General features: G+C 42.2%; 2 protein-coding genes across 8 annotated transcripts; one reads left to right on the forward strand and one right to left on the reverse strand.

The window, feature by feature from the left end:
- Positions 1 to 14,105: 14,105 nt before the first annotated feature.
- RNF125 (ring finger protein 125) lies at positions 14,106 to 107,957 on the reverse strand. 5 transcript variants are annotated; one of them, XM_058677133.1, is made up of 8 exons: positions 107,842 to 107,957; positions 106,445 to 106,559; positions 75,559 to 75,693; positions 37,345 to 37,498; positions 34,212 to 34,306; positions 31,005 to 31,095; positions 17,663 to 17,770; positions 14,106 to 14,354 (listed from the first exon to the last, which is right to left on the reverse strand). In XM_058677133.1, the coding sequence occupies exons 4-8, from the start codon at positions 37,384 to 37,386 to the stop codon at positions 14,268 to 14,270; spliced, it is 423 nt and encodes a 140-aa protein (XP_058533116.1). In that variant the 5' UTR covers positions 37,387 to 37,498; positions 75,559 to 75,693; positions 106,445 to 106,559; positions 107,842 to 107,957; the 3' UTR covers positions 14,106 to 14,267. The 5 variants fall into 5 exon arrangements, with proteins under 5 accessions (XP_058533116.1, XP_058533118.1, XP_058533117.1 ...); XM_058677135.1 differs by lacking the exon at positions 75,559 to 75,693; XM_058677134.1 differs by lacking the exon at positions 106,445 to 106,559 and having other exon boundaries at positions 107,842 to 107,956.
- A 119-nt stretch (positions 107,958 to 108,076) lies between these two features.
- Positions 108,077 to 193,196, forward strand: TRAPPC8 (trafficking protein particle complex subunit 8). Of its 3 annotated transcripts, none has more exons than XM_004579569.4 (29): positions 108,077 to 108,576; positions 118,127 to 118,321; positions 128,166 to 128,255; positions 129,329 to 129,503; positions 131,505 to 131,658; positions 134,135 to 134,228; positions 134,829 to 135,088; positions 136,003 to 136,118; positions 137,094 to 137,244; positions 142,759 to 142,859; positions 144,989 to 145,094; positions 154,470 to 154,601; positions 160,958 to 161,182; positions 162,023 to 162,131; positions 164,576 to 164,770; positions 165,569 to 165,696; positions 167,947 to 168,021; positions 168,249 to 168,375; positions 171,753 to 171,907; positions 176,783 to 177,225; positions 178,469 to 178,616; positions 179,402 to 179,498; positions 180,728 to 180,796; positions 180,889 to 180,947; positions 182,073 to 182,246; positions 183,857 to 183,958; positions 186,520 to 186,665; positions 190,448 to 190,537; positions 192,158 to 193,196. In XM_004579569.4, exons 1-29 carry the CDS (start codon positions 108,420 to 108,422, stop codon positions 192,390 to 192,392), a joined length of 4,308 nt encoding a protein of 1,435 aa, XP_004579626.2. In that variant the 5' UTR covers positions 108,077 to 108,419; the 3' UTR covers positions 192,393 to 193,196. The 3 variants fall into 3 exon arrangements, with proteins under 3 accessions (XP_004579626.2, XP_004579627.2, XP_058533090.1); XM_004579570.3 differs by having other exon boundaries at positions 134,832 to 135,088; XM_058677107.1 differs by having other exon boundaries at positions 192,163 to 192,362.
- The last annotated feature ends 95,162 nt before the right edge of the window (positions 193,197 to 288,358 follow it).

The following is a 288,358-nucleotide window of genomic DNA, read 5'->3' on the forward strand; positions in this document are numbered from 1 at the left end:
ACAGATTTAACAAAAAACACTTTGGAGGCAATGGGTCTTTATGTGCATATTAAAACATTGGTTTCTAGAATAATGCATGGTTACTTAGCTGATGAACAGCTAAGTCCCTGTACTGGGCCACGGCATTCTGAAACTTTATTATTTTTCCTTTTTAGCAGCAAATATAGTGGAAGCAGAATAGGAAAGCTAATTTTAACTTCAGATTTCCTGGGAAGAGTGACTAATAGCAGTACTCTAGGTGATTTTACAATTTTTTTTATAAAATAGTTACTGGATTCTAAATTTCACCCAGCTTTAATACTTTCTTAAAGATTTTTTTTTATTTGAAAGGCATACTTTCTTAAAGATTTTTTTTTTATATGAAAGGCAGAGAAATAAGGAGAAACAGAAAGAAAGATCTTCTGCCCGCTGGTTCAGACCCCAAATGACTGCAACGGCCAGAGGGTTGGAGCTTGGAGCTTCTGCTGAGTCTCCCATGTGGGTGCAGGGTTCCAAGACTTTGGACCATCTTTTGCTGTTTTCCCAGGCTCATTAAAAGGGAGCTGAATGGGTAATGCAGTAGCAGGTACATAAAGCAACAGCAGTGTGGATGGGAACACCATAAATGGAGGCTACTGTGACACAGCATAGCCCCCTACATTTCAGCTTTTTTATAATGTGTTGCCACTTACAGATCACTCAAGCCATTTTAGGGACTTAAGATGTGTTTTCTATATAAAAATGTTTTTCTGTATTCATTGGGAATCTACCCCTAATGTTACTTTTATTTATTTTTAAGAGATTGTTATAAAGCAGAGTTAGAGAGAGGGAGACACTCATCTTCTGATCCACTCAGTGGCCAGGCCAATTCACTCAGTGGCTAGGAACCAGGAGCATCTAAGTCCCACATGGGTGCAGGGCCCCCAATGCTTGGGCCTTCTGTACTTGCCTCCCAAGGTATATTAGCCCAGAGCTGAATAGGAAGTAGTACAGCTGGGGATTTAAATGGGGACTTAAATTCCTTCTAAGGCACCAAAATGGGATGCTAGGTTGCATATGTGGCATAACCCACTATGCCACAATACCAGCCAGCTTTAACTTTGTTTGATTTGTTCTTTCACTGTAACAGCAGCTGCACTGGCATCTAATCCAAACATGATTGTATTACACCCTCATATATTCTAAGAAGTCATTTGGTGTACATGCAAATATGTAATTGGCAACGTGTGGAAATCCACCAGAACCTAAGAATAAGGAGAAGGTGGTTGTTCTCTGAGATTTTAGCTTAAATAATAAATCATTAAGTACCAAATGACACAATCTTCTGTCTCATTGGCTTTTCATTTGAGAAACTACTTGATATTCTTATGGATAATCACAGACTTACTCAACATATTCAGCTGTGTAAATAAATGACTTCTGTGAGCAGTAGGAATAAAATGCTGCTAAATGTTAGACCAGTTTTATAAACTTAGTCTGTTGCAATACTGTAAGTTCTCTTGTATTCTAGCTGCTTTTTTTTTTTTTCCAGCCAGGCAAATTTTCGCTGCTTGTAGAAATACCAGTGCTGCTAGAACCTGCTCGTGAAGGATTCTGTGAGGGTCTCGGCTGGGTCAAGGTAAGCCTTAGTTGATCCACCCTTAGCAACACTGTAAAACCTTCACATTTCTGTTACACCTTCCAGTCTTTGACCCTCAGCATGGAATATCTTAGAGCTCTTCTAGCTCTCAACACCTTAGCATCTCTTGGGGTACCCCCTGTGCCACACTGGAAGAGAAACTTCATCTTTTTTGAGAAACTTAATTCTATGTAAATATCTTATGTCACTGAATCTGCATGCAGTTCTGACCCTTGGGTAGGTTGTGAATAGCTTCTTCATTTTTTTAAGATTTTATTATTATTTATTGGTATTACAAAGTCAGATACAGAGAGGAGGAGAGATAGAGAAGAAGATCGTCCATCCGATGATTCACTCCCCAAGTGACCACAACGGCCGGTGCTGTGCCGATCCGAAGCCAGGAGCCAGGAACATCCTCCAGGTCTCCCACATGGGTGCAGGATCCCAAGGGTTTGGGCCGTCCTCTACTGCTTTCCCAGGCCACAAGCAGGGAGCTGGATGGGAAGTGGAGCTGCTGGGATTAGAACTGGTGCCCATATGAGATCCTGCCACTAAGCCACTGCACCGGGCCCAGGTTCTGAATAGCTTCTAAGGCCTTATATTTCTAGCTCTCTGCCCTCCACACAGCCTTCAACCTAAAAAGCCCTTAATCTCTTTCTCTTCCACAACTCCTTGGACTAAAAGGAAGTGGACTTTCCTCTTCCCACTCAGTGCTCGTCAGGTATCCCCATATTCAAAAATTTTTCAGTGAAATCCATTAAGCCACAAGTAATTGATGTGACAAGAAGATAAAAAAAAATTTAGGAAATTTCTGTCTTTGCCTTATAAATCTTCAAAAACTTGTTTTGCTGGCTGGAGTTGTGAATTTAAAAGCCAGGTAGGTGATAGAGTGGGAGGAAAGTTCATGTTTCACTGTTTACCCTTCAGTACATGTTTTTAAATTGGTATCGTGTGCAGTATTCATATAGAGCTGAGTTGCAACAGTACAGTGCTACTAGTCATTTTGAGCCTTGTCAATTCTGTTTGGTCAATACTTTGTCCTAAGTGATCTGCACCAATGTGGTTCCAGTTGGGAAATTTTTTCAATATTACTTTTGAATAACTAGTGAAGGCATATAGTTTTTATTACATAAGATGTTTGAGAAATCTTAAATAATTATGTTTTTAAAGTAAGTATTCATTTCACTTCTGTTGGATTAATGCTGACTTTTCTGCTTTCTCCACTTTGCTTTAACACATGTATACTGGCAGAATTAATGAGTCAAGATGAGTAGAGGGGAGATCAAATGTGTTAGTTATTTAAAGCAGTTTGAGTTCTAGTTCATATATTATGATATTTTTATGCACAGCTAATTCCCACAACCTGGTTCTTTACTGTGAGCTGAAAAGACCAGACACAATGAGATATTTTAGGAGGTTTATTCCAGCGGGGGCAGGAACGGGGAGAGGGGCGAGGGGGAGGAGGAGATGGTGGAGATCAGTGGGAAAAGGGGAAGGAGAAGAGAAGCCAGAAGGAGAAGAAACAGAGCCACACCTGGGGGCCTTTTTGTGTGCAAGGTGTGGGTGGCAGGATTGGGAGGGATTGAGGGCAGGCCCCAGGGGATTGGTGCCTGCAGGTGAACTCCTGGGGATGATTGGTGAGTGGGTGGGGTTGAGGAAGGTGCTGGAAGATTGGGGGTGGGATTCTCAGGTGGAATGCCAGGTTACATCTGATTGGTGGATGGCTGGACCGGAGCGAATTTTCATGAGCTGTGAGGAAGAGGAAATGGCACTGGGTCGGGGTGGGATATTCGAATAACTCCTTACAAAATGACTAGGAATGTGAAAGAAAAATCTATATCAGACACCATTTTCCTCTCAACAGTCATAAATCCCATCATTCTAACAATTCAAGATTTCCTTTGTGCTATCTTCTTTGTCCCAACCGTACACTTCAGGAGTTCAAGGGGAAAAACTCTGGTTGGCAAAGCAAGTCTGAAGGATTTATTCTTGCCAGGAGTCTAAGCATAAGCATATGACTCAAGATAAAGGGGTTGCAAGAGGAACTATTTTGAGAGGCATTGGGAAGTGGTTTTTCGTTGCTGTTCACGAAACAAATGGAAATAAACAATTATACACCCATGTCTGGTTTTTTTGTGTCTAGAGAGTATGCTATCTGGAATTGCTCCAAATTAGCATGAAACCATGAAAGGAGCAAATAAAAGAAAAAAGCCAGTCTGCTGAAGATGGCAGTGCTTAAAGACATGGAGTCCAGTTACTTGATGTAGTTGAATCATTTGCTAATCCAATTAGCCCTGCAACTATTCTAATTCCATTTGTTAGGCATGATAATAAACCCCTTGTGACGTAACCTCAACTGGTTCTTACGTTATTTTTAGCTGAAAGTATGGAAGCCATGAATTGGCTGTTCAGTAATCATGTCTGTTTCCCACCCTTTTCCTTTTCTGTCTCTGGGTTGCTACCCTGACCCTTGTAAGCATAGTTTCCACTGTTCACCAGCTTCCCACTGGCAGTCCTGTGTATTCAGCCGGTGGGCAGCACTGGTGCGGCAGGAAGGAAGAGCTGTGGTTTCCCTCTCTCCTGGTGTTTTGGGCATTGGCTTCTTCCCCAGTTTTTGCTTCTGTGAGGCTGCCCTTCCCTCACTGATACCACTTCCTGCTGGGAAGGCCTTATCAGTTTTGTTCTGTTTCACTTGTTCTTTCAGCTCTTCCAATGACTTTGTAATTGGTTTTCCATATTAAACATCCTTTATTAAACCAGCCTTTGTAAGCTCCACTTTCCTAATTGGCCCCTGTGCTGTTTTCCTGGCTGAATCCACACTTTAGGAAAGCGGAGGAAAGTAAGAAAAAACACTGCAAAGTGGTTTCTTTTCCCAAAAGAGGAGGAACTGAGTTGTTTTCCGTTGCAAGCCAAGTTCTCTGCTTCCAGGTGAGTGTTTGACCTAGCAGTTAGGGTGCCCAGATTCCGCTGGGTTCCAGTCCAGGGCCCAGCATCCTGCTGACGCACACCTTGAGAAGCAGTGGCTATGGTTGGGGAAGTTAGATCCTGCTGAAGAACCTCAGTATCAAAATCCCAACCATGTGTTCATGGCTCATTGCTACTAAGAAGCTGAGATTGCAGGCCAAATGGCCTATGTGTCCTTAGGGGCCTATGTGATATTTAGCACTAATGGGTCCCAATTCTTCTTCTTTTTAAAATAAATTTATTTATGTGTCTATTTTATTGGAAAGTCAGATTTACAGAGAGAAGGAAAGACAGAGAGAAACATCTTCCATCTGCTGGTTCATTCCCCAAGCGGCTGCAGTGGCTGCAGCTGAGCTGATCTGAAGCCAGGAGCACCTTCCTGGTCTCCCATGTGGGTGCAAGGTCCCAAAGCGTTAGACTTCGGGCTGCTTTCCCAGGCCACAGGCAGGGAGCTAGCTGGGAAGTGGAGCATCTGATACATAAACTGGTGCTGAAGGGCCCCAATTCTTAAGAATCAAGGCCCACCTAAGTCCGGTTATCTCACAAGTGGCTCCAAGTAATTAAGTGGGTGTTTAGCGTAGTTACTAGAGGCATGGGCTGTCCAGCCTAGATAGGTAGGGAATGTGCGGTATTTCCCCTCACCTTGCAGGCTATTGTGAATTGCCGCTTTTCAAACTATTGTGGACTGCCCCTATAAAAACTCTATGAACATGCACTCGGGTAAGGATTCTTGGTCAGCCACTGCCTGCTGTCAACCAAGAACCCAGGCTCGGATGTGCTGAGCTTGAATAAACCATCCTTGTGCACTTGGAATAGACTTCAGACTCTGGTGATTTCTGGGGATCTCAAAATCTGGGTACGACACTGCCACCCATGTGGGAAGCTGAGATTGAGTTGCTTGAGCTCTCCTTCCCTTCCTCCTCCCCTCCCTCTTTAATAATAAACTGTTAAAAAAAAAGTCTCTCTTCAAATCCCTGCAAATCAGCATAAACGGAAATGTTGTTGTTACCAGCCCTGGTATTGCATTTCATCCTGTGAAAGATAGCCTTCATGTTATAATTTATTAGACTAGAGATGTGTAGCGTCAATCCCTCCCCCGAGAATGTGGAACTGATATTTTAATATTCTGGTCAATCTCTACTAACACCTTGACTCAGGCAGTAGGTTAGTAGAGTAGCTGAGAGACAGTCACCTGCTCCCTTGAACAAAGCCTCTTTTCCATTCTCCTCCTTTTTTGTTTTTCTTTCCCTCACACGCTTACTGGCTATCTTTGATTGTAGCAGTTACAACAAGATTAGTTCCAGCAAAATAGAGGAGGCAAAAGCCCGACTACAGTCTCAAAAAGCAAACAAAATATTTAAAAATAGTGGTTTCTGGGCCCAGCGCAGTACTTAGTGGCTACAGTCCTTGTCTTGCATGTGCTGGGATCCCATATGGCCGCCAGTTCTAATCCCAGCTGCTCCATTTCCCATCCAGCTCCCTACTTGTGGCCTGGGAAAGCAGTAAAAGATGGCCCAAAGCCTTGGAAACCTGCACCTGCAAGGGAAACCCAGAAGAAGCTCCTGGCTTCATATCGGCTCAGCTCCGGCCATTGTGGCCACTTGGAGAGTAATCAGCATATGGAAGATCTTTGTCTCTCTTCTCTGTAAATCTGACTCTCCAGTAGAAAAAAAAAATGCTTTTAGAATTTTAAATTAATAAAAATAAATTAAAAAATAAAAGCTGATTTCTTTATATAAAAGGCAGTGTGACGAGGGAGAAACAGATAGCCAGCAATCTTCTGACTGCTGTTTAACTCCTCGGATGGCTATGATAGTCAGCACTGGACCAGCCAAAACAAGGGTCCAGAAGCTGCATCCAGGTGTTCTACCTGGGTACAGGGGCCCAGGTACTGGGAACATTTTCTTCTGCTTTCCCAGATGTGTTAGCAGGGAGCTGGATCAAAAGTGGAGAGTTGGTGCCCCTATGGTATGCCAACATTACAGGTGGCTGCTTAACCTAGTTTATCATGGTGCCAACCCCAGTTTCTATGGAAAGAACCCTCAAGTGCACCTTGAGTGCATATCTGCACCCTTCTTTCTATAAGTTGATTATTTCATCCTTCTCCCTCAATATTTGAGCATTTACCTCTTCTTCTAAATGAGGCAACCCAAAGTCCCTTTCAGCTGTGTTTCCAGAGGAAATATCTTGAAGCTATTACATTTCTAGTACAGTATTTCCAAACTGTTTACTTCTTTCTTGTTTGAATCTTTTTTTAAAGTCTTTTTCTACAGATTATTTCTCTTGGAAAGACAGATTTACAGAGAAAAGGAGATACAGAAAGATCTTCCATCTGCTAGTTCACTCCCCAATGGCCAAAGCTGAGCCAATCTGAAGACAGGAGCTTCTGGGTCTCCCTCGCAGGTACAAGGTCCCAAGACTTTGAACCATCCTTTACCGCTTTCCTAGACCACAAGCAGGGAGCTGGATGGGAAGTGGAGCATCTGTGATGAGAACTGGTGCCCATTTGGGTATGCCCGTGCATGCAAGCCAGAGATTTAGCCATGAGGCTTTTGTGCTGGGCCCTCTTGCTTGAGTTTTAATCTGGTCAAGTTTTGACATCTCATAGGCCAGCAACCTAGACTAAATCATAAATGTAATTCCTGTCTGCCACTTTTCAAGTACTACCTTGGAGATTTCCCCGGAAAAATCAGTCTGGGTCCAGTCAGAAATGAGATCAACACAATAGTTTGAACAAAGTTTAGCATAAAAAATTTTAAGCAGATTTATTTATTTGAAAGGCAAAGAAAGAGCTCTGCCTCTTTCCTCTGGTTTACTCTCCAGATGTAATAGCAAGGACTGGACAGAGCTGAATGCAGATCCTGGATCCTGCTGTCTGTCTGGATGCCCCGATGGGATGCTCACGGCATAGGAGGCAGCTTAACATGCTGCACAAGATCAGAATCGAGCTGGCCTTGAAGGAGTTAAGCTGCTGCCTGTGATGTAAATTTGAGTCCCAGTTGCTTCACTTTCCATCCAGCTGCCTGCTAATGTGCTTGGGAAGGCAGCTGAAGATGGCCGAAGTGCTTGGAATCCTTCTACCCATATGGGAAACATGGATGGAATTCAAGACTCCTGGGTTCTGCTTGGTCCATCCCTGAGCGATGTAACCATTTGAAGACTGATTGAGTAGATGGAAGGTTTCTTTTTCCCCCCTCTCTTTTCTGTCACCACTTTTCAAATAAGTAAAATAAATCTTTAAAGAAATTTTAACCGGACCTGGCATGATAGCTCAATGGCTAAATACCCACCTTGCATACACCTGGATCCCATATGGACACTAGTTCTCATCCTGGATGCTCCACTTCCTATCCAGCTCCCTGCTTGTGGCCTGGGAAAGCAGTGGAGGACGGCCCAAAACCTTGGGACCTTGTACCCATATGGGAGACTCACAAGAAATTCCTGGCTCCTGGTTTCAGATCCACTGAGCTCCAGCTGTTGTAGCCATTTAGGGAATGAACCAGTGGATAGAAGATCTTTCCCTCTCAGGAAGCTTAGACCTAGAGGAATTGGGTCTCAAACCACACTTGTATGGGGTGCCTGTGTCACAGGTAGCTACTAACCAGCTATGCCCCACACCGAACCCTGCATATGTTTTCTAAAATGGTTATTTGAAAGGTGGAGTTACAGAGAGATTTTTCCATCTGCTCTTTTACTCCCTAAATATCACAATGACGGGCTTTTTTTGTATTCATAGGATGAACTAGGCCATCTTGACTGATACCGCTCCCTGTTTCTGACCCTCACTGAGCTTTCATGTTGCTTTGGAGGCAATGATTAGCCATTATGAGCCATGTATGGTCTTTTCTGAAATTTGTAAGGTTAAAATACTAGAAGACTTTCCCAAGAATAGAAATAAGTATTTCTTAGCCTCGCGAATCTCAGACATAGGTATCCCTCTGTTATATTTTTTGTTTATTTAAAAATATTTATTTGTTTGTTTGTTTGAAAGGATTACAGAGAGAGGGGGAGACACAGAGATCTTCCATCACTGGTTCACTCTCTAAATATCTGCAACAGCTAGAGCTGGACTGATCCGAAGTCAGGAGCTTCTTTCAGGTCTTGCACTTGGGTGCACCCACGCTTTCCTAGGTGCATTAGTGGGTAATTGGATGGGAGTCATGAGTCTTCTGGGACAGTGTTGTGTATAGCAAGTAAAGCTGTTGCCTGCAACACCAGAATTCCATTTGGGCACTCTTTGGTGTCCCAGCTGTTCTGCTTCTGATCCAGCTCCTTTTTAATGGCCTGCAAAAGAAAAACAGCAGAAAATGTCCCATGTATCTGGACTCCTGCTCCTGGGGAGACCTGGATGAAATTCCTGGCTCCTGGTTTCTGGCCCAGCCAAAGCTCCAGCTGTTGCAGCCATCTGGTGAATAAGAGTGAAAGAAGAGCTGCCTCTCTCTTTCTTTTCCCCTCTATATAACTCTTGAAAATAAGTAAATGAAGAATTAAAAAAAAAAAAAAGTAAAAAGAAAGCCCTAGGTTTTCTCAAAATATCTGAGGATGTGAGAAAATGGAGTTATCAGAGATTAAGTCTTTAACTCATATTCTGACCTTCTGGTCTGCACCTCTTCTCATGAAAAATCCAAAATGCTTTCATATGCTCATGGCACAGGGGAACATCTAACAAGTACAGCTACGGGAGCTGCAAGTACAGCCAGGAACCTCCTCTGGGACTCCTCTGGGTGCAGGTTCCCAAGGTTGGGCCATCTTCATTTTCTTCCCCAGGCCACAAGCTGGGAGCTGGATGGGAAGCTGAGCAGCTGTGACATGAACCAGCACCCATATGAGTTCTCCATGCTTGAAAGGGGAGGATTAGCTGATTGAGCCTTTGTACCGGGCCCCAAGCCCAGAAATTTCTAAACCACAGCACTCACTACTGGCATTTGGGATAGGATAGTTGTGATGTGCTGTCTTGTGCACTGTGGAATGTTGGGCCTCTGCCTAGAGCTCAGGCCAAAAACATAGCCCAGCTCACATATAACTACCAGAAATATCTGTAGACGTTGGCTGTGGCCACTGGGAGGCAAAATTATCCCTAGCTGTTAACTGTTGACCTAAAGTATATTTTTGTGATGGATGTTCCTAAATGGCAACTTAAAAAGTATATCAGGTTTGTGTAAACAATGATCAAGATCAATTTTCAAAAAATTTATTCAAGAGGTAGAGAGGAGAGAGCTCCCATCCACTGCTTTTCTCTAAATGTCCATCATGTTCAGGGCTGTTCCCTGTGGCTGGAGCCAGAAACACAAACCTCAATCCGGGTGTCCCATGTGAGTGTTAGGAATGCATCTAATGAAGCCATTCCCTGGCTCCCTCCCAGGATTTGCAAGCCTGGAAATTGGAGCTGGGACTCAAACCCAGGCAGCCTAGCGTGAGACACAGGTGTCCCAAATGGTATCTTAATCACTAGGCCAAATACCTACCCCAAGATCAATGTTCAAGAAAGACACAGTAGATACATTCATGAAAGCAATGGTCCTGCCATTCTTTATTTCTCATAATAATACATATTCACAGAAGAAAAAATATTGTACATTTTAAATTCTGATCATTATACAGTTTTTTTATGGTTGAATAATAGAACGAATGTCAGTACTTCTGAAAATATCTTCAGTGTTTGAGGATATAAATTATGATAAAACATTCCATAACTGAAGTAAGCTCTCTTCAAAATGAAAGACACATAGCACCCAGTGAAAGTGATGAAGCAACATTATTGGAGTTAGAGCTCTAAGAAGATCTGACCTCTATCCCTAACTTTACCATAATTCACAATCAAATTTTTCTGTGCACAGTTTAGAAATGGTGGAAGAAACATATGGAAAGGAAATCCCCATAAGTTTTGTGCTTAGAAGGGATTTCGCAGTAGAAGAGTGGCATGTGAGTTCATTTTCCCCTTATAAGACCTTGAAAGGTATATCCTGAGGCATTAAAGAAGGTGAAACTTTATTATTAGTAACAGCTTCAGATATTGGCTTTCATTTTTTTTAAAACAATGAGTAAAAAAAAAATCCTTTTTATAAAAAGCTAAAGGCACAGTGAAATAATATTTGTGGTTCACCATTTTAGAATTCAAAATAAATCAGAGCATAAAATAATTCAGGTGGCCAGCACCTAATTTGTCCTGTAGGTGGTAAAATTATCAAAAGAGAAATGCAGGGACAGGATTCAGAATTGCTGTACTGAGGTTAATAGTGGTAGATCTTAAAAGTTTTATTTAAAACACAGTTTTAAAGTTTAATTTTTTCAAGTTATACAGATCAAAAGATATCTTTTATATTGCTGTAAATTAAAAAAATTCATTGTCTGGACAGTCAGTGTTAATACTTAGACATGGTCTTTTTTCTTTTTCAGGGAGTAGATTTTCAGTCCAATGATCATTTGTAAAACGTTCCTCTTCTTTTGCTCATGTTGTCCAACAAGTTTGTGATTTATTCAAATTGGATATAGAGAGATTATGAAACTGAAAATCTGTCCCTACTTGTTACCAACAATGAGAAACAAGCTTGAAATCAATACCTATCTTAAAGGGAAAGCGCATGGGGGCTGGTGTTGTGGTACAGTCAGTTAAGCTGCTTCCTTTATTATCCAATTTGAGTGCTAGTTAGAGTTCCTATTGCTCCACTTCCTATCCCACACTGTGCCAGTGAGCCTGGGAAAGCGACAGAGGATGGCCAAGTGCTTGTGCCCTGCCATCAATGTGGGATGGATGCGGCTCATGGCTGCGGTCTGGCCATTGTGGCCCTTTGAAAGGGAGTGATCTAAGTCATAAAAGATTTCTGTAACTCTGCCTTTCAAATAAATAAATAAAAACTAGTAATAATAAAAGAGGATATGAAACTGTCCACATTTCAGTTGGTTTTACATTTTCCTGACTGTCTTATACCGGATGGGAAAATAGCAACAGGGCTTTTACAAAGTTATGGAAAACTTACTGCAGAAAAATGTGGGCACCATGATAATCACTACATATACATACTTGTTTTAAATATCTATTTATTTATTTGAAATGCAGAATGACACACAGAGAGAGACTTTCCATCTTCTGGTTCACTCTCCCAATGGCTGCAACAGCCAGGGCTGGGCTGGCTGAAGGAAGGAGCTACATCAGGGTCACCCACATGTGTGGCCAGGACCCAAGCACTTATATCATCATCTGCTGCCTTCACAGGTTCATTACCAGGAAGCTGTATAGGAAACAGCAGCTGGACTCTAACCAGCACCCTGCTAAGGGATGTCGGTGTTGCAAGCAGTGGCTTATGCCACAGCACCACAATGTTGGCTCTGATGTTAACTAAATTTATATGTAAGCAACAAAGGAGTCTATAAATGATTTCAATAAAAAACTCCAGACAGGTTGAGTTTTTCCCCAGGAGCTGATATCACTAGTCCTCATAGATTCATTGGCTTTAGGTTGTACATTTATTATTAAGAGTCAGACATGAAAAACATATTAAATAAAAACTGGTGTCAGATGTTAAAAATGTTGTTGCTGAAAGAACTAAACTAAATGAAAGGATGAAATGGAGAACCTATAGTATGCTATATCAATATATTATGAAAATGTCAACATACGTAAACTAAAAGCAGAGAAGAAAAAATGAATTTTTTTTTTTTTTTACCTATTTTGGCTATCATATTGGCATGGTTGTATAAGTACTGTTATCCGGCGATGGTGCATGCATCAGATAAGTAACGGAAAAGGTAGTTGTAGGATATTCCAACTATCATGTCCTGGGTGTCCTTGAAGCCCAAGACTTTAAATATAGAACAGAGGCACAGTTGTAATAGAAAGGATATATTAAAATCCAGTAGTACTCAGTTGTATCTAGAATTATCAAAAGAAACTCTTGAAATGTTTGTGCATCTTTGCACATCAATCTGTGATTTTTAAAATACAGTTTCTCCCTGAAAGAAACCAAGTTTTTAAGAAAAACATTACATTCCAGAACCTGGGCAGAAAAATATGCAAGTTGAGCCTACAGCATCTTGTCCTACAAGATAGCAAGGAATCTGTTCAGAGCTGCTAGCCTGCTGTCAAAAGGATTTACAGCAAACTTAATGAGGCGCTCTCATTCATTGTCAAAATGAGACAGTTTGAGCTTCAGTGATGCAATGGAATGAAGCCCATCAAATGTGTTTGAACCCAAGATTTCATAATACCTGAACAAGTGTTCTCTGCAAGGTGGTAGCAAGCAAGTTTATTATCTGAAAATTGGTAAAGGAAAGAAGCCAAATGTTCATTTTTCCTTTCCTACCTAAAACCTGCCACTGGCTAATAAAACAGCAGGTGTGGGGAAGCTTCTCTTCATGTTTCCATTCATACATGAAAAATAAATGATGTGAAATATTCTCCAAACCAAAATGAGTTATGAATTTAGGCATTGTGTATCAATTTCAGCTCATGTCAAAAACCGAGAGCAGAGAACTAGGTAGTGTTATCCTTCTGATGAAAGAACACACCATGACCTGTAGTCTTGCCAAAAAGGCTGAATCGGAGTCTGCTCAGTCCTCTGGATGCAAATGCCAGTGTGCAGAGGACGCAGAGGGGTATTCTGACTGGCACCATGAGCATGCAGTCAGCAACCCACAGACTGGGAGAGTGTGCCTCGAAGACCAGGCTCTTCATGGGGAAAGGAAAGAGAAGAAGGATGAAGGGGAATCTGCAAATTCACAAGAAATATAAAATATTCATTTAATAAAATAATCTTAAATGAAAAATTAAAATATAAATAGGGACTTAGGTGATACAATAATTTTAAAAATGCAAGGAAGTAATTTCCATTGAAACTAGTATAGTTACTTTCATGGACTAACAGTTGTGACAGGACACATAGCTAACTGGCAGAGTTCTAAAATAGTATTTTAAGAAGTTTCCTTATAATTATGGATTAAGCTCAACTTTTCTGTCTGAGTTTCAGTACTTGTTTTATTTTATTACTTTTAGAAAGATTAAAATAAGAGACACATCAAAGCCCTTAGGGTTTTCCACAATTTTTATGTGATTTCTTCTACTGTAAATACAGTTGATGATTCTTAAGTAATTATATTATAGAAATACTTCTATATAGTAAGCTACAAATATTCAGAAAAAACTACTTCTTACATGTGCATAGTTATAAAAAGTAAAGAATTAAATATATATTTGTAACACAAAATTTACTTTTTACAGTATTATGTAATTTGGTTAAAGAGTTTTTGTTGACTGCCAAATTTTTCCTTTCCTACCCCATACAAGATCATTCATGTTATTCTACTAAAGATTAGAAACAGATTTTATATTTTCTTGAATGTCCACACTATTTCACTTCTCATCTTTTTTATATAAAATACACAAAATTTTCTTGCCTATGATGGTCATTATTAATATATAATGTGACATTATACATAATCACAGGGTCTCCATTACACACCTGACCTGTGTCTCTTCCATATATTAAATACTGACAGAGACTAATTTTTGTTATTATATATCTAAGAAACTCTAGGATATAAAACAGATAAAATGAAAGCAATTTTAGATGCAAAATAACAATAAACACGGGCCAACAGATAACTGTGTTGTACATTTTGCCCGTTGCACATTGACAATTTCCCTCCAGGTGTTCAAGCAGCATCTTAGCGGTACAACACAACTGTGTACTTCCCTTTGCCTTTAATACAATTACGTGGTGCTTGAGTGATTCACATATTCAAGAAGTGACCGGTCCAAGACTCTTCGAATGAGAGCTTCTTCAATTATATTAAAATCCTGTAATAAGGAAAAACAATTAGAAGTATACCTACTCACGTGTGTTTCAGAAATGGAAGGATAAGGATTAATGCAGTGCCCTCAATGTGCAGGGAACTACAGCTGTAAGTTCAATGACTTCTGTAGGGTTCTACGCAGCTGTGGTAAAACCAAGGGCTCTGGCTTTGGGGCCAGTGTATTTTCCAGTTCACTTTACTATCATTAAATTAATTTTATGAAAAAATGTTCATTGTTAATTTAAAGTCTTTATCCAATGAAATTTGTAGTTTCTAGTCAACATTACAAATCCTAGCAGGAAGGCTGTGTCTCTTAAAAAATGGGTAACAGATTAAAATCAAGGCATCTTCGTCAATGCCATCTGTATTTATATACAAAATACTTACTGAATTATTTACTTGCAAAAACAGAAAAATCTGTTGAAAACAACTCTTGCTCCTTGTACCCCTGTGTATTAAAGTGGAATTCAAAATTTTATTTCAGTACTTTGTATAAGTAAAGCAAAAACTATGGGGAGCCCTGTCTACTTTCCACTCCTTTCCACTTCCACAGGCAACAATGAGAACAACAGAAAGTAGGATCTGTATCAGAAGGGTTTTCTAAAATATAAAAATAAATAAAACCCAAAGGAAAGCCATAAAACATAGGAGAGTACAGGAGTTTGAACTCAATACTGGCTTTTCTTAGGCAATTTGCTTAATCTTTTAGCTTCAAATATTTACTAAATGAGGATAAAAATACAGTATTCATTTTAGAAGCTGCTACAAGTAACAAAATGAGACAGTATGTCTACAGTATCTTGCTGGTACATGTTAGCCTATGAAACAAAAACTTAAAAAGGAAAACTATTTCAAGTTCTTCCACATTGAAGAATATAGTTTTGAATAGTTAGAAAAAATACTTAGAAAAGCAGCAGCATCTTAACCAACCCTGACTTGTAGCTTGTCACAAGGATCTTAAGCACAACAGACCGACCATAAATATAACAGGCATAAATTCAACTTGGCTTTTAGAACATCTTATGAAGCAAAAATTCAAAGGAACCTCCTGTTAGGAATAAGAATGCATGGACCAGAACCATGCTCTGGTGAGGCCTTGTGTACCTTGGGGACCAGAAAGACACTTTGGAAAGATGGAGTAGAGGAAATGAAGCCTCTGTGGATTCCCGTGTTCTGTTCAAGTGGCCCTAACAATCCCATTAGCTCCCTTTCCATCTTTAGCTTGCCTAACATCTATGCCCAGATATACCAAGAATTCACTCTATATGCAGTATCTTGTTTAGTCCTTACAAGAGCTTTCAGAAGTAATTCGTTTACTCTTCTCATTTAACAAATGAATAAATGAAAGTTCAGAAGTTAGACACTAACAAAATAAAAAAAAAAAGAAAACAAAAGGAAAAAAAGTTAGACACTTTTCCCAAGTTTGCACAGCTGTATTTGAACTATTACGTAAGCTATGTCAGAACCCAAGGTCCTTGTGTGCAAACTGGATAATCATAAAGCATGCAGAAAATTTTCAAATGATCTTCAACAGTCATTAAAATTACATCAAAAGGAAACAGTAAAAATCATGTAAAAATTATATGCAAAGGTTAAATTAGGCCCCTTATGGATAACATATTTAGATGTAACAATAAAATATATTACTGCTTTCTAAAAATGGCTTTCTCCCTGTTTTAGCTGAAAGTGCATTATCCCCACATGGCAATATAGGAACCAAAGACGAGCAAAGGTCATGTTAACTTCCTATCTCACTTCTGAAAGTTGGAAATATATTCATAAGTATTAAAACTATTTACACTATATGTAGCTCTTTTCCATCTTAAAAAACTTTTACCATGATGGAACTTCAAAAAGTTTATAGAAACTTAAAGGATAACTTTATTTTGGTGCAAAAATTTACAAAATATGTTGAGATAGGGCTGGTGTGATGGCTAATTCTCTTCCTTGAAGTGCCAACATCCCATATGGGCACCAGTTTGTGTCCTGGCTGCTCCACTTCCCATCCAGCTCCCTGCTTCATGCCCTGGGAAATCAGCGAAAGATGGCCCAAAGCCTTGGGACCCAGCATTCATGTGAGAAACCCGGAATTAGCTCCTGCTCTTGGCTTGGGATTGGCTCAGCTCAGCTCTGGCTGTTGTGGTCATTTGGGGAATGGAAGATCTTTCTCTTTATTTCCCCTCTCTGTAAATCTGTCTTTCTGATAAAAATAAATGTATTTTTCAAAAATATGTAGTTTTTCAAAAAGTTTATGGAAATGCATACAATTATTTTATATATCTTACACACATTCCTTTTTTTTGAAAGATTTATTTATTTATTTATTTATTTTATTGTAAAGTCAGATATACACAGAGGAGGAGAGACAGAGAGAAAGATCTTCCTTCCAATGATTCACTCCCCAAGTGGCCACAACGGCTGGAACTGAGCCAATCTGAAGCCAGGAGCCAGGAGCCCTCTCCGGATCCCCCACACGGGTGCAGGGTCCCAAAGCTTTGGGCTATCCTCAACTGTTTTCCCAGGCCACAAGCAGGGAGCTAGATGGGAAGTGGAGCTGCCGGGATTAGAATCAGCACCCATATGGGATCCCAGGCGTGCAAGGTGAGGACTTTAACCATTATGCTATCGCGCTGGGTCCTTACACACATTTCAAAAGTGTTTTGCACCAAAACAAACTTACCTTTGATTTCTGTTTTTCCATTAACTTTTCATGTAATGAGATTGTACATGAATTACTTATTGAGGCTGTCATCAGTAACTATGACTACTTATTGACTACTTATGTACAGATTTATTATAGATAATTATTCTGATTACTTCTGACTATGTTAAAATTTTTTGTCATAATAATTTTTTTTCCAAATGTCAGCAAACACATTATACAACATCAATTTTAAAAATGAGAAGGCCCACATGTCTTATTAGACTGATAATGTTGCTGTTATTAAACATGCAAGTGACTGGATATAGAACAAATGGAGCCAATTCAATCTTGACACGATTTCTCAGGCATAGAGTTTTCAATTCCATAAATATTATAATCATACATAAAGAAGGACTAGCATAAAAATTTACTAATTTAAAGGTTAACTCTGACTCCACAGTGGCTGATTACAGAAAAAATTTTATCCAAGACAGAAAAATAAAATTAAAGCAAATTTATAAAGTACTATAGGTTAATTACTTCTTGTTTAATACTTAACACCTTGAGCTATACATACTTTTTCCCTTTATAATTTTACTCACTTTGCTTAAAACCGTTAGCTTAATACAATATAAAAATAAAACGTAAAAGTAAAAAAATATACTTACTATGAAATCATCATAAAACAAAGTGTGACTAACTTGCAAATGTCTTATTAAACTGCCATTAAAGCTGTCTGCATTCTCGTTAGGTATTAAACGGCAGAGTGGACAGAACTGGAAAGAAACAAGATCATGAGTTCAAGAAGGAATTTAAAATAATTGCTAGTGTCAGAATTTTTAAAAATAATCATTCAGCAAAGTGAATTTTAACAGTATGAATCCATTGGCCACACCTCAGTATTTTGCTGAAAAATTATAGAAACAAAGCAACATTAATAAAATTTCATTTATTCATATATATTTCTTATCCAATTGAATATATAATTGTATTACCATTTATGAATTTATAATTTAAATATTAGTTACCTGTCTACCACTTGGAATATCTGAATTTTTGTTTTTGAAAAAAAATTTTCATCTACTTGAAAAATAGAATGAAAGAAAGAGCTTTTCCACCTGCCAGTTCCTCTCAACAGCCACATCTGGGCCAGGCTCAAGTCAGGAGTCAGGAACTCCCTCTCGGTCTCCTGCCTGGGTATCAGGGAACCAAATACTTGGGCCTTCATCTCTTGCTTCCCAGAGTACATTATTGATAACCAAACGGGGTTAGAAGCCAAGTAGCCAGGACTTGAATGAGCACTCCGATGTGGTGTGTGGATATCCCAAGCATCAGCATGGGCTGCTCCTACAGTGCCCACCCCTGAAATTAAGTTATGTGTGTACGTATGTGTGTGTGTGTTGCCATTACTAATGCATCACCATTAGTTAATTCGTGTTTATACATGTTTTCCTAATTTAATAGCCATAAATGGCTCTTTAAGATATTTATGAAATAAAACAAAATGTGTCCTACAGTTTCTTCTCAAACTGTGACTGACTTATCAAGTAATAAATCTTATCCACTAAAATGACAACCATTTCTGTGTCTCAGGGCTGTTGACAGACTTGAAGACATCATTCTGAAATGGACTAGGCAGGTTGTAAGTTAGTTAACAAAGGAGCTGGCAAGTTTCTACAGTCTGTACCTGCACCCTAGTACACTCCCTTCCATGCAAATTAGTCATAGGTACTTGTCATGATACACTTCAGTTTTCTCCAAGGTGAAAAGAAACCAGGATGAACACATGTATTCTGAATTCCATATAGAAACACCATGCAAACCTTCTCCGAGGATGTCCTGGGCACTGAACCCTACCCATATGTCACCTATTTGTATATTTAATTAGGGCACTGCCCTCTGTCCAGTGAAGGTGACCACCCATGTGGGGTAAGGCATACACCTCTCCTTATGGGCAGAGATTTCTCTCCCCAGTGGACTCCCTGCAGTCACATCTGAACCTGGGCTCTTTCTACCTCTTTTTTTTTTTTTTAAAGATTTATTCATTTTATTACAGCCAGGTATACACAGAGGAGGAGAGACAGAGAGGAAGATCTTCCGTCCGATGATTCACTCCCCAAGTGAGCCGCAACGGGCCGGTGCGCGCCGATCCGAAGCCGGGAACCTGGAACCTCTTCCAGGTCTCCCACGTGGGTGCAATGTCCCAATGCATTGGGCCGTCCTGGACTGCTTTCCCAGGCCACAAGCAGGGAGCTGGATGGGAAGTGGAGCTGCCGGGATTAGAACCGGCGCCCATATGGGATCCCGGGGCTTTCAAGGCGAGGACTTTAGCCGCTAGGCCACTCCGCCGGGCCCATCTACCTCTTTAAATAAGTCCTTTTTTCCGCCCTTGCACTTCTCTGTTTTGAATTCTTATATCATGCAGAGGCAAAAACCTGGAGTAAAACAGCTGGGGACCTTCTATACCATATCTCCACATCACTTTAACATGATGAACCTTAGTCATTGTTAGCTCAGTCATTGACACTGGTAGTAAATAGTGGCCATTATTATCACATTTAATAAAGGGCAGCAAACAGCACATTCAAGATATGAACAGCTCTGAGAAAGAACTCATTCATTTTGCCCCCATAAAATATGGAAAGGTTTTAGCAGAACTACTGATAACGGAAGTCAGTCTTAAAGAATGAGCTAGACCACAGAGGAAGAACACCATAGACAGAGGAATTGATGTGGGAAAACGCAGGAAACCCTAAAAAAGCAAGGCCAGCTTTGGCACTGGGCAAAGCTCAGCATAGCTGAAAGAAGAGTATATTGGCAGAAGTGGTGACGAATGACTTTAGAAGGATAATTTAGAGCCAAGTTTATTTTGTATTTATTTGCACACTGAACAGGATTTCTGTAGGTCCTATGCCAAGAGTCAGATATACAGAGGTAACTGTCTGCTCATTGTTTTTCAGGAGCTTAAATTCCAGTGGAAGAGAAAGACAGAAAATGTGGGATTTGAAGCAAAGTAATTGTGTTTTGTTTTTATTCTGCTAATCGGAAACTCGTGGAGACTTAAATTGGCTAAAGTACATAAAATTTTTAGTTATGTGACTAGAGAGACATCCACCACAAGATCAGTGCAAAAACTCTGTTTTGCTTCTTACATTGGGAGATTTGACATGTGGGAAGAGAAGGTAACAATAGCAAGGCAAAAGAAATGATCAATGAAAGGCAGCCGAATCCTCACCCAGGTACAAGTATTCAACTACATACTGGCTATTGCTGCCAGTTTCTTAACATCAGTTCATCCTTTACTTAGTGCCCCCGGCCCATGCTATCTACATTAGGAACCAACAAATCTTTAGCGTTCTTTCAAAAGATGTTCGCGTCATCTCTTTGACTTTCTTGTGATGGTTAATACAGAGGGTGAGTAATGGCCACCCTAACAGAAGCTGTTACCAACTGCGGATTATTGAGAAGCATTCTAAGGGAGCTTACACTGATTTCTATCATCTCTTGGGAGCTTCTAGAGGTTAGGTTCCTGGCAAATGAGCTCAGAGCAGGCCAATACATAGCACACAGGACATGGACATATATCTATTCAAAGTTTTACCCAGTGGTGCTTTCAGTTAAGCCCCTTTGCCCTGGGGTTTATATTTTCTGGTCTTGAACCTTTTTATTCCAGTCTGTCTCCATCCAGTGAATCTTAATTTACTCTTGTTTCCTTGCAAAAACTATAAAGCCAAAGAACAGCCAACATCACTGAGTAGATTTTATCTTCCTTTGTTTAATGGGAAACCAGGTTGAGGATTAAGGAAATTTACTTGCTAGAAAAGGAGACAGGATGAGTACTGCTTTAAAGGGATTAAAACAAAATTATACTTGATCTGGATGATGTTTCTTTCCATTCCTAATTACATAATGAAGAAGCTGTCAAAAGGCTGCTGATTTCCCAAGTGCTTAGGATGTAGGTTATTTAACACTGGTCAACATAGAATCAAATAAAACGTGTACAGTCATATTTCTAACTTGCACTCTTCAATGCTTTCAGTGATATGGTAGCTCTCAGGATGGGATCTTTAAGCCAGCAGCATCAATGTCATGAGGGTAACTTGTTTGAATTGCAGCTTTTCAGACTCAGCCCAGACCCATTGAATCGGACGCTCTGGCAGTGGAGTCCCATACTTTGGACCTATGCAAACCCTCCAAACGACTCTGATGTACACTAAAGTTTGGTAGCCACTTCTTTTATAAGAATTTAATTTCTTTTTTGAAAGAAAGGCAGAGTGAGAGAGAAAGAAAGACATCTTGGAGGTGTGAAGTCAGGAGTTAGGAACCCCATTAAGGTCTGGCAGGGGCCCAAGTACTTGAGCTATATTTTGCTGCTTTCCCATATACTGCCAGGGAGCTGGATCAGAAATGGAGCAGCTAAAACTTGAACTGCTGCCCATATGGGATGCTGATGTTGCAGGTGCAGTGTAACCTACTGCTCCACAAAGCTGGCCCTGAAAGTGTACTTTCTTCTGGAAAAATAAGATGAAGTATGAGTAGAAGTGGGAGAAATGAGATATTCCTGACCATATTATAACAGAGATCACCCCTTGAAGCAAAAAAAAAAAAAAAAGAAAAAAAGTCTTTTACTAAGAATTATTACTAGAGAAGAAGCATAACAACATGTTTTTTTAGAAATAAAATACTGAATAAGGAACAGTATTGATAGTGTTTAGTTATCTAGAATAATGCTTCATGCTTCTCTGCATCCCTGTCCATTCTTGCAAGGTTGTGTTTTAAAATGGTTGGTAAAGAAAGAATTAATAAGTTGTAGATGGATAATTAAGATGTTGACAGGTCTAGTAACAAAACCCTGTAGTAGTTACTGGGTCATCACTCTGGAAAACCTCAAGACTGGCATGGTATATGATTCATCATACTGAGTGAAAGGTTACCTTAGGTCACCTCTGAGGGCCATTTTCCATGATCATATTAAAAATATTTATCGGGCACAGCGGCGTGGCCTAGTGGCTAAAGTCCTCGCCTTGAAAGCCCCGGGATCCCATATGGCCGCTGGTTCTAATCCCGACAGCTCCACTTCCCATCCAGCTCCCTGCTTGTGGCCTGGGCAAGCAGTCGAGGACGGCCCAGAGCACTGGGACCCTGCACCTGTGTGGGAGACCCGGAAGAGGTTCCTGGTTCCTGGCTTTGGATTGGCGCACACCGGCCGTTGTGGCTCACTTGGGGAGTGAATCATCGGACGGAAGATCTTCCTCTCTGTCTCTCCTCCTCTCTGTATATCCGGCTTTCCAATAAAAATGAATAAATCTTTAAAAAAAAAATTATCAATTTGGTACTAAACAGCTTGAGCATAACACAGAATAGAAATGCTGTTGTGTGTTATGGATAGGTTTGGGATGGAGAAGGTTGGCAGTTTTGCTGCAGAAAAGAAAAACCCCTCAGCATAAAGCCACCTCATACAGTGAATTCCCTTGCACTTGTATTCATGCTTCCGCTGAAATCCATGAGAACCATGGTGTACCCATTTCACCTAGTGGTAGTAGTAAAGCCCCCATGTCCCTAATGTGAGTGGTTGGGTTCCACACCCAGCTGCAGCTCCTGATCCCAGCTTCCTCTCAATGCAGAGGTAGCAGTGACAGTTCATGTTGTTGGGTTCCTGCCACCCACATGGGAAGCTCCTGACTTCAAACCTCCAGCTCTCCCCACCTCCAGCTCCTCAGCTATAGAGGGCATTTAGTTAATGAATGAATGGATGAGATCTCTGTCTCTCTGTCTCTCAAATGATTTAAAAACAAAATTGGACTCTCTGTCTAAAGCCTGTGAGTGACTGATTTAACAAAGAACAGAGGGAGTAAAAAATTTTTTTCCTGATAATCCGTTTCTTAGGTTGTAAAAGTGCAGAGGCCACCAACAACCCATTTTACTGCATAAGGTTTTCAATGTGGCAAGTCCTCTCTATTGACACAAGCTTTATTAGTGGTCCTTAATGAAGAAAGAGCATGTTCTGTCATGCTCATCTGAAGTAAGATGATGAATTCTAAGAGAACAAAGTGTCAAGCAGTTGGAAGATGCACACACATATTACAGACATCCCAAAATGAAAAGAATTCAGTCCTTCAAATTATCCATTAACAATGGCTTAGATTAACCACAGCAACTCAGTCATTAGGGAACTGTGCCCATGTGATGGCAGCATCATTAAGATTACTAAATCCAATAATTCCAAAAAAGAGAAAACATTTCCCAGTGAATAAGTAACCAGATTGCATACCTAATTTAGTAGGCATCAAAGTAAATCTAATGATGTGTTTTTGAAATGAGCCTTTGGCATTGCAGTTAGAATGCTGTTTGGGACACCTTCATTCTATGTCTGAATGCTTATGTTCAAGACTCAGCTCCACTTCACTTCCAGCCTCCTGCTAATACACACCTTGAGAGGCTGCAGGTGGTGCTTCAATTACTTGAATTCCTGCCACTGCACAGGAGACATACATTGAGTTCCTGGCTCCTGGCATTGGTAAGGTCCAGCCTTGGTTGTTGTATTTGGGTGGGAAGTGAACCAATGGATGAGAGAGCTCTTTCTCTGTCTCTCCCTTTTTCTCCTTTCTCAACCCCTCTCTCTCTCATAAATAAATTTATATAATGTTAGGGTCTGTGCAGTGCATGTGGGGGTCATGAAGGTGTGAAGAGTATTGTTCCATTGCAGGCAGGGCCTCAAGGAACTTCCCGCTGTATGGCAGGGCCCAGTGGATGTCTCTACAACCGCCTGAATACAGCTCCACCTTCCTTTGCAGGGACACTGGACCACCCTGCGGAAGAATTCTAATCCAGTCAGGCATTGTTTTGCTACTGTGGAGTTGGCCTTTTACTCAATGTGAGCTTGGAGGTTAATGTGAATAATGTTTTGCAAAAGGAGCTTTTATTATTCATACTGTCTTGGCTGTCCCCATTGACCTTATGCTAATCATGGGACCTGTATTTAGGGTTTCATTCTTTCCTTGATCTTTAGGTTCTCCTTTTCTTTGTGATACAAGATTGAGCTGTAGAATAAGAATTGTAGCAGGAACTTCTATTGTTTTTAGGTGAAACAAATGGCAGAATTATTCTTGGAAACACCCACTTGACCATGACGTAAAAAGCCTGAGTTTGACTGCTTCTGTATAAATAAAGCAGACAGCTTTCCCGCATTGTCCATTATGATCATGAAATCCTAGTTGTCCATTTTTTTCCTCTTTACGCCTCATCCATGCACCCTTCTCGAGTTCCGAACTCAGCTGCAGCTGGACTCTACCAATATAAGAAAAAGAAATAGGGCCTGGCACGGTGGCCTAGCAGCCAAAGTCCTTGCCTTAAACTTACTGGGATTCCATATCACTGCCAGTTCTAATCCCAGCAGCCCCGCTTCCCATCCAGCTCCCTGCTTGTGGCCTGGGAAAGGCAGTCGAGGACAGCCCAAAACCTTGGGATCCTGCATTTGCGTGTATCTGGAAGAAGCTCCTGGCTCCTGGCTTGGGATCAGTGCAGTTCTGGCCTTTGCAGTCACTTGGGGAGTGAATCATCAGATGGAAGATCTTCCTCTGTCTCTCCTCTCTCTATATATCTGACTTTGCAATAAAAATAAATCAATCTTTAAAATAAAAAAGCAAGAAAAAATGTTTCTTGCTCCCAATAACATATATCCCCACTGCCCAGCAGGGTCATGAATATTTAATATCATGGAAAGAAGCTGCTGTGGGGAGAAGAGAGATTCAGGCTGTGTTACCATAGTTCATGTTTCGAACCAAGAGACATGCTTTCCCTTCATTGAAAGGTGAATTCATAAAGTAGAAAATAAAGGAATCCTGGAACCTTTTGGAATATTGAATACAGTTTTCTTTTTTAAAAAATATTTAAAAATAAATTTACGGGGCTTGGCAGCGTGGCCTAGTGGCTAAGGTCCTCGCCTTGATCCCATATGGCCACTGGTTCTAATCCCGGCGGCTCCACTTCCTCTCTATCTCTCCTCCTCTCAGTATATCTGACTTTGTAATGAAAATAAAAATAAATCTTAAAAAAAAAAAATAAATAAAATAAATTTACAAAGAGGAGAGACAGAAGAATCTTCCATCCACTGGTTCCTCCTAAAGTGACCGCAACAACTGGAGTGAGCCAATCTAAAGCCAGGAACCAGGAGCTCCTTCTGGGTCTCCAACGCGGCTGCAGGGTCCCAAGGCTTTGGGCCGTACTCTTCTGCTTTCCCAGGCCACAGAGAGATAGAAGGCAAGTGGAGCAGCTGGAATACGAAACAGTGCCCATATGGGGTCCCGATGTATGTAGAGCTAGGACTTCAGCCACTAGGCTACCACATTGGGCCCTACATTTTTCTTTAACATCTTTCATTCATGTTCCTCCAGTGTACTAAGCATTTTGCCAAGAACTGGGCATGTGGTATTGAACAAAAGACTTTGTCCAGCGACTTCATGAGCCTAATAAGCAATGACAGATAGATATGAATTGTATATACAATTGTAAATTATGGTGAATACTGAAAAAAAGAGGGGAGAAAAGAGCGAGCTAAAATTAACAGGAGTGTCCAATGAAAGAATCTCAACGGAATTTGAACTATGGAAATGCAATACGGTGGAGCAATCCACCGTGGGGGGAGGGTTTGGGGAGGGGTGGGGGGAATCCCAGTGCATATAAAAATGTGCCACACAATGCAATGTAATTAATTTAAAAAATAATAATAAAAAAATTAAATACATTAAAAAAATTTAACAGGAGTGTCAGGGAGGGTCTTCCTGAGACAGTAAGGTTTCAGCTGAGCTCTAAAGGTAAGTAAGGGTTAACTGGAGTGGTAGGAAGCACCTGGGCAGCAATGACGGCCAGAAATTGTGGTTTTAGAAAAGCATCTTTCCATTCAAGATGACAAATTTCCCTCAAAAGTAGTCTTACAATCCAATCTAAAGCATGCTGTTTGTGTCATTTTGCCTCCCTTGAATGTAAAATTCTGTAGATGTAATTACCAAAAATCATGCAATAGAAGCAGGCTATAATTACTTCATGACAAAAGGAGCTTTTAGCTCTTTAGACTGCATATTAGGGGCCTGGTGCAATACCGTAATGGTTAAGGTCCTCGCCTTGCATGCCTGGGATCCCATATGGCCGCCAGTTCTAATCTCGGCAGCTCCACTTGCCATCCAGCTCCCTGCTTATGGCCTGGGAAAGCAGTCAAGGATGGCCCAAAGCCTTGGGACCCTGCACCCAAGTGTGGGAGACCCGGAAAGAAGTTCGTGGCCCCTGGCTTTGGATCGGTGCGCAGCACTGGCCGTTGCGGCCACTTGGGGAGTGAACCGTTGAATGAAGATCTTCCCCTCTGTCTCTCCTCTTCTCTGTATATCTGCCTTTCCAATAAAATAAATAAACCTCAAAAAAAAAAAAAAAGACTGCACATTAGAAAAGTCAATATCTCTTGATGTTTTTAAACGACTACCTCAGTCTTGAACAGCTCAGAAAGAAAGCATTGACTGCCTTGTGGTTTCAGCTGTCTACATTACCTATTTTTGGAAGGCAGCACCATTAACTCAAGTCTCTAACTGCCATGAAACCTCCGAAGTAAATCAGATGATGTCACTGATCTTAACTGCTGGCAAATTGGTATGCCCACATCTCAGTTCCTTGCTTCAGCATCTTACTACAACTTCCCAGCAGCATAGCCCTGAGTGGCACAGATGTGGCTCCAGTGGTTGGATCCCTTCATCCATGTGGGAGACCGAGACCGTATTCCCATCTCCCTGCTGCAGCCCTTTTGGACATTTGGGAAGTGAATGAGCCAATGGGAGCTCTTCGTTTTTCTACCTCTCTGTTTCTCTGTTACCCCTCACCAACCATCCTAAAGCACAGTAATTCCTTGGTAACTTTCACACCAAACCAGTCCATGTTTGGGATGTCTGGTGGGTCTTTCTACTTATGGGTAATCCCTCAGCTAGGCCATATAGACCCCATGGGGTATCACATGACTTCTGGTGACTCTATATCCTTCAGCTGTCATTCATAGGAAATCCCAAGAGCTTCTGTTCCTATTTCTAGATGACCAAGGGTATTATAGAAGCATGGATTTCTCCTCCTGTCTCAAGCCATAATAGCACCCTAGTCTTTGTGGTGAAATTTTATTACTTTATTTCCCAAACCCCCTTGTCCCCAGCTCTGCATGAAAAATTGGTAGTAACCTACCACCATCACCACTGCCACCCTCTCTCATTTAGGGAGTAGGCACTGTGTGGCATAGAGTGCTCGATTTATATGCCTGACTAATTACTACTCTCTGCTTAAAGATATATTAAAGTCATTATTATCTCCATTTTACAAATGATAAAAAAAAAAAAGAAACAAGGATAAGGTAATATAGACTTGCTGGAATTTGAACCAAAGCCTAGAATCTAACTAAATTTCAAGGACAGTGTGATTCCACCATTCCCCTAGATTTTATTTCTGCTCATAGGTCAGCCTTTTTCAATGACCTTGATGACAGATGAATTATGGAAGACCTCACTTCTATTGGATGGACAAATTCTGCAGCACATTGACTGTATTTCTGCAACAGCAGGACAGTCCCCACAGAGTGACAAGCTGTGACCAGCCCTAGATTGCTGTTCCAATGCAACCGAGGACCAATGTCCAGAGTGTCTAGCATTCCTGAAGCCAGAGCAGCAGACTGGGAACTTTTAGGAATCAGGGCTCATGCTGGGTCAATAATGCAGTCTTTATAGATTTGCTAAGAGGAGATAAGCAAGTGCTTACAATTCAGTAAATGATAACTTTTATTATTCCATCCTAATGATTGCTTCTAATTTCCTCTTGCTCCACAGGGACCTATAATAGAGCAACTTCCTATCCCAGTTCCTTCTGTAGAGCACCCGGAGCAGGAAAAGCCTATGGAAATCTCCCTGCTCACTCAACATATATCAGGTTCCTACCTTGCCATTCCAGGACCCTGACCCCCTAGGCCATTAGAATCAGTAGCTTATCATGTGTGCTAGTGTGGCTTCTCTCTGGAACTTGCTATAGACCACAAGGCTTCACCATACAGTAACTAGACTAGTATGTTCAGATTCCGCTTTGTTACTCACTGGTTTTGTGACCCTGCCTATCTTATTAACCTCTCTGAGCATCAGTTTATTATTTATGAAATGGGGATAACAATTGTCATCTGACAGGATTATTATCTCTTTATGTGGTATAATCTTATATGTATTTTTAAAGGATTGATTTTATTTGAAAGGCAGAGCTACAGAGGGAGAAGGAAATCTCCCACTCATGAGATAACCATAAGCACCCAGGCTAGCCAGGCCAAAGCCAGGAGCCAGGAATTTTATCTGGGTCTCCCACATGCAGAGGCCCACATACTTGGGACATGTTTTACTTCCCAGGTACATTAAGAGGGATTACCTCCACAGGGTATAATTTTAAATAAAAAAAGATAAAAATATAAAACTATAAATAAATTTGAATTGATCAATTTTCCAAGAATTGTATGAATATATATAAAACAACACTCATGTTTGTATAGCTACATATGCACATACATATTTACATATACGTGTTGTATATAACACCACACAAAGATAATATTCCAAATAATCTCTAGGGGCCCGAATTGTGGCACAGCACATTAAGTTGCTACCTGCATCACTGGCATCCCATATGGGCACCAGTATGAGCCCTGCCTGCTCCACTTCCTATATAGTTCCTTGAGCATTAACATGTTAGTGCCTGGAAAAGCAATGGGAGATGTCCCAGGTGCTTGGGTGTCTGCCACCCATGTGGGAGATCCATATGGAATCCAGGTTCCTGGCTTCAGTGTGTACCGGCCCAGCCAGTGGGGCCATTTGGGGAGTGAATCATCAGACAAATGATCTTTCTCCCCCTTCCTCTCTTTCTCTGTAACTCTGCCTTTCAAATAAACAGATGAGTCTTCTTTAAAAAACAAAAACAAACAAAAAAAAACTCTAAGGTACCATTTTATATATGTTAAGCCACAGTAATTTTAAAACAAATATACCTAGTTATGGCCAAGTTAAGATGAAAATAGTTTATCCATAAACCACTGACACCAATATAAACTAATTCAAGCTTGCTGACACAAATATAAGTTAATGCAATATTGCTGGAAAACATTTAGAAGTATATTTCAAGGGCTATTAAAAAGTCTGTATTTTGATCTAAGAAATTTCTTCTTAAGGAAAAAACAATACAAAAGGGAAGTTTAAATGCACAAGGATACTGGGTGAGTGTATGATTAAGTAGAGTGTATGGTTAAGTAGAGTCTCTGGGTCAAAGACCCAGCTCCTCTGCTTCCAATCCAGCTTCCTGCTGATGTACAACCTGGAAGACTCCAGGGGATGGCTGAAGAATAGGAAAGCCTGCCAGCCATGAGGTTCTGGGCTCCTGGTGTTGGCCTCACACAGTACTGACTGTTTCAGGAAAATCTCCGTTTGCCTCTCTCGCCTTTCAAATGAAATGAAAAACAAGTAAATATTTTTTTTTAATTACCAGGATGTAACTTCAAACTTTCATAATTCTGGTGCTCAAAAACAGTAAGATAGGAGTAAGCATTTGTTGTAGCAGTCAAAACCAAGTGAGGGTAGCTGCACCCCCTATCAGAAGAGCTGGGTTCAATTCCTAGTCCCGCTCCTGATCACAGATGGCACTACTGGACTGACTTGGCTCCTGCACACTGGAGAGTGAACTAGCAGATGGAAACACTGTCAGTCTCTTTGCCTCACAAATAAATTAAAGATATTTAATTGTAAAATGGCTAAGTAAGTGTTTCGTCTCAAAATTCTAAGGAACATGAAAATAGGATGCAGCTTGGGATACCCACAAATCATAGTGGAGTCACAGAATCTAACTCCTGACTCTAATCCTAATTAGCTTCCTGCTAACATGAGGCAGCAGTGATGGTTCAAATATTTGGGCTCCTGCCACTCACATGGGAGACTTTGAGTTCCAGTTGCTTGGCTTTTTGCAGGCATTTGGGAAGTGAACCAGCAGTTAAAAGACATTTCTCCCTGTCCATGTCCCTATATCTCTGACTTTCAAATACAGTTAAAATTAATAAATAGATTTTTTAAAATAGACTGTGTCTAATCTTAATTATAAAAACTATGGAACAGAACTTGCGTTGTAGCACATTAGGCTAATCCACTGCTTGCGCTGCTGAATTCATATAACAGCTCCAGTTAGTATTCTCACTGTGCCACTTGCAATCCAGGTCCCTGCTCATGTGCCTGGGAAAGCAGCAGAAGTTGACCCAAGTACTTGGACACCTGCACCATGTGGGAGATCTGGATGGAGTCCATGGCTCCTGGCTTCAGCCTGGCCCAGCCCTGACTGTTGTGGCCATTTGAGGAGTGAACCAGCAGATAGAGGATCTCTTTCTCTGCGACTCTGCCTTTCAAACAATTTAAAAAGTCTTTGAAAGAGTAAAAGCAAAAATAAAACCACACCGTAAAATAGAACTACAATTCCCGGTTGTAAAGACAGAAGGCAGCACTGGCAATGAATCCAGTAAATCTAGTAAAGGAAGAACAGTATGTACATTTACTAGGCATATGTTTAAGTATTCATATTAGGAAATAAAACAAATGAAACATAAAATGAGTGACTAGCTTTCACTTGTAGTGTCATAACACTCTTTGCATTAAAAATATTTGATCTTAGGATTTGATCACTGTTAGTATACTAAAATTAGATCTTATCCATGCATTTTGTATCATTTTAGTTGATTATGTCCAAGAGTATCTGTAGGAGATAATATGTAATTTCATAAATGAAAGAGTGATTGCACATTAGTAGTTCTTGTCAGTTTCAACTCAGCACTTCTACATGTCATCAACACAAAACTACCATAACCTCAAAATAAGTTATTGTTCTTTATAATAGATCCATAAATAGAAATCTATTAAATGGGCTATCTAGTAGATCCTGAATTCAGACAATGTTCAAATACATGGTAACAAGAATCCTTACCACAGGCCTCCTTTCTGATCTGTGATGAGTAATACAGTGATCCAGAAGGCTGTCTTCATCCAACTCCCTCTGACAAAATGGACATACACACCTGGAAATCACATAGAACCCAAATATTCACATTGCTGGCTACCAGAGAGTAGGCATATAAATGGGGCTTAAAAGAATAGAATGAAGCAGTATCTGATTTCTGCTCCTAACTCATACTGTAAGTTGGTATTATTTGCATTGGTTCCTCAATTTTTCTTTCTCCTAACAAATGTCATTGGATAGCCTCCTTGGGATTGGGCAGAGAAACAGTTAATAGTACACTTAAAATACTTTATTCTCTTTGGAAAAGAAATGTAATCACCCGTTAACTGAGAAATCACAATAATCAGCTGTCCCTAAATGACCTTTTCTCTTCCTTCCTGTCATAACTCCGATAACATGTGATTTGGGTGTTGTTTGTTCTGTATATCCACAAGTACATAAGTGTGTAAGTAGAGGTGTCAACTCACATCCTTAGTTTCTAGTGCAGAATGAAACTGACCTGCCACTGCTTTGTGAAATCCCTGCCTGTGACACTCACATGTCACTGGATCTCAAGGTTCAGGCTCCAAGTACTACATTTCCAACCCGACTAATGCACCTAGGAAAGCAGTGGGAAATGGGTGCAAGTGCTTGTTCCGGTGTCACCCACATGGGAGACACACAGGAAGTTCTAGGCTCCTGGCTTCAGCCTGGCCGAGTCTGACCATTGTGACCATTTGGGAAGCAAGCTAGCAAATGAAAGATCGCCCTCTCTCTGACCCATCCTCTCTCCCTCTCTCTTTGTGTCATTCTGCCTTTTAAATAAATCTTTAAAAAAATCCTTATGCACACTCAGAAGTATGGGAGCTGTTCAATATGTTCTTATTGGGTAACTGAACTGTGGCTAGTCCAAGCTGGCATAAGCTGGAAGTATAAAATATACATTAAATTAAAGATTTAATGTAAAGAAAAGAAATAAAACCCCACGAAGAATGAAAATATCTCAATAATCTTTATATTTATTACATGTTCAAATTTTGGTTTATGTTAAATTAGATAAAATGTTACAAGTACATTTCATTTTTGAAATGTGACTAATGGAAAATTTTAAATTTTAGAGCAATCCACAATACTTTAATTAGATAGGACTGCCTTCATAAGTGGAATTCCTTGCTTACTTTTTCAATACAGATGTAATTTTCTGTTCCCTAGGATGTAGACTCTAGACAAACTCCCAGCATAACAGTTATTAAAATTTGAATCATGTAACAAATCCTTTTCCAAAGCAAATGTTTCTATATTAAATGCAAATATTTATCTAAGACAACAGCCCTCCCAAAACCTGCTTTGTTAATTCTTTGTTATTTTATTCAAAACTAGGAGTTAAATTAGCTGTCATATGTATTTGTTTTCATAAAGCCCATACTTCTTTTAAGTTACAAAAAAATTATTTATATGAAACTCAAGAGTTCTGAAAAACAGAAAGAGACAAAAAAAGAGTGATCTTCCACCTACTGACTCACTCCCCAAATGGCCTCAAGGGCCAGGGCTGGGGTAGGGCAAAGCCAGGAGCCAGGAGTTGCTGTTTCCCATGCACATTAGCGAGGAGCTGGATGTGAAATGGAGCATGGGCCAGCTCTGTGACATAGTAGGTTTGATATAGATCCCGGCTAATGTGCCCAAGAAAATAGCAGAGGATGGCCCAAAATTTTGGACCCTGGCACTCACACGGGATAATGAGTAAAGCTTCTGGCTCCTGACCTCAGCCTGGCCAAACCGCAGTACTTGTAGCCATTTGGGAAGTGAACCAATCAAAGACCTCTTTCTCTGTATCTCCTAATCTCTCTGTAACTCTGCTTTTCAAATAAAAAAATAAATAATAAGTAAATCTTAAAAAAAAAAAAAGTGAAGCAATTGAGATTTCAGCTGGTACCCATATGGAACGCTGATGCTGCAGATAGCAGCTTAAAGTGCTGTGCCACAGTGCCGGACCCAATCCCAGAAACCCACACTTCATCTATCTACTTACTATCTTTTTTTCCCCAACAGTACTTGTGGTCAGTCTTAACAGAATCCATACTCTGCTTACAGCTAAAATATTTAAAATTTGTAACATCATAGTATAAAATTAATCCTAAAATAACAGGTACATCTGCAAGGCAATCTAGTAAAATAAAAGGAATAGGGTGATTGTTTTGATTCTAAGGCTAGGAAATTTAAGCTATATTTTCTTAAAATGGGCCAAAAAGCAACTTTTTTAAGGAGCAAGAAAAACACTACACTCACACTGATACTGGATAATTGAATTAATAAGCAGGTTTAATAGTTTCAAAGCCAACAGCCTAGGCAGGAGAGCACAAATTATTTCTTTGTTAGGGGCAGGCTCCAAACTGTGTAATTACCCTTCCATCAGGATAGTAATAAACTAGGTTTGTTTCTTTCTCTTAAAAAAAAAAGGAATTCTTCATCAGTAATAACTACTAACCAACTCCACCTCCATTCTTTTCCTGAACCCCACAGAAGACCACCAACCAAAAGGCCAAGAATTTCAGAATGCCTGCCCTGGATCTGAGATGCTTGCCACTTCCTGCCTACAAAACAAGAGGAAATGAGCTGGGGACCTGAATACTAAAGACGAAAGATGAATAATGTCTTAAAAGCATATATTACGAGCAGCGGATTAAGCTGCTGCTTGGGATCCCTGGTGGAAGTCCTGGCTCTCCATGCTTCCGATCCAGCTTCTTCCTAATGTGTTCTGGGCAGCAGTGGATGATATCCCAAGTACTTGAGTTCCTGCCACACACATGGAAGACTGATTTAACACCTGCTTCCGGGATGTTTTGAACATTTGGGGAATGAATCAGTAGATGGAAGATCTCTCTTTTTCTCTGCTGTTTATTTAGACCTACTTCAGGAACAAAACAGTCAGGAAAGAGAGCCTAGCAGAAATCTAACAGTTCTGCAATTGTATATTTGGGTCTTTCCTAACATCAACTTTTCTGAGGAAGTTATCCCAATCCCCCCAGTGTGTGGTTGATCCCCCATGTAGTTTTTAAAGTAAACAATGACAACAACTGCTATTAACAAGTTATTACCAATACCAGGTTATCTGGCAAAATGCCTAAACATAACTACTTAAATTATTCCATAACTGCTAAACTTTCCTGCATCAAATTCTATTGTACTAAAACAAACCTTGTTGCTGTCTCCCCAAGTTCTTGCAGTGGTCCAAACTTATCGATGTACTTCTGACACATCCTTATGTGTGCTCTCATCTCACTGAGGCAAACCTACAGAAAAGCGAATGCAAAATAAACTCACTGTTGAAAAGGGGCTTTATACGATTAAAAGAAGGTCATACTGCGGGCTGGCCAGTTACTTAAATGGAAGCATTCATGACTGTGGTATCACAATGTTAGGGCATCATCACAAATAAACTCATTTTTCAATTTCTGCAGTACTTAGTTGACCCAAATTTGAGTTCTTGAGCTTGATTCTTTTAAAATAGATGTATATATGTTAGAATGGAACAATGAATACAAACTCAAAATCTGCATTTTGTGCATGCCAAAGAAAGAAATGAGGTGAAGAAAAGGGTAAGAGGAACGAAAAAAGAAAAAAAACTGAAGAAGGAAAAACAAAAATAAGGAAAAGAAAAAGAGATAAGAATAAATGGATAAAGATGTCCACAGTAAGTTAATAGAACCCCTGTGCCTTAGGGAAAGATAAAGACCATGGTCTTATAATGTACCCAGTATGACATGAATTCACAATACACAATATACTTAATGGCTCCATTAAGAGCAAACATAAAAGACAGCTCTGGCAGTTCATTTTTAACAGTGCAGAATAAAGAGCCCCTATTCCTTCAGATATACATTCAGAGAGCTTCACCATGAGGGATCTATTGCTAACATAGCACATATTCTACTAAATGTTTCATTAGAAACTCTGATAAGATCTTGTACTAAAGGAAGCTTTGTAGAGCTGTAGTTAAGACGGCCAGCCTACTTTGCTTAATTCTGCTCAAGCTGCAGAAGTTAAACCTCAAACACGAAATTGACCACATCAAGAAAAAAGTTCTGTTTGTTTAACAAAAGGCAAAAATAAAGTAAAAAATTAAAACCCAAATCCTCACTTTAAAAATGTAAGGTGCAGTCATAAACAGCCTTTCAACTTTACACATTCTGGTTCCCCCTGTCTTGACCACTTCTACTAAAAAAATGCTTCCTTCTCTTTGTAATCCTTGTTCAACACACAAATCTGTGGCTGGAAATGGACAAATAGCTTGACAAATTCATGATCAGGACACATAAGTATGTGAGACATTATAAATAGGAGGAGGCAGAAGAAAGGTTCACTGTGCATGCTGTCCTGGAACTTACAACCCAATAGAGGGAAAAGAAGTGTATGCAGGGGAATAGAAATGACCTGATACAGGGATCTGGATTAGTAGGAAGGGGCTCAGAAACAAAGGTTTGGCTTTAAAAAACAAGTCAAGCCCATAATGGCTGTAAGAGGAATGGGCAGCCTTTCTAACAGGAAGAATGACACAGAAAGGAAGAAATAGATAAAAGAAGTAGCTTAAGGAAAACATAAATTCAAATCCTTGGACTGTGAGGAGTGAGAAAAGAAGGTTTTCCCTACCTACAATAATGGAGCAAATGCTTTTACTTCACAGACAACAGAAGCGGGATGAAGAATTGAATGACAGAATGACTGATTTTGTGTGTGATGAATTTTATATGATGACAGAAATTAAACAAGAATAAAAATAGATTACCAAGAATGTGAAAAGTGTTTATTATGTTCCAGACAATAGGCTAAAAGCCTGACAGATAAAATTCACCTTTACAACCACCCAGTAACATGACCATTATCTCTTCCCTTATTTTTTTGAAAGAGTTATTTATTTTTTATTGGGAAGGCAGATATACAGAGAGGAGGGGGGGTGTAATTTTCTGTCCAATGGTTCACTCCCCAAATGGCTACAGCAGCAGGAGGTAAGCCGATCCAAAGCCAGGAGCCTGGAGCTTCTTCTGGGTCTCCCACATGGGTGCAGGATCCCAAGGCTTTGGGCCATCCTTGACTGTTTTCCTAGGTCACAAGCAGGGAGCTGGATGGGAAGTGCGGCCACTGGGACTTGAACTGGCACCCATATGGGATCCTGGTGCGTGCAAGGCAAGAACTTTAGCCATTAGGGTACTGTGCTGGGCCCTTCCCTTACTTTATAAAGAAAAAAATAGTTAATAACTTGCCCAAAATCATAAGGAGTGAGAGAGTTAGTGTTTGATAACATGATATCTGACTCCAAAGACCATGCATAAATTCTACAGCCAGGTGCCCAAGAATGCAAAAAATCACTGAGCTCTTACTAACATAGACCCTCCCCACCCCCACCCCAGTTACTTTTCAGTGTTAAGTACAATGCTACCAATAAAGTGGACACACTTGTGGAACTCAATTCTGATGAGAATAATCAAATATTAAATGAAAGCCCCACAAAAGCTTAATTACAAATGGTAATAAGTGATGTGCAGGGAAAGCACAGGAGATAAAAGAAAGCATCCCAGGGTTGTAATTTAGATGAATCATCAGGAAAATTACTCTAGAGAAATTTAGATGCTCAGTACATAATATCTTTTGGCTTTGAGACCAGTGTATCTAAACTCCCTTCCACCTCCTCTCAGCCCAAAGTTAACACAGCCACAAGTTAATTCTGAATTCTCCAAATTTGCTTCCCATATTACCACACTCAAATGTTTGTTTATTTGTTTGCTTATTGCAGAGATGAAGAAAATGATACAGATAGAGCTTTCACTCATTGGGTCACTTCCAAATGCCTACAATAGCCGTGGCTGCGGCAGGCCAAAGCTAGGAGCCTGGAATTCTCTGCGGGTCTCCATGTGAGTGGTAGGGACCCAAGTACTTGGGCCATCATCTGCTGCCTCCTCAGATGAATTAGCAAGAACCTGGAGATCTCAGTCCTGGAGCTGGCACTGCCATGTGGGATGGGAAGACACTGTGCAATACCACCCACCCCCAGCACACTGACGCTTACCAGAACCCGAGCGGACATTTTTGATCCTCCCTCACCCCCATATCCAGACAGCTACCAATTTCCTTCAATTGTACCTCTTAAATAGACCCCTAGGATGTGATGCAGCTGATGGCAGACTTTGTCTGTATGTTTCCTGCCTTGCAAATAAAATTAAAGTGAATGGGTAAATTAATTCATCTTTTTAAAAAGGAAAAAACAAAGTGGATAGGGTTAGATCAAAAACAGGGGTTTAAGCAGGTAACCACAAACAAATGCAAGGTTACATACCAGGGTGTCACACTCGGTGCAGTTCTGGTATTCTGATTTCATTCTCTTGGCTACATCAGTTGCTGGAACTCCTTCTGAAGGCAAATATGCCCGGCAATAAGGACAGGTCCACTTATTGTTTTTTAGACTGGTAGCAATACAGGAACGACAGAATCTGCCAAACAAACAAACAAACAAAAATGCATAATTTTCCTCGGAAGATCTGAAGGGCCTGCCACCATCTATATGCTTATTTAAACTATAATTCTGTGACATTGTGTACACTATAAGCTATGCTATTAGATCATGGACATCCTGGCTACCCAGTGAGTCACTTACCTTTTCAGTAACCCCTCTTTGGGACCATAAATCCTCACCATGTACACTCACGCATTCAAACATAAGTAAGAATAGAAGTGGTTGGTTACACTGCCGCTTGGGAGGCATGTATCCCATGGTAGGCAGCAGTCCAGCCACTCCACTTCCAGTCCAGTATCCTGACTAATGCATCCTGGAGGCAGTAGATGATGATGGAAAGCACTCAGGGTCCTTCCACCCATGTGGGACAACCTGATGAAGTCTTGGCTCTTGGCTTTGGTCTGGCCCCGTCCTGGCTGTTGGGGGATTTGGGTAGTGAACCAGTACTTGATAAATCTTTCCCCCTGCTGGTATCTACTATGTATGTATTTTGAGTAGATGAAAATACATACATAAGCATTAAACCCCCCCCCAAAAAAAGCAAAGTTAAGACTACAAAGTGGTTGAAATAGCATTCCTACCAATTAAAACTGTCCCCCAAAAATATCCTATAGTCCTCATTTTCTTTAATCTTATTGTACATTAAATTTTCTTTAAAAATAAGTCTGTATGTTAAAAAAAGTGTGTGTGTTATATAAGAAAATAGTAGCAAGTCAAGGAATTAAAAATACCAAACACACTGCAATTCTTCACAAAACAATGTCATGGTCATTTCCAGATATAGAAAATTATCCTATCAACACTACCTACCACGAGGAATGTTCTCTAAGTTGATATATATTTTCTCTGGTTTATTAAAGATCATAATAAAATCTCAACATGATCCAACAGAATTCACTGAAAGTTTCAGCATATTTAAAGAAGCTGTTGACAGCTACAAGTACAGGAAAGGAGCATTTTAGGTAGAGTACCACATTCGCATGACTTGCTTCCTCCCCTAACCTCAGCATACTACTGGGAGGAAATATTAACATATGTCAAAAGTTAAGTTTTTAAAATTTTTCGTACACTACATGATTGCAAAGTCCATATATAAGAGGCAAATGAGGTCTTGCAAACTGAAAGCACCCATACCAGTGCTAACACAGAAAGCAGAGAAGATGGCTAGCTCCTAGAATCTCTCTTTCTGCTTCCTTCCTATGATGATTTTAACCTCTCCAAGGTAATCACTGATTAGTTTTTAAAAATGAGTTATATTTTAACGGACCAAACATGACATTGTGATTATCAAATGTTGTACCAGTCTGTACACATAGCTGTACACATAGCTTTCACATCCCTGCTTACAATTCTTGATGGTTATAAAAACAAAGTGATTTTTTTTGCCTGTTTTTTTCCTTTCTGTAAGTGGAAGCATCTGGTATGAATTCTTTATCCATCTTCATTTCAATATTATGCTCAAGAGATTCACCCCATATGCTTATGTGTAGTTGAGATGATGTTTTCTAATCTTGTGAAGTCTGCTGTATGAATACACAATTTATATCCCATTCTACAGCTAATGGGCATTTGGGAAGCATTATTTAAGTGCTTTCCAATGATAAACTTGAGTAATGGACAAGCACAGCTATTTTCCAAACCATTTTTTGTTATTCTCTCCCGCCCTTAATTCCCAATTATGTTAGCCTTAGTGACTCTTAAAAGTATTCTCCTCTGCATCTGCTATCAATTATAAGTACACAAAGGATGCTCCCATTTACACAGTGCTCAAGGCAACTCTCTTGATGTTTATGTCTACCCAGGATCCAATGCCCCCTTTTCTAGCAATAGCGTCCCGTGTTTTCTCTGCAGGAACCACACTTTTGTTAGTATTCCCCAGTCCAGGTGTCCACCAACCCCTTGCCTGCTGAACGCTTGAGCACCTAATACGGGCCAGGCCAAGGACACCTGCCCATTCACTGGAAGCTGAATACCGAACCGAAGCACATGACTTCCTCAGCAGCAACTTGACAGGACCGTCCTATTTTTTGCTTAACACCAGCAAATACCTGCTTCTTTCCAGCTTTTTCTAGAATTGTTTTATGAAGAACTGAAATGTATTTGATATTTTTACTTCCTTGACTTATTTGGTACCTTTTTATTGGACATAATTTCAACTTTGCTAACATTTTTGGCACCCCTACAAAACTTAATTCATTTAACCATAACAATTCCCTAAGAAAGATTATTATTTTCCATTCCTAGATGAGGAAACTGAGGTACAAGGAGGCCAGGTTATTTCTGCAAGGTCAGATATAGAGAAAGTGCCTGAATTTGCTTAGTCTGAAGTTGGGGTTTTCTGAGTGGGGAGTGAACCAGCAGATGGAATACCTTCTTTCTCCGCTTCTCCTTCTCTTTTTGTAAATCTGCCTTTCAAATAAAAAGAAATAAATCTTTAAAAATTAACATCTTGGGCTTGGCAGCATGGCCTAGTGGCTAAGGTGCTCGCCTTGATCCCATATGGCCGCTGGTTCTAATCCCGGCAGCTCCACTTCCTCTCTATCTCTCCTCCTCTCAGTATATCTGACTTTGAAATAGAAATAAAATAAAAAAAAAAATTAACATCTTAAATACAACACATATGATTCTTTTTTAAAAGGTTTATTTATTTATTTATCTGAAAGGCTGAGCAACAAAGAGAATGGGACACAGAGAAAAATCTTTCCTCTATCTGCTAGTTCATTCTCCAGACAGTTCCAACAGCAGGGCAACCCGAGCCTGAAGCCAGGAACTCCATCCTGGTAGGCCATGTGGATGACAGGGACCCCAGGCACATGGGCCATCTTCCACGCTTTTCCCCAGAGGTGTCATCATGGAGCTGGATCACAAGCAGAACAGCTAAGACTGGAACCAGTGCTTCATATAAGATGCCGGTGTTGCAAGCTGTAAGCATATTTATGATTTTGACATGAATTAGTTATTTATGTGGTTTAAAGTCAAGACGATGTCATTTTTTTTTAGATGTATTTTTATTGGAAAGGCAGATTTACAGAGAGAAGGAGAGACAAAGGAAAGACCTTCCATCTGCTGGTTCACTCCCTAAGTGGTAGCAACAGCCAGAGCAGACCTGACCCCAAGCCAGGAGCTCCTTCTGGGTCTCCTGTGTGGGTGCAGGGTCCCAGGGCTTTAGGCCATCCTCTACTGCTTTCCCAGATCACAAGGAGAAAGCTAAATGGGAACTGAAGCAATCGGGATATGAATTAGTGCCCATATGGGATCCCAGCTAGGACTTCAGCCACTAGGTTACCGAGCTGGATCAAACATATTGCCCTTTGTCAAACAAAAGTCTTCCTTTTTTTAAAAAAAAAAGATTTATTTATTTTTATTACAAGGTCAGATACACAGAGAGGAGGAGAGACAGAGAGGAAGATCTTCCATCCAATGGTTCACTCCCCAAGTGAGCACAACGGCTGGTGCTGCGCCAATCCAGAGCCAGGAGCCAGGAACTTCTTCTGGGTCTCCCACGCGGGTGCAGGGTCCCAAGACTTTGGACCGTCAACTGCTTTCCCAGGCCCACAAGCAGGAAGCTGGATGGGAAGTGGAGCTGCTGAGATTAGAACCGGCGCCCATATGGGATCCTGGCGTGCAAGGCGAGGACTTTAGCGGCTAGACCATGCCCCTGGGCCCGCCCTTTTTTTTTTTTAATGACCTATCTGAATTTTATTACAGTACCAACAGACAATAGCAACTGGAACCACTTGTTGTTTTGTAAATATAGAAAAACAATTCTAAGAATGAAAAAACTAAGAATATTTGTTATTTGTTGGGGAAACGGGGACTGTAAAAAATTGTGTGGGAGAAAAGTATGTTCACTGTCAAATTTTTTAAAAACTGGCTTGAATATTAAAACCATGTGATCATACTACCTACCCACACAAAAATGATTCTTTCAAAAATTTACCACCTACAAGCAATTTGGACAAATGTCTGGAAGTTTCTCATAAAACAAAGCATTCTTTGGCCCAGCAATACCAATTGCATTTATTTATTCAAGAGAAAGGAAAACATATGACCAAAAAAAGTTTTGGATAAGAATATTTGTAAGAAATATTTTCATAATAGCCCATCAACAAGCAAATGAATAAACAAAGTTGTGGCACTGTCATACAATAGAATACTACACAAACAAAAACAAGAAAAACCACTGGTAGCACACAGTGATGACACAACGGAAGCCATTCTGCAGAGTTCCACTTATCTGAAGTTCTAGAATATGAAATGTCTATCCATGGAGGAAAAAAAAATCCCCTTTAATTGCCTTTGGATGGCTATAAATAGGAATTGGCTGGGAAGAGGCAGGATAAAACTTTCTGGGGGAAATGGACGTATCCTGTCACTTGATACAAACCTGAGCTAAATTTGTCAAAATTCAGCAGACGGTACACCTAACAGCAATGCATTTCATTGCCGGTGTAATTTATACATACCCCAGGGACTGATGTGGCCTAACTAATTAAGCCATTGCTTCCAACTTTGGCATGCCATATCAGAGTGCCAGTTTGAGTCCTGGCTGTTTGGTTTCTGGTCTGGTATCCCTCTAATGTGGCTAGGAAGGCACTGAAACATGGCCCAAGTACTTGTGCGCCTTCCAGCCATGTGAAGGCAAAGATGGAATTTCTGGCTTCTGTTTTTTTGCCCTGGCCCAGCCCTGGCTGTGCAGCCATTTGGCATGTGAACCAACAAATGGAAAATCTCTCTCTTTGTCTCTCCCTCGTTCTTAATTTCTCTGTCACTCTAACCTTTAAATAAACAATTAACTGTATTTTCAAAGGTTTAAAAAATTAAAAAGAACATACTGAAATCTGATTTTTATGCATAGTTATATGGTAAGAGATGAAGTGCACAGATATTTGTACAAGGAAATACATTTAAAAAAAAGTAAGATGGGAGTCAGCACAGTGCCTCAATCATTGTAGGTATATAATGAAGATGAAAGCAAACATAGATTCTAGCAATTATAGAATGTATAAACTTATTATATGAGCATTTGCTGTACAATGCTTTCAATCTTTGAAATTTTTCACAATAAAAACATGTGGAAATTTAATCATTTCTTTACGATGTAGTATGTCTTGAGTTAACCATTTGTAATTTCACAATGATATTATGACTTAAATTTTCTTTACTCTTAAAAAAACTTAGTTGAGGGGCCCGGCGGCGTGGCCTAGCGGCTAAAGTCCTTGCCTTGAACGCGCCGGATCCCATATGGGCCCCAGTTCTAATCTCGGCAGCTCCACTTCCCATCCAGCTCCCTGCTTGTGGGCCTGGGAAAGCAGTTGAGGATGGCCCAATGCATTGGGACCCTGCACCCGCGTGGGAGACCCAGAAGAGGTTCCAGGTTCCCGGCATCGGATGGGCGCGCACCGGCCCGTTGCGGCTCACTTGGGGAGTGAACCATTGGATGGAAGATCTTCCTCTCTGTCTCTCCTCCTCTGTGTATATCTGGCTGTAATAAAATGAATAAATCTTAAAAAAAAAAACTTAGTTGAAAAATATTTGGAGGGTGAGGTAGCAGAAAAGTTGAGTGAAATGTGACTTGAAAGAGAAAAATGTAGCATACACTTAGAATTGGACAGCTGGACTTGGTTTAAATTATCCCAATTTTGTTAAAACATCCAAACATTCAAGGAGCCAGTGGTATATTTGTGTGTTTTGCTGCATTAGGCCTGATCAGGGTATTGACCTTGGCCATATCAATGTCATAGAATTTATTTATTTTTTAAGATATATTTATTTTTCTTGGAAAAGCAGATTTATAGAGAAAAGAAGAGACAAGGAGAAAGATTTTCTTTCTTTTGGTTCACTCTCTAATGACTGCAATAAGTAGAGCTGAGCTGATCCGAAGCCAAGAGCCAGGAGCCTCCTCCAGGTCTTCTACATGGGTGCAGGGTCCCAAGGCCTTGGGCCATCCTCTCTAATGCTTTGCCAGGCCAAAAGCAGAGGGCTAGATGGGACGTGGAGCAGCCAGAACACAAACAGGTGCCCATGGCCGTAGAATTTCTTCCCAGTCTGTTTATGCTAGTGCTTGTTGACCTTGACATCTACACTGAACACACATGCGTTGCTGTTTTATGTGTATTTCATGGTGGTTAAGGGGAATTTCATGATGGCCAGGTAGTCCTTCTTGTTTCTCTGGGAGAGGGCTGAGATTCTTGGGCTATCAATGGAAGAGCCCTGGTATCTGGGGTTAGGAGCAGGTGGAGAACGTGGGGATCCCTGTGGTAGCTGTGAATGCCTCTCACTTCTGCCTTCTTAGCCTTCAAAGTCTTGGCTCCAGCTTCAGCGTTGGGAGGAACAGGAGCTTCCTTCTTCACCATGAGCCCCATCTTGGCGAAAACACTAAAAACTATTTCTGAAGGCTTCCAAACTCAGAGAGGAAAACATCACATTGCATTATAGTCACTGAAATAAATAACGAGTACAAAATAATTTGACATGAAAATACAAAATCTTGGGCCCGGCAGCGTGGCCTAGCGGCTAAAGTCCTCGCCTTGAGCGCCCCGGGATCCCATATGGGTGCCGGTTCTAATCCCGGCAGCTCCACTTCCCATCCAGCTCCCTGCTTGTGGCCTGGGAAAGCAGTTGAGGATGGCCCAATGCATTGGGACACTGCACCCGCGTGGGAGACCCGGAAGAGGTTCCTGGTTCCCGGCATCGGATGGGCGCGTATCGGCCCGTTGCGGCTCACTTGGGGAGTGAATCATCGGATGGAAGATCTTTCTCTCTGTCTCTCCTCCTCTCTGTATATCTGACTTTGTAATAAAAATAAATCTTTAAAAAAAAAATACAGAATCTTAAAATGCATTTTTATTGTTTTTACTTTCATTTGTTAGTTTATTTTCATTTTATTTGAAAGACATTGACACAGAGAGGGAGAGAGGGAGAGATACAAAGACCTTCCAGCTGTCGGTTCACTCACAAATCCCCACCGCAGTCAGGACTGGCCAGGACAAAGCCAGGAGCCCCAGACTCCATCTAGGTCTCTCATCTGAGCCATCACCTGTTTCCTCCCAGGGTGTGCCTTATCGGCAAGCTGGACTGGAAGCAGAGGAGCAGGACTGAAGCCAGGCACTCCCAGGTGGAATGCATGTGTCCCAAATGGCATGTTAGCCACTGCAGGGGACCGTGCAGTAGGTGTAGATGGCACGAAGGTGTGAAGAGAACAGCTCCTCTGCTTGGCAGGGCCCGGGGGAGCTTCCAGCTGTTTGGCAGGGCCCGGCGGATTTCTCTCTGACCACCTTGATGCAGTCTCACCACCCTTTCCATAGACACTCAAGCACCCCACTAAGAATCCTGTAATCTATTGAGGCATTGTTTGCCCCTGTGAGATGGCTTTGGCAAGTAATATGAGCTTGAGAGTTAATGTTACTGATAATGTCTTGGTGAGTGGGCCTTTAACTGCGCACAGGAGTACAATTAAACCCATGCCATTTCTGGACACCTTGTTGTGTACCTACCCATTGTCCTGAAATCTGGCCCAGAAATATAGCATGCCTTCTGGGAAACGGCTTAGTAAGAATTTTACAAACTAACAGAATTGATGGGAGTATGAGTGGAAACTGCTATGGCAAAAAAAATATAGTTACTGTGACCTTAAAGGTTAGCCTGTCCTTGCAACTTTTAGAGCATAGAAAATGCAGCTGTTTTAGCCGTTTTTATAATTTTTTAACTAGAGGAAATATAGGGCAATTCTACTAACATCACAGAGATATACTTTTGATTATTGTTTAATTGTTTATGGGGTTGTAGGGTTTGCAGTTGTAGGGGGATTTAATGTTTGAAACTTTTGCCTTAGATCCTTATGTTCTTTTCTTTTGATGTATCTTTCCCATTATGTGATAGATAAGTTGTGAAAATAAAATGTAGTAGGTAGGAATGTTTTACTGATTAGTAGGTAACCATCTGTGCCTCGGCCTTGGAGTTCTGGCTGTCACCTAATGGCTACTTCTGAAGAATGAATAATGGTTTACTTTAAAGAAACTGATTATAGTAACTTACAGAATTATCTTTAAGAGCACCTGGTTGACCATGAAGTAAAAATTAATTGGACATCTGTGTATGCTGTCTTAGTTCTAAAGTTAAAGATAAAAAATCAAACGTTTGTGCAGAGGCTAGTGAGGTGTCTAAGTAAATAAAAAGGACAGCTTCTTCTTGAGAATGAAGCATATAGCAAGAACGCACCAAGTGTCAGTGTCTGTGTCTTTCTTTATCGCCGACGCCACGCACCCTTCCCGAGCTCCGAACTCTCAACTGGAGCTGGACTCCGACAAGCCACCACAACAAATGACTGTCCCCTTATTATTATTTTTTATAAAACAATCATCTGGGCCTGAAGTGATGGCCTAGCCTTGAATGCACCAGGATCCCATATGGGTGCTGGTTCTAATCACAGCGGCCCCACTTCCCATCCAGCTCCCTGCCTGTGGCCTGGGAAAGCAGTTGAGGACAGCCCAAAGCCTTGGGACCCTGCACCCGTGTGGGAGACCCGGAAGAGCTTCAGGCTCCTGGCTTCGGATTGGCTTAGCTGCAGCCGTTGCAGCCGCTTGGGGAGTGAACCATTGGACGGAGGATCTTCCTCTCTGTCTCTCCTCCTCTCTCTGTATCTGCCTTTCCAATAAAAATAAATAAATCTTTTAAAAAGTCATCCATGGTTAAAGCTAAGATTCCAGAACAACAATCAACACAAATTTCCCCAAACCCATCCCCACAGCCAGTAATGCAAAGGTAAAATGTGTGATACCAGCTGACACTGCCAGTGTTTCACATGTCCAGGCAACATTGTGGCCTCCCAGCCCCTGCTCTCAAAAAGTTCTGAACTAGAGAGAGAGAGGACATCAGCAGAGAAAGAAGTAGACCATTTAAGTGATACATTACTTGAGAAGAAACAAACAAAAACAAACGAGAATGGGTAGGGTGGAAAGAACCATGTACAAAGGGTCTAGGAAAAGACCTGGGAATGATGCTGATAACAAAAGGTACAAAAGATAGAGACTACCCTGCTGAGCTGAAGAAAGCTAGGTCACTGACCCGAAGGAGCCTAGTGGAATCAGGCAAGCAGACAGCAACTCATTAAGCTAATGCTAAGATGAGTGAGAAGTCATGGGGGTTTTACACAGGAGAAGGATGCGATTAGACTGATAGTACATACACTTACTACACTTACGTGGTTCACAATGGGTCACAAACTTACAAGAGCCACATGAGTCAGGTTTTATCATTTTTTATTTTTTAAAGATTTATTAATTTTTATTGAAAATGCATATATTTATTGGAAATGGAGATACAGAGAGAAAGATCTTCGGTCCACTGGTTCACTCCCCAAGTGGCTGCAATGGCTGACCTTAGCCAATCCAAAGCCAAGAGCCAGGAATTTCATCTGGGTCTCCCACGCAGGTACAGGGTCCCAAGGCTTTGAGTCATGTTCTACTGCTTTCCCAGGCCATAAGCAGGGAGCTGGAAGGGAAGTGGAGCAGCCAGGACACAAACTGGCACCCATTTGGGATCCCCAACATACAAGGTGAGGATTTAGCCACTGAGCCACTGTCCTGGGCCCAGGAATCAAGTTTTAAGTCAGCTGTTGGTTCAAGAAAAAGTGGTGGCACAGATCAGCAAAACAGCAGTTGATGGTGCAAAGTGGACAGAAGGATTTAGAATTTAAGAAGGACGTCAAGCCAAAGGTACTATTACCATATCAAATGACATAAAATAAATGCCCCACTACTCTAAATAAAACAGCTGCTTACTGTGTAATTCCAGAGCTCGGTGAGAGCAGATGGAGTTGCTCAGCAGCAGCACTGGGGGAAGGATCTGACTGCTAGGAAGGGGAGAGAGCTTCTGAGGAATTGGGACCAACTCTGATGGATCTTACATGTGATTGTGGTGATTACAGTGCTAGGTACAGTATCAGCCCAACCATTACATGTTCTGGGAGTTACACTGTATCACTTCAGTAAAACTGAAAAAGGCAATAAAAAATGCCCCCCATTGATGACAACAGGTCAGTAACAACAGCTCTGGATAAAGACTTCAGAAATGGATACAGTACAAGACCACTGAAAATCAAACCTGCAGGCACACAGTAGCCATTCTGTAAGTGGGCAGCGAATTAAATCCGTTGGGAGAGCTGGCCAAAAGGAGGAGTTTCTGGGCAGAGCCCAGCATTCCCATTAGTGAATACGAGTATGGTGTCTTTCTGACCGGAAAAACTTAGGGGAGGGGAAGGAATGTAAGCCTAACGAGATCGGAGAGATTTCTTCATTTGCCCTGCTCCCGACAGAAGGTGGCTGACAACAATAAATCAAAGGCAGGATCTAATAAAACTTAGGTGAATGATAAATGCTGAGGGGCCCAGCACAGTAGCCTAGTGGCTACAGTCCTTGCCTTGCAAGCAGCAGGATCCCAAATGGCTGCCGGTTAGTATCCTGGCTGCTCCACTTCCCATCCAACTCCCAGCCTGTGGCCTGGGAAAGCAGTAGAGGGCAAGCCAAAGCCTCAGGACCCTGCACCCACATGGGAGACCCAGAGGAAGCTCTCCGCTCCTAACTTCGGATTGACTTAGCTCCAGCCATTGCAGCCACTTGGGGAGTAAAGCAGGGGAGGGAAGATCTTTCTGTAAATCTGACTTTCCAATAAAAATTAATAGATCTTAAAACAAAAAACTCACTGAGTTGATGTTATGGTGAATTTGGCTAGGCTACAGTACTCAGCTACTTAATAAAATATTATCTAGGCTTTGCTATGAAAAAAGTATTTTGTTCATTTTGTTGGTATGGTTAATATCTATAATCAGTTGACTTTAAAGAGATTACCTTCCATAATGTAAGCAAACTTCTTACTTTTATACATATATATTCATTCATGAAAATCATATAAATTACATTAGCAATAGATAGGTAAATGTGTGTACGATTGGGATTCATAAAACGGTAGCTCCAGTGAAGAAGTGCTATGATGCGCTGAGTAATTTGAACTACAGATGTAGTTTCAGCTGGTTTCTCTGAGCACTCCACACTCCTTCTGAAGCACAGGGAGGAGCTTTATCTCATGTTCCCCTAACTACATAAAGACTAGATCCCCAAAAGATTAACTTGCAACCATCTCACATAAAAATAATTTATTTTGCCTCTAAACCTTTCTACAAGTCCCGTTCCTTCTCCTTTCTGGAAAGGTTACATTAAGCCTCTAATAGTTCTTGGGTTATTGGAAATTGACTTCTCTTTGCTACTATGCATTTAACTAATTCCTTTACCTTATCTCCCGTTAATCTGTCTGTTAGTTTATTTCAGCAGACTGAAGTATCCAGCCTGCAGAGGAGAAAGAGAAGGTGCATTTCCGTATGTATGTTTGAGAAACAGAGAGCTCCTATCTGCTGCCTCATTCCCTAAATGTCTGCAACGGTTGGGGCCATGTATTGGCCTTATTAGTTCTATCTCTGGAGAGCCCTCACTAATAAGAAGGTACTTCAAAAAGTTGTAGAAAACTGGGATTAAAAGATAATAACCTGGGAATGGGGAAAGGGGAAGGCATTGTGGCACAGCTGGGTAAGACAGTGCTTCAGGCACATCATTCAATTTTGGAGTGCCTGGGGTCAAATTCTACTTGTGCTTCCCATCCAATTTACTGCTACTGCTCATCCCGGGAAGCTGAAGTTCAAGTACCTGGGTCCTAACCACAACAGACATGGAGACTCGTTTGGAACTCCCGGCTCCTGATTTCCCCTGGGTCAGCTTCAGCTGTTGGGGGCCACAGGGAAGTAGTCAGCAGACGGAAAATTCTCTCTTCTCTCTGTCTCTGTCTCTGTCTCTCTCTCACACACACACACACACACACACTATCATTCTGATTTTAACATAGATAAAAACACAGGCCAGCACTGTGGCATAGTGGGTTAATCCATGGCCTCCAGGGCTGGCATCCAAAGTAAATGCTGGTTGGAGTCCCAGCTGTTCAGCTTTGGATCCAGCTTGATGCTAATGTGTCTAGAAAAGTACTGGAAGATAACCCAAATAGTTGGGTCCCTGTTACCTCTGTGGGAAACCCAGATGAAGTTACAGGCTCCTGGCTTTGGCATGGCCTAGCCCAAAGTGGTGTTGGTCATTTGGGAAGTGAATCAGCAGATGGAAAATCTTACAGACCTCTCCCTTCAGGTCTGTAACTCTGTCTTTTAAGTAAGTAAATTTTTAATAAATACAAGTAAACTTTAAAAGAAAAATCAGCTAATTTTGGTATAGAAAATTTCTGAAACTCATACATAGTATTTTCATTATACGCATTTTTAAAAAGATTTATTTCATTTTTATTGGAAAGTCAATATATAGAGAGGAGGAGAGACAGAGGAAGATCTTCCGTCCACTGATTCACTCCCCAAGTGGCTGCAATGGAAGGAGCTGAACCAATCCAAAGCCAAGAGTGTCTTCTGGGTCTCCCAGACGGGTGCAGAATCCCAAAGCTTTGGACCATCCTCGACTGCTTTCCCAGGCCACAAGCAGGGAGCTGGATGGGAAGCGGGGCTGCCGGGATTAGAACAGGCGCCCATATGGGATCCTGGTGCGTGCAACGTGAGGACTTTAGCTGTTAGGCTACCGTGCCAGGCCCCATCATACGCATTTTTCATGAACTTTTTTAAAGACCTCTGGTGTATGCATAGATAAGCAGAGAATAAGTACCTATAATAAGTTGTAGAAGAAGCAGCTTTAATCCTAGGTTTGAAAAGAAACTGATAGGATTGCACATCTCATGTGAAAATGAAAGTACCGTTTTCTGGATCAGCTGAAAGCTTGTCAGTCAGGAAGATGCCTGGAGTCTGTTTAGAGAACCACCAATGTGGTGCAAGCTTTTCCGCTCATCTTGACCATAGGCAAAACATTTTCATCCATTTACCTAAAAGCACTTCAGTATTATCTCCAACAGAGATTCATTTTTAAAAATCAGGTGCATTTTGTGACTTAGAGTAGTTGATCCAACTCAGTTCAGTGGAGTTCTGGATCTTCATATCTCAGTATATGCCTCGTACTTAACTTTCTGAGGTGCAGCCCTCAGCCTCCCCACCATTGTTGTGTAACTTCCTTAGCCTCCAGCTCTGGCTTTTTTCCTCAAACTTAGTCTTCTAATGCCTTCGGAATATTTCTGTTTGGAAAGCTGTGTATCAGATTACTGTACATTCCATAAATAACGTTGTCTGAAGCCGGTCTCTCTAGAAGGTGGGGCAGGTGAGGGATGCCCTCACCCCATTTCTGAATATCTAGGATTGAGGCTCAGCTCCACTTCCAATCCAGCTTCCTGCTAACATCAGCCTGTAAGGCTGCAGCTAATGGCGCAGACTTGGGCCCCTGCAAGTTGCATGGGAGACCTGGTGTAAGTTCCTGGTTTCCGACCTCAACCTGGCCTAGCCTGGCCTTTTGCAGGCATTTGGGAAGTGAACCAGAAGATCTCTCTCTGCTTTTCAAATAAAAAAATAAAATTAAAAAACCTAGAGGTTGCTTTTGATGTCTTTCTTACTTGTAGCTGCCATATATAATACATATTCTGAAAGCAGATGTCTTTGAATGTCTTTTAAAATGTAAATCAAATTCCTTTTTTGTTCCATTCCTATCAATTCAACTTATTTGCCCACTCTGCATCTCACTGCCCCCCAGCGTGCACACACACACACACACACACACACACACACACAATTTTATAAGGCAGGTAGGTAACGAGCCTTTCCCCTAAACCTATTTTTACATCTGCTACTGATACAAATAAAGTCAATTAAAACTATAAAACACTACAGGGATACTTAAAGTCTAGCAAACAAAAAAGAGCTCAGCCAAAAGTAAGGTTATCTGGGACATCTTGGAAATGTCAGAGCTTTACTTTTTGTGACTTTCCTCCAAAAGAAATGCTAAAATAAGAAATAATACCTGTTTATGGGAATTTTGATGTGGCATGACTAAAGAAAACAGAAATCATGTTTTTAGCCTTAATATGGCCTGCTTGTACATTTTAAACACTCAGAAGAAGCACATTACTCATTCCATTTTTCCAAATAAAGAACTGAGATTCAAAAAAATTTGGCAACTTGGTGGCCACACAGCTGGCTAATAGCACTTTAACTATCAAATCCAGCTCTTTAACGCTCAGTTCTGTTGCAGCACAATAAAATTTACCAAGTGCTACAGACATTCTAATTCAAGATAAATGCTGTTATTATTATGTTTGCTTCACTTAAAATAGGTTTATTAACAGAAATTAGCAAAAACCACTAATTCCACGAATTTGGAAATCTAGTTTCGATATGGGGTAATAAAATAGAAGGGTTTCACTGGCGTTTCTTTGTATTTTCCAGCTTAAATTCAATGGGAAAGAGTAATTCATTTAGAATGTACAATTGGTGTTAACACTTCAGATGTCCAATGCAAAAGGGACTCTGGTTAACATTTATAAAGTGGAAGAAGCCCAAGTAATTTTGCCAAAAGGAGGAATATGGAAATTCTGCCCACAGCAGAACAATGGACATTGATTTGTCAAAACAAAGAACAGCAAAGTGAGGGAAGGCAGTTTGTCCAGCCCTTGTTAGGCTGTTTTATGACGATTTTCCAGTTGCTGGTTTCCTATTCATATTAACAAAGAAAAAGATTAAACCCAAAAAGTTAACATTTTGCAAATGCATATTAGCTTTAGTGGAAGCGAAAACATTCTAAACAGAAGGTTATACTGTTCAAGTCCAAATCAGGACTACAATCTCCAGTCTGTTCCTTACCACACCGGAACTGCTCATTCCGGTTCCACCACAGGAATCATCAGGATCCGATGCTGAGTATTCAGCTTCGGCACAACTTTAAAGTTTTAATGCTAATGGCGATCAAATTTAAATGTAGCTACTCCAGGGTTATTACTCCCCTTAACCAATCAATATTTTTATTCTATTACACAACAGCATTTTTGGCTTCAATATCAGTTTTTAGTAAAGGAGCGAACAGGGAAACAGCACCAGTCATTAGAATAGTGGCAAATTTAAGTTCAAATCTGCCAACAGGAGGCCCTGTACACACAGCCACGAAACAGCGCCCAGGGCGCTCTCTGTCTATAAACAGTGTGTGGGCTGCACATTTTTCTTCCAGACCTGCTAATGGACCTAGGAGAGAGCTGCTTCTTGGGGTGCTACGCTATGGGTGCCAGGGATCATAGAAACAATGTGTGCACTTCAGTTGATGACATGCTTTTTTCCTCCTGCTGAACCAAAAGCCAGCAGCAGTTACTGTAGATGAGCCCAAGCTTTCATCACCCTACAGTCAGACGCCCGTCCTGAGAAAGCATTAAGTGGGTTTCGTGCTCCTGACTTGTGAACACGCGGTCTCTCAGTCACACACTCCATCCATGTGTTCATAGAAACAAATTAAGCAAATAGAGAACACAGGTTCACTTTTCCAGTTCTCACCACCAGTTACTCCAGTGCGCATTTATAGGCATGTCCATTTTATGGAGAGCCCTAAGATTGTCCCTAGAAGATACCACGGCTTTGCACCAACTGAATTTTAAACACTGACTGATTTGTAACCAGCGACTTGTAATCTACACTTTCTATCGCTTTGGGGAGGCGATTCGTACGGATGGCAGGTAGTCAGGAACCTTCTGTCAATTGTTGTACTTTAAACTGCGCCCCTGGAGTTATAACGTTCAAGCCCCAAAGGCCCACCCTCACAGGTTGCCAAATGCCAACGAGCACAGAAAGCTGGACCGGACACTTCACCTGGACGTGAGGATCTTTGCGGGCCCGGGTGTCTGCGGCGGGAAAAGGGATGCGGGTGGTGGGAGGAAGCCCAATTTGCACAGATTCTTGTTTGCTCAAGAGACAAGTCTCCGTAGGTGTGGAGCACGTGCGCAGCTCCAGCACAACAAAACCGGCCGGGGCTCCCGGGGGAGGCAGCACAGCTCGAGGGACAGATAGTAGCGGATGTGTGTGTGCCTGACCGGAGCCCACTGCTTTCTTGCCCGACTCGCCTCCCTGCCGCACCCGGGAGGGTGCCAGTTCTCCAGGCAAGGCCCTGGCTTTCGGTGGGATCCACATCCCTGGAGTTCCGCACCTGCGCTTACGGAGCAATGTAGCTCCAGCAGGCTGCCTGCTCGCTGGTTTGCGTTTTCTTTTCCGAAACCCCGTCATGTTTCTACTGAGCAAGTTTCCCGTGACCCGCACCCGAGGGGTCCTAGATTCTCTTTGAAGCAGCTTCCCAAAGTGCTAGTTTCTTTTGCAAGCCCTCGGCTCTCAACATCTTCCCCGCCCCCGCAAGGACTGTGCGCGCACACCCAGATCCCCCGGGACTCACACGTGGCCACAGCGAGTCCGGACAGGCTGGTGCAACACCTCAAGGCACACGGAGCAGTCGAAAGAAGTGAGGGGCAGCTCCGGGTCCCCCTTGCGCTCCAGGGCCCGTGGGGTGGCAGAGGAAGGAGCAGACTTGCCAGTTTCGCTGCTCAGCACGGAGCCCATCGCTGCGCCTCTCGCCCCGGCAGCTGCCAAGAGCACAGTGCCTGCAGGCGGTTGTTTGTTGTCCTGCCGTGGAGGAAGGAAGTCCCGGCCCAGTTGTGACCGCCGCCTCCCAGCACGCACAGTTAGCACGGCTCAGAAGCAACCTCTGCTGTTTCGCCCAACCTCAGTCTAGAGCAGGCTGAGTGCGCGGCCCCGCTTCTGCAACGATTGTTCAGGAGCTGCTTGGCGTGGCGAGTGGAGGCGGAGGCAGCAGCCGCGCGGTGCACGCTGCAAGGTCTCGCAAGCCTGGGAGAATTGAAACCTGAAACCTCAGCTGCGCAGCAGCGGACCTGGACTGGCAGGGAACCTTCCAGGCGATCACACACAGCCTCCTCCTGCCTGGGCTTGCTCTCTGGGCAGTCCGAGAATACCTGATTGGCGGTCGGTCATATCAGCTCTCTGAGTTGTAACCCTAATAAGCTGCAAAGATGACCTGTGTCCAGTGGAGCCCTCCCAAGGCTCTGTTAATTGTTGCTTAGGTCATCTGATCAGAATATCCTGCCATTAATGGAGAATAGTGAAAAGGGTTCCGGAGAAACTAATTCAAATCTGGACTCTACTGCATGCTAGACTCTGGGATGGAGGAGGGTTTTCTGTAAGCCAAGAGAATCCCAGTTTTTTTTTTTTTTTTTTTTAAGATTTATTTATTTTTATTACAAAGTCAGATATACAGACAGGAGAAGAGACAGAGGGAAGATCTTCTGATGATTCACTCCCCAGGTGACCACAATGGCTGGTGCTGCGCCGATCCGATGCCGGGAACCAGGAACCTCTTCCGGGTCTCCCACGCGGGTGCAGGGTCCCAAGACTTTGGGCCGTCCTCGACTGCTTTCCCAGACCACAAGCAGGGAGCTGGATGGGAAGTGAAGCTGCCGGGATTAGAACCGGTGCCCATATGGGATCCCGGGGCTTTCAAGGCGAGGAATGTAACTGCTAGGCCACGTTGCCGGGCCCGAGAATCCCAGTTTTTACAGGATGTATTTTATATTTTATAAAATCGTTTGAAATAATTACAGATTCTTTTGTAATAAGGGGTAATGCATCATATAATAGACATAAATATATAATTAAGAAATATGCTTAAAATGCATAAGATGATAATGCATATGATTCATGATAATCCCATAAACTTCATCCACCTTCCTCCAGATTACTTTAAAGGAGAAAATCAGCAAATTAATCAATGAGCAAATAAATGTCAGGTGATAAGAGCTGGGAAGGAGATAAAACAGAGGACAGGGCAAGGTGAGAAGGGCTAAGGCTTTCTGCAGGAAGTGACATCTGATCAGCACCATGAATAATGAAAAGCAGTCAGCCCTTGGGAGACTGAGGAGAGGTGTGGCCAGCCCTGGGAGCCACGGTGAAGCAGGCACTGGGAGCAGAAAGCAGCAGCAAGTGCGGCCAGGTCTTTATTCCCTTTCTAAGAAGCAAAACACTCAGTCAGTCCTGCTTGTCCTTCACCGCCTGCCCTACATCCTCCAACAAGCCAGATCTCCCCATCAGATTCCCTGCCTTTTCTGTCTCCATGTTATCCAGTTCACTGTGGGTTCTTAACCTACCATTGCGCCTCCATCTGTCCCCAGGCAGCATCATCCGTGTCACTGCGGACCTTCATGTGGCTAACTCTAGCACATTCTTTCCAATCCTTTTCTTTTTGAGGTTTCAACTCTGTCAGTGTTGCACATTCTCTCCTCCTAGGCACACTCTGGCTTTCCATCAATCATTTGCAGAGTGAACCAGCAGATGGAAGATCTCTTTGTCTCTGTCTCTCCCTCTCTCTCTCTCTCTCTCTCTGTAGTTCTATCTTTTAAATAGATAAATCTTAATAGGTTTAAATATTTCTTTAAGATATTTATTTACTTGAAGAACAGAGTCATAAACATTGATCACTGGGTCAAGCGTGGTGGCCTAGCAGTGAAAGTCCTCACCTTAAACACGCCAGGACCCCATATGGGCACCGGTTCTAATCCCGGCAGCTCCACACACTTCCCATCCAGCTCCCTGCTTGTGGCCTGGGAAAGCAGTCGAGGACGGCCCAAAGCCTTGGGACCCTGCACCCATGTGGGAGACCCGGAAAGAAGTCCCTGGTTCCCGGCACCGGATTGGCGCAGCACCAACGGTTGCGGTCACTTGGGGAGTGAATCATCAGATGGAAGATCTTCCTCTCTGTCTCTCCTCCTGTCTGTACATCTGCCTTTCAATAAAAATAAATAAATCTTTTTTAAAAATCTAGAAGGTGGCATTTTGGCTGCTTTCAGTATAAAGAAAGATTAGATGCTTTAAGGAATCAATGTATTTACACTGGTTGGATATGACACAGTGTATACATGTAACAAAACACAGAGCATCCTACAAATATGCATGTTTTTAATGTATCAAAAAGTTTTCGAAATAAAATTTTAAATTCTACAACAAGGGAAAGAAAAAAAAGCATAATATTAAACAAACCAGGGAAGGAAAATGAGACTTGGGAAAACGGAGGCATGTGATGCAGCAAGATTCTTAGACTTTCTGAATGTAGGTGACAAGATCCGGCCTGACCCAGTCTTTGCTGGTGTGGGCGTCTGGGGAATGAACTATCCAATAGAAGCTTCCTCTCTGTCTCCCTGACTATCCCTCTCTGTGTTTCTCTGCATCTCAAGTAAATAAAAGTAACAATTGAAAAGTTTTGAAAAGGAAAGATATTTCTATAGTTGCCTTTAGAAAAAGCTTCTAAAATATATTAACTGAAAAAGTAACACTGTATCTTTTATATTATCACATCTATATCTACTGGTTCTGTATATGCACACACATGTATGTATATTTACATGTTTTTTGATAAATAATATATACACTGGTGTATACATAAAATATGCATCAATGTTTTTTAAAAGATACACAAGAAATGAATAACTGGGGTTGTCTCTCAGGAATGGAGTTGCTTGTTAGCAAATTAGAGTGGAAAAAGAAAGGCTTTTATTATATGACCTGCACATTTTGCAGTTTGTATTGTGTATATGCTCTGCCAAGGCAACTATAAATAAGTAAAAATTAATTATTTTAACGCACATACAGCCTTTAATTCAACAATACCACTCCTTTGGCCAATGTGTGGATTGTCATGTGTACTAGAAGACATAAGCAGAAATACTGCTTTTTAAAAATATTTACTAATGAGCCTGATGTGATGGCTCAATTAGCTAATCTTCCACCTGCAAGTACCACATCCCATATGGGCGCCAGTTCATATCCTGGCTGCTCTACTTCCCATCCAGTTTCCTATTTGTGGCCTAGGACAACAGTAGAGGACAACCCAAAGCCTTGGGACCCTGTACCAGCGTGGAGACCAGAGGAAGCTCCTGGCTCCTGGCTTTGGATTGGCTCAGCTCTTGGGGCGTGAACCAGCAAATAGAAGCGCTTTTTCACTCTCTCTCTCCTCTCTGTAAATCTGCTTTACCAACAAAAATAAATAAATCTTAAATTTTTAAAATTTGAAAGCCTAAGTTATGAAAAGAAAAGAAGAGAGAGAGAGAGATCCTCTATCCGCTGGCTGTCTCCTCAGTAGGCTTTAGGCAGAGTGGGGCCAAGCTGAAGCCAGGAACCAGGGGCTTCATCGTGGTCTCTCATGTAGGTGCAGATGTCCAAGTGCTCGGCTTACTCTTCACCACCTTCCCAGGCACATTAATTGCAAACTGGGTCAGAAGTGCAGCGGTCAGGATGTCTGGAGTGTAGACACCAGTTCAACCTGTCATAGCACTGGCCCCCACAGGAATATCTGAAGAATTATGTATAATGCCTCAAATTTATAACCAACAAGCTTTTTATTCAGAGAAATAATGAATAGTATACAGCTTATACACTAAGGAAGGTAATATAATAGTTGAAAATAATAAACAAAATTTCATAGAGGGCTCAGCATGATAGCCTAGTGACTAAATCCTAATCTTGCATGCCTGGGATCCCATACAGGCACAAATTCATGTCCTGGCTGCTCCACTTCTCATCCTGCTCCCTGCCTGTGGCCTGGGAAAATCGTGGAGGACAACTCAAAGCCTTGGAATTCTGTACCCACATGGGAGACCCAGAGGAAGCTCCTGGCTCCTGGCTCCCAGCTTTGATTGGGTCAGCTCCGGCTGTTGTGGCTACTTAAGGAGTAAACCAGTGGACAGAAGATGTTTCTCTTTGTCTCTCCTCTCTGTAAATCTGCCTTTCCAATAAAAATAAATAAATTTTTAAAAAAGTTTTCTAGAACCAAATGTTCCACTGTTCTGTATGAATTAACTCACTTATTCCTCATAATAATCTTCTGAAATAGGTAAATATCACTAGAGTCCTGATTTTCCATAGAAACAGAGAAATAGCTTAAAAACAATAACCTCCCTCGGGCCAATGTTTTGCTTACAGGTGAAGATACAGGTGTCCCAAACAGGAGAACCTGGGTTGGAGTCCAGACTCTACTCCCAGTTCAGCTTCCTGCTCGTGCACACCCTGATTTCCTTCATTCCATGCTCATTCAGTGTGAGCCTACTTTGGACCAAGTAGTTCACTAGACATTGACAACACAATGAAGAACAAGCACCTATGGTGTAGGCAGCAATCGTGTCTGGTCACCAAGCAACTCTTCGTCTTTTTCTGTAATAAGGAATCGTCTTTTCTTGTTTGGAGTATTTAACAGATATCTTTTTATGTATGACTGTAGATCACATCTGATGTTCAGTGCCATAGAAATGTGTGTGTGTTTCCCACACATGTGGTGCGGCTGCCTCTCAGTACTCTTCTCTCCATCATGGCCCTGCCCTGGCGTGAGTGAGAGTTCCCGTCCCTGGGATCTGCAGCTTCCTTCTGGCTGCCCTTCCCAAGCACAGCTGACACACTTCCTTTTATCTCCTGCAGCATCTCACCAATACTTCCTTCCTTTTTATTTAACTTATTCAGAGTGAGTTCTGATGCCTGCAACCTAATTGACATATTTATCTTGTCCTCAAGGTTTCTATGGCCTCATAGGTAAAATGGATAGGAAGATAGCACTTACATTTATAATTCAGTATGATGAAAATCGATGATAGAGTGGTGGTGCAAATTTAGCCCTAGGGATGTACTGAAGGGGAGAGGAGAAATAAAGGAGTCTCCAGATAGAGGGGCCTGGAATGAAAGAAAGCATTACAGGTCGAGGAGGGCTGGTCAATACAGACAAGAAAGCAAGAAGCGGTAGCTGTTTGGAAAACCAGCAAGCAATTTCTGGCTGCTGAACTTTGAAGCACAAAGAGGGAAGTGGGAAGAAAAGAAACTAAAGAGATCACAAAAACTTATTTGACAGGCTGAATATGGTCAGCTTGTTTCTGTGGCTTTGCAGAGGTCAGTTAAGAGTTAAGGTAGGAAAGTGACATAGCCATACAGGCAAATTTGACAAGTCACTCTGTTTGTGTCAAGGGTTCTCGGAGTTTATGTTGCATCACAACCACCTGAGGCCGTTACTAAAAATGGCTCGACTCCACAATCTTTCATCTTAGTGGTAACCAGGGTGAGCCATGCATGCAAGCTGCATTTTTAACACCAAGCCTGGCTGGTTCTGATTCAGGGATCAATGGACCATTCTCTGAGAAACGCAGTTCTGCATAATGGTCTGCAGTAGACTCTCCAGGCTGCTTTAACAGCAGCACAGCTGTCAGGTGCCAGGAGAGAGTTACTCACAATCTATCCACAATGATGACACTAGACCGTTTAGACATCCTCATTCTCAAACAGATTATTTCTGACTTTACAGGACCAACACTTTAAAGAGTGCCTGTTCCACAAACATTATTAGCTTTATTGTTTATTATTTTTTATTAGGTTCCTAATTTTGATTAGAACCAGCGCCGATATGGGATCCCAGGCGCGTTCAAGGCGAGGATTTTAGCCACTAGGCCACCGCACCAGGTCCGAGGGAAATCATTTGTGAAGATTCACATAGAGGCTGCAGTGTACCATGTGGGTTTCCCCTCCTGACCAAGGCATTCTGCCAGCTGCCAGCTGCCAGGAGGGATGTCTCCTAATGGCTCATAGTCAAGTCCCACTCTAGCTATTTTCCTGCTACCCTCTGGGGAAACCTGGACCTGACATGACCCACAGGAGTGTCATATGAGGAGCGGCACAAAGGCCTCAATGAAGCAGAAGTCTGGAACAGCATCTCTGTTCCAGCTCTTCCCACCAGATGGTCTATTTCCAGGAACGTATGACCTATGGGCCAATAGGATGATGACCTGCTGTGTGGTAACTCTGTCATGCAGGCATACATGACCTTCTCATAGAGGGTGTTGTGCCATGTAAGGTGTTATAATTGCTGCATGGTGTCATTCTGTATCTCTTTGCAACTAGCAGCAGAGGTTGATACTGCAACATTTCAGTGAAATATATACCAAACAATACATCATCACTGGCTATAGTTTATTAAATGCACAATATCCAAGGGTATAGAAAAGATCACATGAAGAGAATTAAGTTAAATCTGTAAATCCTTCTTCAAGGCACTGGGTGATTGGATCCAGCATGAAAATAATACAGCAGAACTGTTTCTCAGTTGATAAAGAGACAGCTAATGAATTGTGTTAGTTGGTTTTCTTCTTCTAATAAAATTGGCTTCTAATAAAATTGGCTTCCCTTTCAATGTATTAAGCCAGCTACTTCCAATGTTGCTGTAGTAAACACTTCATGATCAACTTCGTAATCAGAGGCACTATAATACAATCTGCTCAATTGGAAGCTATATATATATATGTGTGTATGTGTATATGTATATATATATTTTTTTACATAGGAGCTGGAATAAGGATCATTCTAATTAAAGAAAAATAAAGCTCTAAAAAGTTGACTTTCTCTTTAAACCGTAGAATTGCTGACCATGATACGTAAACTGACAAGCAAAAGGTTTTATGGCAATGCTACTTGTTTTTTCCAGAGAATCATGTGACTGTCATCACCAATGCAGAATGAATCATCAAAAAGCCAAAAATAGGAGTTATAAACAGTGATCTTCAGAGTAGCAGCAAAACAAAGGGCAGGCAGACTTTAAAAAGGATGTTTTTATGTTAGGGCAACATAAAATTAATAGTGGAGGTTAATTCTCCTCTAAACACAATATTTGCAGGAATGAAAATGGAACAAAAATTTTACAGTGAGGGGTGGCTAGCAGGTGTCACGTTTAACATGCCCCCCAGGACACTGATCTCCTGGCCCAGGGTACCTGGTTTCAGTCCCAGTTTCATTGCAGATCTGGCTTCTTGCTGTCGTTCATACCTGGGAGACAGTGGGGAGACTCCAGGAGCTGAACGGCTTCCCAGCCAGGCCAGGACCTGCGCTGGCCTCAGTTGGGAGCATTTGAGGACTGAACCAACGGATGAGCATGGAAGAGCTCCCTCTGCTTCTCTTCCTCTCTGCTTTTCAAATAAAAAAGACACTTATAAATTTATAATATTCAAATAGAATCATATTGCTCCTGGCACATACAAGAACTAACTTGGAAATACATCTTTTCAGTCATTTTTCTATCTTATGTCTGTGTTGTTAAAGTGAATGTGGAGGCCCCAGCGTAGTAGCCTAGTGGCTAAATCTCCCCTTGCATGTGCCGCATCCCATATGGGTGCCAGTTCATATCTTGGCTTCTCTGTTTCCCATACAGCATCCTGTTTGTGTCCTGGGACAATAGTAGAGGACAGCCCAAAGCCCTGGGACCCTGCACCAGCGTGGGAGACCCAGAGGAAGCTTCTGGCTCCTGGCTTTGGATTGGCTCAGCTCGTGGGGAGTGAACCAGTGCATGGAAGATCTTTTTCTCTGTCTCTCCTTCTCTCTGTAAATCTGCCTTTCCAATAGAAGTAAATAAATCTTAAAAAAAGAAAAGTGAATATGGAAGAACAGGCATTGTGGCACAGCAGTTTTAACCTCCCTCCACTTGCAACACTGGTATCTCAGAGCAGCAGGTTGAGTCCTGACTACTCCACTTTAGATCCATCTTCCTGCTAATGTATCTGAAAAACGGTGGATTATGGCCCAAGTACTTGGGGCCTTGCCTAAATGTGGAAGCCCTGAATGGAGTTTCTGACCTTTGGAACCTGGTTCCATTCTGGCCCAGACTGTTGTGGCCATCTGGGGAGTGAACCTGTGGACAGAAATCTCTCTTTGTCTCTGCCATTCCCTCTCTCTCTCCTCTCTGTGTCACTCTTTCAGAGGAGTAAGTCAATAAATAAATCTTTTTTAAAAGTGCATCTAGAACAACAAGGTGATTCTAAGCCAACAGCTGCAGAGGTAAGAGAATAGCGGTTTCCATCCTTTCAGGCGCTGGAGAGCCCTCTGTCAGCAAGTACAGTGGAAAAATCAATGCCAGATGGCTCTCAAGGAGAGCCACTAATGGTTCTGCTATTGTCAAATCCCCTGCAGGGAAAACTCTTTCACAGCTAATCAATACAGCATCGCAGCCCTGCAGACTCTGCGTCTCAGGATAGACGGTCCTCCCGCTTAGCAAAGCACCTGACTGGGCCTCATTCCACAGGCCCAAGCATCTCTCAGGGCGCCAGTGATTTATGGCTTGGTGCACACAAAGCAGCAGAAAAACCTCCCCACCCTTCCACTTTTTATTTGCTGTTCAAAAAGTTTTTTAACCAATGGAAGGAAATTCATAAATAGCATCAAATACTACTACGGGTGCTAAGCATATTACATGGATTGACTCATTTATCCTTAACCGGAGGACTGGTTTTGTCATCCCCATTTGCAAGTAAATTGCTGGCGCAAGGCCATGCAGCTTATCAGTTGTGTAGCTGGAGCCGACACACTTGTCTGTGTGTCACTAAAGTTACAGGAACTGCTCTGCCGGATTTTCTGTGGTGAAAAACAAAATCTATAAGAATCACTTCATGAGTAATCTCGTAATGTTGGTTTCATTTTCTCGTATTCCCTGCTGTTCCCGTGAATGTTGCCAGGAACTTCCTTTCCTTTCATTGTCCCCACCCACTCTGTCCTTTCTGTTCAGCAGGAGTCACCACTTTCCTAGAAGCGGCCTTGAGCCCATCCACCAAGGCCCAACCCCCAGCCACTGTTTATTAGTTCAAGACTGGCTACTTGACCCAAGCTGAGCTAAGTCTGTTCTGTTAGGATTTCGAAACTTGGGCAGAGAGATTTCAAAAGATAGGGACCTCGGGGAGGAGACAGAGAGGGAGGGAAAAGAAACCCATTTATTGGCTGTCACGTGGAAATACGGATTCTTTGTAGGAGGCTGAAGAACAAAGACAGCCTTTGGGTAATGTGAAAAAAAGTCAAATTACCACAGACAATGCAGTGAATGTTTTTTGTTTTGTTTGTTTTTAAAAGATTTATTTATTTTTATTGGAAAGGCAGATACACAGAGAGGAGGAAAGACAGAGAGGAAGATCTTCCATCCGATGGTTCACTCCCCAAGTGGCCACAACAGCTGGAGCTGAGCCAATCCGAAGCCAGGAGCCAGGAGCTCTTCCGGGTCTCTCACGCGGGTGCAGGGTCCCAAGGCTTTGGGTGGTCCTGGACTATCTTTCCCCGGCCACAAGCAGGGAGCTGGATGGGAAGCAGGGCTCCTGGGATTAGAACCGGGGCCCAAATGGGATTATGGCACTTCAAAGGTGAGGACTTTAACCACTATGCTATCGCGCCAGGCCGAATGCAGTGAATGTTTCAGGCTTATTCCTGAGGCCCACCTGTGACTCTGTCCTTGGAGTCTGTGAAATGCCCCAATTTGCTGAAAGTTTCTTTTTATGCTTAAGATGAAGTTTGCTCTTGCTACTTACAACCCTAGAATCCAATCTAACACTTTTAAAAATAAATGTCCGTAGGGATATCCCTAACTGAATGCCTGGTGAACACATGCAGGAGAAGCTGCTCTTCATGGCTGAGAGTGAAAACAACTCAAACGACATCGACTTTCTTCAACACTAAGGGGCCCCGGGATTCAGGTAGCAGGGAGTCCCAGCTAAACATAACCAGGGCCTCGGACATCATTTCTCTGTTTTTGTTTTTTTTTTCAATTCTTTCAACCTATTTTATTTTATTTATTTATCTAAGAGCTAGAGAATTAGGTTGAACAAGCCACAGAGACAGAGTGAGACAGAGAAAAAGAGAGAGAGAAAGGAGATTGACTGCTCTTACCTGCAAGGTTGCTCTCCAGATTTCAGCAACAACCATGACTGGGCCAAGTTGAAGTCAGGAGTAAAGAACTTCATCCAGGTTTTTAGGGTGGGAAAGACTCAAGTGCTAGATATTGTCGCTTCTTCCTGCAGTGTGCAGAGCTGGGATTCAAACCTAGGCCACCTGGCATGGGATGTGGCTGTCTAACTGCTGTGCTAAACAAATATCCTCTTGCCGTTGCACTGGATTCTCTGCTCCATTCCTACCTCCTTAGGCAATGGTGAGGTAATTGCTGCCTATGGTGCAAAAAAACTTCCTAACGTTTCCCCAACTTTGTGTGTGTGTGTAAAGATTTATCTTGTTTGAAAGGCGGAATTATGGGTGGAGAGGGAAAAGAGAATCTTCTACCATCAGGGTCACTCCTCACATGGCTACATTAGCCAGGAAAGGCCAGGCTGAAGCCATGAACCAGGAGCTTCATTCAGGTTTCCCACATGGATGCAGCGGCCCAAGTCTTTGGTAAAAAGACTGCAATCTTTGGACTGTGTAGAGAAGCTGCTGTTCCGTTGCGACCTTGAGCTGATTGCTGCCTGCTTCCTCTGAGACAGCCCATGAGCTAAGGATGAGCCAGGGAGTTCCTAGACTTGCTATTCCTCTGAGCTGCAGTCAAGCTGAGCCCAGCCCAAACTTAATCTGTCTGCATCTGATTATTAGAACAACTTGATCTTTTCCTTGGCCCTGAGTTTGCCACAGTGGTGCTGGATCGAGTTGGCTGGTTGAGTAGGTATTGTCCAAGTGTTTGAAAGGGTAGAGTTGGAAGCCAAAGATCTCTGGCAGAACAGAAAGCTTCAGCTTGGATCCCAGATTTGGCACTTCCCAGTTGTGTGAACCTAACCTGCTTTACCTCTCTATGCTTCATTTACTCTCTGTCACTTCCTCCCTCCAAGATGATTTATTTCCTTGAAAGGTTTACAGATGGAAAGAGATCTTCCATTCACTAGTTCACTCCCAGAAAGGCTGTAATAATTGGAGCTAGGTCAGGTCAAAGCCAGGGGCCTAAAACTTTATCCGGGTCTCCTTTGAGTCCTGTGTCGAATGGCGGGGCCAAGCACTTGGATCATCTTCCGCTGCCTTTGCAAGCACATTAGTAGGGAGGTGGATGGTAAGCGGAGCAGCCTGTATGGGATGCTGGCATTGCAGGTGGTGGCAGTGTTGCTTTACCTCATTGCATCAGAGTGCCAGCCCCTGTCTGTGTTTCATGCTCTTCATCTCTGAAACAAGATTGGTAATGGCACCCATCACTTAGGGAGATGAGAATTACATGAAATCATTAATGTAAAACACTTTAAGAGTGCCTGTTCTACAAACATTATTAGCTTTATTGTTTATTATTTTTGATTAGGTTCCTGGAAATAGACCATCTGGTGGGAAGAGCTGGAACAGAGATGCTGTTCCAGACTTCTGCTTCATTGAGGCCTTTGTGCCGCTCCTCATATGACACTCCTGTGGGTCATGTCAGGTCCAGCTTTCCCCAGAGGGTAGCAGGAAAATAGCTAGAGTGGGACTTGACTATGAGCCATTAGGAGACATCCCTCCTGGCAGCTGGCAGCTGGCAGAATGCCTTGGTCAGGAGGGGAAACCCACATGGTACACTGCAGCCTCTATGTGAATCTTCACAAATGATTTCCCTCGGACCTGGTGCGGTGGCCTAGTGGCTAAAATCCTCGCCTTGAACGCGCCTGGGATCCCATATCGGCACTGGTTCTAATCCTGGCAGCCCCACTTCCCATCCAGCTTCCTGCTTGTGGGCCTGGGAAAGCAATTGAGGACAGCCCAAAACCTTGGGATCCTGCATCAGCATAGGAGACTTGGAAGAAGTTCCTGGCTCCTGGCTTCAGATTGGCACAGCTGCAGTGGTTATGGTTACTTGGGGAGTGAATCATTAGACAGAAGATCTTCCTCTCTGTCTCTCTTCCTCTCTGTATATCTGACTTTCCAATAAAGGAAAGAAAAATGATTCTGCTTATGTGAAATACAGTCAACCAAGTCAAACCCAAGGCCCATCATCCCCTTGTGGCATTAGAACCAAGATCAGCAGTGTGGACATGCTGTGATTGAGCAGTTTCAGCTCCTCAGGGAGCCTAGGTCAGATGGTAAATCATCTGCCAACATCGCAGTATTTAAAAAACAAGCTCATTGGTTAACAAAATGGAAAATGTGACCCTGGGAAACAGCACACAGTGTTCACTCTTCCAAAACACATGTCATTTCCTGTCAGACAGGAATAGCCAAACTCTGTGCCATGCAGGGGGTGAGGACCTTGAGGAAACACACTACCAATGTCTTTTTCCCACTTCTTCCTCAGCCATATCTGGGGTCAGTGTCAGCAGAGTCCTCTCCTATCTATTAAGCAACCGACTTCCTGATGATAGATGTTCCAGGTCATGGGCATCATCATGGGCAGATTACACTGTCATAACATGTCTAAAGTGAAGGCACTGCCCCAAAACCCTGAGCAAATTTCCCTTCTTAGTCTGAACTGAATCATATCTCTTCTTGGCATAAGGATAGTTTGAATACCTTAGGGCTGAATTCTGAAGTAGCAATTAGGAAACAGACTGGGATTATTGATTTGAGGCATATTCCTACAGATGTCACAAGTTTTTTTTTTAACTATTTGGTTCAACCAATGGAAAATGAAGTAGTAGATGTTTGGGATCCAAAAGTAATTCAACTGGACTGACTGGTTTTACAGGCAAGATAGATAAAGCAGTGATGAATTTGGAAGCTTTTGTGATTTCTGGCTATGCCGAAGCGTCTATAAGTATACTTGCTCCCAATGAATTGTTTGAGAAAGATAACCAATTTTCAAATGCAGTTTAGTTAAAGGCTTAACAGGGTATTATATCAGCTGGGAGAGGGGAAAATTAGCAAATTAATTTATGTTTATTAATATTTCCATTGTAATGTCTCTGATAGTAACCACTGATCTTTCCATGTTAATAAACATGATTATTAAAATACAGTTATTATACTGGTTACTCAAAACCATGTCAATTCCATAATGTTGCAAATTGCTGTTGATGTTATATTGGAACTCTTAATTGACTGGGATGATATTCTGCCAGCTCTAACTTCGGACCAGAAATAGTCTCCCCAAGAAACTGTTCAACCCATCTGGACAATAAGTAGCTGGACTCTATGCTTGGTATATGTTTGCAAGGAAAGAATCTTGATTGAATTTGAACTGTAATACTGCAACAAGGTGGAGGAATCCACCAGGGGGGAAGGGCATGGGGAGGGGTGGGGGGATTCCCAGAGCCTATGAAACATAATGCAAAATAATTAATAAAAAAAAAAAGAAAAAAATACAGTTATTGGCCGGTGGCTTTCTTCTGCCTTGTGGAGATGGAGCCATCCGCAGCTTTGTTCTCTTCTATGAGCTCTGGGATCTGGTGGCTCACTCCGGGACCTATTGGAGCAGACCTGGGGACTCATGCACATGTTTCAGTCCCAAAGGTGGGTGGGCACGGGGAGAAGGCCCATGCTGATGCGCTGTGCTGGTGGGCCAGGCCTGAGGCTTCACACATGTGCTTGCATACAGGCAGGCAGAGGAGTAAGGTCTCAGCGTGGCATGTATGCCAGAGGACTGGGTCAGGGAACGAGTTTATGAACTTGGGTTCCTGGTAGAGGGGCAGAGCTCCAGGTTAGCATGCCAACCCACTGGAAGACTGGACTTGGGAAGACGAGGCTGGGAAACTCATTTGCTCGTGAGCACAGGGACTCTGGATTGCTCCAGAAAGAGGGTATGGAGACGTGGGAGGGAGGATCACTGAGAGAATATGTTGAGGTGAAGAATGACTTCTGGGAAACTTCCACCAACAAGGCCATTGTACTTGCAGGTAAATGAGGAGCTGAGACCCAGGGATTTGGAGGAGGGAAGCTGGAAGACCTTTATGGGTCAGACTGATACACTTGCCCACGTGGAAGACCGAACCTGGGTTAGTTAGCATCAACTACCGCTGACCACCACTCATGGCACACACTAAAGCTATGGCTGGAGGCCTATATGTCAGGGTTAGATCACAGTACCCATCAGCGAGTGTCAGAATAGGGGATGGATTACATTAGGCTGAGCCATGACACTAACCAGTACGTGAGAGAACCAGTCTGGGGGAAGAATAGAGACAGGCTGGGCCACAACATCCACAGGCACACCCAAAAAGGGCAGACTATGTTACATGAGGGCCTAGCACCTTCTGGCACATGTGAGATCTGGGTCTGATAGTGGGCTGGTGGGAGAACTTGGGAAATTTCCTGGTGGGCTGTAGCTTCCACTACTGCTCCACTTGTCGGCAGGTATGTGGGTTGGTGTTGGGGCTGGGGGTAGAACTGGGCAGGGTCAAGCCAAACCTTAGTATACTGGCCTGTCCAGGAGCCAGGATGGAGTGCAGCCATCTGGGATAGACCATCACACCTATTGGTCTACCTGAAAGCTTGGAATGGGGACAGACTGGGCAGATCTAGGCCGCTGCATCCACCAGCAAGAGTTGGAACTGGAGGTGGGCTGTGCCAGGTCAGGCTCCAGAATCCCAAGTCAAAGGCCCAAACAGAGAATGGGCTATGCGGGGCTGGGTCAGAGCAACCACTGGCACCCACAAAATCTGTGGCTGGGAACAGGCCTGGTTGGGGAGCTAAGGAAACACCCCAGCTAGGCTGCAGCTCCCACTGGTGAGTGTGAGAGCCAGAACAGGGGTGGCAATCTGGGCTAGACATGGCTGCAGTATACCTCGGGGCATGGGTGTGGACTGGGTCTGGGGTGTGCCAGACAGGACTAGGCTCCAGCACCCACTGTTGCTCACAAGAGCCACAGTGATTGTGGTACTGGCTGGGCTAGGTGTCAGCACTCTCTGAACCATGCTGAGTGCTGGGGCTGGAGCTGGATCAGGTGTGGCTGGGCTGTAGCATTGAGTAGTAAAAGCCAGAATAGGTGTGCTGGTTAGGCAAGGCTGCTACACCTGCCAGGACAGGAGATGGGCCAAGTCAGGTTGTAGCCAAGGACCCACTGGTATGTGGGAGGAGACCTGATAGAGGAACTTGGGGATTTCCTCTGTCAGGACACAGTCCCTGCAGGTGAGCACAAAACCAAGACAAGGAACAGCCCAGACCAAGCCAGATTATAGTACCTGGTGGCATGCGTGCAGCTTAGGTCTTGGGGTGGGCCAGACTGGGCAAATTCATAACACTCACTGGCAGATGTGAGAACCAGGATGGGTGCAGGACAGGCAAGGTAGGACTGCAACACCAGCCAGTTCACCTTAGGGCCAGGATTGGGTGCTGCTTGGGCTGGGCTAGGCCATCCATCAGCATGAGCTGGAACTGGGGATAGGCAGGCTGAGCCAGGCTGCAGCACCCGCTGGTGAATGCTGATATGAGTTAAGTCGTGCCAGACGGGGCCATAACACCCACCGGCACACATAAGACACTGGGGGTGGGGGTCCTTCCCTGCTGGGCCACTGTTCCCACTGGTGAGCATGACAGCTGGGACCAGGGACAGATCAGGCTAGGCAGGGCCACAACACCTGTTGACCTGCATGTGATCAGGGTTAGGGGGAGAGATGGCTGGGCTAAGTAACCAAATCCACTGGTCCATGCATGAGCCAGAGAAAGTACAGGCTGGTCAGAGTCTATAATAGCATCAGCTGGCAAGTGCTGGGAATGGGGGCAAGTCCTGTCAAGCTAGACTGCAGAACCACCTGGAAAGTGCAAGATCCAGGGATGGGAGTGGGCTTAGTAGGGAAAGTGTGGGCACCTCTCTGATGGGCTGCAGCTCCCACCAGTGAACCTCAGAACCAGGGCTGGGGGTAGATTTGGCTGGACAGGCAGTAGCACCTGCCGGCATAAATGTGGGCTAGGTAGTGGGGTTGGTTAGGCTGAACTAGGCTGAAACACTCATAGATACATATATAATAACAAAATGGGATGTGGAGCAGACTGGACCAGTCTGATGCACATACCAGTACGTGCAGGAATCGGAGCTTGGCGTCAGGCCTGGTGGGGTTATTGTGAGTCACTTCAGTTAGCCTGCAGTTCTCACTAGTGTGTTAGAACTGGATGTGTGTTTGGCAGGGTTGGGTTGTGCTGTAGCATCTGTTGGTTTCCGTAAGAGATGGGGCTGGAGACAGAAATGATTCAGCAACTGCAACCACCAATAATATGTGTGCAGGCTAATGTGGGTGGGTGATGGACTAAGCTGGACCCTATACTGGCTAGCACACGCAGGAGTCAGATCTAGAGTCACCTCTGGTGAGGTCTCTTTGGGGATCACCCCACCCTTACAACTAGACTGCTGGACTCTAACCACAGGGAAAATTGCAGTATCTGTGGTCTGGCTGTGGAGTTGCATGTGTCAGAAGTGGGCCTCCTCATTTGTTGAAAACAGTGTAGTGGGTGGCATGCCCAGATGCACATGGGGCATATGGCAGTTCATTGGGGCTTACAGAAGACACACACAACCAAATCTGTGCCAGGCCAAAGCCAGGACCAGTGTGGATGTCTGGGGCCCAAGTACTCCAGCAACTTTTCACTGCCTTCCAACGCACATTAGCAGGAAGTTTAATCAAAAGTGCAGTAGTTGGGATTTGACCAAGCAATCCAGATGTTAGAATCACAAGTGGTAGCTTAGCTCACTGCTTCATAGTGCCAGCCCCCCCATACCATGTATTTTAATGGCGTTTTACACATGGGCCATAATTGAATTCATATAATTCTCTATTATTTGAATTCTTGTTTTGTTTTTCTTTTTTTAACTATTATAAATAATGCTATGATGAACATGCACATTTGCTATATTTTTTCTCTAGGGTCACAACTCTAATCTCTTCTACATACTTCTTATAAGGAAATGGTTTCATGAATGTTCATGGATTGAATAGTTTTTAGAATTTACAGCACAAACTGATAAGAATAGCAAACACTAACAATCATACCATGTATACCACTTTAATTACCAGCTACAACAATTCAAGGAAGAGCTGTCCAGTGGCCTAGAGCAACTATCTTCCTGGTTACCTTGGTTTTGTTTAAAAACGGCACACCATCAAGTAAACAATGTGATTTTGGAACATTTTCAGATGTTTTTAATATTTTACTTTAGATATGCTATTAGGCCATTTGACTCTTTTGAAAACATAAAACTGAATAAGAAATACATGAGCTTTTTAAATTTTACTGTTTTTCACCTGTTTAAATCGCTTAATCATTTAAACAGAAGTAGAGTTTGTATAAGGGTGCATTCCAGCAAAACAAATAATGGAAGTTGTGATGAGAGCAGAGAAAGAATATAAGGAAGTTTCTAAGGTGGAACTGGCTGTTTAACTTATTAGGGCCACAGGAAAACCTGTAGCTGAAATCCGGAAATTAGGAAGGAGCCCTCCGTTGTCAGCAGATATGCCAATTCTTCTGCGTCTCCTGCCAGCCACTTTGTTGTCAGCCTCACTCTAAATCTGCTTTGCCAAGGGGTGAGTCCACAATACTTCCCTACCCGTTATTCCAGTCTTATTTTTCAAAGACAGGTTCTGCTTAACATAGCCTTCACTATGAGGAACTTCCTGGTAAATAGACATGCCAGTGATGATCACCCCATGAAGTGACTGGCAAAGTAGCTGCCCATGTAAAAACAATGATAGTTATGATTTATATGTTTCATGTACTGGAATAAGGTGTTTAATTATTTTTAAAAGATTTTATGAAAGGAAGAGAGAGAGAGAGACAGAGACAGAGACAGCATGCTTTCATCTCTTGATTCGCTGCCCAAACACCCACAATGGCCATATTAGGCCAAGCTGAAACCAGGAGCCAGGGACTCCATCAGAGTCTCACATGTGAATGACAGGGGCCCAAGTACTTGGGCTGTCTTCTGCTTCTTTTCCAAGCACATTAACAGGGGCAGTGGAGTCTTCTGAATTCTGTGTCCCCCATATTCTCGATGTCTTCCTCAGTTAACTCTGAGGTTGGCTTAGGGTTTTGCTGCTTTGCAGGGGAGTCTTCAGTAATATTCATAGTGCCTATGTCTCTTTTGCTCTTGGTCATTGTACTTCTGGTTAGCAGAGTCTTCTCCTTGGGGCAGGTTTCTAAGCTGTGTCACCCACAGTTCTACAGTTTGATTTTACTTATTGCCGTTGGTACACAATTTTTTGCTTGCAGCCATTTGTGCCACTCCCTCCAGTGAGTTCCAGGTCTGGGTTCTTATGTTAGATTTCCACAAAGAACTCTGTAGCCTCAACTCCTGGATCACCAATTTCCACCTCCTGTGATACTGTGCTGAGGCTGCACCGTTGTCTATACAACCTTTCTTCCACTTCTGGTTGGAGCAGGTCCCAGGATTAGGGAGACACCAGGTGTCCTATATAGCTATGCTGTTGTTGGCGCTGATGTTGCCAGAACCTGTTGGACATTAGGTCTGGGTGCCACACAGACCTATTTTGACCTGTACGATGCCATAGTCAGTATTATTTTCCTGAGGGACCAGTGCAATCCATGGAACTCAGTGAGTTCTCATGAGCTCAGCACATGTGCAGTTCACTGTTGTCCCCTGCAGTCCTAAAGTTTCTGCCACAGTGTAAACATGGCGCCTGATGTACCAACTCTAGAGTTCTTGATCTGCTAGCCATCAGGTCTGAGGGCTACCCAGACCTGTCTTGGATGGAACCTGTAGAATGCCACGTTGATGCAGTTCACTGAGTCAGAAATGAGTTCACTCCCAGCTCAGTGTATGCTCAGTCCTTTCCCTTGCCTTTGCCTCTTTATGCAAAATGGCGCCCAGTTCGGCTCCAGGGGGCTGACTGGGGTGTGAAATCCATGCTGAACTCGCACTGCCCATCTGGGATCTGCTGCTCTGTCTCTGCTCCTGGTCAAATCAAATGGACCAGCAGGACAGACAATTCTTTGCCTGGGTTCACCTCCCAAGCTCGAAGTGAAAGTCCGTTCCCATCTGGTTGCTGGTGGATTTCCGGCTGCTGGTGGAGTTCAGATTGCCGTTAGCTGAATGCCGCTGGAGTATCAGTCACTGCAACACCACACTGTTGTGTCTGCTGTTTTCCTGTGTCTATCAGACTCCAGGTGCCGCTCTGCTGTTGTTCTGTCCTCTCCTGTTTCCTGGAATATGCGCTGTCTGCTTCACATTGGCTAATATTTCTCCATCGGTTTAAGCGTGTCCTTATTCTATTCTGCCATCTGGATTCTTCTTGTTTGCGTTTTAATAGATAAGTGAGAAAGAGATTCATTTTTTCCCCAAGATTTATTCATTTTTATTGGAAAATCAGATCAAATCTACAGAGGCAAAAAGATTTTCCATCCTCTGGTCACCCCTTAAACTGAGTTGATCCCAAGCCAGGAGCTTCCTTTGGGTCTCCCACATGGGTGCAGGGTGCCAAGGCTTTGTGCCGTAATCGAACTGCTTTCCCAGGCCATAGCAGGGAGCTGGAGCAGAAGCAGGAACACTGAGGCACAAACCGATGGTCCGTGCAAGTCAAAGATCCAGCTACTGGACCATCATATTTGGCCTGAAAAAGAGATTTCTTTTTTAGTTCTTTACTATTATTATTATATTTTGGACAATTTTTACATAGTTAATTAGGGCTAAAAAGGTTCAAGGGCTATAGGAAAGTGGGTGCGACTATTATTTCCATATTGTTTCCTTCATCTAACCAGCTCCACTATGCAGCCCACGAAAAAGAGATTTATTATTATTCTTCAAAACATGAGGAAACATCTCCTCAATGTCCATTAAGCCATTCGTATTAATCAACTTGGGTTGGTTTAACAAGATCTCATTGACTGGGTGGCTTCAATCACAAAATTTATTTTCTTAGCATTCTGGAAGTCAAAGAACAGAGTGTAATTATGGTAAGGGATCTTTCTTGGTGTGTAAAAGTCCATCTCCCCAACTGTATTCTCACATGTGTGGGAGAGTCTAAAAGCAAGTTTTCTGTGCCTCAGGACCTCATCTCAACCTGATCTTCTCTCAAAGGTCCCATCATCAAATACCAGTATATTGAGGGTTTGAGCTTCGTATCAACTTGAGGAGACATGGTTTAGGTTGTAACATCCTTCCTCAGTTTTCATTTGTCATCCCTCCTCCAGTCATCATCAAGGAGGATGGAATTAACATGATTGGCTTAAATGGAACAGCTGAGGAGATAAGAATGCTTCAGAAGTAATATATACACAATAAAGGGGAAGTCTGTTAAAGTATGCTATTCCTCTCCATTTATAAACTTCTTTGATTTTCTTACTCTCAAGTGGTTATTCTTTCTCTTTGAGCTCTTATAGTGAGGATAAATGTCTAGCAGATTGGTTAAGATATCAGTTAGAGAGCCCGGCACGATGGTTCAGTGGCCAAATCCTCACCTTGCATCCGTTGGAATCCGATATGGGCACGGGTTTCTGCCCCAGCTGCTCCGCTTCCCTTCTAGCTCCTGCTTGGGGTCTGGGAGAACAACAGAGAATGGCCCAAGCCTTAGGACCATGCTCCCACTTGGGATACCTGGAAGAAGCATCTGGTTCCTGGCTTTGGATCAGCTCAATACCAGCTGTTGTGGCCATTTGTGGGGGTGAACTATCTGATGAAGGATCTTTCTCTCAGTCTCTTTTTCTCTGTGTAAATCTGCCTTTCCAATAAAAATAAAATTTTAAAAACTTAAAAAAAAAAACCCACTTGGAGTCCAACTCTTCTTTCAATTGAAGCTTCCTGCTAATGTGCACCCAGGGAAGCATCAAGTGTCTCAACCCGACACCCACTTGGGTACTGGTACTTAGTTCCAGTTCCTGGCTTTGACCTGGCCCAGTTAGGGTCCCAACTGTTGCAGGTTGCTGGGGAGTGAACAGAGGACTGAAAGATCTCTGTGTATCTCTCCACTTCAAATAACATTGAAAATAAGTAAAAATAAATCATAGTTAACAAAATGACAGTTAGGCTTAAGTATATTTTGGTAACTCTCAACTGTTGATGTTTTAGATTAGTATTGACTTTCCAATTAAGTTAAAAACAATGTAGCTTTACCTTGTATAGTACAATGTCTTGTAAATATCCTTGGAAAGAATACCAGTGCAAAATTTTCTCTTCTTTGGGGATAGAAGGTACTATTTTTTTAAAAGGTTTTATTCATTTTTATTGGAAAGCCGGATATACAGAGAGGAGGAGAGACAGAGAGGAAGATCTTCCATCATCTCAGGCCAGGTTCTGTACTTCTGTTCCGGGGGCTTTGTCTGGCGTCTGTGTGTTCTTTCCCTGGGGACTGAGCGTCTTCACTGGAACCTGGGCTGGTTGGGGAGTATAGGCCATCACTGAGGAGGAGACCTCCAAGATGCTGATGACTTACCTCAAGACTCTGTCCTTTGCCCTCCTGACCGCACTTCTGTTGTCAGCTGAGTCACACTGTCCTACCCCCTTCCTTTGGGAATCAGTCCAGGGCCAAGTTCATGCCTGCTCCACTCTCAGAAAACAGCCAGGCTTCCTGTGATAGGGCCAGTGCTGCTGTTAGAGTTTCTGGTTAAAATACAATCAGTCCTCAAACAAGGACACATAGACCCAGGGCGTTTTGCACTTGACAGACTCCGGCAGTTGTACTGTGTTGTCACCTTCAGCACAGTCCGCCCTGCATGAAGTAGGTCATTGGGTCAGAATGCTTTCAGGAGGTCCAGCAAATGGCAGCGTGGCCTTGGCTGTGACTCGCAAGCAGCTTCCCTCACACCCTAGCCGCTCTCTTGGGTGGGTCTCTGCATTTCATTTTCAAAGTCATGGACGTGATTTTCTGTGACTCCTAGCTCAGTTATTCCCAAACTAAGCCCAAATTTCTCTGCCTATTGTTATAATTTCTCCCTTATTGAAATATACTTCCTACAGAAGGCCATATTTAAAATGCACAGCAACTTGAAGGGAAAGCCTGTCAACGAGGACACAGAAAATGTTTTTTTTTTAAAAGGCTATCAGAATATTAACATTCGAAATAGAGCTTCTAATAAGGGCTGGAAGTAGGATCCATGAGCATAATTAACCAAAGGGTTTTCAGTAGTATTTCATCTTCTTGAAAGATTTTGGAAAGAAAGGTGGACATTAGAAGAATCCATACAAAAAAAAATTTTTTTTTCTATTGAACAGCTGGCCCTGCGGCATAGTGAGTAAAGCTGCCACTTATGGTATTGGCATCATATATAGGCACTGGTTCTTGTCCCAGCTGCTCTGCTTCCAATCCAGCTTCCTGCTAATAGTCTGGGAAAGCAGTAGAAGACCAACCAAGTGCTTGAGCCCCTGAGCCCACATGAGAGACCTGAAGAAGCTCCTGGTTTCTGGCTTCGAATTGGCTCAGCTTTGGACATTGTGGCCATTTGGGAAGTGCACCAACAAATGGAAGACCCCTTTGTCTCTCTGTAAGCCTGATTTTCAACTAAATAAAATAAATCATTAAGAAAATCTGCCATCAATTTCAATTCCCTTTTCTTTGTACCCTTCTTTGGTGTTCTCTCCAATTCACAGATAAATCACACCTATCTTTTTTTTTTTAAAGATTTATTTTATTTTTATTATGAAGTCAGATATACAGAGAGGAGGAGAGACAGAGAGGAAGATCTTCCATCCGATGGTTCACCCCCCAAGTGGCTGCAACAGCTGGAGCTGAGCCAATCCGAAGCCAGGAGCCAGGAGCTCCTTCCAGGTCTCCCATGCGGGTACAGGGTCCCAAGTCTTTGGGCCATCTTCGACTGCCTTCCCAGGCCACAAGCAGGGAGCTGGATGGGAAGCAGGGCCGCTGGGGTTAGAACCGGTGACCATTTGGGATCCCGGCCTGTTCAAGGCGAGCACTTTAACCACTACGCTATTGCACCAGGCCCCATACCTACCTCTTTTAAGAAGAATTTCTCAGCAAGTTACAAGTACATGCCAATTCTTATGTCTCACTGAGATTTTGTTTACTTGTTTAGCCTTTATGTGTAAAGTATATTAAGTACAGCTATAGTCACATTTATAATAAATCTCAATATATGACTCACACCCAAACTTTTGATGCTGTGTAGTGCATGACATATACACTCAATATTTTCTCCTGTCTCCTTCTGGAGTCAGAGAAGAGAACATAAAGAGAGTAGAGTGGGTTGCCGGTTTCCTCCTATAAATAGAAGGGGTCACCTGCATGAGTGATGCTTTAACTTTGCTTTTCTGAAGGGCATATGGGCCCGGACAAGCACCGGTGGATGTATTTAGAAAGAACATGAACAAAAACCTTCTAATGACAGCATTTCTAAATACAGGAGGTGTCTTGCAAGGTGTTAATAAATTCTTCATCGGTATCTGCAAACAAAATAGAGGCTAGACAACCTCCTGAAAGTGCAGATACCTGCCTTTTTTATCAGACATCCATGACCTACACCAAAGGAAAAATCAGCTCCCAGCCAGTGGGAAGGCCGGTGTGAGCAGCACAGAGCTCTTAGCAGAACTCCTTTTATGCTTCTGAAAATCTAAGTACTTGGGAATGGAGGGAACTTCGAGAAACTTTGAACATAAGCACCAAGGTTTGGAAATTCCCGAAGAGGCTTTAACACTAGGATTACTGATTGGATCTGTAGCCTTTTTTACAAACTTAAAGACATTTGTTGGCAGAGTAACTTACTCATTTTAGACTGCAGGACTGTTGCTTTAACAATGAAACCCAGTTTGAGCCACTACTCAAGTATTTAGAACAAAGTTTAAGCCTAAACTGGGATCAGTGCCTGGATATTCAACAATTTAACAAGTGAAGGCAAAAATAAAATTGGAAACAATTTGTTGAGATGAAGTAGGGGGTAGGGTCATAGGTAAACTTAGATGTATTTGTGAAGATGTATTTTTATGGTAGCTTAGCTTTTTAAAACTTTTTATTAATTTTAAGTTTCTTAGAAAGGCATTGAGATAGAAATAGAGAGAGATCTTTCATTTGCTGCTTCACTTCCCAAAATCAAAATAGCCAGGGTTAAACAAAGTCAAAGTCAGAAGCCAGGAACTCCGTCTGAGTCTTCCCTGTGGGCGGCAGCACCAAGTACTTGAGACATCACCTGTTACTCCCCAGGGTGCAAACTAGCAAGAGGCTGGAATTGCAGCAGAGCCATCATCGAGATGTGGCCTGTGGGCCTCTCCAAGTGATAGCTCAACCACAATGCCCAATACCTGCCTTCTCTCTTAACATGAGACCTCACGATCCATCCTGTATCTTTTCTTTAAAACAGATTTATTTCATGCAAAGCATACGCTCTACCACTGAACTACACCCCCACCTCACTAAAACAGATACATTTCAAAGGCAAAGTTACAGAGTGGGGATGGGTTGGGGGAAGATACAATGGGGATAGGGTGAGAGAAATTTTCCACCAGTGGATTCAGTCTGCAAATAGCTGCCATAGCTGGGAGTAGGCCAGGCTGAAGCCAGCAGCCTGGAGCATTATCTCGGTCTCCCCTGTAGGAGTCAGGGGCCCAAGTACTTGGGCTGTCAGTCATTGCTTCCTCAGTTGCATTAGCTGGGAGCTGGATCAGAAGTGAAGAGCGGTGGGAGGGGGAGGCTGGTACGATGGCATAGTCGGTTAAGCTGCCACCTATTGTGTTCATGTGAGATACCGGTTCAAGTCCTGGTTGTTCCATTTCTGATATGGCTCCCTACTAATGTGCCTAGGAAAACAGCAGAAGAAGGCCAAAGTTCTTAGACCCCTGCAATCAAAGACTCTGGATTCCGGCTTTGCTTTGGCCCAGCCCTGGCAGTTGCAGCCATTTGGGGAGTGAACCAGAGGTAGAAGATCTCTCTCCCTCTCTGTCTCTCTCTCTCTCTCTCTCTCTCTGTCTCTCTCTCTCTGTGTGTGTGTGTGTGTAACTCTGCCTTTTGAAAGTGAAGTCTCAAGTGGAGACTTTAACTGACTCTCTTCCCTGGCTTAACCAGCAGCACCACAACACTGTCCTGCTGCTCCGTGCCTTTTGGCCGTGCCCCTCACAGCACGCCTCTGCTTCAGTTTCTCCTTGGTTCTCTGACAATGCTCCTTTTATGCCACTGCAGGTGAAAGAGAAAAGTGACATTATCCTATGAAAACATACTTGGATCTCCCCCAAGCTCAAGTTGTTTATTGAGGGAGAGTTAGAATAGGGGACCCACAGCAGGTGGAGGCAGTTCTTGTTAATAAAGGTCAAGACTCCAAGGAACTGAACAGAATGCCTGACAGTTGCTATAACAAACTTATGCTTGCAAGATTCAAACCTATAGATTTTTTTGTTTCCCACAGATAATCTCACTTGTGACAGCTTACAAAAGCAAATGCTGGGGCCCAGCGCAATAGCGTAATGGTTAAGGTCCTTACTTTGAACGCGCCAGGATCCCATATGGGTGCAGGTTCTAATCCCAGCAGCTCAACTTCCCATCCAGCTCCCTGCTTGTGGCCTGGGAAGGCAGTCAAGCACGGCTGAAAATCTTGGGACCCTGCACCTGTGTGGAGACCTGGAAAGAAGTTCCTGGCTCCTGGCTTCAGATCGGCATAGTACCGGCTATTGCAGTCACTTGGGGAGTGAATCATCGGACAGAAGATCTTCCTCTCTGTCTCTCCTCCTCTCTGCACATCTGCCTTTCCAATAAAATAAATAAATCTTTATTTAAAAAAAAAAAAACAAATGCTGAAGGCCTCTTTGTTCCCAAAATCCCTTAAAAGGCGATTATTCATCCACCCATTAGTATATTGCTATTTTTATTTTATTTTTTTATTTATTTTTTTTTAAAGATTAATTTTATTTTTATTACAAAGTCAGATATACTGAGAGGAGGAGACACAGAGAGGAAGTGGAGCTGCCGGGATTAGAACCAGCGGCCATATGGGATCAAGGCAAGGACCTTAGCCACTAGGCCACACCGCCAAGCCCATATTGCTATTTTTAAATAATGTGCTTGTCAGTGATAGAAACTGAAAACCATATAAGGGGATACATAATGAAAATCAGTGTCCTTTCCATAGGATCCACTCCCAGTGACACACCCCTGCCTCTGCTCAGTGAACAGATTAAGAAGTGTGCTACTGAGATATAAGGGAGCTTCAAAGAGTTCCTGGGAAATTGAAATTAAAGGGCAGGGCCCAGCGCAGTGGCCTAGCAGCTAAATTGCTCGCCTTGCATGTGCTGGGATCCCATATGTGTGCCAGTTCTAATCCTGGCAGCCCCGCTTCCCATCCAGCCCCCTACTTGTGGCCTGGGAAGGCAGTTGAGGACGACCCAAAGCCTTGGGACCCTGCACCCATGTGGGAGACCCAGAGGAGATTCCAGGCTCCTGACTTTGGATTGGCTCAGCTCCAGCTGTTGCGGCCACTTGGGGAGGGAATCATTGGATGGAAGATCTTCCTCTATGTCTTTCCACCTCTTTGTATATCTGACTTTGCAATAAAAATAACTCTTAAAAGAAGAAAGAAATTAAAGGGCAGAAAAAAGTGCTTGAGCTCTGTTTTTCAATATTAGCTCCGTCAAGTTCAAGAGACTTTTGAAAGTGACAAGGCCAGCTGTAATCCATCCCTTAAGGACTGAGCAATTCAACCAAATCAAATGAGTCTTCATTAGTTGAGAAAAAATGTGTGCCCTTTACGGACTTTTTTAAGACCACAAAACAAAATAAGCCCAGAGGAGCCAAATCAGAACTGTTAGGTGGATGACTTTGATGGTTTCTCATCAAAACTCTTGCACAATTTGCTCTTATTTGATGAGGAAAATAAATAGGACCATTGTCATAGTGCCGAAGGACTCTGATGAAGTTTCTCCTGATGAGTTATTGTTGAAGCTTTGGGTAACTTTATTCACTGAGTGACAGACCTTAGTAATCATAGCAGTCAGCACCCCTTCTCATCAATCGAGTAGTTGCCATGTCGTAATACAGTGTATGTCTGCTTGAGGTGCTTGTATGTAAGAGTACCTACATTCAGCTTCGAAGTCAGCTTCTAGTTTTAGCTTCCCACTAATGTGCATCTGGAAAGCAGTAGATGTTGGCTCAAGCACTTGGGTCCCTGCTACCTACACAGGAGAACCTGGTCTGAGTCCCCAGATTCCTGGCTTTGGATGTTGCAGGCGTTTGGGGAGCAAACCTGCAGATGGCAGCTCTCTTTCTCCCTCTCCACCATCCCAACTCCACTCACCTTTTCTCTTCCTCTTCAAATAAATAATTCAAATCTCAAGAGTTTCTTCTAGGCCCCTGGTTATCTTAACTTCTTTGATGCCACCACAACAAAACACTTGATACTGAGTGCTTACACAAAGTAAAAAACTGTGTTTGATTCTGGTGATTGGAGCACCTAAATACTGTGGCCTCAAGTTCCTGGTGAGGATCCCTGGCTGCATCAGCTCATGGCGAACAGAAACCCGGCCAAGTGTGGAAGAGGCACATGTGTGAGCAGCAAGGGAGCGGGAGCCTGAGGAGACACCAGGTTCACTCTTTTGTAGCAACCTGTTTTCCCAGGAACTAATCCACTCATGTGAGTCCTAACTCACTCCACAAGAACAGCTTCCTCCCTTCACAAAGTGGGTCATGCCCAACCACCTCCCACCTCTGTGGAATCTCCTGCTCAGCCCTGCCACACTGGTATCAAGCTGAAAGCACACAACCTTTGGAGGAGAAACCACATGCAAACTGTAGCAGTGACTGTGACCTCTTCTTGCACTTCTCCTATTTGAGCACGTTGACGTGACTGATCCGGGGCCAGAATGTGACAGCAGAGTGGCCCCTCTAATCATACCTTCTGCAGTTCCTCTAGTGTTACACAATGATCCGTGATTAAGAGTCAAAGTCCTAAAGTTTAAACATGATTCAGTAACTAACTGGACTAAGATATTGGAATTGGAACCTTAGAAATTTAGTTAACCCCTCCTTGTCTCTTTGTTAAAAGAAGGTTAGACACTGATTTTTAGAGATCCCAACTTGTACGAATAGCTGAATCTTTCTATGGTGCATATTTTAAAAATTATTTTTATTTCATTTATTTGAAAGGTTGAGATAGACAGGGAAAGAAATAAAAATACAACCAAAGAAAGGGGGGAGACATCTGTATCTACTGGTTCACCTCCCAAATGCTTGCCTTGGACAGGACTTGGCCATGGCGAATACACACCTGGAAACCCAGTCCATCTTCTACAGGTGTGTCAGGGACCCTCCTGTTTGAGCCATTACCTTCAGGAAGTTAGGATTAGGAAGCAGAGCCTGGCCTTGTACCCATGTCAAACTTGAACTAGGTCAAACACCTACCCATATCTGGTATTCTTGAAACTTCCTCTGTTGCTCTTTTCAATTCTCGATTTCTTCTTCCGTTCTTTACCGGGTAAGTTGTGATTGTTTGTTGACGGCTTACTATTTGCAGGCTCAATATCAACTACTGGGGACATGATAGCAATCAAATAACTTTTATATCCTGCTGAGGGGATCATTTCCCTGGAGCAAATGGTGATTCCTAACTCTGATCTTAGCAAAGGGCATTTACATCAGGCCAGTAGCCTACTAGATCCATGGGGGGAAAAAATCTTTTCATATCATAGGAACATTTTCTCTGCTGACAAAAATGTGACTCACATTTACTTTAGAAAATATGTCATGCTTGGGACTGGTCTGTGATATAGCATGTAAAGCCACTGCCTATGAATATTGGCTTCCCATATGAGCACTAGTTTGAGTCCCAACTGCTCCACTTTCCATCTAGCTCCCTGCTAATATGCCTTGGAAAGTAGAAGAATATGGTTCAAGTGTTTGGTCTCACGTGGAGAACCCAGAAGAGGCTCCTGGCTTCTGGCCAGTCCCAGCCACTGCGGCCATTTGGAGAATGACCCAGAGATGGAAAACCTCTCCCTGTAAATCCACCTTAAAAAGAAAAAGGCAGGGGGGTCATGCCAGTTTTCTGTTTGGGATATGTTTCCAAAAGCATGCCCTTTGATCCCTTGGAGAAAAACCATGCGATCATTAACTGCTACCAGCACACAACGATAGTTGACCAATAGACACATCATGGTCACGGTGTGAATCAAAGTCCCGTCCAGTGGAATTTTGTCTGGGAAGGAACAACCACTGAGCTGATAGACACTTTTAGTACTAAGTTCACTGAAAGTGATTTCTGATGCTAAACAACTGAAACATTAAAGAGAGCATGATATCCGTGTTAGGCATACACACCAAACAGACCAGTGGAGTGGATAAAATGAAAGCCGCTTGGGGCTGATGTTGTAGTGCAGTAGATATAAGCCACAGCCTGAGGTGCAGGCATCCCAATGGGCACCACTAGCTGCCCTGGCTGCCCTGCCTCTGATCCAGCTCCCTGCTTAGGAAGGCAGTGGAACATGGTCCAAGTGTTTGAGTCCCTGTCACCCACACGGGAGATCTTAATGGAGTTCCAAGTTCTTGGTTTCTATTTGACTCTATGTTGATATTGTGGTCATTTGGGGAGTGAACCAGCAAATGGAAGGTCCTATTCTTTCTTCTGCCTTTCAAGTAATCAATAAACATCTTTTTTTTAAAAAAAATTAAAGGTCATCCAAACACTTGGCCCTATATTTTGCAGTTTTTCTTAAAACAAACACAAATACAAGGAGAGAGGGAGAGAGAGAAATCTTCCATCTGCAGATTCACTTCCCAAATAGCTGTGAATGGGAAGGGACTAGTTCTGGGACAGATCAAAGCCAAGGGCTTCATCTGCACCCACTTGAGTGCAGGGGTCCAAATACTTGAGCCATCTTCCACTACTTTTTCCAGGTGCATTTGCAGGGAGCGGAGCAGCTGGGGCTTGAACTGGTGCCCATGTGGAGTGAAGGCATGGCAGGTAGTGGCTTCACCAGTTATACCATAGCACCGGCCACTTTCTTGTATTCTTTCTTAGAGCAGAGTGTATTATTTCTGAAAAGTAACATTAAGAATTCTATTCAGATTAAATTCAGATTCATTTATCAATTTTTCAGTTGATGATACAAAGTCCAAGTCATGATATTGTGCAAAGTCATGGTAACAGGAGGCATACAGTACATAATGAATTAGAATATGGCATTAAAGCCCGCATTGTCAGGATATGACTTCTAATTCTGCTATATGGGGTTTCTTGGATTAGCCAATTAATTTTTCTGCGCCTTGGTTTCCTCACCTGTGATATAGTGATAATAATAGGACCCCCCTCAGAATATTTGTGAATTTTCAATGTCTTGGTACATCTCAAACACTTTTAACATGTGTAGCTCTGTCTAAAGGTCAGCTATCATTGTTCAAGGATTTTTACTTGGAATTGTAAGAATTAATCAAAAGTTTCCTTAATCTTATCATCATTTTAGAAAATAGAGCAAGATTTTCAGGTCTTTAGGTCTTTGAAAAAATTACATATCTTCCTGTTTTGAGAATTTTAAGTCAATGCAGAAAACTACATACATTACGTATATATTTACCCTATCCGTGATAATTTAGATATAGAAATATTTAGATATCACCTTTTTGTAAAAATGAAAGAATGTGTTAGAGAATGCAGGTATAGGTACATTAAAGACTTGCCTGAGAAATTTATAAGGGAGACTGGATCTGTCTTGTGATAATCTGATAGTCTCTAGAGAATTACTTAAACACATTAGCTGTGATCTGTACCAAAGTAAATAACTGTGCAGAGACAACTGTGGAACATGGATATTACCAATACTTATTCTCCTTTGATGTTTTTATTAACAGAATTTTTAGGCACGCCCAGTTGAATTCCAAGGAGACTTGATATGACTGGGCTGAATCATCTCATCATCTCATCTCATCTCTCAGTTGCCTTTCCATGCCAGCAGCCTTAAAGTAAAATCCACATATAGGTGAAGGCAGAATGATTAAGATGGGGAGAAGTAACTGTATAATTCAGACTACACTCCTTTGTCCTGAACTACCAAAATATTTGAATACATAAAGTTTTGTTGTTGTTTGCTTCGTTTTGGAAACAGGAAATAGCAGGTTTGTGATGAGGATTCCTGTGTCCTATGTGGGGTTCAAATCCCAACTCCAGCTCCTGAATCTAGATTCCTGCTAGAGCATACCCTGGGAAGTATTAGGGATGGCTCAAGTAGGTGGGCTCCTGACACTCACACGGGTCGAGTTTCCTGTTCCTGGCTCTGTCCCTGCCTAGGACAGCTATCATGGGTATTTGGTAGGGAATCAATAGATGAGAACTCTGCCTCTGGCTTTTAAGCAAATTAAAAAGTAAATTAAATACACAATGGAAAATGCAATGAAGGCATTTTGCTCAGAAACAAGAATCCTAGTTTTACCTAGTTTTCATGTTATAACATAGCTTCTATTTACATCTTTGTTTTAGTAATATTACTATCATTAAGATTTTAACTTTAAATGGCTAGCAGCCACAACCTAAATTTGCAGTGTCACTAGGCCAGTGAGCAGAAAACAGGGCTAGTAAATGATTAATAAATTGTTATCTAAGAGGAAGAAGAGGGCTCAGAAAGAAGATGTGAACTAGGTCTTGGTTTTCCTCTATGCATGGAAATATGGATGCAAAAAGACGTAAGTATTAATGGTGCAATCTCTTAAGCAGATGCTTGGGATGCTGGCCTTATCTCAGGCCCCTGCTCACAGGGGGCCTCAGATCTGACCCTACTTCCTGTTAACACACCCGGGAGACAACACATGATGACCTAAGTAGTTGGGCCCCTATGACCATGGTGGGAGACCTAGATGGAGTTTCTGGCTCCTGACTTCAACCCTGCCCAGCCCCACCTGTTGCAAGTATTGAGGAGTGACTGACTCATCGGACAACATATCTCTCACTGGGCCCAGCATGGTGGCCTTAAGGCTAAAGTCCTCGCCTTGCACGTGCCGGGATCTCATATGGGCACCTGTTCTAATCCCGGCAGCCCCGCTTCCCATCCAGCTTCCTGCTTTTGGCCTGGGATCCCAAAGCTTTGGGATTCTGCACCTGCGTAGGAGACCTGGAAGAAGCTCCTGGCTCTTGGCTTCGGATTGGCACAGCTCCAGGCATTGCAGTCACTTGGGGAGTGAATCATCAGACGGAAGATCTTCCTCTCTGTCTTCTCTGTATATCTGACTTTGCAATTAAAAATAACTAAATCTTAAAAAAAGAAAATATCTCTGTCTCTATCTTCAAATTAATAAGCAAATAAATAAATCCATCCTTGGGACCCTGCACCCGCATGGGAGACCCAGAGGAAACTCCTGGCTCCTGGCTTCAGATCAGCTGTGCTCTGGCCATTGAGGCCACTTGGAGAGTGAACCAGCAGATGGAAGATGTTTCTCTGTTTCTCCTTCTCTCTCTGTATATATCTTTTCAATTAAAAAAAAAGTTAAAAAAATTTTAAGAACCTCTTAAGCATATTTGTGACTATACTTCATGTGAATCAAAGTATCAGTTGCCTTAATTTAACTTATAGATACGTATCAATGAGTTGCTCTCTTCAGTTATATCTCTTCAAACTTTCAGATTTCTTTGAAAATTCACAAATATGGGCCCGGCGGCATGGCCTAGCGGCTAAAGTCCTCGTCTTGAAAGCCCCGGGATCCCATATGGGCGCCGGTTCTAGTCCTGGCAGCTCCACTTCCCATCCAGCTCCCTGCTTATGGCCTGGGAAAGCAGTCGAGGAGGGCCCAAAGCCTTGGGATCCTGCACCCACGTGGGAGACCTGGAAGAGGTTCCAGGTCCCGGCTTCGGATTGGCGCGTACTAGCCCGTTGCGGCTCACTTGGGGAGTGAAACATCGGATGGAAGATCTTCCTCTCTGTCTCTCCTCTTCTCTGTATATCCTGCTTTCCAATAACAATAAAATCTTTTAAAAAAAAATTCACAAATATATTGATTCATTAGAAAATACATGATTAGGGCCCAGCGTGATGGCATAGTAGTTAAACTCCTCGCCTTGCACGTCCGGGATCCCATATGGGCACTGGTTCTAATCCCAGCAGCTCCACTTCCCATCCAGCTCCCTGTTTGTTGCCTGGGAAAGCAGTCCAGGATGGCCCAAAGCTTTGGGATCCTGCACCTGCGTGGGAGACCTGGAGGAAGAGACTCCTGGCTTCTGGCTTTGGATTGGCTCAGCTCCAACTGTTGCGGTCACTTGGGGAGTGAATCATCGGATGGAAGATCTTCCTCTATGTCTTTCCTCCTCTCTGTATATCTGCCTTTCCAATAAAAATAAATAAATCTTAAAAAAAAAAAAGAAAATACATGATTAAGGGGCCAGAATGGTAGGGTATCAGGCTGGTCCTCTGCCTGTGTCACCAATATCACATGTGAGTGCCAGTTCATATCCCAGCAGCTTCACTTTTGAGCTAACTCCCTGATTTTATGCTGGGAAAGCAGTGGAGGATGGCTCAAGTTCTTGGGCCCTGCACGAACAAGGGAGACCTGGGGAAAACTGCTGATTCCTACCTTTGGATTGGCCCAACTTCAGTCCTTGTGGCTATTTTGAGAGTGAACCAGCAAATAGATTCTCTCTTTCTCTCTGTCTCTCCTCTCTGCAAATCAGCCTTTCAAATAAAAATAAATGTTTTAAAAAACACATAGCAAAAAAATAATGAATTAGGAATAATAATTAAGCAAATATTATCTGATTGCTGAACTATTAAGTTAAAATGAAAAATAGGATATTTTATTGTATTGGATTGTTTAGGCTGTGATAACAAGCAAACTGGGTAACTTACACAACACAACTTTATTTTCTCATACTTGTGGAGCCTAGGAAGACTAAGGTACCAACAGGGTCAATTTCTGGTGATGAAGAAATGGTGCCCCTGCATAGTGCCTCGAATGCAGAGGCTAGACACCTTCAGGTCCTTGTCTCTACTCTCTCCCAGCTGCCCTTTGTTAGATTAGGATGTCCTTGCCCTGTCTTTGTTATTGCAAATCAGTCTCTAAAATCAACTCACTGACTGAAGGAGTGATGTAGCTGGCCCTCCCTAGTCCCTGTTCAAGCGACTCAAGAGGTCATTTCTCTTATGTAGAAAACTTCTTGATGTTTAGTCTTGTCTTGAGGGGTTTCTTTTCTAGGCTTTGTGGAAGAAGTAATGGTTACCTGACTGACTGAAGTCCACTTTGCCATTATCAAAATTCCCAAAAGAACACAATATCACCATTCAGTCGAAGGAGGTGTAGGAGCATTGCAGATGAATGAGAAAACGTAGACAGAAGCTGAGCATGCACCTCTCAATTGCAGGATCAATCTGTAAGAAAGTTTACCCCAAAGCTTTCAAGTATCATAGGCATTAAGCAATACCTGCCCGGCTCCTTGTTCTGCACTTTGCACTAAATAACTATTGTCTTTCACCAACCTGGTGTCAGTAATTGGTTTACTATGTGCTGGGTGAGCAGATCGAGTTTTGGGAGTGTTCCATAAGAGTAAGTGCTCTCTACCTCGCTAGCTAGATCACTAGCTTCTTGCTCTGCCTGTACCTAGCCTTGCCTTGATGGGGAGGAATTATGCATTCCAGGAAAGAAAGCAAGTGAGCCCTCTGATGTCTCTTTTTATAATGGTGCTAGTACTGTTGGATTAGAACCTCAACTTTGTGACCTTGTCAACCTTAATTACAAGAGAAGCTCCTAAATCTGATTGGAGGAATTGCTATATAGAACTTCTGCACACTGGGTCCACTTGCCTGATATGCAGAAAACCAATCTTGGTTGTGGGAATCTTGGTTGTGGAAGAAAGGAGGTGTTTATTGCAAAGCACTAAGCAAGGAGTTGGGCTGTTTTCACTTAATTCCTGGGCTCCCCAAGAGTTTAAGGGGTAAGTGTTTTTATAGACTGAAGTTGAAGCTGAGAGGTGCAAGTTTGTCTGTGTCCAAGTTCCTGATTGGAGAGCAGTCTTCCTTACCTCCGCATCCTCAGCACTGGTAATCAGTATTGTGTCCTTTAGGGAATTTTGATGATGGCTCTGTGGACTTCAGGCAGCCTGGGAACTAAATGCAAGTGATAGGTTCTTCTTCTTGCTCCAGGCCTGCAAAAGAAACTCCTTGAGATAAGACTAAATATCTAGAAGTTATCTGTTGGAGAAGCAGATGACCTCACCAGTCCAGCCGAGCAGCTGCACCACTCCCTCTGATCATTGGGTTAATTTTAGCAACTAACTGATTTGCAGTCATAAAAGCACGGTGAGGAAACTTTAAAGTACGGGAGAGACGCTCGGAGACTAGTACCTAATGATACCAGTGTGTGTCCTAGGTCCTGTTTAGCTCCTCAGTTTCTGTGGCTTTGGTCACTCTGGCCACACTCAAGATAAGATTTCAACATATGAAGTTTTGTGGAGACTATACAGTTAATTATATTTATGTACAGTTCATAATGTTAGGCAACACGGTAGACATTAGCCTTTGTGTGTTAAGAGGGGCTCAAGAAAATGGGAACTTTTAAGATTTACTTGAAAGGCAGAGAGAGAGAGAGAGAGAGAAAGGGAGAAAGAGATCTTCCATTCTTTGGTTCACTTATCACAACAGCCAGGGCAGGACTAGGCTGAAGTCAGGAACCTCAAACTACATCTGAGCAGGTGGCACGGACCAAAATCATCTTCTACTACTTTCTCAGATAACATGGGCAAATGTATGGAAAGGTATGGGCAAATGGAGCAACTGGGACTCAAATCAGTGCCAGTGCGTGGCTTAATTTGCTGTGCCACAATCAGTTCCCAAAACAGGGATTTTTAAAGAAAAATGGGAGTGTGTGTGTGTGTGTGTGTGTAATACTTGCGTTGGAATGAAGACAAATGGGGAGGAATGTAAGGAGTAATTCGAATATCCCACCCTGGACCCGGTGCCATTTCCTCTTCCTCACAGCTTACGAAATTTGTGCTGGTCTAGCCATCCACCAATCAAATGTAACCTGGCATTCCACCTGAGACTCCCACCCCCAATCTTCCAGCCCCTTCCCCAACCCCGCCCACTCACCAATCATCCCCAGGAGTTCACGTGCAAGCACCAATCCCCTGGGGCCTGCCCTCAATCCCTCCCAATCCCCACCCCCCACACCTTGCACACAAAAAGACCCCCAGGTGCGGCGCTCGCGCGCTCTCTCTCTCTCTCTCTCTCTCTCTCTCTCTTTTTTCCTTCCGGCCTCCCTTCCCCCCTTCCCCTCTTCCTCCTCACCTCTCCACCACCTCCCCGTTCCTGCCCCACTGTAATAAACCTCCTAAGATACCATATTGCATCTGGTGTTTTCAGCTCCCGGTAAAGAACCAGGTTGCGGGAATTAGCTGTGCGTAATAACATCCTAATATCGTATGAACTAGAACTCAAACTGTTTTAAATAACTAACAGGGGTGGCCCACGCCACATCCAGGAACTTCTTCCAGGTTTCTCACATGGGCGGCAGAAGCCCAAAGATAGGCCATTTTCTGCTGTCTTTCCCAGGCTATTAGCAAGGATCTGGATGGGAAGTGCAGTAGCTGGAATTCAAACTTGTGCCAATAAGGGATGTCCTCTCTATGGGTGGTGTCTTAACTCACTGCACCACAGCACTGGCACTTCAGAGACTTTCAGAATGGAGCCAGGAGTCCATCAGGAGGTGGAGCTTATGCATGATTCCACTCAGTGTCTGGAACCCGAATCAGGATCACCTCCAGCCCCTGCTGCACATGGAACAGCCCATCACTGTGCGCCCTGAGGCTCAGGATGCCTATCAAGAGATTTTATAGATAGTTATATTCCGTTTGTGCATTTTTTGCTTTATCTTCTATCAGTCATGTAGGCCATGTTCCTGTCAACACGGCATTCCTTCAGATCAATTCCACCTTCCCAGGATCACTACTGATTCAGAGCTCTCGGAGTTTGTCTTTCCAAATTGCAATCCCTAAAGCCTCAAGTAAAATCCTATTTGCTTCACAGCTCTGAGTCTAAATTGACAAAAAACGAAATACATACACTTGCTAAGTACAGTATTATGCAGTGTACCAATATGCAAAAATTAGTCATATTTCAATATAACAGGAAGTCAGAAAGTGAAAAAAGTGTATTTATAATAACACTGCAACATATTAAATGTCTAGTGTAAATTTAACCAAACATATGTAATACCGCCTCACTGAGAAATACAAAATGCTGCTGGTAAACATTAAGCAAGAGCTAAATAAATAATGTAAGAAATTATGTTCATGAATTAACATAGTCACTCTTGTCAAGATGTTAGTTCCTTGCAAAGTAAATTATAGGCTCAGTACATTCAAATTCGTCATTGAGTATTTTTATAGAATATAAAATACAGTGGAGTATTTTTATGGAAATTGGCAAACTGAGTCTAAAATTTTAAAAAATGTAAATGGTCTAGAGTAGCCAAAATAGCTTTCTTTAAAAAAATTTTTTTAAAGATTTATCCATCTATTGAGAGGTACGGTGACAGAGAGAGAGGGAGAGACAGAAAGAGATTTTCCATCCACTGGTTCACTGCTCAAGTGGCTGGCATGGCTAGGGCTACGGCAGGCTGAAGCCAGGAGCACAGAGTCCCTCCAGGTTGCCCATGTAGGAGGCAGAGACCCAAGCACAATGCTGGCCCCTCTTTTTAGTTTCTCAATTCACAGTTAGAACATCAGTCCAGTAATAAAAGTGGAACAGTGGAAATTCTTTTTTCTTTTCCCAGTGAAGGCTTTCAAAAAGCTCATCATCGAAGGCTTTTTTGTCAGTGTTTTGTTGATAATGTTTACAGAAGGAATGCATTTATTGCTCTTCATTTTCTGAGAGCTGTCAACAGAAGTAGGTGTTTTCACATGAATGGACATTAAATTTTATCAAATACTCCAGACATTTACTGAGATTATTGAATAATTTTGCCCTATATTTCATCGTTATTTTGTTATTTTTACAAAAGATCTATTAATGTACTGGAAAGGCTGACTTACAGAGGAAGAGACAGAGAGATCTTCCTTCCACCCTCTGGTTGACCCCCCAAAATGACTGTAACAACCCTGGCTGGGCCAGGTCCAAGCCAAGAGCCTGGGCTGTCTCCAGGTCTCCCATGTGAGTGGCAGAAGCCCCAAAACTTGTATCATGATATCACTGACACAAACTGGTTTGGTTATCACCTTTATCATTTTATCCCACTCACCACTAATTCAGGAAGAGTTTGCTTCTAAATGTCTGTCTAATCTAAGTTTTCTCCATCTCGACACATGCCGTTCTATTCCAACAGCATTCTTCATTCTTGTCTGGATTACTATAAAGCCAGATAGGTGAACTCCCAGCATCCTCTCTGACTTTCTTTCATCCATTAGCTATATTCAATCTAGAGTAATCTTTTTTTTTAAAGATGTATTTTATTTTTATTACAAAGTCAGATATACTGAGAGGAGGAGAGATAGAGAGGAAGTGGAGCTGCCGGGATTAGAACCAGCGGCCATATGGGATCAAGGCGAGGACCTTAGCCACTAGGCCACGCTGCCGAGCCCTAGAGTAATCTTTTTAAAAATGTACATCATGTCATATTATTCTTTATTTTAAAACTTAAAATGGCTTCTTGTTTCCCTCAGGAGAAAGCTCAAATTTCTTTTCTGTTTTTAAATATTTATTTGAAATACAGAGAGAGGAGAGAGAGAAAAAGAGGGATTGGGAGATAGAGGTTGATTCTCCATTTGCTGTTTTGCTTCCAAATGGCGTCAGTGGCTGCGGCTGATCCATTAAGCCGTCTGAGTCTCCCACAGGAATGGCAGGGACCAAGTACTTGTGCCATCATCTGTTACTTTCTCAAGTGCGTTAGCAGGGAGCTGGACTGGACGGTGAGTAGCTGATTGGAGTGACCGCACCTATATGGGATGCTGGTTTCGCAAGCAGCAGCTTAGCCTGTTGCATCACAACACTGGCCCCACCACAGAAAATCCCACTTCTTAACAAAACTTACAAAAATCACTCAAATGTCAAAAATCATTCAATATGTTTGCAGTCTGTTCTGGACATTAAGACTTGAGACAAGGAATCCTATGAAAACATTTTGGAAGAAAACCAACAGTACATAGAAGCTCCTTATTTAAATAAATGTACTAACGTAACTATAGATGTCATCATCCTAGTTACCCACAGAATTGTAAATGTGGATATTAAAGATAATTACAATCATAATTGTTAACACACTTTAAAATATTCTGTATTCTCATGACTAAAATTGCTATTCCTTCAAATCCTTGCACACTTTGCTTGATACGGAGTTATTTTTTGCTTACCTTTTACTTTTTATATGGACATGTCATCATTTCTTTGCTATTCATTGAAACTATTTGAAAAGAATGTAAATCAATTACACCTTCTTTTAAAATATTTATTTGAAATGCAGAATTACACAGAGAAAGAGACAAAGAGATATCTTGCATCTGCTAGCTTCCTCTCCAAAAGATTACAATGCTCACGATTGGGCAAGCGGAAGCCAGGAGCCAGGAGCTTCATTCAGATATCTCACAAGGATGGCAGTAACCCAAGGAGTTAGGCTATTTTCCAATGCTTTCTCGGGCAGATTAGTAGGGAGATGGATTAGACATGGAACAGCCAGGATCAGAACCTGCATCTACATGGGATGTCCATGTCACATGTAGGAACATACCCGAATTGCCACAACGTTGACAATATCAATTTTGCTTTTGTGTCTATCTAGGAGTGTTATACCTATAATGATCTTTTTACTCCTTTGTCCTCTTCACTTCTCTCTGTTTACGCTTCTTTTTGTTCCCAATTCCAGGATGAAAATACACAAAGAGAATTTGTGAATGAGGCATGTATCTTCATGGCTAAGCATAGTTCAGAACCATGGAGAGCAGCCCACTTGCCAGGAGTCCTAACATGATTATGACAGATAAGGAGTGGTTTTGCCTGAAGTCCCAGGGTTTGGAGCAGAGCCTGAAGTAAATGCTGTGGAATGAAACAGAACCTTTATAGTGGAATCAATTCAAACATAGTGATGAACAATTTCAGTGCTCCTGAAACACAACACCAAATTGCTTTCCAAAGATGAGGCATTAAAAAGCCACTGACAACAGCTTCTGTGGATTGCCTTCATATCTGTCATTTATTGCATACAGGTGACGAAATGATCATCTGTTGTGTACTTAGCCTCAAAACACTCAGAATTTAGCAGGGTAGAATAAGTAAACAAACAAATGATTACATTATAGTAATAGATTCTGTAATATAGTATGCTATGAAACATACTGAGGGATGGTGTAGGTATGAGAGTCAATGAAATAAACTCATGAGAAGGTGACACTTGATTCTTTCAAAACTGAAGTTTGAAGGAATAAGAACTGGGTCGGGGTGGGTGTTGTGGTGTACCATGTTAAGCTTCCACTCGGAATGTTTACATCCCATTTTGCAGGGACTTGTTTGAGTCTCAGATGCTCTGCTCCTGATCCACCTTCCTGGTTATGTGCTTGGGAGGCAGCAGATGATGGCCCAAACACTTGAATCCCAGATATTTATCCATGAGGCAGCAGGTGGTGACTTGAATACTTGAGTTCCTGTCACCCATATGAGAGACCTGGGTGGAGTTAGTTCTTGGTTTTGCTCTGGCCCAATCTCAGCTATTGTGGACAGAAGATTTTTCTCTCTCTCCCTCACTCTGCATTTCAAATAAATAAATAAAGAAAGAAATAAGAATTAATCAGGTGAAGGGGCTAACATTGTGGCTCAGTGAACTGAGCTACCTCTTGGGAAGCTGACATTCCATATCAGAGAACCATTTGAATACCAATTGCTGTGCTTCTGACCCAACTTTCTGTGATTGTATCTGGAAAACAATGAATTGATGATCTAAGCACTTGGATCTTTGACAAATCATGTGGGAGATTCAGATGGATTTCCAGGCTCCTGACATCATCTGGACTTAGCTCTGGCTGTTGCAGGTATTTGGAGGGTAAAACAGCAGATAGAAAAGATGCTCTTTGTTCCTCCCTCTTTCCTTATCCCTGTCTCTACCACTGGCCCTTTCAAAATGAATGAATGAATGAATGAATGAATCTTTTAAGAAGTAATTACCTCATCCGGGTCTCCCACGCGGGTGCAGTGTCTCAATGCATTGGGCCGTCCTCAACTGCTTTCCCAGGCCACAGCAGGGAGCTGGATGGGAAGTGGAGCTGCGGGGATTAGAACCGGCGCCCATATGGGATCCCAGGGTGTTCAAGGTGAGGACTTTAGCCGCTAGGCCACGCTGCCGGGCCCAAGAAGTAATTACCAGATAAAAAGAGGATTATGAAATGGTGATGAGAGTAAAGAGAAATTTTGTATGGAGCTTGTTACCTGTCTCTTCCATAGAACCATCAGTGTTATGTGGCTGTCACTGACCATGGAAATTGCAGCAAGGATAGGCACTTAAAACCAGCTAATCTATTTTAACAAATTAAACCAGAGAAATAGAGGTAATGGTTTTTTATATATTTTAGAGTTGAGACAGCCATATTAATATGTGTGATGCAAAAAATGAGTAAAAGGAGGAAGTCGGGTATATGCAAAAATAGGTGGAGGAAAAGAATTTGGATAAGAAGAATTATATTAGAGAAGAGGCAGAGCTAAAGCAGACAGTAAGAATTCTGACTGAAGAAATCACTATTTCAAGGATTTGCCCATTTGAAAGGCAGCACATGAGAGAGAAAGCAGGAGATAGAAAGAGACATCTTCTGTCCACTGGTGTACCACCCAAATAGCCACGACAACCAGGACTGCACCAGAAGCCAGGAATTCCATCTGGGTCTCCCATATGGATGGCAGTGACCTTAGCACTTGGGCCATCATCCACTGCCTTCCAGGCACATTGTGAGGAAGCTGAATCAGAAGTGGAGCAGCTGGGATTGGAACTGTCACTCTGATATAGGATGCTGGTGCTGTAAGTTGTGACTTAACCCATTGCATAGCAATATTAGCCCAATATTCAGCCCAATATTTACTACTGCATAGGTACAGTGCATTTTGTTGTCCAATTCTGAGTTTGTGAACATTTGGGTTATTTCCATTAGTTGTTCATCATGAATAATGTTGTTGTGAAGTTTGTGTAAAAGGTTTTGCAAAAACATGCTTTTCCTTCATTTGGGGGTGGGATTGTTAGGTTGCTTGGTAACAATATTTTCAACAATTTGAGGAAGTCTTGTATGTGCCCACGAGCCATTTATGAAGGTTCACATTTTCCATGTTCTTTCCATATTTGTTACTTTCTTTTTGATTACAAGTATTCTATTTGTATAAATTGGTACCTTACAATGATTTTATTTTCACTTCCTTAACAGTTTAAGTTCTCATGGGCTTACTATACATAACTTTTGAAGAAATATAGATTTATATCATTTTTAAAAAAGATTTATTTATTTTTATTGAAAGACAGATATATAGAGGAGGAGAGACATAGGAAGATCTTCTGTCTGTTGATTTGCTCCCCAAGTAACTGCAATGGCTGGTGCTGAGCTGATCCAAAGCCAGGAGCCAGGAGCTTCATCCAGGACTCCCACATGGGTGCAGGGTCCCAAGGCTTTGGGCCATCCTCGACTGCTCTCCCAGGACACAAGCAGGGAGGTAGATGGGAAGTGGGGCCACCAGGATTAGAACCGGCATCCATTGGGATCCTGGTGCATGCAAGGCTAGAACTTTAGCCACTACGCCACTGTGAGGGGCCTCATTTGGCTGTTTTAATCTTCTTATGATTATCTTAATAATTTTTTACATATCCTAAACATTTTCTTCCTATATCTATATCTATATCTATATCTATATCTATATCTGTATCTATATCTATTTGTTTCTCTGATATACAAATCTAGCCTTTGGTAGTATTTATCATATTTTTATGAGCTTATAATAAGATATATACTGCAAATATTTCTTCCATTCTTTTGGCTGTCTTTTTACTTTTATGGGACACAACTTTAAAACTCTGGTAATGTCTAACTTATTTTTTTCTTTTGTTGCTCATGATTTTGGTAATGTATCCAAAGAACTGAGGTAAGAGTTCAACTTCATTCACATAGCTACCCAGTTGTCCTACCACCCTTTATTGAAAAGACTGGTTTTTCCTCATCTACTTGTCCCAGCAATCTATCGAAAATCAGTCAACCTTACATGCCAGGGTTTATTTTTGGGGTTTCTCAATTTTATCTAATCATCCTATATGCCTATCCTACACCAGTAGCACATTGTTGCTACTGTGGCTTTGTACGTTCATAATCAGTGTGAATTCTCCAACTTTGTTCTACTTCAAGACTGCTCTGGCTACTCTCATTCTTATGAACTGTCATACGCAAAGGGGCTTCAAAAAGTTGGTGGAAATACAATCACAAACCCATTGTCCAAAAACTTTTTGAAGTTTCCTCATATATTTTAGGTTCAACTTGTCAGTTTAAAAAAGATTAGATTTGCACTTATTTCATTTGAAAGGCAACAAGATGGTCAAACACACACACACACACACACACACACACACACACACACAAGTGAGACGGAGAGATCTTCCATCTGCAAATGGTTCACTCTTCAAACACTAGCAACAACCCAGGAGGCCAGAACTCAATCCTGGACGCCCCTGCAGGTGGCAGGAACCCAAGCAGGTGAGCCATCATTGCTGCCTCCCAGGATGTGCCTTAGAAGAAAGCTGGGATCAGGGATGGGCTGGCACTAGATCTCAGGGGCTTCACGATGGGATGCACGTGTCTCAGCTAGCTCCTTACCCAGCATGCCAAACACCTGCTCCAACTGCTCAATTTCTGAAGACAAAACAAAACAAAAAACCATCTGACATTTTGATAAGAAATTCAGTGCATCTACAAATCTCGCTATCTCAAGGATGTAAGCCAGTTTAGTGACATTAAGCCAATCTATAAACAAGAGACACCTTTTCATGTGTTTAGTTCTCTCAAATTTTTTTTTAATCTGCATATATTTTTAACCTCTATAGCAAGTGACCTAAATAGTGCACAGCTTTTGGGGACTGCTTAGCAATTGTGATGATGATTCCTTTTATTTTGACCTAGATGAAATCATACTTAATATGTTAGAGATTAGACATTTATAAAAGGGACTAATTTTAAAAGTATCTATTGCCTTAAGTACATTTTTAAAGATTCATTTTATGTTCATATGAAGGCAGAAATAGATGGGAGACAGAAATAGAGATCTTCCATCTGCTAGTTCACTGCCCAAATGGCTGCAATGGTTAGAACTGAGCTGTTCTGAAGCCAGGAGCCAGGAGCCTCTTCTGGGGTCTCCCATGTGGGTGCAGGGTCCAAAGGACTTGGGCCATTCCCTGCTGTTTTTGCAGGCCACAGGCAGTAAGCTGGAATGGAACGGAGCCAGGACACGAATCAGTGTCCATATGGGATGCTGGTGCTGCTGGTGAAAGCTTACCTATTGTGCCATGGTGCTGCCCCTCTTAAATAATTTTTAAGACATAGAAAAGTACAAAAATAGCCCCATAGTAAATTCAATTTAATATATAAGCAGAAGAGATAAAATGAAACATACTCAAGACAAAGTCAGAAAACTGAGCTTTCCCTAGCTGTGTGCCTGCAAGGCAGCTGTGCTCACCAGTCTACTACCAACGTTTCCTAGCTGTGTGCCCGAAGAGGCGTCTCAGCTTCCCTCTTTAGAATGGCTTTCTTGCATGTAAGATGAGATTGTAATGTTTCCTAAATAGGAAGTCATGCACTGGGGCTGGCATTGTGGCACACTTGCAAACCAGCATCCCATCAATTTCTAGTCCCAGCTCTCTCTTACGGTGCCCAGGAAGGCAGGAGATGATGGTCACAGTCCTTGGGCTCTGCCACCCACTCGAGAGGTCTGCATGGACTTCTGGGCTTGCGGCTCTGGCCTGGGTCAGCCTGCCCCAGCCATCGTGGCTACTGGGGAGTGATCCAGCAGACAGTTCTCTGTCTCTTCTTATGTCTCGCTGTAACTCTGCCTTTCAATTAAAATAAATAAACCTTGATAATAAAAGGGAAAGTTTTGGGTGAAGATATCTCTTGTACAACAATGGCACTATGGGTAATGACAGTCCCTTCAGTGGCAGCACATTCGATGACACAGTAGGCTGTCACCACAAATAAATGATAAGCATTGTGGTAGTGTTAATGCTAAGTAGGCTGATTGAGTCATTCCTTGATGTATATATATTTCAAATCATCATGTTGCACATCAAAAACATGTACTGTTTATTTGTCAGTTAGTACAAAATCCTGGGTCCTTGCTACCGATCTATAATATGGAATGTGACTTTGTACTTTATTTTAAGCCTAAAACTTGAGGATTAAAATTTGTAGAATTGTTTGGAGCTGCTATGATGAATATTCTTTTCTTCCCTCTGTACTTACTCGTTTTCATAGCCAAATACAGTAACTGGAATTCAGTTCTGATATTAACTCTAAGAGCTCTAAAGGAGGAGAATACTTTTAGATGATCCTACTTTGTTGCATATTAAATTAGAGGAAATTTATATGGAACTTAAATATTTAAGTTTAAAACAGAATTAAGAACTTTAGCTTGCAAGTTTGCAGTTATGATTCACTCTTACAAATCCATCTGTTTTAGTCAGAGTTATAATGCTAATAGGGCGTTCTAAACATGCAGTTCATTTTATAAAATAATAAGTATCCCAATATACAGATTGCATATTTAAATCTTCCTTTTTAAAAAGTATTTTAAAGTAGCATAACACAAGATCTTTAAGCTCAATAATCTTCTAAGTTACAAAAAAAATTCGGGGCAACCCCTAACCACTGACAAATAGGTAGATACTGTCTCGGGAACTGTGTACAAATAGGTAGATACTGTCTCGGGAACTGTGTACATACGAAATTAGTATGAGTCTTATGACTGGTGCTCTCTAGCACCCTCTGCTGGTGAAATAAGTGAAATATAATCATGGAAAGAATGATTTGCTCAAATCTTCATATTTCAAAGAATGCAAGAAAACCCCTAGTCCCAGATTTCTACACTTGATCTTAGCCAAAAGACCGAGAAGCAATAGTCCTAGATTTCTTTTTTTAAAGATTTATTTTATTTTTATCACAAAGACAGATATACAGAGAGGAGGAGAGACAGAGGAAGATCTTTTTTTAAAATTTTTAAAAATTATTTTTAATTCATTAATTACATTGTATTATGTGACACAGTTTCATAGGTACTTGGATTCTCCCCACCCCTCCCCAAACCCTCCCACCATGGTGGATTCGACAGAGGAAGATCTTCCATCCGATGATTCACTCCCCAAGTGAGCGCAATGGCCGGTGCTGCGCCGATCCGAAGCCAGGAGCCAGAAACCTCTTCCAGGTCTCCCACGCGGGTGCAGGGTCCCAAGGCCTTGGGCTGTCCTCAACTGCCTTCCCAGGTCACAAGCAGGGAGCTGGATGGGAAGTGGGGCCACTGGGATTAGAACCGGCGCCCATATGGGATTCTGGCGCTTTCCAGGCGAGGACTTTAGCCACTAGGCCACTGTGCTGGGCCTGATTTCTAAGCTTAAATAGTATGAGTCTCAGGAACGAGAAAAACTTTGTGAAGTTATAAACAAAACATTTTTACAATTGCAAACTATTGCAAACTAAAATATCTGTCGATACTTTGAAAACAAGAAGTCATCTATTGGAAACAGCCCAGAATAGGCCATGGAAAGTTTCCCACTGGCATGCATTTGGCATGGGTCAGGAGCAGACCAGGCTGAATCAGTTCATGTCATCCTCTGGCAAATCTGATCACCAGAACAGAGTGTGGAATGGGCCGGGTTTGGTTGCGACAAAACCAGTACACATTATGGAACGCCAGGGCGTGGTTGCCTGCACTGGATATGAATGCAGCACCCATCCAGCACACGTGAGATCCAGGAAGGGAGGGGCAGAGCTGGCGGGGGGGTTAAGGGGCTGGTCCCCTCGCTGGACAACCACTCCCACTGGAGAGTGTTGGCTGGGATAGAGACAGACACGACTAAGCAAGGCTACAACACCTGTGCGCTGCATGTGGACTAGATCAGGGCCACAGCATCAGCTGGCAGAAGCTGGCACTGGGGACTAATTCTGTCGAGTCAAATCACAGGACCACCTAAAGAGTGCATAAACCGGAACAGAGAGACCTGGGAGGGAAAAAGTGGTTCCCCCTTCTTGGGTCACTATTCCCGTGGGAGGGCATGAAAACTAGGACGGGGGCTGGGATGGCTAGATAGAGAGGTACTCAACAATATCTGTGAGGGCTGGATGGTTGAGTTGGCTAGATAAAACTAAGCTTCAATACCCATTGACAAGCACCAGAGCCAAATGGGATGGGGGACAGATTGGTCTCCTGCTACACATACTGGCAAACCAGGGTAGGGGGCGGGTCTGGTGGGGGTTATTGTGGGTCGCCCCAACTAGGCTGCAGCTCCCACTGGTTGATGTAAGGGCCGAACCAGACTGGACTGCAACACCCATTGGTTCCAGTGCAACTCGGGACTGAAAACAGAACCAACACAGCAATTGCAACCACCAGCTGATTAGGGTGATGGACTGTGCCGGGCCCTGTGCTTGCTAGAACATACAAGCAACTAATCTGGGAATACCTCAAAGTATCTTTGGAGATCTCCCCACTTGAACTGCTGGACTCAGAATTCTAACCAAGAAAAGACAGAAGACAGAATAGGACAATCATTCATCTCAGCTACATGTTGGCAGCGAAATATGGGACAAATGGAGACTTCATGATGGACCATATCAATCAGTGGACGACCTCATCGAGCGAAACTGGCAGTGACTCATAACTGGAGAACTATTAACTCCACTTGAGCACATATCTCAGAGCATGCCCCACATCCGGGACTTGGGGTGGGCGGGAAACCGGGTGGGGCTTCTCCCTCAATATCCCCTTTTACCTCAGATACATGATGGAAACAATATGGACATAATAGCATTGCCCACCTCCCTATCCCCCTGAACCTTTTTTTTTTTCCTCTCTCTTTCTTGTTTTTCCTTCAACTATAGTTAACTATGTAAAGATTGTCAACAACAATACAATAAAATGGATTATAAAAAAAAAAAAAAAAAACTGAATTTAGGAAGCCCCAAAAACGTCTGGGGTCAAGCTGAGTTGTGCTTCTGACTTTAGTGCTATCTTAGGGCAAGTTAATTAACTGCTCTGGGTTTCTCATTTTTGCTTCTGCAAAGTTGGTGACATTCGTGTCCCTTAGGGTTTGTGTGATGACCTGAGGTAATAGATATCGCAGGTAAAGAACTATGCTCAGTCCTGGGGATCAACAGTGGTGATGTTTCTATTCACAAGTGGTGGAGATGCTTTTCCTGCATTGTTCATCCTCTTAAATGTTAGTCACAGCCACTGTCAGAACAGACTCATATCACTCATACAAAATAAAATAATGCATGAAAATGTGGACAACATGATGTACCAAAATACAAAAGTACTTCATGGCTGATACCATGGCACAACAGACTAGTCCTCCACCCAAAGCAGCCAGCATCCCTTATGGGTGCTGGTTCATGTCCCAGACACTCCATTTCCCATCCAGTTCTGTGCTTGTTGCCCGGGAAAGCAGTGGAGAATGGACTGAGTCCTTTGGACCCTGTACCCACATGGGAGACCCTGGCTCCTGGCTTCGGATCAGCTCAGGTCTGGCTGTTGTGGCTCTTTGGGGCGTGAATCTAAAAATGAAAGACTTTCTCTATGTTTCCTCCTCTCTGTAAATCTGCTTTTCCAATAGAAATAAATAAATCTTTAGGGAAAAAAAATACTTAAAAAAACCCGCATGCAGTTTGGAATACTTTGGTGCCCTCCAAAATAATTCTAGTATCCACTTGTAGTTTTCTGATTATATTCATTTTTCATACATGTAAACATTTGTTTTTAAAAGATTTATTTTTACTGGAAAGGCAGATACACAGAGTGAAGAGACTAAGAGGAAGATGTTCCTTCTGCTGGTTCACTTTCCATGTGGCTGCAATGGCCCAAGCTGAACTAGCAGTCATGAGCCTCTTCTGGGTCTCCCACACAGGTGCAGGGTCCCAAGGCTTTGGACCATCCTCTATTGTTTTCCTAGTCCACAGGCAGGGGGCTGGAAGGGAAGTGGCGCAGCCGGGGAACTGGCACCCATATGGGATCCTGGCTCTTTTAAGGTGAAGATGTAATTGAGCCATTGTGCCAAGTTCACATGTAAACATTTTTTTTTTTTACCACCAAAGTAAAGTGACGAACTTGTCAAAGTGACTTTGAATAAGACAAGTGGCTAAAACAGCCAAAGCTGAGCCGATCTGAAGCCAGGAGCTAGGAGCTTCTTCTGGGTCTCCCACTTGGGTGCAGGGTCCCAAGACTTTGAACCATCTCTACTGCCTTCCTTGGCCACATGCAGGGAGCTGGAGGGAAGTGGAGCTGGACAGGAACCAGCACCCATATGGGATGCCGGCACATGCAAGGTGAGGATTTAGCCACTGAGCCATGGCACTTCCTCACCGATTTTATGCCCAATCATCCCAGAAGAGTGTCAGACAATCCCTAGATCCTTAGAATTTAGCAAATAGTATACAGATACAGGCCTTAAAAGATCACTCTGCCCCTACCTTGCTCATCTCTCAGGGATGGCCTTGAGGGGTACTGATTAAGGAATATCCTTCTAGTAGATGCAGATCAGCTTGGCTGGTCATGGAATTCATTCCATTCACTGGAGAACTGGGTTTTTGCTCTCCTGTACAGTGACCATTGCTTGAAGATACTTCAGAAAGTTCATAGAAATGTGGGATATGTTCATGCAGATGCCAAAAATTGTGGGATTCATGCATCGGGGTTTTTTTTTTTTTTTATATTTATTCCCATGAACTTTTGGTAGTACCCTTCCAAAAAGAGTAGTCTCTCTTTCAAAAATGGGATTGAGATTTTCCTGTTTTGTTTTTTTTTTTATTTTTGACTTGGGTTTTCGTTTAAAATTTGCTATTGGTGATAGGCCCATGAAAATCCACGTGTGGATCTGACCGAGAGAAGCATGTGTCATCCAGAGATCCCTTGGTTTGGAACTGAGTCTGTAACCGGATGTGACTTTTGCTGATCTGCCTTTGGGTAGGAGATGAGTCTATTTTCAGTTTAGACAGTGGTAATTACTGAGTCCAGGCATACTTAGAATCATGTGGCAAGTGTGTGTACGTGGGCTGCAAAGCCAGTGAACGGCTTGAGATGTAAAATGGGTATTCTTTTTGTCTGACAGGTGAACAGGATTAACTCCCTTTTCTTTAACATTGTGTATTTATTTATTTGTAAACTAGAGACACATACACACACAGAGAGAAAAATAAGAGATCTTCCTGCACTGGTTCACGCCCCTAATGCCCATACAGTCAGACCTAGTCTAGGCCAAAGTTAGGAGCCAGGGACTTCACCCAGATCTTCCATGTGAGTGGCAGAGACCCAAGAACTTGAGTTATTATTTGCTGTGTCCCAACTGTGCACATTAGCAGGAAGCTGGACTGGAAGCCAAGGTAGGACTTCAATCCGGACACTCTGATAGAGGATTTGAGTGCCCCACGACACTGTGTCACAACACATACCCATATCTACTTTCCTAGTCAGGATCCTCTATTCCTGTTGGCGAGTATGGAAATATAACTCCATTCCTAGCTAATAAATGTGTTACTTCCCCTGGAAATTAAGAGGCTTAGGGAAAGATATTTCATGAAAGCAGGTCACGTTAGAGCCATTTCCTGGGCTGAGTGGATGGCACTGGGGGACACGGAATTCCACTTCTGCTTGTTTCGGTCAGCTGAGAGGACGTGACCTAGACATGCTGGCAAAGTCTATCACCCAGAGAGTGGCTTCTACCATTTTGAGAATGAAGCCAAACAGAATGACAGAGTCCTGTTTGCTGCACCACCCTAAGATTTGGCCCCTGATTCCCTTATTTGGACAGCTCTTTCTTTCCTTTGAGCTTTCCATGTAGTTATACAAGCTATCACGTTTGCTCTTTGCTCACGCTGGAATGAGAATCCTGAGTTAAAGGCTTGCTCCTAAGGCTACTGAAAATCTCAGCTTCTTCCAGAGGTTTCCACATTTCAAAACATCCCTTGCCAAAAGACAAATCAGGGCAGTATAAGAAAGAAGTAAGTTCTTATAGTCAGGTTCCTCATTGTGGATATGTTGGATTAGATTACCAATACACAAGACAGGCTCAACCACAGGAGGGAACTGAGTCACGAACAGCATGGGTGAACTTCGAAAACTTGTGCCAAATGAGAAAAACCACACATGGCATAGGATTCCATAGCACATGTAAAGGCCAAAATAAGTTAAATGTACCAGCAGAAAGTAAATTAGTGATTGGCAATAGCTGGACGAGCATGGGGGAGCAGAAAGACTCAAAATGGAAACATAATATTAATAGTTTCACAACTTCCTGAACATGGTAGAAATCACTGAATTTTTACTTATACATATTTCCTTTTTTAAGATTTATTCATTTTTTATTGGCAAGTTAGATTTACAGACAGAAGGAGAGACACACACAAAGAGATATTCCATCTACTGGCTCACTCCAGAAATGGTCACAATGGCCGAAGCTGAGCTCATCTGAAGCCAGGAGCCAGGAGCCTCCCACCTGGGTACAGCGACTTGGGTCATCTTTTGCTGCTTTCCCAGGCCATAAGCAGAGAGCTGGATTGGAAATGGAATAGCCAGGATGCGACCTGGCACCCACATGGGATACTGGTGCTTGCAAGTGGAGGATTAGCCCATGGAGACACCTTACGGGTTCCAGGAGTGAATTTTATGTTGCTATTTATATGTATATTAAAAAAATCCACATACGCTAACTTACCTGTGAAAGTCTTCTCAAAGAGTAAAATACAAGTAGTTTAGCTTTCAGTATAAAAGCAAATTGCCGGGCCCGGCGGCGTGGCCTAGTGGCTAAAGTCCTCACCTTGAAAGCCCCGGGATCCCATATGGGCGCCGGTTCTAATCCCGGCAGCTCCACTTCCCATCCAGCTCCCTGCTTGTGGCCTGGGAAAGCAGTTGAGGATGGCCCAATGCATTGGGACACTGCACCCGCGTGGGAGACCCAGAAGAGGTTCGAGGTTCCAGGTTCCCCGCTTCGGATCGGCGCATATCGGCCCGTTGCGGCTCACTTGGGGAGTGAATCATCGGATGGAAGATCTTCCTCTCTGTCTCTCCTCCTCTGTGTATATCTGGCTGTAATAAAATGAATAAATCTTTAAAAAAAAAAAGCAAATTGCCTTTACAACATTTAGTCACTTATTTACTTTCAAGGCAGAGTGATAAGATTTGAGGGTGGATGTCTTCCATCTGTGGCTCATTCCCTCACATACCTCAAACAGCCTGGGCTGGAGCCAGGAGCCAGGAAATCTGGGGCTTCTCCCACATGACAGGCAGGGATCCCAGTACTGAAGCCATCTGCCTCCCAGGCTGTGAGCTCGCAGGAAGCTGTATAGGAAGTGGACGTGGGACTTGAACTCACTCACTTGAACACCGGATGCTGCCCCACAGTGCCTGCTCCATACATCACCCTTTTAACCTGTTTTTTTTTTTTAGTTGAATACTAGGTAGTGAGTTTATATTTAGGATCCCTCTCCCTGCATCCCTTAGCGTGTCTTACAACATGAGGTTCTCTTAAAAGGGATTCAGACCTGAAGCAGTCAAAAGGAATTTATGAGTATTCCTAGAGATATAAGAAAAACTTGTTAGCAATATATGTATATTACATTCCACAAGGGTTTCATATTTTATTAGCATGTAATAGTCGCATACATTTATGGGGTACAGTATGCTATTTTGAGCATCTATACAGCTTGTATTAGTTTAATCACAGTATTTAGTATCTCCCTTCTCTGATCACTTGTTTGTTGGGAGCCTTCAAGGTCCTCTGTTCCAGATCGTCATAAATATATAATAGGTTATGGTGAACAAGAGAGTAGCTAGGAGCTGTCAGGTGCAGAGTTCCTGAGGCTCGGCTTACACTCGCCGTCTCCCTTAAATGGATCTGTGGCCAAGGCACATGTTATTATGCCCTGTTGTCCTTTACCTCTCTCCACTTGTAGGAGAGAGCTTACTTTTCACCTGTCATAAATTCTTCCGAAGCTGAAAACCGCAGCATGAAAAATCAATTTGTGATATTGATGTTGGAGAAGCCTCTTTGAGTCAAGATACAGTACAACCAAGATAGAGCGCTGTATTTTCCTCGCCTTCTATTTTTCGCACATAAAGGATTTCAAACAGCTGAGCGACACAAGAAATCCCTTTCATCCATTTTCACTTGTTTATAGGAACAATATGTAAAAATGGAAACTAGGCTTGGAAGCCAGCGCAGGGCTCCACGCGGTACATACATGACTCTCCTCTGTTAGGAAGCAGACACTCCAGCGGAGGGTAGGAGGGACAGGCTGCGGACCGACCGGTGCACGCCTGTGGACACACCCTTTCCCTGTGACCCACACCGACGCGCCGGTAGTCCCTGACACGTCTGCGAGCTGCAGCACTCACGTCAGCACGCCTTCCTGCTATTGGCCAAGTCCACGTGTGTGGCAGTCCGTTTCTCAGAGCATCCCCGGGGCCTCCCCCACCGCGCCCGCCATCCCCGGTCCACCGCGGACCTGGCGCCTGGCGGGCAGCGCACCTCGGCAGGTGCTTCTGCCGCTCCGCCGGTGGCCGTGGGAGGCGCAGAGGGAGACGGCAGGGAGTAGCCCAAGTATCCGCGGCAGCTGCTCACCGCGGCTAGGCAGAGCCTGTGGGGCCGGCTCGGTACCTCCATCCCAGTAGCAGCACCGGCCGCCCCCGTCCGCCGGACCGCTCGGTCCAACACAGCGAAGTCAGCACACAGCCTGGAGCGGCCATCCGCCCGCCGGCCCCGCCCACCGCCGGCCCCGCCTGCGACCACGCCCCCACCGGCCGCCGTCGCTCTCCACCCCGCCCCTGCCGCCTGTAAGGCGACCGTCACGTGAGGGGCGGGCGCGGAGGCTGCCGGGAGGAGTGCACCCGGTGGGTCAGGGTCCGGCCCTGTCATGGCGGTTCCGGCCGGGCAGTGACCGAGGATTTGGCGTCCAGAGGATCAGGTGGCGGTTGACGGAGACTCCACCTATCCGACAGGAATGCGAGGACGCCGGAGCGGGCGTTGAGGAGCGGCGGTGACGGGGCGGGGGCTCAGTGTTGCGTCCCGGCCGCCGAGGCGGCGGCGTCTGTTCCTTGTCCTCGTCTCCGGGCTCCAGCGCGGGGCCCCGCCCGGCCGGGCCCGGCAGCCGCGGGCTGAGCTGCAAGAGCGGGCCGGAGTGCGGGGCCGCCGGCGCGGCGATGGCCCAGTGCGTCCAGTCGGTGCAGGAGCTCATCCCGGACTCGTTCGTGCCCTGCGTCGCCGCGCTGTGTAGCGACGAAGCCGAGCGACTCACTCGTCTCAATCACCTGAGCTTTGCGGAGCTGCTGAAGCCCTTCTCTCGCCTCACTTCCGAGGGTACGGGGGTTTCCTCGGGGCTCCGCGAGAGCCATGGCCAGCAGGAGGAGGAAGTTGGGGGCGCGCGGGGATGGGCGGGCGGTGTTTACGTCCCGGAGGAGGATCCTGGAGCAAGCTTGTCAAAAACAGCTCGGTGCTCGCCTCTCGTTTCTCTGGACAACTGTGGTGTGCAAAATTGGGAAATGAGCTCCTGCCGTTCCCTAGGGCCGCGGCAAAGGCTTCGGCAGGTGCACACGGGCAGCGGAGGGAGGGCAAGATGCTGCCGACTTGTCACCTCTCCCGTGGTGTGCAGCTCAACTCTTTGGGTGTAAAGTTTGATCTGCTTAGTACAGGGGATCCTTTCAGTTTCAACTGTTGATCAGTTTTTCTCGATAAACACTAAAAAAAAAAATTCCTTAGATGTAGAATATTTTACTGAACCTCTCAAGGAATCCGGAGTCGTAGTTAATAAAGATACTTGGAATTAATTAGGCTTATATGGATGGGGAAAAAAAAAATCTTAATTTTTTTTTTTCAGTAGAAGCTTGATCAGAGGGAGAAATCTATCCGGTTGAGGGGTTACATGTTTTCCCCAGTGTAGACGCTAAGGAAAATATTGTGGTTTGTGATTTTATAATTCCAAGGTGTACTACCAAGTGCTGGTCGATTCAGTACTTTGCAAGCACAGCATAGCAAGTGCAAATGGAGTTTCTTGTTAAGGTCTCTGCAGAACGAAGGCCCTCTCCGCCACTGCACCACGGTGCCTGATTGTCTCCTGTAGACTGGCAAAGGAGGGAAGGAGTGTGAGTTTCCTGGGTAGGTAGAGTTAGAGAGGAGAGCGAGGGCCATCTTGCCCTCTAATAAATCTGTTTCAAGTGAAGAGTTGTGATGTTTGTTCGGTTCTGATGACATTCACCACCGAGCAGTGCTGTGCCATGAATTCTTGCATGCCACAGGTTGGTTGGTTATGAAGGAGCGGAGAAAAGACTCTTGGATGTTCTTCAGCTTGTACTTCACTCATAGGCTCCAGTGTTGACTAGGTCAGCAATAAAGTGCCCCTCTCTCCCATTCTTAAGTTCTTTTTGTAAAGATTATCTATGTGTGTATATATATATATATATATATACCTATATGTATATATATATATATAGGTATGTATATATTTTAATTTGGAAAGTCAGATTTACAGAGAGAAGGAGAGATAGAGAGAAATATCTTCCATTTGCTGGTTTACTCTCCAGGTGGTCACAGTGGCCAGAGCTGAGCTGATCTGAACCAGGAGCCAGGAGCTTTTCTTCCAGGTCTCCAACAGCGGATGCAGAGTCCTGAGGCTTTGGGCCATCCTCTACTGCTTTCCCAGGCCACAAGCAGGGAGCTGGAAGGGAAGTGGAGCAGCCAGCGTACGAACCAGTGCCCATATGGGATCTTGGCGCATGCAAGGCGAGGACTTTAGCCGCTAGGCCACCGCATCGTGCCCATTATTCTTAAAAGTCAACCAAACACTTGAGCCAGTTTACTGTTTTCCACTTTTTTTCATAAAGAATAATACTCAGTACTGACTTTCTGTAGATTTTCTCTGATAGGTTTCATTAGATTCTACAGTATTTTCATGAATAGTGTATATATATATATACACACACACATCTATATTTTAAAAAATTATTTGTTTGAAAGGCAGAATTACGGAGAGAGAGACAGAGCGAGCGAGTGAGTGAGAGATCTTCCATCCAGGTCCTCACTTGCCAAATGGTCATAATTGTTGGAACTGGGTTGGTCTGAACCCAGGAACCAGGAGTTTTCTGGGACGCCTGTGTGGGTAAGAGGCCCAAGGACTTGGGCCATCCTGTGCCGCATTCCCAGGCACGTTAGGAGGGAGCCAGGTGGGATGTGGAGCAGCTGGGACTTGAGCTGATGCACACACGTGATATGCTGGTCTGTGGACAGAGGCTTAGTGGAGGCTTAATGTGCAGTGCCTCAGCGCTTGCCCCATCATTGAAAGTGTTTATGTATGATTTATTTGAAAGACAAAGAGAGACGAGCAGAGTGATCTTTCGTCTGTGAATGAATTCCAGCTGCTCCCCCTCCCTTGATTATTTTTTTTGTAGGGTTTATTTTTATTTATTGTTATTGGAAAGGCAGGTTTTACAGAGAGAAGGAGGTACAGAGACAAAGATTTTCCATCTGCTGGTTCATTCCCCAAGTGGCTACAATGCTGGGAACTGAGCCGATCCAAGCCAGAAGATACAAGCTTCTTCCAGGTCTGCCACGGGGGTGCAGCGTCCCAAGGCTTTGGACCATCCTTGACTGCTTTCCCAGGCCACAAGCAGGGAGCTGGCAGGGAAGTGGAGCAGCCAGGATACGAACCAGTGTCAACGTGGAATCCTGGCGCATGAAAGGCGAGGATTTAGCCATTAAGCCATCATACTGGGCCCCAGCTTTTCCGCTTCTGCTCTGGTTCCCTACCAATGGGCCTCAGAAAGTAATAAATGATGGTCCAAGTACTTGGGCCCCTGCCATCCACATGGGAGACCTGAGTGGAATCCTGGCTGCTAGTTTCACAGCCATCTGGGGAGTGAACCACTGCCTAGAAGATACTTTGTTTTTCTCTGCTCCAATCTACCCTCCAACCCCTCAAATTTCCAAAGTCTGCTTCATAAACCTTAGGGGCAAAAAAAGGCCAGGAGCCTGGAAGTCAGTATGAGTCACCCCTGTGTGACCTGGATACTTGAGGGATCACCTGCAGCCTCCCAAAGTGGTCATTAGCAGGAAGCTGGAATTGAGAATGGAGCCAGGACTCGAATGAGGCGATCTGATCCCAGGTTGTGTGTCCTAAGTGAGGTTTTCACCATTTTGCTAAGCATCTGCACTGTCCAAAAGAAACATAATGTGAATCACATATATAATGAGAAATTTTAGTGGCCATGTTACAAGGATAAAAGAATCATGTGGAATTATTTTAGCATGTATCTTACTTAACCAAATTATTTCTATAATGCTATAATGTTACCATTTCAATAGGTAGCCATATAAAAGCTACCTAGATATTTCCTTCTTTCTTTCCTTTTTTTTTTTTTTTTTTGTTTCTGTTTTTAAAGATTTGCTTATTTTAAGAGTAGAGTTCCTGAGAGAGGAGTGTCAGAGGGGGCTGGTATCTTTCATTCTTGGTTTACTTCCCAAAGGACTGCATTGGGTGGGGCGGGGCCAGGCCAGAGCCTGGAGCCCTGAACTCCATCCATATCTCTCAGGTGAATGACAGAGTCCCAGTCACTAGGGCCATTTCCCGCTGCTTCACCAGCCAGCATCAAAAGTGGAGCAGGCAGCTTGGCTGGTGGTGTTCAGTGCCAGCCCCTTCTATTGTGTTACATGATTTTGAAATTTAGTGACAGAGAAGAGTGCACACTTCCATCTGTTGGTTCATTCCCCAAATGGCTGGAAAAACCAGGGCTGTGCCAAACTGAACCTGCACAGCCCTGGTCTTCCAGATCTTTCTCATGGGTGACAAGGGTTCAGTGCTTAAGCCATTATGTGCTCCCTTTGAGAATGCACATTAGCAGGAAGCTAGATTGGAAGAGAATCCCTCCAGTGGGGCTAGATTCCAGGCACTCTTTTTTTTTTTAGATTTTATTATTATTGGAAAGCCGGATATACAGAGAGGAGGAGAGACAGAGAGGAAGATCTTCCATCTGATGTTTCACTCCCCAAGTGAGCCGCAACGGGCCGGTACGCGCCAATCCGATGCCGGGACCAGGAACCTCTTCCAGGTCTCCCACGCAGGTGCAGGGTCCCAAAGCTTTGGGCCGTCCTCAACTGCTTTCCCAGGCCACAAGCAGGGAGCTGGATGGGAAGTGGAGCTGCCGGGATTAGAACCGGCGCCCATATGGGATCCCGGGGCTTTCAAGGCGAGGACTTTTTAGCCGCTAGGCCACGCCAACGGGCCTTTTTTTTTTTTTTTAAGATTTATGTTACTTGAAATGCAAAGTTACATAGAGTTCTGTCTGCTGATTTGCTCCCCAAATGACTGCAGTAGCCTGAGCTGTCATGGTGTGAAGCCAGGAGCTTCTGGCCCAAGCACTTTTATGATGTCTCTGCTGCCTTCCCAGGCACATCAGCAGGGAGCTGGATTGGAAGTAGAGCAGACAGGACTTGACCCAGTGCCCGTCTGGGATGCCTGTGCTGCAGGCAGTGGCCTTAGCTGCTTGGGCCACAGCACCAGTCCCAACTGTAGGCACTTGGATTAGGGGTGTGCTAGTCCCAAGTGACTGCATAACCCATGGTAATGCAGTATCTTCCCATGGTGCAGACTTGGAAAGGATGGGAGGAGGAGGATTCTAATGATCTGTGAATTAATGAAACTGATATAGGGGATTAGTAGAGAGGAAGAGAGCTGTCTATTGAGGATGAAATTTGCATTATATGGGCAGATGTTTGCACCATGATTGAGTGGTGAAGGACCAGTGAAGAAGCTGTCCCTGCTGGTTACCAGAGGGGGCTACCCACCTAAAGGACTGTGAATTCTAGGAAGGAGATTTTGGGTTTCATATGTGGTGCTCAGTATGAGACGATCATGGATTCCTGAGCGAGGCTGAGAGTGGGTCAGTTGTTTGTAAGGAGAGATGGGAGCTGATACAAATTTACAAATTTAAGAGTTTTGCTAAAAAGAATTAAATTTTTAAAAATTATTTTACTTTTTTATTGATAAGGTGGATATACAGAGGAGGAGAGACAGAGAGGAAGATCTTCTGTCCAATGGTTCACTCCCCAAGTGACCGCAATGGCTGGAGCTGAGCCAATCTGAAGCCAGGAGCCAGGAGCTCTTCTGGGTCTCCCAAGTGGGTTTAGGGTCCCAAGGCTTTGGGCCGTCCTCGACTGCTTTCCCAGGCCACAGGCAGGGAGCTGGATGGGAAGCAGGGCCACTGGGATTAGAACCCAGCGCCCATATGGGATCCCAGCGCGTGCAAGGCGAGGACTTTAACTACTATGCTATCGCACTGGGCCCCAAAAATTAAATTTTAAAAAAGTTTATTTATTTGAAAGACAGTTTCGAGAGAGACTGACAAGAGAGAGAAATCGTGTATTCTCTTGTTCACTCCCCGAATGTCTGAGGCTGTGGCTAGGCCAGGTCAAAGGCAGGAGCCAGGAAGCCCATTTGGGTGTCCATGGGTCTGAGGACTTGGGCCATCTTCTCTTGCTTTCCCAGGTGCGCTAGTGGAGTGCTGGTTTGCAAGGGGAGTACCTGGGAGTAGAAGTGGCACATATACGAGATTCCAGCATTGCAGGCAGTTCCTTAGTTCCTTAGGTGTTTTTTTTTTTTTTTTTTTGGTAAATGTGTTTTGAAAGGATTTACCATCTAGAACGGGTTTTTATTTTTCAGGTGTGGAGATTTCTTCAAAGCTTTTTCTTTAGGCAGTGTAATTTAGGAATTTAACTAATAAAGTAGCTAAAATTAAAGTGGCTAAAATTTCCTTAGACAAAGAAATGTTAAAAAAAAATTGGACTCGGCACAGCCAATGCTTCAGTGGCTAAATCTGCCTTGCATGCGCTGGGATCCTATATGGGCGCTGGTTTGTGTCCCGGCTACTTCCCGTCCAGCTCCCTGCTTGTGGCTTGGGAAAGCTGTAGAGGATGGTTCAAAGCTTTGGGACCCTGGCCCTGCAATGGAGACTCAGAAGAAGCACCCGGTTCCTGGCTTCGGGTCAGCTCAGCTCTGGCCATTGGGACCACTTGAGGAGTAAACCAGTGGATGGAAGATCTTTCTGTATCTCCTCTCAGTCAATCTGCCTTTCCAATAAAAACAAATCTTTTTAAAAAATTGGACTCCATTTCTTGCAGATGTATTGTTATTTTGGGTGGAAATTTACTTTGATCACTGTGTTGTCAAGTCATACTAAATACAATAACGTGTTATCAGGAGACTTATTTTTAGATTTTTGAGCAGTATTTTGAAGAAAAATACATTTTTTTGAACGCTGCAGAAGAGGCTGGTAGAACAAATTTGAGTACTATTCATGTGTAGGACTTGGAAATTAAGAGTTTAGACTTGATGTATTAGACTATATATGTGTGTGTGTTCACTGGCTCACGGCACAAATGGCCGCAGTGGAGGTGAGCAGGTATGAGCTAGGAGGCAGGAGCTTCTGGGTCTCCCATATGAGTGCCAGGGCCCGAAGACCTCTGCCATCGTCTCCTTATAAGACCTTATCATGATGAATTCTCGGTAATGGGGTACTCATTTGGATGGTTCTGGCTCAGAGTCTTCTGAAGTTGAGCTGTGTGAATCTGGGGCTGGAGGATCTGCTTCCAGGCTCAGTCATGGTTATTGTGGTGTCAGCTCCTTGCTGGCGTTAGCCGAGATTTCTGTTCTGCGCCACGTGGACTGTGGACTTCTCCATGGGCTGCCTGAGTGTCTTCTTTACGGGGCTGTTTGCTTCCTTCGGAGTGATCAGCCAGAGAACCCTAGTTCAGAGCCCTGCATCTTTACAGCTTTATCTCAGGAATGAAATCCTGTTGCTTTTGCTGTGTTCAGTTTGCTACACAGAATAGCCCTGGCACATGAGAGTATGAATACCAGGAAATGGGAATCTTGGCTGTTTCAGACACTGGTTGCCACACCTAATCCATTTTTGGATATGTCAGTAGGATTACCTAGTAGTTACTTTGCTCTCGCCGAATATAGGGCAAACCTGGAGTATGAGTGTGTTAACACTTAGGAACAGTAAGGGTAATTGGGCAAAGGATGTCTACCTTTTGACAGTATGGATAAACTTTAAGGGAATGGGCCCGGCGGCGTGGTCTAGCGGCTAAAGTCCTCGCCTTGAAAGCCCCGGGATCCCATATGGGCTCCGGTTCTAATCCCGGCAGCTCCACTTCCCATCCAGCTCCCTGCTTGTGGCCTGGGAAAGCAGTTGAGGACGGCCCAAAGCTTTGGGACACTGCACCCGCGTGGGAGACCCGGAAGAGGTTCCAGGTTCCCGGCATTGGATCGGCGCGCACCGGCCCGTTGCGGCTCACTTGGGGAGTGAATCATCGGACGGAAGATCTTCCTCTCTGTCTCTCCTCCTCTGTGTATATCTGGCTGTAATAAAACGAATAAATCTTTAAAAAAAAAAACAAAAAAAAAAACAAAAAACTTTAAGGGAAATACTTACACAGTATGTTCCTAAAGCTGTATGAATACGCTGTAATGTTTTTTAGTTTGCTTCTGTGTTGTATAATTATACTAGCTGGGATATGTGATTATGGAGAGGCCTGTGTGTGTATATATTTAAATTAAACAATGTTTATAAAAGAATGCAAGAAACATCTAGCTCTTCACTACCTAGGACTGACAGAAATTAACCCTCTGTCTTATTTATTTTTTTCTTTAAGAAGAAATGAAGCCTTACACATAAGAAGTCCCTTTTTTGCCTTTTTTGTCCATATTTATCCTTCTTTTATTTTAGACAACTACAGTGAAAGAATTGTATGGATGCCTTCTATACATATATTTAAAGTGCTAGTGTTCATGTTTGGACCAAATATATTATATTCAAACATTTTGCAATCTTGTCTATCTTAGGATTTAGGATTTGACAGAGCACTTGGGAAAAACAGTTATTATGGATATAATTGTATCTAAAGTATGGCCAGGGTGTCCAGTTGGCCTATTGGTGAGGCCCCTGTGTCCTGCTTAGGGGTACATGAGGTTCAGTACCCGCCTCTGGCTGTGGCTCCAGCTTCTTTGCAGTGCAAACCCCAAGAAGCATGATGCCTGGCATGAGTGGCTGGTTTCCTGCCACCTGCGTGGGAGATGTGGGTTGAGTTCTCTGCTTGCCTCCCCAGGCCCATTTGCACCATTTGGGGACTGAACCGAAGGATGGCAATGCTTGTGTGTGCTCTCGCCATTGTTCCTTCTGTCTTTCCAGTGCTCCCGCTTCTTCTGCCTCTTAAATAAATATGTGATTTGAAAAAATATGTAGTCCTCAATTTGAAAGGCCATTGTTTGGTACAAAGGTTTAGTACTGGAAAAAATTATTTAAATTTTTAATAAATTATTTTTATTTGAGAGACGTATCTCCTGTCGACTCACTTTTTTACAAAAAGATTTATTTTTATTGGAAAGTCAGATGTACAGAGAGGAGGAGAGACAGAGAGGAAGATCTTCTATCCGTTGATTCACTCCTCAAGTGGCTGCAATGCCATTGCTGTGCTGATCTGAAGCCAGGAGCCTGGAGTCTCTTCTGGGTCTCCCACGCGGGTGCAGGGTCCTAAGGCTTTGAGCCGTCCTCGACTGCTTTCCCAGGCCACAGGCAGGGAGCTGGATGGGAAGCAGGGCCACCGGTATTAGAACCGGTGCCAGTATGGGATCCTAGTGCATACCAGGTGAGGATGTTAGCCGCTAGGCTATTGCACTGGGCCCGGCTCGCTTTCTAATTGTGGCAGTAATCATGGTTGGTGTGGGCTGAAGGCATGAGCCAAGGTCTTGGTCTCCCACATGGGTAGTAGGGTCCCAACTATTTGAGTCAGTAGCTGCTCTCCTAGGCTGTCCAGATGAAGAGGAAGCTAGAATTGGACATAGAGCTCAAACCCAGGCACTCTGCTATGGAACAGGGCCCTCCAAGCAGCATCAGGCCACATTTTTTCATGACAGCTCCTCAGATATGTCGGTTGTCTCCTTGTTTGTAATTACTTGTGACACAGCTGAAGTAGATGACGCACCTGCTGCCACTGATTGAGTCTCCATCAGTTATCGTCAGGCATGGTATTCACTGATTGACACTATCCCATCTAGCAATATCTCAACTCCTTAAAATAACGCTATGAGGTAGTTATTAATTACGTTAAAGATTAGGAAATTGAAGGACAGATACGTTAAAAAGTTGTTTCAGATAATCCAATTGACAGGTTATGGATTGGAATTTAGATGAGGGTTGACTCCACAGGCTGGGACCTTACTCATTGTAACTGAACTGCTTCCAAACTCATCATCTTGTCTGATGCTGCATGCTCACATCTAATGTGACCTTCAGGCCCTGTCGTCTTGCTACCTTTTTCTCAAACTACCGCCTCTGCTGAATCTCTGCATCACAGGTTTTAAGTCTCATGATTGAGCATGAGTGGAGGCAGGAGCTACTGGAGTGAGAAGGGATGTGAGCATTGATTATTAGTAAGTGTGCTAGGGCTGAGAAGATAGACAGAAGCCCAGACCAGCATTTCATTCCCCTTGCTTGCTTGTTTCGACTGTTTGCAGTGTTGGTATTGCAGACCTTCACTACTCTGGAGCGGCTTTAGTGTGAGGTGAGACTTAGAGACGGTGCTTAGTTTCTGAGTACTCCAAATGTAGAAGGTAGGACCTGCAGGAGGGGACTTCTGAACAGCAGCATTGTGGGAAAGGAAGGGAACCTATGATTATTAAACTGTGTTGTTAACCCTTTTAGCATGTATGGGAACACTGCAAACCATGTATTTCTGCAAGAATTTTCCTCTTGGAATTTCTGGTTTCTGTGAGCTTTTGTTTTGTTTGTAAGATGTTAACCCAATTTGGGCTTATGCACTGTATAAAATTAATTTCAGGCTTTTTTTGTTTGTTTTTAAGTTCACATGAGAGATCCTAATAATCAGCTTCATGTAGTTAAAAACTTGAAGATAGCAGTAAGCAACATCATCACCCAGCCGCCTCAGCCTGGAGCCATTCGGAAGCTTTTGAATGATGTTGTTTCTGGAAGCCAGCCTGCAGAAGGATTAGTCGCTAATGTGATTACGGCAGGAGATTATGACCTTAACATCAGTGGTATGTAACAAGGTTTATTATTATTTCTGGTGAATTTTTATTTTGTTAGAAATAACTCAAAGTCTTGGAGTTTATTCAGCAAGTGTTGTGAATGCTTACTGAATGTCACAGCCTGGAAAGACAATGTTGAAAAACAGTCCCAGCTACTTGGCTCATTGTTTTATTCTAACACTTAAAGACGTGTCTACAACATATACATAATAAAAAGTTGTTAAATGAAAGAACCGAAAGTATATATAAAACAAGCTTCTTTTGTAATGTAAATAATTAAGTACAAAGTATTAAAACTTGTATTTTAATTTTGATTAGTATTGAGAAAATGTAAGATGCATATTAATATATAATCTTTTATCAATACTTAATTTGACTTAAGTGGGAAATATGTTCTTGACAAAACTAGTCGTGAAATTGCCTGTTATTGTGTAATTTGAATTAATAGTTTTGGTTTGATTCTTTTTCAGTGTTAAAAACCTTTGCATATTGAAGGACATAAGATAGATTTTTAGGGAGAAACAATTTAGGATATTTTAGCACCCTAAAATTTTTTTAGGCCAGTATAATTTATAATTCTGAAGTACCCTGTAATTGCACATTTAAAGATTTTCCTGAGCATGTAAGGTGCTTTCAGAGCATATTTTAAGGCAATTAGTTATTTATACTTACATTGATAGGACTATTTGTAGAATTATTTGGTTTAGATATTCCATAATTTTTCTTCTCTCAATTTTAATTCTAGCCGAGAAAGGGTAACTTGATAATTTTAGGTTTAGTATGACTGTCAGTAAAAAGATTCTAAATTTCAGGATGAAAATCTTCAGCGGTTCTTTGTGTCACATTTCCAACATAAAGTAAAATTTTGAATATTTCTCATAGAAAGTCAAGAATTTGAACTGAAAGTCTCCTGTTATCAGAGATGTAATGTGAAGGACAATGAATCAATACTGCCGTGGCTATTAGATATATAACATGAATGAGTCCTTGTTTCTGAGAGTTTGTTTCCAACTCTAAAAGCAAGATCATTTGGCTAGATTCTTTTTTTTTTTTTTTTTTAAGATTTGTTTACTTGAAAGGCATAATTAGAGAAGAGGCTGAAAGAGGCTTTCATCTACTGATTTCCTTCACAAACAGCTCCAGTGGCTGGAACTGTGCCCATATGAATCAAGGGGCTTTTTTCATGGCTCCCATGGACCATCCTCCACTGTTTTCAAGGGTGCATTAACAGGAGCTGAGTTGGAAGTGGAGTGGTCAGGACTTAAACCTGTGTCCATATGGAATGTTGTTGGTCTCAGACAATGATTTTAACCCCGTGCCAAAGCCTAGGCGCTAGCTAGATTCTTTCTGAATCTTCCCTCAGACATTTAGTCTTGTGATTCTGTCTTGCAAAGTCTTGATTTTTAAAAATTTATTTATTAGTTTTGATTTATTTTAGAGACAGACACACAAATACACACATGCAAATGATACAACTACTGGTTTAGTCCCTCAGTACTTACAATGGAGCTAAAACCAGGAGCCAGAAACTCTTTCCTGGACTCTCTCCTGGATAGCAGGAGAGTCTCTCCTGCCTCCCAGGAAGGTGACTCCAAAGTGATCCCTGGACTTGAACCTTGGCACACCATCTTACTACTGTGCCAGATACTGCTCTGATTTTATAGGCACTTGACATTTCTGTTGCAGGTTTACTAATTTCCTGCTGTGTGCTTTACATTGACTATAGAAATGAAGAAGACATGCTTTATAAACTCTTAGTCTGATAAGGGAAATGTGCATATTAATTAGTAATCGTAATGTATTCTGCTTTGGGTTACGTTATAACCCAATGTGGTAGAAGCAGAATATGTCTGGTGTACTAAGTACTAAGCAGAAACAGAGGGATTACCTGTTAAATTTCAAGAGCAAAAGTGTTGTTCTTATATCATAAATATTTTCTTTTTTTTAATTGTATGAATTTTATTTTTGTTAATTTTTACATATTTGATTAGGGTGTGAAGGGTCAAAGGCTAGCGGAAAGTGGGTGAGACGTTTTCACATTCTCTTTTTTCCTTCTTGTATCTGGGGGGGAGGGGAGAGATAAAGGGAGAAGCCACACCAAGCCTCCCAACCATCCCTGGGTCCCTGATGTGGGGCATGCTCCGAGGGCACTGCTCAAGTGCTTTTGATAGTTCAGCAGTTCTGTTTTGCTGCTGATCTTGCCACTCCAGTCAATGAAATTTCTCCAGAATTCACTGATTGACATAGTCCACCTTAGAGTCTCCATTTGCTTAGATTTTCACTGCCAACACTTGGCTGGGTAGTTGATTGATTTGTTCTGTCCTCCGTCCTGTGTTACGGTACCAGGTGTCCTCTGTAGGCTCAAGTGTGCTGCCATATCCTCCATGTGCACCTGGATATGCTGTCCACTGCTCTGTCTGAGCCACTGAGGAGGCTCAGCTCTGACACATGCATTCCATGGTCAGACCATGGAGCATGCAGTTCTCTCCATAGTTGGAATTCTTGAGTCCAGCAGTTCAGGTGGGGGGATTCCCGAAGAAACTTCATCTGAGGTGATCCCAGACCTAATTCATATGTGTGTGCATGCCAACACAGGGTCCATAGTCCACTATCCCAAATCGGTCTATGCACACACTATTAGTTGCAATTAATGGGTCACTTGTCTCCACCCCTGTCTTCTGTGCAAACTAATAGATGTTGCTGTTGAGCCCAATCCTGCCCACCACACACTCGGCCCCCATGCAAACCAGTGAGAGTTGTAGCCTAGTCAGAGTGATCCATAATAACACCCACCATGCCCGCCCACTGTGGGCTTGCCAGTATGTACAACAGACTGGTCCTGTCTGTCCCACATCCCATTCAGCTCTCATACATGTCAGTGGGCATTGAAGCCTAGTTCAACCCAACCAGCTCCCCATCCAGTCCACACATGTGCCAGTGGTGCCACTCTGTCTAGCCATGGCTTTCCCAGTCCTGGTTCTCATGCTCACCAGTCGGAGTGGCAACCCAGGAGGGAGTTGTCCACTGTTTCCCAGCAGGGGCAGGGACCCAACTCAGCCCGTCCTACACCCACTTTAGTTCTCACGATCACCAGTGAGTGTTGGAGTCTAGCGCAGTCTAACACACCCCAAGACCCAGTCTACACCCATGCCAAGGTAGACTACAGCCCTTTCAGACTGTACCGCAGCCCTCACTCTGGTCTTCACGCTCACCAGTGGGATCCACAACCCAGCTAGGGCGTCCCCTTAGCTCCCCAACGAGGCCTGATCCCAGCCACAGTTCTTGTGTGTGAGCTGCCAGTAGTTGCTCTGACCTAGCTTGGCATAATCCCTCCCGTGTGTTGGCCTTTGCCTTTGGATGCTGCAGCCTGACCTGGCCTAGTTGGCCCCCAGTCCTAACTCTCACTGGCAGGTGCTGCATCCTGGCCCTGCTCAGTTTACTCTCATCCCTGGCTCATGCAAACCAGTAGGTATGGCAACCTAGCCTGGCGCGACCTGCACTATATCCTGGTTTCTGCACTTGCCAGTGGGCTCTGGTTTGCTTGGCCCTGCCTAATCCGCCCCCTTCCAAAACTAATCCACACACTTGCCAACGCATGGAGCTAACCTGCCCAGCCTGCCTAGCACCCAGGCCTGGACCACGTGCTCAACATTGGGAGCTCTGACCCACTTGGGGTTTTCCAGATTCCCCCATTCAGGCCTTTCCCAGACCCAGATCTCATGCATGCCAGCGGGTGCTTGGCCCTTACCTGGCATGGCCTGCCCCATCCGTCCCAGCATTTGTATGAGCTGGTGCAGCCCAGTTTCTGGCTTCAGATCAGCTCGCCTATGTGAATTGCAGGGGCCCAAGTACTTATGCTGCGTTCCTAGGTATGTTAGTGGTGGCTTGAATTGCAAGTGTAGCAGCCAGGACTCTAACCAGTGTTCATATGGGATGCTGGCATTGCGGGCGGCAGCTTAACCTCTCATGCCACACACTGGCCCTAAGTAATATATTGATGTCTGTCAGTGATTTAACCATTTTAAATTTTGTTAATTGCATCCTTATTATATATATGATTGATAATTTATCAGTCACATATATAATAATTCATATTTATAAATTTATAAAGACTTACATTTAAGTATCCATAAATATATAAATATAATTATATATGCCTCTAATTATATATATTGATGATAATTTAGCACAGTTAATCCACTTTGTATTTTTCCTTATTTATCATGTAGTTCATGTAATTTTTAGTTTATATTCATGATTTATGTTGTAATAACTAAATGTTCACTTCTTCATTGCTGACCCAGTATTGAGCTCCTTTTACAGTGTTTTGTTTTCTCACAAGTTACAGTTGTGTTTTTAAAATCATATTGCTTGGAGTTCTTTATGTCTGTTGCTGGTCTCAAGCTTCCTCAATAGGGTTTTCTGCTTGGAAATTTGTTTTTCAGATAACCCTTTTATCAAGACTTCCAGAATTCTTTTCCCTGTTTGCACTGTTTTCTTGGTTGTTATGGTGTTATTTCTTAATAAGGAAATAATTGGTCCTTGAGGGACAAAGAACTCTTAGATGTTATGATAATTTTTTAATCTCTCTAGAAGGATCACAATGCATAAAAAGATGCAGAGAATCTGTGGTGTTACTAATAAATTTTTTTTAAATAATTTTACTTAGTTGATTGGGGTACAAAGGGTCAAGGGCTACAGGAAAGTGGGTAAGACCATTGTTTCCACACTAATATCATCATTTTTTCCCCTGTATCTGTGGTCAGGGGAGAAACAAAGGGAAAAGCCCCACCCAGCCTCCCACCCATCCCAGGTTCCCAACGTGAGGCACGCTCCGAGGGTCCTGCTCAAGCAGTTTTGATAGTTCAACAGGTCTGAATTGCTGCCAATCTCGCTGTTCCAATCACGAGGAAATCTCTTCAGAATCCATTGGCTGACATAGTCTCTTCATGGTGGGGTTCTGAGATCAGCAGTTCAGTTGGAGGGATCTCCAAAGAAACTTCATCTGAGATGATCCCATACCTGATTCTTGTGTGAGTTTGCCAGTACAGGGTCTGGCACCGATTAATAAAATTTTTTTTTTAGTTTTTTTTTTTTTATTTGTAGTAGAAGAGAGAAAGCTTTTTATCTGTTGATTATTCCCTAATTGCCTACAATGACCCAGACTATGCCAAGCAGAGACAGGAGTCTGGTGCTTCTTCCAGGTCTCTCACCTGTGTTCAGGGCCCAAGAACTTAGGCCATCTTTTGCTGCTTTCTCAGGCATGTTAGCAAGGAACTGGATCGAAAGTCGAAGAGCCTGGCCTCAAACCCATGCCCATATAATGCCAGTGCTCTGGACTTGCTGTACTTGCTTTTCTGGTAGCTGGCCCCAGAAAGAAGTCTTAAAAATGTTCACTTGGGGAAGAAAATGAAATAAAAGTTGAGAAGCACTGTTCTCCATATTTGGACTGATTACTCTAAAACTTGCTCCGCAGCTACTATCAGAATTTCTTTTCTTCTCTTCTCTGTAGTCGTAGTCTTTCATTCATTTCTGTGTGTGTGTGTGTGTGTATGTGTGTGTGTGCATGCACGCATGTGAAGGACATCTACAGTGTAACTTCCTGAGAAAGGATGTATAAGTAGAACCACTCAGAAGTATAAAATTATTCTATGTATTTGATTGATTTTGACTGAATATATTACTAAATTTATTTTCCTAAAATTTGATTCTCTTTCTTCTAGTTTCTTTTGTAGTTGTTAAGAACCTAAGAAACTACTTATTTATTTTTAAACAGCCTATTAAAGTCATTGGGTGGAAAGTTCCTAAGAACAATGTAGTCATGATTGGTTCTGAGAAACTAATTTTAGCCAGGAGCCTGGAGTTTCTCCCACTCAGGTGTAGGGTCCCAAAGCTTTTGGCTATCCTCCGCTGCTTTGCCAGGCTTCTAGTTGGGAGCTGGATGGGAAGTGGGGTAGCTGGGACATGGTTTGGCACTCACATGAGGTCCTCATGTATGCAGGGTGAGGAGTTAGCCACTGAGTCATCATGCTAGGCACTGTTTTATTATTATTAGAAAAACAAAATAAAACAAACAAAAATAACAACAACAAAACAGAGTGAAAAATAGAAATCTTCCATTCACTGATTCACTCTCCGAATGTCTGGGCTCGGTCAGGTTGAAGGCAGGAGTCTGAACCTCACTAGGGTCTTCCATGTGGGTGACGGGCCCAAGCACACAAATCATCTTCTTTTGTCTTACCAGAAACATTAGCAGGGGATTTTATTGGAAGTGGGGCATCCAGGACTTGAACCATTACTCATGTAAGATGCTGGTATTGCAGTTGGTTCATTAACGTGCTATGCTGCAACACTAACTCCAGTTGAAATCTTTCTTAAAATGTTTTATTTAGGGACTGTCTTTGTGGCACAGTGGCTGAAGCCACAGCTTGGAACTCTGGCATCCAACATTGCAGTGGGTCGTGGTTGTTTCTCTTCTGATCCAGCTCATGCTGATGCACCTGGGAAAGCTGTAGGTGATTCGGACCCCTTCCCCCTACATGGAAAGTCTGGATGGAGGCCTGGCCCAGCTCAGATTGTTGTGACCATTTGGGGAGCGAACAAGGAGACTGAAGACTAGTATTTCTGTCCCTTGCTGTTTCTGTAACTGCCTTTCAAATGTATATATACATAAAATAAATAAATCTTTAAGAAAAAAGAATTCCAAGTGATTAGGATAAATTACATACCAGAAGAGAAATTTTTCTTCAGCCTCTTCCATGTTGCTTTCAGTTATCTCTTTTCAACTTGTCTTTTGTAATCTTGAATAAAATCTCATTAAAAAGAATACTCTTTGGAGATTAATAAGTCATTGGTATGTACAGATAAAGAATGCTTTTTAATTTTTACTATTAATTTTTAATTTTTACTATTAATGAGTCAGCATACTTTGATCAATTCTGAATATGAGCAAAGTCATGATTTTATCCCAGTATGTGCAAGAAGATTTTGAGGGGAAGAGGGTGGTCATTAAATGTTAAAGTCTTCTGTTAACACAAAGATTTTCAAAATTATAGTTTTGCTCTCTTTGGACAAAAATGTCATTTGCTTTGAAGGATGCATTTTCAGTACTGCTGTTGAACACATTTCAAGAAAGGTTTCCTGTGTAGCCCTTCAGGGAGACATGTAACTGAAGAGAAAATTTAACCTTTCTTGTTTTTTTTTTTTTTTAAGATTTATTTGTTTTTATTACAAAGTCAGATATACAGAGAGGAGGAGAGAAAGAGAGGAAGATCTTCCATCCGATGATTCACTCCCCAAGTGAGCACAATAGCTGGTGCTGTGCCACTCCGGAATCAGGATCCAGGAATTTCCTCCAGGTCTCCCATGCGAGTGCAGTGTCCATGGCCTTGGGCTGTCCTCAACTGCCTTCTCAGGTCACAAGCAGGGAGCTGGATGGGAAGTGGAGCTGCCGGGATTAGAACCGGAGCCCATATTGGATCCTGGTACGTTCAAGGCGGGGACTTTAGCCGCTAGCCCACGGTGCTGGGCCCGAAAATTTAATCTTTGAACAGAAATGTAACCTGTCTAAATTGATGAAAGCCAATTGGATATATTTTTATTCCTTATATTCTTAGTTGAGTGCCCAGTTTCCACAGCAGTGTTTAAGAAGTTATTTCATTTAAGAACATGTGTGTGTGCATTTTTAAAAGTTTTCTCTTTATTGTGTATTTATTTATATTGCAAAGAACTGTGAACAAGGTACGGAGAGATCCAGCACCTATCCATCAGCCTTTGCCTTTCTCATTCCTCTCCTTATGCGGACTGTTAGATCAATCAGCTTTAAACCTTTCTGTTTATTCTCTTTGAAAGCATAAGCAAATGCATTTGAAAACTTCTTGTTTTTCTCCTTTTCTTACACACAAATTCATACTCTTCTGTTGTTGCTTTTTAAATGTCCAAATATAGCAGAGAACTTCTCAGCATTATGTGAAGATTTCTCCCTTTTTCCTTATGACTGCGTGGTGTACCATACATTGCTTAGCCAGTCTTCCTGATGGCCACAGGGTTTTCTAGTCTCTTTTACGTGCAAATATTTGAAAGAACACCTACTATTCCCCACTTGCATCTACATGACAGACCCCTCACCTGTATTTGTTAAATTTAGGCAGCATTGAAACAACAGAGTATAGAGAAAAATAGCCCAAAATAGATAAAAAATAATCATTTCCTCATCTCTATGTCTTATTTAACCAAAATTTTCATATGTTCTTTTTCTTTTTATGTTAATAACACTAAATAAAATATGCATTAATTTTCAAGTAGAGGCAATTTTGGGCTGATTTAAAAGTTTATGAGAGGGGTTGGCATTGTATCATAGCACATAATACTTCTGTTTGGGTCATTGATATCCTATATGGACGCAGGTTTTGCGTCCCAACTGCTCCACCTCTGGTCCAGCTCCTAGCTAATGTGCCTGGGAAAGCAGAGAAAGATGGCTCAAGTCCTTGGGCTCCTGTACCCATGTGGGAGATCTGGGTAAATGCTCCTGGCTTCCTTCTGGCCCAGCCCTGGCCATTGAAACCATTTGGGGAATGAACTGGGAAATGGAAAATCTTGGTCTCTTTCTCCCTCCTGCTTTTTCTCTGTAACTGTGCCTTTCAAATAAATAAAAATAAATCTTAAAAGTTTGTGAGAAAATTAATTTCATATTATTGATACTGTATGTCATTTATTCTCCCATTTTTGCTATGTTGTAGGTTATTCCAACATTTTTCCTATTCTGTAGCAGTGAACTAAAGTTGTTATTATAACGCAAAATTATTGCATGTTGTATTATAAAACTCTTAATATGACTACAGTATCTTGATCATTCTCATAAGATGTTTGTTGTAACTAGTAACTTTTGTATATTAGGAACCAGGTCACTATGATACCAGAATACCATGTTAAAATATATAAATGTATGGCTTTTTTCATCAGCTATTCTGGTCTTATAATATAGTGCCAAAATGCAAGCAGAAGAAATAGTTGCTGTGTTTTCAACTAATTTAAGATGAAAATAAAAGGTCATAAGATTTTGTAATTAGTGTAAATAGCCAGAAATGTCCTTGAGGAAAGCTGTGGTGTAGATAATCTGCCCCAGTACAGTGAAATGAGTCCGTTTACATGAATGCAAATGAAACAGATAGTTGTAAAATGCTTAGCATGAAGCAAAGAGAGTTCACTCACTTAATCATGTATACATACAAAAAATGTTTTTTGATTGTAAGGTAAGTATCTTTTGAGATTCTATGTAAACGGGTGTTGTTGTTGTGTTAATTAGGTAATGGGTTTGACAACTGTAGCAATATTGACATTTTGAGACACAAAAAATCTTTTGTTTTGGGAGACTGTCTTCCACAGTGTATTGTATGGTTTGCATTTCACTGAGTTGTGTGCCTGGGTTCCGGTAGTGTCCCTTTCCTGCTTTATGACGGCCTGAAATATCTCCATACCATTGCCAAATATTTCCTGGAAAATAAAATCTGCTTTAGTTGAGAACCACTCTGCTAAAGGCATATCATTATGAATAGGATCAACTTATGAGAAAGATCAGAAAGCTTTAGTGGTATTTTGAGTATATAGATGGGTATAGGTTTGGGAATAGTTCAACTGTTTTTATGCTTTTAATATGGCTATATTATGAGAATTGCATAAACATATACACATATAAGAGTTTATTTCATGTATTTAACTTGTCATGCAGTACAACATGCTGGTTCATGCCAGCATGTTCAAAGCCAGACATTTCATACTTTTTAGGAAATGGACTTGAGATTTTGTGTTAAATTGTTCTTATTGAGGAATTTTAACTGTTTTATGTTACTTTTAGCTACTACTCCATGGTTTGAGTCTTATAGAGAGACCTTTCTTCAGTCAATGCCTGCATCAGACCATGAATTTCTGAACCACTATTTAGCATGTATCCTTTGACCTTTGTTTCTTTAAATCAGATGTTAATGACATTGTTAATCAGAAATAGTTGAGTAATGCAAAATTGTTGGGATGTGGAGACCAGAGATTTTTAAAAAATGATAATGTAAATTTTTGTTTTTTAAAATGACATTCTAGATACTTCTGGAACGAAATTTTTATTATAAGATTCTTACGTTTTTGAAGATTTATTTTTATTTGAAAGGCAAATTTTCAGAGAGGAGACAGAGGACACAAGGTCTTCCATCTGCTGGTTTACTTCCCGAATGACCACAACAGCTGAAGCTGGGCCAGTCCTAAGCCACGAGCCTGGAGCTTGTGGGGTCTTCCATGTGGGTGCAGGGGACCCCACTAGGGCCATCCTCTTGCTTTCCCAGGCCGCAAGCCAGGGAGCTGGATTGCGAGTGGAAAAGCCAGGACTCAAACTGGTGCCCAAATGGGTCCCTGGCACTGCAGGATGAAGCTTAACCTACTATGTCATGGTGCTAGCTCCCGTTATAGGACTTTTAAGGACTTATCTCCTTATAGTTTTAGTTTATTGAAAAGATTTTAAAGTCATCCTATAGAGGTAATGTCCCTCTTAACTGCATTTGCTTGTTGCTTGAGAATTAATTGGTTATTCTAGAGCTCAGATGTAGACAGTTTCCTGTATTTTAATAACCCTTTTCCTTGTTGAAAATTTTTATATTTTAGTTTTCTTCCTTGAGGTTGCAGAGAAAAGCTAAGAAATCGGTATGAAACTGCACTTGGGAGGATGGAAGATGAGTAGGATCCAACACTTGTTCATTTTTGTTGATAGTTCTATAGTTTTGATATTGCCCATTTTAATTTTTATGGATTTCTTTATTGAGTTTTTAAAAACTGTCAGCAAAATAATATTTAAGTTTTAGAACTTAGAATTACTTTGGAGTTTGGAGAAATTGCACTGTGCTTGCAGGGAAAGTTTAGGAAATCAGATTTTTTTTAGCTGAAAAAATTATCTTTTGAAAGTTTATCCTACTAACATACTGTTTATCCACAAGTATAATAATCGTTAATTGCCTTAATAATATGGCTTACAAGGTATGTTAGTGGCATCATCTAGTGACACTGAACCTATGGAACAATTTTCAAAATTGTCGCAAGAGCAGCATCGAATTCAACACAATAATGATTATTCCTACCCCAAATGGTTTATACCAAACACACTTAAATATTATGTACTTTTACATGATGTAAGTTCAGGAGATGAACAGAGGTAAGTTTTTTCTTTTTTTTTTAGTTCACATTTTAAACTTAAAAACCTAACATTAATTTGAACATTTTAGATTTATTTTTCATCTAAGAGTACAACAATTTATTGTGAGTCTGTCAGACTTTACCTATAGAATGCATAAAATTTATTCTGTGTAATAAAAAAACAACTTTAGAAAAAGATTTTTTTTCATTTAACCTTGTCTGATTTCCTGTAGTTGCATTCAACAGCTAAATCATTTTATGTTAGATTTCATGTGCTTCAAAGTTTTCAATATGTAGCTGTAGTCAGTCTTTGTATAAAAGAATTTACCATTTTACATCTATAAGTTTTTGCTGTTATTTCTTATTTTATGTAAAACTAATTCTCTTTTTTTTTTCTGGTGAATTTCGTTTAACTTTCACAACTTGACTTGCTAAGGCACTTTTTCGTCAGTTTCTTGTCACTTTATATTTTTACCTTTGATGTTTTTCAGTCTCAAAAACATTTCTTATCTTCCCTTTAATGTTTGACATTTGTGATTTTCTACAGTTTTTACTTTCGTATTCATGACTAAATTATTTTAAGAAAATGTTGAAAACTGAAGTGAAAATTAAAAGCAAATTTTTTTAATATCTTAAAAATTTATTTTGACTTTTGATTCAATGTGTGTATCAGATTAATCTTTTGTTTCAAATTATTCTGATGTCACAGTACAATTTAAGTAAATGTAATTTAATAATACAAGTTTCATTAGCACAAACTATCATCTTCCTGATTTTTGTCTACAGACCCAAATAGTTACTCTGGGAATTAATCTTTATGATTTCTTGGAATATCCATAACCTTTTGGATAAAGTACACTGTATAAACAGAAGTAATTTGAATTGACTTTTAAAATGATTTTCTCTCTGTTGAATATGGCATCTGTCTTGCATATTGAATGGTTGTAACAAGGATATTTGGATGTTAGTTCGAGTAATTATCAGTGGTTCTTAAGTTCAACATCATTGTTAAAATGAGTAGGAGTATGGTTTATTGTTCCTTAGTGTGTGTATCTGTGCACACATGTAGTTCTATCTTCATGCAAAATTTTGAAATTATTTTTTACCCTAGAATTAAATTATAATGTGTAGTAAGATGTTGGTCGACAGGAGTGTTACTTCTGTAGTGTTAGCATTTACATTTGTATGTGCTTTAGGATTTTTTATGTTTTTGTTTCACACTTGATGGGTCACTAACTGGAAAATACCCATTTAAAATAGGGTCCCTGTTTGAACCAAAATACACTTTATGGTGTATTTTCATTTAAATTGTCTCCCACAGAGCTAGCAAATTTAGTTATTACTTTTACATATGGCAATAAAAATTTTTATTATATCAGATGCAGCTTATGGATCCAGCTACTGTAAGTTTTGCAAGAAAAAATGGATTTTTTATTTAAAATGTTTTCGCTGTTTTTGCTCAGTTTCCTCTCTGTTCTTCTTTGAGCTGTCTGTCCTATTTTATTTTGTAAGTTTCTTGGAGCTGTACTTGTCTCAGCAGTTATATTTATTGATAACTTTTCTCTAAGCCAAGACTTCCAAAATCATATATTTTGAAGAACTAGTTCATGTTATTGAGAGATGCAGGTTTCCTGATCTGTCAGTTTGAAGCTGTTATTTGAAATTCACGCTGCACATTAGCAGGTGGGAGGCTTGGAGGTGGTCTGCTGTAAAGAAACTGGTTTTGATTTCTGAGTCTCCTCTGAATTAGCTCAACCACCAAAACTTTGTTTTTGAATAACATATAAATGTCTTGTAGAATTATTCTTCTTGCAGCATATTTCAGTATCTTTGTTTCAGCTGATAACCAGGTTGGCTAAATTTCTGTTAGGATTGTGACTTTTGTTTTGATTTTTAAATTTTTTAAAAGTTTATTGTTCTCTTTTGAGGATTGTTTTTGTATTCTTAGGATTTATTATTGTGTAAGAGCTAAGGTGTTTCACTAGGTAGCGCAAACTTCTATCCTCTTTTTCTTTCTTAGAGCTGAATTAATTTATGAAGAAATGAAACAAAAATATGGAACTCAGGGTTGCTATTTACTTAAAATTAATTCTCGAACATCTAATCAAGCATCAGATGAACAGATACCAGATCCTTGGAGTCAGTATCTCCAGAAAAATAGTATTCAAAACCAGGTATATGTGAAAAACTACAATGAAGCAAACCACAAAGGCTGAATTTCAGTTTTATGATGTAATCGTATCCCTATAGAAATTTTAGGTCTTGGTTTAACTATTACAAACAGAAATCTTTGTTTTGTGACTCTTGGCTAGTTTGATGTCTCAGCTGTGATCTCTTCAGTCAGTAGTTCAAAAGCTGTTTTTAGCTTTTTTTTAGCCTCAGTAACCCCTTATGATTACTATTTTCAGGTATATAGTATCAGTGTTAATTGATCTTTCTCTGAAAAGAAGATAAGTGAATTACACATTAAAAATTAAGTTAGATCAGCTATACATGTAGAAAATAGAATTTTTGACTTGTCCATTTAATTCCTTATGAATGCTTACAGTCAATTCTCTATTATCCACATGCTCTGGGGTTGCCTTCCTACATTCCAACATGCTGTTCTTATGGCCACCTTTTGGAGCTCATACTTTTTAGGTGGGTGGGCTTTTTTCCCTAACTTTCTTTTGATTTCCTTCCTTTCTGATTTCCAGGAAGTGTTGTTTCTTCCTTTCTTAATTTGGAGTTTTAGATTAATGTTAATTGTTGGTTGTTGGTTGTTTGCTGAAGTGGGTGGGTATACTATTTCACATTCTGTCAAACACTTGAGGTACAGTTACATGACATTTGGTAAAAGTCAAATGCCAAGTTTTAATGCTTAGTTCAGATAATCAAGAAAGAAAGAATTTTAAAATATGTTTTATGTAGCTAAGCTACTTTATGTCCTCTTTATGTGATAATTGTTTTAAAATATCAATTATAATAAATTATACGACTTCTGAAGTTAATATATTAACAATCTGTTTATTTACCTTAGTTTTTTTTACATGTAGAATTTTAATCTAGACATTGTGTTATCCTGGTATTTTATTCACTTTAGCATTGAGATGATTGTTTGTTTATTTATTTAAGATTATGCTTGGGATAAATCTGAGCAAAGAAGAACCAGTTGGTTATGAGAAAGCTTTATCATTTTTAATAGTGTTACAGGTCCATTCAGATGTACAAATAATACTGAAAAATTTAATTTAGTCTAAAGACATGAGGAGAAATATAAATTAGATTATCAAGCTTGATGAATTTTTTTTTTTTTTTCAGGAAAGATTTATTTTTTATTCATTTGAAAGGATTGAGGGCAGATTTTTTTCATCTGCTTATTTACTCCCCAAATGTCTACAATATCCAAGTACTGGGCCAGAAAAAAAACTAAGAGCTGGGAACTCCACCCTGGTTTTCCCCATGGGTGACAGAGGCCCAAGCGCTTGGGCTATCTTTTGTTGCTTTCCTAGGTGCATTAACAGAAAGCTGGATCATAGGCAGAACAGCTGGGACTTGAACCAGTACTCCAGTATGGGATACCAGAATTGCAAGTGACAGCTTAACTTGCTGTGCTGCAATGCCATTCCCTCTAATTTGAGAACTTTTAACAGACGCCTCAGATGTTGGAAATTCTATATAACAATAGATTCCTAGGTGCTCAGGGTTTGATGGCAGTTTGAAGGTTATCAAATCTAACCCCTATTGTATTAGTTGCCTTTAACCTGTGTATGTCTATTTCATCTAATAATGGCATTTACTGTCTTCTTATGTGACCCAGTCTGTGTCTGATCAGCTTGAAGAGAAACTATACATTTTCTTCTTTACTTTTACTCAGTGCTCTTTTGACAGGGATAGACATCAGGTTTCCATTTAGACAGTCTTCAAAATATAAAAGAATAGCTGCTGTATTTCCTTTTATATTTTTCCAGATTAAATATACTAGTTTCTTTCACTGTTAGGAATGGTTTGATTGTCCTTTGTCCTGGTCACTTTCTTACTAAATTCTAGTTTATGTTTCGTTTAAGGTGTGATGCTCAGACTAATACCTTCTATTTACTAGTCTCATGGAGTAGTCTGAATATTTTTAGTTTAAATATTCTGTGTTGATTGTGAGACTTATGTGTTTATGTGAATAAATTTTGTACATTGTACAAGTTATATGTTGGTTATTTTTCTGAAACACTTGATATATCCAGAATTCAGCCTGTGAGCACTGTATCTGTGACCCTAGAGATTTCCATAGCCAACTCCTTTTTCCTTTGCTGCTTGTTTCTAGCATTTTGTATTTCTTGGCATTATCCTTCCGTAAGATTCATAAGGAAATTTATGTTCCTATTGAATACTTGTGTTTATATATGATAAGCATGTGTGTATGTAAACAGATATTTTGAGTTCAGAAGAATTAGGGTGGTAGAGTGGATATGAAAGGCAATTTGATTACCAGTAGATATGAGTTGAAACGGCAGAATAACATATGTAGAAGTAGGTAAGAATTTAAAGGTTTACGTGAGTTGCTATAGCAAATAAAGGAGGCTAGCAATTGAAAGAGCAACCATGGTTATTGATGGATTTGGTGGGATCTCAACTGTGGTTAAATATTGCTAATGCTTTCTTATTTTATTTTGATAGGAATCATATGAAGATGGCCCTTATACCATAACTTCACATAAGAATTCTGATAGTAACTTGCTTTCATTGGATGGATTAGATAACGAAGTCAAAGGTCTTAATATTTTCTCTAAGTTCTCTTTTGATTGAAGATGCACACTGTTGTCAAAGAGTGTTAACGTTTTTAGATAAAAGATGTGGGGGAATTTTTGTAACAAAAAGATAATGGGAAGGTTAGCTTTTCTTCTGAAGATTTTATTGAGTCATTTGAATTTGACTTTTTGTCATTCAAAATTTTATATGAGTAATGTCAGGTTTCTTTTTAAAAATGTAAAATAAACAAGGGAGGATGTAATACAGCATTTGTGGTTCAAATTTGTGTGATTATCAGACTTTTATTTGTATTTAAAGTTGCAGTTTTGGTATTGATGACTGCATTTTTTTTTGTTGTGAATTTTCTTATGGCTTAGCTGTACCATTTAAAAATAATTTATTCAGAAACTTTTCTGATTACATTAATATGAACATTTCTGTTAACTGGTAAGATTCACTTTAGACACTTTAGTTTTAAAGGGGAAAATGTTGATGTTATTGTGTCTGTTTTCTGTGATATTCAGAAAAATAAAGGATTCTGACTTTTTTTCTTTGGCAGTATGGTGGTAGTATCATAATTTTCTATTGTGTGCTAACAGTAAAAGAAAGATCTGTTTTTCAGTAGATGGCTTACCAAATAACTTTAGAGCTCATCCACTTCAGTTGGACCAATCCAGTGATCCTTCTAACAGTGTTGATGATCCAGATCACAAGAAATTGGCTTCATCATTAAATGAGATAAAGAAAGCAAATACTGCAATAATTCATGGTGCATGCTTGACACTTACTGATCATGATAGAATTCGACAGTTTATACAAGAGTTTACATTTCGAGGCCTTTTACCACATATAGAGAAAACAATTCGGCAATTAAATGATCAGGTAAGAATTAAGTTTCTGGATCATCTTATTATCCTTCAGATTTTTATTTATTTGAGAGGCAGAGAGACATGTAGAGAGGAAAAGAGAGAGAGAACTCCCATTGCCTGGCTCCTCACACAAGATAGGAGCTGGGAACTCAATCCAGGTGTTTGAAAAGGGTAGGAGGATGGGACAGAAACCCAGCCACTTGAGCTCTTATCTCTGCTTCTCGGAATCTGGCTGTTTAAGCCAGAAGCAGAAGCCAATGGTAGATAATTTGTGGCTATCTTAAGCAGGAGGCTAAACTCTTACTCTCAGATCATTGTTTTTGAAATTTAAGTAAATAGTAAATTGAGAATGTAATTGTATAAGAAATGTTCAGCCCAATGGCTGAGACGCCTGTTAAGATGGTAAAGTTGCTGAATTCCCAGCTCTGGCTCGTGACTGGCTTCTAGCTGAGGAAGACTGAAAGGCTGTAATGATGGAGGTCATATCTCAGGGCATTGGGCTTCTGCTACCCAAATGCAAGACCTGCATTGAGTTCTTGGCTAAATGACAACCCAGTGTATTGTGGACATTTGGGGAGTGAACCAACAGATAGGAGCTCTTTATCACTGTTCATGCATCCCTCAATCTGCTACTCAAGTAAAAATTTGAAAAAAAAGAGAAAGGTATAGCATAATTTAAAGTATTTGTAGTTTTGTTGTTTTTATTAGAACACAGGTTAATATTGACTTATTGCAATTACCACCAATAATGAAATTCTGTTCAACTCCAGAGGTTTACTTATTTTCACTAATTTTTCCCCCATATTAAAGTTTTCTTTGGTTTTGCAATTAAAATGAGTATGTGTTCATTGTTAGAGTTTTATAGTAACACTTTTTTATATAAGAAAAGTTCTTCACTTTTATCAATGTATTTTATCTTTTTCTTAGCTAATATCAAGAAAAGGTTTGAGTCGATCTCTCTTTTCTGCAACTAAAAAATGGTTTAGTGGAAGTAAAGTTCCAGAAAAGAGCATCAATGAGCTAAAAAATACATCTGGATTATTGTGAGTAAAATTTTTTTATTTCTCCAATGTCTAGTTCTAATTTTTAGTTCCAATTTTGACCATGTGATAACCTGCAAAGAAAAAAAATCTTTTTATTTTCATTGTTTTGTAGTGTTCAAAGGTCATGTAAGAACAGTGTTTGTTATTTATTAATATTTTAAAGTAATATTTTAATTATTGAAGACATTAAAAATAAACATGATACCTAGGGAACTCACTTCCCTTTGAATCTCTTTCCTTTATTTATAGGTAAAATATAGTTAGATTAGGTATTCATTAATAACATATATATATAAATTAGTAGACTCTGTTTCTAGATGGGCATATATTTAACAGATTTTGTTTTAAAATCCTACTTTAAGGAGAAGTAAAATAATTGTCTGAATTTTAGTTTTTTCTCCTGGGTGTACATAAAATATATAAAGGTGTATTGCCTGGAATTAGCTACTGTTTACTTCATGATTTATCACACAGAAAATGTTTGCTATCTAAAAGTTCTAGGGTTTTAAGTAAAATTACTTCCTCTGTTTCCAAATAGCTTTGAAAAATCACTCTGTTCTTGAAGGTAGAATTCTTGTAAAACAGAATTAGTTGTGATCATTTTCTGGACAATTGAGCAGCTTATTATGCATTTTATATTTAGTGGTTTAGAAAGTCATGAACTATACTTTTTTAAGGATTACTTGGATTTCAAGGCAGAGTGAAGTGAGAGAGAGAGAGAACTCCTCCATCTGCTGGTTCACTCCAGTGGCTGCAGAAACTAGGAGCCTGGAACTTTATCTAGGTTTTGCACATGGGTGGCAGGAGCCCAAGTACTTAGGCTTTCCCAAGTGTACTATCAAGGAGTTGGATTGAAAATGGAACAGCCACAACTTGACCTTGCATTCCCATGTGGAATGCTAGCATCTCGGGTGGCAGCTTAACTCACCACAGTGCTGGCTCCTTTAAATTATTTTCTTTATTCTGTATTTACAGGTATCCACCAGAAGCACCAGAGCTTCAAATCAGGAAGATGGCTGATTTATGTTTTTTGGTGCAGCATTATGATTTGGCTTACAGTTGCTATCATACTGCAAAAAAGGATTTTCTTAATGATCAAGCAATGCTTTATGCAGCTGGTGCCTTGGTTGGTATTCTGCAGTACTAAAATTCTTTATTTTTGATAATCCTTAATTAAAATTCTTTAAATTTTTGCTAATAGTTTAGGAATTTATCCTATAGGCAATCAGCAACCCTAGAATAAAGTTATACTAAAAGAGCATACAATGTTCTATAGAGTTTTGAATTTATTTATGCAGATTTGATGAATTTCCTTCAAACTAGTGTATTTAAAGTTAATCAAATAGGAAGTCTGAGTTTTTGAAGATTTTTTTTAAGTTTGAGATGCAGAGAGAGAGCTTTTACCTGCTGGTTTATCCCTCATGTGCCCGGGAATTGGGAACTCACTCCAGATCTCCCATGTTGGTGACAGGGACCCAGTTGCCTAAGCTGTTACCGCTCCCTCCCAGGAGGTACGTTAGCTGGGAGCTGGAATCAGGAGTGTGAAGACTTGAGTGTCACTCTGATAGGGGAAGCAGGTTGTAAGCATTGCACTAAATAGCTGTGCGCCAAAGGCTGATTTCTTAGTTTTGATTGGTGCCCTCTAATTTTTATATTGCTTTTAAAATTTAGTTTTGATTTTTAAATTCAAAATGTAAAGTTTGCTATTTTTTATAAGTTGCTTTCAATAAGATGCTTGATGTAAAACTATATGATGGTCAACAACACATGCTGTTGTGTAGCACAGTTGTCTTAGGCAAGTTATTTAATATCCCTAAACTTTAGTTTTGTCAGTGATAGGATATGAGTCTTAATGACATAGAAGTAAATGAGGTATCAGATATGTGAAATGCTTAGCATATTTACATGTGTATAGATTAAGCTGTCACCAGTATGATTTTGTAACTGATGTACAACCCCAGATGTTTTAGAATTTTTTTTCCTATACTTGTGACTATATGGCCTTTTCAGTGTTTTTGAAAAATTGTCACAGATATAAATCTAACTAGCTCTATATGTTCTAGAAGAACAGAATTAACATTGCTTAATCTTTTTTTTAAAAAAGCATAAGCTTATCAATAAAAGTGTGGAGAACAAAAGTGAAGAGGTCTAAATACTTCAGTGGTAATTATGTAGACACTGGCTTAATAATTGGCAGCTACTTTGCAGTTACTGTATCATTTTATATACAAAATTACTTCAAAAAGTTTGTGTAAATTGAAATTAGAAGGTAAGTTTATTTGGTGAAAGAATTTTGAGATACGTTTTATTCAGTGAGTCTTCAGAAAGTTTGTGGTGAATGGATATTTTAAATACTATGCATGGATTTCAAGATATTATACATTAAAATAAAGTTGAGATTTATCACCAGTTTTAAATGAAAGAATTTCCATAAAATGAATAACTTAAAGGTGTAAAGATAAAATGGCAAAATTATATTAATATTTTTATTTTTGTAATTTTTTAAATATAAAAGCTTTCTTTCTAGATATATATGTTGTATTCATAAGTAGAAATGTTTGAAAAATATGTGTTCTTTTTTTCTTTTGGTTAAATGTTTTGTAATAATTTATTATAGTTTTCTAATGTTAATACTTCAAAAGCGTGCTAAAAGTTTATAATTATAAAATTTATGCCATGTCCTACAAGTTGAATGTTTATTTGTAAGTAACAATTTTGTTGAGGTATGGCAAAGTTCTCTTATTGTCGGGTACTCAAAGCTTTGGTGTTTTAAAATTCCTTCTGATTACCATATTTAAGCTGTTTAGGTAGAGGGTACCCCATGTATCAGAGAAAATGGTTTAGTTCTGCAAAATAAAGGTGTATTTGCTGTAATGATCTGTGTAATCATTGTCTATAGAAGCTGACTTAGAATAATAGACCTCTGAGGAAAATAGGTAGAAGCAGTCTTGTTGAAGCTAATTCATCTGTATAAGCTGAGTACGAACAGAAGCATTAAATGCTACCTATATGAGCTATGTAATCTAGACAGCTTAGCAGGACTGGAAGTTACTTCAGGAGATACAAAAATTCATGAAACCATGGTTTTCAAAGATTTGTTTATTTTTATTGAAAAGAGATTTATAGGGAGGAGGAGACACAGAGAGAAAAGTCTTTTGTCTGTTGCTTCACTCTCCAAGTGGCTGCAGTGGCTGGAGCTGAGCAGATCCAAAGTCAGGAGCCAGGAGCTTTGTCTGGGTCTTCCAGACAGGTGCAGGGCCCCAGTACTCTAGCTGTCCTCTGCTGCTTTCCCAGGCCACAAGCAGGGAACTGGATGGGAAGCAGAGCAGTCAGAACAAGAACCAGCACCCATATGGGATCCTGGTGCTTGCAAGGTGAGGGCTTAAGCCACAAGGCAAAGGTCCTGGGTCTTTTTTTTTTTTTTTAATAGTTTGAAAGACAGACAAACAGATGGAGAGCTATCTTCCATCCTCTGATTCATTCCCCGAATGACTACAAGAACCAGGACTGGCTTTGGCAAAAGGCAGTAGCCTAGCATGCAGTCTAGGTCTCCTACACGGGGATCAGGGACTCAAGTACTTGAGCCGTTATCTGCTGTGTCCTTGGTTGTACATTAGTAGGAAAGTGGATTAGGAGTAAAGTAGCTGGGAATTGAGCCAGACACTCTGTGGCCGTGCTATGTGGTGCCTTAACTGCTCTCATCTTTTGAAATTCTTGCTGAAGAAAATTGTGTATAAATGAATACAGATTTCATTTAAAGTAATATGATTTATTTTCCATTTACATAATAGCTAGTCAGTAAGGAAAAAATTGTAGTAGGAGGGACTATGCTGTGTGCCCTTTTTATATGAAAATTGTAGAGGATAATTAGTTATGGTAATTACACACAAACAAAATTCAGCAAAATCAGTAGTAGAAATTCTTGAACAGATTTTTTTTTTGCAGTTTTACATATCCTAAGTAACTGAAGGATATACAGAAATTTTTCAGTTTATCAGTCCATTATTGTTGAATATGAGAAATAATGGTTGATTTTTTTTTCAAGATTTATTTTTATTACAAAGTCAGATATACAGAGGAGAGGAGAGGAGAGGAGAGGAGAGGAGAGGAGAGGAGAGGAGAGGAGAGGAAAGGTCTTTTGTCCATTCTTTCACTCCCCAAGTGGTTGCAATGCCCAGAGCTGAGCCGACATGAAACCAGGAGTCTTGATCCTCTTCTTAGTCTCCCACTCAAGTACAAGGTCCCAAGGCTTTGGGCCGTCCTCAACTGCTTTCCCAGGCCACAAACAGGGAGCTGGATGGGAAGTGGAGCTGCCAGGATTAGGACTGGTGTCCATATGGGATCCCAGTGCATGCAAGGTGAAGACTTTAGCTACTAGGCTCCCACGCCAGGCCCAATGTTTGATTTTTAAAGATGATTTAGTAAGTTGGGGTGATGGTTCTGAATGTCATCACTTATCTGTGGAGGTTTTGCTGGTTTTGTTTGCTGTATATCGATTTCATATTAACTGCAGAAAAAATGGAAAATTACTTAGAATTTGGGCCATATAGTACTTCTTGTATATATGTATGTACATACATATGTACACGCATGCAGTATACATAGCTCAGAATATAGTAAATGTACAATATAGTGTGCCATATGTTTAATAGATATTAAATGTTTTTGTGCAATATAAAGTTTTCGTATGTAGTAGTTAAAATGTAAACAAACTTAGAAATGTTTTCACTATGTACAGTTTTGTCACTTGGGTTTGAATCTATTTTTATTCAGTCAGTAAAGTTTAAAGCAGGTACTACTGAACCCTGGCAGCACACAGGTATTCATAAAGGTTATGGTTCTTGTTGTCATGGAATGTGTAATTTGCTAAGAGTTTTAATCATATCTCAGCTTTTAGAAAATTAACTTGTTTACTTTTCCCTCCCTGGTTTAAAAACCATTGAAATAAATTTATTGCTCTTAAATGTAGGTTATAGAATTAGTGTTCTCTGTTCCAACTTGTGAAGGTTTTCAGCTGAGCTTTTAATTTTAGCTGAACTTTTATTAATATTTAGTTTGGTTAAGGGTGAAAGATGGATATAGTAGGATATTTTACTAAGAACAACCAAATATACATTTTAACCTTCGTTTCTGAGTCCTTTATAGTTTTTTGTATTATTTGAAATATTAATTAAAGTCCTGGGTATTAGTAACATAATGTGTTTTTTTAAAAATGAAGTAAGATCCAGAAACTTTGTTAATAATAGGTCTTAGAAATAATTCCTGGTATGTTTTGTATAAGATATAAACTACAGTATAATTTGCAAAGTATATTGATAATGCAAGCTATTTTGACTCAGTTTTCATATTTTTGGTGCCAAAATTGAAAGAAATGTACTTTTTATTATTATTTTTTAAGATTTCCTTATTTGAAAATTAGAGGGAGAGAGATATTGAAGCAAAGGTCTTTCATCCCCAGATGGTCATAGCAGCCAGGCTGGGCCCGGCCCGCGTCAAAGCCTAGAGCTTTTCCTGGTCTGTCCCATGGATGATAGGAACCTGAACACTCAGGCCTTCATCTGCTGCTTTCCCCTGGCCGTTAGCAGGGAACTGGATTGGAAATGGAGCAGCTGAGAGATGATTGGCCCTTCCATGGGATGCCAGCATTGCCAGTGGCAGCTTTACGTGCTATACCACAGTGCAGAGAGACACTGATAGACACAGAAGAAGAAATCCCATCTGCTGGTTCACTCCCAGATACCAAGAGTTCAGCTGGAGCCAAAGCTGGGAACTGAAACACAGTCCAGGTCTCACACATGAATGGCAGAAACCCAATTAATTCAGCCATCACTCTGAGTCCTGGGATTTGCATTAACAGGAAGCTGGACTCATGAACCAGAGCTGTGAATCAAATCCAGGTACTGCAGTATGGGATGCAGGTGTCTTAACCACGAGGCAAACCATCCACTCCCAAGATACATTTTAGTTTGCTCTCTGGTGTAATCTTATGCTTAGTCTATTAAACTCCTTAAGGGTTAGGGAAGAATAAAGAGGTGGTATCTCAAAAATCTCATACTATCCCCATTTGGTATATACCGGACCCACTTACTGAGTTTTAGAAATCTCATTTACATACTGAACAAGAGGACTTGCCACTATGACCTAGTAGGCAAAGTCCTTGCCTGTGGCATCAGCATCCCATATGGGCACCAATTCCTTTCTGGCTGCTCTGCTTCCAGTCCAACTCCCTGCTTAAGATTTAGGACAGCAGCAGAGGATGGCTCAAGTTGGGTTCCTGCACCCATATGGGAGACCTAGAAGAAGCTGAATGGGCCCATCTCCAGCTCTTATGGCCATTTAGGGGGTGAATCAACAGATGGAAGACCTCTTTTTTTGTTTGTCCTTCTCTGTAACTCTGCTTTAAATAAAAACAAAATCTTAAAAAAAAAATTCTGAATTCAAAACTTCGGAATCTGACTAGAGAATTTTAAGAAGACAAGCATATATGCCTAGTTTTTTAACGTCTGCATTTGGCTCTAGGTATTACATATGTGATTACAATAAGAAACTCCAGTAAATTTTACTTTAATTTTTAGGCTTGTTAAATGCTACAAGATGACTTCTCCTTTTGCACAAGTATACGTTATGTTTATTCCCTTAGGAAATGGCAGCAGTGTCAGCTTTCCTCCAACCAGGAGCACCCAGGCCATACCCTGCCCATTATATGGATACAGCAATTCAGACGTACAGGGATATCTGCAAGTAAGTGACTGACACATTTTATCCATTTACAGCCGAATTTGATATTAAGTAGATGTGGTTTTTGTTTTTCATACCATAAGCTCTAAATCAAGTTACTGTAGTATGAGCCAAGTTTAGGTGTACGTACATGCCAATGTTAAGTACCCTGACTCAGAAATATTAAAGTCTAAGTTTTCTCAAAAATATAGAAAACCTTTTTTTTTTTTACATGCCCTCTTAGTGGAATGCCATTCTCCATTTTTTAGTTGTATGAGTTTATGCTTTTAAGACTGGAATTATCTTAGGATGAAACTTGTATCTTCAGTTTTTCTATTTTGTCTGACACAAATAGTAATATACTTAATTTAAAAAAATTATCTCTTAGACCAGCCTATTCGAGTAAGTGCTAGTAAATAGGAATTGATCTTTTATATTGATAATTCAAAGTGTCTTAGGCAGTGGGGGAGGGAGGATTGTGTGTAATATGTTAAGCTGCTTGGGACACCCACATTACATGTTGGAGTTCCAGTTTGAGTCCAGCTCTTGTGCTTCTGGTGTAGTGTCCCTCTAACGCATCCTTGAAGCAGCAGGTGATGGCTCAGGTGCTTGGGCCCTGCCACCGTGTGGGACACCTGGATGTTGTGTGCACTCGAGGAGTGAACGAGCAGCTGGAAGATTTCTTTTGTTCTATTTCTTTGTCACTCTTCCTTTCAAATATATGAAAATTGATGAATGTTTAATTAAAAACATCTATCTGTATGGTTGACGGCTATGATTCTAAGGAAAAGCATGATTTGTAGAAACTTTGTGACACTCTTGCAGCTTTTTGTTTTGTTTTGTTTTTGGTTCTTCTCTATTCTCCTAACACATTGACTCTTGTTTTTTTATGATTTGTTTATTTTTACTTGAAAGAGTTAGCAAGGAGGAGAGACAGAGAAAGGTCTTTCGTCTGCTGTTTTCACTCCCCAAATGGCCACAACAGCCTGAGTTGAGCCAGTCTGAAGCTGAGAGCCAGGAGCTTCTTCTAGGTCTCCCACATGGGTGCAGGACGCCAAGGATTTGGACCATCCTCTGCTGCTTTCCCAGGCTGAAAGCAGGAAGCTAGATCAGAAGCGGAGTAGCCAGTACACAAACCTGCACCCATACGGATGTTGGCACTTGCTAATAACTGATTAGCTTATTAAGCCACTGCCGCACTTCCGCACTAGCCCATGTATGTAGTAGCTTTTAAATGGCTAATAAGATAGTGCTCCTTTCTGCTGGTTTACACCCCTAAATGCCTGCAAGAGCTGGGACTGGGTCTAGGTCCTCGGTGGAGCCAGGAATTCAATTAATATCTTTAGTGTAGAGAATGAGAATAAAATTATTTGAGCCATTATTGCTGTTTTCCAAATTCAGGAGCCAGGTATTAAACCCAGGCACTCATTGATATGTAATATTGGCAATAACTAGGGCGGATGTGTACCCTCACCATGGTCATTTTTTAGAGTAGTTAACTGTGTTTTTAAAACATCGTTCACAATGAATTCAAAACATAGTTAGCTTTGGTTGTAATTTTAAGGTGAAGTGATATTCTGATGCAAGAGTTATAAAAAGTGGTTTTGTTCCTGTTCAAGAACAGATTATGTTATTTTAGATTTCTAATGTGTGGTGGTCTATGAAGAAAAATTATATAGCTTTACTCCCCACAAAAAATTAGAATCAAAAGTCAGGCACCATTGGCTGTAAGTCATTTCCAGCTGAGACAGTCCCATGTTTCAGCATGTGTCAACATCGCCAAAGTAGCCAGCAAAATGAAGCACACATGACCAGAATTTGAAATGGGGCAGGAGAAAAACCTGAGTGAAATCTTTATATTTCTTTCATTTCAAAGCTATCTATGGTAATTAGCTGCTGATTTAAGATACTAGTTGAGTTCTAGTATTTTGCATAAAGAAAGCTTTGTATTCTTACTACAACATTGTTTAATGATAAAATGCTTTGATGAGTTATGAAAATTCTTTGAAGATTCTTTGAGGATTTCCTTTTTAATCTCTTTGGTAAGTGGAAATGAAGGACGTAGACTGTTTTGTAAACTATATTTGAAATGTTGCCAACTTTTGATGTGCGAAGGTGCGCTAATGTTGACCACATTTTTCTTTTTTCTTTAGGAATATGGCATTGGCTGAAAGATGTGTCTTGCTTAGTGCTGAAATTCTAAAAAGTCAAAGCAAGTATTCAGAGGCTGCAGCTCTCCTAATACGGTTGACTAGCGAGGTACTGAAGCCGCGGGATGTCTGTGTTCATGGGCATTGTGCATTATTATAAAAGTATATCTTTGTTTTTAAGAGGGTAGACAAACAAAATTAGGAGAAATCTCTGGTAATTTACAGTGTGGATATTTTTGTTACTTGCTGAGTTATTTTTAAATGTAATTTTTATCAACTGACATTACTTACATATTTTAAATCTATATTTTGTTATTAAACACAAACTTGTATCTGGCATGACTTGTATTTGGTATGGTGTGTTCTGTCCTGTGCAAAACAGTATCAGATGATATGCATGTGCAGCGTTTCTGACGTAAGAAGTTATCTCTGAGGAATTTTTAATCTGATTTTAAATTGGTATGAACTTTGTTAATAGTTGGTAAGATTATCAGGACATCATGGCTGTTTCAGAAGGAAGAAAAAGTAATCCTCTTATTATTATGTTTTTATTGTTTCTGTGGAAGATTTTGTAAGACATTTTTGATTTGCATTGACTATAAGCCTATAAAGCATAATGGTAGTTCTATTAGAGTTATGCTTGAAAACATATAGATCTATATAACATATATAGATAGAGAGGAGAGAGTGAGTGAGCTCCTACCTGCCGATTCACTCTCCTGTGCCTGCAGTGGTTTAGTGAGCGCAGTCCAGGTTTCCCTCGTAGATCGTGGGAGCCCAAGTTCTCACTCCAGGACCACTTCCTGACAAGAGTCAACACTAGTGGGATGTGGAGTCAGAAGCTCAAGTAGGGGATGGTATCCAGGTCCTCCCATGTGATGCACAAAGGTCTTAGTCACTAAACCAAGCTCCATTCACCAAGATCCGATTTTTAGATGATATTCAATAACAAAGTAACAAAATTAAATATTTCTTTTATTTGCCTTTTAAGTGGTAAGTTGTCTTGGAATTTTAGATTTTGAGCACTACATTTTATACATTCTCTAAACATATGTATGAATTTTTATTTTTATTTATTTATTTTTAAATTAATTTTTTAAATGATCTTACTTAGTTGATTAGGGTACAAAGGGTCAAGGGCTACAGGAAAGTGGGTAAGACCATTGTTTCCACACTAATATCATCATTTTTTCCCTGTATCTGTGGTCGGGGAGAAACAAAGGGAAAAGCCCCACCCAGCCTCCCACCCATCCCAGGTTCCCAACGTGAGGCACGCTCTGAGGGTCCTGCTCAAGCAGTTTTGATAGTTCAACAGGTCTGAATTGCTGCCAATCTCGCTGTTCTAATCACGATGAAACCTATTCAGAGTCCACTGGCTAACATAGTCTCTTCATGGTGGGGTTCTGAGATCAGCAGTTCAGTTGGAGGGATCTCCAAAGAAACTTCATCTGAGATGATCCCAAACCTGATTCTTGTGTGAGTTTGCCAGTACAGGGTCTGGCACAGTCTGTCACACCAATCAGCTTATGCACATGCTGGTCGTTGCAATTGCTGGGTCAGTTCTGTTTCCAGCCCTGTCATCCACTTGAACCAATGGGTGTTGTAGTCCAGCTCGATCCTACCTACTTCATACTCGGTCCTCACGCAAACCAGTGGGAGCTGCAGCCTAGTGAGGGTGACTCCCCATAACCCCACCAGGCCTGCTCCCTACCCTGGTACCCATGCATGCCAGTATGTACTGCAGGCTTGTTCAGTCTGTCCCACATCCCATTTAGCTCTGGTACTTGTCAGTGGGCATTGAAGCCTAGCTCAACCCAACCAACCTACTATCCAGGCCACACACTTACTGGCAGGTGCCTTTCTGTCTGGCCACCCCTGCCCCTGTCCTGGTGTTCGTGCTCTCCAGTGGGAGTGGTTACCCATGAGGGAGGTGCCCACTATCTCCCTACTAGGCCACTCCAACTTCTGAATTGTGTACTCTCCAGGTGGTTCTGGCATTTAACTTAACAGAATTAGCCCCCAGTGCCAGTCTCTGCCAGCTGATAATGTGGCAAAGCGCAACCAGCCCTCACCCATTCTCATTTTTGCTTGCACCAGTAGGAACGGTCAGCCCAATCTGGCCCTTCCCCAATCTAGCTGACATGAGGCTCACAGGTGTTGTAGCCCTACCTGGTCTGGTCTGCCCCTATCCCAACTCATGCTCTCCAGTGGAAGTATCTGTCCAGCAGGTGAGCCCACATTCCGCTGCCAGCTTTGCCTCCTCCCCCCAGGTGCTTGTGTGCTGTTTGGGCGCTGCAACCACATCTGGTACGGCTCACCTTACCTTGGCATTCCTTAATGTGCACTGGTATGTGTTGTGACTGAAACTGGCCTGACCCACACTCTATGCTGGTGCTCAGATTTGCCAGCGGGTGATGTGAACTGGTTCAGCCTGGTCTGCCCCCCACCTATTCCATATGTATGATGGTGACTATCTTCCTCTCGCCTGGTCTGGGTTGCTCCATGATGTGGTTGTTGTGCTCACCTGTAGGGGCTGTGTTCCAGCGGAGGAGTTTCGCAAGCTCCTCCTTCAGAACCTCTCCCTATGCCAGGTTTTGCGCGTACTGGTGGTTCTTTGAGCCAGCCCTCCTTGCTGGCCTTCGGTCCATTCCAGTTCTTGGTGTTGGCTGTTTCACACCAGCCAAGGCTTGTCCATACCCAGAAACTGCTCACACATGGCTCAGTAGGGGCAGAGACCCAGCCTAGTCCGTCCTACATCTACCCAGGTTCTCTAGAGCACCAGATGGTAAAGGCATCTAGCCAAGCTTGGTGCGCCCAGCTGCAGTCCACATTTGTGCCTAGGGAGATTGCAACCATATCCAGACCAGAACACAGCCTCTGCTCCAGCCCCCACACCCTCCTGTGGGAATCCCAACCCAGCAAGGGTGTACTCTCACAGCTCCCCAACCGAGTCTATTCCCAGCCCTAGATTGCGCACGTGCCAGTGGGTGCTCTGACGCAGTTTGCTTAGCCCCTCACCTGTCTCAGCCTTTGCCTTCGATGCTGTGGCATAGTATCCCTGCCTTATGCAGATCAGTTGGTGTAAGAGCCTAGGTTGGAATGACATGTGCTCCATCCTGATTTCTATTCTTTTTTTGTGAGTTGAAGTTTGCTTGGCCCTGCCCGTCCACTCCCTTCCAGTTGCAGCTAGGCCCACCCCACATTCTATTTAGAATGCACCTTCGGGTGGTGCTGCCTTGACCTGCCTGGATTGCCATCGGTTCCTTTTCCCGTAAGTGATGGCAGGTGCCATGGTCACTCCTAACTTAGCCCATCGCCACCCCAGCTCGCGAGCTAACCTGTGGGACTTGTATTTCCGCAGGATTGGGCCCACACTTCCCCCACAGAGTTTGCACCCAGACCAAATTCTCTCGCATGCTGGTTAGTGTCTTGACCCTGCCAAATGAGACCAGTCCACTATTCCACCACCCAGTCAAGTAATGGTACCTAGCCCTGCCAGACAGTCCCCCATCCATAGCTTTGGTGTGGACTGGTGTGTGGCAGTCAGTGATGGTCTATGCTAACAGCCCATCTCAGGATTGCTAATTTGGCTGGTGATTCAGTCAGGCCCAAATAGATCTTATGGACACTCCCCTCCAAACTCTCAGGTCTCAGTCCCCATGCTTGCCTGGAAGTTTCATGAGCCTGTTATTGGAAATCACCCAGAGTTCATCTCTCACACTAAAACTGGCCTTATTCATGGGTGTCTCTAGGTAGCAATTTCATATCCTAAAAACTCCAGAGCTCACTGTTGAGCAGCCAGCAGGAAGCGCCTAGCAGCATTTGGTGCACTGGCCTCCCAAGCCAATGACTCAGTCACTGCCTTTCGGTAGTGGCTTTGGCCTGAGTTCCCAGCCTTGGGTCCGGCCCAGAATGGGCACCCCCCACAGCCGCCACACAGCGGGGAGCTGCAAGCTGCCCCCAACCCCAAGGCCCGGACCTGAATTTTTGTTCAGAGACATTTATTACAGACATATTTGAATTTTTAATTTTAAATATGTAATAAATGAGCTTTATCTTTGGACGGTGTTCTCAGGGCATCTTTATATTTTGAATTTTCATTTTATTGTTTGAAAAGCAGAGAGCAATAACTATCTCCCATCTTGTAGTTTATTCCCCGCATTCCTATAATACTGGAAGTGGGGTATGCTGAACTCAGTTCAGTTCTGCCTTGTGGGTAGCATGGACCTAACTACTTTGTCACCTGCTGCCTCCAGAAGGTTTGCATTAGCAGGAGCCAAGATAAAACTTTTATTCCAGGCATTCTATTTTGGGGTATGGGCATCCAAAACCGCATCTTAATACTCTGTCATATTCTATTTTCCATTCTTCTCATCCTCCTTAAATTAACGTAGCAGAAACCTGAAAATTCCATACCTGATATAGTGATATTTTAAAAATATATTATCACTAGTAGTTCTTCATTTGTTCAAGACAGAGATTGCTTAAGATGCTCTTGTATTCTCCTTCCCTATTAGCATTTTTTCTCTGCTTTTAGAAATTCCTGTTACTTAATGTCTTTAATGTCTTTCTCCTGAACCATGCACTTTGTCCTTTTGATTCCTCTAATTTATTAGTCCTGTTACTTAGTAGTCATGTGCTTCAGATGATCTTTTCTTCTCTGCATCATCCTACATATATGTGTTGTGCTTTCTCATGCAGTGTGGTAAAACCTGACTTGTTATATTGTATTGGGAGATTATGTTTAAGCTATTAGCTCTTTGAAAGCAGGGGACCATGTTGTCTTATTTTTATACTTTATTATTTAACACTGGATGTGGCCCATGGTAGATGGCTCTACTAATGGTTGTTAAATTGCTCCAAAAAACCTTTTGTAAAGTATAATCAGATTTATAGGTGACTAAAGATTGTTTAATTGGTCTTGTGTGGATACTGACTGACAAATGTGAGCAGATACAGTATAGCTATGAACTATTTGGTATAGCTGAATATAGGCTGCTCAGTGTGCTGGTGTTCTCTGTTATAATAAATAATCTGATTTTGAGTTTCAGTATGTTGCTGTGTTTTTCAATTTGGGAGTTATCAGTTAAGTGTGAAAAATTATAGTTCAAGAGCGAGACTAAAATTTCTTTTATATTTTTGGCTTAAATGCTTAAATCTGCCATTCTGTCTCATGTGAATTTAATTTTAGAGTAGGTATTTTCTGTTGGCATTCTAACCTTACCACTTGGTGTCATTGTTTTTGGTTCTTTTTCACTCTTATTTCTGAAATCTGGACAGTTCATTTTGTCATGAAGGAATAGAAAATGTATCACAGTCTTTACTGCCTTGGGTGGAAGTTTGGGCCACATGGTCATGCGTTTGCCTAGAAATTATTGTTATCAGTGTTCTTTTTTGCTACACTATTCAGATTTTTCTTGCAATATAACTTGAGAGCAAAGACTCCTAAAAGTAATATGTGTGGATTTTTTTTCTTTAAACATTTATTTTTTTGTACTTGAAAAGCAGATTTTACAGAGAGAAGAGAGAGAACGTTCTTCCTTCTACTGGCTCACTCCCCAAATGCCTTCAACAGCTAGAGAAACAATCCAAAGGTGGGAGCCAGGAGCATTTTTCTGGGTCTCCCAAGTGGGTGTGAAGGCTTAAGGAGTTGAGTCATCCTTTGTTGTCTTCCCAGCTCATAAGCAGGGAGATGGATTGGAAGTCGAGCATCTAGGAATTGAACCAATGCCTCTAAAAAATGCGGGCACTTATAATTATGTTAAGTTTTAACCAGTAATTTGTTAGTATTTTGTAAAATACAAAGGCGTGTACGATCCGGAAAGTATACTGGACTTGAGATTAGAGAGCTGAGTTACGTGCTTTGACACTCAGGAATTGTGTTTCCTAGATTTTTGTCGGTACCACAAATTGCAGCAAAAGATATCTATTAGATAAGGGTGAAAAGAAATATTTTGACTTCATTTTTGGGACTGCCAGTTTATTGACAAGTGAATCTTTCGTGCTGTCAGAATGACAGCGCAAACCTAGCTTAATTAGACATGTCACATTTCTTATCCCATAGGGAATTATGTATGAATTTGATTCTAAAGATTTAGTCTGGGCCTGGTGCGGTGGCCTAGCGGCTGTAGTGCTCGCCTTGAATGCCCAGGATCCCATGTGGGTGTCAGTTCTGATCCTGGCGGCTCCACTTCCTGTCCAGCTCCCTGCTTGTGGCCTGGGAAAGCAGTCGAGGACAGCCCAAAGCCATGGGACCCTGCACCTGCCTGGGAGACCCGGAAAGACGTTCCTGACTCCTGGCTTTGGATCAGTGCAGCACCAGCCGTTGTGGCTCACTTGGGGAGTGAATCTTCAGATGGAAGCTCTTCCTCTCTGTCTCTCCTCCTCTCTGTATATCTGACTTTGCAATAAAAATAAATAAATCTTTTTTTAAAAAAAGATTTAATCCTACTTTACATGTTTGTGTTAAGTACTTATTTTTAATTCATAAGGCTTTATGTCTAATTATAAATAAGATATGACAAATCAGTGTTCATGGGTATCAATAGCAATTTTTTATGTTATTTCAATTTGGGAGCAGTTATTCCTATAAGAAATTGTTCATCTGATAATACTTTTCCGGTTAAATTAACAATCATATACACAAAAAAATCTTAAAATCATGAGGCTTTCATTTGAAACTAATTTTAGTATCTATAATTGCCTTTATCAACAGTTTTTTACAGAAATGATAATTGAGTTCTGTATTTTGTGTTGCTGTAATGGAATGGGATTAACTTGATAACTTTAAATATTTATCATTTTTAATTTTTAGAGATTTTTTTTTTTGGAAAGGCAGATTTATAGGAAGGAGAGGCAGAAAGATCTTCTGTCCACTGGTTCAGTACCCAAATAGCCATGATGGCCAGAGCTAAGCCAATCCAAAGCCAGGAGCCAGGAGTTTTACCAGATCTCCCCTGCTGGTGCAGGGTCCCAAGACTTTGGGTCTTGTTCTACTGCTTTCCCAGACCACAAGCAGGGAGCTGGCTGTAAACTGGAATAGCCAACACAGACTGACACTCATATGAGATCCTGGCTCGGCAAGGCGAGGATTTTAGCCACTGAGCCATCATGCTGGGGACAGATTTATTGTGTATTTTAACTTGAAATTCAAAATTACAGAGAGAGCAGGAAAGACAGAGATTTTTTTTTCTGCTGGGTCACTTTCCAAATGACCGCATTGGCCACGGCTGAGTAGGTGCTAAGACAGGAGCTAAAAGCTTCTTCCTGGTCTCCTATGTGGTTGCAGGGACCCAAGGCTTTGGGCCATCCTCCTCTGCTTTCGCAGGCCACAGGCAGGAAGCTGGATCGGGTAGCAGAACAGCCAGAACTCATATGGAATGTTATTGCCACAGGTGGAGGATTAGCCTTCTAAGCTGGCACCTGGAAAACTTTAAAGAGTAGAAGTTTATTGGGCTCACAGTCTGAAGGCCTAACTTCGTGTTAATCTATGGTTCTGAGGGTGATAGATGGACAAGAGAACAGGAGAACAATATAGAGTGAAACTGACTTTTTTTTAAAAACCCTTTTATGATAAATAACCCCTTCCTGTTCAAGACATTAATCCATTCATGAGGGTAGAGCCAGTCTCTTACTTGATCCTACTTCCTAACACTGTTACAGTGTGATTAAGTTTCCAGTACATGAAAGATCCATTGCTGGTACTCGCACAATGGCTCAACTGTTTAATTCTCCACCTCCAAGCAGGTGCCAGCATCACATGTCCTGGCTGCCCCACTTCCCATCATGCTCCCTGCTTGTGGCCTGGGAAGGTAGTAGAGGATTGCCCAGATTCTTGCGACTGTACCTATGTGGAGGACCCAGAGGAGGCTCCTGACTCCTGGCTTTGGATCAGCTTGGCAGTAAACCGAGGGTTGTATTAATAAGTTATAGAACATTTATGCTGGAATGCAGTGGAACTTTATAAGAAATCAAGACTATAGACATCTTCAAAGAAACCCATGGTATTATGTGAACAAAGCAAGATACTTTGGTACCGCTCATGTGTGAAAAAAAATACTGTATTTTTAAAAAGGCATGTATATTAAATATATAGTCCTCTGTATGTTCACAACACACACAGAGCTGGAGTGAGAGGAGGAGAAAGAGAAATAGCATGTGAAACATCAAGCTGGAAATAATAGTTATCTTTTTCAAAGACTTGCTTTTGCTTCATTTATTCTTTAAAAAAAAAAGATGTAAAGCTTTAAAAGAAATACATTTCCTGTATAATAAACATAAGCTCTGAAAATCCCCTAGGTAATTTTTCTATGTCCTCTTGGCTAAGAATTACTCGTTAATTATATGCTATTGATTTTTTTTTTTTTTTTTTTTGCTTTTACACTATTACTACAGAAATCTGATCACTTAGGTTTCTTTTTGGCATGAGAGAATTAAGGTGATAGTAACCACCACTTAATAAGTGCTCTTTAAATGGTTTCCTCAAAGATGTTTAAGCTTTTAAATGACATAATTCTATTTAACTGTAGTTTGCTCAAACTATTGCATTTAAAGTCAATGTTTTCTGTTTGCAACTTTCCCTGGGGAAAATAATGGCAGCAGAACACATGGAAGGGCATGTTAGGTTCAGCTCAAGAGTAGCTGAAAACCTAGAGAAAGTTTTGGTGAGAATGTTGTTGATACTTAATCAACAACCTTCAGTACTTTCTCAGTTGTTTGTAAAGTGATGACTTTAAATTGAAAGGTGGTTTTAACATGACAATATAAATATGTAGTTTTTTTAGATGCTTGGTCGTAAGGGTCAAGTGAAATGGATTGGAGTTGTTCTGTTTACTCATATCTTAGTTGCTCAGTCAAAACCAATCACTGAAAGGGAAACGTTCTAAACATTTTTATGAAAAAGTGGTTTTGACCTCCTGAATTAGAGGAAAAAATGAGGATTCCCTTAAACACAGTAAAACTTTACAGAGAGTAAAGTAGTAGATTAGGTTATTTCAGAATTCAATTTGATCCTTTATTCTTGTGTGGGTAGAAATATGAGATGTCACAGATAAAATTGCAGAAGAAATAATTTTTTTTCTGTATAATTTCTTTCCTATTTTGCATTTCATTGGTGTATATTAAATTCCAGGTTTTTAAATGCTTTTACAATTTTTTTGGCCTTTTCAAGAAGAATTGCTGTTCTTCAGAGATTTATATTTTTCATGCATAACCAGACATTTCTTTCATAAAAAGCTGAACGTTACATGGTAGAGGATACTTTGAAGTCGTTTTTGAAAGTTTGTGTGTTTTGGAAGAATGACGATTGTCCCTGTCTTTGCCCTCCTAAGTTAATACATTGAAATGCTTTATGTTACCTTTTGGCTAAGATCAAGTGTAAGTATGGGTGTGTGTGTGTGTGTGTGAAGAAAGTAAATGTTTTGTCACCAATTACTTTTTTATTTTCGATTTTGTGAAACCTTGTTTTCTTTTATAAATTCCGTAGGATTCTGATCTTCGAAGTGCACTTCTTTTGGAGCAGGCAGCGCATTGCTTTATAAACATGAAGAGTCCAATGGTTAGAAAGTATGCATTTCATATGATATTGGCAGGTCATCGGTTTAGTAAAGCAGGACAGGTGAGTGTATTTTTTTTTTTAATGAAAGACTAAATTTATAAACTAATTTTATAAAGTGTGTCCTTGGTCATTTTTCAAATATGTAACATCAGTCCTAAAAAACTGAATCAATTGTGTTCTGAGCCAGTACGTTACAGGCGTAAAATTTGAACAAATCCAAACCTTAATTTTGGTCATCTATTTGCAACCTAACTTTGCTCAAATAGAAACCTGACTTCTAAGCTTTAGTTTTTATGTATTTTTAAATTATGAATTATTATTACAAACTTTATGGAATTTATAATTTTGTTAAATTTAAACCAAACTATGTATGAAGGGTCATATAAACTCTATACATTCCAATATAAATTAGAGGTTATCTTCACTTAAGCTCTAATCTGTTGTTTCTTAGAGTTTTATAATGGTGTTCATTTAATACTAAATGTGTTGAGGCCTTCATGCTCCTGCCTCTGAAAGCAATTAGGGTGAAGGGATCCTTCCTGATTTAGAGGTATCTCCACCCCAGTGGTCCTTATAACCCTTTGTTGGAGCTGGAGCAGAGTTGAGCATTGAGATTGTGGTTTGCTGTGGATTTAGACAGGAATTTGATCTGAGTAGTCACCTAAGTATGGCTCCAAGGCTGCACAAGGAAAACTGAGCACACACAGACAGAATCAAGTTGGTCTTGCCTCTGAAGGAGCTTTTAATTTAGCAGTGTGGAGTCTACGGATACTTAAAATTCAGTTAATGCAAATTTTCATTAATATGTTAGTGCATCTTGATGGTCTGCACTAACCAGCACATACCAGTGTTTTAAATGTATATATTTTTTTTTTTTTTTTTAAGATTTATTTTATTTTTATTACAAAGTCAGATATATTGAGAGGAGGAGAGACAGAGAGGAAGTGGAGCTGCCGGGATTAGAACCAGCAGCCATACGGGATCAAGGCGAGGACCTTAGCCACTAGGCCACGCTGCCGAGCCCAAATGTATATTCTTTTAAGGTTATCCTGAAACAAAAATGTTTAAAAATTCCCCTCAATTTCATGTAAAAATACTGTGATTTTTAACCACTTTAGGATTGAATTCCTCTGCTTTTAGAATCTGTGGAGAGTAAAAAAATGTGCGATTTGCTTTAGATTAAATTTGAAAACTTTAAAATATTCATATAAACTATTTTTACAATGATTGATAGTTAAAATTTCTCAGCCTTTAAAGAGGAAAAATATTGAAAATCGTAACGTCTTTTTCACAGTCCTTCCCTCCACAGTGTGTACAAATGAAATGAAACATACTGTATTACTATTTATCTCTGCTTTAAGTTGAATATTGAAAAAGTAACAAAGTGTATTAATATGTATCTTTTACTTATATGCCCCATTAATAATGATTCACTGTAATACTAAAAATAATTTATTTTCTCCATATCTTTGTCCACTTTTGCGAATGGTATCATTTTTAAGAATTATAATATCATTGAAACTGAAATATCATAATTAAAAAGGAGACCCATGGGAAGCCATGATGGCAGAGAATGTTAAATTTCTGCTTGCAATACCTTTATCTGGTAAAGCAGTGTGGATTTGAGTCTTAGCTCCTGTACTTCCAATCTAGCTTCCTGAAAATGTATCCTGGGAGTCCATGAACAATGGCCCAAGTGATTGGCCACTGCCACCACGAAGGAAACCTGGTTGGAGTTCTAGATCCTGGCTTCAGCCTGGTTCAGCTATGACTATTGAAAGTGTTATTGACATGGTATTGACATGTTAATTAACCTCGTAATGTTGTAAATTGTTGTTGAAATTGTTTTGTGGCTTTTCATTGGAGGGAATGATATTCTGCCAGCTCTACTTTCAGACCAGGGATGATCTCCCAATGAAACTGTTGAATTTATCTGGACAATAAGATGCTGGACTCTATGCATGGTCTATGCATGGTCCATGCCCGCAATGAAGGAATTATGACTGGATATGAACTGTTCTACTATAACAATGTGGAGGAATCCAACATGGGGGGAGAGCTTTTTGGAAGGATTGAAGGAATCCCAGAGCCTATGAAACTGTGCCATAAAACGAAAAAAAAAAAGTGTATTGGAGGGCCCAGCACCGTGGCCTAGTGGCTAAAGTCCTCGCCTTGCGCGCTCAGGGATCCCTTATGGGCACTGGTTCTAATCCTGGCAGCCCCACTTCCCCACCCAGCTCCCTGCTTGTGGCCTGGGAAAGCAGTCGAGGACTGCCCAAAGCTTTGGAACCCTGCACCTGCATGGGAGACCCGGAAGGAGAGGATCTGGGTTCCTGGCTTCGGATTGGTGTAGCACTGGCCGTTATGCTCACTTGGGGAGTGAATCATCGGATGGAGATATTTCTGTCTCTCCTCCTCTCTGTATATATCTCACTTTGCAATAAAAATAAATGTTTAGAACTGTATTGGAAAAAATTAAATATTATATCAGATTTATAATATACCTATTGTGTATATCATCTACAGAAATAAAAATTAAGGCATATCTTTCCAAAAAAAAGTTATTGAAAGCGTCTGGGGAGTGAGACAGTGAGTGGATGAACAATCTGTCTTGTGCTCTGTCCTCATCACTCTGGCTTTCAAGTAGATGAAAATAAATAAAATTAAAAACAATATGGAACTGGCATTATTAAAGTTTGAAGTCATTTAAAAATGCATGCAGTGTATACAGTATAACTTGGATAATCTTTCTGTTCTTAATTCTTGTTAGCTCTTTTAAATATCCTTAGGTACTTTTCTAGGAAATCTTAATAAATGCACTTGAATCTAACACTTAATTGTATTCAGTTATTTGTGCCAGTTTTTAAAGACTGTTTTTCTTTACTGATGCCATATAGCAATTACAATTCTTTTTTTCTCAAGAAATAACAATTATTTTAAGAAAATGTTAGATATATTTTAAAAAGGTACAAATCAGTGTAGGAATTTTTTTGCTATGTCAGTTAAATTTCAATTACTAGTTAAAAATATAATGTAGTATTACCTTATGATCAAAGAAAATGACTACCGAAGAGGAAGGGAAAAAAGTAGCAGCAATTTTCTTAATAAACACTCAGGGCTTGGCAGCAGGTGATAGGATTAAGCAGAGCTGGACTTTGTCACAGAACTGTAACATGCAGAATAGAAGGGCTGTGGACATTGACCTGCTCTAGAATCAAGTCCACAAGGTGTGCTTCCTTCTTTGCTCTGTCTACCATCACTGCTTTTTCCACATGCCTTTCATTTAACTTTTAAAAAAATTTGTTTTGGAATTTGTATAATTGATTTCTAACAGATTCAGCATACTTATTAGAAACAAATAAAGAATATATCAGTATTGATTCCCTCCTTGTTCCTCTTCTTCTTTCTGGTTGGTTTTTGAGATGACAGTTTCACTGTACATTCCAGTAAAAAGGTTTAATGCTTCACTAGGTAAGAAATGTAACAAGTAGGGGCTATCACTATGACTCAGTATGCTAATCTTTCACTTCAAGTGCTGACAACCCATATGGGTGCAGGTTCGTGTCCTAGCTGCTCCATTCTAGTTTCCTGGGAAAGTAGCAGAGAATGGCCTAAAGCTTTGGGACTTTGCATACACATGGGAGACATGGAAGAAGCTCCTAGCTCCTGGCTTTGGATCAGCTCAGCTCCTCTTGTTATGGCCAGCTGGAGAATGAACCAGTGGAATGGAAGATTTTCTCTGTCTCCTCTCTGTAAATCTGCCTTCCCAATAAAAAGCAGCTAAAGTCCTCAACTTGAACGCACCAGGATCCCATATTGGCACTGGTTCTAATCCTGGCAGCCCCGTTTCCCATCCAGCTTCCTGCTTGTGGACTGGGAAAGCAGTTGTGGATGGCCCAAGGCCTTGGGACTCTGCATCCATGTGAGAGACTGGAAGAGGCTCCTGGCTCCTGGCTTCAAATCAGCTCAGCACCAGCTGTTGCAGCCATTTGGGGAATGAATTGGTGGATAGAATATCTTTCTCTCTGTCTCTCCTCCTCTCTGTATATCTGAGTTTCCAATAAAAATTATAAAAACTCACCAAGACAACTTTGTGCATGATACAAAATTTATAACGTCCTACTTCAAGAGCAGTGGTCTGTGCAGAAACTTACTCTGAAGTAGGGGTTAGTAAGGGAAAAAAACCTCTTTGTGGCACATGAAATTCTATTTTGAAGATGGAGATTGTCTGAGTTCAGGGGGTGGCAGTGATAAGTAACACTTGTTCTCTCTTCATAATCATGATGGAATGTAGCATTGGGCCAGAGGAAATTGTTAGAGCTGACAGTGTCACTACCAAGCAAGCATAAGAACATTTGTTACACGATATATTCATGCACGCAGTTTTAGCATACGGTGCATATTTCTGTTCAGCTCCATGCAGATGTATAAAATGAATATAGGAGCTGGTGCCATGTGGGGTAGTAGGTGTAGCTTTCGCCTTTGGCCCCTGGCAACTTGTAAGGGCACCAGTTCAAATCCTAGGTGCTCTAATTTCAGTCCAGCCCTCTGTTTAGATGGCTCAGATGCCTTGTGCCCCTGCACCTGTGTGGGAGATTGTGAGCTGTCTCCTGGCTCCCGGTTCGGGATCAGCTTGCCTCTGGCCATCGCTGCCTTTTGTGGAGTGAAGCAGCAGATAAAATTTTCTGTCTTTCTTCCTATGTCTGTCTTTCAAATAAAACTTTTTTAACGCTCATAAAAAAATCAAACCCTTAAAATATTCAAGAGTTACAATCCAACAACCAAGCTTCTAATTCTGATTCGTGGCTGCATATGCTGCTGCACTGGTAGCTCCCAGGCAGTTTTTCACAGCTGTTGCTTTCCTGACTTACCACACTTAACTGTGGAACACAGAAGGTTTTGCTTGCTTTACAACCTCTTGGTTTTCAGACTGCAGTTGTGGTTTTCTTTGAATTGTTTCTTTGGGATTAATTTTCACTCATTGGAGATTTTTGGCATTGAACATCAGCTTCAACTGTGTAATGTTCTGAAGGGCCTTTCCTGAAATTATTGATCCTTTCAAATGGAGCCTTCTTCAGCATGTCCCAGGTTTTTCATTGGTTAAGTAGGGATGACAAAGTGAATTTATTGCTGAAAGAAGTTTTGTAGTTTTATTCCAGGACTCAGAAGGCTTTGGCGTTCCATGCAGTTTTCCGTTCTCAGTGAGTTCTGTATAGCACATTGGTTTTAATATAGTGATGTCATCAGTTCTGTAGGAAGTACAGTGAACACTGGGATATTGGTACTGGGAGACAGCACCCTGGATAGAAAGCCATGGTGGCAGCCCGTTTGACTCCAGAGAAGCCTGTGGTGTCTTGGTGGGCAGTACTCACTGAGACATGGTGCTAGCTCGCTACTATATCAGAGTTGTGTGAGGTATAACCTCTTTGTGGTCACAGTGCTGGTTATTGAGTTGTGGGGGATAGACAGGCGGAGGTCACCGAGGCTGAGCCAGTATGTGAATTTTTTTAAAGATTGATTTATTTTTATTGGAAAGACATATACAGAGAGGAGGAGAGACGGAGAATAAGATCTTCCGTCTGATGGTTTACTTCCCAGCAATTGCAGCGGCTGGAGCTGCACAGATCTGAAGCCAGGAGCCAGGAGCCTTTTCTGGGTCTCCCACAGGAGTGCAGGGTCCCAAAGCTTTTGGCTATCCTCAACTGCTTTCCTAGGCTACAATCAAAGATAGGAAGTGGGGCCGCCAGAATTAGAACTGATGCCAATATGGGATCCTGGTGCGTTGAAGGAGAGGACTTCAGCCATTACACTATCATGCCGGGCCCAGTAGGTGAATTTTTAATAGGAAAAAATTAAGGTTTACTTACAATGATGCAAATTGGCATATGGCATATGTCACCACATAAATTCAGTGAGAGTCTTTGAAAACAAAGGGATAAATATTGTGATATAAATATTGTTTTACTTGAAGGAAAATGTTATTTGAGAACAGTTTGCCTCTTGGTACAATGTGAGAATGTGTTTTAATCATAGTATTAGTGAAATCATGTTGCAAATTTAGATGCTGAATATTATTAGTTTGCATTCCCCTAAAAAGAATTCAAGGTGGGTGAAGTCAAGAGGTAAACTTTTGCTTCTGAAGTTCACCTTTCAGCTACTGCTCACAGAAATCATGGATGGGTGCCCCAATAGAGTGATCTTCCTTTCTCCTCATTTTCTCTTCTTTCCTTTACTGTGAACATACACAAACTTAATCCCTAGAGTGTTATCCACAGTTAATGAAAAAGAGATTACCAAAATGTTAAATTTCTTTTTCCTCTGAATTCTCTATTAGATGAAAAAGCATTTACTTGATTGTTTATTTTGTTTTATGAAAATTTGCACTAAAATACTTTGTTTCATTTATTTTGTTACAGAAAAAGCATGCTTTACGTTGCTATTGTCAAGCCATGCAAGTTTACAAAGGGAAAGGATGGTCTCTTGCAGAAGATCACATTAATTTCACTATTGGACGCCAGTCTTACACGCTTAGGCAGCTGGACAATGCTGTCTCTGCATTTAGGCATATTTTAATCAATGAAAGTAAACAGTCTGCTGCCCAACAGGGGGCCTTCCTCAGAGAATACCTTTATGTTTATAAGGTGAGTACTTATTTTCAGGAATAGATACTGATATTGTGTTCAAGTGGTTATTTTCAGAAAAAGAAGCATACTTGCTAGTGTCTCTTCAAAATCTATTCAAGTGTTTGTATTAGAATATGTTTAACTGTCATAATAAATCCAGGCCTCTTGGTCACAGAGCTGGGTTAAATTGCCGCCTCCTCAATTTTTTATTTACGGGACAATTTTTAGCATTTTTATAAACGTGATTTGTGGCTGTTATTTAAAAAAGGAAAAAGGTACCAGAAGCTTTCTGAACTGTTTATACTTTGTATTTTTATAGGCTCACAACTGATTTTACAATTAAAGTAGATCCTTTTATCATCCTTTGTGAACATAGTACCTTTGTTTTCCTGAGGAAAGATGAAAAGATGTGGGTCTGTGGAAAATACGTTATAGCCTAGAGTAATAGGAAGAAAGAATATTTTACTGAGACAGGAGGTTAAAAAATTATTTAAGGAGAATATTGAAAGTTGTGGTTGTGATATATCATGCAGGTAGATGTTAGACTTGTATCAGGTTAGGTGCTTGGCAGGTAGCATCCTATACTGATGCATAGGAAATACAAGACATACCACATAACATTCGAATGTTCTATATCGAAAGAGAACTAACCAGCTGCAGAACGTTGAGGCAGAGTAAATGATATCTAAAGTTCTCAGTTATAAAATTTTGTGACTCTGATTTAATAATTAAAACTATATGCCTAATATTCTTGCTTAACAGATCTTTAATACCTTGAATGTATTTTTAACTGAGGAAACATACATGAAGAAAATGTCGGGTTTTTTTAGTACCTTTTTTCTTTTTTATTTCTCCCAGAACGTGAGTCAGCTCTCACCAGATGGTCCTTTACCACAGCTTCCTTTACCATACATTAACAGTTCAGCAACACGTGTTTTCTTTGGACATGATAGACGACCAGCTGATGGTTAGTATAGTTTTGCTTGTCCCGTTGACCTAAGAATAACTTGAAAAAAAATGGGTTTTTTCCTTCATTTCACCTTGTTAAAAAAAAATAATGTGTAGTTGATTACAGGAAAATAAAAAACTGTACTGTTTCATGGATTGTCCTGCTAGCTTAAGGTAGCTACTCTTTGGTGGTTCTTCCTTCACAAAAACATTGAGAACAGTTGTAATTATGTCAGCTTTTCTCATGATACACCATTAGATACTTACAGTTTAACATTCCTTACTTTTTCAGATTGCTTCCTTTTTTTTTTTTTTTTTTGGAATTTGTTTATTTTTATTTGAAAGTCAGAGAAACAAATCTTCCATGCTCTGGCTTATTCTCCAAATGGTCACAAGGACCGTCGCTGAGCTGATTTGAAGCTGGGAGCCAGGAGCTTCTTCCAGGTCTCCTTTGTGGGCACTTGCAGGCAGAGGAGTAGCTAATTGAACCATCACGCTGTCCCCTATTAGACTATTTCTGTTGTTTCAAAATTTACTTTGGAAGACAGTCTGAAAGAAAGCAACAGAAGGAGATAGTGATTGTTGGTTTACATGGGTTTGTGTCCTAGATGCCTACAACAGCTGGACACTGGGGCAGACTCAAGTTCTTCCGTGTTAGTGACAGGAGCCCAAGGCCTTTTTAACTGTCACAGTGACCTCCCGTAGTGTACATTAGTGGGAAGTTGGAAATGGAGCAGAGCTGGGGCTGGAATCCAGTCACTCTGATGTGGGATATGAGCGTCCCAAGGGGACATCTCTCCCCTCCATCATTTTGCTTACGTAAAATCGTATGTAAAATGACATTCTTTCAAAATCTTTCTGTGTCATGAGTAATGTTTTATTGTGTAAATTTTCAAATCTATACAGAAGCAGAGAACATTTAGCTATTTTAAGGCTTTTTTCTAATATGATTTTTCTTCAGGCATGAGCGCTAGAATGGTACTGTGGGGTTAGAATTATAAATATGTTAAGACCCTTGATTTGTGCTGAGATAAACTGTAATTTTTGAGAGGTAAATTTGCTTTCTAAAAATCATAGTGTGGGGCCCGGAGGCATGGCCTAGCGGCTAAAGTCCTCGCCTTGAACGTGCCGGGATCCCATATGGATGCCAGTTCTAATCCCGGCAGCTCCACTTCCCATCCAGCTCCCTGCTTGTGGCCTGGGAAAGCAGTCGAGGAGGGCCCAATGCCTTGGAACCCGGCACCTGTGTGGGAGACCCGGAGGAGGTTCCTGGCTCCTGGCTCCTGATTGGCATAGCACCGGCTGTTGTGGCTCACTAGGGGAGTGAATCATCGGGCGAAAGATCTTTCTCTCTGTCTCTCCTCTCTGTATATCTGACTTTGTAATAAAAATAAATAAATCTTTAAAAAAAAAATCATAGTGTGTATAGCAGAATGTTTCTTAATATAAAAAATACAAAATTTCTGATAGTGAATTGGTAGATTTTGATATGTCTTGTTTTGTTCGTATAATGATCCATGCTGCAGGATAATTCTGATTGTTTCATTTTGGATAATTGCCATAGTATAGTGTTAAGTGAAAAATACTCAATTACAGTGTTAATTTCAAACATTTAAGCTAATTCTGTTGCATTGTGTCTGTACTATTCAAGTGTGATAAAAATAGCATGGAATGAAAATGATTCACTTTAGCTTCAGAAAGGCTCGGGCAGAAGTGGAACCATTGAGGTGGGGAAGAGTAAAGGGACTGGTGAGAGTTGCGGAGAACATCAGCTCTGTAACCTCCCTTTGTGAAAACGTTGTCAGGACTGCGTGGCAGAGGCTGGCCTTTGGGAGGCTAGCATTGTGATGCTGCGTAAACTGCCTGTAATGTCAGCATCGCTTAGAGCAGTGTTTTGAATCCTAGCTGCTCCCCTTTCATCTAGCAACTGCCTGCTAATGTCCTAGGGAAGGCCATGGACCATGGTTCGAATGCTCCAGCCCTTCCATCTCCATGGGTCACTGGGATGAAGTTCAAGCTCATGGTTTCATCGTGCCCAGCCCCTAACAGTTGACTGCCATTTGGAAGCAGAAGGCTCGCTCTCTTTCTCTCTTCCTCTGCATTCCTGTCACTCTGCTTACCAAATTTAAAAATCTTTTTTAAAAGTTGGAATTTTAAAAAGCTCAATATGCTATTTCTTCTGTCATTCCTCATGCATTTTCTGTAAATATTTGAAATAATTTATTAAAAATTACTTGTGAAAGCTAGAGAAAATTCTTTCAAAATCAGAAAAAACACCAATATTCTAAAATAAGATGCAGCTTTGCTAGGGTTAATATAAACGTCATTTTCACTCATAGAATTGGAAATAGAAGGAAAAAAAGAATTGGAAAAACAAGGTGTATATGAATTGGCAACTTCAGTTTTTTATAAAGTATTTTTATTTAAAGTGCAGATATTAACAAATGTGCATTGTTTTCTTAGGTGAAAAGCAAGCAGCTACTCATGTAAGTCTTGATCAAGAATATGACTCTGAATCCTCTCAGCAGTGGCAGGAACTTGAGGAGCAAGTTGTGGCTGTGGTTAACAAAGGAATAATTCCCTCCAATTTCCATCCCACACAATATTGTTTGAACAGCTTTTCAGATAATTCAAGATTTCCGCTTGCTGTTGTTGAAGGTGATATAAATGAGTTTTTAATTTTTTTTAATTGAGGGCCTATTTAATTTAATTTGCAGTGTATACCATCTACTAGAGGCTGTACTGTAAAGGTAAATTAGAAGTGTGTGACTTACCGAGCTGCATTTAGAAAGTCAAATGGTGGAGATTCTATTGCAATTACGGAATCCCTTGTCCCCATCATACACCTTCATTACAAAGAGGAAAGCAACATTTTCATGGGAAAACTGGACTGTTATCTACCCTTGACACTGGAGTAAAGAAATAGAAATGTTGTGGCAGCTATATTTTTTCAGCTCTCTGACTCACTTTATGAAGTATTCATTGGTGGTAGCTTGTGGAAAGTTAAAGAAAAGTACACATCGGTAGAAACTGCTGTAGTTTGGTTTTTCCCTAGGCTAGCGCTACAAAAGAGCCGTTTTGTGTCTGCCTAAGGCAGTCTGCAGTAAGCTGTGATGTTTGGTACTTTAGGTATACTGAAGGTAAATTCCGATTGAGGGCATTTTCAGTTTGTAGATTTATTAGGGTATAACCACACTGTAAGTCATGTATTTGCATAGTCAATGTGATGTTTGAATATACATGAAGGAACGACATTCTTTAGTAGGAAGAAATTGGGGAAATGCAGAGAAGGTGATTTTAAAATGAAATCCTGGGTAAATGAATATTTTAGAAGCTAGTAAAAGGTAGTCTATGCAAGAACACAAAACTGTCAAAACGAAGTTTATTTAGAGAATCGAAGCTTAGGGTAAGATGTGAGGTTTATTAAAATTACTAATTTAGGTCTTTATTTTATAGAACCAATTACAGTAGAAGTGGCTTTTAGAAATCCTTTGAAGGTTCCACTTTTGTTGACTGATTTGTCGTTACTCTGGAAGTTTCATCCTAAAGATTTGAATGGAAAGGATAAGGAAGTTAAAGACCTAGTAAGTTATTAAAAGGTATTTGTAATAAGCATGTTTCAGTTATAGTCGGAGAGATGCTATTGTACCATTTCAAGTTCTATCCAGTGAGCTGTAACTAATTCTTATTTTTTGCTTATTTTGGTTTTTAAAAATTGTGTATTGTTGAAAATTGAGAAGATAGAAATGCATATGGTATGAAATTGTTTTCCTAATATTTAGAAGTAATCTTTATAACATTTGCTCTTTGTCTTTCTAATCATTGACCTTTATAAGGTTTTCCCTCATTTATTGGGGGGCTTTCCAACAAGTTCACGGAGACTATGTATTATGAAAGGTCTATGCATGTATTTAAATGTTTTTACAATAAATTAGTTACCTTTTAACTTCTTGATACGCTCTTATATTTTATGTTCTTTCATATTATATATGTTGCTTTTTGCATTGGGTTTTATGTATTTTCTGAATAAAATTTGTCAACATTTCATTTCATTTTTAATATTCCATCATTTTGATGATTCCTAAGCTATTCTGTGGTCATTGGTAGTTGTTTTAGAAGGTTTAGTTTGTTTACTGTCACAGTTCTGTGGTAGATATCCTTCAGAATATTTCTGAAGGGAATATTTTGAGACATGAAATTAGAAAGACCTAGGAAGTCGGTACTTTGACACGATTTCACAAATACTAAGATGAGCAAGCTTCTTAGCAGCAGCATGAGGTGTTGATTATCTTTGTGACAAGAAGCATTATTATTTATAAAAGCTTTGTTGATTTGGTCAGCAAAAACTATCTTTGTCCTATTTTCTGTTTCATTTTCTTTCTTTTTTTTTTTTTTTTTAAAGATTTATATGTTTTTATTACAAAGTCAGATATACAGAGAAGAGGATAGACAGAGAGGAAGATCTTCTGTCCGACGATTCACTTCCCAAGTGAGCCGCAACGACCAGTGCTATGCCAATCTGAAGCCAGGAGCCAGGAACTTGCTCTAGGTCTCCCACACAGGTGCAGGGTCCCAAAGCCTTGGGCCATCTTCGACTGCTTTCTCAGGGCACAAGCAGGGAGCTGGATGGGAAGTGGAACTGCCGGGATTAGAACTGGCATCCATATGGGATCCCGGCACATTCAAGGCGAGGACTTTAGCTGCTAGGCCACACTATCAGGCCCCTATTTCATTTTTTAAAAAGAGTTTCATTTATATAAAAGGCAGAGTTAGAGAGATAGATCTTGCTGGTTCATTCCCCAAATGATTGGAATGGCCGGGACTGGGCCAGGCTGAAGCCAGGATTCAGGAGCCAACAGTTTCATCTAGGCCCAAGTGGGTGCAGGTACCAAAGTACTTGTCATTTTATACTACTTTCCCAGGTGCATTACCAGAGAGCTGGATCGGAACTGGAGCAGCCAGTGCTTGAACCAGTACACATATGAGAAACCAGCTGCCTAACCTGTATGATACTATGCTGACCCATGCGTTTCATTGATTCCTAGCAAACTTGAGTGTTTTAGAGGAGGCTTGATACTACACAATGAAAATTTTTGTGTGATTTTATGAAATTTCCTTAGTATAAATGTAATTTTCCTGTAAGCTTCAAATTTTCTTTTATGAAGTTCTACTGGTGATGGACTAAGGTGCTGAACTGGGGTTTAAGGAGATTTAATTTTTATCTCTTGTGTCAAGTAACTAATTTCATGGTAAAAAAAAAATAGTGTTTTTGAAGAGTTTTACCTTCCACAAGTGCCTGTAAGTCTACTTTACTACTTAGCCAGAGATTATAGTGATTTTTAAATGGCACTGGTTGGAGGAAACAGGCCTTTCTCCTTTCACTGTTTTTGTTACCCCCTATTTCTTCTGCATCACGTCTAAGCTGCTGTCATCTTTACTCTGTGTAAGTTTACCAAATTGCAAAACAAGAGCGTAGTTGGAACAAAATGTAGAGAAATTTGCTTACAATAAACATTAAATTAAGTGATTTTTTTGTTTTTTCTTTTGAATTGCTGGCTTTAAGCAGCTGAACTTTTTCTTGGGGATCTTGTATTCTGTGTGGCTATATCTTTGAATAGATCACTTCTCAGCCGAGTTTGGCTGAACAAAATAGAAGCATGTCAAGTGCATACCACAGTATGGCTTTTCTCTAAGTATAGTAACAATCTAATAATTGCTAAGTTACGTTGTTGATGTTATTCTTTGTAAGTAATATTGTTCTATAGGAGTGTTAGTAATCTGATATTTTATTACTAGAATGTATATTTTATTAAAAAAACTTATTTATTTTTCAGGTTACAAGTTATCCTGAAATTATTGAAACGGAAGTTATTTCAGAATTTTTAATTAATTGCGAAGAATCTAAAGTGGTAATTGCTTAATCATTCTATCTTATATCCTGTTAAAAACCAAAAAGTTTAAGTATTGATTTACTTTATGAAGATCTTTTAGAGATTTTCTGTTGAAAAAGATGCTTTTCATCATGAAAAATTGACATTTCAGAATGTTTATATTTCTATAACATTACAGAATTTGCATATAATGCTATTGAAGATATATAAAATCATAATAAAGATGACTTTAACTATCTCCACAGGCAAGATTAAAGCTCTTTCCCCATCACATAGGGGAGCTGCATATTCTGGGAATTGTTTATAATCTTGGCACTATTCAGGGCTCTCTGTCAGTAGATGGCACTGCTGCTCTTCCTGGATGTCACACAGGTAATGCTATAGCATTGCTATAAAATTAGAGAATTAATATGTGAATTGCTTTCTGATAGTTAAATGACAAAATAGATTTAAATGAATCTAGGTAAAGGCATTATGCCATAAGATAATTAATTTAGATTTTATAAAATGATTCACTTATTTATTTGAAAATCAGAGCTACATAGAGTGAGAAAGATCCTTCCATCTGCTGGTTCATTCCTCAGGCGGCCACAATGGCCAATGATGGCCCAGGCCAAAGTTAGAAGCCAGGAGCTTCTTCTAGGGCTCCCATGTGGGTAAGAGGAACCCACGCACTTGGACTAACAGGGAGCTGGATCACAAGTGGAACAGCTAGAACATGGACTGGTGCCCTGGCATTTGCAGGCTGCAGCTGTTCGTTCGTTCGTTCGTCCTTCCTTCCTTCCTTCCTTTCTTCCTTTCTTTCTTTCCCTCCCTCCCTCCCTCTCTCTCTCTCTCTCTTTCTTTCTTTCTTCCCAAGATTTATCTATCTAATTTTTTTTAATTTATTTTATTTTAATTACAAAGTCAGATATACTGAGAGGAAGAGAGATAGAGAGGAAGTGGAGCTGCCGGGATTAGAACCAGCGGCCATATGGGATCAAGGCGAGGACCTTAGCCACTAGGCCACGCTGCCGAGCCCTATCTATCTAATTTGAAAGGTAAATTTACTTAGAGGGAGGGAGAAGTGACAGAGAGATCCTCCATCCATTGGTTCACTCCCAAATGGTAACAGTGGCCAGAGCTGGGATGATTCAAAGACTTGAGCCTGAAGTTTCCTTCAGATCTCCCAAGTAGGTACAGGGACCCAAGGTCTTGGGCTGTCTGGCACCATTCTCCCAGGCAGATGAGCAAGGAGCTGGATTCCAAGTGGAACAGCCAGGACTAGAACAGGCACCGCAAATGGAGGCTTATGTGCTATGGTGTGTAGCTGGCCTCCAGGCTGCAGCTTTACCCACTATGCCACAAGGCCAGCCCAACTGAGATTATTTTAACCTCTGCCATACCTGTAAAAATAAACAGCTTTGGGCCCGGCGGCGTGGCCTAGCGGCTAAAGTCCTCGCCTTGAACACGCCGGGTTCCCATATGGATGCCGGTTCTAATCCCGGCAGCTCCACTTCCCATCCAGCTCCCTGCTTGTGGCCTGGGAAAGCAGTCGAGGACGGCCCAAAGCTTTGGGACCCTGCACCCGCATGCGAGACCCGGAAGAGATTCCTGGTTCCCGGCTTCAGATCGGCGTGCACCGGCCCATTGCGGCTCACTTGGGGAGTGAATCATCGGATGGAAGATCTTCCTCTCTGTCTCTCCTCCTCTCTGTATATCCGGCTTTCCAATAATAATAAATCTTAAAAAAAATAAAAAATAAAAAAAAAATAGCTCTATTTCCTTCGGATACATATTTTTTGTATTTTCTGTAAGATTAGTGGTCCAAATTTAATAAATTCTAGCCATCAGTTGAGATGTCTACTGTCAAAATAAAAAGTCTTGTACATATTTGATTTCTTTGCTATTTTCATGCAATAAACTTAAGATCAGTGTTTCCCACATCATTGAATGCTAGACACTTTCAGTTCCATTATCAAATATGTAAATACTATAGGGATTTCATCTGAAGCTGATATTCTTGATGCTCTAGATGGAATATTTTACACATTTCTGAAATTAGAAAATATTTATTTATGTATGTAACAGTGTATTTTAAAAAAAATATTCAAGAGAACCTTTCAGATCAAATATTTCCATGTATTTGCTGTATGTAGTTATTTCAGGCGTAGGTTGACCAGATGCCAGGGAGGGAGTTGAACAGTAACCACTTATTTTCAGTCTTTAATTTTATTAGATGGGTCTTATTTTGTAGCATGTTAAGGTAACTGACTAGTCATTGACAGACATGAAATGAGCAACAAAGCTGATTGCTTACATTGACCTGTTTTCTAGAATAGTTGAAAAATGTATTCGTGAATCTTTAATTAAATATTTCTAGTTGTTTTCACAGAATAAATTCTTTTAAAGTGAAATGAATGTGTAAGAATGAAAAGATTATAAACAAAAAATTCTGAGCATGGTAATTTGCATTATACTACTATGTTGTAATTATTTGGTTGATGAATCCCAGAGATAGTTTACTTATAAAGGTATATTTTTAAAGAAGAATACCTGCATATTAAGAACTTCTTTTTAAGTTTTATTTATGTGTTTGAAAGGCTTAGTGACAGAGGATCTGGGAGGTGAGAGGGAGATATGGGAGAGAAAGCCATAGAGATCGTGTTGAAACTGCTGTTTCACTCTCCAAATGCCTACAACCCCTGGACTGAGCCAGCCTGGTGCCCAGGAGCCAGGAGTTCCATCCCTGGATCTCCCACAGAGTGTCAGAAACTCGAGTCTTGGACCCTCAGCTGCTGCCTCCTGGACATATTAGCAGGAGGTTGAGTGGGAAGTGGAGGTGGGACTCAGTCCTGGCCACTCGGATGTAGAACCTATGTATACACACTTGTGCACGCTGCTAAGCATTCTGATGCTCCTCATTTATTTATTTATATTTAATTAGATCATCCATCTAGTACTGTGGAATTAAGATTGTCTAGAGAAAGCAATTAATTGTGCATGAATATTATGCCTTGTATGTTACTGTATAACATTAGTGTAAGAAGACCCTGAATTAACTGAAAATCATATGCAGTTTTTGTGGTTTTTTGGGGGGAGGGTAATTCATTATCATGTAGAATGCTAGTAGGGATTTTGATCAGAAGAAGTTGAGGAAGTGGTTTATTATATGATCTTTAACCTTCACCATGACCTTCACATCAAAGATTTTGAGTTGTCTTTCTGGAAAGATAGTCGCATGTGTTAGCTATTCATGTGCATAAGCACTGAGTGGAAGGAAGCCTTTGGGGAAAATATATACGCATTAAAAAATCTTAATCTGGAGACAACTACCTATAATAGTAAATGTTCTTTGTTGAGTCTCTTTAGAGGATGTAATTATTTGTAATCCAAAAATGATTCACACTTGTGTATATATGTGAATGTGAGTAAAAATGGAAAGTTTACCTATTTAGTAGTTTGAGTTTTGTTTCCTTTGATAATATGTATCTCTCTGGTCTGTGTCCAGATAGTGGTTCTTTCAGGTCTCATTAGTCTGTATTATGATTAGATACAGGCTTCAATAGAGTTCCTACTTAGTGATGTGTAGTCTCTCTGCAACTTAAATAAACATGGAATTATTATCACTTAAGTTTTTGCTTATTCTTACTAGTGTTTGTCTAGATTTTTCCCAGAAATTCTGTAAAGCAGAATTTATGTATTTAAGCTGAATTGTTGTCTGTTAACATATCAAGTTATTTTAGGGCATTGGTTGTTTTTCATTTTAGGAAAATATTCCTTGAGTATGTCAGTCCGAGGGAGACAGGACTTAGAAATTCAAGGCCCTCGACTTAACAACACAAAAGAAGAAAAAACATCTATTAAATACGGGCCTGATCGACGTCTAGATCCCATAATCACTGAAGAAATGCCACTGTTGGAGGTATTTTGATTTTTCAAGTTTCATGGACTTAAATATGGTATTTTGAATCAGTTAATATTAGAGTTTAAGACTGTTCATATTATATTGAACCATATATTTTTCTTAAACTAGTGTTTAGGGCCCAGCACAGTGGCCTGGCAGCTGGAGTCCTTGCCTTGAATGCGCCGGGCTCCGATATGGGCGCCGGTTCTAATCCTGGCAGCTCCACTTCCCATCCAGCTCCCTGCTTGTGGCCTGGGAAGACAGTCGAGTACGGCCCAAAGCTTTGGGACTCTGTGCCCACGTGGGAGACCTGGAGGAGGTTCCTGGCTCCTGACTCCAGATCGGCGCAGCACCGGCAGTTGTGGTCACTTGGGGAGTGAATCATCGGACGGAAGATCTTTCTCTCTGTCTCTCCTTTTCTCTGTATATCTGCGTTTCCAATTAAAATAAAAATAAATCTTTAAAAAAAATAAATAAACTAGTGTTTAATAGAGACTCAGAAAAATGAGACAGTCGTAACAATTTGCATTAAGTTACATACACACTAAAGTTTAACTCTGAATATCTTAATGGAAATCAGAGAAATGGTGGTTATTAGTAAAATCAGCATCTCGTTTTATCATAATTTTTAAAACATATAAATGCTTATAAAAATTATAAGCATTATCAAAGTATATGAGTTCTTACATTGGTCCTACCCCATTACTTTCTTTCTTTTTTCTTTTTTTTTTTTAAGATTAATTTATTTTTATTGGAAAGTCAGATATACAGAGAAGAGGAGAGACCCAAAGCGGCTGCAACGGCCGGTGCTGCACTGATCCAAAGCCAGGAGACTGGAGCTTCTTCTGGGTCTCCCACGCAGGTGCAGGGTCCCGAGGCTTTGGGTTGTCCTCGACTGCTTTCCCAGGCCACAAGCAGGGAGCTGGAAGGGAAGCAGGGCTTCCGGGATTAGAACTGGTGCCTATATGGGCTCCCGGTGTATGTAAGGGGAGGACTTGGACTTTAGCTACTAGGGTACCACACCAGGCCCGTTTTTATCGTTTTTGATAGTTAGTTGAAAAGTGTTTATTTTTTTCTCCGTATGATATTCTGCCTCTGTATGTTCATATGCTTGCTTGTTAAAACTCTAGGAATTGAGTACTATTTCCTTTTTTAGCTATTGGATGATTTTAACAACCTATAATGATACTTGCAGGTCAGATCCCTCAAGAAAACAGGTGGTGTGTATTTGCTGAGCAAAAGATGTTACTGAGCTATGCACATTGTGCTCCACTGAATTCTGTTGTGTAAAGTGTTCTTATAGGGCAGATAAGCGAGGTAGAGAAGGACCTGAGTGCCAGTTTCTGATATATAAGAATTTTGTGCTTATTCTGACTGGTTTAGTGTCTGTCTCTCTGTTTTTGAATAGACTCTTTGTAGATTTTGTGTGTATGTTTTTTTTTTCTTTTTTTTTACTTTTGTAAACATTTTTTTGAAAGGTAAAATGAGAAAGAGAGAGAGACTAAAGATTGATCTTTCATTCTTTGGTTCATTCCCCAAATGTCTAGAACAGTAAGAATCCAGGAGCCTAATCTGGGTCTTGTACATGGCTTCAGGTGTCTGTCTGTCTGCTGCGTTGCCAGGCACGTTAGCAGGGAACTGGATCAGAAGTGGAGCAGCTGAAACTTGAACCAGTACCACTAGGAGATGCCAGCATTGCATGTGGCAGGTTAACTCTTTGCATCACAGTGTCAGCCTTGATTTGGTATCTCTGAATATGTAGAGATTTTTCTTTTTGTATGAACCAGGATTTATTTATGTATTTATTTTTATGATACAGTTTCATAGGCCCCTGATATTTCCCTTAACCCAGTCCCAATTCCTCCCACCCCCCACATAGTTCTTCTATGTCATTACTAAAGTATAGTTCTTCATACACAGTCACATGTCCATCATTGCGGGCATGGACAATGGCAAAGAGTCCAGCATCCTATTGTTTAGATATAGTATACAGTTTCATTGTAAGTCCATCTTTGGAAGCAGAAATGCATACTAAATTGTATCCTCACATCCTCTTGGTTTATCATTTTATTTTTAGCATGGCAGGTCAGGAGACTTTCACAGTCTGAATTTTTTTCTCATTCTGTATCTTTTATCTAGGCTTGTCATATTCTCACAATATTGATTTTGCTTAGGATTGCATTGCTGTTGCTAGGATTTGAAAGACTGAAGTGGAGTTGAAATGTTATTTGAAGACTAGTCACCAATATTGTCTGGAAGTCACTAATAAATGTTTTGTTCGGAATTGGATATGTAGCAGTCTATGAGAGCCTATTTGCAAAATGGAAGGTTTTTCCAATCCCTATCATCAGAATTGTAAAGATAAATCAGTAGAGCACACCAAATTATTCAGTAAAAACGTTTGCTTTTCATTTACTTGAAAGGCAGAGTGGTAAAGATCTTCCATCCACTTGTTAACTCTAGCCACAATGGCTGTGGCTGGACCAGAAAAATGCCAAGAGACATGAACTCCTTCTGCGATTCCCATGTGACTGGCAGGGACTCAGGCACGTGGGTCATTAATCTGCTGCCTTCTCAAAAACCTTAGCAGGAAATGGACTGGAAGTGAAATAGCTAGGACTCAAACTGGCCCTCTGATATAGGATTCATGTGTTGGAATCAGTGAATCAGGCTACTGCACTGCAACAGCTACCCCAAAATAGAATTTTTTTATAACAAACTTTATTATTATTATTATTATTATTATTGTTTTATGATACAGTTCCATAGGCTCCTGGTATTTCCCTTATCCCCTCCCCAATTCCCACCCTCCCCCCCACCTAGTTCCTCTATATCATTACTAAAGTATAGTTCTTCATACACAGCCATATATCTATCATTGCGGGCATGGACAATGGCAGAGAATCCAGCATCCTATTGTCAAGATATAGTAAACAGTTTCATTGTAAGTCCATCTTTGTCTGGAAGCAGAAATGCATAGCACACTACATCCTCACATCTGCATACGTTAGTCTCCATTTCACAGCTACTGTACATCCCCTGAAATGAAAAGTCATATTACAAAATCAACAACAGGAAGAAAAATAGAAATTTACAATACCATGAAGTAAAATAACATGTTACTAGATATGACAGTCTCCATTACACAGCTACTATACATCCCCTGAAATGAAAAGCCACAAAACAAAATCAACATCAGGGAGAAAAAGGGATTAACAACACCATGAAATTAAATAACATGCTACTAAATGACTGACATGTAGCTGAAGAAATGAAAATCAAAAACCTTCTTGCAGAAAATAATGCTACTGTATGATCTGTGAGTCATTGAAGAATTTAATTAGAAGAAAGTGTTTTGAAGAGATGAAACTAACATAAAACATCAAAACCCATGCAATATAGTTTCCGCTTGATTCAGGTGTCCCTGTGCATGGTAGGGGCCCAAAAACTTGGGCCATGTTCTACTCAGGCATGTTGGTAGGCAGCTGGATTAGAAATGGAGCAGTTTGAACTCAAACTGGCACTCAGATGGGTCTTCGGTATCTCAGGTAGCAGCTTAATTGTGCCACATTGCCAGACCTTCAGGGATCTTTTAAATATGTCACTTGGGTAACCTGGCTAGTCCTGATTTCTTGTTTAGTGCTAGTCCTCAATTTTTTTTGCCTGAAACCAAGTGTTACAAGTCAGTTGTGAAACACAATTTTTGCAATTGTGTGTGAAATGTTAATTTAATCCCTGATGATTTGTGGCAGTACTCGGCAGTGAAACATTATTATCTCTTGTGTGATCTGAATTTTAGAGTAATTGGGAAAGATTATTAAAAATCTCAGTTGGGTCAAAATCGGCCCTTATGTGACTTGGTAAAAGCCAAAAATGGGTTAGAGCTCTTTGGATTTTCAAATTCTAGTGGAGTCATGAATCTGCACAGTCTTCTCCTTTAATAGCCATGGTGTGTCTTTTCAGTGTAATGGTGCAAAAATTGATAGTTGAGTCATTTCTTAAATTGACACTGATGCAAATGGGCCAAACTGGAAACCATAATGCTAAGGGAAATGAGCCAATCCAAAAAGGTTAAATACCGCATGTTTGCCTTAATTTAAGATGATATGATGTTATGTATAACATGTTATGTTAGGTATGTTATATGTTGTGTATAAACTAAAATTAAAATGTCAATGAGGTGGTCACAGAAGGTGGTTAAGAACTCGCATTTACTTTTACCATATTGGTTACTCATTACTATGTCAATTAATTCCATAATGATGTAAATTTTTGCTGATGGTATGTTGGAGCTTTCAATTGACTGGGATGATACTCTGCTGGCTCTGTCTTCAGACCAGAGAGGGTATACCTAAGAAGCCGTTGAACTTGACTGGACAATAAGATGCTGGACTCTATGTTTGGTATATGCTTGCAATGAGGGAATCTCAACTGAACTTGAACTGTGGTTATGCAACACACCATGGTGGGAGGGTTTGGGGAGGGGTGGGGAGAATCCAAGTACCTATGAAACTGTGTCACATAATACAATGTAATTAATGAATTAAAAATAATAAATAAATTAAAAAAATTGACACTGATGAAGGTTGTAAGACTGATAACTATTCATAGAACATGTTTAATTCTTGTCTATAATCTACAAAGTAGTGTATGTTTTAGTGTTAGGCCTTGTGTCATTGACATTTTCCCCTTCAGTTCACAATTTCAAAGCTAAGTGCCAGATTTTTTCTCCTTGTCTCATCTTTTCTGAAATGGAGTTGTTAATGCTATATGCACAATGAATGAAATATGTGTAAACCTTCAGTGAAGAAATATAGTATCTTAACATGTTAGTCATCAGAGGTTCAGAAATTTTGACAGACAATATAATAATATTTTTTCCCTCCAATGCAGGTGTTCTTTATACATTTTCCTACAGGGCTCCTATGTGGGGAAATCCGAAAAGCATATGTAGAGTTTGTTAATGTCAGCAAATGCCCTCTGACTGGCTTGAAGGTTGTGTCTAAACGTCCAGAGTTCTTCACCTTTGGTGGTAATACTGCTGTTCTAACACCACTAAGTCCCTCCGCTTCCGAAAACTGTAGTGCTTACAAGACTGTTGTGACAGATTCTTCCTGTGTGTGCCCAGCACTCATTTCATCAGCTTCTTCTGTAGACTTTGGCAATGGCACAGGAAGCCAGCCAGAGGTGATTCCTGTTCCCCTTCCCAATGCCGTTCTTCTGCCTGGAGCTTCAGTCCAGCTGCCAATGTGGTTACGTGGGCCAGATGAGGAAGGTGTTCATGAAATTAACTTTTTGTTTTACTATCAAAATGTTGCAAGGCAGCCTAAAATACGGTAAGTGTCATAAAACAGTTTTGATTTAACCTTTGTGTTCAGTATATATATATATATATATATCTTCAAGTAAACGTTCTAATATTTACTAATGCCTATAATTGTGTGGTAAGAAATTACTCTTTCCAAATTATGCAAATCTGGTTGTCCCAAATATAGCTATAAATTGTAAGTAGCAGTATTATGACCTAAGTCATTATGTGATGATGACATTAACATGAGCCATATATTAAAACAATATCATTTGTGTAACTAAAGACAAGCTGTTTATATTCAATCTTTTATAAAGAAAATTAATATACATTTCCTTTCCCCTTACATTTTCCCTTCCCTGAGAATATACGAAAAAAAAGTATACATTTGCAGAGCTTTGCTGTGTTACGCTGGTTGCTCACTGACAAAATCGACCTGCCTTGCTCGGGATCTGTTGCCTATGTGTTGTACAGCAGAATAGTTTGTGACAGCATTGTTGTGAATTTTAGAGAATTAGTAGTAATTGTCCTCCAGTTAGTTTATTTAACAGATTATCCAAATAAAATATCTTCCAAACCTTATTGTGAGGCCAAAATAAGAGACTATTTTACAGTACTGAATCCACTTTAGATATTCAATAAATGTTAATTCTGTTAACTTTGATAGGGGAAGTCGTCTGGCCCAGTCTGGGAAAGCTGAGTGGCCTGTGGTAACTGTAAAGTGAGTTTCCTCCAAGGAGAGTGAACATTTTCAGAATTTAGCATAAGCAATAGAGTAGTGGGCATTCTAGGAGTGGTGGACGTGTCTGAACATTTGCCCTTCAAGCAGACAAGAAGGAATAAAACAAAAATTGGGTTACTGCCTCATTTTATCTTATTATGTGGTTTTTGTTTCTAATTTTAGAGGCAGATAGCACTCTCATCCACTGGTTCACTCCCCAAATGCCTGCAGTTGCTGACACTGGGCTGGGTTCAAGTCAGGAACCAGGAAGTCAGTTCACCTCTTCTCAAGAGGAGGCAGGAGACCAAGTACATTAGCTTGTTGCTTCCCAGGATCTACATCTTTAGGAAGGTGTATTTGGGAATCCAAGCTGGGAATCAGAAATTTCAGGCTGTGCTAAGCAGTATGCTGGCATTCTAATCTGTATCTAACTGCTAAGCCAAATACTCACTGCATTTATCCATGTTTTTCAAATCTTTATTTGAAATTAGAGAATCAGAAAATAGGGGAAGTGTCTTAGATTAAATTTGTTTTTCTTTTCCTTTTTTAGTCACAGAATATTGAGACACACTGCAGTAATTTGTACCAGCCGATCTTTGACTGTACGAGCCACTGTCTGCAGAAGTAATTCTCTTGAGGATGAAGAAGGCAGCGGAGGCAATATGCTTGTCTTTGTGGATGTGGAAAATACCAATACTGTAAGTTGGCTTTTAATTATGTCTGAAGTGTTTCCTTTGTTTTCAGCAGTTTTTTTTCCTTTACAAGAGAATAAAACTGAAACAATGTAAAACCATCTTAATTCTCCATTACTTTTTGTAATTTTATTTTTCAGATTCTCTTCAAGTAAAATAATCTGATAGTATTAATATAGTACATAGTATTAGACATATTCTTACGATACATAGCTCCATATGGTAATAATTCAATCTAAATGAGATTTCTATAAAGTATTAGGCATATTGTTAGAATAAATAGCTCCATATGGTAGTATTTAAATGAGATTTCAGAAGCAGCAGTTGGTGTACAGTTAATTGGCCATTGGGGATGCCCACATTTCGTATTGTCCTTGCTCCCTTCCCAATCCTGACTTCCTGTTACTGCACACCCTGGGTGGCTGCAGGTGATGGCTCAAATACTTGGGGTTGTGCTACCAGGCGGGAGGTGCAGACTGAGTTGTAGACTCAGGAATGGCCCAGGGTCTGCTATTGCATTTCCAAACCTTCTTACCCTACCCCATGTTGCTCTTTGATAGCCCCTTAAATGAGGAGGAAAATGCTTCTTACATAAAATGTTGATTTCTCTCTTTTAAGATTGTCTAGAGAGATTTAAATTACCCAAACTTCCCGAAATATGTATTGTTACTTTTTTTCAAAATCTAAATTTCTTATTAGGTTAACTGATATAGCTTTGATAGCAATGTTGTTTTAATTGGAATTTTCTAATTCACTGCTCTTAAATTCTGTATAACTCCTCTTTTTTACAGAGTGAAGCAGGTGTTAAGGAATTCCATGTAGTACAAGTATCGAGTAGCAGCAAACACTGGAAATTATATAAATCTGTAAATCTCTCTGAAAACAAAGGTTTGTGTCCTTTTCTCTTTTATGATCAATTTGACATCATTACTTGGTTTTAGTGTCATGTATCATAGGTTCATTGGTATGTTATGTTTTCATTGTTTTATGTGATTGTAAATTCAATCACCTATCTTGATCCAGTATTTCCCATATCTTTATTTCCTTGAACATTTCTTCTTTTGTTTCTTTATTTGTGAAATCAGGGAGTTCTGTGATCAACATAGAGTTTTTCTGTGGTGGACATTTGGCCTAGTAGTCCAGACTCTGCTTGGGATGCGCATGTCTAATAGTCACTTGTCTGGGTTTGATTCCTGGCCCTGTGCCCTGCTAATGTACACCTTGGTAGCAGCAATTGGAAGATTAGGTGTAGCTGGCAAAACTGTATTTGCTCTTATTGGAAAAGAACTGGGTGATATATTTCCAAAGCCATAAAAATGTTTAAACCCTGAGCCTCATGTTAATCCTTAGTTTTGGAATTTAAAAAAAGGAATTAACTCAAAATATGAGAAGATTTATATAATCACTGAACTTTATTACAGATTGTATACTTACAGAGAAAAGTTTAGTATAGCTTTAATGTAAATTGTGCAAAAGTTCAGACTTGTGTTTAAAAATGATAAATGCAGTGTGTGGGAAATGCAATAGAAGTAAAATGCACAGGGGCAAAGAATGTGCGTATGAAAATATTGGTATACGATATACCTATTCAAAAAATTCTAAAGGGAAAACAAATGCTGGAGAGGTAGAATGGGCTTCACCTCCCAGTTTCTTTCAAACTTCATTTGTATCAGGAATGTCACACAGACACTAAGGTTATCAAAAATTGTGGAAAAATGGACCCAAAAGATAAGTTTATTTGGTGCAAAAATTTTTGGAATTCATGCCGATTTTTCATAATCCAAATTTTTACGAGGTTTTTGAAGACTCCACATACCATGAATTTGAAATTTTTGTGCCCAAAGCAACATCTTTTCATTCCATTTTTTCATGACTTTTTCAAGTATCCTCATGAATGCATGCATGTGCAAACATGTATGAGGATCTTGAGAAAACTTTTAAGAGGTTGTAAGCTTTATTTATTTCATTGCTGAAAGTAAAAATGTTTCTCATTAAGCATTATTTATAATTAGCAAATTATTTTTCAGCTTGAGCAGAGAAATATTAATAATGGGTTAGATTTCACCAGGCCATAAACTGAGAAACAGTTTTGAAATTCTCTTTTTTTTTTTTCCTAGATGCCAGACTTGCCAGTAGGGAGAAAGGAAAGTTTTGCTTTAAAGCAGTAAGATGTAAGGAAAAAGAAGGTAAATTCATTTTACTTTCACACTTTCTTAACTGATCTTTTTTGTATGTTGTGTCAGTGGTATCATTAGTTTGTTCTTCCCTGTTTTTTTAGCTAATACAGAGTCTTCAGAAAAATATACCTTTGCAGATATCATCTTTGGAAATGAGCAGGTATGCAAGATAGCACACTAGTGCTTGATTTATTTCCAAGTTGTTTTGGACTGTGATTGTTTTTGGAAAACTGCAGCTTTTGTAATCTTCAACCAAAGGATGAATATCTTCTAATCTTTGTTGAGTTTGCAATCTACTACTTACATCTTGTAAAAAGCTTTAAATATTTAATTATTTAATATTAACATTGAGTCTATCATGTGACAAAAGTATTATTCTTGAAATTAAAAAGAATTGTGTAAGGGAACATTTCCTTCTAGTTCAGTGACCACAGTAAACATTTAGCTGTTAACTTTGATAATTTTGGTGTTTCTGAGACCTAAATAATAAACTTGTCCAGGAGTCACCTACAGCAATGTTTTCCAACTCTCAAAAATTGTACAGTCAAATCACTGGGTATTCTGATTTAGCTTAGCTGGGATTGAACTTGAGGTTCTTTACTGGGGTATTAGCCTGTAAATCCTAGTTTAATTTTCAGTATCAAGAACTTACATCTTGATATGGATGTTATGAAAACACAGGTTTTGCCCCTTACTTCTAAAACTCCAGGTCGTTATGCCTTGGGTAGAGATGAAAGTTACACATTTTTTAACAAGTCTCGCAATAATCTAAAGAGGTTCTTCGGCAAGTTGCCTGGAAAAATCCTGAATGTCTTGTGTAAAGTTCCATATTAATTGCACACTGGTGCTCTGTGCTCTTCTTGATAAGTAGAACCATCCTTATACTTCTGTACATCTTTTGTTACTTCCATTTGACTGTTAGGATTATCAGTTCACCATTTGAGGAAGCAGCTGTTCAGAAATATGGCCAAACTCCAAAAACACAGTGATTCCCAGACATGAATGACTTTTGAGCAGTTGAATTTAGCTTTCAGGACTTCAGTTACCTGTTTTGCTTATCCCTTCAAGATTTTTTAAAATTTCTAGATATATCAACAAGAGTACTAAATTATATGAAGATTGTATTTTTGTCATGTTTGTCATTAAATACTTTTGGTAATTTACTTATAGAAATATAAATTGTGGCAGGATATATTTGAGATTTAAATCTATGTAATACAAAGCAGTGCTTGATAGGACTTATCTAATGTTGATTATTAACTATTAAGTTACTTTCTTTCAACAGATAGTAAGTTCAGCAAGTCCATGTGCAGACTTCTTTTACAGAAGTTTATCTTCAGACTTGAAGAAGCCACAAGCCCAGTTGTCTGTACATACAGAAAAACGACCAGCAGAGGATGCTGTGAGGTTGATTCAAAAGTGCAGTGAGGTGGATCTGAATATTATAGTATTGTGGAAGGTATGCATTACTAAATAGATCTCACAGGTGCTTGATTGTTCAGCTCAAAAATAAATGTGTACTACTATTGTTTTTTTTTCCACTTAAAGATTCTGGTTTCTTATTTTATGTTGTTTTTAATATCAGATGACTTTTTGTATTGAATATAGCCTTTTTCCTTTCTTTGCATTGTAGCTTTTTTATGTCATGTACATGTATTATCTACCAAAACATGATTCTATACTGGAATTCAGTATCTTGTTCAAAAACACTTGAATTATGTGATCATGTTATAAGTTTGTGTTGTCTGATGTAAGAGCCATTGTAGAAACAAACTTAAAGTAAATGATCATTGCACATATTTTGAATTGATTCAGCTGTTCCAGAGTATTCTTTGTATTAAGCAGTGAGTTTTCAGATAAATCTTTGTATCAAAAAAAGTATTTATTTATTTACTTGAAAAGTAAAGAAAAGGAGATTACAGACCAGGCTGTGGTTTTCTGTCTACTGGTTCACTTCCTAACTGGCCACTGGACGATGGGCCAGACCAAAGGCTGGAACTCCATCCAGATCTTCCACTGCTTTCCCAGTCACATTAGCAGGGACCTGAATGTGCAATGAAGGAACCAGAATTCCAACAGGGCACCCATGTAAGAGGCCTGCATAGCAGGCAGCAGCTTAACCTGTTGTGCAGTAATGCTGTTCCCTACCCAGGGTGGTGGGGAAGGGTGAAGGATGGGACTTTTAAGTTTGGTAGGCGATTGGGTTTGCATTTAAAGTAAAATGGGTTTGTGTGAATTTCATATGAAGTATTGCTTAAATAATTTGATAACTTTATTATAGAAGGTGTTGTGCTAATAAGATGAGCTACACATTATTAGCTTAAAATAAAATACTCTTGAGGTTTAGAATCAAGGAGGTCTCATTTTCAGACTCAGTACCAGTACACCTTAATGTAAACCACCATGCATTAAATAAATGCATAATGGACTCTTAATATTTGTGACTGCTATTCCATGGCTGGCAACATCATTCTTTTTAAGTAAGTGTTTTTTTAAGAATTTATTTATTTATTCATTCATTCATTTGAAAGGCAGATTTACAAAGAGAAGGAGACACAGAGAAAGATCTTCCATCTGCTGGTCCACTCTCCAAATGGCTACAATGGCTGGGGCTGAGCCGTTCCAATGCCAGGAGCCAGGAGCATCTTCCAGGTTTCCACAAGGGTGCAGGGTTCCACGGACTTGGGCCATCCTCTGCTGCTTTCTTAGGCTATAAGCAGGGAGCTGGATCGGAAGTGAGCAGCTGGAACACAAAATTGTGCTCATATATGATGCTGGTGCTTGAAGGTAGAAGATTTTTCTGCTGAGGCAATTTGCTGGGCTCTTTAAGTAGTTCCTTAGGAGCTCTGGAGTATATTAGAAAAGGTTTCAAGATGTGTCTCTCTTACATATCAGTGTTATTTTGAGGCAAGACAGATTTTCGGGACAGGTGATTGCTTGAATAGTTTGGAGATGTAGACAGTTATGAGTCTTGATAGTTGGTATTAGCCATATTTCTACCTCCCATCAAACATTGTGTGGTTTTTTTGAAGTTACTGCCACACAGTAAAGTGTACTTTTATTTTATAGGCATATGTTGTAGAAGACAATAAGCAGCTTATTTTGGAAGGTCAGCATCATGTTATTCTTCATGCTATAGGAAAAGAAGCCTTTTCACAACCCCAGAAACAGGTAATGTCATGGTTTGCTTTGGGACTGTTCTCATAATTTGTATGGATTTTTGGTCTGGTATTTGTATTTTTGTAAAGGCATGATTGTTTCAGGTGTTTTATTATTGGGACTTAGGTCACAGACTGTTGACAGAAAGACTGATTGAAATTAAAAATGAAAATTAGTTTAAAATTTGTTAGCCTTTTTATTAAGAGTATTGTATCTATGATCTTAGGGTTTTTGTCTAGTAAATCGAGAATTCATAGCTAAGAAAAGAATTGATATGCTTAAGAAGGAAGGGAAATGTTCTCTGTATTTTGTTATTTATTGAACAGTGTCACACCATGACAGAACTCCAGGTGTGTACTGCAGCCAGTAAGAGGATGCTCTCTGGAGTTGTATGGCAACTGGCGATAGCTTTGACTGTGCTGCCTTATTTTTCCTAAATTCTATGTAAGCTCTTTTTTTTTTGTTCCTTTTTCTTTTTAATTTTGTTTGGAAGGCAGAGTTACAGCAATAGATGCTTCATCTGTTGTTCCGTTTCCCCAATGTCCACCAGAGGGTCTGGCAAAAGCCGGGAGTCAGAATTCCATCTGTGTCTTCCATGTGAGTGTCAGGGACCTAATTGCTTGGACCATATTTCTCCTCCGTCCTAGGGACATTAGCAGGGAGCTGGACCAAATGTGGATCAGCTAGGACACAAACCAGTGCTCACATGGGATGTCAGCATCACAGAGGGTGAACTAATACGCTGTGTACTATACCAGTGCCAATGCTGTTTAATGCTTTTGGAAACATTCTTAGTACATGTAAATGAAAATTTAAGCAGTGATCCCAATAATGATAGAATCCAATCTGATAGTGCATTATATTTATAAATAATGATTCTTACAATTGTAACTCCTCTTCCAATATTTTTGACCATTTTTTATTCTGATATAAAATTTTCGGGCTTACAGAATAAATGGGCAAGAATATTAAACAGGACTCCCTTATTCATTTTATGCAGCTATACAAGTGGTAGCAGTTTTTTCTATGTGTGTGTGTGTGTGTATGTGTGTGTGTATCATATATATATATATATATATACATCCATATATACATATATCCATCTATTTTTTCTTTAACCGTTTGCAAGCAGTTACTCTCAAGTAAATTGCAACGATCTTAGACCTTTGCTCCTACGTATTCCTAATGACAAAGATGGTTTCTTACATAATGACAAGTGACTACGTTTGCGAGGTTTAACATTGATGTGTAGTACTTTCATATTCAGATTACATTTGGTTATCATTAAAGGTTTCAATTATATCCGTACATCTATTTTTGTCTATGTAGAATCCAATTTAGGATGCTCTTTAATTGTCCAGTGTTGTTTAATTTGCAATTTTTTCTTATTATTTATTTACCATTGTTATTTTTGAAAAGCACAGTCCAGTTAATTTTAAGAATAGTACCTGTTTCTTTCTCATGATAACATTGAGAGTGTGTGTGTGTGTGTGTGTGTGTGTGTAAATAGCACATAAGTGGTACTATGACCTTTGCATACATCAGATAATATACATAATATTAATTTGTTTCATTGTTAGTGATGTGTCATTTAACTAAAGACAGTGTCTGCCATATTTCTATCCACACTGAAATTGCAGTCATGCTTTGCTTAAATTTATGAGTTCACTGATTTGATTGTTTCTGATTAATAAGCAACCATTAATCTTAAGTGCTTTAAAGCATTTTTCTTTAACCTGTGAATGGAGAATCTCAAGGTATTTTTACTATTTTAACAGATACATTTTGTACTTAAAATTTCTATAATGAAAAAATTTCAATAATGAACATATATTATCCCTATAAAATTAAATTTTATAGCATAACTTATTTAAGTTTTTAAAAACTTCACAATGTATTGGAGAATATATAAGACCTCAGAGAGCATTTCTAGTATTTTGCAACTTGAATTTAGCCGAGGATAAACTGAAAATACCTGTGAGGCAGTCTTTATAATAAACTGTCAAGGTGGGAAACCCACTACATGTCTGCAACCTGGAGAACTGAGCCAGGCCAAAGTTAGAAGCCAGGGGCTTCCTTTGGGTCTCCCACCTTGGTGGTTGGGATCCAAGCATTTGGACCATCTTCCACTGCTTTGAACAGGCCAGTAGAAGAGAGGTGGATAAGAATTGGAGCAGCTGGGACATGAACCAGATCCCATACAGGATACCAGCATCAAAAGCAGGAGCCTTACCTACTATGGCACAACACCTGCTGACAGGTGTTTTCCAACAGGAAATTAAATTTTAAAGTATTATGTAACTTATCTAAAATCAAAGAGTTAATATGTGAAGTTGCTGGAATTTAAATATAATTCAAGCACATTCTAAGTGGGAAATTAATAAATATTCCAGATCCTGATTTCTTTACCTTACATTAATAATTGCAATGATAGCAGCTGTTAAATAGTAACAGAAAAGGTACTTTAGTGTTCGTACTGTATATTATCTGTAACAAATTTAACTTTTGCTTGTATACAACTATTTTTTTTAAAACAAAATGGTGCTTGATTATCTTTTTTTTTTTTTTTTCAGGAGCCACCAGAAATGGAACTATTAAAGTTCTTCAGACCAGAAAACACTACAGTTTCCTCAAGGCCATCAGTAGAACAGCTTTCTAATCTCATTAAAACGAGTCTTCATTACCCAGAATCATTTAGTCATCCATTTCATCAAAAAAGGTTTGAGGGTTAATTTTATTTAAAATTTTTCTTCAGTGTACGCGCACACACACACACATATACACACACAAACACACCCCTTTAATTATTTAGGCAATTGTGTTAGTCAAATATTGGAGAAACTTGATTGCTTTTAATTAGAGAGTCAGAGAGAGAGAGAGAACCATCACTGCATGTGGTGATTTACTCTTCAGATGCTGCAGTGGCCAGCACTAGCCTAGGCAAAAGCCAGGAGACAGAAGCTCAATCCAGATCCCCACACGGATGGCGGGGAGACCCGGTGGTTTGATTCACTGCGGCTCTCTGCATTAGCAGGAAATTGGAGTCTGGAGCTGTAGCTCAAATCCAGGCGCTCTGTTGTGGAACCCAAGTATTGAAACTAGTGTCTTCTCGTGTTTAAGAAATTTAGAATAAGATTGAGTTTTTGGAAATTACTCTACTGTTTATTACAACTTCTAAAAATGGTGTTGTTACAGCTAAAGGTATAAAACATAGAGCAGGCATTGTGGTGAAGAGACAAGCCGCAGCTGGTGACACTGGCATCCCACAGCAGAGCGTCAGTTCTAGTTGCAACTGCTCAGCTTCTGATCCAGCTCCCTGCTGACGTGTCTGGGAAAGCAGTGTGATGACCTTAGTACTTGAGCTTTTGCCACTACGTAGGAGACCCAGATGGAGTTTGGGGCTCATGGCTTCTGCCTGGCCCAGCCAAAGTGGTGTCTGAGAGATTCCCTGTCTCTGCCTCTCAAGTAAGTAAGCAAGTAAACCATTAACAAAAATGTGCAGTGCCCGAGCCACCTCTGAGGTACTTGACATTTCCTTTTGGAGAACAGATTTATTATTAACTCAAACAGAAGGAAACTTGTTACATTTTCTTTTATTTTGGATATAAAACTTAGGGGTAATTGCAACATGGATTCAGGATTTATTAGTTTAAATTTAGATGCTGTCATTTACCTAAGATATATTAAGTGATAAACTTCATGAAGAATGATACTGGTAAATATCACTGGTAATTGTAATAAATAGTAAGTTGAGTATATAAACTTGACAATCTAAAAGTGAAAAGTCCCACGTAAGATGATATGTTGAGAGGATGTCCGTTTCTGACTTAACATGGAGAGGATCCTGTAACACTAGGCTGTGGGTGATGGTTAATTTATGTGAATTTCATTAAAATAATGCCCCATAGCATAGACCTGAGACATGAGGTAAGGAAAAATTATCCCATGAAGAAGACTGAAAAGAACTCAAAGAATTAGGATAAAAAGATCATCAGGGCCTGGAGTGGTAGCCTAGCGGCTAAAGCCCTCACCTTGCATGCAACGAGATCACATATGGTTGCTGGTTTTAATCCCAGCAGCTCCACTTCCCGTCTAGCTCCCTGTTCATGGCCTAGAAAAGTGGTCGAGGACGACCCAAAGCCCTGGGATCCTGCACCCATGTGGGAGATTAGTTTTGGACTAAAGGAGGAGTTTTGTGAGTATTTAAACACAGAAAGACCAAAGTAAGGAGAAATTGTACAAGTTTACACATTGTGGCCTGCCTCCACTTTAGGGAGTATTTTAAGTAGCTGAGTTTATTGCTTGGTGTGATGTAGGGCATAGCAGAGAAAGCTGTAGGGGAATAAATAAAAGTGAAAATATGGGATAACTGCTTAAAAGGGTAAAAAGTGACATGGTAAAGATGCACAGGTGTGCTGGGCAAAACTGAGACCTGTACAGAGACTTATATTTCAAAAGGAACTTTAGTAGTACTGCTTTGAAACTCTGGATGTGAAATACAACATGCAGAGAAGTGCTAAAACAATAATGTATGACCATAGTAATTTTTCACAAAGGTATCCAGATTATCACCTCTGCTCAAGGAATGGAACAGGGCTGGCATCTTGGAAGCACCCCTCCCCCGCATTTTCCTTTCTAGTCACTTCCCTGTTCATCTGCAGGATTGACCATTCATGTCTTTGCTCCTTATTTACAACTGCATGCTTTTCTGTGGAGTTTTTTGAGCCTTATTATATAAGTGGAATTTTATAGACTATATTCCTTTTATATCTACTTTCTTCCACTTAATATTTTCTTATAAAGAGTGTACCATTTCATGAAGCGGTAAGATTGTCATTGCCATATGACTATATTTGAATATACCAGAATTGTTCTGCTGTGGAGAAACTTTTGGATAATTTTTGCATTTTAACTATTTTGGAATCTGTTGCTGTGAGTAGTCTTGAATGTTTTGGCTGTTAAATGTGTTCTTGCCTATAACATTTTTTTTGTTAATATAATATGCATACATCCCTTGTTAGCATGTGGAAATTTCTTCTGCCCTTCACCTTTAGCAGTATGTACTTTAAATATGCATAAGAATCCTTTTTGATATCTAGGTCTTAACCTTGCCCAGTACTCACTTTCTGTGACCCCATCTGACACAGATATGCATTGGGTCACCAGGGGAAATGTAAGAAACACAGAGGCTAGGTGTATTTTGCACCCTGAGTATCCAGCATGTTCAGCCTGTGGCAAAGGTTTGGCATCTAGATTTTCTAAAGTTCTCCAGGTGAGTCTGATGCATAACCACAGAAAGAAGAAACTTTCATATTTTTCACATTTATAATGACTGTACTAGCCTTGGCTTTGCATACATGTGCAATGTGAATTCCACAGCATTGCTTGTTGTCTTAACTGTTCTATTTTATTCATATTTACCAAACTTCTCTTGCTTCATGGACATCCTGAATATTGTAGACTGCATTTTCCATGAGTGTTTTAAAGATCCTAGCCTTCATATATGCATAGGTTATATTCATTTCTTATTGACTTGTTTATTTAAATTAAGGTTTATTTGAAAGACAGAGTGCCAAGGTCAGAGAAATAGTGATAAAGACGTCTTCTATCCCCTGCTCCATTTTTTAAAAGACAGCAACAGCTAGGGCTGGGTCAGATAAAAAATGGGAGGCAGGAACTCTTTCCCATCTGGGTGGCAGAGGCCAAAATACTTGAACCATCTTCTGCTTTCCCAAGCACACAGCTACACTCAGACTGACACTCCAACCGTCCAGTACAGATGCCAGTGTCATGGTGATTTCACAGCTGCGCCACAGTTCTGGCCTCTCTTGGGTTCTGGATTTGAAGTCTCACCCCTCTGTTCACATTTCCTCTTCTCTTACTGCTTGTCCATTTGCTAGGTTTTGATCATTTATTAATGATGAAGCAATATCAGAAACCAGGTTAATTGAGTACATGTGTCCACTTGAGAGAAATTTTATAACTTACACAGAAATAACTTTCAGGTTCCCCAAAATAGATTGGCTTTGTGGGGTTAGATAGGAAAGCAAATGTCAATTCAGGACAAGTTCTTAACAACTGAATGAGTTTTCAAGTGAGTGTAAAAGCAATGCAATCAGGCGTAGCAATTAAGACAGCACTCGGTATCAGAGTGCCTGTATTTGAACTTGGTCCTACTTCCAAGTCCAGATTCCTGATTATGTATACCCTGGGAGGCAGCAGGTGATGGCTCAACTACTTGGGTCCCTACTAGCCCACACGGGAGACGGATTGAATCATGGGCTCCAGTGCTTGGCCTGGACAGCCTCAGCCTTTGCAGTCATTTGGAAAGTAAACAAATGCATGGAAGATTGGGGTGTGTGTGTGTGCGTGAGAGAGAGAGAGAGAGAGAGAGAGAGAGAGAGAGAGTGTGTGTCAGGCTTTTAGGTTAAAAAAGAAGAAAAGTTAATTTTCAGAAAAGCAGGTGCAAACTAACTCTTTGTTTCTTTTTTCCTTCCACAGCCTTTGTTTGGTACCGGTTACCCTTTTGCTTTCCAACTGTTCTCAGGCTGATGTAGATGTAATAGTTGATCTTCAGCATAAAACAGCAAGGTACAGATTATTCTAATGAAAGTTTGTTTTGTGGCTTTTGTTGTTCTAAATAATTTTAGAGCAATTTGATGTTTTTAATTGTATAAATAATTATCTAATGTGGATAGAGAAAGTTTACTCAAAACATCCCTTGATTTTGTATGTGTGCCATAAAAGTTTTGTAGAAGTAGAAGTACTATAGACACTAACCTTGATTTTGTATGTGTGCTATAAAAGTTTTGTAGAAGTACTATAGAGATAGTAAATGTTAAAGTTTTTATTTCTCGATTATAAAATAATACTTAAAAAAATCTGGATCCATACTCCCATGTCTGACATTCCTAAAGCTAGATGTTTGTTGACATTTAGAAATATTTGATTTTTCAAAAAAAATCGTTTATAGCATATGCTGTAATATATCTTAAATAAGATTTTGGCAGTTATTTGATCTCCAGATACATTGTAAGTAAGTTCAGTTATGTGTATCATAACTTAATTAACTAATGCCTTTAATAGGTAGTGGGTTGTTTTCCATTTTTCAGCCTTATAAACAATTTTTTTTTCATTTTTAGAAATCTGTACTTGATCTTAGCCAAAAGGCTGAGAAGCAATTTTTTTTTAACTTATTTTTTCAATCTGTTTTTTCAGTCTGTCAGGGTTATAGAAAGAAGGAAAGAGCAAGAGAGATCTATCCACTGGCTCATTGCTTCTCAACCTTTTGGCTAAGATTAAGTGTAGTATCCACTGGCTCACTCCCCAGATGACCACAGTGGGCCAGAGCTAAGTTGGTTGGAGGCTGGGAGCCAGGAGGTTCTTCTGGGTTTCCCACATGGGTTCAGGGACCCAAGTACTTGGTCAACTTCTGCTACTTTCCTAGGCCATTTAACAAGGAGCAGGATTGGAAGTGGAGCAGCTGGAACTGGAACTGGTGCCACAGGTGGAAGATTAGTGTGCTATGCTACCACACTATGCTGGGCCCCAATTTCAGTATTGTGAACACATTTCTTTTTTTTTTAAGATGTGTTTATTTTTATTGCAAAATTGGATACATAGAGAGGAGTCAGAGAGGAAGATCTCCTCATCCTCTGATTCAGTCTCCAAGAGTGCACAACAGCTAGAGCTGAGCTGATCTGAAGCCATGAGCCTGGAACTCCTTCCGGGTCTCCCACATGGGTATCCCGTCCCAAGGCTTTGGGCCATTCTTGACTGCTTTCCCAGGCCACAAGCAGGGAGCTGGAAGGGAAGTGGGGCTGCTGGAATTAGAACCAGTGCCCATATAGGATCCTGGTGTGTTCAAGGCGAGGACTTTAGCCACTAGACTATGGCTCCAGGCCCCCAACACATTTATTTTTTATATATGAATAATTAAGGAATTAAAAGCTCAGATTTAAAATCAGGTTTCACTATTTACTAGATGTAAGAATTAAGTGGATAATCCACTATTAGTGTTATGCCTACAAATCATTAATAAATATTAGCTGTTATAGTAATAGCAGTAGCATTGTTATGGTTAATAAATAACAACTTCATAAAACAATTGCTAGAAATAGAATTGTTGAATGTAAGGAATGTCTATGGGACTTTAGGGAGAGAATTATTACAGGGAAAACACTGTAACTTACCATTTTCCTCCTCCCTTAGTTCAGAAACAGTGGAAATCCATGGATCATTCACATGGCTTGGACAAACACAGTATAAATTTCAGCTTAAAGGCCAGGAGATGCACAGTTTGCAGCTGAAAGCATGCTTTGTCCATACGGGTGTCTATAACCTTGGTACTCCTAGAGTATTTGCCAAGCTGTCGGACCAAGTCACAATGTTTGAAACAAGTCAGCAGAACTCCATGCCTGCCTTGATCGTCATCAACAGCGTATGACAGCTTGCAAGTTTGTGCTGAAATCCAAAGGAATCAGTTTAATTTGCTGAATGGGTTTTACAGCAGTATGTGAAATGCCTAACTTGTTACAGAGGTTGGAGTCTGATCACTGCAGAAATCTTTGACTTGCCATTCTGTTGAGGATGTAAAGCACATCGGACTGAGAATATGTGTTATTTTTTTGTTTATTATTTCTTAATCCCTGGTAATAATTTACATGCTCATAATACAGAATTTCAACTACCCATGTACCTCATTAAGTCCCGTCTTGAAAAAGAATGTCTGGGTCTACTCTTACAACTTGTCAATGGCATATGAATAATCAGAGATGATTCTGAGGAAAGAAAGACTTTTTTGGGGAAGTTCTCCTGTTCAGCTATTAGTTTATAAATTCCAGCTCTACTGTGAAATTCTAGAGTGTTAAATCCAAATTTTTCCATGTTCACAAAATTCTCTAAAATCTGTTTTGAACTTTGGTTATAGAGTCTTCATATTTCAGTATCTGGTGGTCCCCATGGCTTATTATACACAACTTTGTAAAAAGAAAACTTTTTTCTGATACTTTGAATATAGTTTTGAAAGAGTTTGACTTTCCTCCCATTCATCTCAGTATAGAATGCACTATTTCACAATATGAGATTTTTGTCATTAAAATTATCATATTCTTACTATATAACTTTAACAATTGAGTTGATCTGTTTAAAGGATTGATGCTCAAGTTAATTAAAAAAGTCAGCTTTTCAAAATGTATTATATTTATAACAAATGTACTGTAAATAGAATAAAGACATGCTATTCACTGTATGGATTTAGTGGTTGTCTTTTTTAAAACCTGGGTTTCTGAGAGTTTAATATATTTTCTACTTAAAATAAATGCCAACTATATGATTATAGCAAGTCCCAGCCCAATTTTCTGAGAAAGCTTTATCATCATTTCAAAAGTGAACGTATAGTCTTTGTTTTATTTATTTATTTATTGTTCTTTTTGTTTTTAAAAAGTTAAATATTTGAGAAGGAGAGAGAGAGAAACGCAGATAAAGTTTCCATCTGCTGGTTCACTCTTCGAATGCCTGCAGCTGCTGGACCAGGCAGGGCTGACACTGGTGTTAAGGATTCAGTCAAGTCTCCCACATGGGTGGCAGGAACTTGTATTCCTTGAGCTGTCATTACTACTGCGTCTCAGGATCTGCATTAGCAGGACACTGGAGTTTGGGGCTGGACATGGTTATCCAATCCAGGCATCCAATCCAAGCATCCAATCCAGTGAGATACAGGGACTTGTATCTACAACTGCAGATGATACCTGCCTCTAGTCTTTGGTCTTTTTAAAGTCAGACTTAGAGAGGGAGAGGGGACGACAGAGACAGATATCTTCCATCATTGAATTCACTCCTCAAAGACCACAATAGCTAGGAATGGGCCAGGCCGAAGCCAGGAGCTGGGAGCTTCATCTGGGTCTCCCACATGCGAAGCTGGGATCCAAGCACTTAAGCCATCTTCAGCTTTCTCCAGGCTATTAGCAGGGGTGGCTTAACTATCTACACCATAAGGGTCCCTCATATATGTTCTTAAAGTTACTTGTGGATTTGTTTTATGCTTTGTTACAAACTCAGACTATCCATTTATATCTTAGTTTTTAAAAAAGGAAGATCAAAGTGTATTGAACCTGTTGTAAATAACTGCAATGCAGAATCTGATGCTGAGAATGGGTTGTTAGACTCGGGGTTGCCCTGCCTGGGTCCTTACGCACTCCTGAGTGGTGGGTGCCAGATCTGTGAGCCCAGGGAGTGCAGGTTCTAGTGGGGCCAAGGTCACCTGGCCTGGGTCCTTTGGCCCACCTGCATGGTGGGTGCCAGGTCCATGAGGCCTGGGTATGGGGATTTTAGGGGCCTGGGTGGGGGTTGCAGGGGGTCTGGGGGATGGCAAAATGAGGGCTCATATCGGGCCTCCTCAGAGGAGATGATGGAGCACTGGATGGAAAGACCATATGCACATGGAGGATATGGCAGCCCATTGGAGCCTGCAGAGGAAAGCTGGTACCAGAGCACAGGAAGGAGAGCAAAACAAACTGGATGACTTCCCCAAACCAGCGATGCCAGCAAATATCTGGGCAAATGGAGACTCTTAGGTCGACTATGTCAGCCAGTGGATATTGGAAGGATATCCCCATCCTTGAATCTGCGAGATTGACAGCATTTCAGAAGTATCAAAACCACTTAAGCGGAACTCTCAGAACAAGCTCCTCATCAGGGAGGCTTGGCTGATATCAGGTGCCTGTTCCCCATTGCTGTGTCCTGGGGCGGTTGGGAGGTTGAGTGGGGCTTCTCTCCTTTTTTCTCCCTTCCCCCCAGGTACAGGAAGAAGAAAATTTGGAAACAATGCTGTCACCCACTTTTCCCTAACCCTCAGTTCCTCCCATGTTGATCAACTATGCAAACATCATCTAAAATTAAAAAGTGTAAGACAAAAATAATTGTAATTTCATAGTTTTTTTTTTTTAACTGTAGATAGGCCTGGCACAGTACACTAGCAGCGAAAGTCTTCACCTTGCACATGCTGGGATCCCATATGGGCACTGGTTGTTATCCCAGCAGCCCCACTTCCCATCCAGCTCCCTGCTTGTGGCCTGGGAAAGCAGTCAAGAATGGCCCAAAGCCTTGGGACACTGCACCTTCTTGGGAGACCCGGAAGAGACTTCTGGCTCCTGGCTTCAGACTGGCTCAACTCCAGCCATTGTGGCCATTTGGGGAGTAAATCATTGGATGGAAGATATTCCTGTCTCTCCTCTTCTCTGTGTAGCTAACATTCCAATAAAAATAAATCTTAAAAAAAAAAAAAACTATAGTAGAGTTTGAGCCTTCACATTGGCATAAACTGCACTAATTCCTCTGGCTAGACCCATTGTCATCCAGTCTGGTACAGAGACGGCAAAGCAGAACAGCCACAAAGTCTGGATGTGTTTGTTTAACAACAAATTTCCAAAATACTAACCCAGTATTTTCATTTTGCTTGAGCTGGGATGGAGGGGCGGGCCTCTGGTCCCAGGAACTTGCAGCTCCTGCATCGAATGCTCCACATCTGTCACCTGTTACCTGATCTCTCCAGGACGCTGCGGGCGAGGCCTGAAACGGGGCGTGGTTGGCCAGGACCAATAGGGCGGGGCGTGTCCGATGGGGGCGTGGCCCCATGCGGTAGTCACGTGCTCCCGGCAGCCTGCGGCGGCGGATCCGGCCAGCAGGGCGGCGCCACTGGCGGGGCAGGCCTCCTCCCTGTGGGCCCCGGGCGGTCGCGGGGGCAGCGGGTCGTGGCGCGGGACGCCCGGGTGTTCGGGGCGTGCCAGCCGGAGCGAGCAGACGGGGAGCCCCGGGAGCGCCTGAGGGGCGGTGTCGGTGAGTTTCTCGCGGCCGAGCCGTGCCGCCGGGGTCCGGGCTGGTGCTCGGGGAGCCCCGGGAGCGCCCGCAGTGGAGGGACGTGGGCTTCTCGAAGCGGCTGTGGGGACGGTGGTCCGGCAGGGTCGTGGCTCCGGGACGCCGCGCGGGGCTGGGGGCTTCTGGGCGGGAGGAAGGTGCGGAAAGTGGCCGAGCGGGGCCGTGTGTGCGGGCACGGCCCTGGGGTTCGGGTCTGTGCGGGGCGCGCGTCGCGGGCACCTGCCTGGTCCTCAGCCACGGCTCGTGGGCGTCCGTGGTAACTTCTCAGTTTCTTTGTGACGAGACGAGGACTGCTGCACAGTGGGAGTCACGGGTTGCCCGTGAGACCGTTTGTTTTCACTCTGTCCCATGCGGTTGGCTCCACGAGCGTGAGGGAATGGCAGAGGGGATTCAGAAAGAGTGCAAGGGCCAGCTGCGCTGCAGCCGCAGGAGGAGCGGCTGTCCTGATTTCAGTTAGTATTCATCTCATGAGAGCTGTTACTGGGCAGAGAGTTGCAAGGTTGAACCTGTGGCTGATAGATTCTACAAGTGCAGCGACCAAGCTTTTCTAACTAGTTCAGCATCAGCTTCAGAATGGGCGATGTGTTTTTCCTGAAAAGTTGAGGGATTTCAATCAGAAATATGGAATATAAGATGCATTGTGAATAGCGGATTTGGAACATCTTGTGTTTATTGAACATGGTGGGAAGTACTTTATAGCTTTGTTTTGGGGTCTAACTCTTCCTGTCTCTCTCTCTCTCTTTTTTTTTTTTTTTTTTTAAGATTTTAGATATTTATTGCAAAGTCAGATATACAGAGAGGAGGAGAGACAGAGAGGAAGATCTTCCATCCGATGATTTACTCACCAACCGTGGGAACTGAGCCAATCCGAAGCCAGCAGCTCGAGGTTCTTCTGGGTCTCCCACGTAGGTAGCCCGTCCCAAGGCTTCGGGCCGTCCTCGACTGCTTTCCCAGGCCACAAGCAGGGAGCTGGATGGGAAGTGGAGCTGCTGGGACTAGAGCTGGTGCCCATATGGGATCCCAGGGCGTTCAAGGTGAGGACTTTAGCCGCTAGGGCACTGCAGTGAGCCCTCTTTCTCTCTCCTTCTTTCCTTCTTTGCTCATTCTTTTCTTTTCCTTTTCTTTCCTTCTCTCTCTTTCTTTTCAGGTTTATTTATTTTTATTGGAAAGGTAGATTTACACACTGAAAGGGTGACAGAGAAAAAGATCTTCAGTCTATTGGTTCAGTCCTCAAAAGGCCACAAAGGCTGAAGCTGAGCTTATCTGAAGCAAGGAGCCAGGAGACGCCTCTGGGTCTCTCATGTGGGTTCAGGGCCCCAAGAATTTAGGCCATCCTCCACTGCTTTCCCAGAAGAAGTAGGGAGCTGAATTGAAAGAGAAGCAGCTGGAATAAAAATAGAAACCCATATGGGATCCTAGCACTGCAAGATGAAGGATTAGCCGCTTAGCAGTCCTGTGGCCCCTCTATTGCTTTCTACAGAATAAACTTTAAGGTTTCAGGTATTAAGGGGTGCGGAAGGGAGGCACTAGCTCAGCCCTGTTGTGTGGGGTAATCCACTAACTAAATGCTTTTTATTATTTTTTTTAATTAATGAATTTTGAAGGGTTGCAGAGAGGAGAGAAGACAGGGCTTTCATCTACTGATTCACTCCCCAGTGGGCCACAATGATGAAAGCTGGTTCAGCAACCAGAAACCACTTCTGGGTGGAAGGAGTACAATAATTTGGATGATCTGCCACCACTGTTCCCAGGATGTTAACAGGAAGCTGCATTGGGAGTAGATCAGTTGCAACAGGAACCTGTGGCCATACGGAATGTCATTCTCTAATTTTATTATGTTTATCTTAATTGAAAGGCATTCAGAGAAGAAAATAGAAAGAAAGAAAGAAAGAAAGAAAGATAATGTTCTTCCCTCTTGTTCTTTCGCCAAATTGCCAGGACAGCCAGAGCAGGGCCAGTTTGAAGCCAGAAGCTTCTTCCACATCTGCCATGTGGGTGGTGGGGTCCAAGGATTTGGGCCATCTCTCACCACCCTCTGAGGCATTGCAGCAGGGAGCTGGGTTGGAAGTGGAGTAAGAGTTTCAAGGACTTACAGTGGCACCCGTAATTGATGCTGACATTGAAGCCTGCAGTTTGACAGGGCATTATACTGTGCCTGCCCAAGCAGGCTACTTTCTAAGTAGATCATTGTGTATGGTTTGTAAATATTGTTTTAAGATACAAATGAGAAGCCAACTTTGTGGCCTAGTGGGTATAACTGCCACATGCAACACTGGCACCCCATCTAGGTGATGGTTTGAATCCTGCTATTCTGCTTCTGACACAGATGCACCTACTAACGGCTTGGCTAAAATAGCAGCAGATGGTCCAAGTGCTTGGACCACTGAGACCCATGTGGGAGACCTGGAAAAAAACTCCTGGCTTTGGCTTTGCCGAGTCCAGCCATTGTGGCCATCTGGGGAGGCAACCAGCAATAGAATGATGTGATTTCTCCCGCTGTCTCTCTCTCTTTCAATTAAATAAATGATTCTAAAACAGAAAAAATCAAGGAGTTAGTACAGTACTGACTGCACCCATCAGCAACCCTTATCTGAAGAGTCTGGTGGCGAGAGTTGGTTTGGGCCACTTGGAGTAGACAGTCTCAGCTTGATGTGCTGGCCTCCCATATGAGTGCCAGTTGGTGTGCCAGCTGGTCCACTTGCTGCCTAACTCCTTACTGACATCCTGGGAAACAGCAGAGGATATGGGCTCAAGGCCTAGAAATCCTACGGCCACACTGGAGACCGACTGTGAAGCTTCTGGTTTCATTCTTCAGATTGGCTCAGCTCCAACCACCGCAGCGGTTTAGGAAGCGAACCAGTGGATGGAAGGATCTCACTGTCTCACCTTCCCTCTCTGTTGCACTTTTGCATTCCAGATGGCAAGTAGTAAATCTTATTTTAAAAATATATGTTCACTAGAAAAATATGTATTCACTAGGAGAGGGAGAGACAGTGAGAAAGTTCTGTGTCCACTGGTTTGCCCCCCAAGTGGTTGCTTGGCCAGAGTTTAGGTGATCCGAAGTCAGGAGCAAGGCTTCTTCCAGGTCTCGCATGCAGATGTGGGTTTCCAAGGCTTTCGGCCTTCCTCTACTGCTTGGACAGGTCACAAGCAGGGAGCTGGATGGGAAGTGGAGTAGCCAGGACACAAAATGGTGCCTATATAGAATCTTGGCACATGCAAGGTGAATATTTAGCCAGTAGGCCATTCTGGGCCCAAAAGCAACCGATCTTTAAATAACTGACTATCTTTCCCTACCTTCATGAGCATAGGACTTGAGCCATAGCTGTGGACTTGTTGCTCTGCATGTTGGCACATCAATATTTTTAGAAGATTTTTACTTGAAGAGCCAGCGCTGTGGCCTGGCACGCTAAGCCTGCTTTGTGGCACCGGGGACCTTTTTTAGTGGCAGCGGCCTCACTTCCAAACCAGCTCTCTGCTGTTGTGCCTGGAAAAGCATCAGAGGCTGTTTCAAGTCCTGTACTCCTTCATGTTTCTGGGAGATTTGGCGGAAGCTCCAGGCCCCTGGCTTCAGACTGACCCAGCTCTGGCTGCTGTCATCATTTGGGGAGTGATCCAATGGTGAATGGAAGATCTTTATCTCTCCTACTCTTTCCATGAAACTGCCTTATAGTTATTAAAAACCAAAACAACAAAAAGTAGATCTTTGTAATCAGAAAAAAGATCCTTATTTGAAAGGCAGAATTGCTGGGAATGAGAGAGAGGCTGAGCTCTTTCATCTGCTGGTTCACTCCTAAGATGGCAGGAAGGGGCTAGGCTGGACCAGAGTGAAGCCAGAGATCATCAGCTTAATGCATGTCACCCATGTGTTGGGCAGTTGGTCAGGCACCTTGTTTTTCATTTCCCGCTTGCCCATGCCAGGTAGCAGGGAGCTGGATTGCAAGAGGGGTAGCTGGAACTAGACTCAGTGCCCATGTGGGATGCTGGCACCCTAGAAGATGTCTCCCTGACTTGCGGTGTCACCGTGCTGGTTCCCAGAAATTCCCTTTTCTGTGAACCCCCTCCGCCTCCCATTCCGTACCCACACTCAAGCAGAAAATGGCTTGCTATGTGATCTGTGAGGGACTCATTGAAGGATTCTACAGATACTACACCGACCAGTTTCGGGATGTCAGAAACTTTATTAGGACCTTGTCCACCTAGTCTTGTGAACACTATAAATTTCTTCAGTCTCTGGAAAGTGCGTAGCGCGTCCTGGTGGACCTTGTCTTGCTGCTTGTGCTGCAGCTTGCTCTTGGCGTTGGTTTTCTTCAGATCTTCTTCTGTAGACATTTATTGTGAAATGGTCGACTTTTCTTCTCACTCCATGAGTGATACAGTGCACTGCTTCTCTTTGTCTTCCAAAGCAGAAGGCTGTAACGCCCTTTTGTGTGTCTACTGAGCTGGCCTCTTGAAGCTTTTCTACGTTGCTTACATGAGGCCACCTGTGGTTGAGTCCTTTCCACTTTCTTAGTGTGTAAAACTAGCCTCTCCTAGCTATGCCTCTACTATGAGAATGGCATGAGGTGAGCCAGTACATTGTCTTGGCCTGTTCATTGGTTTATCTTCTTGCCAACAAATTGTGAGTTAAAGTTGGCAGATGACATATGGCCAAATCCAAATTTCTTCAAAATGTCCCCTTGGACAGATAGGAGACAACTCACTCAGTATACCTTCCAAGGTGTACCGAGGAAACAAAGTTCATTTTGCTGATCAGCTCCGTGAAGCATGCAAAAGATTTGTCCATGAAGCTCAGTGGTCAAGGAATGATCCTAAGTGCTGAGGGTGGTCTTCTGTGTTTGAGGTGTCGGAGTTGCATGTCCAACTCCCTGGTTGTTGGGTGAGTCAAGGGGATGGCGGTGGGGGTGTTGAGACGGGGGTTTCTTACCAAGCTTGGGGAGCAGATGGATTGTGGGAAGCGAGCTGGGCGGCCCTGGCCTCTGTGCCATCTTGGTGTTTCAGGCTGTCTGGCTGGCTGCATGGAGAGTGCCTGAGAGATGGCTGCTGGCTGTGGGGGTCTTCTCCTTGGTCTTGGGTGTGCATTTGGTGTTTGGGTGCAGCCGGGCCCTGGGCACCTTGCACCCCTTGAGCCTGCCCCAGCAATGGGATGTTGGAATGCTGCCTTTGGCACCAGTAGGGTCTCTGCTGATAGCAGGGTGGGAGCCTTGGCCAGCCTTGTAGGCCAGCGAGGTGGGGCCTGGCCTTCCCAGGTGGGTCCTGGCCTTCCCAGGTGCTGTCAGAGCCCTCTGTGTCGCTGGTGAGGTGACCCTGTGGGAGATGGCGTCGAGGAGCCCTGCGTCGCGGGCAGCACCGGGAACGGCCCCTCTGGGCCAGATACGTGCTGCCGCGCAATGCAGCTCCAATGGGGCCTGTGATGTTGGATGCCTGCATAGCCTTCCGGCTCTGTACCACGTTGAATTCCACAGACTCGCCGTCTTCTAGGCTTGGTAGGAACTTCCTGGACTTGTGGTTTTGAATGGTGGTCTGGTGGTCAAAGAAGTCTTTTGTGTCATGTTGGCTGATGAAGCCATTTCTGATCTTCACCTTGGACCATTTAATGGTTCTTTGAACCTTGGTGGTGATCAGCTTCTTGTCACCCTTTGTGGAGGGCTTCTGCTCGGGGTTGGAGGGCAGCTGCTGCTGCTGGGTCTCGGTGTCGGCTTTGGCCTTGCCTCTCTGGGTGTTGGTGCAAGTGGCCAGGGCCAGCTGTGTCATCATGGGCTGCTCCCCCCAGGGCATCAGTGTCCCCGGGCCAGCAGCATCGGCAGTGCTGCACAGGGCTCTCAGGGGTCTGCTCTCTGCTCCCACTCCCAGTTGAACTGCAGCCAGTCCGTCTGCTTCAGGCAGGGCTTCAGGCAGGTGAGAATCTTGGGCCTGTGGAGGATGGTAGTTGTCCCTGTCGCACTCCTGGCTGAACATGTCTTGCAAGCTCTGCAGTGAGCTCTGCAGGGCCTGTTCCTGCAGGTGTTTCTGTTGCATGGTCAGCAGCAGTTCATCTTTCTCCTGCTGGAACACTAGGATCTGCTTCAGGACAGCCTCTGTGGCACTGAAGAGCTGCTGGGATTGGTCTTCTTTTTCTTTCAGCAGCCGCTCACGAGTGTGGAGTTCCTCCCTGAGTGCACAGGCAGCGAACTCGTCCTCTGCACAGGATGTGGGCCTCACTGTGTTGGAGTCTTTGAGTGTCGCCTTTTCCCAAGCTGTGTTGGGTCTCATCTCCTGTTCTTGTGTCCGTTGCTGAATCTCCATCTGCAGTGTGGACACGGCCTCTTCTAATTGGGTCACAGATTGCTTTAGGATCCTATTCTCCTCCTCTTTCTGGACAAGGGTGTCCTGGAGCGTGCGTAACTGCCGAGTTTTGTGTCTGAGAACCAGTCCTTTCCCATGTACTAGCTTCTCTAGTGTCTGTTGCTTCTTCTTCATTTCCTCGAGTGCTGAAGAGTTTTGGTCATGTTGGGTCTCCAGTGTCATGGCGTCAGTCATGGAGCCTGAGAGTTTTCTCACGGTTTGCCGTAAAGTGTTATTTTCCTTCTCTTTGTCTGCAAGGTTCTTGTTGAGAGATCGTAGCTGCTTCTTTTTGGCATTCATGAACAGGTCTTTGCCTTTCAGTAACTTCTGCAAGAACTCCTGTTTGTCCTTCAGTTGCTTGATCTCCAGAGCCATTTGGTTGCGTTCCATCACCAATGTGGTGGTGTCAGTCTTTGAAGAATCCATTGTGTGCCTTTCTTCCAGGAGGAGCGTGGCTGTGGCTTGTCTTGCTGTGAGTGATGCTTTTGGCTTCTCGGTGGCTCCTGTGAGGAGTTCAGAAGACTCACTCAAGGTTCCAGGTTCTGTGAGCTGTGGAGACTCTTGTGTGACTGGTCTCCTGTTGGAGGCCTCTAGGGAACCTTGGAGGTGTCTTAGCCAATCTTCTTTGGTTGGAGAAAGGTGCTCAAGTGTTTTCAGAACTTGGCCAGATTCCTCCTTGAACTCTGTGGCTGTGATGTTAGTGTCGATGAGATTGTGTGCCAAGTCGGTGTCACTTGATTCCTGGTCGATGTGATGTGTAGTATCAAGAAAACGCTCCGAGTTGCTTAGTTTCATCAGGGTCTGTTTCAGCGTCTCATTTTCTTCCTGTATCTTTGCCAGGTGGTTCTGCAGAGAACTCAGTTTCTTCTTTTTGGCTGTCAAAAAGAGATCTTTGCCTTTCATTAGCTTGTGTAGCTCCTGTTGTTTCTTCTTGAGTTGTTTGAGCTCAAGTGACAGTTGGTGGTGTTGTGTCTCCAGCTGTGTGGCCTTTGCCATGGCCTGAGGTAGTGTGCGGATCCTCTCCTGGAGGAGCCTGATGGTTTCTTCTTTGGTGGCTAGTGATGTCTTGAGCCTTTCGTTCTCTTGGAGGAGCCACTGAGGAGGCTCATGGCAGGCCACAGGTTTTGTTTCCTCAGGAAAGGTCAGCTTGTTGGAGGCCTCTGGAAAAGGTGCTGGTGCTCTGAGGAGATCCTCTCTGGTGGATAAGCACCCAAGGGTTTGCAAGGGCCTGGCCGCTTCCTTTCCAAGCTTTCCAGTTTTTGTTTTGTCATCTCCATCGTGATGGGTGAAGTCGGTGCTAAAGAGTTCAGATTCAATTCTAAATTCATCCAGCTGTTTTGGGAAAGCATGTGGATGGGCAGTGTGCTGGTTGACGCACAGCTCCCATGTCTGATAGCATGTTTCCAGATCTGTGGAGCGACTTGTCAGCATGTCCTCTTCACATCCTTGGAGGTGCTTCCTCCACACGCCTTTTACAGGTAGATCTGTGAAATAGCTGCTGATGTCCTTTGCCTGTCCCAGGTGGTGGCCTAGCCTGGAGCCTAGGCCACGGATCCCTAAGGACTTGGCTGTGGGTTGCTGAACTGGTCAGGAGCTCTCAGAGAGCGTCCAGTTCAGTTGGACAGTCCCACAAAGTGTTGCCAGACCAGTGTGCGCTGGGTCTTATGTAGGCAGCTCACAATGGGTGTTGGTTAGCAACAAACTGTTGCCTGGAGGCACCTGGAACTCGGGCATGGGCCTCACCCCTCCCTGCCCTTCCAAAGCCCACTGGTCCCTTCACCTTATTGGCTTCTCTTCCCCAGCACGTGTGTACAAGTGTTGTTACAAAAAATACAGGGCCTTCTGGTACTTGCTCCTACATCTCCTGTGCTGCAGTTCTACCCAGTGTCAGGGTTGAGTCCCGGATCACTGCCTAAGTGCAACTTGCTGCTCCAGTTTGCTCTGGGAGGCTGCTGGTGATGGCTCAATTGTCTGAATGACTGTCACCTTGGAGGCAGTGCAGGTTGGAGTTCCTGGCTTCTGCCTGCCCTGTGCGGGCTATGGCAGGATTTGGGTGGTGAGCCCTTAGCAGATGCCAGCTGGTACTCTCTCTCTCCCTGCTGTGCTATTGAAATAAGTAAAAGTAACCAAAACAACAGCAGCAGCAAAACAACAACGAAGTGACATAAAATACAAATTCCTGTATACACTCTTGAGGAATACTCAGTTTCCATGAGCTTTTTGAAGATTGTATGTATGTGTGTGTGTGTGTGTGTGTGTGTATTAGTTTAAGAATCAGTGTGGTTGGGGCCACACCTGTGGCCTTGTGAGTCAAGCTGGCACCTGGGTGCAGGCCTCCCTTTTGGGTGGTGATTTGTCTTGGCTGTTCCACTGTTGATACAGATCCTGCTGATACACTTGGGAAAGTACTGGCAGATGGGCCAAATCCTTGGGTCTCTGCTTTCCATGTGGGAGAGCAGAGGATGTTCCTGGCTCCTGGCTTGGATGAGCCCGAGCCACTGTGGCCATTTGGGGAGTCAACTAACAGATGGAAACATGTTCTCTCTGTCTCTCCCTTTCTCTTTCCCCAACTCTGCCTTTCCAAGAAATAAAAAGAGATAATCAGCCTGGTTGGTTGAGGGGCCAACAAATCCTGTTTGGCTTTCCTATATGACGTATGCCAGTTTAACTTCCTTGCCTGCTCTTGGCACAGCAAGCAAGGTAGACTGCTGAAGGAATAAAGAAACTCCAGTCCCCTGGGACACTGTCTGTCTCAGAGCCTTCTGCTCTTAGCTTGTAGCTCTTGAGAGTGTAGATTTCTTGTCAATGATTTTGATTATTTGATCAAACATGGAGAAGTTTGTTTTGGGGAATGGGCTTAGATGAATATGTAGCTCTTAAATATTTTTAAGAATACAGATTAACATGTAATGTTTTGTATTGTGACTTAATTCCTAAAGTGTCTTGACTTAAACCTTTTACAGTGGGTTGATAAGCTACCTTTGACTGATCATCTCATTATGTTAGAAGGAACTCGTGTTTGGCAAGTAGGTGTTTGTTTGTTTCGAATGATTTGTTTCATAGGCTTGGGTAAAAAGATTTTTAAGATTTAAAAATGATCATGCCAAGAAGTGGCCTTTTTCCTCTGCTTGAAACACCATTCTTTCCTGCAGAACTTTTGTTAGGTCCCAGAAATCTAGGCCTGGAGTGCAACAGGCCTGCACAGTGCAGCCCATGTTCTCTGGGATAATGGTGCTAAGAGCCTCTCCTGAGTTGGCTTGGAGGGAATGGTAAGTCATGCAGACTCACGACACAAGCACTGTTGGCTAGATAAAGGAAGGGACATCATAGCCTTATTGTGCTCTTTATGCTTGGATCATTTCCTTCTGTCACAATACAGTCATCTGAATCTGGAGTGTGCATCAGGAAGGCGCTTGGTAAAGTGAGAACTTCATTCCCCCTCAAGACCTTTGCAACTGTGACTATGTCCTTCTAGTGACTTTGTAGTGAATATGATTTTTGTCTGTGGGTCACGTTGGAGTCCATTAGTGTCCACTGATTGTGTACAGCTGATGTCTTCCTCAGTGTCCATCTGGGGGGATTTCCTTACTTAAATCTAGCCATGCGATCTAGCGGCATTGGGAAGAGCATTCCTTGGAGTAAGTACGTGGCTTGGTGTTTTCATCACAGTGATGATGGTGTTTTCATCACAGCTTCCAGATGGGAGTGCTTGGTTTGAGTGCCAGTGACTCTGCCTCAGATCCAGTTTCCTGAAGATGTATATACTGTGGGAGGTAGCACATGGTGGCTCAGCTGGGTGGGACCTTGCCACCCATGTTTTCAGCCTGGCCCATCCCAGCCTAGTGCAGGCATTTGGGAGTGATCCCGTAGATGGGAGATCTCTGTCTCTCTGCTTTTCCAATGAAGACTGGGAAATAAGAAGGAAGACCACTTGTTGACATAGACCTGGAAATGAACACAGTACGGTTGGATCATATATTTCTGTTCTATGTTTTGAAAGCTTATACAAATTAGAGTAGGTACTAGAATTATGTTAAAGGAGATTTTTCATAAAGACTTTAAAAAAAGGATTTAAAAAATTTTATTTATAGGAAAGTTTGACAAAGAAGTAGAGGCAGAGATCTTCCAGTCTGTCAGTCACTCTCCATGTGGCTGCCCTGGCTTGCTCAAGCTGTGCTGATACAAAGCCAGGAGCCAGGAGCTTCCTCCAGGTCACCTCTGTGTGTCCAGTTTCCCATGGCTTTGGACCATCCTTTGTTGCTTTCCCAGGCCATTAGCAGGAAGCTGGAAGGAAATTAAAGCCCCCAGGTCAGCAACTGGTGCCCTCACCTGACGCTGGCATTTACAAGGCAGAGGATTAACTGGTCTAGCCATTGTATCAGTTATTTTACTTTCCAACTTTTGTCATCATCACTTGTCAGTGTTTTATTATCTTAATTTTGCTGGTGTTTCAAAATTTTCATTTCTTTTTTTTTTTTTTTAAAGGCAGAAACAGAACAGCTCTTTCTGCTGATTTATTCTGCAAAGGGCTTCCAATGGCCTTTCTAGGGTCAAAGAATGCCAGGAGCCAGGAGCACCATTGAAGTCCATGAGTGAGGCAGGAACCCCTAGTGTTGAGCTGCCTCCCAGTGTCTGTGTTAGAATGCAGTGGAGCTGGGACTCCAGCACAGGTTGCATGTTTTGTGACATGGAGGTCTTCACTGGTAACTGCTAGATTTAATCACCTCGTTGCCCTGCTAGGATTTTTTAGTTTGATTTTTGTTTTCTTGAAGGCTTATTTATTTGTTTTGAATTTATGTGTGTGTGTGTGTGTGTGTGTGTGTGTGTGAGAGAGAGAGAGAGAGAGAGAGAGAGAGAGAGAGAGCGCGCGCTAGGCTGCAGGAAGGAGAATATCTTTTTGTCGTTTCCACCAATGGCCACTTTGGTAAGGGCTAGGCCAGGCTGAAGCCAGGAGCTTCATCTGTTTTTCCACCTGGGTGCAGGGGCGCTAGCACTTAGGCTGTCCTCCTCTGCTTTTGCCAGGAGGGTTAGCAGGGAACTGGATTAAAAGTAGAACAGCTGGTCCTCCCGGTCTGATAGTTACTGTGTAGTCTATGATGATGGATGATTGAGTGGTATGCCTTTCTAGCTTAATGGTATGATGTGTGTAACTAGACTTCTGTTGGTGCATGCGAGTATTCCCATCCTGCTGCCTGCCCTCTGACCCACCTTCTACAGCCAGTGTGTTAGTAAACGTCTCTGGTATGTATGTCTTAGCACATATTGGCATATTTTCCTTTTTTGTTTTAAAATATTTATTTATTTGGAAGTTAGAGTAACTAAGAGAGAAAAGGAGATAGAGAGAAGAAAGAAGGAGAAACTAAAAATGCTTCATCCTCTGGTCCAATCCCTGAACGGCCGCAGCAGCTGGAGTTGGGCCCGTCCGAAGCTAACAGCTTCATCAGGGTCTCCACATGGGTACAGCAGCCTGATCACATAGGCTGTCCTCGAATATTCTGCTAAGCATATCAGCAGGGAGCTGAATTGGAGGTGGGGCATTTAGGACTAGAACTAGTGGTGCCCACATGCGATGCCAGCATTGTAGGTAGCATCTTTACTCACTTTGCCAGTATGGCAGCTCATGTGGTTGTATTTTCTTAGGAAAGTTTCCTAGAGCAGAGCTGCCTGGTTAAAATATTACATTGAAACAATGTGACTGTGTGTATCTTCTTGGTCAAAATTACTATGTTCTGAAGGCAGAAGTAGCTGTAGAAGTGTGCATAAAGCAGCTTTTTTCCTCGTCAATGAAGATATAGTGATCATAAGCCCAGCACAATGGCTCGACTGGCTAATCCTCCCCCTTTAGTGTTGGGATCCCATATGGGCACTGGTTTGTGTTCTGGCTGTTGTTTGTGTGTGTTATCTAAACTAATTTATTTACTGCTATCAAAGAGAATCACATTGATAACAAATTCCATTTTGATTGCAGAGTTGCTGAGAAGTGGGCAGTGTGTCTTAGAAGTGATGAAATATAATTGCTTGATAAATGAATCAAAGCTGTTCTTGTATAAAATGAGAGAAAAATAATTTGGATGATACCTGCATGAATTCATTAAGCATTTTTCATGCATTAACAAATTATGGTAAAAATAACCTTTAAATTCAGCTAATAATCTTTAGATTCTCCAGGAACAATAACTTTACTCTGGGATTCTCTTAGCATGCACTGTGGGACACTCCATGCATGTAACAGATACTAAAAGACATGCACTAGTCATTGTCCCCAAAAGGGAGCACATAGACAAAGGGAATTTTGTCAGGCTAAGAAGCTTCTGCACAGAAAAGGAAACAATCAACAAAGAGAACATCTATAGAATAGGAGGAAATATTTGCAAATTATTCATGTGTCAAGGAGTTAATAATCAGATTATAAGAAACTGAACTCACAGCAAAGCCACGATAATCCAACTAAAAACAGGCACGTGGCGAAGGCATTGGCCTGCTGATGAAGACCCCCACATCCAGAGCAGAACTTGCCTCTGGGTACCCAGCTCTGCTCTTCACTCCAGCCTCTGCTATGCGGCCCCCAGAAGGCAGGAGTGATGGTTCAAGGGTTGGGCTGCTGCCCCCGACGTGGGAGACCTGAACTGAGATGCTGGCACTCGGACTTGAGTCACAGCTGGGCTCCGACATGAGAGTCAGTCAGGGGAGGGTTCTTGTCTTCTTTCTGTTCCTCTGCCTCTCAAACAAAGGGAAAAAAAGATTTCAACAGACATTCCTCAAAGGAAGACATACAGATGGACAATGGGTGCTTGAAAAGATGTTCAGTGTCACTAAGCATCAGGGAAATGCAAGTGAGAACCACGTTGAGATAATACCTCACACCAATTACAGTGGCTGTGATCAATAAGACAAGAAAGACAACTGCTGGTGAGCATGAGGAGAAAGGAAAGCTTTGCACGCTGTTGTTGGGAATGTAAATTAGTTTTGCCATTGAGGAAGTACATGGTGGTTCCTCCCAAAACTAAAAAAACTACCTCATGATCCAGTAATTCTACAACTGGGCAGATAGGCAAAGGAAATTAAAACAGCATTGGAAAGACAGCTACACCCCCATGTGTATTGCAGTGTTTTATAATAGTCAAGAAATAGGAACAACCTCAGAGTTCATCAGCTAATAGAGAAAATGCAGTACATATACATAAGGGAATACTACTCAACCACAAGAAAGGACAAAATCTTGTCATTTGCAGCAATAAAATGAACTCTGGCTCCATCCATGCTAAGTGATGTAAGCCAGACAACCAAGGAAAAATAGCACGTGATCTCACTCACACATGGAATCTGCAAAAGTTGATTTCCTAGAAGTTAAGCATGTCATGGTGGTTAGCAAAGGCTGCCGAGACTAGGAAGCAAAGAGGGATAAGGAAAAGAAGATAAACAGATACTACGTTACAGTTGGATAAGAAAGTTTTGGTGTTTTATTGCACTGTAGGATAAATATAGATAATGTGCTACTTTTCTTTTTAAATTGTATTTTTGAAGATTATATAGTTGGTCAGGGTGGGAAAGATCGAGGGTTAGAAAAATGTGGTTGTGATCCTCATTTCCAAATCGTCTAATTCTTCCTGTTTCTGAGGGAAGGGAGGAGATAAAGGAGCCATTCCCAGCTTCCCAGCCATCCAAGAGCCCGGGGATGGGGAATGACATCATAGCAGAGGAAGCAGAACAGACCAAGTTGGACAACTACTCCAAGCCAAACAATGACAGCAAAAATCTGGCAGAATGGAAACTGGAAAGTCAGTTGTCAGCCAATGGACATTGGGAGGGAGTCCTCAATCTTGGATCGATGAGATCAAAAGCACTTCAGAACTAGCGAACCCACCTGGGCAGAACCCTCGGAACGTGTGCCCATCAGGACCCTGGGTTGATATTCGGTGGCCATGCCACACCTCCCCAGATTCTGCCCCCCGACCTGATTCTCTCACATGCTAGTTAGTGTCAGACATGGGCCAGCCTAACATATGCCAGTCCCCTGATCCAGAACTCATTGGTGGATACTTTGTCCTATCCATCCCCCCCCACCCCCAGGTAGGGCCCTAGCCCTAGCTTTAGTTGCACCAGTGAGTTGGTATTTGGTGGTGGTCAGCTAACTGCCCCAGCTCAGGTCTGTCACGTGTGTTGGTGCTTTGGGCTGGTCCTTCAAGGTCCTCCCACTCAAAATCCGCTTCACTTACCTGCAAATACATTGGCCTTGTCTATTGAAGTCTCTCAGTAGCCATTGCTCACCTGGACATGAACCCTCAGGTACCTGCTTGCCCCAAACTGCACCATTCCCCAGATCCCCTAAGCCCACCCTCCCAAGTCCTCAGGGCCTCCTCTGGGGAGTTAAGCTGTGTGGCTGCCCGCACCTGTGCTGGTCCCCAAAGCACCCAGGCCAGGAGCCCTGGGGCCTTGCCGGGCCTCCTCTCCCCTGGGGAGTGAAATCACATCACTATGTATTTTTTTAGAAAACTTAAAAGAAGGGATTTTGAATGTTTTTGCAATAAAGAAATGCTAAATGTTTGAGGAGATATATTAGTTTCAATTGGACATAATATATACAAATACCAAAACATCTCATGTTACCCCAGAAATAGGTATAATTTTTATGTGTCATGTAAAAATAAAAAAAAAACATAAAACTAGAGAAAATTCATGTATTTTCAATTTTCACCAGAGGAACTTTGTTTTTTGTCATAATAAAATATATGCTCGTAAGAAGAAAAGATAAACCATTCTTGGCAGAAGATGAATAATAGTTTGCTATAGATGTTTAAGTCGAAAGAAGAACAGTCATGTTGGCTGTTTCATAAGGCGGTGAATCCAGCGATTGGTTAATACTGGATATTGGGAGGCCCAGGAGCAGGCAATGGGTGCTGACATAACCCAGAGCTTACTGAGGAAGTAACTGCCACTTTTAGGGATGGGAAGAATCCAGGGAGGAAGTGACATCAAGATCTTGGGGAAGTCGTTGGCAGACAGCAGCCTGGATTCCTGCTGGATACTAGGTGCCCTGCTTAGAGCTTAAGCAGACAGCAAGATGGAACCAGCTGGTGCCCAGCCCGCCGAGGGCAAGGGTAGCTGTGGCTGTTGCTGATAATGTCTGGGGCATCCAGAGCCTTGCTGTGCATGGCTGCTGGAGGGAAGGCATCCCCAGCTAGAAGCACCAAGTGACTTCCTCTCGTACCAGGAGGCTGGAGCCTTCCATTGGTGGTGCCTAAACGCAAGCTGGTCAGTAAGGCAGTCTGAGAGCTCAACATGACTGAGGCTCCAGCCACACAGCACGGAGTCGGTGAAGACAGATGGGGGTTGCTAGGCAGAGTTAACACAGGCATCACATATTTAAACAAAGAACCACAGACACTTGGCTCCACTGTAGCATGAGCAGCCTGCCAGTTCATAAAGTACTTTGTTAAGATACAGATTCAAACCATGCACTTTAGGGTGGTGTGTTGGAGGACCAGGCTGCTAAACCCATCATGCAAATTCTCATTACGTTTCCTTGAGCTCCACCCTTCCTACATGCTTCTGGCATGTTCTGTGTCTTCCTGTTGAAGACAGGGGTGAGAGGAATGAGGAAGCGATTCTGCACCTGGGACCCATTTATACTAAAGAAATTTCATAAAATAACACAGAAATTTTCATTGTGTAGTATCAAGCCTCCTCTAAAACACTCAAATGGCTGCAACATCAGAGCTTGGGGTAGCTGGGATGATCAAGTGAAGAATTCGATCTGGGTCTCCCCCGTGGGCCATCTGCTGCCTTCCCAGGTGCATTAGCAGGGACCTGGAGCAGAGTGGACTAGCGGGGACTTATGGATGCCCACATGGGGTTGCCAACCTGGCAGGCTCTGGTTTAACCCACAATACCACATTCCTGGCATCATAGAAGAGACTGTTTCAAAGATTATGGTTACTTCTCCACAGCACACATTCTCTGCAGTGTGAGTTTAGTGGTGAGCTGGATGCTGCTGGAAAGGAGACGACATGACAACAGCAGAGCAGATGCACCTGCCGGGGAGAGCTGTGCTGAGGGCCTGGAAAGGAAAGAGTGTCGGGACAGCAGGCTGCTCCTCGCTGCGTGCTGCTTTCCCCGAGGCTGTCCAAGGTCCCAGGTGGAGTCAGACGCTGCCAGCCACGCGATGAGTGAATGACTGTGTGAGTGAGAGAACACACCTCACCCACCGGTCACCCTCCTCACAGTACCTGAGCCAGGCTGCAGCCAGGAGCTAGGAACTCAGTTCAGCTGTCCCCTGAGCACGGCAGTGACTTGCACCACGGCCACTGCCTCCCAGGGTGTACATTGGCAGGAAGCTGGAATCAGGGGCTGGGAGTGAAACCAGACCGTCACCTTAACCACCAGGCTACATGCCTGCTGCTAAGTCTCTCTCGATGCATTTCTCCTGGCTCGCGTCGTTAGTGACTTCCTCCTGGATGTAGTCCCCCACTAGGAAGCCAGAGGAGAGGGGCGCTTGCTCACACAGAGCCAGCCCCCCGGGTTTGTGGGTGCTAGATCTGCGAAAGGGCCTGTGGGTGCAGCTGCCAGGTCCACTAGCTCAGGTGATGTTCTCTTCAGGGGTCATCAAGACGTGACCAGAACACACAGCCCAGCAGCCCAAGTTCAGGGTGACGTGGACATATGTGTCTGATGTTCATACGTGGACTTGACATGTGCACAGTCGAGGACATGAAAGAAGAGCCGTGTGTTCCCCACATGGCACTTGGCAGGCTTTCCTTGGAAATTGGAAGATTTATGGTATTTCAACAGCTTCTGCATCTTCTGTTTCCTTGTCCCAATCCAGGCCCCGGGGTCATGGCCCAGGGAACAGTGAACCACTGGTCATCCTACCTGTGCTCTTTCCGGAATCCAGTTTTAGGTCAGGTTTGTTTCTAGGTGGAGGGTCTTGTTTCTCTGGTGTTGACTGGAGAAGGCTGGAACAGGATTAGCATGGATGTGGCCAGGGCAGCACCTGTGTGGACGCTGACTGGGCCAGCACAGCAGTAAGCACCTCATTCCTGAGAAACCCCAGAAAACCCAAAGCTGAGCTTTACACCGCTCTTCACAGACGCAGTCTCTATGATGTCCACCAGATGGCAGCAGTTCCACATTTTTCCTTGGTTTCAGTCAACACAGCTGCTGAATTACTAAGATTGTTTTGTGTTACAGCTGAAAGAAATCTGGTAACAATTCCTTAGAGTCTCAACGTTTTATATTGAATTACTCAAAATCAGATAAGGCTACACAGAGTCTGTAAGCAAGACAAAACAATGACGTGACAAATATATACACTAGCAACATTAGGGAAGCTGAGTGTGGGATATATGGAAACTAGTGCAAATCTTTGTCAATCTAAAGCAATTCTGAAATTTTTCAAAACAAATTAAAAAAAGGACACAAGACAATGACTCCCTCACGTTCTGCCAAGCTGCTGGGCTCTGGGCATGCGGGTCACACCCTCCTCACACCTGCACCATAAGCTTCTGTCTTCCGTACTTTTTCACCAGTGTCACTTGCTACTCTGTTCCTTGTCACAATATTGCTACTTCTTAGCTTCTAAGTAATTTATTTTAGGAACCACAAAGTCCTTGAAAATTCTTCCCCCAAAATGTACTAAAAAGTAGCTGTATTCTTTGCAAATCCACAAACCTATGACCATCTTCCTGAAACAATTATTTTTGTATCTGCTTTTACCAGTGACCCCTGAAGTAGCTGTTTGCTGCTCATTGTAGGAGCCACGTACTAAGGTTTCCAAAGATTCAGAAAGATATAGTATGCTCTAATTTCAGGCACCTCCTAAAAATGGAATTTTCAACCTCAAGTATTTGAGATTTAAGACAGCGTCATCTCCTGGTTCACATTGGTATTGCAGCTCAGTTCTAGTTTATTCCTCCTCAGGCAGTGGAGCTGCTTCTGCAGCTTTAACGTCAGGGCTTCTGGGATGAAATGATGGGGCGGGCAGGTGACAGTGGCAAGCGCGCAGCCTCCTGGCCGCCAAGGACCACACGAGAGTGCAGGGGCTGCAGCACCGTCTGCTCTGCTGCCGCTTCTTACAGATGCACACTCTGGGAGTCATATGCCTTCCATAATTGGGTCCTTGCCCTTCGCAGGGCAGATCTGGATTGAGTCCCAGCTCCTGCTCTGGCCTGGCCCATTCCTGGCTGCCGGGGGCATTTGCAGAGTGAGGCAGTGGGTAGAAGGGTCCCTCATTGTTGGCCTTTTAAATAAACTAAAGATTGTTTTTTTTTTTCTTTAAAAACAGTGAGATTTTGTTACAGATTTCTAATTACATATCATACCATGTGCCATGAGTCTCGTGTGTTTAGTTTTTGTTTTATCATCCACCACTGGGGTCATTCCTGTGGTTACCAAGGCAGTGTACCACGTGAGTAAGTTCTTTTTAGTACCATTCCTTTAAATGAATTTGATAAACTTGCATAAGACTTTTATCTTACCCAACATTTCCTTTATTACTACAGTTGGAGCATCCTGAACTTTGTGCTCATCATGGCATGGCAGACAGTAGTCCCTCTTTACCTTGCTTTACTCTTGGCCTGAAAATGTTATGTGGAACATTTCAGAAATAATTCAGAAGGTTTAAAGCATGTGTCTTTATGGCAGTGGATGTTAAGGGGGATACAGGCACCTTTTGGTGGAAGTTGCCGTGTGGTCAGTTTCTCTGGAGTCAGTCTCTTCCATCATGGAGCATCATTTATGATTCAGAAGATAGAGCTGTTTCTCAAAGTTACAGCTGCTGTTGAGAGAACGAAGCTGCATGTCGCCAGTTCTGACAGCTTTTTAGATCTTATCAAATCCTGGCAGGGGCTGCTGCAGTGGCCTGGTGGGTTAAGCTCATGCTTGGGGTGCCCACATCTCATATCTGGGTACCTGGGATCAAATCCACCTCTACTTCCAATCCAACTTCCTGCTGATGCACCTGGGAGGCAGATGATGGCCCACGTGCTTGGTCCCTGCTCCTCATGTGGGAGACCAGAGGGAGCTCCTGGCTCCTGGCTTCAACCCAGCTTGGCCAAGCTGTTGTTAATATTTGGTGAGTTTATCAGAAGATGGAAAATCTCTGTCTTTCTGCCTTTCAAATAAATAAATAAAAGTACAACATTGACATCATTCTAATGACAGTCCAGGAACTGTTAATGCAGATAATATCATCATCCTATTTCTAAATATTCAGACCTTGTTGCATTCAAATTGTGTGAGCAGGCCTGGCACAGTAGCCTAGCAGCCAAAGTCCTAGCCTTGCACACACTGGGATCTCATATGGATGCCAATTCTAATCCCGGCAGCCCTGCTTCCCATCCAGCTCCCTGCTTGTGGCCTGGGAAAGCAGTTGAGGACGGCCCAAAGCCTTGGAACCCTGCACTTGCGTGGAAGACCTGGAAGAAGCATCTGGCTCCTGGCTTCAGATCGGCGTAGCTCTGTCCTTTATGGCCGCTTGGGGAGTGAATCATCAGATAGAAACCTTCCTCTCTGTCTCTCTTCCTCTCTGTATATCTTCCTTTCCAATAAAAATAACTAAATCTTTGAAAAAATTCTGTGAGGCTTTGTTTTGCACTTAGTGAAAGAGAAAGGAATTAATTTGAGGGAAGACAATATAGGATGAAAGATGGGGAAGAAAACTAAGAAGGAGGAAGAAAAACAAATGTTTGAGTCATGTGCATTTATCTTCCTAGCTGATCCTAGCTAGCATTTGAGCTCCTCTGGAATGTAGATCAAAAGTTATGGAATTATTTCAGACAAGGGCTCCGCTGAGGCAAGAGGTGACCCACTCGTGGTTGAAGCATTTCCAGAGAGAGCTGGGTGTTTGTAGACCTAGCAACAGCTGTCATGGTGAGCAGATGTCACCGTGTGCCACAGAGCCCAGAGGGAGTCACTCTGTATCATCTCACAGAGCCCAGGCTCACTGAAACAACTGGCCAGTGTGACCACTGGGCTCTCGCCATGGCCACTGGCATACTGGGCTTTCCATCCTAGGAGGCCTCATGTGTGCTGGACAGGGATGAAGGAGAGCTGGGACTTAGCTGGAGTCAAGAGGGAGAGCGGCTGCAGGCCGACCATGGGCGATAGGCTGGTGTGTGCGCATGTGCGAGGCCTTCTCTTAGGAAAGTACCAGAAATGACAGGGCAGGTATAAAACACCAGCGTCTACAAATCAGGCAAACGTGTGCTTAATCTGTCATAGTTTTGCTTCCTTAAAAAAACTGTGCAGGGCCACCACGTCTGATGCCAACACTGTATATGGGCACTGGTTCATGACTTAGAATCCAACTCCCTGCTAATGCACCCGGGAAAGCAGTGGAAGATGGCCCAGAGGCTCGGGCCCTGCACCCACACGGGAGACCTGGAAGAGCTCCTGGCCTCTGGCTCCACCTGGCCTGGCTGCAGCCTTTGTGCCATTTGGGAGTGAACCAGTAGAAGATCTCTCTTTCATCTCTCCATCCCTCTCCCTAGCTCTGTTTTCCTAATAAATAAGTTTGAAAAAATAAATCCCTGTGTGTGAAAATACATAAAACCATATATTTGCGTGACTATATATATCCACTAATATGTTTATTGCATATAAATTGTCTTAATTTGAAGGATACTCAGTGAACTTTGAGTAAAAAAAATGCATTGATTTTTAAAGTCCAATTAAGAAAAAAAATGTTAAAGTTGTATTTATCTGAAAGTTAGTGTTAAGAAGAGAGGGAAGGACAGATGGTTCACTCTGCAAATGACCACAGCAGCTGGGCCTGGCTTAGGCCAAAGCCAGGAATTGGGAATTCCACGCAGAACCGCCACGTAGTTGCAGGGGTCCAGGAACCTGGTCATCTGCTGCTGCTTTCCCAGGCACATTATCAGGGTACTGGGTTGGAAACAGACCAGCTGGGAGTTGAACCAGTGTCCATGTGGATGTGGGCATCACAGGCAGCTGCTTAACTTGCTGTACCATAACGCTGGTTTCCTAAAGGACAGTGTGTTGAAACACATGTAGGACCAGTAAAACTGACACCCACATCAAGATATGGAACACACTTGCACAGGAATGCCAGGTTATTTACCATATATATGTGAGAGTCTATGTTTGTCTCCAACTTTATTACTCCATATATAATCATTTATGCATAAAGCTCCTTAACTTGTTTTCATGCATATCATTAATTCTTTAACACGATTGCCTTCCTACTCTTGAGTTATTTTAATGCATGTTCCCTACTGGCTACAGTTAATCATGGGACATCTTTCTCAGGGTAGGCTGTTGGCTGATGCAATGTTTTAAGACTTTGTGTCTCTGAGTGTCTTCCAAGTTGCCTTTTCTGGAGATAATAGCTTGGCAGTTGTGCTACTTTTAGGTCAAAGTTATTTTTCCATAATACTGTAGATATTGTTCCATCATTTTCTGGCACTTAAGAGTTGCAAGAGAGAAATCAGAGGTTAGCATGAGCTTTGTTTTCAGTGTTTAACTTTTCCTCTGGATACTTGTAATATTTGTTTTTTATCCTTGAAATTAATTAAAAGACAGAGACACGTAAGAAGAGAGGTCCCTTCTGCTGGTTCACTCCCCAGATGCCCACTGAGAAAGGACTGAAAAAGAGGCAGAAGTAGGGAGCTGGAACTCAATCCGGGTCTTCCTCCTGTGTTCAACCTTCATGATTACCTTCCAGAATCTGAACTAGCAGGGAGAGTGGATCAGGAACCAGTTCTGGGACTCGAACTTGGGTATTGTGGTGTGGGCTGCAGTCATTCCTATGCTGGGCCGCTTTACCTAGACCAGTTCTCTAGATCTCTTTTGTGAGACTTAATCAATTCATATTTGCTTCAGTAACTAAATTTTGTGACTAATTCTGCTTGCACAGGTTTGTCACTTCTCTCAACTCTGATATTCTTTCTAGAGTGATGGGGTGCAGCCAGTTGATTCTAACACATGCTTGCTGGGCTGATTGACAGTACCATTGACAGTGGGGGGACAGAGATTTCACACCCTGCCTACCTCCTACACCAACCAAGTTAATTGAAGGCTGGAAAATGGCTCTGGAGGCTTCCAGCACCTGGCCCCTCCTCCCTCCTATTGTGCTACTTTAGGTTAATTAACTGCAGGAAAACCTTGGGCTCTGCCAGCTCCCTTACTACCTCCTGCCACGTAGTTAACTGAATGCACGGAAACTTTGTTCTGTAGGGCTCTCAAGCTGACTGGAGGATGAAAGCTTAAAACCCCCTGAATTCATTGGCCTGGCACAGTGGCTCCTGGAGTGTGGTGGGAACTGCTGTTGCCAAGCTAGGCCAATAAAAGCTGCTCCTAACGTCCTACACTTGCGTGCAGTGTGATCTCTCTTGCACTCTGCATCAGCTAGGTGTCTGACATCATGTTCGTGTCTTTTTGAAGCTGTTGTACAAACGCCTTTAAACTTTTGTGCTATATGATACTGGGTCCTTTTTCTGCTTATTCTTTCCATGGCTCTGTGTTAAGAAGTCACATGTGCTTAGTTGCTTGGCTCTGTTCCATTCTTAACTGTGGGTTCCTGATGTTTCTGATAGTTTTGGGCTATTGGGACCACATCTACAACACCAGGACCATCCTTGGTATCCACAGTGCAAAGGGGAGTGGGTGACCAGGGTCACAGGCAGGTTGGAGGAAACATACAGGACATGGAACCCCCTGGAACTTCTATAGTCCAATTGCATCCAAGATTGGATGGTGAGGGGCAGGTAGGGGCATGAGAAGAGCTATACACAACTGGCCAGGGGCTTTTAAGACCTGCCCAAGCCCATGCGTGTAGCCCAGCTGCTAACTTCAACCTCGGGATGTTCCTGGGACCCAGATCCAGTTTAAAGCAGAACCCGACCGGCTTCTCTAGGTTAGTTTTTGCACTAGGAGCCGCCAAGATCAGCAAGGAGGAAGAGCTGAACTCTGCCTCTCTGGGCACAATTCCGTGCCTGTGTGTCCGCCCCAGGGACCCAGCCTCCGCTTGGCGCAGCATCGCTCAAGCTGGACAACGCTACTGCTGGGATTAGGAAGCCATTGGGAAGCCAGTGAGGTTCAGCTCCCCCAGGCCTGCTTTCATCTGTTGAATAAGCTCTGCTTCCCTACCCCACCTCTGGGTCCCTTTGGTGCTGTGTAGCAATCCTCTGTATAAATTTGTTGCATTTAATTTGTCTAGTTTATTGTTGATAGATATCGGGGCCATTTCCATTGTGGGGATATCACACATGGAGCTGCTGCAAGCAATCTCGCATAGGTATCTTAATGGCAATTCTTGGGTATATATTGAAGATGGCAATAGTGGGTCACGGGGCAGGATATATTAAAATTTATAAGATTCTGCCAAAGAATTTTCCCCAGGGTGGAACTTTACACTTGAATTTACATTCCAACCAAAGCATCTAAGAGTTCGTATTGTTTCACACGCACGACACCCCTAAGGGATAGGGAGGAGGTCACACCCATAGAGAGAGCCTTCAGGAACCTCCTGTGGGATGGAAATTTCCACCATCAGGACAGGTGCTATGGTGCAGTGCGTTAAGCCACTGTTTGGAATATCTGTATCCTATATCCAGTGCCTGGGATCAAGTCCTACCTCCAACTCTAATCCAGCTTCCTGCTAAAACCCTGAGAAGGCAGCACACCATGGCTCAAGTACGTGGGTCCCTGCCAACCCCATAAAGGAGACACAGAAGTTCCTGGACCATGGCTTTAGCCTGGCCCAGCCCTGACTGTTGCAGCTATTTGGAGAGGGAACTGTAATTTTTTTATTATTCTGCCTTTCAAATGAATAAAGACATCTTTTAAAAAAATTCCATGTAACCACCTGTTTGGTGGTCACATGGGGGTGTTGCAGAAATGCATCAAGGTACGCGTGTAAGGGGCCAACTACTGCATGTAGGCTCTACCTGCATGAGAAGAGAAAAAGATGAAAAACCCAGCAACTGTATGTAATAGGTGAAACTAGACTGGCTCCTGCTGTAAAACAAAAATCAGTTGCAAAGGCAAGTTTGGGATCAGTTGGAAAACTTTTATTAGGGAATGGCTCTAGCAGATTTTGCTAGGAAAATTAATTTTCTTACATGTGGTCATTGTATCGTAGTTCTGTAAGAGAATGTCCTTAGAAATGCATGCAGGCACATTTGAATACGAGGGATATGCCTGTCTCTTCCTTGCAAATGGATCAGCAGATATGCATGCATGCATGTGAACATGTCTGTGCAAAGAGACAAGGAGGAACAGAGGGGCCGCTGTTGGGAGCAGCAGTAAAAGTTGGGCCAGCCACATCCCACAGCAGAGTGCCTGGGACTGAGCACCCTGGGTGGCTCCAGTACTGGGTCCCTGCCAATCACCTAGAAGACCTGGATTGAGTGCCCAGCAATTGTGGGCATTTGGGAAGTGACCAGCAGATTGAAGATTCGCTCTCTCTCTCTCTGACTCTCTCCTTTTCAAACAGATATAAATAATTGTATTTCCCTTCTGCAAAGTAGTCTAGCTGGCGAGCACAAACATGGCCATAGATTACTCTCATAAATCAATTTGCAATCTGCCTGGAAGTTAACACTTCTTTCCAGAAATCTCCCTTTCCTCATTCCCACCTCCTACCAGCGCGCAGTTCCACAGCTGCTTACGCAACCACTGCACCCTTACTTCACTCACGTCCACTTTTCCCACATGCAGGCTGTGTTAAAGCTCAGCTCTTCTGATCCTGCAGATGTATCTCAGATACTAGGTGGGAGAAAATGAGGTCAATACAAGCGAGTACAATCAGGCTCCCAAACCAGGCAAAACATGTTGTGAGGGTTGCCTCCAGCCTTACATTGAGAACCAGCATTGCAGCTGGCCGAGTGGCTCAGCATGTTAATCCTCCACATCCCACATGAACATGTCCTGGCTGCTCCACTTCTGGTCCAGCTCCCTGCTTGTGGAATGGGAAAGCAGCAGAGGATGGCTCAAGTGCTTGGCCCCTGTATCCATGGGGAAGACCACGAGGAGGCTTCTGGCTTTGGATGGGCTTAGTTCTGGCTGCTGTGGCCATTTGGGAAGAGAACCACTGGATGGAAGATCTTTCTCTGTTTCTCCTTTTCTCTGTAATTATTTAAATAAAAATAAATAGATCTTTAAAAAATTTTTTAAAACAAGAACCAACGTCGTTATTTCCATAACACCTCAATTTCTTCAATTCTTTTTGTAGAATGTCTCACATTCTGGAAGTTTCCCTTGTTTTCTGTAACTGGGGAGCCACAAGAGAACTGAGTGCAATTGTGCTCAGGCACTCAGTTTATGAAATGAAGGAATGTCTCTCCCATGTAGCACAGCATTTGTGGGGAGACTTGAGGAAATTGTCACTCTATTTTCCATGGATCTGTGGTTTGGTTGAGGAACCAAAATTGAGAGAGCTTACAGAGAGTTGGATCGTAAGGCTACATTAGTGGTGCTTGTTTGATGCAGTGGTTAATGTGCCACGTGGATGCCTGCCTCCAACTCAGAAAGCCTGGGTTCCAGGCCTGGCACCGCTACTGGCTCCTGAGTCCTGCTGACGTGCGCTCAGGATATGGCTCAAGTATTCAGGCTCCTCCTATCCATGTGGGAGGTCTGATCTAAGTTTCTGGCTGTCAACTGGGCCTGGCTGAGACCTGCTGTGATGGGCATTTGAGATGCACCAGAAGATGAGGAACATCCGTCTATTAGTATCTATTTCTCTGTTTCTGTTTTTGAAAGAAAATAAAGAGCTGAGAATTGTATTAAAGTCATATTTGGGAAGAGTATTTAATAGATAGTAATGTGTGCTCCTCACCGTACCATACTGGGGGGGCATTTAATGTCAGATTATTATACTGTTGATGAGGTGCATGTGAAGTTCAATCATTTGGTTTAAGGTGGGAATGGTCAGGGCTATTGCTCTAATTTCTGTTGACACCTACTGCCTGAAGTTAAATAGAATACTATGCTTATTTAAGTTGGTAAAATAGATAAGCCTTAAAATGAACACATTTCACATATTTATTCATTTCAGAGAGTTATGGAGAGAGATAATGTTCCATCCATGGGTCACTCCCCAGACTGTTGCAATAATTAGAAATGGGTCAAACCAAAGCCAAGAGCTTCTTCCAGGTCTTCCATGTGTGTGCAGGGTCCCAAGGCATTGGTCCATCCTCTGCTGCTTTCCTAGATCACATGCAAGAAGCTGGATGGGAAGTGGATTAGCTGGGATGCAAACTGGTGCCCATATTGGATCCCAGAGCATCCAAGGTGAGGATTTAGCCACTGAGCCATTGCTCTGGACCCGTCACTACTTCTAAGCAAAGAATTTGATGGCATGGAGTACATTTATTTTATAGCATGATTACCACCAAAACTTCTTAATTCTATTTTAAAACATTATTTGAGAGGGAGAGAGTTGTTTCATCTGCTGTTTTACTCCCAAATGCCTGCAGCAGTCCTGGAACTTGATCCACGTCTCCCACGCGGGTGAGAGTAATCCAACTACTTGAGCCCTCAGCACTGCCTCCCAGGGTCCGCATTAGCAGTTAATTGGAGTCAGTAGCTGGATCTTGAAATGGAGCACAGTCCTCTGATGTTGGACACAGATATCCTTACTGACATCTTAACTACCAGGCCAGCCACTAATATCCCTCCAGCCACCTTTGATAACAACAACACTTTCCTATTTTAAACTTGAATTGATACTAAGTCATTTTGGCATTGAACGCGATGATGCTAATTGAAAGAGGCAGTCTGGATGCTGAGAAGACAGGCGCCTGAGAGACAGTGCAGAATGGCAGTCAGCAGTCTGCCGTGGAGCCCCCCTGACAGAGCTGCTCCCATCCCGTTAGAATTCCAGTTGCTCATTAATCAGCATGAAGATAGGGGACTATGAAGAGAGGAATGAGTACCTCTTAAAAAGGGCCAGGAGATCAAGTTTTCAAGGCTAGAATTCTCCAACAAAATAACTTTGTATGTAAGCAGGGCAGCTGGAGTTTGCCCACAAACTTGCACCTGCACTCCACCTGGACGTAATTAGTTTTTCCCAGCTCAAAGCAAAGCAAACACTGAAGAAACTGATGTGCAAAAACTGAGCAATCTGTCATGATCTGCGTGGCACAGGTAAAGTAGTGTGCTTTCTTGAACAATTATGTAACACGTGACAGGGTATTTAGATTGCCAGAACTGGAAAACCATCTGGTCGTATTCTGATTCCCAACTATGATGTCTGTTTCTTGAATTAAAATATATGCTTTGAGACAGATAAATGAAGAATGGGTAAAATGCTCTTGGTGGATCCGCAAAAAGATCTTTTATCTACTTGAAAACAATAAATGTTTTACGGGAGCAGGCATTTAGCCTAGCTGTTAAGGTGCATGCATCCCATGTCATCATACCTGGGTTCGATCCCCAGCTTCAGCTTCTAATTCCAGACTTCTTATAATGTACACCTTAGGAGGCAGCGAGGTTGGCTCTAGTAATTGGGTTCCTGCTGTCTGTGTGGGAAACCTGGATTGAATTCTTGGCTTTGGCCCTGGCCTGGCCACTACCATTATGGGCATTTGGGACAATGAACCAGTGGATGGGTGAAAGCTCTATTTTGCTCAATATTCCAAGAAAAATAAATGCTCTGTAGATAAGACTTTTAATTCTAAACATGCAAAATCTTTTGTGCTTGAGGATCAAACTATAAAGCTGACAAAGACTGGGAAGTGGCCCAGTAATTAGCATATCATGACATGAATGGGAAAATATGTTTGGCTTTGTGAGTCTTCCCCATCTCTCTTCTCCAGTACTTTCAGACTCCTCTGCAGTGGGCCATCAAGTGCAGCACACAAGTTGAAGCTGTGCAGTGTTGCCCTCACTAGCTAACTTTGGGTTCCTTGAGTCAGTACTTGTTGATTAACCTTGGCTTGCCTAGACTTTCTAGTTTCTTTCTTTTTTTTTTCTTAGGTTTATTTATTTTTATTGGAAGGAAAGATTTACAGAGAGAAATAGAGACAAAGATCTTCCATCCACTGGTTCACTCCCCAAGTGGCTGCAGTGGCTGGAGCTGAGCCAACCTGAAATCAGGAGCCAGGAGCTTGCTCCAGGTCCTTCATATGGGATTTCCAAGTGCAGAGTCCCAAGGCTTTGGGTCACCCTCGACTGCTTTCCCAGGCTACAAGCAGGAAGCTGGATGGGAAGTGGAGCAGTCAGGACATGAACCAGCGTCCATATGGAATTCCAGTGCTTGAAGGAGGAGGATTAGCCAATTGAGCCATTTTTATCAGGCCCAAGGTTCTGATTTCTTGGAGGCAGGGAGCTGTCACACAATAGCTAGAAACAATTGATGAGATGTAACTAAATAGAAATAACTGATATTCACAGTTACTCACCCGGGTAGGAGAGTTCCAGATTTCATAGGTGCCTGAGGCTGAGTCCCAGTCATATGCATCGCTTCTCCCTTGCTCACAGGGCACCTCACCATCAGCCTTTGTGGAGTCAGGGTTTCCTGCCTGCGCCAGGGGACTGTCTTCCTGAAGGACAAAGGCTCAGATTCCAGGAACACAATTAATGGGTGACCTTGATTCCTGGCGTCCAGCTAGGTTCTTCTACTGTTTCTTACCCATAATTTGGGGTGATGACTTTATTCCAGGTCATAGAGGAAAGGAATCATGCCAGAGAGAACACGTACTGGGTACAAAATGAAATTACGAGCGAGGGCTTCAGGTGCCTGGGATCCACTAAAGAGTGAGGAAGAGACTTAGGAAACATGCCACAGCTGTTTGAAGAGAAGTGCCATCTGAGAGCAAGACCCTCGTGACCTAAAGACCTCCCACCAGGCCCACCTACCAAAGGTCAAGACTCTGTATCCATCAGTCATTAACATAAAACTCAGGAGTTTAAAGGGCTTTGTCAGTTTGGGGACGAGATCCTATTCAATCCATAATAGTGATTGACTGGCTCACTTGATGTTTTCCCTTATAAGGAACAAGTTGTCACGATTGTAGGTGGGAAGGGTCTGTGTGATATCGGGGTCCTGAGTGCTATCTCTGGGTGTCACAGAAAATACTATGAGATCACCAGAAACACCTGAAGTTAGAATTGACCTAAATTTTTTTCCTTAATCTGGAACACAATGGGTGGTGTCAGTATATTTTCAAATTCTAAATGACCAATTTCCTCCTTCCTTTCTACTTCTGTAAAAGCCACTGTTCCAAACTCTATCGATTGAATGGTGCTGGGCATACGGAGAAGGATAGCTATCAAAATAAAGCAACACTGTTTGATTTGATGCTGGCATCCCGTATCGGTACCAGTTTGAATCCCAGCTGCTCTACTTCTGAACCAGCTCCCTGCTGATGCACCTGGGAAGCAGAAGATGGTCCGAGGGCTTGGGATCCTGCCACCCAGAAGGGAGACCAAGATGGAGTTCCATGCTCCTGACTTCAGCCTGGTCCATGCTGGCTGTTGCTGCGGCCTTTGATGGAGTGAACCAGAGGATGCAACAAATCTCTGTCATTCCTCCCCACTCTGTCTGTAAAAAATATTTTTAAAAACAGGATCTAAAAAATGAGAAAGTAAAAATTTGGCAAGAATGTAGTGAAATTGGGATCCTACACAAACAATGTAGAAGGCAGACTGGCAGTTTCTTAGAAAGCTAAATATAGAATTAACAGAGGATCCAGCCATCCCATGCCTAGGGATACTCCCAAAGGAAGCCCAGAATCAAACATATAGTTACATACTAATATTCATAGCACAATAGTCATAGTGGCCAAAACATGTCCATCAGTAGATGAATGAATACACAGACTATGTGTACATGCAATGGGATACTACCTAGCCTACGAAAGAACTTCTGACAAATGCTATAGCATGGATGGATCTTGAAAATATGCTAAGTGCAACAAGCCAGTCACAGAAAAACCAAGTATTATATGATTCCGGTTACCTGAGGTCTTGGCTGTACTTTTGATTCTAACTCCTGCTCATGCACAGTTTAAGTGCTTGGGTGTGCCTTATCACCTATGACAGAGACCAGGGTTGGGTTCTAGACTCCTGGTTAAAATGCAAACTTTTTGTTATAAATATTTTACTATAATTAAAAAAATTAATAGTATAATAACCCCAATTCCATACTAGATAGGCACATTGCATGGTGTGTGATTTATAGCTCAATAAAGTATTTGCTTATACCTTAGTGATACTTTTCCATAACTCTGTATTTGGGCCATAGGGACCATGAAAACTCTGAAATGAAAAAATAATAAAGGGAAATTTTGGGGGGGAGGAGATGTTCCCATACCTGAAGGAATTCAGGCAATTAACTTGGAAGATGGCACACCAAGGAGGCCGAAGGCCATGGGGTATTGCAGTGGAAAGCTGAGTGGTTCAGAGCCATGTGAGCTCCCAGGAGTTGTAAGCAGGGTTATTCCAAGGAGAGGCAACTTTTACTAACTTCAAGCTCTCAGGTGAAAAGTTACCACGTTCTACAAATTAAGTAGCATTTGGCTTAAGTATTAAGATTAGCCACATTTTGAGTATTAACCTGAACTTCCACTGGCCTAAAAAGCATCAGTGTGAATTTGTATGGCTCTCAATCCACCTGTCCATCCTACTGAGCCGAGTGCTGCTGTGTCTGAGATGGGTGGTGATGGCTTATTAGTATTATTGTTATTATTATTATTATTTTGAAAGGTGAATTGGAGCGCTGTCCAGTAATGCCACTGGAGAATGTAAAACCCTTCTTCCATTCAGCAGCAGCACAAAGCCGCCTACGCTAAGAAAACAACACGTCCCCCAAACAGATCAGACAGATGCTCATCAATCTGGTGTGAGCTGCAGGTTGCCGGGCTAAATTACTGTCGAATAGGCAGACGAGCACAATTTGTCAGTCAGCATTGAGTTAAAATGAGCAGAGATGCACACAAAGCCAGCAATGCAATTGTAATTAAGAATTGTAGGCACCGAGTTTTAACTCATGCTTGCTTAAGGTATCAGGGACCCAGCGCTAAGAAGCATGGAAGGAATCCAGGCTGAAGTAATCTCAGGGACCATTCTACCCTTTACATTTTCAGCTGCTCTTCATGTGTGAGGACAGTGGATAGGCAAAGGCAAACTGATGAGAAGCTGGGCTCTGCTTTTCCTGTTTGTGCAATATTAAAAGCATTCTTTTAAGCATAGTAAAGAGTGGGAAATAATAGTGATAAAAATAATAAAGTTATGCTCCCGAGCTCATCTTGAGTTGTTTTACTGGTGGCTGACAAAATTATGAAGACTAAAATATGGGTGGTGAATTGAATGGAATTTCATGGATGTTGAATGCTGCAAATGAATTGAGGCTGGGGTACCTTCAGCTGAGCACATGTAGGCTTGCCTGTAAGAGCTGATGGCTCAAAGGGGGAACAAGAGGCCAAGACAAACAGATCTGTTTCTTGTGAATTCATGGGAGGAGATGTGCTGAGAGAGGAGTGTAGTGCTGCACAAGTTTGGTGGAAGAGATCGACTCAGGTTTGGGATGGGGGGCGGGACCTTAGTCTGCCCCTGCTACTGTAGTGAAAGACCCTAGACCAGGTAGTTTATAAACAACAGAAACTCAACACGTTGGTTCTGGAGGGTGGGGAGATTGAGATTAGCCCAAGCCCGGGAGATTTAGTGTCTGGTGGGAACTTATGCTCTGCTTCTGTGACTGTGTCTTCACATGGCAGAAAGGCAAAGGAGTAGGTTCCAAGCATTAGCCCCAGGCAGGAGAGCCAGAACCTAGTCACCTCCTACAGGTCCCAAGTCTTTATACCATTGCTTTGGGGTTTAGAATCAAAGAGACACCATCACTGAGCCCGTAATAGGATGCGACTGGAAGAGCTCAGAGAACCCTATATGAAGAAGGTGGAGTGTGAGCCGGCCATCAGAGATAGGGAGAGGGCAGGAGGGAAGCATTTCAGTTGAAGAGGCTTGGTGCAAATAAAGATAGCTAAATCTCGAAGGTCTATGCAGGAAACAATGAAATGAATTGTCTGTAATGAGAAATGAGATTTGACAACAGTGCCCAGCTCATTGCTTCTCAGAGTCCCACGTCATTAGGAAATATTTCATCCTCCAAGGATTTGGCTTTCCTTGTTACCACCTAATGATTCAGGACTAGAATAGCTTGAGTCAATCCATGCGTTTGGAGGATTTGGGAGGGAAAATGGGTGTTTGTGACTTTTCCTCACCCATTCAACCTTCCTAACAGCACCCATACTTATTTGGGCATCCCTTCTTCAAACTCAGCCTATGGCACACGACTGGTTCCATTGTTTAGCTAAACCTCCCCAACATAGTTGAGTGTTTTACATTAAGGGAAGCGACCAATTAAGGATCAAGGACAATCAGGCTCAAGACCTGGAGATTATCATAGAAGCTGAACATTTCTATGGAGGGTCCAGAGACTTGGTTTAAAATCATTTTGTGTGTGCAGGTGAGGATGTTTTTGAATGAGACTGATATTTAAGCTGAAAGACCGAGTAAAGTTGATTTTTCTCACCAGCGTGGGTGGGCCTCATCTCATCAGCTGAGAGCCCAAACAGAGCAAAAGGGCTGGTCCTCCCTCAAGTTAGAAGAAATTCTTCCTGTATGATGGTCTTTGAACTGGAGCACTGTTTTGCTTTTCCCTGCCTTTGAGCTGGAAAGTCACTGGCCCTTCTGGGTCGGTAGCCAGTCAACTTAACCTGTACAAATTGGGATTTGCTAGTCCCCATAACTGAATGAGCTAATACTGAATAAAAAAAGTTTTTAAGATATATCACCTGTTCATTCTGCTTATCTGTAAATTCTTTGTGGGGAACACCTACCTTTCAAGGGCCACATGCCTCTCTCTGCACAAATATACAGCCATGTGAAAAAACCAAATGGGATTTCAAATGTCTGGCTTTGGCCTGACCCAACCTTGGCGATTGCCATCATTTGGGGAGTAAACCAAGAGATAGATACTTCTCTCTGTTGGTCTTTCCCCAGTATGTCTTTCAAATGTATGCCTTTCAAATGGATACATAAGTAAGATAAAATAGAAAACCATCCCATTTAGCTTTTGCTTTAGTCTTTTAGTTCTGGGCTAAGACCTGCTCCCAATGGCTGGGTTCAGAGCTCAGTGTCGTGACCATTTCACCTTCTCTCCATCTCCACATTGTCAGGCCTCATTCCTCTAGACAAATAGATTCTTGAGGGCTGCTTAGGGGCTGGTCTGACACCTAATCCTCTTTTCAGCTCCAAGTGTGACCTGATTCAAACTCCTTCCTTTGGAAATCAATGTAATTTCTCTTTTCCTCAGGTTTAGAAATGAAGTGAATTGCAACTGTAGAAGAAGCAATGTCAAGATAAGAGAGCATAGTCTTGTTCCTCTTTGGAGTGTTCAAGATCTAGATCTGTTACACACTCTGAAGGCATTTCATTTTCTGAATTTTTGGATAGAACTGTAAGATAAAAAAGATGGATTAGCAGCAGAATTGTATTTAGGATGCTAAGGTAGTTCTCTGAATCTTGTCTTTCTGTATTCAATAACTAATTATGCTTCTCATTCCCAGCACACCTAACTGCTACCTCCACACCCTGAAGTCATCATCCAGGGTCAGTGTGTTCTAGCCTGGAGTTCTTTTTTTTTTTTTTTTTTAAGATTTATTGATTGATTTTTACGAAGTCAGATATACAGAGAGGAGGAGAGACAGAGAGGAAGATCTTCCGTCCGATGGTTTACTCCCCAAGTGAGCACAACGGCTGGTTCTGTGCCAATCCAAAGCCGGGAACCCGGAACCTCTTCCGGGTCTCCCATGCGGGTGCAGGGTCCCAAAGCTTTGGGCCGTCCTCAACTGCTTTTCCAGGCCACAAGCAAGGAGCTGGATGGGAAGTGGAGCAGCCGGGATTAGAATTGGCACCCACATGGGATCCCGGGGCATTCAAGGCGAGGACTTTAGCCACTAGGTCACATTGCCGGGCCCTAGCCTGGAGTTCTTACTTCTCCTTAGTAAGTTGGCCTTTGGTGTTAGGAGGATTGCAATTGGATGAAACTGTTGCACTTAGGATGTGAATGACCAGCAGCTTTGTTTGGTGTGCTGTGGCATCACTACAATTCACAGTTATCTAGATTTTCTTCTCTTGAGCCAATGACCAGTCACCTTTCTTTTCTTTCTTTCTTCTTCTTCTTTTTTTTTTTCTCTCTGGTTGAAGTTAGAGTCAAATGTCTTGATTCAGCCAATAAAATGTGAATGGAAGTGACATATTACTTTTGGAAGAACTTCAGGCAGTATGATTTGTACTGCCTCCTTTCAACCATAGGGGTAACTGTGGAAGTAAATGTTAAGATGATAACTCTGTCAGCTCATGACAATCCGTCACTCATTTCCTAGTCTGTGAGGCCCAACAGATGGTAGGAGAGTATTGTAATGGCATGGTGATTCTAGAATCCATGGGCTTTTCATTGGCTGATTCTCCCAGTGCAGGGCTTGGGAAACATTAACTCCTGGACCAAACCCAGGCTGTCTTTGTGAAGTTTCGTTGGAATACAACCACACTTACTGGTTTTCATAATGTCAATGATTGCCTTCTGGCAACAACAGTGGACTTACATAGTCAAGAAAGAAGCCATGGAGCTGCCTCAAACCTATTCACTGTCCAGTCCTTTAAAGACAAATGTTTTCTGACTTTTCCCAGGGTCTGGGAATTTTCTACTAGATGGCAGGTGAAAGGGGAAAGAACAATTTGTGTTTAATGAGTTCTGAAAATGGAGCATTACAGTGGCTCTCTTTTGGCCAAACCTTGAGTCAGGTTCTGCTGAGTCTTTCTGGGCTCTTCTCTTGTCCTTGTAGAATTGAGCTTGAGCAGGAACCCTGAGGTTTAAGGGAAATCTCCTACATTTGTTATCTTGCCACTCCCACCCTTCCCTGCTTTCAATAAGAATCCTATTGAGGCTGTCACATAAGAATTTCCTGTACCTCTGATGTGCCTCTTGATAATTTTCTATCTTTTTAACCCTTTTTCTGGACTGCAGATTCCCATTGGTCCATACTGTGCTTGAAGTCTAGCTCCATCTCTCTCTCACTGCAAGATCCCATATCAGTGTCCCTGCCCCCATTGTGATGGTCTCCCCTTGAATAACGGCTTCTTAACAATACTTAACAAGTGTCATAATGACTTTTTACTTCAGTAAGTATTCCACACTAGTCCTGGGATATGCAGTTTGGCTGAGTATCTCGGAGAAAAAGGCCGATGATTTGGTGGACATTCTTTTCCACATCGGCCTGCATGTGAGAATTGGCTACTATGTTTCCTCTATTAAGGGTGGAACCGCTAGAATTAGAAGCTTCCTTGTGCAAATCCACTATGCCAGTGGAGGCCCATTTCTCAACCCTGTGCTTACACCCATTGATGACTCTATGAACCATTCCACAGTGAGTAATGCTGGGAGAGGGGATGCTTAGTGGAGCGATTGACTTTGCTCTGTTCTGGGAAATGCACTGTTGCTAGAACAAGTTCTGCATCACAGTGCAGGAAGCTCAAGCCTGGCACAGGCCATGTTTTTATCTCATACTCAGAATGCAGAGCATAATGGCATCAATCTCGGAAAATCAAATAAAACCTTGTGGGAGTAGGATAGGTCCAATGAATAAAATTATCTAAAACAATTTCATACTTGACATTTACTGAGAGGGGCTTAACTTTGCCTACATATCTTTGTCTGTTCAGCTGGTATTATTTATTCATGTCTCTTTCCCCGTTTGGTTCACAATTTATCTTTTGGGAGCCCAGAATTAAACTGTAAAAATGTATATCTGCTAGATACTGTTTTATGTTCCATCAATGGAGAAGTCATCAAAATCTATAACTGAATGAGATTCTGCCTATTACAGAAGCGATTTAGCTGAGATAAAATGTAATTTTTAACTCAGAGAAGCTGGAAAAATGAGATTTAAGAATATGGGATTGAATAATCAGTTGGTGAAATGACAGTGGGTTTTTTTTTTTTTTTTTTTTTGGTCAGTCTCCCAGATGAAAGATATTAGGACATCAAGATTATGAACAGCCAGGGCCAAATGAGTATTCATAATAACCCAGCAGTACAAGATTGGCTTCTGATTCCTAGCATAAAAGACAGTTCCCTAACATCCACAGAGTTAAGTAAAGAGATCCCGTGTCCCGTGTCATTTCCTTTTTCTTTTTTTCCCCCTGTGCTGTTGTATTTTGTGGTGAGGAAAGAACTCATTTATAATAATATAAAATAATCAAACACCAAACATGAGAGAACAGGAAAATTTCTATCACAGACTCCTAGGAATCAGCATTTACTTGGATTTTCCCCAAGATAAGGGATTATGGGAGAGATGGTGTCTGTGGAGGAAATTAGGGAAGGAAAATCCACAGGAAAGGGTAGTTTGTTTGTTTCCAGGGCTTTTGTCATCAAGCGCCACAAAGTGCCTGATTGGACACAGCAGAAATGTATGTGTTCCTAAGGCTGGATGACAGGAGTCTGAGAGGATGATGCTGGCAGGGTCAGACTTCCCCGGAGGGATCTGGTGTGAGTCCTTCCTCGACTCTTCCCAGCTTCCAGGACTTGTTGGAAAACTTTGGGGCTCCTTGGTTCGTACACTGTTCAGTGCAGCCTCTTCCTGTGTTGTTAACATAGTGTTCTCTGTGGGTGTGCATTTGTGTATATTGTCTGAACACTAGTCCTGTAGCATCAGGTTCACCTTAATCAACAGGATTACATACTATGTTCACCATCACAGGTACCAAAGGCTAGGACTTGCCTATATCTTTTGAGGACAAAATTTAACCTACAGCAAGCGGTAACTAGAGTGTCCTTGGACAGTGTCTTGGGATGGCCACAGCACCCATAAGAAGGGAGCATGTGCCTGGCACCAACACACAAAACCCCATAAAAGGGCGAACACGGATCTGGGGAGGTGGATGAAAAGTGGAACAGCTGGGATGTAAACCGGCACCCATATGGGATGCCATCTCTTGCAGTGGAAGATTATCTGATGGAGCCATCACACCAGCCCCTTCTAGATTTATGAGTTGATCTTTTACTGTCAAGAGGAGCCAGCTTCTTTATCCCTCATCCACCTTCCCTTTCTCCCCACCCCTCAACCCTGAATATCTCTGTGAAATTTTGGAATTTTAGTTTATTTAAGGAGTTTTTATCCATTACTGTTATTGCTTATGTTGATGCATAAGTTCTCCCAAGTTTGGCCACTAGGAAACTATGAGTTTGGTCTCCGTGTTCTTTTGTGTTCATTTTTTCAACACTGAGCACTTCCTTACTTTCTGATACCACAAAGTATTCCAGGCATGCGGCTGGCCTCGTGGTGCAGCAGGTTAAGTCACTCTGTGAGATGCCAGCATCCTGTTTGGGCACCAGTGTTAGTCCTGGCTTCTTCACTTCCTATCCAGCTTCTTGCTGTTGCATCTGAGGAAGCAGAGAAGGATGACATAAGTACTTGAATCCTTGTCACCCACTTGGGAGATCCAGAAGAAGCTTTTGGTTTCAGAACTAGCCCAGCTCCAGCCATTACAGCCACTTGGAGGAGAGAACCAATGGATGGAAGATCTCTGTGTCTCATCCTGTATCAGTGAAGTTCTGACTTCCAAATAAATATGTTTAAAAAAAGTCAGACACTTTTCTTTTATTTTTCCTGCCACAGTTTGAGAATCAGACTTCTCTTTAAGGATCCTGGATCCAAGCCATGGACAATGATGTTCAGAATAAACCCTGGACTCCATGCTAACTTGGGTGGTTAGCCATGAAGTCAGTCTCTCTTTGTACAATGAGAAATCTTGGAATATTGGGTGAAAGGATTCTTAGTCTCCATCTGACTGTCCAGGGAAACAAACACATCTTCTGGCTAGTGAGTGCTCATGAGCTCTGTCTATGTCTTGATTCGCTCTCTCTTTCCTCGGACAGGTAGCCCTGCAGGGCCTTCTGCACTGTAGGGGCTGTGAAGTCCCCAAGGCTTCCTGCTGACATGAGCTTCCCCAGCAGAATGGTGTCCCTGAGGTAGAACAGAGGTGGAATTCATGCAAAGAGGATGAGGAGGGAAGCCCCAAGTCAATGACAGACCATAAACCCTTGGAAAAATAGCAGAAGCTGAGACACTGATGGAGAATTGGGTGTTAATAAAAAGGTTATCGCCATGCTTTTGTGTTGTGATCTTGAACCCAAAAGCAAATCTTTCCTGTGCAAAATATCTAATATTTATTAAGGATTTTACTGTGGACCAGGTACTGTGAGCTGTGCACACTACGTGGATCATCTCATTTGATCCCGACAGTGACACGGCATGGGGTATCCCTCATGTCCCCATGGAGGCACAGAGAAATGAGACAGAAAATGATGGAATTGAGACGTGTGTCCTTGCAGACTGACTCCCAGAACTTTCCTACTGCTGGCCCCACAGCCTCACGCAGAGGGCATGATGAGGAAATGAGGCGGGGGGAAATGAAATCACTTCTGGTCGGCTCCTACTCAAAAGGAGAAAACCGCTGTGCATGCCAAGGATGATGAAGCTCTAGATGGATGTTTCTCTAAATCAGTTTGTAGGAAGTATGGAGACCAGAGTAAAAGAGATTTTAGGTTTTATTAAATCTTTTTCATGTGGCTATAGTAAAAATAGACTTTTGGCTTGGAAAAATTTGGAAGCATGAAAAATGATTTTCTGTAATTCTGTTGCTCATAAATCATTTAGTAACTTTGTAAGATGTTTCCTATACTTTTTACCTGGGTGAGCTCATAGTACATAAAATCCTCTGGCTTGATTTTTTTTCACTGAATCTGATCATGAAATCACATATCGAGGTATTTAAATGTCTTCAGAAGCTTCCTTGTTAGTAGCTGCATGGTATTCCACTTTATGGAGGTAATAGCATTTCATTAACTCTTTCATTAATATTGGATGTTTCACGTTTTTTTCCTACTTAAAACAGAAATTCCAGCAGTGTGTATGTTTGTTTATTTACTTTCTACATTTCAAGTTGTTTTCTTTCAAGTCAGAAATTATCTTACCATATTAAAGTATCAACATTCAATTGTTTTATAAGACCTTTTAAATTTGGAAGGCAGAGCTAGGAAGAGGAAGGGAGAGAAAGAGATATTTTCTTCACAAGCTTATTCCCCAAATAGTAGCAACGACTCATGCTGGACCAAGCCAAAGCCAGGAGCCCTGAACTCCGTTTACTTTTCCCATATAAATGACAGGGGCCCAATCTTCTACTGCTTTCTCAGATGCATTAGCAGGAATTAGAGTAAAAGTAAAGCAGCCAAAACTTGAACTGGTATACATATGGGATGTTGATATTGCAGATAGAAACTTAACTCACTCTAACACAATGCTGTGTTCTTTTTAAATTATTTTTAAGAAGTAACACAGGTTTGTCTGAGATGCAAAATCACAAAGCTGTCTAAGGTTATATATGAAGTTAGCATCAGCTTCTATTTATTGCTTTTCCTTTCAAAGAATCCTTTGCATTGCATACATTTTCTAGCAGTTCATTCTCTGTCCGCAAAGAGATGCATTTTTTAATGGCTCTGTAAGATTCAAATATGTTGTTGATAGGCAATACAGAGCTAGTATAAAAATCTTTTTTTTTCTGCTATCAACAATGTTGTGAGTACTATCACATGGATCTTATTCACACAGCATCACATTGTAGGGTTCAAACAGTGCTATCAAGGGTGTTATTCCCTTGTTTAGCTCTTGACTATGTTGACTTCATGTTTACAAAAATCATGATCTATATCAATGCACAAATGGCCACCAGCTGTTCTAGGCATCATCCTTTGCCATTCTTCAATTAAGAAGTGGCATCTTTTACCACCTAGAAACAAGTTAGTTCTTGTGTAATGCACTGTGGTTTGTTTTGCTACATGGTAGTTAACAGGTCCGTCTGTACATGGCTTTGTGATGGGAATGAGGAAATTCTGACTTCAATTTTTCTGTGATGTGGTTTGTTTGTCTCTGAAATGGGGAAGCAAAGCAGACCACAGATGGTGAATGACCACTGAGGTGGTGGACTCTGGACATTCAAGGACTTGAACTAGCTCAGACTTTCACCATGGGTCTTGAGGAAATATTTCCTCTTCAATATGAAAAACACAGCACCATGATATTTTGAGTTTAACTAAACAGCCCCTGAAATGTAGCTATTCTTATCTTCTTGCAACCAAATCATGAGAGGCTAGCGTACTGCTGGTGGATTCTCTTGGATTTTATTTGGAAGCCTATTAAATATGCAAATCCTTGCCAACATGGGATTGCCATGAATTTGACTGTTATCTGTAATGTGTCAGGAAATACTTGCTAGTGTTTCCCTCAACAATGACACAGAAAATAAATTGAAATTAATTCTTTTCAGTTGATTAACTTCATGGCAACATGTATATACTTTGGAGGTGAAGGAGGTTGGGAAAATGAGCATCCATTCAAGAAGAAATTGAAGAGAAAAACTTGAAAGAGGAGAACTCACACGTACAAGTGAGATGCTTTGACAGTCCTGGGAGTACCAGGCACTGAATTGGCCCTTAAACTGTGTTCATTAACAATTGCGTGTTTCTTTGAGGTTTATTAAGACCCTTGAGAGGAGACTTACAAATTTCAACACAGAGAAATAAAAATGCTCATTTAGGACTATAACATGTCTCCCGAGTTTTTGTAAATGTTATTTTTGACACACTTTTTTGGCATTTTGACACACTGTGCTTACAAATCCAGTCACAGCACAGTACTTCCATTAGATAAAAACAACAGCATGTTTTTTCCCCCCTCTAAGTACAGAAAATAGCTTCAAGTTCAACTGACTTTCAAGAACTCTTGAATGAAGGGAAAGAGCTGGGTAGAGGAGGACGATGGTTATGTGAGGGGAGTTAAGTAGCACCCTTCCTTTCTCTCCAGAGGCTTGGCCTCTGTCAACTGTTACTGGAGAGTGGGGTGGGTGGGAGGACAAGGTCCTACCAGCAACATATCCTTGTCCTTGTCCTCAGCATGTTGAGAAGACCTCACACAGAGGCTGTACGTTTGCCAGGAGTTGGAGGGAATTTGGCTTTTTGCCAGAGGAGAAAGTTTGAGAGCAGCATCTCAAGGTTGGCATCGGACAACTATAATTTAATCCAGCGTAAGAGTCAACACAAACCCTGAGCAAATGTGGGAAGTGGAGAAGCCCCTGTTACCATATTCCAGGCTGTTTAAGCTCTGGCTACCACCCTGCTCCTCTCTCTGTGATTTTCCCTCATCTGTAGGAAAAGTAGCCTATAACACCCCTGAAGTGACTGAGCTACAGGCAATCTGGGTTCAGTCCTGGTCAAGTGGGATCATCATGGCCTTGAAGCCTATTTCTGCTGCGTGTGCAGCCAGACCTGGGCGGATGCCCTCAGCTTTTTTGCTGCTCCATCTCCTAATTTGTAAGAAGAGGATGGTGTCGTCTTTCCTTTGTGTACTAACACAGTGTTATGAGGTAGGTTTTGAGTTGCTTTTAGTTCCCCTTTGTTCTTGCTCCTTAACTGGTAGGAGGTAGGGGAGTGACAGAAGCATAAGAAAAAGTGATTAGCATTAATAGAACACTGTATAGAAACTCACAAAAATTTCTCATCTAGATCCTCTTTACCAGCACAAACTGTGGCTTTGATTTTTGAAGACAATACATACTCCCTGTTTGCTCCATAGCAGCAGAGCAAGTAATCCTTCAGAATTGTCTGTAACATGATTACGTTTAAAAATCCAGTTCAGAAAGCGTAAGAACAGCAGGGTCTTACAGGCTGACTCCCTGGGCTCCCAGCCTAGTTTTGGCTTTGTACTCCTGGAAGTGTTCTCCCCTTTGTGTCTCGTTCTTCTCATCTTTAAGTGGGGTTGGTCATGGGGATGCCAAGCTGAGGACTACCTGCAGCAATGAATATAAGTGTATAGGTAGGGCCTGGCATGGCAGACACTTCAGCCTAACTCTGATTGGCAATATGAAATGCAAATGGAGTCAAGTCAGCTGTAGGTGTGTTTTTCAGGGGACAAGGACAAGGAAATAATTTCTACCTGAGTTCTGGACTTGGTATTTTCCTGTTCAGGTACCAAGTATTCTGAGAGGTGTGAGGGCATTTGGGAGGTTGCCATTTGAAAGGAATTTAGTCCAGAGTTGACATCCTTGCCTCCCCCACTGAACACTGCTGATCAGTGCCAACTCTGCGCAAAGCATTACTCATATTGTCTCTTTCCACAGCAGTTAACCTTCCTTGTCACTGCTTCCAGTGGGAGATCAAGAGCATTGAAATTACAGAGGTGGCACAATAAATCATGGTCACTTCTTGACATGGTCAGACAAAGCAGCTGGAGAGAGGCTCGCTTGCAATGTCAGCTCAAAGTTGAAATGCAAAGTTTTAACAAATTAATTTTCTCTCTCTTCTTCTTGTCATCCCAAGTTTCCCTTCTCCCCTCATAGCTCAAATGAGTCAACAGGAGATTGAACTTGGCAGCATGGTAGGTTAAATCATCAGGGCTGGCTTTGCTTTCTTTTGTTTTCTCCCTCTAGTTGTGAACATGAAATAATAAAGTTGATCTGTGATCATGGAAGAGATGTTCTCACCTAGGGTACCTCATTTTAGCATCTTATTTTCTAGACACAGATTATCTTAGAAGGTGAGGCCACCCTAAGTCCCAGCACTGTGCCTGGAACAAAATGGGATATCATCAAACATTAATGAAATGAATGGATCACAGTTCTGGACTTCTGGTTCTCTTGTGCTTGCTCTCCCTTCCCCTGTTCTTTCTCTGTAAATTCCTTAGCTGACATCTGAGATGCCTCCTGAGAATCACCTGGTTACACATCTCTGGCTGAGTTGCCCTTTGTATATAGTCCTTTTCCTACCCAACTTGGACCCTGTGGCCTAGAATTCTGTAAAACTTGTCCTTGAAGGGTGCATGGAATCATGCCTTATTATCATTCAGTAACTTTTTCTTGTCCTATTATACTGGGCAACTGGGTTTTCTAAAAGCTGTGAATCTCCTTCCCTCTCCCCAGCCCCCCAAATGCACATACATACAGAGTTTGGCACATGATTCTTTTAGACCCTTGGGAAACACATGCATGGATCCAAGATCAAGATGGTGCCTTTGGAATCTGCTGGCATATCAGTAGTCAACACTGAGATCTCTCCTTGAAGGCAAGGGATGGTTCTTCTCAGCTCCTCTTCATTTCTTAACCTGCTGTGACACAGCAACTCACCATCACCTCCTCACAAGTGCTCTGGAAGGGCAGGAATGCTCCCAGGCCCCAAAGTGAGTGTGCCTTCCTGACTTACAGCTTCTTTCACATCCCTCACCACCTGGTTCTCATGTTCTTGGTTTTCACAATAACGTTCCCCACTTGCTCCCTTCTGTTTCATTTTTTCCCCTGGCTTCTCTTTGTTTTACCTTGAGTACGCATCTTCCTGAGAACTTTGTTCCTAGGTCATTTCTTCATGTTTTAAATCTTCTTTCCGAGGAGTCTCACCTCCATTCTCAGCTTCCACCCCTGCACATGCACTGATACATGCTCACATGTCCCAGGTGAGCCCTATCTCCAGAAAGTTCCCCATGACTTTTTTTCTAGCCTCTTGTAGGAGAGTTCCACTCATGCTCTGTTTTTGGGACCTTATGCCCCCCACATTCATTAGGCAGGATGCTATGCACCTCACCCCTGGTGGTTTCTTGCTGTAGGTCTGTACCCACCTTATAGTGCCTCTGGCTTCTCTGTGTATCTTTTCTCCCCATTCTAGAATGAAGATACTCCCCGATTGGTGATCTGCTCTTCAGAGAACATGTGTTTTTAAGGAAAAAAAAGTTATTTATTTTTTAAACATTTATTTTAAAGACAGTAACAGTAACATCTTCCATGCACTGGCTCGCCCCTTAAATGTCCACAACAACTAGGTCTGCACCAGGTCCAAATCAAGAGCCTGGAATTGAATCTGGTTTTTCTGCTTGAGTGGAAGAGACCTAAGAATTTTATCCATTACCTGCTGCTTTGCAAGGTGTGTGTTAATAGCAGGCTCACTTGGAAGCAGATATGGGACTCAAGCCTAAGAACTCGGATTTGAGGCATTGGGCATTCAAATTAGTGTCTTATCTGATGTGCCAAATGCCACAGGTGCTCCTGATTGCTCTGGACCCACTGGAAGCTTAGTAGAGAAGCTCTTGCACCAGACAGGGTGCCTCAGGGTCTCAGGTCCCCCAACAGAAAACAACATGGAGAGTCCAGTTCAGGAGCTCACTATGAGCAAGTCCGCTTGCTTCCAGGTTGAACTATGTCCAGTAGTATCAACCATGTTAGAAAGAACAAACAGGTTTTGATCTTATCTTTCTTTACTATTTGATTTGATTTCTTAGTGGCTGGGAAACCCAAGCCTGACAAGGGCACATATTCAACTTTGGAAAGAGCAGGAATAGGGAAAGCTTTTGAGGGCTCCTATTGGCATGGGGGCCCCCACCATGTGCTTGAGTGTCCTTCCAGTACACCTTCTCTGCTGGTGTTACTTAGCTTCAATACCAGCCTTCCTTTTACTCCCAGTGGTGTTTCTAGAACTTAGCTACTTGCCAGAAGACTGTTCTAAACACACCCTTAGCCAATGTTCATGGAACTATAGAGAAACTGTACTCTAGTTTTTCTGTTTTGACTACAAATGGATGCACAGTTCTTTTTAATGCTCACAGAAGGAAGGAAACATAGAATTCTATGGCATATGACTAATTGAGCAGCCTTCCTTCAGGCTCAGTGAGGCAGTCCAGAGGAAATGGAAACAGATATTTTGCTTTCATGGAACTCATCACTGATGAAGGGGACTGCACAAAGTAAAGAATCATAAACTCACAGGTAATGCTAAGACATCAGGATGGATAGTAGAGTTCCAGGAATGAGTTCAAGTTGAAATTAGAGCATGGCTGGCATGGCTGCATGGGGGCTGAGGAGAATGAATATATATTGGTGCCTCCCGCGGTAACCATTGATGTTACTCTTTTTAGCTCAGTGTATTGTTGGAGTGGTCAGGAAACCCAGGCTGACTTCTGCTTCTCCATCCACATAAATTTAATTTCATCTCAAGATATCTCAGTTTGATCTCACCTAATTTTTGATATTCTAATGGATTATTATATAAATAGAGATCTAGTTTCAGTTTTATTTCGTTCTTCTCAAACTACGTATGTCTTGATGGCAGCAGATAAAAACACACTGCAGCAATGAGAAACACCACATGCATGCTTTCTTTAAATATATGTCAGTCTGTTCCACAGGACGGTCTGGAAATTCATGATCAGTCATTGCTCAGCCCTTGAAGGCTCTAACCCTGAATGTGCAAGGAACCTGAGTTGCAGAGGCCAAGATTCAGGGAAGACCAACTAGTCCTTGGGCACCAGCCACTTCCACTAGTCACAGAAACTCGGTGTCCCAGCCCTCTGTCTCTCGTGTGTAGTGTTTGAGCCCTGGAGTCTTGCAGGAGACTGAGTGGCCCCTGTACTTGTGTCTGTGCTCTCTGGGTAACCCTAGAGCACCTCCTTCTAGACTCTATTACATCCTTTGGCAACATGGGTCTGGGCTGCCTGCAGGGCTTACTGATCTCTCTGTTTCCAAAAGGATGTTTCTCTGTACGATAGGTTGAATTGTGTCTCCTCCATTACACACTCAAATTCAAACATTCACTGTGTGTGGAGGTAGGGTCTTCAAAGAGGTAATTAAGCTAACATGTATAGGCCCCACTCAGCGTGTCCTTCTGAGAAGGGAAGATCAGAACACAGAGACCAGACACTAGCATGCTCAGGGACACCATAGGAGCCCATAGCAAGAAGGTGGCCATCTGGTGGTGTCAACAGACACCAGCCCAATCTGCACTTTGCTCTCAGACCTCCAGTCCCAGAAATTTCAAGACAATACATTTCTGCTTCTTTGTTTAAAAAAGAGATTTATTTATACATTTTTAATGAAAGGTATATTTTAAAGAGAGAAAAGGAGATACAGAAAGAGAAAGTCTTTCATCTGCTGTTTCACTCCCCACATGGCCTCAATGCCCAAAGCTGGGCTGATTCAAAACCAGGAGCCAGGAGCTTCTGGGTCTCCCATTTGGGTGCAGGGACCCAAGGACCTGAGCTATCCTTTTCTGCTTTCCCATCCCATAAGAAGGGAGCTGTATCAGAAGCCAGCAGTTAGGAATCAACCCAGCACCTATATGGGATGCTGGTGCCAGACTATTGAGCCACTGTGCTGGCCCCTACATTTCTGCTTCTTAACACCTAGTCTGTGGGCTGTTGTTAGGTCAACTCTCTGTTTTGATACACTGGGTTTTTACAGAAAGAGAACAAAGTATTGACTCTTCCTTCATCTGCAAGCAGAAAACAAAAGGCCTAGCTGTTTGTGGGAGAAGGTGTATGAAAAGCTGGGCAGGTTGTTGTCTCAGTGAAACATCTTTTTCTAGTCTGGTTTCTATTTTCCCGTCCTCTATTCTCCCCACACCCTCACTCCTGCCTGACAGAATAGGTTTTCTTGCTTTGTCTACCCCACATCCCATCCTTGTTAAGCACCATTTTCTGGGCCCGGCGGCGTGGCCTAGCGGCTAAAGTCCTCACCTTGAAAGCCCCGGGATCCCATATGGGCGCCGGTTCTGGTCCCGGCAGCTCCACTTCCCATCCAGCTCCCTGCTTGTGGCCTGGGAAAGCAGTTGAGGATGGCCCCATGTGATGGGACCCTGCACCCGCGTGGGGGACCCGGAAGATGTTCCTGGTTCCCAGCTTCGGATCGGCGCAGCACCGGCCCGTTGCGGCTCACTTGGGGAGTGAAACATCGGATGGAAGATCTTCCTCTCTGTCTCTCCTCCTCTCTGTATATCCGGTTTTCCAATAATAATAAAATCTTTAATAAAAAAAAAAGCACCCATTTTCTGTCTGTGAAGTTCTAGATCCAGTCCTCCACATTTTCACAGTTCCTCAGTGAACTGTGGACCAAACATATCCAGAAACAAAACAAAAAACAAAAAAGCAGATACAACAATGACCTATGTCTCGACTGCATTGCAATCAGGATTATAGCTGTATTATAATTGATATGATCTAAAGTACACAGGTACATGGGTTATCTAGAAGTATGTCACTCTATAAAATCCATGGGGGAGGCGACTTGACCCAACCCCTGGTGTGTGGAGGATATGATTTTGTCTAGTTCCACTTGAACTCACTCATTGTAGGTGGTCTGGAGTTTCTGGGGGCAATGACATACTAGATCAAAGGAGACTTCTGACCATGCTTGTATCCCGAGAGGTGAGTCAGAATGGAGAATGTACCCTGAATTCATGAGTCAACGATTATTTGGTAGAAGCTTCTTCAGTATTTATTGCAGTTCTGGCCACTTTAAGCAAGGGAGCCAATTGATAGCTGAGCCCAGTTTCCACATCGTATTAAAAGTCCTTTGGAACAGACAGAACTTCCATGCAGAGCAGGCCACTTCATTTTCCTTCATTCTCCCACCCAGTGATTTTTGTAACTTTATTCCTCTGATTGGAAAAAGTTGCTGTCCAGTGATATTAAAATGCATAGCCACTGATGAACTGTGACCAGTTCTTGGCTCTTTACAAGATCTGGGAATATTAAGATGTCATTAAATATTTTATCTCTCTTCCTTCATGCTATGACTTTAGTGCTTGTTCGGAGATCATTACTCAGTGATGCTGGCAGGCCTCCTCTCCTTGGAAGAGGTGTTGTAATATCAGAATTACTCTCTGCTGCCTGCTTTCCCCTGCTCTCTGCTGTGTGCTATGCCCCTCTCTTCTCAAAAGAGGCTTTACTAAGGGCAAATTGTTTCAGATAACATACCACACACGTTCTAGAAAGCTCTGAATAAGTGTAAGCTGGGGTCCTTACAATTTTCTATAGACATTGGTAGAGCCTATTTTAAAGCAAAGTATGTTTTTCGCATGTTTGTTTTTCTATCATTCTACAAAAAGCATGGGAATAGATTTCATGTATTTCATTTATGCAACTTTAACAGCAGAATGATACCCTTTACTCTCTCTTGCACCGTCCTTATCCTTTTCTTAATTTTTACAGTGGCATACTTTCAATTTATCATCAGAAGTGTAACCTTGCATTAAATAAAAATTCAACAAATAATGAGTAGAAAAAGCATTGTTCTTCAAGAACCTAGACAAATGCTATAACAATAATCAAATCTCAAAATGTTCATTTCACTTACCTACATAATATTTTATACTCTGTATATGCTTGACCACAAATTAGAGGAAATGTGATATTCGTTTTTATAACTGGATTATTTCACTTAAAGCTCGTGTTCATTTTGTTGTAACAGTAAAGCAACAGAGAGACAGACACAGAGAAATCTCTCACTTGCTGATTCACTGAGCAAATGCCTGCAATAGCCAGGCATGGGCCAGGCTGAAGCCAGGAGCCTGAAACTCAGTTGGAGTCTCCCACGCAGGTGACAGGGACCCAAGTACTTGAGCCATCACCTGTTGCCTCCCAAAGTGAGACTTAGAAGAAAGCTGCCTCTAACACAGGATAGCCCGGCCTAGCGTGATAGCCTAGTGGCTAAAGTCCTCGCCTTGCATGTGCCAGGATCCCATATGGGCACCAGTTCTTGTCCCTGCTGCTCCACTTCCCTTCCAGATCCATGCTTGTGGCTTAGGAAAGCAGTGGAGGATGGCCCAAAGTCTTGGGACCCTGATCTGTGTGGAAGACCCGGAAAAATCTCCTGGCTCCTGGCTTCAGATCAGCTCAGCTCTGGCTATTACAGCCACTTGGTGAGTGAACCCATGCGTGGAAGAGCTTTCTCTTTCTTTCTCCTTCTCTCTGTAAATCTGCCTTTGTAATAAAATAAATAAATGATAAAACAAACAAACAAACAAACAGGGTAGCAGGACTCAAATTGAGCAGTACCTACACGAGATGCTAGCAAGCAGTAGATTAGCCTCCTTTCCAAATGCTTTCCATGAAAAATGTTTTCATAGAACCACAGGCCATTGTCAGTATGAAAGCTTCATGAGTTTTTGAGCTGGTGCTCCAATGTTATACACAATTTTCAAACAGTGGGTTTGTAGGATGGTTAAGTCTTCATCTATATGAGAAGAAGTGAAGGAGTCTGTTGCATAAAGGAGGTAGGAAAGCCTTGGGCAAAACTGTAGAACATGAAGAGTGACTAGGGAGGATATTTGCAGGGCTGCGTGTGTCATTGGGCTGTGCCCAATTTACATTTCCATTGCTGGGGCCAGTGTGGTGGCATATCAAGTGAATCCTCCATCTGTAAAAACTGGTATACCTTATGGACTCTGAATCATGTCCTGGCTGCTCCACTTTCAATGCGACTCCCTGCTTATGGCCTGGGAAAGCAGCAGAGGATAATCCAAAGCCTTGGGACCCTGGAACCATGTGGGAGACCTGGAAGAAATTCCTGGCTCTTGATTTCAGGCTGGCCCAGCTCTGACCAGAGCAGTCATTTGGGGAATGACCCAGTGGATGGAAAATCTCTTTCTCTCTCTCAGTGATTCTGCTGTTAAGTAAAACAAATAAACCTTTAAAACAAATCTTTAAAATAAAACTAAAACATTGAGAACTACCCATTTCCTACTTGGTAGGGCTTAGGCATTGCCTTGATAAAGGTTAGGAAGAAGGGAATTTAAAATATTGAAGTCAGGCCCGGCAGCGTGGCCTAGCGGCTAAAGTCCTCGCCTTGAAACGTGCCGGGATCCCATACAGGCGCCGGTTCTAATCCCGGCAGCTCCACTTCCCATCCAGCTCCTGCTTGTGGCCTGGAAAAGGCAGTCGAGGACGGCCCAATGCCTTGGGACCCTGCATCCATGTGGGAGACCCGGAAGAGGTTCCTGGTTCCTGGCTTTGGATTGGCGTAGCACTGGCCATTGCACTCACTTGGGGAGTGAAACAACGGATGGAAGATCTTCCTCTCTGTCTCTCCTCCTCTGTGTATATCTGACTTTGTAATAAAATAAATAAATCTTTGTGTGCCTGTGTGACACAGCCTCTTTCCAGGCATAGGCAGAGGGGTTACTTTCATCCCACACAGCATCTGTGGTCACCCTCCTGCCTGTCGTTCTGTCATTGATTTGGCCACCAGGCAGCTCTGGGCTCGTGTCTAGTAACCACATTGGACTCCAGGCTGTGCAAAGCAGCATTCGGAGCTGACCTCTCTGATGTTCCCCGACTTCCTGTCCTGCTTTGTTTTTGCCCTGATTCCTTCAACTATTTTATTCTTTTTGATGTATGCCATTTTATAACTTGCCTGAAGTCCTTTGGGGATTGAAGGGAGGATAAATGTAGGCCAAGGAGGAAAATGACTTCTGGAGTTTCCATTGTGCTGGAGGTTTGGGTGTGACCAGGAACTTCTCTTTGGGAAGCAATTTGTGTTTTCTACTTATTAGGCACTGGTAGAGGTATTTTTGGTCTTTAAAATTGGAACAATCATGCTGAGACAAGAGTCTGGCACAATAGCAACAGGAGAGAACATTTGGAACAGGCCGGCTAAGTATAAAGGTTATACTCTTTATAGTTAAATAATGCACAAAAAAGGAGAAGTCAGGGTTGCAACAGAAACAACATAAATTTCTACAGTTAAGAAGAGTTTATATTATATGTTATCAATTCAAGGCAATGTTAAAGCGTGTAGCATTGGAACCAGTGCTATGATACAACACATGAAGCTGTCACTTAGGATGTTTACATCCTATATTAGAGAGCCCAGGATCCAGGCCTGCCTCTGATATGCACCTGCCAATGTGAGCTAATGGCTCATGTACTTAGGTTTCTGCTACCATGTAGAGACATGAATGAGACCTGAATCAGTGAGCATCTGGGGGAAAGAACCAGTAGACAGAAGATCTCTCATTCTCTTCTTTTTTTCTGTTGCTCGTTCAAATAAAATAAGTAAATGTTAGAATAACATCGAAGTACTATCTAGATTTTTTTTTCTAAGTAAGGCCGAAGCATCCTTTGAATTGGACGTATTTCATAGCTTATTAAAATTGTATTTGAAAACATTCCTTCCTTTTGCGCACTGGTAATGAATTCCTTTTGATACACTTGAGGACATTCCCATAATTCTGAAGAAAAATGGAGTTAAAAGATAGGCTTGGGGGCAGTAGTTTCACCTAGTGGTTAAACACCAGCTTGCCTGTTGAGACACCTGACTCTAGCTTCCTGCTAACGCAGACCCTGGGAGGCAGCTGTGATGGATCAAGTGACATGATTGTTGTCACTGAGTGGGAGATCTGGGTTGAGTTGCTGGCTCCTGGTTTCAGCCCAGTGGGATGCCTATGTGGACATCTGGGCAGTGAAGTCAGCAGACAGAAGATTTCTCTCTCTGCCTCTCAAATAAATGAAGATTTTTTAAAAAGATAAGTTAGTAGTGGCTCAAAATAATCTTGAAGTCCATGCAGCTTTTCACTGTCTGCATTTCCATGAACTTTTTGGAGACCTGTTCACATGCACAGATCTCCAGTTTTTTGAATAAGCTTACCTTTTAATCCCCCTTTCTGTGGGTTTTTTTTAGAGTGCCCTCCCATTCTACATCTCTTCCTGGAGCTTTCACATCGAAAATATGCAATCCCACATGACTGCTTGTTCCTGTTCTTTGATTGAGAACAAATTGCTCTGGAATAAATGTAACCCCCGGGATGCTAGCAGTGCAATTTTAACTCAGATCAGGAAAAAAGAGGGAGGTGTGGGCTGGTTGTCAGTGGGAATCATGTTCCAACTCCAATTCAGAATTTCATCATGCCTAAGTGGTGGTGGTGATGGTTGTTTTACCACAGAGCAGAGATAAGGACACATCCTCATCATCTTCCCACACCCCAGAGAGACCCAGTGCCCTGCCTCCGGCTTCTCCTGAGCTCTTGGGAATTAATGAAGTATAGCAAGATCCCTGAGCACAATGACTTCAGTCCCTGGAAGTCAATGATGCCACGTGGGAGATGGGAAATGGTGAGACAGAAAACAAGGATCCTCTGTCTGGACCGCAGAGATGGCCGCTGGGTTTCTGATGGGTGTGGCAACTGGATCCCAAAACAGAGGAGGCTCTGTGCACACTTGGTGGACATGCTGCCTTCGAGGTAGCATGCAGGCCCTGAGGGTGACCCAGTCACTGAGGCATTAGGCGTGTGTGTGCCTACTGTGCAAACCGAAGCACCTCCAATCTCATCACCTCTGGCACGAGAGAGGTGTGCCCTCTTAGGAGTGCCAAGTTAGGACACAGGCTCATGACTCCATGGAGTTTATCACAAATGCCAGACTCCCTCTTTATTTGATCTGGTGAAATCAACAGAATGTTATTTCTTTGATTCTAAACCAGGGGAGGAAAGACCACACTCTGCAAGTTTCTCATTTGAGTGCTGTAATCATGCAAACCAAAGGAGGGAGCCACGATGACTGTGTGCACGTGGGAACAGCGTAAGCACAGCACTGGCCATTCCTGGCCATCTTCTGCCAGTGATTGCCTCATAGACAGCATCACAAAATTGTTGAGGGTTATGGATTGCAGAAACCAGACTGCACGTAAACGCTAGAGGGGGACATCCTCTGTGTACACCTGGCCCTGGTTATTCTCCAGGTGAGTGCATTTGAAGGACTCAGATGACATCTCATCCAGCAACACACTGACCTCTGCTAAGTACAGTCTGTTGTAGGTGGATTGTAAAAATAACAGCATGACTTGGTAAAGAAGAGCAAGGCAGACTGTCTGGAATCTTGAGTTCATAGACTGTTGGTGCCGGCAAACTCTGCAGGTAATGGTCAGTGAGTAGACAAAAATTTGAGACCAAAGGTCAAGGCCTGCAGATGAGGGTCTGCAGTCAGGCAACCATCCAGGACCACAGGACTGTGTGCCTTAGGAGGTCCTTGACACAGGCACATGCTGACTTCTGTACATGGGTCACACTGTTGCCTCCTGATCATCAAATACTGGCTGGTTAACATCAATATGGGACGGAGCTGTCAACATTTATGCCACATCATTCCTTATAATTTGACTTCCCAAGAGGTTCAATAAAAGATTGAGGCAGGGAGCCACCGAGGTTGACCTTCTTCCTCAGAGAAGGCGGCTTCCCTCTGACTGCCAGCTTCTGCGTGTCTCTTTTCTTATTTTCTCAATTGCATGTTGTTGCCTCTTCAACCCTGTTCATGCCACACTGGTCATGGTACAATCAGTGCTGAATCCAGTGTGTCCATTGGGCTTGGAGAATGCATCTTATAGGAACAGGCTAGGGTATGGTTCTCGACTGGGGAAACTTGCCCCATGCTCATCCATTGTGCCATACCTGAAGATCTTGGTTGTCACATTGGGGAGTCTGCTATGATTGGGCCTTGAAAGAATTATGTGTGACAGCCAAAGGGCTAACTTGGTTCTGGAATGTTGGGTTGGCTTTGGGGAACTGTGGGGATGAAGCTACATACATTAGAGCAAATGACATTTTGCTAACAGAGCCATAGGGCGGGAAGATTGTACTGCCGTTTTAGTCATCTCATCAACTCTCGGCTCCCACAAATCTTTATTATAACCCTAACTACAGCCTATCAGCATGGAAGAGCTAATGAAACTCTTAAATGAATTCATACTTACACGTTTTCATTTGTCATTGGCTGTAATGGTGATCTGATTACATATCATGCGAGTAGACAAGGATAGTCATTCTATTATTGCATGTGCCTTTTCTCAGGAATAAACAATTTTCTAGCAATGTCCAAGAGTTATCCCAATATCAGTGTGTTACTGTTACAGGATTTTTGCTCTTTTGTACTAATAATCACTTTACAAAGAAATTTTATTTTTATACAATTGTAATCCTAGATATATTAATTTTGTCAAGAACATCAAGTTTGGTTGCCTTTTTTCTTGAAGTTATTGGATGATTAATTGGAAGTAATCTTTTATTTACAGGCTATGAAAAATGTCTTTTGACATATTTTAAGACTCTTTTTCCTTCTTAAGATAGATCCAAAGGACAGTGATAAATGATTTGGATGACACTTTTAAGTATTTTACTTTCTTTTCTAGAACTGTATAATGAACATATTTCATCTTAGCTTCAAAACAATAAAGGGATTTTTCATTGTAATTGACCCAAAGAGGTGTCAGAGAAAAATATTTATATTGAATGCAACTGTCTGCCCAGGAATATTTTATTTAAAATGAAGTAGGTGATCTCAGTTTCAGTTTGTGCAAAGCCTTTAGGCTGGCCCCCGATGGGATCGTAGTAACCGAGGGAGTGAGGGGAAGGCTTGGGAAACACGACCATGGGGCTCTGCCACCAGCTTCCGTCCAATCTCCACTTGGACCTGGGTCAGCCACAAGCGTTATCAGCTCAGTTGAAAAAATAGGCAACAAAGCACCTAATTTTTTGCATGTAAACCTCAGAGTCCCTCCAATTCAGTCCCTTCCACGGCTCAGCCCAGGTGTCATTTTACTCCTCCGGTCTGCTTTCCATTGAGATGGTTAAGATCATCCTGAGGTTTTATCTTTTATTTCAAATTTTAATCTGAGGTATGGATTCTGGATCAAAGCTGGCTTCAGGGCAGGCATTCTGTGTGGCAGTTAAGGTGGTACCTAGGGCGTCCCACCCAGTACTGCAGAGTCTGTGTTAGCGTCCTCGCTCTGGGGATCTGTCTTGGGAAAGCAGCAGGTGATGGATGGATGGTTCAAGTACTTGGTTCCCTGCTGCCTATGTGGGAGATCTGGATTGAGGTTCAGGTGCCTGGCTTTGGCTTGGTCCAACCTTGGCTATTGGTGTCATTAGGAAAATGGATTAAAGGATAAAATAAACGAACAAAAACTTGACAGATCATTTGGGACATCATGCCTAGAAAATCTTTAACACATGCCATCATGAATTTACCGAGTCAAAAGCGCCTGAGCCCCAGCTAGGTGTTGGCTGTTGTGCTAAGTGCCAGGGAGAAAACCCAAGACAGGTGTGGGTCTCCCTTTGCACGCAGTCCCTCGGGTTCATGCTTGGCAGCGTTCCTCCCTTTGTTCTTGACTGGCCTATGAGTTATCTCCTCTCCTGCATTTCTCTGCTGCGTGCTTCTTGCTGTGGCTCCTCCATGGCATGTTCTGTGGCAACTCATTGCTAGCTCCGATGTGGCAGGCAGTTGTTGTCTCGCTCCATTTAAAGATAGGGCAGCGTTCTTTATTCTGTTCTCGAGCAAAGCCTGTTTGTGGATGCTGAGCCACCGGCTGGAGGTCAGGACAGAGGGTATCCATGCGCACAGGACATACAATTCAGGCATTTTTTGGAAGTTCAGGAGAGTCCAAAATTGTGTTGCTTCAAAAGTTAATTACTCTGCTTTATTTCCAGGTTGGGGAAAACATAGCGAAGTGCATTCGGGTGTAACTTAAGAGACCACTGGGTGTCACTATTGCTCCATAGCATTACTGTGCTGAACTCAGGATTTGGAAGCCTTGCTGGGTAGGTCTGGGTCTGCATTTTTAACACTCTTGTTTTGTTCAATTTGCAGTACAGTCACCCCTAAGCTTGCATGAAACCAGGTTGGATTATAAGTAAGAGACTCAACAAAGAAATTAAATTCATCCTAACAAGGAATAACCATGGTTGATGACCTGATTTAGGTGACAAAGGAGTGCTTGGGCACTTGCAAAGCATGCTCAGCACAGCTATAGGCCTTTCCTTTGTCTAGATAACTCAGTTGTCAAGTGCCCGTGCCACACAAAGACTGAGCACAGTGCTCGTAGGGGACAGAAGAGTCAGATTTAGAGCTTTCCTCTTCCTATCTTCTGCCCAATGGAAAAACCTGGGTGAGTGGCTGCCTGCTTCAGTGTACCCAGAAGGCCATGCTCCCAGATTCACCAGGCAGTCCTGGCTCCACATGGGAATGCTGGAGTGGAGCTGCAGGAATAGGAAGGTCTTTAACTCCCATGTTGCTCTTCTTCCATGGCTGCCGTATGATGTGATGCGCTTGTCCGGCAACGATGCTGGGGGTGGAGATGGGGGCAAGTTCAGAGGAAGGCACTTGACTTAGCCCGTCCAGTGTGAAAAGAATAATGGTGAAAGATTCAGCTCCTGGAGCAGACTGAGTGGGCCTGGGATGAGAGGGGGAGGCTGTGCAATGGGTGCCTCCTAGTTGCATGCAGCTGCTGTATTTGTTAGGTACGTGTTCGCGGTAAGCAGAGGTGGCATTTGCTGAATTCAGCAGTGGTTCCATTTAATTAATACGGTTCTCTTCCCCTGCAGCCATGTGCAAGGTGGAGTCTCCTAATTGAGTCTTGATTTTATGCTGCCTTCTGGGGATCTAGCTGCAGGGCCACTGCTGCCCAAGGGCTGCCTTTGAAAGCCAGGAACAAGCCTCCCAGCTTCTGCTCCTCACTCACCTCCGTTCCTTCACTGTGGACCGGGGCTTGCCCACGGTGGCAGCAGCTCTCTTCCTCTACTCGGTAGTTGCTCATTTAGAAGCCCAAGCAGCAGGCCCACACCTGTGTCACTCAAAACAGGAGAGCAAGAACCCTTGTGCCTTTGCAAGCCCTAAGGCCCTCAGTGACAAAATGATTTTTTTTTTTTTAAAATCCACCACTAATGGACACTCGGTTTTCCCCCGCTGGCTCATTTCTGGTTCAGAATTTTCGTGCGATGGCTAAGATCAGATGCTAGCTCTGCATAGAGAGATATTTAACTCTTGGCCGACTCTCTTTGTAGCTGTGTAACCACAGGCAAGCCACTTAGTTTCTTTAAACTTTACTTTTCAGTTTGGTAGAAGAAAGGTAATGCTAATCATTTCTACCCTCTGGACTGGTGCCAGCAGTGAAGTGAGGATGCATTTGGGGCACATAGCACAGCACCTGTATATTATACACACTCCAGAAATGCTAGCTGCTGTTACGGAGTTGGATAGGTTGACAGAAGAGAGAAAGAATCTGATGTTGTGAGTATAGATTGTAGAGGTACTCCAAACAGCCAATGATTAGATCCTTCATCATGTTAAGCATTTTTAAAAGTCTTTTGGTTGTTGGGTGGAATGTGTGTAGAAAGACCCAGTTTGTTTGAGTGGCTGAGACACACTAATAGGTAGTTACAAGATAACACATGTGTTAGATATAATAATAGATGTATGAATACAGGTGAGGTCACATATGGAGGCTCAAATTTCCATCGATGTAAATTTAATGTAAATATATAGGAAACTTTTACAAATGTACTGGAACCTGGGGCTGGTGTGCTGGCATAGCTTGCAAAGCTGCTGCCTTCAATGCCTCCAATAGCTTCACCTCCAATCTGAATTCCTGCAAATGGCTTGAAGAAAGCAGTAGGGAAAGGTCCAAATATTTGGGCCCTTGTCATCCATGTGGGAGACCCACATGAAGTTCCTGACTTCTGCCTTGGCCCAGCTTTGGCTCTTGTAGCCATTTGGAGAGTGAACCAGTGGACGGAAAATCTCTTTTTGTCTTTCCCTCTCTGTCTGAAACTGGTTTATCAAATAAGCATCTCTTAAGAACATAATTAAAAATCTGCTGGAATCTATTATTGCAAAATCTGGGAATTTTGGGCTGTGGTGTAGATAGGGTTGTATAAATATGGTCTAGCATGTCAGGATGTGGAGTTAGGAGAATGGTGTTATTCCATACCTGAAAGGAACTTTGGGGGCTTTTGTGCTCCTTTACCACAGAAACATTTATGTTCAGAGAAATAAAATTAAGAGTGCCAGAAAGATAACACAAGCCCATTCATATTTCCAGTTGACAAAACCTTTTCCATCTGAATATACTTCCTGTCATTCTCGCTGGATTTGGACACAAATCACCTCTATGTTTAAACCAGTTTGAGTTTTATGTGAGTCCATATTGTATAGATTGGAAATAAAGATGCAGAATCAATTTCATTTCCCTCACTAATTACGGTAACAGTGCTATATCCATTGCACACCAGCCACATGGCCCTCGGGCTGGGTCCTTCTTGACCAGTGCTGGACTATTGTTTTCATCTACCCTGTCTAAAATATTAACTGCAGCCAAGACTTCATGATTTACTTTGCAGTAGTGTGCTTTTTCTTTAGTTGACATTACCAGGGACCAAGAACTTATACAGTGAGTCAGGCAGAAAATCACACACAAAATCTCCTTTCTCACTTTGCAAGGGTTAACATGGCATTGGCTCAGTCCAACAGAATGTCGAATGCCAGCAATGAGGGCCTTCAGGGACAGTTTCTTAGAACAACCTTGGAAACATATTTCACAGTGAAAGTCACCTTCTAAATATGTGAACTAGGTGGAGTGGGGAGTGGGTGAAATTTGTTCCTACTTTGTTTTCTGTTTATTTGAGGGAGAGAAATCTCACAGCCATTGGCTCATTCTCCAAAGGCCTACAGCACTCAGGACTGGGCCAGGCTGAAGTCAGGAGCCCAGAACTCTACCTGAGCTTCCCATGCAGATGGCAGGGACTCAAGTACTTGGGCCATCATCTACTGCTTCCCTGGGGACTGTGGAAAGCTGGAATGGAGAGAGGAGCCAGGAGCCAGGATTCCCACATGTGTAGATGGGCAATCCAGGTGTGAATTAATGGCAAACACCTATTCTTATTTCTTCTTTTTAAAAATTACTCAGTTCAAATGGATGTCCTATTTCATTTTGCTACTTTTTAAAATTCTCCTAAAATGTTATTTTATTCTGAATTTACATTTAACACAGAATCATTTCAGCAGATCAGAAAATCCCTATAAAGTGTCACTTGCATTGTTTGAATAGCAGCCTGAGTATGCAGATATGCAGTTAAATTGGATAGAACCCCATGCATTTATCAAAATGTTTTTTTTTAAGCAATGTTACTCCTGAGCCAGAAATTCCAAGCATTATTATTCTTTAGCAACCGGTTGTGTTACTCAGCTGATTCTGTGTTCCCTGGCTTACCATTGACCATTGAATCTTTGGTTTTGTCCTTCTAATAGGGTGGGTTCCTGAGAAAGGCCATGGGATAGAGCTAGTACTACTGCTACCAATTAGAACCACTTAAGCATAACACATAAAGCATACACCACAAATCAGATACTTGAATATCATTGTCAGATACCTAATTATTACTTATGATAACACTTAAAAATTATAGAAAAAGTTAACTTGAAGTTTATTTCTGTTCCAAACAACTTAGAAATCCACCCCTGATTTTTTTTCATTATATGCCTTTTCCATGAACTTTTTGAAGACCTCCTATATTTATAAATTTGAAAACTTTTCAAACCCAAATAAACTTAAGTTTTAAAAATATATTTATGACTGAAAGGCAGAATGAAAGAGAGATCTTCCATCTGTAGGTCTCTCCCCAAAAGGCCCCAGTGATTGGTCTTAAACCAGGAACATTGAATTCCACCAGTCTACCACATGGGTGGTAGCAGTTCCTGGGTGCTTGGGCCACCTTTTGCTACTTTCCCAGGTGTTTTTGCGGGGAGCTGGATTGAAAGTGGAGCAAGTGGGACTCAAGCTGGCACTTTAACATGGAGTGTTAGCATCGCAGACAGTAGCTTAACTTGCTGTGCCACAATGCCATTAATTCCATTTTTCAAGAACATTTTGAAGTCCCTGGTCTTTATAGGAGCTTGGGTGACTTGTGTTTGACCTCTAGGCCTGCTCTTCACCTTTCTCCCTCCTGTTCCTTTCTGCTGCTTCATGGCTCAACAGCCCAGGGGCCTTGGAGGTGCTGAGGTGGTGCTGAGGTGGAGATAGCAAAGAGCCTGGGCTCCCAAGCTACCGTTTGGTGGAGCACCATCTGCTGAACCTGACCCAAGGGAGAAGTGACCCTCACTGTGTTTTGGAGCCACTGTACATTGTGGGAGACTTTTTCCCCCAACAGTTAGAGACCATAGCTAGTATCAGGAGTCTGGATTTCCTCAGCAGACTGAAGAATTCCTAAGTATAGTTAGGAACCTGTGAAGTGTATTTTAGAAGCATAGAAATGCAAATTTTTTTAATAAAAAAAACATTTATTAAACTGTGATAAAAACATGAGTAAGAAAAACAAATGCTTAACTGTAGTTGACATTCAAATAAAATTTGCATTCCCAAAATGTTATACAGTAATTAGAAAATACCAGCCAAAGTAATATTAGGATACTTTTACGTGCGATTTCAACAAATTTGAACAGAAGCAAATTTTAACAAAGGTAAATTTTACAGTGAAACATAGCAGTAGATTAAGGATCTTAACATGTTTATTTTACTACTATTTGACACTATGATACAAAAATAAGAGGATTTACTTGACATTTTTAATAAATATCTCATGGGCTGTTGAGTGCCTTACTGGTGAAAAGATTTAACTGGCTAATATTTATTTTTATGGGAAAGTCAGATATACAGAGAGGAGGAGAGATAGAAAGATCTTCCATCTGCTGATTCACGCCCCAGGCCACAACAGCCGGAACTGAGCCAATTCAAAGCCAGGAGCCAGGAGCCAGGAGCCAGGAGCCAGGAGCCAGGAGATTCTTCTGGGTTTCCCATGCTGGTGCAGGGTCCCAAAGTTTTGGACCATCTTCTACTGATTTCCCATGCCACAAGCATGGGAAGTGGAGCAGCTGGGACACACACTGGTCCCCATATGGGATCGTGACACATGCAAGTGAGGATTAAGCCACTGAGACATTGCACCGGGCCAGAAATGTAGGTTGTTATTGTCAGAAGCAACCTTGAAGTTACTTAGCTCGAGTTTGGGACCTTGTAGTGTATGGTGGGCAAGGGAACACAGACACACTGAGCTTGGGAGGAGGTCTGGCGTGGTGGGTGTAGCACCAAAGGCCTCACCTGTCACTCTGTCCCATATTCCTGATGAAGATGTTTGAGTCTGGCCCAGGATGGGGAAGGGTCTTACTCCTGGTCTCAGGGTTTGGCCTCACCAGTGCATCTGTTCCAGCCGTAATGAAAATGACTTGTAAGTTCGCTCTCTCTGGCAATACTTGCATTTAAAGCATACTAGAAGAAAAGAAATTTCTTAACTCCAAATTTGAGAGGTGGATGCGGTTTGATTTATTTATTTGAAAGTCAGTTACAGAGAGAGGGACAGAGATCTTCCAACCACTGGTTCTCTCCCCAGGTAGCCATCCATACTGGCTGGCGCTGTTCCAGATCAAAACCAGGAGTCAGGAGCTTCATTTGAGTCTCCCAGGTGGGTGCAGGGTTCCCAAAACACTTCAGCCATCTCCACTGCTTTTCTCTGGCCATTAATAGGAAGGTTGTTCAGAAGTGGAGTAGCCAGGGCACGGACCCATGCTTAAGCCGTTGCTCAGGCTCCCAAGTTGCTTCCAAGTTACCAACTTAGCTTTGCCCTCCCCAGTCCACCAATTTGGTTTTAAGCAGTGTGTCTTTTTAATGATGGGGGCTCACATGTTTTGGAACCCAGGTGCAGGAGTGGGGTACCACTTAACCCCAAGGTAGGTAGTTGCCTATTCTGCCTTTGTGTAAAGCCATGCATGAAGGCGAACATCTCTTTCCAAGAGGAGTGAATACTCCATGGGTGATGAAGCCAGTCAAGATTGCATGCTATACTGAAGCTATTGTAATAGAACAAAAGGTCCAACTAGCTGATACGAGAGGGTGGAGAGGATTGTAAGCCTGCCAGGCCAGCCTGGGCAGAGGCCTGCAAACAGGGGAGCAGGTCTTTTTACACCATCCCAGAATAAAAAGCAATCTTTGCTATAATATTTTTAGCCTAAGATTTTAATTAGCTATGCGATGAACTCACATTTTTCTTTGGAGAGTTTCATAATTAATTGTGCAATCTGAGCTCCTGAAGACGGCCTTAACAGAATGCTTTCAGATACTGCCATAAATTAAGCAGCACAGAGGGGCACCTTGATTTTCTTTCATTTCCTCCTTCACACACACACACACACACACGCACGCACACACACGGTGGTAGACACTAGGCTTTGTATCATTTATTACCTCATTTCCCTTCAGCTTCCTGCTTTGGTTTTCCTAATGGTTTTGGTAGTCTGGGGGTCTCTGTGTGGATCCAGGCTACCTTTTTTTACTTCTAGATTTGAGAGGGTACCTGGGATCGAATTGTTTCAGGTGCTGCTCTGATTAGCATCTTCCGCTCAGGGATTCTCACGCTGAACTCCTGATGGCAATTGGGGAGAGCAGGGTAGTGATGCAAACTAGCCCTAGGAGGGACCCAGGCGATGTGCCCAGCGGTATTATCTCAGGAAAAATATCAAAGCCAAGAGAAATCAGCATGTAAATTCAGTCAAGGGGGTTCAGTGAGTTAATGAGGGGTTAAATGGGCAGACGATGGTAGATGGTAAACAGGGCACTTTGCTGGATAAAACAGCCCCACATTTCAGGCCGGTAGTTGAGGAGTTAAGCTTCTAGGAACTCATTCTGAGCCTAAGGTGCAGTTCTGACCTTCATCTCCAGGGTCCACGTCCAGACAAGGGTCTTAATTAGCTGCAGAGAAATCCCGAGCTCTGGCAGCAAACCAGCTGACAGTAACAAAACAAAACAACCAAAAATAATAAAAAGGACTTTTTTTAATTTTTTGGTTGCTAAAGTTAAGTAGGAACAACATTTATATAACCTTTTTGGTATTCCTGTTTCCCAATTTCTCACTTTTTTTTTCTTTTAACATTTCCATTTCACCTCGTTTCTTTGCTTACATTTTGGCCTTACATTGATGTTGTTCTGGTTTCCCTACATCATGTTGCTCTAGGTTCTTTTCCACGACTTCCATCTTATTCTCCTTGTTTTTCTTACCTGTTTCTAATCCCTCAAACTCTTTAGATTGTCTTTTGTCTATATTTTTGTTGTAAGATAAACACAGGCATATGGTTATCAATAATTTCAAATGCAAAGAACATAAAGTCATTAGCGGCTTTGCGGATATCAGGATTTTTTTAATGTATGTTGTGTGTTAGCATGTGAGTTTAAAAATGTACATACACACTGACAATTTAAAAAAAACTTTGGCAATTTTGCAAACTGCCTTTTTAATTTACTGATACAACTTTATCTATTTTTACATTGGACTGCTTTTTGTGTGGGTGCTATGCCATGACTATTGTGAATGTGTTGTGGCATGAACCAGTAGATGAAGATGAAGATTTCTCTCTCTCTCTCTCGCCTTCTCTTTTTGTTCCTGTCATTCTGTCTTCCAAAGGGGAGAAAAAACACCAAAGCTGGAATTTCATGTCTATTCAAATGCAAGTATGTACTATGGCTTGATAGACTTTGATTTGATTTTGTAACTGTAATTTGTGTGTAACATTTGCTTCTTTCTTTGTAACCTCTTGTGGAAGCTGATCAACCTTTGTTCCAGCTCCTGTTACCTCTACTGTAACTTTTTGATCATTCGAAGAGTTGGTTTTCCTTTTTAAATTTTCCTTTTTTATGATGAGCTTTGTTGTTATTTTTAAAAGGTTTATTCAATTTGAGTTACAGAGAAAGAGAGGGAGAGATCTTCTGTCTGCTGCTTTATTTCCCAAGTGGCTACAGTGGCCAGAGCTGATCTGATCTGATGCCAGGAGCCAGGGGCTTCTTCTGGGTCTCCCATGTGGGTGTAGAAGTACCATTTTCTGGGCCTGGCGGCGTGGCCTAGCGGCTAAAGTCCTCGCCTTGAACGCCCCGGGATCCTATATGGGCGCCGGTTCTAATCCCGGCAGCTCCACTTCCCATCCAGCTCCCTGCTTGTGGCCTGGGAAAGCAGTCGAGGACGGCCCAATGCTTTGGGACCCTGCACCCACATGGGAGACCTGGAGGAGGTTCCTGGTCCTGGCATCAGATTGGCGCATACCAGCCCCTTGCGGCTCACTTGGGGAGTGAACCATCGGATGGAAGATCTTCCTCTCTGTCTCTCCTCCTCTCTGTATATCCGGCTTTCCAATAATAATAAAATCTTTAAAAAAAAAAAAAAAGAAGTACAAGGATTTGAGCCATCCTCCGCTGCCTTCCCCCGATAAGCCACAAGCAGGGAGCAAAATGGGAAGTGGAGTAGCCTGTAGCAAACCAGTGCCCACACACAAAATGCCATAGCTGCAAGCAGAGTACTAACCTGGCCACTTTGCTAGCCCCAGATGAACTCTGTTTTTCCATCTCTCATTTTCCTTTTCCCTTTCTGCTGGTATGGGAGTGGTGGGGTTTAGGACAATCCACCCCTAAAGATGGCCCTTTGGCATCTGAGAAAGCAGTAGAAGCAGGAAGGTCTCAGGTCCTTTCCTGCCATTTTCTTCTGAAACAGGCTATGAAAGGATGCTCTGGCTTTCTTTTAAACTATAGTGTGAATCCCCTCAATAATCCCCACCCCCCACTGCCCTGCCGAGGGGTCCTCTTCTTAGAGAGGAAAGGGGTGAAGGCAAAGACATCCAGGTAAGCCTGAGCTGCCAGATAAATCTAGGAACTGCCTCCTTGCTATTGTCATGATAAAACTAGAAACTCATGAGCGGGATTGATATGTTGTCATTCTGAGGGCAGATTCTAGGCCCAAGCAAACATCTTGTACACCTTTCAAGGGACTCCCCCTTTGTACATTTCAATGGGACCTGACCCTGTCTATGAATTCATCTGATTCCTTAAAATAGTCATACTCACTTTTGTACAGATTTTTTGTTGACTGTCTCATTAAAACTATGCATGAGAACACAGTTTTCCAGTTTTCTTAGTATTTCTGAAGATTCCCATGTCATCTAAATCGCATTAAATAAATATATATTTTAATGTTTTTCCCCCGTTAATCTGTCTTTGGGTATACGGATAGCAATCATGAAGTTTGCTGTGGAAATATTATTTTTGCTCCCCATGAAAGTTCCAGTTTCATTCTTTTAGTGTTTATGTTAGAAAAATTTAAAAAACATTTACGAGACACAGAGAGAGAGATCTTCCGTCTGCTATTTCATTCTCCAAATGTCTGCAACAACTTGTGCTAGGCCAGGCCAAAAACAGGAGTCTGGACCTCTATCCAGGCCTCCCACACAGCTGGGCCACTGTCTGCTGCTTTCCCAGGCACACTAGCCAGGAGCCGGATTGGAAGCCAAACAGCCAGGACTCAGTGGTACTGGGGTATGGCATGTTGACTTAGCAAGCCGCATCACCTGCAGCACCAGGATGCCAGCCCGCTGCTGAAAATTTGAACATGCCTATCTCACTTGGCAGGCTGCATGGATTATAGTTGGTATCCTATAGGCAGCAAATGCCTAGGAAGACTAAGAAAAACCCCCAGTTTTAATGTTTATTTATTTCATCTACTTGAAAAGCAGATTGACAGAGGAGGAAGACAGAGAGAGAAGAAAGACTTTCTATTGGTGGGTTCACTCCCTTACAAGAGCCAGGCCAGGGCCAATCTGAATCTAAGAGTCAGGAACTCCATCTGGATCTCCTCCATGGATGGTAGGAATCCAAGCACTTGAACCATCATCTGCTACCTGCAAGCAGACACCAGCAGGTGGGTGGATTAGCAGTGGAGTGACTGGGATTTCAGGCAATTAGATTATATAATACAGGCAACCTAAGTAGTGGCCGTACCTGCTGTATAGCAACACCTGCCCCAGGATTATCTCTCTCTCTCTCTCTCTTTTTAATCTACATTTTGTTGCTGTTGGACATTTGTAGGTCCAGCTTGATTGATTTTTAAAAAACCCGTGAATTAGGGCCTGGTCATGATAATCTAGTGGCTAAATTCTTGTCCATATGGGTGTCTGTTCATGTTCTGGCTGCTCTACTTCCCATCCAACTCCCTGCTTGTAGCCTGGGAAAGCAATCGAGGTATGGCCCAAAGCCTTGGGTTCCTGCACCCATGTCGAGACCTAGAAAAGGTTCCTGGCTCCAGAACAGCTCAGCTCTAGGCATTGTGGCTGCTTGGAGAGTGAACTAGCGGATGGAAGATCTTTCTGTCTCTCCTTCTCTCTGTAAATCTGACTTTACAATAAAAATAAATAAATCTTAAATAAAGCTCACAAATTAGAAGTTTTATTACTTTAAGAAGTTAGGTCGTACTTCAGTATAATTCTCATTCTTCCTGAAAGATGGGCTCTAGAATTTCATTTTGCAAGAATCAGTTGGCAGGAAATACCTTGGTTCCTTTTTTTTTTCTTTTAGAACATTTATTTTGCCTTTTTACTTTCTTTTTTCTTTCTGTTGATAAAGGGTACTATCCCACCACTTTCTGGTTTCAATTTAATTGGTGTTAATTTAATTGTAGATGAGCATTTTCCCTTCCCAGCTTCTTTGGAGCGTTTTGCTTGTTTTTGCTGCTCTTCTTGAGGCAGTGAGTAGTAGATTTCTTTTTCATTCAGTCTTTCCCTGAGTTTCCCAGAGCTCCTGAATGGGACAGTATTCAGTTTCAGCTACTTCACTGCCACTGTCTCTAACTTGTTCTTTCTGAACTCTGAGTTCTTTAGAACTCAGGCTGCTATGTATACCCTTTTTGCATCTTGAGCTTCCCCCTTGCTGGCCCCTTTCAGCTGCATTCTTGGGAATTCACTCCTCTCGCCCTCGAAGATTCCTGACTTTTTTTAAGCTTCTCTGAAGCTGTACTTTTACTCATCTCTTGGTTTCTGTCTTCAGTTTCAAGTATTTCTACACTTCAGAAGTTTTATTTATTTCCTTTAGAAATCTACTGTCAATCTTTAATGGCATTTCAAGCCTCATAATTTTGAAATCATTAAAATTTCAGTCATATAAGATATTTAATTTCTATGTGTTATCACGCTGTTCTTTTTCAAACTGATTTGATTTGAAAGGCAAGGGGGTACATTCCCTCTGTACCCACAACTGCTTGGAGCTCGGCCAAACTAAAGCCAGGAGCCCAGAACTTGATCTATGTCTCCCACATGATGGCAGCTATACCCAAGTACTTGAACCGTCATCTGGTGCTTCCCGGGGTGTGCGATAGCAGGTAGCTGATTAGGAAGCTGAGCTGAGACTCAATTTCAAGAACTCTGATTTGAGTTGCTGTGTTCTGAGGGATGTGTGGACTGCTAAGCCAAACACTGCCCTCACCTATTACTATTTCAGGGATCTGAAGGCTAGTGAGTATGACTCCAGGGTTTGTTGTTTGTGTGAACTCTGATGGTAGATACCTTTCTTTCTCATGCATTTAGGGATTGGGAATTCACGTTCTTCACAATTTTGCTTTTCATTGGCTGAACTGTGTTCTTCCTGAGATTTGTGGTTTCATCCACCCACCAAAATCACTTTAACGTTCATGTTTAGCTTGAATTTTGTTGGATTCTAACAGTTCCAAACATGCAGTGTTGGATTCCAAAGTATCTATGTTTCATAGATCTGGAAAAAGAGGTGCTAATGGGACAAGTGTTCTTTCATGCTCACGATGTCTATGGAGCACACAACTTTAGATGGACTGATTCCAACACTAAAAGCCAAGGAGGCAATCTCTGGTTTCAATGTGCTGCATTGTGTAGGGTGATCTGTATCATTCCTTTATTTCTGATTATTATGGATTTTTCCCCATCTGTTGGTTCATTCCCCAAATGCCATGACAACTACTCTTCTGCATTGAAATCCTATGCTATTGCCTTTCCCCCAGCATTCCAGCCACAATTGGAGAATTCATCCTGTACTGTTTGCTCTTTTATACATCTATTTTTGTAGGACTGGAACAGTTTTGCATAAAGTTTTGGAGTCTGCCTAATTCAGGTTTCCTGGGTAATTGGAGGGTCTGAGCTTCCTAGTTTGGGTGTATCAATCAAATTTTTCATGTAACTGCCAGCCATCACCTCCTTTGTATGCTTGATAGACAAAAGTCACAGGTATAATCATTGAGCCGGTGTATACAAAGATCAGTCAATTTGCTAGTTCAGCGTTTCTTTCATGGGGAACAATACTAGGCCTGGGATAGGCTCACCTTCTGTGCCTGTGATTTATGTGCTACCCAATTAGTGCCCCATTTAATCTGCTCACCTGTTGTTGCTTTGTGCTGCATTTCATGGCTCTGTTGTTTTAAATCCTCTGTCGTATGCCTATGTGGAGCAAAGCCCATGACAGCCACCCCTAGGTTTGAGGGGGAAGTTGAAACACTGCCATAGTGCCTGAATTGACTGAATGAAGAAAAGTAGGTCCTGCCATGATTTTATTTGCTCCCCAGCATGTGATCTGTTATTGATGACACATGCATAGGGTGCTTTCGCCATCAGGATGGCTGATCCCTCAATGATGGCATTAATGTAACCGCCTTTCTGCTCCAAGCATTAGTTAGGCAACTTTAGTATGGTGAAATGAGCACAGATTCTTCAATATGTCTGGAAGAGCTACACACAGACGTGCTTGCTGATGCTGTGCCTGGGGCTTGAGGAATGCCCAGGGAATTAAAAAGTGAAAATGTGAGTTGAGACCCCAAGAGAGATTATGGAGGTATAGAATCATAAACTTTAAGAAAAGCCCACTCACCTTTGAACTGTCCTTTCACATCTGACTCACCCTCCCTAGAAAGTCACATTTGAGATATATTTCAATGTAAAAAAATCAATATCAAGAGAGTTATCTTTTCAGGATGCTCATTTGCAAAGCAAGGCAAACACACTCACAGACTAGCAACAGAAGTAAATGTAGGGTATTTTTTTTTAACGCTTCCATAGAAAAATGCGTATAGGTGTTTAGTTGCCAGACCAATTATTTTTAAAAGTGGATTTCAAGGAAAAGGGGACATTCTGGCCAAGACATTCCACGACAAGTTCCATTCCACAGCGGATTAAAATGGTTGAGAGGAGATGCTAACGTAACTTCAACTACAGCAGTGTGAACACACGAGTGTAATAATTCATTTAGAATGATGACACCTGAGACCTAATTTAAAAGTCCTAGATGAATACCAGTCTCACATTCAACCCCGAGGGCTGCTGCAAACATACCTAAGAAAGTCTAAGAACCATAGTGAGTCTAATTGAATTGGACTTAAACGGACCATTGAGATGGCCTCGCTGAGCTCGGGGGAATTCATATTGTCTATACTGTATCAGAATCACAGCTTGAACTGCATAACTGGCTACATTCAATCATGTTACTGTAACTCATGCTTGAGGTAAAGGCAAAACCTTTTGCTATCAGCAAGATAGGATGGAAAACAATTTCAAATCACTTTAAACCCAGTTGGCAACTACTTTGCCAATTATGGCATCCAGTGGGAAAGGTGTGTGCAAGGGCTCAGGACTCAATGATTTATGTCAGGCATCCTGGCCTCCCGAGGAATGTGGGAGGTTATGCAGAGGAGGGGCAGGTGGCTAATTATTTCTCCCAAGAATACTTTAGTGAGGCAATTTGGGCTTGCAAGATGAGTCACACTGCAGGCTGGATAAAAGGCGAGGTAAGCAGAGACATTCCGAAGATCCATTTAGGGATAGATAAAGGGGAAACAGAAAGATTCAGCACACTTTCTCATCTCTTCTCCCGGAAACATTTGGAGATATGAAATAGAAAGCACAAACTTTGATCTCAACTCTCCTGTTAGAGCGGAGCCCTAAGTATGTAATTTGTACTGCAGGCATTGCATTGGCCACTGTTGAAGGCAGACTTCCTGGCACAGAGATGACATGCTATAACTCATCAGATGGCTGAGCGTGAATCTGGGGTCTTTTGTAATGATCTTAAAAGCTCGCTTGTGCTCTCTCTTTCTCTCTCTCTCTCTCTCTTTCTCTCTCTCTCTCTCTCACATTCCAATTTATTTTTGATGCCTCCAGTGCAGAGCTAAGAATTCCTGTTCTCTCCAATGCCATCTAAAGTAGGATGCTGCCATTCCCTGGGCTTCATGTATACAGCTCTCCAACAGAGAAATGATCCTGAAAATTATCCCAAGGGTTGCAACTTTCCCCACCTCACTCTAAACTATATAAAGAGCATCACAGAATTCCACCACAGACATTTCCACTGGTGGCATCCAGATCTCTTACTCGTCTTTTCAGATCCTTTCTTTAACTGGAAGGTGTTTTAAGTAACCCAGAGGAGAGTACGAATTAATGCTGTAATGATATTACACCCAGCACTAGGGGGTCGTGGTGAAAGCTCATGGGTGTGTTGCTGCGAGCTTGGTACCCACATTCTCTTGCCTTCACTCTCTTTAACAGCTGCCTGCCATCATTACAGCTAATATACTGGATTAAACTTTTGGGCTAGCTGGCGGCTCTAACTGTCTCTTTAATGGTTTCTATTGTACGCATCCCTAGAAAACACTTGTGACCAATGAACCTCTAACTGCAAATGACATGGGCAAGCTTCATTGAAAATGACACCACTGGAGGGAACCCTGCACTCACGTGGGCTGTGTCCTCACTGGGAAAAGAAGACCATCTCAGCAGTTACAGCAAGGGGATGTTGCCATGTGGCATGGAACAAAGCCGGCGGGTAGTTTGTGCTCTGACAGGCTAACTACCGGCTAAGCTGTGCGGAGCCCTGGCAGGGGTCCTGGCTTGTCCAGAGGGGATTGAAACAAGACAGTCTCCCTTGTGAAGCTTCACACAGGATGGGAAGTTGGTGTCTGTCAGCCTACACTAAATCCTGCCCCATGGCTTGCAGTGCTCTGCTAAATGGGGGAAATGGGAGGGAATCCCTGTCAGAAAGAGGGGTCTGGCACAGGAAGGACCCTGGTGCTGGTGCAGGTCATCAAGAGCGTTGCATCCTACTTCCTGACTCAAGCCAAAGATGTATGGTGGCCTGATGAATTTCTTCTCCCTTTGCTTCTCTGACATTAGGGAGTCTACCAAATGGTTCCACCCAACTCAACAACTGTCCATTGAGGGTTCCACGTGTACCAAGATATGTAACAGGCAGGTCAACTGTGAGAATAGGATATAGGCTATGTCTTTTGGATTTTATACTCCCTTCAGGCTGATGTGAGGAAGATAACTTTATGGAAGGTGTTTGGTGCAGCAGTGGACACTGTTTGGAGGGTTCACATTCCATGCTGGAGTGCTTGAGTTCCAACTTTGGCTCGGATTTTGATCCCAGCTTCCTGCTCTACTCTGGGAGGCAGAGGTAATGGTGCCTGTACTTGGATCCCTGGTCCCCCATATGGGGCCTCATGCTCCAGGCTGCTGGTTTCAGCCTGGTCTGGCCTGGTCCAGCCTGGGCTGTTGTGGGGATAAACCAGCTGATGAAAGATCTAAGTGTGTCTGTCCCTCTGCATTTCAAGTAAGAATAATTTCAAGGTGACTCATTTTGGAAAGTGGGTTAGGGTTAGGTTCTAGGCTACCTCTCTAGGGCAAGACATTTCTGAGACTTCCATTTCTAGTTATTTCATCCACAGAACTGGCACACAGAGAGCTGCATTCTAATTCCAGACTGAGACCAAGCTTATATGAAGGCTTTTTATATGGTGAGGATTTGAGGCTCAAGGAGGTAGGCGACATGTCCGTATCATACACCTAGAGTGGAAAAGCTAGGAGCCAGTCCCAACACTGGAAAGCAGGCCCAGGCTTTAGGCCAGGCCCAAGCTGAGAGGTGGCAATTCAATCCAAGTCTCCCAGATGGTGGTGAGGATCCAACTATTTGAACTAGCACCCGTTGTCTCTCAGGTATATATCATCAGAAAGTTGAACTTGAGAATACAGCAGGGACTCGAACACAGTGCTTCAATATGCAATGCAGGTGCTTCATTCTGGGTCTTACTGCACTCAATCCCCACCTCCTGAGTTTTTTTTTTATTAATTATTTTGCATTATGTTACAGTTTCATAGGCTCTGGGAATCCCCCCCCCACGCCCCTCCCCCCTGGTGGCTTCCTCCACCTTGATGCAGTATTACAGTTCAAATTCAATCAAGATTCTTTCCTTGTAAACATATACCAAGTATAAAGTCCAGCTATTTATTGTCCAGATGGGTTGAACAGTCTCTTGGGGAGACCATTTCTGGTCCGTTGTTAGAGCTGGCAGAATATCATCCCATTCAACCAAGAGTCCCGACATAACATCAACAGCAATTTGCAACATTATGGAATTGACATGGTTGTGAGTAACCAGTGTGTTACAAAAAAAAAAAAAAAAAAAAGAAAGCAAGTTCTTAACCACAACCTATGATTAGCCCATTGACATTTCAGTTTTAGTTTTATATACAGAACCGACTGCTATATACCTTAAAATGGCTATAAGGTACCATTCAGCTGTCTCGTGTCTATTTCATTTTAGTATTTAGCCATTTGTTGTGTTGAAGTATAATTTTGCTGATCTTGGCAGATTTTAGGGTAATCTAGACTGACTTGTAACTCTAACAAGACATTTGTCTACAATTAAGGTGCTGAACATTTGTTTGTTTGTTTTTTGGGGGGTGTGCAGGGAAATCCCCAACACCATGGTGAGGAGTGACTAATCTTTGTGTCCCACCCAGCGAGGCATGAGCCAATCCATGCCAGCTCTTTCCTGTCAGATTCCAGGCTCTACTTTTTGTTGTTTGTCTATTTATTTTAGGTTTTTTTAGTTTGTATGATTGTTTGTTTGCTATGAGGGGTTTTCGGAGCGATCCCGATGGTCATCGCCCACCTCCTGCATTTTTAAACAACTGGATGATACATTTTTTCTGAAAGCTGCTGCTGTATATTTGCTGGTGGGACAAGAGGAGAGGACTTTTGATCTCCTGATTTGTGACGTTTTCCACTTTTGTAGGGCTATCATGAATCTGTAACAGCAACTGTGCAAGGTAAGTAAGTCCACAGGTGGCCTAGCATAGTGGGGTGACGATTTACATGCACTTGTCTCCATAGACTTCATCCACAGTTTTTTTTTTTCGTGTCATGTCTGTGCTAAGTATGCAGTATCCTTTACCCCTCAAAAGAGACTGATCACGGAGCTGCTTGCCCTGTAGAACAGCATCCGTTGTGTCTTCATTAGATAAGGGAACTCCTGCCATCATCATCTTTCTACTTTCCACTCTCTGGTTCACAGTCAAGGACGAAGATGGTGCTAACACCTCTAACTTGTCCTGGAGGAATGTAGGGCAAGGAATGACATCAGCACTATTTAAAACAAGAATGCCATTTTCCAATTCTCATGGGAACTTCAATGGAAGATGGCAAGACTTGCTTAGATACCTTAGGAATAAAGGAGAGGGAAATGCCTTTTCAGTATTCTAACTTCTACAAGAATTATTGCTATTATGCTCATTCCAAGCAAATACACAAAAGTGATTTGAAATAAAAATAAATTGTGATTCATAACTGAGGCACTTTACAAGTTTTCAATTTTTCATGATGTTGTGCTCAGGTTGTTCAGATGAGACAGAGCTCAAGAGTGATAACATACAAGGGACTGCGTGATGAATTACAGCGGGATAAGTGATCCAGAGTCTTTAAAACATGTCTTACAAAGACTGAATGTTGAATTTCTTGGCAGAATCATCATGACAACCTTTTTCCAGGGATAAGTTCTTTTAAAACTATGTTTTCCTTTCCAAAACATTTCACACGGAATCAGCCCACTAGTCACAGCTCCATCCGAACATGTCTGGCTGTGATGGCTTCAGCTTGGTAGCATTAATTCGTTGATTCAATATAAATGTGTGCTATTTCCAGTGCAGTTCCTTATAGACCCAGCTTGGTTCTACTCCATTGTCTCCTGGAGTTACATGTGATGCTATTGCTAGTCTTAGGGAATAGGACTTGGGCCAGGGATCCCTTGATTCTGAAAGTCTTTTCTTTCTAAAAAAAAAAAAAAAGTAGAAATTTACAATGCCATGAAGTTAAATAACATGTTACTAGATATGACAGTCTCCATTACACAGCTACTATACATCCCCTTAAATGAAAAGCCACAAAACAAAATCAATATCAGGAAGAAAAAAGAAATCAACAACACCATGAAGTTAAATAACATGCTACTAAATGACTAACGTGTAGCTGAAGAAATGAAAATCAAGAACCTTCTTACAGAAAATGATGCTATTGTATGATCTATGAGTCAATGAAGAATTTAATCAGAAGAAAGTGTTTTGAAGAGATGAAACTAACAGAAAACATCAAAACCCATGCAATATAATTTCAACTGATTTTTGTTGGTGAAATGTGTCTCTTCTAGACAACAAATAGATGGGTTTTGTTTTTTCATCCAGTCAACTAATCTATGACATTTAATTGAGCTTAAGCCATTTACTTTCAGGATTCATATGTATGGGTGGTAATTTGGTCCTGTCATTTTAGGAATGGGTCGTTCATTGGTTTAGTCTTCCGTTGTCATTTTACTGGGATGTTCTTCCCACTTATCTTTGCTTTTGTTTGGTGCTATTCCTCTTTTCTGTCAAGAGAACATCTTGAAGTATCATTTGTAGGGCAGGTTTGGAAGAGGCAAATTCTTTTAACTTTTCTTTACTGTGGAAGAATTTTATTTCATTTTCAAAGACAAAAGAAAGCTTTGCTGGATATGTTATCCTAGGCCGACAATTTTTTTTCTTTTAGAATCTGGAATATGTCACTCCATTCCATTCTTGCCTGTAGAGTTTCCTGTGAGAGATCTCCTGTGAGTTTAATTGGCACTCTTTTATATGTCAATTGATTTTTTTTACCATGCACATTCAAGGATCTTTTCCTTATGTTCAACTGAAGAGAGCTTGATGATCATGTGTCTTTTGGTGAAGATCGCTTTTGATCAAACCTGTTGGGAGTTCTGTGCCCCTCCTGGATCTTGTTTCCCAATTCTTTCTCCAGATTAGGGAAATTTTCCTTTATTATTTCATTCAATATATTTGTAAAACCAGTTTCTCTTTTTGCACCTTCTGGCACTCCTATAACTCTTATATTAAGCCTCTTAACAGTGTCTTCCAATTCTTGAATACTTTTTTTGGCCTGATCCAGCTTTGCTTCCAGCTTTTTGTTTGCTTCCCCCTGATGATAGAAAATACCTTCCAATTCTGAGATTCTTTTTTCTGCTTGCTTCATTCTATTTTGGAGACTCTTCACTGTGCTTTTAATTTGCTCTACTGTGTTCTTAATTTCTGATATATCAGCCTTGATTTGCTTTATTGATGCTATTGCTTGTGTAAAATAGTCCTTAAATTCTTTGAACTCTTGTATGTGCTTCTCATTGTTGACTAGAAGCTTTAAAATGAGTTTTCTGAATTCTGTGTCTCCCATTTTCTCAATATCTTCCTCAGTGAACTCTGAGGTTGGCACAGGGTTTTGCTCCTTTGCAGGGGAGTTTTCAGTAATATTCATTGTGCCTATGTCTCTTCTTTTGCTCTTGATCATTGTACTTCTGGTTAGCAGAGTCTTCTCCTTGGGGCAGGTTTCTAAGCTATGTCACCCACAGTTCTACAGTTTGATTTTACTTATTGCCGTTGGTACACAACTCTTTGCTTGCAGCCACTTGTGCCACTCCCTCCAGCAAGTTCCAGGTCTGGGTTCTTATGTTAGATTTCCATGAAGAACTCCAACTCCTGGCTCACCAATCTCACCTCCTGTGATACTGTGCTGAGGCTGCGCCGTTGTCTGTACAACCTTTCTCCCACTTCTGATTGGAGCAGGTCCCAGAATTAGGGAGACACCAGGTGTCCTATATAGCTATGCTGTTGTTGGCGCTGATGTTGCTGGAACTTGCTGGACATTAGGTCTGCGTGCCACACGGACCTATTTTGATATGTACGATGCCACAGTTGGTATTATTTTCCTGCGGGACCAGTGTAATCCATGGAACTCAGTGAGTTCTCATGAGCTCAGCACATGCGCAGTTCACTGTTGTCCCCTGCAGTCCTAAAGCTATTGCCACAGTGTAAAAATGGCGCCTGATGTACCAACTCTAGAGTTCTTGATCTGCTGGCTGTCAGGTCTTAGGGCTACCCAGACCTGTCTTGGATGGAACCTATAGAATGCCACGTTGTTGCAGTTCACTGAGTCAGAAATGAGTTCACTCCCAGCTCAGTGTATGCTCAGTCCTTTCTCTTGCCTTTGCCTCCTTACGCAAAATGGCTCTTATTTCGGCTCCAGGGGGCTGACTGGGGTGTGAAATCCACTCTGTTCTCGCACTGCCCACCTGGGATCTACTGCTCTGTGTCTGCTCCTGGTCAAATCAAACGGGCCAGCAGGATGGACAGCTCTTTGTCTGGGTTTACCTCCCAAGCTCGAAGTGAAAGTCCCTTCTCACCTGGTTGCTGGTGGATTTCCAGCTGCTGGTGGAGTTCAGATTGCCATTAGCTGAATGCCGCTGGAGCATCAGTCACTTCAACACCACACCATTGTGTCTGCTGCTTTCCTGTGTCTGTCAGTCTCCAGGTACCCCATCTGCTGTTGTTCTGTCCTTTCTCCTGTTTCCTGGAATATGTCCTCTCTGTTTCATTCTGATTAAATATTTCTCCATCCGTTTGAACATGTCCTTACCCTATTCCGCTATCTTGATTCCGATTCTGAAAGTCTTGTGAGAGCACATGGTGGGGAAGAGTCAGGTGTACTCCACATGGTGGTGGAGAAAAGGAATAAAACTTTGTGGGTTTTTGTTTTTTTATAACTTGAAAGGTAGAGTCAGAGAGAGAGAGAGAAAGAGAGTGAGAGAAAGTTTCTCCATATGTTGATTTACTCCCCAAATGTCCAGAGCTACAGAGGCTAAAGCCAGGAAACCAGAACCCCTTTGGGGTCTCCCATTTCCGTGCAAGGACTCAAGCACTTAGGCCATTCTCCACTGCTCTCCCAGGCTTATCAGCAGGGAGCTGGATGGGAAGTGGAGCAGCCAGGACTCACCCCTGAACCAGTGTCCTCAGGAGATGCCAGCATTATGTGTACAGCCTTTTCCCATCAGACCATAACACCATCCCAAACAAATCTAGAGTGAGTGAAGCAATTTTATGATTGTCAGTGTTGGATCTGTGATCAAATCTGATCATGTTTTCTTCCAGACATTGTAGCTGGGCTGACATTTCCCCAGGAGGAGCAGTTACATAAGAAATCCCTCTCCATTTGCAGCTACGATCAGAGACCAAGGAAGCAGTGGATAATTCTTTGCCTTGGGTCTACATGCAGCCCCATCCTCTGTATTGTTGAATGGGAGTCCCCTCCCTTTCTGGCTGGGGAGGACCTCTTCAGGACAGGAGAGTCCCCTAAACCTGCTGTTACCCCTCCAGCCACAGGTGCCTGCCACCAGCAGCCATAGCTAACTTGATTGTTTTTCTGTTTAGGGTCATTTGTCCTCCTAATTCACTAATTTCTTGGCAGAAGTGGCTGGTGCATTATCAAGCAGGAAGAGAGCTTGAGGAATCAGGCCAGTGAGCCTGGCTGGAAGCCTCGATGTGTTTGGGAAGGGTGTTGGGGAATGGGTCTCTTCCCTCCTTCCCTCCTGTTCTCTCCTTCCCCATTCTTTTTTTCCTCTATCCCCTCCCTCCCTCTCCCTGCAGTCGTTTATAAATCATGCAGAAGGCGTGATGGTGACCATTGAGAAACAACGCTAGGCAATGTCAGATATGGGCCCTTCTGCACAGCCTTGGCCAAGGCCGGGGAGAAGAGAACAAGGAGGATTTCTGTCCTGCCATGTGGGAACCATGGAGGCCCAGAGCAACCTACCTGGCCTTCAGGGTGACAGTTGCTGTTCCCACAAGGGGCCTGAGCTGTCTGGGCTGTTACCTGGGCACAGGAACATGGGAAGCAGGATCGGAAAAGAGACGGGATTCCTAGTCCCTCACCCCCAGGCCTAGAAGCAAGCCATCACATGGGTGTCAGCCGTTTCTCTTCCTCCCTTCCACAAGCCCTCAGGAGACCGTACCACCCCTTGGGCCTGATGACTTTCAGGGTTTTCTGATTCTGATGCTGCCAAGGTTTTCCCACCAAGGATTTTGAGTGGAAGCAGCAGAGTATGTTTTTCTCCTCCTTGGAGTCCAGTGTTCTGGTAACTTTTGTTGGCTCTAATTGGAAAATCAAGCCTGTGAAAACCCAGTTTCACAAGTGCCTTTCTTCATGTTGCAAAGAGGCAGGGCATCTTATGTGCTACCCACTGCTTAATTGTGGTAACTCCTGGCACGGTTAAGGTCTGATGGAGAAAAAAAAGACTTTGATCACCTTGAAAACTGTTGGCAACCCCTCTGAGAGCTGCTGCTAATTCTCACTTCTTTTCATCGTGGTGATGTGTTCCCTTATGTGTAGGCCCGCCCTCCTCCATACCCTGCCTATAGACAGTCTTCCAGGCACAGATGCTCGCTTGGCTGGCTTCATTATCTTGGCAGCTATTGTTAAAACAATCTCCACGATATCAATGGCATTGGTGTCCAAGTGCAGCTTGTGGGGAAGCACAATGGTGTGAGTGTACAATTGGGAACCCCATTCCCAGTCTGGTGCCTGGAATTCCTCCCTGCCCTTTGTGTGGTGGGAACAGTGGAGCCAGAGCTCAGCTGGTTTGAATAATTTCAGCAGGGCCTGGAAGCCAAGAAAGGAAATCTCTTGTCAAGGTCTGGGCCGTCGAGTCTGCTTCAAGTTCACCTCTTGAAGCAGAGCTGCCACTGGTATAGGTCACCAGACTCTAATGATGGTGACAACAGCATCTTCCCAACTGATGTTTCAGCTCTCAGCCCCCTCTGTCATGTGTCTGCCCTCAGCAGCCAGAGGGTTTTTATGAATCAGTCTACATCCCTCCGTGCAGCACCTTGCTTCAAGTCTTCCCAGGGCAGTCCGAAGGAAACCTCAGCCCGTTTCTGTAACACATCAGGTCCTGCTTGCCCAACCTGCACCCCTCGTCTGCCCATCTCTTCCCGTGCCCACCCCCACAGCCTGCAACTACAGAAAGCATCCCTGGCTTGCTGCTTCCATGGTTGCCTCTCACCCTACAGGTTGCAGGCTAAACAGCAACCTTGTAGAGGCCTGTCAATCTAAATATCTCACAGCTTCTCAACTTTCTCCACATGTCTTTTGGAAGCCTGCTTGTGGTAATTAGCTGACTGCTTTTTTTGTTTCATTTTGTACACCACCTAACAGACCAGCTTAGAGATTAGAAGTGAAGTTCTTGGGTGTAGTTCTTGGGTGAGGGTGTGTATCACGATTGAAAGTTGACTGCATTGTTCATCAGCTCTGTGATCTTGCATTAGCTACTCTGCACCTCCATGTTTCTATCAGTAAAATGGGCATACTACAGTGCACTCTTTCTAGGATCATGGTGAGGACACATGAGATAATCCATACTCGTGTTGGCTTATAAGACACAGGAAGAAAGGGAGTTGTCTAGTTTGCTGTTGCCCATCTCGTTCTTCAAAGAGCCTGGTACATATGGACCTCTCAGTACAGATTCGTTGAAGGCACAAATGTGCCTTGTGGTCCCATCATCTCAACAGAGCGATCTTGTGTCTGGTAGTGAGAGCACAGGAAGGGTTCTGCCATCTTCAGGAATGTGGAGTCTGCAAGTCCTGCCCACATAAGCCCCCATCCGGGACACAGGAACCAGGTACTTAGCTGGGAGGTGCATCCCTGACCCTTGGTGCTCCATGCGAGGGGCAGCAGAGCAGCAGGGGGTTTGGAGCAGGTGACCACAGGATCCCTCCAGTTTGGCCATTCATTGTAGGAAAAAAAATCATTTGAATGACAGAGAGGAGAGAAAGAAAAACTTCCACTTCTTGGTTCACTTTTTGAAAGCCCACACACAGATAGGAGCCATATCTGAGTTTCTCACATGGGTGGCAAGGACTCAATTCCAGGGCCACCCTCTGCTGCCTCCCATGTGGTACATTAACAGGAAGCTAGATCAGAAGTGCAGTAGCTGGGACTGGAGCCAGGCACTCCAACATGGGATGAGGACACCCCATGTGATAACTTGCTGTGCTACAACAGATGTTCCTTGGATTCTTGATAACCTCTTTGGAGAAATGTGTGTTCAGACCGCTGACTCATGATCTTAATTGGGATGTTTTTTTAAATCACTGAGTTGTGAGAATTTTTTGCATAGCTTGGCTTAAGCCCTTTTATCAGAGACACAATTTGTATAAGTGTTTTCCCATTCTCTGATGTGTCTACTTTTTTACAACACTCTTGATGAACATCTACTGCAGCACAAACCTTTTTAATTTTGATAAAGTCTGACCTACCTTCAAAAAATTGCCTTACTTTTCGTGTAGAAATGATTTTAAAGACCTCAGTATTTGGGGGTTGGTGCTGTGGTACTGCAGGGTAAGCTGCTTCCTGCATCCCACTTACCAGCTCCTGCTTTGGCCTGCCATGTGCAGAATGAATCAGCGGATGGGAGGTCTCTAACTGCGTTCCAAATAAATTAATCTTTCAAAAGTCTCAGTATTATATGTATTATATATAAAAGTATATATACATATACATACATATACATATACATATACATATACATATACATATACATATACATACATATACATATACATATACACACACACATTTTTAAGAAACTGTAGGGGCATAAAAGAAGTGCTGCACAAAGAACAGGAATAAGCAGCTCGCACGATGAGTTAGTGGCCAGATCCTGACCTTGCAACTTCCTGGGATCCCTAGAGGCACTGGTCTGTATCTCAGCTGCTCCATTTCCCATCCAACTCCCTGCTTGTGATTTGGGAAGGCAGTAGAGGATGGCCCAATGGGACCCTGCACCTATGTGGGAGATCTGAAAGAAGCGTCTGGTTCCTGGCTTCGGATCAGCTCAGGTCTGGCCATTGTGGCCCCTTGGTGGCCCAGAAGATAGAGGATCTTTCTGTCTCTCCTTCTCTCTGTAAATTCACCTTTCAATAAAAAATAGAATAAAAGAAAGTAAAAATTAAAAAAAGAACAGGAATAAAAGAACTTCCTTTGAACCCCGCCGTCTGGCTTCTCCCCTTGGGCAAATTGCTGCTTTCTGAGATTGAGGCCTAGTGTCTGTATTTGCAAATACACAAGCATATGGAACACACACATACACACACACACACACACACACACACACACACACTATACGGTAGTGGCATCTTACCCATGCTGCTCTGATGGCTCTTTATCCAGCATTTTCCCTAATCTGTGTATCTTGAGGCATTCTGTTCTATATCTATCCTTGCACACTCATCATTCTAAAAGATGGGTCCATGGTACTCATTTGCCTATGGGTATTGATGTTTGTGTAACCACTCTGTGGTGGCTATTTTGTTTGTTTTCTTGTCAGGCTAGTTGATAGCAGTGCCAGACTTAATAGACTTCTTCAGAGGCTTTATGTAGTCCTGTGCCAAGAATATCCTCAGAATAAATTTCTGGAGCTGAATCTGTGAAATCCATGGAAGGACCAATTTGTTCTGTTCACGCCTCAATAGTTTATTATTGAATTCTGGATCTTTGCTAGAATGCAAGGTTAAAAACTTGTATCTTTTAGCTTTATTTACTTTATTATGAGTCAAGCATCTTTTCACATTTTTCCTATGAACAGTTTTTGCATTCTTTGTCCTATTTTGCTATCAAGTCATTGGCTTATCAACTTACCTATTATTTACTGACATTTATATCTGAAAGTCTGGAGATTAGATTTGTCATTTTGATGCATTTTGTCCATTCCATTTTTATTATTGTGCTAATTTTAAGGCTGTATAGGTTTTTTTCTTGGGCTCAATTCTGGGTTATTTCAAAGTGTCAATTTTTGGTCACTTATGAGGCTAGGCTTAGTCACTTACTAGTTGGTTTGCTTTTCCATACACATACAAATATTTAACTTAGTGCATTTATTCTGATGGGTGAGTGTGGTCAGGAGAACATAATCTGTACTGACAGTGACTTGAATGATTTGCCAAAGCAAAGTCTTTCATTTTTTTTTTTCAGATTTATCTACCTTCTTTAGAAATGCAGACCTATAGAGAGGAAAGACAGACTGAAAGATCCTCTGTCCACTGACTCAAGTGGCCACACTGGCTGGAGCCAAAACAATCCGAAGCCAGGGACCCCTTCCAGGTCTCCCACATGGGTGCAGGGTCCTAAGGCCTTAGATCATTCTCCATTGACCTCCCAGGTCACAAGCAGGGAGCTGAACGGGAAGTGGAGCAGTTGGGTGCCCACATGGGATCCTGGTATATGCAAGGCAAGGATTTTGCCATTAGGCCATCTTGCTGGACCCACAAGATTTTATTTTTTCAAACAGTTTTATTTATTTGCAAGATGGTGGTGGGATGCAGAGCAGTCCTATTTGCTGGTTCCTTCATTAAATGCCAAAATGGTCAGGGTTGAAGATGGGACCCAGGAACTCAATCCAGGCCTCCCATGAGAGGAGCAGAAACCCAAAGACTTGGGCTACTGCCGCTGTGTCCCAGAGTCTGTATTAGCACAAATCTGGAGTCAGGGGACCACTGCCAGGAACGAACGCCAAGTGCTGCAATGTGGGATGCGTCTTCCCTGCTAGGCCACATGCCTGCTCTGGGAAGGGTTCTTAGGGAAAGAAAGCCTTGCAACTGCCACCTCGTGAGACAAAAGACACAGGATTTGTTTGACTTGATTCTGTTCTATGGACCACAGGGTTCAATAGAAAGACAGAAACGAATACAAAGCCTGACATTGTGCGTGTGTGTGTGTGTGTGTGTGTGTGTGTACACGAGTGTTTAAAGTAATTCCAGATGGTAGACGAAGTTGTTTTCTTCTGTTTCCAAGTTGGCCCCAGGCATACCACCATTTTTCCTGTTTGCAGGAGATGCTGAAGTTAGGGGCAGGGCCTGGCGGGGTGGAGGGGAACACATAGGTCAGGGGGAAGGTGGGGTCCTGCAACAGGTGTTTCTAATTGTTTCCTCTGCTGGAGGGGGAGCTGTAAGGGCAGAGTCCAGAGGAAGAGCAATGAAAGAGCTGTTTTTCTTGGCAAATACAGAAGGGAGGTGTTGGGTTCAGGCCGAAGCCCTTCCATTGTGAAATTCCACGATTTACTACATTGGTCATTTATTGCTGTAACACAGATATGGGTATCTCCGAAGCTCAGCATCTCTCATGTAAGTCAATTGCTCTCTCTCTCTTTCTCTCTCTCCCGCCCACCCACCCACACCCCTACTTGTGAGGTGGGCTTTGTGTTTGTGAATTTATGCCCCTGAAACCACAACTCCTGCACCCCCTCCCTCCAATGGGATTCCTCTTCAGATAGTCGATCTGAGTGCTCTCCAGGGATGGCTGGGGACCAGTCCTGCCCTCTTCTTACCCCTTCTCCCAGCAGGCGTGTGACCATGGTCCTTAACTCTGGTCCTTAACCAGTCATCAGTGAGGGGTTCCTGAGGATGAGTTTGGCTCAAATGTATTACTTATGGGGAAGAAGGAAGCTAAGGTTCTTTTGTTCTAGGCTTCCAGTGACCTCCGATTTTCCTTGCCAAGTTTCAGGGTTTCTTTTAAAAGCTGAGCAGAGAAATTGGGATTTTTTTCTTTTGAGAGCTTTAAAAAAGAACACATAGTAAACAAGTTGTTTTCTTGTTTGCTTTTTGGGACCTCAGAGTTCAGCATATTGGATAAGATGCTCCATTTGGGAAATCTGTATTCCATCAGTACCTGGGTTCAAGTTGTGACTTTACCGCCGATGAAACGTCCTGCATGGCAGCAGGTGTGATTGGGTGCCTGTTACTCACTCAGAGAACCCAGACTGAGTTCCTGGCTATAATATGGACTGTTGTGAGCCTTTGGGAAATGAGCCAGTGGATGAGGAAAAGAAAACAAAACAAAAATGAGGATTTGTGTAGAAGTTTGGAAGGAACACACAGAAAACAAGTTGTTAAATTTAAGAAACATGCAGTGAACGCATACCATGCTGGCACTGTGCCAGGCCCAGAGAGAACCAGACAAATCAGGCACAGATGTTCCTTGTTCTCACTTGCTTTCAAATCTGTCCAGGACAGTGTAGCTTAGCTTGCCTAAAATCAGGACTGACCAGTAATATTTCAGGGTAATCTACAGCATGCTCCCTTCTTAGCTGTGAGTTGAACCTGACAACAGGTTATTAGTCATTCTAGAAGTGGAGTTAACACTAAATAGATTAAAGAACTTGGGAATGCTTCTCTTATTGTTAGGTGGGTAAAGAAATTTCTTCACCCAGTTACTTTCAACCCTTCTTGCTCATGAAACTTCAATCAAGAATGATTTGTAGATGATGGCAGGAAATTGAGTGTGAATGTTGTCATCTATACAAAGAGTTTTTATTCAATTTATTTTCCTATTATCCAGAGGAATCAAACAAAAACTGCTCCATCACATTTGTAATTCTATCTACAAGCTTCTTGCCATTGGTCTATTTTATTGTTTTTCTTGTGATGACAATAATAACAGGAAGTGGGGCAGAAATGATGTTTTTTTCGTTGTTGTCTGTGACTAGGGTGGACCCTGGAGCCATATGATCTGGGTTTGTAATCCTAACCTTAGGAGTTACTTATTCCTTCTGTGACCAGGGAGAAGTTACATCAGTTCCATGTACTTCTTTTTCAGCTAGAATATCGGCATAATAATGACATACATATCTTTGCTGTGAGAACAGGTTTATCTTAATCTTTAAAGGAATGGCCTGGCATATATTAAACACTAAAGGAAAATTAAATATAAAAATTCTTTAATACAGCGTGGTAGCCTAGCGGCTAAAGTCCTTCGCCTTGTATAGGCTGGAATCCCATATGGGCACCAGTTCTTTTTTTTTTTTTTTTTTTTAAGATTTATTTATTTTTATTGGAAAGGTAGATATACAGAGCGGAGGAAAGACAGAGAGGAAGACCTTCCATCCGATGATTCACTCCCCAAGTGACCGCAACGGCTGGTGCTATGCCGATCCAAAGCCAGGAGCCAGGAACTTCCAGGTCTCCCATGCAGATGCAGGGTCCCAAGGCTTTGGGTCATCCTCGACTGCTTTCCCAGGCCAAAAGCAGGGTGCTAGATGGGAAGCAGGGCACCGGGATTAGAACTTGCAACTATATGGGATCCCGGTGCGTGCAAGGCAAGGACTTTAACCACTAAGCTATAGTGCTGGGCCCGGGCACCAATTCTGATCCCAGAAGTCCCACTTCCCATCTAGTTCCCTGATTGTGGCCTGGGAAAGCAGCTGAGGAAGACCCAAACCTTTGGGACTTTTCACCTGCATGGGAGACCTGGAAGAGGCTCCTGGCTCCTGGCTTTGGATTGGCACAGCTCCGGCAGTTGTGGCTGCTTGGGGAATGAATCAGCAAATGAAAGCTCTTTCTCTGTCTCCTCTTCTCTCTGTATATTTGACTTTCCAATGAAAATAAATAATTTTTTAAAAAGAAATGTATCGTGACAATAGGATGCTGGACTCTCTGCCATTGTCCATGCAAACAATGTTAGGATACACTTAAATAGCAGAATGATAGACTTAGGGCTATGAAGAACTATATTATTGTAATAACATAGGGGAACTCAGAGGGTTGGGGAGAGGATTTGGGAAGGGGATAAGGAAGGTTCCAGAGTCTATGCAATCTCTTCTTGGCCTTTTGGCTAAGATCAAGTGCAGAATCTATGCAACTGTATCATAAAATAATTTAAAAAATGAAAAAAAATTAAAGGATTTTACTACTACAGCATATTAAAGCAAAAAAGTAAGTAAGGTAGAAAATTTTGCCTGTATTTTTTTTTAAGTTTGGAGAAATGAGGGAGTGAGGAGAGGGAGAGAGAAAACTTAATTTTTGCTAATGATGGGGGCCTGGCTGGGCCTGAAGCCAAAAATTATGAGTCATGCATGTGACAGATACTCAGCTAACTTGCACTCTCACTTGCTTTTTCCCAGTATCTGCACTAATAGGAAGTTGAGTCAGGAGCCAGAGCCAGACTTGAACCCAAGCATTGCAGTGTAGAATGTTAGTGTCTTAATCAGCATCTTAGCCTCAGTGACTATAAATCTTCCTCGTGGCTGAGAAGCAGGCTCTTCTCCTTGCCCACTGTTTCTCTGTCTCTCTCTGGCTGATTGGTCAGTTCCAGATGCCAAAGGCTTTGTCATAGAATTCCTGCAGTGAAAAGGAAGGGGCAAAACTAGTAACACATAATGCCATGTGTGGTAGCCTCTTTTGAAAGGTGGTATGCAAGTGACCAGGACTTTAAGGACAGGTCTGTCCATGGGCAGGCAGTGTGGAAAGGTGTAGCAAGAAGGGATCCGATGAGCGTAGGTGTGGAATGGCTGAGTCGGAGATGTCTCTGGTTCACTCCTTGGTAAGTGTCATCTGCCCTGGGGTAGCAGGTGGGACCAGGTAAATGGTGAGGATGGAAGCGGATTCTTCATCACCTCTTCCTACCATTCAGTGAGCTTCCCTGTTTCTGATTGTAGTCCCAGTGCCCCTCTCTCTTTTCACCATGCCAATTCTCCAAGTGCACCAGCCATGGAGTTTTTTACTTCCATGAAGATGTCCATGATGCAGTACCTTAGCTTTGTGTGTGGGAAATTATGTGGGAAGGAGGTGCTTAGTGCGAGTTTATCAGATGCAGCCAACACTAGAAGGACAGGGTGGGCCTCCATCCAAAGAAATTTCAGGTACCTTCCTGTTGTAGTTTAGAGCACATCCACCTAGTAAGCAATGGATTGTTTTGTTCCCGTGAACGATGCTGTGACAGACAGCATTCTCACCTTCCACAGTTGGAAAGACAAAACTTCCCTCTCTCTTGCTGCCTTCAGAATTAACCTTTGCCAACCCCATGGTAGGCTTGATGAGAACTGCAGCCACATAACACTCTGCTTAGCTCCAAGTTCAACAGGGGCATCTGTTTGCACATATTATGATTTCTCAGATGTGCTGGTAACTAGTGCTTTGACAGTGGCTCTGGATCTATTTCTGTACACAATAGTATTATCCGGCGTCTAGGTTATCTCCCTTACACTAACAAGGATGTAACTGCTTGGAGATTTGTCCACTGTCATGATTCTGGTTTTCATTGATGCTGAGTCTGTGTTGTTACTTCCCTCACTGGGCTTCATGTTGGCGGGCTTCTGGATAGTTGGGGCTGGGGACAGGGTGCTCCAGATTGATAGCAGAAGTAGAAAAGCAGGGACAGGACAAGGACCAGGTGTATTTGGGCATCAATTAATTGGATTAACTCAATAGAGGGAGATAAGAATGCGTGCACGTAAGGGTGAGGCTAGAGTGTGGACAGCCTTGAATACCAAGGCCAGAGATTTGGAATTACTGCCATTTCTCCTTATCCGTTTCAGCAAATGGGTTAAATCACATTCTGGTTAGTTTCTACTCTCCTTTGGACGTTTTGTCTTTCTATAATAATGGTCTCAGAAGGCAGGAGGGGGTTAGATGAGAAGTCTGTTCATCTGCTAGGTACTATGTACCATTGTGAGTATAGGGGCAACCGTGCTGGACAGGACAGAGCTGTGCTTGGAGTGCAAATGCCAGAGATAGCAGGAAAATGGTGACTTCTTAGTGGAATAGTGCTCTGGAGAACAGATCCTTATATGTACATCCTATTCAAGTGAGAATGCCTGTGGAATTGAAGGAGAGGGGCAAATGGGAAGTTAAAAGAGAAGGCTGCAATATTCCAAGAATATAATCACTGCATATCCTATTGGCATTAAGGAGGGAGATTCAACTGGTGAGGATGTTATTTTTCTTCAAGATTTATCCAGAAGAAGCAGTGTGGGATAACTGAAAATCATGCAATTAGACTGCGCAGGAGCTCTGGCGTCTTGCTTGAAGCCTGCTGAGCTGTAAGGCATGAGGATGAAGGTCAAGGAGAGCTCACAAGTAGATATGTATTAATAAACACACTGGAGTGTCTTCCTGAGATAGTAATATTTGGATTATAAAACACTTCTAAAAACTATTTGAGCCCATGATTAATTGAGGCTCACAAATTTCAAGCAGTGAAATGTGTTTTACTGCAATTGCTATTAAGAACTCCTATCAGCTATTGGATTCCTTGATTTCCCTAGTGAATTTTATAATCTAAATGAAACAGAATGGTATAAATTTCCCCTTCTTTTTTTGGTAGCTGATTAAAACCAATATCATTTCAAAATACTGTTACATAGCAGCTATATCTGACTCCATGGGACAATTTATTACATGTCTGATGACTTCCAGTATTTTTACGAATTGATCATAAGCCAATTTGAAAATTTACTGATCTAAAATAAGTTCAGTAATAACAGAATATACTGCTTGTAAGAATTATTAATGAAATAAATCAGGATCCATGGAAATTAGCATATCTCTTTGCATAAATTACATTGTCACAAGACTGTGAATCATTTCTTACAACATATATCTAACTCCTCATATAATCTGTGGTGTTGGCTTCATCACCAATTCAAGTGAGTATGTCTGAGGGCTGTTTTCTGGACCTATTTCTTCTTCTTCTTCTTCTTCTTCTTCTTCTTCTTCTTCTTCTTCTTCTCCTTCTCCTTCTTCAGAATACCTGGATTTACTCCTCAGCTCCAACTTCTTGCTTCAGTTTACTGCAGACACATGCCCCAGGAGGTAGCAGTGATGGCTCAACTAACTGGGTCCCTGAAACCTATTTGAGAAGCCTGGATTCATTTCATGGCTCCTGACTGTAGAGGGCATTTGGATAGAGTGACCTACTAGCTAAGAATGCACTTACCAAACCTCCACCCCCATGCAGACTTAAAAAGGAGAAATAAAAGCATGAAGAGCTTCATGTTGGCACATCACTGCAAGAATCACTGTGCCTAGAAGCACAGCTCTGTTTTTATGAAAGCAGCTTTAATTTCTGAATGAGAAGATCCACTTGTACTGTTTCAGGTGTGACAGAAGTTTGCCAATAGAGATTTGCAGGAGGAAAATCCTGGTATGTAAGTATCACATGCAAATCACCACCAAAAATTGGCAATGGCAGAGAAAATGGTGAAGATCTCCATTGCCTGTAACAGCGGCCATATTTGTCTCCTGAAGGGAATCACATACAGAGCACTTCTGGAGGTTTTCCAGAGCATTATGAATTATGAAATCAAATACAACCTTCTCAGAGGGCACAAGGACTCTACTGGCTGACAACCCACTCTCCCCTCTTCCAAGCACTGCTGATTCTTTGTAATGGGGCTGGGAAATGTGTTGTCCTGAGGGTGCAGGAGAGAGTGACATATGTCTCTCCTATGTCTTCCAGGAATTTTCTGGAAGAGCAGGGAAAAATTTCTATTTTACATTCAAAAGTTGGATAGACTAACGGGTGGACTGCCTGTGACCAAGCAGAGAAGAGTAAGAGAAGTAGATAATTAGAGAATGTGACTTTTTGAGATGTATGTGGTTTAGTCCTAACTTCACCTCTTGACCTTGATCTTCAGTAAGTCCAGGATCCCTTGACCTCTTGCTGTTTCGCATCTCCCCATTCTCTATGTGACTACCCAAAGGCCAAACCATGTACTGCCTTGACTTAACAATGCCATGTACTTTGCACATTGTAGCCAGTGTCTTCTTAGCAGTCCCTGTAGTTCACACTGGCCCTTATAGAAGTCCAAGTTCTGTTGCTTGCTGGTGACCTGCGATAATGGCAACAGTTACTTGGTTAGTTCCTTAAGATTTCTTCTTTCAAGCATGAACCATATGTCATTGCCCACTTCTCCCTCCAAAACAACAATTCTTATCTCGTTTGTAGGATGTTCTCTTGATTACGTTGTAAACTATTTTCCAGGAAAGCATTGTTTAGAAATCACTTTTAATACTTCAAGAATACTTTTAATAACACTTAAATAATTATTTAGTGTAAGTGAACCTTAATATAGTTTTTCATATGCTTGTAGATGTAATTCAATAGAATTTTATATACATGTATCAGAATACTTGAAAAAAATAGGATTCATATTTTGTGCCAAAATAAACTTTTAAATTCATGCATATGTTGCCCATATATGCATTTTCCCTGAAGTTTTTGAAGCATCTATAAAATTTTGTATTATTTCATACATATATTATAGAAAATGTTATGTATAATAAAATTGGGTGTGTATATCCATTTAATATAATTTAGTGTTCATTTCTAGAACTATTTTTTGATCAAAAATAAATATTGGAAGAGATGATCTTTAGCTGGAAGTCAAGATGCCATGTCCCTCATCAGAATGCCCGGGTTCCATTCCTTGTTGTAACTCCTGGCTGCAGCTTCCTGGTAATACAAACTCTGGGATGCAGGGGAGATGGTTCAAATAACTGAACTTCTGCTGTCCATGTAGGACAACTGGAGCGAATTCCTGGCTCTAGCTTTGTCCCCAACCTAGCCCTGTTTTAAGCATTTGATGAGTGAATTCATAGATTGAAGCTCTCTCTTCATCTTTCTGATTCTGTGTCTTTACCTCACAAATCAATTTTTAAAAAGTATCAGCCTTTCTATGTACCATATACCATTCTAAGAAGCAGACAGGAGGGGGAAAAAGGAGACAAGATTTCTGTCTCCGCAGGGAAGACAGAATTTCTGAAGAAGAGTTCTTAAACAAAATAAAGCAGACAAGGAGGTAGCGGCCGGCAGGGGCAGAAGGCCACGCTGGTAAGGGACATCTGAGCAGAGACTGAAATAAGGTGACCTCCCCATTACTAATTTTGGAAGATACTGTGAAAACCTTTAAAAGAAGATTTCAGAAGCCATGCAGTCAATGTATAGGTTGTGGAGATCACAAATACACACTTATATGATGAACATGAGATTACATTAGCTATTTATGACTAGCTAAAGGGTACTTGTGACTTAAAATTTGATATCCAGTGAAAAATAGACTTAAAAAGTGATCGACCAGGTTCAGTGATCAAAAAAGGTCAGTCTTGTGATGGAGGTGATATAATATAGGAGATATCCGGGAAGAACTGGTTGAAATCATGGCACGTGAGTGGGAAGCAAGTCCTGTTTCAAGGTGAACCCATCCCTATAACATGATCTCTAAGTCTGTCAATGTAAAGCAGATTTTCTATCTTAAAGAAATCTCTGCACATCTGTGTATCTGAGTTGACCCTAGCTTTTCCCTTTTGATTTTCTCATTGGTATCCTGGGAGATTGCCTGATTTGACTTGTATTTGACACAGGCCTGGCCTCTGACTGAATTATGGATGTTAAGTACAGCCCTCTCATAGATGCTGTCTAGAATGGAGCAAGAAGCAGGTTCTTGGGAGCAGTGTGTTGGATGCTGGCCGAAGCCTCTGTCCTTGACAACAAATTCCTTAGGCTGAGTGGCACGTTGAACCATCTGCCAGTGGAAGAGCTGTCCTACCTGTGAACAGTTGGGCTGCAAACCTGAGGAGTGGGCAGAAAATTCTCTGCTCTTTGTTGCTTTGTATGTTTGATGCCTATGAGAATAGGACAACACTACCTAGAGGAAACCATGACTTCTCTGCTTCACAGGCTGGGTAGGCACTGTAAATGAGAATCAAGTCTCATGGCTGGTGCTGCGGCATATTGTATAAACCACCACCTACAGCACCTACAGCATTAGCATCCCACATAGGCACCAGCTTGTGTCCTGGCCACTCCATGTCTGATCCAGCTCCATGCTTTCCCTTGGGAAAGCAAGAGAGGATGGCCTAAGTGCTTAGGCTCTAGAACCCACATGAGGGACCATAAAACGAAGTTCCTGGCTCCTGGCTATTTGGAGAGTGAATCAGTGGATAGAGCTCTCTCCATCTCTGTTTCCTCTGTAACTTTACCTTTCAAAATAAATAAATGAGACTCAAGTTTTTATCTGCTGTGCTTCCTGATGCCACCCTAACATCAGCATGGTACATGTTACCTAGAGTTACAGTAGGATGGCACTGTAACCTGATTGAGGATGCCAAAAGGCCCCTCAATCCTAATTTTTTCTTTACCAGTTTCTGAAAGCATTGAATCTTTCCATCATTAGCCACCTTAGAGAAAGCTGGGGTCCAAACATCACAATCTTATGAGAGGATATATGGTACACAGTTTTTTTTTTTTTCAGCTGTAATTATGCTTCTAAATCAGTTGCCTGTGAGAGGGCTGGCAGTCAGAGATGAGGAAATCAGAGATTCAGAGCTTGAGAAGGCCTCTGGTGCCATAGCTGTCTGCATGTCAGAGGGAACCACAGGGAAGCAGTGTGGACCAGTCTGAGAAATGAGAGCCCATGCTAGGCCAGGAAATGGAAATGGTACCTCAGTGTTCCAACCACAAGGAGAGGAATTCTATGAGCAATAAGGAAGATTCTCAGAGTAGATTTTCCCCAAGAGCCCCCGGACAAGAATTCAGACCCCTCAACTGTAACTTCTTGGGACCCTGAGTCAAGAACTCAGCCACAGCATGCTGTGCTTCTGACCTGCAGGATGGCAGGTAACTGAATGTGGCTTTGAACTGTGGAATCTTTGGTAGTTTGTTCTGCAGTGATATAAATTGGGCACACCCTGCTAATGTCACAGTTTTCCTGAAGGTGCATATTGCTATTGAATTACTTTTTCTGTGTGAGGCAGATTGGGGCTGATGACATTGGGACAGTTCCTTGGATATTGT

This window comes from Ochotona princeps, chromosome 18 (assembly GCF_030435755.1).
Source record: "Ochotona princeps isolate mOchPri1 chromosome 18, mOchPri1.hap1, whole genome shotgun sequence".
NCBI lineage: Eukaryota > Metazoa > Chordata > Mammalia > Lagomorpha > Ochotonidae > Ochotona > Ochotona princeps.

Excerpts from the sequence above, each read along its gene's own strand:
- TRAPPC8 (XM_004579569.4), top strand. The coding sequence starts at position 108,420 with ATGGCCCAGTGCGTCCAGTCGGTGCAGGAGCTCATCCCGGACTCGTTC. Across the intron at positions 129,504-131,504 it reads AGTTCAGGAGATGAACAGAG|AGCTGAATTAATTTATGAAG; the intron begins GTAAGTTTTTTC and ends TTTCTTTCTTAG. Across the intron at positions 190,538-192,157 it reads CTTCAGCATAAAACAGCAAG|TTCAGAAACAGTGGAAATCC; the intron begins GTACAGATTATT and ends CTCCTCCCTTAG.
- RNF125 (XM_004579568.3), bottom strand. The coding sequence starts at position 54,028 with ATGGGCTCCGTGCTGAGCAGCGAAACTGGCAAGTCTGCTCCTTCCTCT. Across the intron at positions 17,771-31,004 it reads GATCAGAAAGGAGGCCTGTG|TTCTGTCCACTCTGCCGTTT; the intron begins GTAAGGATTCTT and ends GTTTCTTTCCAG. Across the intron at positions 14,355-17,662 it reads TGTTTTATGATGATTTCATA|GATTTTAATATAATTGAAGA; the intron begins GTAAGTATATTT and ends TCCTTATTACAG.